A 276,164-nucleotide genomic window follows, 5' to 3' on the forward strand; every position below is an offset into this window, starting at 1 on the left:
GGCAAATTCCAAAATGTTAATATGTTTTAATATGTGTAGCAAGGTTTCCAGGCCTGTGGCCTGAGGTGGGTCTGCCATTGATACCAGTTACCTCTCCAGCCCATGTGAGCTGCGGCCCTGGGTGTGAGAACTGAGACATCGACAACTCCGGCATCTTTGTTTGGTTGTTTTATTGTAGTTTTAGGGGATTGGAGAAGGGAATGAGTGGGATACTCCTTTGGCTTGACTATGTACAATTGTGGGACTTTTGTAGCAAAAATGCCCATAAGCGCCGTCTGCCAACGCCAGACTTGTATAAAGTACTTGAAATTTCTACTTGAGTAAAAGTACAAGTGCTCATTCAAAAAGTGACTTGAGTAGAAGTGGAAGTGCTCGCAGAAAAAGTTACTCAAGTAGAAGTACTAAAGTATTCAACATTTTTTTTACTTAAGTATTGCAAGTAGTTTTTTCAAAAAATTTGCTACTTAAAGCGGAGTTCCACCCTAGTTATACATTTTTTTATAAAAATACCCCCGGGACAGTCAGGGTTAGCACATTCCACAATGGCTAGCCTCTGATCTGTCCCGGGTTGCACTTACCTTTCAGGAGAAATACTTACCTTGAAATTGTCTTCTCCAGCGCTGCCATCTCGGGTGTGGGCAGCTTGAAGCCAGCGCGATCCTCTTCCGCGCCTCTTCGGTCCTCTTCCTCCTTCTTCGGTCCCACGATGCACTGCACCGGCCCCGACGTCACTTCCGGGTCGCGCGCGTCATCCCTCCACAGCTTCTGGGCATGCCCAGAAGCTGTTCAGAAGGGAATGATGCGCGCGCCCCGGAACTGACGTCGGGGCCGCTGCAGGCGCAATGATTCCTGGGAGCGATGACGTTCAGCTCCCAGGAATCATTGCAAAAGCCAGGAAGTGACGAATCGCCGTGGCCGCCGAGGGGAGGAAGAAGGAAGTAAGGTGAGTATATTTTCTCTAAAAGGTAAGTGAAAAAAAAAAAAAAATTGCGATTATCCATTTGTTTTTCAGGTGACCGGGAGCGAGAAGATGGAGGTAAGTATAAATTTCGGGTGGAACTCCGCTTTAAGTACTAAAAGTAAAAAGTACCAGTAGTTTTGAAGAAAAATTTCTACTGAAAGTACTGAAAGTAGAAGTACAAGTACTGTGTTATGTAGTTATTAAAGAAAGAAGTCAAAAGTTTGAACATCATATTGTTTTTTATTATTTCAAATGATTTATTCAAATGATTAACCTGTGTTTGTTAGTAGTTTCTTGATGCACTTTAAGCGCTTTAGCACCAATTATTTGTTTGTTTCATATTTTCTTTTTATTGGAAAGATTTGGTATAGCAGCTTTTATTATACACAGCCTTTATTTTCGTATGCGCTGATTTACAAATGACATTATACACATTTTTTTGAGCTTTATGCAACCTGCCATCTACTGTTCTGGCAGTGGTAATTTTTTTAAAAGTAACGAGTAACTATGCAGAACAAAAAAAAAATATCGGAGTAGAAGTATCGAAATCATCGAAAAAATGTAGTGAAGTAAAAGTAGAAGTAGGAGAAAAAAATTCTACTCTAGGAAAGTACAGATACCGCATTTCGGTACTTAAGTACAGTACTTAAGTAGTTCTCTGGCCAACGCTTACTAACTCTTTGAACACACTGTATCTCTGAAAAGCTGTGCTGGAACCCCGACTTTAGTCTAGCAGATCCAGGACTGTATAACCTTGAACATCCAGAGATGTATAGTAACGAAGTAGAACTACTTAAGTACTGTACTTAAGTACCGAAATGCGGTATCTGTACTTTCCTAGAGTAGAATTTTTTTCTCCTACTTCTACTTTTACTTCACTACATTTTTTCGATGATTTCGATACTTCTACTCAAGTATTTTTTTTTTGTGCTGCATAGTTACTCGTTACTTTTAAAAAAATTACCACTGCCAGAACAGTAGATGGCAGGTTGCATAAAGCTCAAAAAAATGTGTATAATGTCATTTGTAAATCAGCGCATACGAAAATAAAGGCTGTGTATAATAAAAGCTGCTATACCAAATCTTTCCAATAAAAAGAAAATATGAAACAAACAAATAAATTGTGCTACAGCGCTTAAAGTGCATCAAGAAACTACTAACAAACACAACTTGGCTGTGCGAATAAAGTGCCTGTGCAATCGATATAATATCATTGTTGCGCCCAGTGCCCTCCCCACACTCCACACAGTATCAAAAATAAAGTGACATGAATGTGCTAAAGCCTAAATGCAGTGAAAATAATTATTCCCACAATGTAACAGTAAATTCCATTCATATAAAATATGACAATAAATCACAATAAAATAAGTTATGAAATAAGTTAGGTCAGGTGCGTGCAACAAGTTGAAGTGTGTAAACCTATCTATAACGAAAAGTCCATAAATTAATTCCAGTGTGCAAATCTAAAGTGTCACTTCACTTGTCAGATGCTTCCAGCTCCTTCAGTGCTCGAGTGACCGACCAACACACTTAATGGTGGTGGCACTGGTGGATAGTGTCTGGGTGGCACTGTCACTGACTGCACTGGTTCAAAAAGCCATATATATTTAATTATTTCAATTCTCAATCTCATAGGTCCTCTCCTCATAAGATATTAATAACTTAAGATTAGGTGATGAACTTCTTGGCGGCCCTGGCAGGATGACGGGGACACCCGACACTTCTGGAGCCGAGCCGCTGTGATTCCCCAACATGTGACAAAGTGACAGCTAGGAGATCTAGTGGCTAGTAGTGCTCAACAATACCGCTTTTGTATATAAAAATGAAATAAAATATGCTGACTCACAATTTAGTAGTAGTAGTAGGTAGCGTGTAGCAGTAGGCAGCACAACTCAATTCAATCAATCCCACAGCCTCGCTCGCGCCGCGGCCCGCGGAATCACTGTCATGATCATCAAGTTAAGACCGCACTGGAGGAGCCATGCTGCTGTCTTCCCGCTCGAGGTCTCCGCCTCTAAACGTGTTGTGTGTCACTCAGACTCCACCCCTTAGCACCCTTTCTGAGAGGAGTTGGGACGCGGGCGGCGGGACTCGGAGCATTTTCTTCGTTATCTCATCTTCTTCTCTATGAGGTGAGTGAGGTGGACCGTGGAGAGGGCCTAATCCTTGCCATGGCAAATGTGCCATTTGAGAATCAAATAATCAATATAAAATATTAATATATTATATACACACGGGTCATGGGTGGCTTTTTTGAACCAAGAAGAGTGAGACTGACGGCTATGATGATTATCCGACCATCCATGGTCCATGGACCATAAGTGTTGTGTTGTGGTGGTGCCTGTGCTTCCTGCGGCCTGCCTCTGCCTGTGCGGCTGTGCCTGCACTGTAGTGGCCACTGGCAGTGGCACTTTACTTGAGCAAAGCAAATGAGCACTACTAGTGTGAAGGACAGGTGGTGGAAGCATGTTCTGACAAGTTCTTATAATGACAATAATATAGACAGCTTTTTGAACCAGTGCAGTGCCAGTGCTACTAAGGTGAGAGGCAGAGAGAGAGGCTATCCAGTCCACCACTTTACTTGAGCAGATCACAGAAGAAAGGTGGAAGCATCGGACAGCAAGTGACAAGCACTTCTTAGATTGCACACTGGAATTCAGTTATGGACTTTTCCTTATAAAGTTTAGTTTACACACTTAAACTTGCACCTAACTTATTCACAATCACAACTTATTTTATTGTGGTATTGTCATATATATTTTATATGAATTAAATTTACATTGTGGGAATAATTTGCACTGCATTTAGCACAGACATGTCACTTTATTTTTGATACTGTGGGCGATGATTTTGAATACAAGAAGAATATATATATTATATATGTAATTGCAGGCACTTTATTAGCATTTTTAGCACAGCCACTTTGTTAGTAGTTTTTGATGCATTTTTCACTTTAAGCGTTGTAGGTTTGATGAAGCTGGCCTGGCACATCATCATCAATTGAGCAAATCAAATCAAACCGCGATTGAGAAGACTGCGCATGCTCCTGTTCTGCCTTTTGATCAGCTGAAAAGATGGACGAACCAAAAACACCACCTTCCACCCCTGGCCCTTCAACTTCAAGTGATCTGCCTGGCTGTGAGAGTGAGGAAGCTCAGGAAGGAGACCCCCCCTGGCTTTAAAAGGTGGATGCTTTAAAAGGGGAAGGGAGGGACATACTTTATCTATTTTTTGTTTACAAAAAGTTACAGCCTAAGGAATTGTGATTGTCCTTTAGGTTAATCATTTGAATAAATCATTTGAAATAATAAAAAACAATATAATGTTCAAACTTTTGACTTCTTTCTTTAATAACTACATAACACAGTACTTCTACTTCTACTTTCAGTACTTGAGTAGAATTTTTTTTTCAAAACTACTGGTACTTTTTACTTTTAGTACTTAAGTAGCAAATTTTTTGAAAAAACTACTTGCAATACTTAAGTAAAAAAAATGTTGAATACTTTAGTACTTCTACTTAAGTAACTTTTTCTGTGAGCACTTCCACTTCTACTTAAGTCACTTTTTGATCGAGCACTTGTACTTTTACTCAAGTAGAAATTTTGAATACTTTATACAAGTCTGTGAACATCTGACACTGCTTGCACTGCAAAGTCACTGACTACTCCCTCCAGCCTTGCCCTGGCTTGAGGTAGCTTGCTGTGTATTCCTGTATGGCTGCAATTCTCAACTGATGCACTCACACTGTGCATTAACTCTTTAGGGCCCAAACTGCAGGTACCCCCTTTACTGCTAGCTGACACTTGGATCCTAGAACCTTCTCTGGAGTGGTCCCCACTGACTCTAGGCAGACCCCCAGAGGCAATCCTCAGTACTCACGACCTGTGTAGGCTTTCCTGGGACTGGACCCCTCTCGCTCTCCGCTGGTTCTCGGCACACCGGATCCCCTCAGCTCAACTCAGCACTCTCTGGATTCTCAGGCAGCACCCAGAGACATCCTCTTCCCCTGACAGGAGGAGAGACAGCCATCCTCTCCTTCCTGGGACTCTGCTTTCCGCCAAAGACAATGAGTCATGCTCTCCCTCAAACGTATACCCACTCCCAGAATCCTTTGCGGCAGAATCTGCCTTCTGGGGTAGTTACAAGGCTGAATGTATCCCTGATTGGGTTTCCTCCACTGCCCTATGAGAAGCCTCTCACAGAGCCAGTGGGGAGACTCCCCCTTTAGCAGACACACCTGGAAACCATGACACCCTACCAAAAATAAATCATGGCCCTGCTGTTAGGCAGACAAAGCCCACTATACATTTACCTAGCACCTACCTATAGGGTGCTACATATGTTATTTATATTTGGTTAATAAAAGGCTGCTATGGCCATTAAAACTCCAGATGGTGTCATGTCTGGTTAATTTATTACAGTGGTCAGTGGAGTGGTGGTCAGACAGTTTTTGGGGGAAAAACATCTTTTGTACCTAGTCAAGTAAAATGTGCCAGATGGAACTTTGTTTTACTTTTCCAGAAGAATAAAGCTTTATTTTACGGTGTGCCACCGGTTTCTCTATTTTGGATTTACCAGTAGTTTGGTGCACAGAAGAGCCTCTGCTTGGCTCTGGCGTTCGGTTAGTGAAGGTGCTTGGGAGTAGCAGCTAACTAACCCTCATTGCCTCCAAATATTGAACCTGCATAAAGTACAGATCTTCAGCACTATGGACAGCAGGGATCCATTGGGAATCATTGCACAATCATTGTAAAGTGCAAAGATTTGCCACTTCAGCCTGTGGGCGAGAAACATAAAGGTGTCCAGCCAATGTGTGCCAAGTGTGACATTTGCTGAGTTATATTAAGAGGAATAGTACACGTAAGACTTGTTCTCCATTAACAAACAGGTGTTGCCAAGGGTCAGCAGTTGTTACTTGGCCTGGCAAATATGCTGTTGCAGCTCACCAGCAAATTAGATTTATGAACATGGCAAATTTGGCCTTGACAAATGTGTGGCAAATGTCCTCTACCAAATTGTATATAAATATGTTGGTTGAAACTACCAAACCCCTAAGAATGTTGCTGGATTCTGGTGAAAAAGCAGAGAATCTGAAGAATAACATTTTTGCACATGGAGAACATGCATACTTAGTCCTTAGTGAGGACTGAATCCAGAACTATTAGTACTGGATGTCATCAGTCTGATGGCTAGCATCATTTAACCCACTTCCTCTGAGCCCAGGCCACACAGCCAATAATGCTCTACTATGTGTTGCAGTCACAAATGGTAAAATGCGCATTTTGCCAAAATGTACAGATATAATGACAGCTTGAATGATCAAAGCTTATTCTGTGGCAGCTACTACATTATTGTATACGGGCTCATTTACACTTGCTTCAACTTCAACACACATTTAAGCGCCTACAGCTTCAACATGCTTTTTTAATGTGCTTTTGATGCTTCTGCAAATGCTTCTGTGATGCTTCGGTGGTGCTTGGATGATGCTTCGGTTGTGCTTTAGTAGTGCTTCGATGATGCTTCGGTGGTGCTTTGATGATACGTTGATGATACTTTGATGATGCTTCGGTAGTGCTTCGATGATACTTTGGGTGATGATTCAAATGTGACTCCGTTCACATGTTAGCGTATGGATCGCGGGCAGAACTGCCGCGATTCCGCCCGCGATCCGGAGATTATTGCAAATCGCGGGACGCCTGTGCGTTGCCCGTTGATTTGCAATAGCCCCCAAACGCTGAGCGATGTTGCCGCGATTTCCGCCTCCCGAATCGCGGTAACATCGCGCAAAAAAAAATCGCGGGACACATTACGCCCAAAAAAGTACAAGAGCTTCTTTGGAGCGTATTGCGTCCCGCGATTTTTTTTGCTCGATGTTACCGCGATTCGGCAGGCGGAAATCACGGCAACATCGCTCAGCGTTTGGGGGCTATTGCAAATCAACGGGCAACGCACAGGCGTCCCGCGATTTGCAATAATCTCCGGATCGCGGGCGGAATCGCGGCGGTTCTGCCCGCGATCCATGCGCTAACATGTGAACGGAGCCTTATGCTTCGGTGGTGCTTTTTTGAAGCTTTGATAAAATTTGGCAGATGTCCTCTTTGTGTGTAATATTTGCTAATATTTGCAATTTCTCCAAAACAAAGCGAAGCTTAAGCTGAATAAAAGCCTCTCAAAAGTTGCAAGTGCTTCAAGCGAGCTTTATTATAGACTTCTTGAGGTTGGACACTTGGGCAGAGAGGAGACTCCTGGTGCTGTAAAGGAACAAGAAAGTCAATAAAATTATTATTATCCCAGCCAATTTTTCAGAAAGGAATTGATGTAAAATTGCCTATTGATTATTGAGAATGGATTTATGTTTCAGTATATGAGATTCTGATACACATAAAAAGAGGGCAATACAAAATAATATGTAGCCAAATACAGACATAACAGTAAATGTGTCACTGTGTTCTCTGAGTTTGAACACAACACAATTACAAGGCCAGATTCCAACATCTTTGCATGGCGAATTAACAAATCCTTTCTCATTTTATTTAAATAAACATATTCATCACTTCTGGTGCTGCTCATTTTCTGTCTGTTACAGTAAAGTGCCATCAGTAGACACAGAAAACGTTATTCTTTGACTCTAGCTAAATTTGCAAATGGAAAACCTAATACGAGGGCTGTACCAAAAGTAAAGCAAAAGTGGGCATAATGCATAGGTCGTCCACATTTCACATTTTTGTAGAGTAACCCTATAGTAACGCTTCTTCTTTTTCACTGCAGGTAAATAATGGATTGCAAACAGAAGCAACATGCCATCAATGAATCCTAGATGAAGGTGGGGGGGATACAAGCTATCCAACATCCACAGAAGGCTACAGAATAGTTATGGAGAAAATACTACTTATAAGATACCACTCAATGACAAGACATTGCATGACAATTTGGTGCTCTGTTTTGTGCCAAAAAAATGTATAATAAACTGATTAGAAACATAAATATGGAAAGAAATATCTGTAATCATAGTCCTAGTTTGAACCCTATTGTCACCATATATGTTAACCATATACCTAACTCTTTCACCCCCTACCATAACCCTAGTCTTAATGCTACCATCGCCCTACTCTAATGGTTGTCCAAACCCAACCACTATCGTAATCCTATACTTAACCCTACCACCACCTTACCCTAACCCTTGTCCTCACCTTACTATCACTATACCCTAGATCTATGTAGCACTACCCCCCATACGAACTGCTGGATACTGATTCTGTGGGCTCCCCTGGTTACCAACACATGGTTATTAGCAGATACAGATCCTGGATCCCTCCTTGCTCCTGTTGGCTCTTCCCAGAAATATGGTAATTGGAATAGGAGAAGGGAATAGTGGGATACTCCAATTGAACTATTCATATAGATGAGGACTTCTTTCTTCAGAACTTCTTTAGTGATCAGAAACAGCTAGGCTGTTAATCCACACCACCACGAGTGTGAATGGGGTTAAGTCTCTTGCTCTCTAACAAGCTGACTTAGTGAACCTTATCTTATCTTCAGGACACTCTCACTAGCATCCCCTTTCAGCTGACACCTGTCTACTGACTATCCTAGGAACAGGGGTAACCCCCCTCCGGTCAAGCCCCTTGACACGAGTCCCTGTACTCACAATACTTCAGAAACAGGACCTCCAGTGTCTCCTCTCTCAGTCAGCTTTCCTGGACCTCTGGTTTCAGCTCCTCTCAACCGCTCCTCTGGCCCTCAGGATGACCTCCTGTGACCACATGGCACCTCTACAGAGGAGGAGGCAGCCGCCCCCTCCCTCTGGGACTCCACTCTCCAACGAAAGACCCGAGCACATGTGCTCCTGGCTTTTATACAGTATTCCAGCATGCACCGAGGCAACCTGCCCTCTGCTAATCATCAGGACGGTATCAAAAGCCTATACACCCATTCGTCAGGTTTCCTCCCACTGTCCAACATGCCTCCCTATTGGACCTGCATGAAACACTCTCTAGACGGAATGAATTTGCATACTGAGCACAATGTGCAGACCTCACTAACATATCCTGCTCTCTGGCAGGCAGAGAACAATATAGGTTTACCTGCAGTCTAAAACTATACTCTCTCACTAGCACCCACCTAGAAGGGTGCTACATCTAAATCTACATTCCCCATAACCTGCCCATTAACAAGGGAAAAAAGTGTTTTGGGGTGGGGGCAGAGCCGCCCCTGCCACCAAAGAACCCCCCCATGTTGAGAGCATGTAGTATGGTTCAGGAGGGGGGGCTTGCTCGCTCATCCGCCATCTTTCCTGACCTGCATGCTTGGATAAGGGTCTGGCATAGATTTGTTTTGAGGAGGTCCACGCCATTTTTTAAAAAATTTTGACATAGGGGGTCCCCTTAAAATCCATGCCAGACCTGAAGGGCCTGGTATGGATTGGGCGGACCCCCCACGCCGTTTATTTTAACATTTTTGTATTGCCGGCAATTTAATTGTCATTTTTTTTCTTTAAAAGCATCAGTTTTGCTGCAGCAGGTTCTATACACTGCACAGATGCGCCACTTTACAGGCAGACTAAGGGGACCCCGTAGGCACTTTATTGAATGGAATTTTTTGTTTTTATTGTTTCACTTTAAGCATCATTAAAATCCTATAAAAATGAACCTTTTTGTTGGCTTTCTAGCCAGTTCACTGTAGTTTTTGCTATTGCTGAGTGCATTGGTGGCAGAATTTCTCTGTAGGATTGCACTGCCCACCCTTAGAGGTTGATGTACTGAAGAGGTGATCCTACTCCAATGGCTCAGGAAGGAGTAAGAATAACTGTGAAAAGACTTACAATAGTAACATCTTGCTGCTACCAAGAAATTTTCATCTACTTCCTGTCCCTGTGATAGTGTAACGCACCTTGCGTTTCTTATAAGGTGTGGATTTTCAGCTGCAGAAGTAGTTCCACGTCAGTAGTCATGTAGGAGATATGCTGAGATACCAATCCCAACCTCAATGACTCATCATGTATGGAAGGTCTTATTTCAGCCAGTAAATACACACAGTAATTAAGCTGGTTCCTAGTGTGACTTTATATACATGTGGTGAGACAATGATAAAGGTCTTAGGGATAGGTTTGAGTGGAAGTGGTAGGTGACAGACACTTGAGGTGAGACAGTGCAGATAGATGCAGGAAGGGTTAGCGATCATGTATGATAACAGATGACAGAGTAGCAGGTGCATACAGGAGAGATCAACCCAGTGCAGGAAATAGTAGCAGTAGCCTCAAGAGCTAGCAATCTAGTTATGCAGATGTAAAAGACAGTCCTTGCTATGCAGAGCTCAATAGTGTAAGCCTAGTACAAGTCTATAGAGATTTCCCCTGTGGGGTACTTAGCACTAATAGCGATAGCCGAAGGATCGCTCAGGAGATGCGGATGATCCAGTAGCAGGATGCAGGGATCAGCGCAGCGAGGTTCGTCAGCGAGGAGAGCTTGCAAGCATGGAAGCTTCAAGCAAGATTAGTATCCAGGTGCTGGTGTTTGAACGAACACATGTGAGTGAGAACCGACGCCCTAAATAGCCATCTAGTCCGGCGCTGGGTGATGACAGCTTCAGCCTTAAAGGGAAACACACCTATATGTGTTTCTTCTGTCTAGGTAGATGGAAATCACCCGGAATAAATGTGATAGGAGGCACTGAGAGTGCCAGAACCTTACATTACCCCCCCCGTAAGGCCGGCTCCGGAAGGCCTCTAAGGCTGGTTGTTGATATAAGAATCACCTGAGACTGATTGCCGATGCGAAAATCGGAAGGAAAAAAAAAAATTTCTCTTTTTTTTTTTTTTTTTTTGTTGCCGATATGAGAATCGGAATGAGACTGGTCTCCGATGCGAGAATCGGATAAGACTGGTTGCCGATATGAAAATCGGGAAGAAAAAAAAAAAATTGGTTGCCGATATGAGAATCGGATCAGGTTGGTAACCGATCTGAGAATCGGATCCCTTGTTGCCGATATGAAAATCGGATCAGGTTGGTAGCCGATGAGAATCGGATCACTTGTTGCCGATATAAAAATCGGATCAGGTTGGTAACCGATGAGAATCGGATCACTTGTTGTTAGGGTGTCTGCTACATGGACCCCTCACTAGAATCGGACGCATAACCATCCGAAGTAATCCTAGTAGACCTAGCAACCAATGCTTCTTCAAACATCCTCAGATCCTTCCTACATACCACCGTGCCATTAGAAGCACGTACGCAGTCAGGTGCAAGAATCTCTGTATTTTCATCGGAAGCCAGAAATGTGCTTGCAAAAATAGGAGTATCCTCAGGAGGTGGTACAGGAGGGTTTTTTGAACGTGGTATAAAGTTCACTGGAGTTGAAGGAATATCTATTCCAATATTTGTTAATTTCTGGGTGTCCTTCACTGATATAGAACGGGGACAGGGCTGGCAACAGCCTTGATAATTTCCAGGCTGTTTTTCAGGGAAGACCCTTCGGATTCGCCTGGCCTCCATTGGGAGAGCCTTAGGCCTATGGGGTCTGGTTGGGCAGAATGTAATGAAATGTCCCCCTTCACCACAATAAAAACAAAGGCCACAGATTCTCCTGTGATCTCTTTTTTCTTGTGAGGACAACCTAGCATGTATGGCACCAATCTCCATAGGCTCCTCATCCATCTCTGTAGGATCAGGGTCCAAATGGGATGTGTCAGAGTGACAAGGTCGACTGTTTGAGGCAGGCTCGGACCATGACCAGGCAGGATCACCATATCTACTAGGTCTCCTTTTTTCCTTAGGTAGCCGGGGTCTGTGGTTACCTGGAGCGGGTTTAGGAGTGGGGTCAATAGCTGAATTCTGAGAAGAACTGGATAATGGCATTTCCATTTTTTCAGACTTCCTTTCTCGTAGTCTTCTATCTATGGTGATACTGAGTTGTATCAATGTATCCAGGGTTTTTGGCATCTCTGCTCGGGCGAGCTCGTCCTTGACGGCTTCTGATAGGCCAAGCCTAAATTGGGTTTTCAGAGATGCATCATTCCATCCTGAATCAAGGGTCCATCTCTTGAATTCTGCGACAAAGTCTTCTACAGGCCTTTTTCCTTGTTTCAAAGATCTTAACTGAAGATCGGCAGTACTCTGCCTATTGGGGTCATCATATAGGCTAGTGAGCTCTGCCAGGAACAAGGCATAGGAGTTGAGAAGCTGGTCGTTTTTTTCAAAAAGAGAATCTGCCCAGGCTCGAGGATCGCCTGATAGGTAAGAAATAATAGTACAAACCTTAATGTGATCAGTAAGGTAGGTACGAGGTTTTAGCAAAAAAAGTAACTCACATGCGTTTTTAAATTCGCGAAATTTTTTGCGATCGCCTCTAAATACCAAAGGGGGATTTATCTTGGGTTCAGGAGACTGTGCAGAGGTAAGTTGTGTCAGTCTAATTACCTGCTGCGACAGAGCCTGATTGTCGTTTTTCAATTCAGCAAGTGCGTGTATTAACGCAGATACCTGCTGTTTTAATTGTGTCACCTGAGTGGCTACTTCTGCTGAATCCATTTTTTGGGTTCGTTCAATCTGTAACGCTCCTTGCGTTTCTTATAAGGTGTGGATTTTCAGCTGCAGAAGTAGTTCCACGTCAGTAGTCATGTAGGAGATATGCTGAGATACCAATCCCAACCTCAATGACTCATCATGTATGGAAGGTCTTATTTCAGCCAGTAAATACACACAGTAATTAAGCTGGTTCCTAGTGTGACTTTATATACATGTGGTGAGACAATGATAAAGGTCTTAGGGATAGGTTTGAGTGGAAGTGGTAGGTGACAGACACTTGAGGTGAGACAGTGCAGATGGATGCAGGAAGGGTTAGCGATCATGTATGATAACAGATGACAGAGTAGCAGGTGCATACAGGAGAGATCAACCCAGTGCAGGAAATAGTAGCAGTAACCTCAAGAGCTAGCAATCTAGTTATGCAGATGTAAAAGACAGTCCTTGCTATGCAGAGCTCAATAGTGTAAGCCTAGTACAAGTCTATAGAGATTTCCCCTGTGGGGTACTTAGCATTAATAGCGATAGCCGAAGGATCGCTCAGGAGATGCGGATGATCCAGTAGCAGGATGCAGGGATCAGCGCAGCGAGGTTCGTCAGCGAGGAGAGCTTGCAAGCATGGAAGCTTCAAGCAAGATTAGTATCCAGGTACTGGTGTTTGAACGAACACATGTGAGTGAGAACCGACGCCCTAAATAGCCATCTAGTCCGGCGCTGGGTGATGACAGCTTCAGCCTTAAAGGGAAACACACCTATATGTGTTTCTTCTGTCTAGGTAGATGGAAATCACCCGGAATAAATGTGATAGGAGGCACTGAGAGTGCCAGAACCTTACAGATAGCCTGCCAAACAGACAGGAAGTGAGGAAAAATCTTGTCATTGAGAGGAGTCAGTAATTAGAAACCTGACAGAAGTTCTAATCCTTCCTTACTCTATTCAAAATAAATAAAAAAAAAAAAAAACTTGACCTGGGCTTTGACCTCCAAAAACCAAGCCTAAAACTAATCTAAAGTAAAGACTAAAACATGTTAATCCCTAGTCTAGATAGCATGCTGAAAGCACATAGCACTGAGATCCCAGCGCCAAAAAAATCCTGACTAAACCTGTTATAAGCCGTTATAAGCCTAATGGGATTGTCATGAAAGCGTTAAAGTAGGCCAGCTACTGGGAATATATTGTCTGTGAGATTTACATTATATCTACAACTTGTCTGGGATTGTCTGCAAACTGAGACATGTAACTGACCACTGAAATTATCCAGATAATGCAAATTAGGCTCTTGTTTCTGGACGTGATTACTACAGATTGACTGTGTATTTGTATTTTTCATATTTTCTGTCATAAGTGGGGATCTGCTTCGTATTCTGGCATTGACTCTTGTCTGTCACCGAGCTGAGTATTCCCACTGACCTCCTTCCCTACGAAACATTGCCCAACTCAACCACAATCATCTCTCCTCTTATGTATTTAGATGCCATAAAGCGGACCTTTCAATAAAAATGCCTTAATTATTATCATTACCTCTTCACCCATCTAAAAACGTAACTAAATCCTAAAAAAAAACATACACATTAGGAAAATCAAAGCAGTAAATACTTACTGCATGTTTTGGATTCTGGTGACATTACTCTGAGATCCTGGTAAAGCTTAGTATCTTAAAGTTATTTGTAGAATATCATCCTTGCCAAGGCGAATGGATTTGAGGCTGGGGTCTGCTGCTGGTATCTATTTCTTTTTTTTCTATTGTTGGTGGTGTGGCAGCGGGAGCCCATGCCACTGTTAATATGGCGGTCTAGGCCACATTTTGTAGGAAGCAGGCACACTAATGATGCAGTTGTGTGCTACATTCATCTTGGAGCCAGAGTTAGAGTCCCGATGGGGTCAGTGTGTGTGAAGGGAGCAGTTAGAGGTGCTCGTCTGCACCATGCTGTCCAGGTCAGGACAGACCAAGACCCCAAGCCTATGAAAGAGAGTCCAAGAGGGACAGAGCAGCTAGGGAGCTGCAAGGAAAGACACAGAGCTGAAGTACAGCATCTGTGAATGAACATTGGGATGTGTTTGATGGTCAGGGCGAGCAAAAGGTAATAATCAGAGCAGTAAAGCTGCCAAGAGAGCCAGGAGGCTGAGTGTTATGTTTGGTTTGCATTGATGGTGAGAACCCCCTGCACGGCAAGACATACCTGTATAAACTTTTGACTTTCTTTTAAATAAAAGTGGGCAGGAAAGCCCTGAAAACTATTACTGTGTGGAGTAAACTAAGTGTTTTGGCACTACCACTGAGCTACAAAACCCCAACTTGTCAAAGTGTTTTTTTTTCTTTTTTTAGGACTTTAGTGTTTTTAGATTGGAAATGAAAAGCTACTAAGTAGGGTTGAAAAAATGTTGAGAAATGCAGACACCACATCTATAGATTGGTAAACTGCAATATATTACATTTGTGTTAACTGGGTTAGATATATTTGAAATCTGTAAATTTCAGACAACTTTCTTTATAAGTAAAGAGACATTGCTACCTGGCCATTTATTTTTAAAACAATCTTCTCATAAGATATTATGTGCATTTAACATATTTGAGGCATATTATTCACCTGTAAAAGTCTACCTGATATAGACATCCAAAACACCTGTAACTGCTGCTGGGTGCCACCATTTTTAATGTGATGTCAGTATCCCCATAAGACTCACAGTTGTCATTCAAGTGCAACTTTATTATTTTTTTTAAATCAAACGGTTCTTTATTGAACAAAAAAAGTGCAAATAACAGTAACAGGGTAATACAGTAATCCACAAGTAGTAAGCCAAGCAGTGACCAGAACAACAGGGCATGAATATCAGAAGGACACATTTGTAAGTACACATTCTTGAAAGTACCTTGGACGAGTATCAATAAAGTGGAACAACTACATAATAGTGTGAAGCGGAAGGGCCAACGGAACACTGTGAACGACCTGCAGACCAGGGAATTAGGTAGGGGAGGGGGACGGGGCACCGGGTCCAGTACACGTCTCCAGCGCCTGGATCCACCTGTCCCATATCTTAGTAAATTTTGTGGGGCAACCACGATGAGTATACAGAAGTTTCTTGTACGGAATAGTGGCATTAACTTCCCTCAGCCAGTCATGAAAAGTAGGAGGTCTATCTCTCATCCAACTACTCGCAATCAGCTTTCGGGCAGAGAACAGGGTTTCATGTAGAAAAACAGTGGTAAACTTGTTCATGCTGGTGTCAGGGAATATTCCCAATAGACAGGGTTTAGGGAACAGCGAGAGGGGAGAGCCCATGGTGTCATGAAGGAATTTGACTATCTGTGCCCAGTATCCCTGAACCTCTGGGCAGCTCCACAACAGGTGGTAAAATCTCCCCCGCTCCCGTTTACACAGGGCAAGTATCCGAGGTATCCCATCTGTATTTGGCTGTCAGGACAGGGGTAAGGTACGCACGATGAAGGATATATATTTGCGTGAGGCGGTCGGACAATTTAGGGGAAACCAATTTGCAGGTATCTAGAGCATCGCTCCACTCGTCATCTTCCAGGTCTCCCACATCCTCCTCCCATCTAGTCTTAGGGACATAAGCCAATACTGTGGACGCCGGCTCGTGCAACATAGTGTATAAAATCGAGATGAAGTGACCAGGGTCCGAGCAGCTAACCACCTCCAGCACAGGGACTGGAGGGAGTGCAGGCAGAGGCTGAGGGAATTGTGCTCGAAAAGCGTGTCTCAGTTGAAGATACTGATAATGCATATGAGGGGGAAGGTGGAACTTGTTGGAGAGGGACTCAAAGTTCCTAATAGTGCCATTTGTGAGGAGATGAGATAAGAATATGACGCCGTGTCGGACCCATACATGCACATCTGGTATAGTCTGGAACTCAGGGAGGGAGGCATTACACCACAAAGGGGTATATTCGTGAAGGTCTGGGAGGGCCAGCTTGTTCGAGACCACATCCCACAGCCTCCTATAGTGATATAGGAGGTTGTCCCTGTTATCCGCCCCCCGTATACCCGATACAATGACAGACAGTGGATCTGTGAGTGCATGGGTCCGAGACGGCGCAAGGAGCGCTAGAAATCTATCCCTATAGTGCAACTTTATTATATTCCACTTCACCCCTCCCACAGCTGCCACATATCATTGCTTAAAGATAGATGATGATGGATTCAGGATCAGAAAATTGAGACCCTGTTGTACCCGTTGGATTACTTTGAAAACAAAACCATAGCCAGAGAACAAACATCCGCATTGGCCGGAGGCCACAGCTCCCAGAGACATAATCCCTTCTCTGTATTTTCAAAGAAATCCTGGAGCTCCCTGATACTGTTCCTATCGAAATTGATCAGGCTCATTGCTACCTTACGATGAACTCCTTTTCCCCTGTGGGAGCACCCCAGCTCTTGATCATCTGGATCCGCGGGTCTGTCTCTTCTGGTGTGCAAGGCTGGAGCTGGAAGTACTGGCTTATGCTGGCATTCCTACTTTGTTGACACTGATTTTGTTTAATGAGTTTTAGACCCGTTATTTGCAACTTTAAAGTGGAGCCCTCGGGTTCTCAATATTTGCTTCTCCTTTTAAATTGCCTACATATGGACACGGTGGACGGAGCATAGCCCCCTTGCCTCTTCCATGTTGGTTCACGTTTCCCAAAGTAGGCCTAACCTCTTCAGGTGAAGACCCCTTTTGGGACATCAGGTCAAAGTCTGGGGTCCTCTCCATGGTGGAGTTGTGCCCAAGGCCCAGCCTGCAGATAGTTCAAGTGTTGAACTGGCTAGCGCCTGTCCATTGTGTAATTTAGCTTTATTATACTAAATATTTGTGTATTGTATGCTTTTTAACTGTTTCTCCCCCCCCCCCCCATTTTTTTTCTCCTCCTCTGTCTTTTTGTTATGCAGGGCATCCTCACTGCATCGCTCACACCACATTTGTCGGCGCTTTCGGTGGTCTGTTCACCCTCTTTTCATCTGCTATGACAACTCTTAAGGTAATCTCTTATAATGTTCGAGGACTCTGTTCTCCACACAAACGTAGCAAGTTGTGATGGGAGTTGAAAAGGTTTGGGGCCCAGGTGCTCTACTTACAGAAGACCCATTTTACACTGCAGTCTGTGCCCAAATTGCCCACTCATTTGTACAACCAGTGGTTCCTTAGTACATCCCTAGTCTCCAAATCTAGGGCCAAAGCTATCCATAAATCCTGTCCCCAGGGAGTCAGGTGGACCCGCAGGGCCGTTATTTTTTTCTAAAGGGGAAAATAGCTGGGAAAATTTACACATTTTCCACTATTTATGCACCCAACACCAATCAGCTTACTTTCCTAGATGCAGTACTGAAGCGGCTGGCGGAATTTAGAGAGGGTTTCCTGTTTTTTGGGGGGATTTCAATATTAGACCTGACCCTTCACTCGACACCTCCCATCGGAGGCCTATTCATTCATATACTTTTGCTAAATATTTATATATGTTTTCGTAAAACTCTGCAAACCCACCTCCTGGTAGATACAGTAGTTGGAGAGTGCTTCACGCCTCAGATCGGGACTTTAGCTACTATTCTAAAGTACATGATGTGTACATTTGCATTGATCTCCTGTATGTGGACCATATTACCCTTGAGCTACTGCAAACGGTGTCCATTGAGAATATTACAATCTCTGACCATGCTCCAATATCAGCTACATTTACCTTACAGCAGGGTATCCACAGGGATTGGTCTTGGTAGCTGAATGAAAACTTACTGGACGACGCTGTAGTGGTTTCAAGAGTTACGGACACCCTAACTCATTACTTCAGGGAAAAGGCTTCTGATGATCTTAGCGAGGGGATAGTCTGGGAGGGCTATAAGGCAGTGGTGCGAGGGGAACTGATCTCCTTGGGTGCTTAACTCAAGAAAGAACGCCAGGCCAACTTTCAGAGGGTTCTCAATGCTCTCCAGCAGGCTGAACCTTGGGCCGTGGATAGAGGATGGCAACGCCACCTGTTTTAAATTCATGGAGAACGGTAAACTTCTCACCTTCGAGGACCTTAAGGCTCAACACGGGGGCTTCCCTATTGATTTCTGGTGGTACAAGCAACTTCACCACTTGCAGTACATGGTCGTTCTATTAGAGATGTGTTTTCCCTCATGCCTTATGAACATCTCTTTATAGCCGAGGAGCCCATTCCCCATTTGGTTTCTGAATTATACCAGATGCTTGGTTCTATCACTTCCAACACTTAAACCTCTGTATGTCCGGGAATGGAAACGGGACTTAGGGTTGGAGTTCTCCACAGCCAGGGAAAAGACCAGGGAAAGAATTCTTCAGTCATCCACCACAGTTGTTTTCCGTGGTCTTCCGGGTCTAATCTTTTTGGATCTATACACCACCACCACAGATTTTAAATGAAACAAACAAGATGTGCTTTAACTGCAGACTTTCAGCTTTAATTTGAGGGTGTTTACATCCAAATCAGGTGAACAGCGTAGGAATTACAACAGTTTGTATATGCTTTGCAGTCAATTACAGCCTGAAGTCTGAAACGCATAGACATCACCAGACGCTGGGTTTCATTCCTGGTGATGCTCTGCCAGGCCTCTACTGCAACTGTCTTCAGTTCCTGCTTGTTCTTGTGGCATTTTACCTTCAGTTTTGTCTTCAGCAAGTGAAATGCCTGCTCAATCAGATTCAGGTCAGGTGATTGACTTGGCCATTGCATAACATTCCACTTCTTTCCTTTAAAAAAACTCTTTGGTTGCTTTCGCAGTATGCTTCTGTGTTTACAAGTGACAGCTTGTCTCCCAACAGCTCCCACAGATCTGATCTCCTGAGTGTCTCCTGCTGAGTGCAGGATGGGGACAAGGGAGATGCAGATGCCCAGGGTGCAGTGCAAATGCACAACCCCAGTGGATGATAGAAACATAGAAACATAGAATGTGTCGGCAGATAAGAACCATTTGGCCCATCTAGTCTGCCCAATATATCTGAATCCTATGAATAGTCCCTGGCCCTATCTTGTATGAAGGATAGCCTTATGCCTATCCCATGCATGCTTAAACTCCTTCACTGTATTTGCAGCTACCACTTCTGCAGGAAGGTTATTCCATGCATCCACTACTCTCTCAGTAAAGTAATACTTCCTCATATTACTTTTAAACCTTTGCCCCTCTAATTTAAAACTGTGTCCTCTTGTGGTAGTTTTTCTTCTTTTAAATATGCTCTCCTCCTTTACCGAGTTGATTCCCTTTATGTATTTAAAAGTTTCTATCATATCCCCTCTGTCTCTTCTTTCTTCCAAGCTATACATGTTAAGGTCGTTTTTTTTTTTTTTTTTTACTTTATTTTTATTTGCATATAAAATCTCAATATAACAGAGTTCCACCAATTTGATTTAAATTCACAAATTACATAGTTAAATTATGCATCAAAAAGGCACAAAAAAAAAAAAAAATACATTAAATTTCATACATTTTTTCCCTTCCCACCCTCCCCCTTCCTCCCAGGATTCCTCCCCTTCTTGCCAGCCGTTTCACTCTAGAATGCCTCCCCATGCTTAATTGTTTAATTCAATATATTTAGTTGATTTTTTAAATTCTTTCCATTTCCCCCATTTTCTTTTCATATTTCTTGGAATCTCCTCTTGTGTATTACATAGGTATTCCATATTATAGTTATTATTTATCTTTTTACACCATTCCTTTATTTTCGGGCTCTCCTTTTCTCTCCACTTTTTTGGTATGGTTCCTTTTGCTGTATTCAGCATGGTTGGGACCAGAGTCATTTTATATTTTTTTAAGGGTATTGTTGTTTTATGAAATAGGCATGCCCATGGATCGTCCGGCACTTTTATTTCGGTGATGTCTTCAATCAGTTGTCTTACCTCTAGCCAAAAATCTCTTATTTTGGGACAATCCCAAAATAAATGATAAATTGTACCTATGTTGCCGCAATCCCGCCAGCATTTATCTGTCTTGCCTGGTTGGTATTTATTTATCACTTCTGGGGTGATGTACCACCTATATAGACATTTATAGTTTAATTCTGTAGTGCTAACATCTATGGCAGTGGATCCAGCCATCCCTAGTACAGTCCCAAGCTCCTGTCCTTGCAAATGTGTTCCTATTTCTTTCTCCCATTTTCCTATATATGGAGGTTTTTCCATACTGTGCCATTCCGTCAGCATTTTGTAAATCTGAGACACTCCATGCCTTTGCATGGGAGAGTAGCTCAGTTTCTCAATATTGTTAAGATTTTTTTCCGACCTAATCGGCTGTGGTAATGAGCTGACAAAATGTTTCAGCTGGAGATATCTCCAATTATCTATTTTTATATTATTATTTTCTTGTTTTAATTTCTGAAGTGTTTTTATGTGCCCTTTGTGTAAAATATCTTTTAATTGAGTGTTCCCTATCCAATTTCCTCCCTGTTCTTCCTCCCCGGGTGGGAAGTATTTAGTGCCATTTAATGCTATCATTGGTGAGTTGTATTCCCATTTCAGTTGTTTATTTATTCCATCCCATATTTTATAAACTACCTTTGTCAATTCATGTGCTCCCTGTGTTTCCCTATATTTTGGTGGAATCCAAATTGTTTTGTGTAACTGATTATTATTTTGTGTACATTCTATCTCTACCCATCTTTTTTCTCTCCTTTCTATTTTTGTCCAGTCCACCATTCGTGAAATAATTACCGCCTTATAGTACCTCTCTATGTCTGGGGTGGCTAATCCTCCCTGTGCTTTGCTTCTTGTCAGGGTCTTGTACTGTACTCTGGGTTTTTTCCACTGCCATATATACTTTGTCAGTAAGGTTCTAATTACCCTAAAAAAAATTGCGGGGATGTTTATTGGCAATAGAGAGAAGGTATATAAGATTTTTGGCAAGATAAACATCTTAACAACATTGTTTCTTCCAATCCATGAGATTTGACCATTTGATTTCTTTCTTATTTCTGTTTTTATTTCGTTCAGTAACGGTACATAATTAGCTTGGTATAATTTTTCAGTTTGAGGTGTTAAATATATCCCTAAGTATTTTAATTTTTCTTTTGTCCACGTATATGGGAAGTGTGTTTTTATACTTTGTTCTTCCTGAGTATTTAACCTTATATTCAGAATCTCTGATTTTATTGGATTTATTTTAAAGTTTGACAACTTTCCATAATCTTTTAGCTCCTTTTGAATATTTGGGAGAGTAATCCTTGGATTTGTGACAATGAATAGCAAGTCGTCAGCGTATGCTGCGACTTTGTGTTCTTCTTGATTTACCTTCACTCCTTTTATGTCTACATTTTGTCTAATTTTTGCCAGTAATGGTTCCAGGGTTAACACGAACAATAGGGGTGACAGGGGACACCCCTGTCTTGTCCCATTACTCATTCCAAATTTCTCTGATAAGCTTCCGTTTATTTTTATTTTTGCTGTGGGGTTATTATATAATGCTTCTATCCATTGCCTCATTCTTAGCCCAATCCCTAAACTTTTTATGGTTTCTTTCATGAAGTCCCAATCTACCCTATCAAAAGCCTTTTCGGCATCAATTGATAATAGGATGGAGGGGTCCTCATGTTTTGTTGTTTTTTGTAGGAGTAGCAAAGTGCGTATAACATTATCCTTACCTTCTCGACCTGGAACGAATCCAGTCTGGTCCGGATGGATCCACATTTTTAATAAATCTTTTAATCTCGTTGCCAAAATTTTCGCGAATAATTTTGTATCTGTATTTAACAACGCGATTGGCCTATAACTAGAGCATAGGGTTTGATCTTTCCCTTCTTTCGGTATGACCGTTATATATGCCATTAGAGATTCTTCTCTTAGTTCTTCCTTCCCTATTTTATTCAGATATTCTTGCATTTTTGGTATTAATATTTCTTTAAATCTTTTATAGTACTTTATTGTGTATCCATCCGGACCTGGACTCCTTCCATTTTGAGTGGTTTTTAATGCTTCTCTTATTTCATTTTCAGTAATTGGCGCTTCAAGAAGTTCCAATTTATCTTCTGGGATCTTGGGCAGGTTTGCTTCCTCAATATATTTTTGGATATTTATTATTCTTTCCTGCCTTGTTTTTGAGGTTTCTTCCTTCCGGACGTTATATAACGTACTATAGAAGGCATGGAACGCTTTAGCTATTTCTGTAGTTGGGTTTACTGTTTCATTTTTACTGTTTTTAATTTTTTCTATGTAATTTTTTGATTTTTTCTTCCTCAGTAATCTTGCTAGGGATTTCCCTGGTTTATTTCCAAAGTTGTATCTGTATATAGCTATCTTATTGAAGTAATTTCTAGATTCTTCTTCCAATAGATCTTTTAATTCATCTCTTTTAATTATAAGGTTTTCCTCTATTTCTTTTTTAAATTCTTTTTTATGTTTTTGTTCTAGATCATATATTTCTCTTATGAGTGTATTGATTTGATTGGACCTCTCTTTCTTTTTTTTTGAGGCACTGGCTATTAATATTCCTCGGATGTACGCTTTGTGTGCTTCCCAGAGTGTAGCGGATGATATTTCTGGCGTATCATTCTTTTGAAAGTATAACTCTAGTTCTTTTTCTAGTCTGTTTCCTATTTCTTCGTCTAGAATTAGTTCTTCATTTAACCTCCAAGTTCCCATACTTTTGTGGTGTGTCGGTGTCTTGATTGTTAGGGTTAGGGGGGCATGGTCTGACAGTGTGATTGTACCTATTTCTGTAGTTTCTATAAATTCCAACAGGCGATGGTCAATAAAAAAGTAGTCCAGTCTTGAGTACATCGCGTGTATTGAGGAGTAGTAAGTATAGTCTCTTTTTTTTGGATGTTGAACCCTCCATGCATCTACTAATTGGCTCTGGTGTAACTTTACCCTTATTTTCCTCAGTTTTTGGTCTCCTAGCGTCCTTACTCCCGATGTACTGTCGACGTTTGGATCTAAACAAAAATTTATATCTCCTGCCATTATCAGGTAGCCTTTTTTAAAGCTCTCTAGATCGTACAGGATTCTCCCCAGATATTCACTTGGTTTTTTGTTTGGGTTATAGATATTGGCCAATGTCAGCTCCATCCCCCTTATTTGTCCCTTAAGGAAAATGTATCGACCATTCGGGTCTGTTTTCATTTCTTCTAAGGAGAATTCTGTATTTCCAGCTATTCCTATTGCTACTCCTCTTGCACGTTCTATTGGTGAGTCTCCGTAATACCATTTAGGAAAGTGTTTAGAGAAAAGTTTTAAATTCGAGTGGAGAGAGATGTACGTTTCCTGTAGAAAAGCAATATTTGCTGCTTCTCTCCTCAGCTCTTCCAATATTTTATACCTTTTTGTATGGGAGTTTAATCCTCTTACATTGTACGTTATTATTTTTAGTTGTTCATCTTTCATTTTTTTTTTCTCCTACTTAATCCAGTTCTTCCTCGAACACGGGGGCGCCGGATCGATTTAAATTCTACTGACAGCATACTACCAATATTGTTAGTCTGGCAGGCTTTTAAAATTTCTTTTCTTTTTTGGCAATGGAGAGTTTCACTATCCCTACCCTTCCCCCCCTCTCTCACCCTCCCCCCCCCTCCCCTCCCCCCCACCTCCGTCCCCTTCCGTCTCATGTTGATATTTTTCTGATCAATTTTTGATCTTAGGGTATTTAGTTGTTTCTTTGGGTCATTCTCCCTGATACCCATTCCTTTGGGGTGGTGCTCTAATGGGTTAGCACGATAAACCTCCCTCCTCAATTGGAAGGACGTTCCGGCTTTGGGGGGGGGCTATCCTGCTTCCTTTGTATAGCTTACCTCCCTTCCCCTCCCTCCTCAGTGTTTCCGGTGCCAGATCTGTAAATATCTGTATCTTGTCATTTTCTGTATTTACTGCATTTAATAATGATTTATTCTTCTTTAGGTTTTCCCATATTTGTGCTTTATCTGTGTAGTTTTGAAACCTGATTATCACATCTCTAGGTGATTCTGCTGGGGCTCCTGTCGGTTTTCTTATGCGATGTACTCTGTCGATCAGCAATTGGTCTTCTTCCCTTCTACCTAATACTGGGTTTAGGATTTTTTGAAGTTTTTCTCCTAAATTTTCTTCCTGTGTTGTATCTCTTAATCCTCGGATCCTCAAATTTTTTCGTCTAGCTCTATTCTCTTGATCCTCTAGTTTGTAAGCTAGATCTCTGGCTTTTTTCTTGGTCTCATTTATTTCCTTTCTCATTCCCTGTATTATTTTTCTTTGGTCCTCTTGTTTTTTTTCTAGTTCTTCTACCCGTCCCAGGGCGTGTCCTAGGTCCATCTGGACCCGTCCTAGGTCGGTTTGGATTTTAACCAATTCGATTTTTAAAGATTTTTCCAATCCTGCGAACATTTCTCGCATTTCACCTTTTGTGGGGGCGTGTTCTTTTGTTTCTCCCCGCTCTTCCTCTTCTTCCTCGTCGTTTTCAATCCTTATGCTTAATTCTGAATTTGCTGGACTGATTGGTGATTTAGCTACTTCAGCTTTTTGATTTTTCTCTACTTTCTTCTTGTCTGTTCCTTGTTGTTTTCCCTGGGATGTTTTTTCTAAGGCATTTTCTTGTGTCATAAATTTCCTTATTGTGTTAGGGCTTGAGGACACCCTTGGTGATTTTGCAATGGCTCCTCCTCTTGTGGATTTACCCCTCATTATGTAGAGAGTTGTTCCGCGGTTCCTATATAAAGTCTCGCAACCTCCTATGATGGTGCTCCAAAATTAGGTATACCGTATTGATAATCAGAAAAAGATTTTGTCTACCTTCAAGCCAAAGGGAGACACAGACAAGCCGGGTAGCCTCTATTTTGAATCAATGTTCACAGGCGGCTATAGAGGTATGAGGCATGGGGCACTTCCAGCCTCCCACCTCCCTACTCAGGTCCTTATACAGGCTAGGGTGAATCTCGTCCTTAAATGTTTAAGAAGTGGTAGAGAGAAAAAACAATAGAGCGAGGGAGAAACTCAGGCTGTATGTCATAACAAGGTGTTTGGGTAATGTCATGTATTATTTCACAGAGAAAGTGTTAATCATTTTATATATTTTATATAGCCCCAAGGTCTTTATTTATACCTGTGATCTTCTTATGAGTCTCTGTGTACGGTTGCTGAGGAGCCGTGTGGAATAAACATGAGCTGATTTGGGGTGTTGAAAGACTGTTGTGGCTGTTAATCCAATAAGAAACACTTTATATGAGGTTACTGGTTTAAACAGGGAGCAGCTGAATCAGTCTCAGGTGTGCTGACATTGATATTTTACCACACTGCTTTGTTGTATGTCTCTAGGAAGTCTTTATAAGTCCTTCTAATAAACAGTAAAAATGACAGTAGGTATGATATAGAAAGAGGGTTTACTCCTCTTTGACTCACGGTTTTGTAGACTGTCCCTTTTTAAAAGTTTTTTTTCTTTTTTTTTTCTCCCCGTTCGTCTTTAGACTGTGTACTCTCCTGTCTCCTTAGCTTCCAGCCCTCAGGCATCAGGACATCAACGTTTTCCAGATGGGTGGGCTCAGATGGACCTGGCAGCTCTCTTGGGGTCTGCTCCCTCGGGACCTGCTCGCCTACGAACGTTTACCGACCATGTCCGGCCCCCCGCGCTGGCGGTTAGCAAGGAGGTCTCTCCTGTCGCCGACTCCGTGTGCTGTAGGCGTGCAGGACTCCTCCGAGTGTTGGTGCTGCATGAAGTCGTAGCTACAAACTATGGAGGGAGACGTCAGGGAGGGTGGGGTCAGCAGGGTTCACCGCTCGCAGTGCCCGCGCTCGTCCCCGGGAGCTTAGGCATCCAGAGTCTGGCCGGAGGTGGGTCGGGAGCGGTCAGGATCCTTGGTGCCTCCATTCAGCAGGAGATAGCCCTCTCCCCCTCCGTCCTACGTGCGTGCCGATAGGCTCCTCCCCCTCATGACGGGCAGGGGACAGGCGGAATGTTTCCTGATGTTAAGGTCGTTTAACCTTTCCTGGTAAGTTTTTTTCCTGCAATCCATGTACAGGTACTAGTTTAGTAGCTCTTCTCTGAACTCTCTCTAGAGTATCTATATCTTTCTGGAGATATGGCCTCCAGTACTGCGCACAATACTCCAAGTGAGGTCTCACCAGTGTTCTGTACAGCGGCATAAGCACTTCTCTCTTTCTACTGCTTATACCTCTCCCTATACATCCAAGCATTCTGCTGGCATTTCATGCTGCTCTATTACATTGTCTTCCCACCTTTAAGACTTCTGAAATAATTACTCCTAAATCCCTTTCCTCAGATACTGAGGTCAGGACTGTGTCAAATATTCTATATTCTGCCCTTGGGTTTTTACGCCCCAGGTGCATTATCTTGCACTTATCCACATTAAATTTCTGTTGCCCGAGTTCTGACCATTCTTCTAGTTTTCCTAAATCCTTTTCCATTTGGCGTTTCCCTCCAGGAACATCAACCCTGTTATATATCTTTGTGTCATCAGCAAAAAGACAAACCTTACCATCGAGGCCTTTTGCAATATCACTTATGAAGATATTAAACAAAATTGGTCCCAGTACAGATCCCTGAGGTACCCCACTGGTAACATGACCTTGTTCTGAATGTTCTCCATTGACTACAACCCTTTGTTGTCTGTCACTCAGCCACTGCCTAATCCACTCAACAATATGGGAGTCCATGCTCAATGACTGCAGTTTATTGATAAGTCTTCTATGTGGGACAGTGTCAAAAGCCTTACTAAAATCTAGATATGCAATGTCTACTGCACTTCCACCATCTATTATTTTAGTCACCCAGTCAAAAAAATCTATAAGATTTGTTTGACATGATCTCCCTGAAGTAAACCCATGTTGTTTTTCATCTTGCAATCCATGGGATTTAAGATGTTCCACAATCCTATCCTTTAATAGGGTTTCCATTAATTTGCCTACTATTGATGTCAGACTCACTGGTCTATAGTTGCTCGATTCCTCCCTACTACCTTTCTTGTGAATGGGCACGACATTTGCCAATTTCCAATCTTCCGGGACGACTCCTGTTACTAATGATTGGTTAAATAAATCTGTTAATGGTTTTGCCAGCTCACCACTAAGCTCTTTTAATAATTTTGGGTGTATCTCATCAGGACCCTGTGACTTATTTGTCTTCACTTTAGACAGCAATCTTAGAACGTCTTCCTCTGTAAAGACACATGCATCAAATGATTCATTAGTCATCCTTTCGAGTGGAGGTCCTTCTCCTTCTTTTTCTTCTGTAAAAACTGAACAGAAGTATTCATTAAGGCAGTCGGCTAGCCCTTTATTCTCTTCTACATACCTTCCGACCTTTGTTTTTAATTTAGTTATTCCTTGTTTTAATTTCCTTTTTTCATTTATATATCTGAAGAATGTCTTATCCCCCTTTTTCATAGACTGAGCTAGTTTTTCTTTTGCCTGCGCTTTAGAAGTTCTTATAACTTGCTTGGCCTCTTTCTTCCTAATCTTGTAGATTTCCTTATCTTCATTGCTCTGGGTTTTTTTATAATTACAAAATGCTAGCTTTTTATTTTTAATGATTTGGGCCACTTCTGCTGAGTACCACAGTGGTCTCTTCCTTTTTTTGCTTTTACTGACAAGTCTAATGCAATTTTCTGTTGCCTTCAATAATGCACCTTTTAAGTAGTCCCATTTCTCCTGGACTCCATGTAATCCGTTCCAGTCTGATAAGGACTCATTTATGACTAATTTCATTTTTGAAAAGTCTGTTTTTCTAAAATCTAAAACTTTTGTTTTTGTGTGGTGTGACTCTTTTACAGTTCTTATATTAAACCACACTGACTGGTGATCACTAGATCCCAAGGTTTCGCCTACAATGACATCATATACCGAATCCCCATTTGTGAATACCAAATCCAAAATGGCCTCCCTCCGGGTTGGCTCCTCAACCACTTGTTGCAGAGACAACCCCAGTAGGGAATTTAGAATATCTGTACTCCTGGTAGAACTTGCTTTTTTGGTTTTCCAGTTTATATCTGGAAGATTGAAATCTCCCATAATGATAACTTCTCCTTTCATTGTCATTTTAGCTATTTCTTCAACTAGTAGATCATCTAGTTCTTTAACTTGACCAGGTGGTCTATATATCACACCTACACGAGTTACTGCATGATTAGCAAACTGCAACGTAACCCAAACTGACTCTATGTTGGCCTCACCAACTTGTATTAGGTTAGATTTAATGCTATCTTTCACATACAGGGCCACTCCTCCTCCTTTCTTGCCTTCTCTGTCTCTTCTGTATAAAGAGTACCCTGGTATGGTTATGTCCCAGTCATTTCTTTCATTAAACCATGTCTCCGTAACAGCCACTAAATCTACATTCTCAGATGCCATTATTGACCCAAGTTCATAGATTTTTTTACCTAAACTGCGAGCATTTGTGGACAGGACTCTGAGCTTATCATTTCTTAACTTCTGTGCTTCTGACCTGTTCTGGCATTGTTTCGGGGGGCAATTGGACTCTTGTATTTCCACTCTTTTGCCCCCCCCCCTTCCTAGTTTAAATACTCTTTCGCAAATTCTTGGAGTTGTTCACTAAGTACATTTGTTCCTTTGAGAGAAAGATGCAAACCATCTTTTTTGTACAGTTCCTTTCTATTCCAAGTAGAGCTATCATGATCTCCCTGCAAGTGAGATAGGCAGAGCCAACTACAGTGTAAGGGGAAGTACTAGAGTCGGCTGGGTGCTTCTGCTTAACACAGCAACAATAGGAAGACATGGAAGATGGCGGAGCTTTAAAGGAAGTTGGGAAAAGATGGGAGCATTGGGGAGGGGGGGGGGGTGGCATACAAAGGTGAGCGCGGAAGAGGGGTGAAAGTGAGGTGTGGATAGAGGCTGCAGAGGTAAGCAGCTGTGGAAGAAGGCTGAACTCTGTACTATGTATTCAGAGCACCCCTAAACGCTGCACTATGTACGTATTGCACCCCCAAACTCTGCACTCTATTTTTAAACCCCTCTCTGAACTCTGCACTCTGTACGTAATGCACTCCTGGTATTTAATGCCTTTTTTAAAACCCTCCCACTGTTAATGAAATATGACCACACCCACTATTTGATGCGGTTTAGAATGTGTGTGTGTGTTTGGGGAGGGGGGTTTGGGGGGATCGTGGTTGAGTTCCTGTACCTTTTTTCGGAGAAAAAAAGCCCTGCTGCTTAATAAACCGATCCAGGGTATTTCTATACATTCTCAAACTTTAATCTTTTTAATAGTTTTGGTAACCAAAATTACAATGGCACAAGTATGGAAATCCCAGTGCGTACAGTATACATATTGGTGGATTAATCTAAAATCTCCAGGATTAATATTCAGGAGAAATTAGGGATAAGCAACACAATTTTGAGAAGCTCTGGAACTCTTATATTGAATATATCGACACTTAATAATAGGGTCTGTATGTTGTTTGGCCTATATTGCTACCTAATTTATAGGCTAATTTTGAGTACTTAACTCCACATCTTCATTTATTTTGTCTTTCTTTTCTTTTCTTCTTTCCTTCCCCTCTCATTACAAGGTCTGAAGTACTAAAGCAGGCTATAAATGATGCGACTTTCTTTCCTGCAACCAGTGGTTGCAGGAAAGAAAAGCACATAATTCCCCCATCAACACGATCAGTATTAATGGTAAAACTTCTCAAACTGAGCTATTGTGTTCTCCTGGCAAGGAGCCATCCCTGCCGGGAGAGCACAGCGATTATTAGATTTAGCTATAGCCACTGGCGGTAATCGCATGCTACATATCCGACATGCTGGTTGTACCCAAGTGGATTGATGGATCGACTTGGGTACAATCAGACTGCCCATACATGGATCGATTCTCAACTGGTCCCTGCTGAACAAGCCGAGATTAAAATCATTTATGGCCAGCTTTACTCTCATGTCTTGAGCATGTCCAATGATTGTAAAAAAAACGTTATTGAGAAAGTTCTTTGAATACTTTTTGTACCAATTCTTTATTGTATGTGATTCTTTATATTTAAAATAAATAAAATATTGAAAGAGAAGAGAGCAAAGATCCAAGGAAGGGTTCCTGAAAAGTAAATATTAATATTCTTGTTCTACTAGCAGCTTTCTGGGCAAAGTTTGGTGGAAGTGAAAGTGGCAGTGTCTCTTTAAATGTGCCATGCATGCCAAGTGTGTCTGAACTGCACAACATCGTGAAATTCTGACACTCGTGAGTTGTGAATTGCATGATTCCAACAGTTTCTGAATCGGACGTTTACCTGATTTGTGAACTGCTTATCCTTTTCCGATGGTAGAATACAAGGCTGAACTTTAACCGAAAAGTGAGTCTGGCATTTACATAGGCAGTGCACTTTTTCATGAGCAAACAAGATGGCATGATGTCCAAGGGTAGAGCTAAGTATTTGGGGAAGAGCAGTTGCTTTATGCTCAATGGTGGAGCAGAGAAGCCGTATGCAGTGGTGGAGAAGGAGTAGCAAAGGAGCAACAGGCCAGAGCACCAAGAACAGGAGGAAAGCAGTGTTTAAGGGAAGAGATGTGATCTAGTGTTTGGGGGTGAAACAGAGGATCAATGTAGGGGTTTAGAAAGAAGAGCAGGAGAGCAGGCTGTAGTACGGAATATTAAAAGTAGATCAATGTCCATAGAAAGAAATTGGAGGCAGGGGATTAGATCAGAGTGGTGGATCCCAGAGTGGGGAAGAGCAGTGTAGGTCACTAGTGGCCTGGTGTCGAGTTTGGTGGAGCAAACTGTAATTCAAACCCGAAACTAAGACAAAAACAATTAATATGGGGCATTTAATTTACTGCAAAAGATCTAGTTGTTGTAATCCTGTTAAAATTATTGTGGTTTTATTAAAGTGATTGTAAACGATCACCTTGTAAAGCAATACATTCTTTTTAAAACAGAAATGAAAGGCAAATCATTTGTGTATAGATGTAATTTTTTTTTAGGTGATCTCATTCCCTCTGTTCCCTCTATTCTCAGCTGCATAACAGCTAGGGGGAGGAGAAGCATCAGTACACTACAGAGTTTCCCAGTGAATGACTGTGCAAAGGTATTTTGATATGTTACAGCCTTATTCCAAAATGGATTAAATTCATTATTTTCCTCAAAATTCTATAAACAATAAACAATATCCCATAATGCCAGCATGAAAGAAGTTTGTTTGAAATATAATGCTGCAGGCTTGGCACGTCTATTTTTGGGCAGTTCCTCTTATTCTTTTATGCAGGACCTCTCATGCTCCAGCGGGATTAATGGGGAGCGTCGGTGCACAGTCATTTTCAGATCTCTCTAGAGTCGTTCAATCGGGTTCAAGCCAGGGCTCTGGCTGGGCCACTCAAGGACATTCACAGAGTTGTCCCATAGACACTTCTTTGTTATCTTGGCTGCGTGCTTAGGGTCATTGTCCCGTTGGAAGATGAACCTTCATCCCAATCTGAGGTCCAGAACGCTCTGGAGCAGGTTTTCATCAAGGGTGTTTCTGTACATTGCTGCTTTTATCTTTGCCTCGATCCTGACTTGACTCCTAGTTCCTGCCACTGAAAAACACCCCACAGTATGATGCTGCCACCACCATGTTTCACTGTAGGGATGGTATTGGCCAAGTGATGAGCGGTGCCTGGTTTCCTTCAGACATGATGCTTGCCATTCAGGCCAAAGCGTTCCATTTTTGTTTCATCAGACCAGAGAATTTTGTTTCTCATGGTGAGAGTCCTTCAGGTGCCTTTTGGAACTACATTTCCCATTATGCTCATGCACTCTGCAGTGTAGTTGAGCAACATGGGAAATGTGGTTCCAAAACATTTGGGGTGCCAAGGTTTGCCATCACTGTCCTATATACTATATATATGTACCTCCCTTTCTATAAAAACCTTAAAATATGTCTTTAGCACAAATTGGTGATTTGTTTTTTACCCTACTGAGGATTGGGGGTATGGTACCACTGCATCTTTTAACTAAAAATGTTGGTGCTAAATGATGTCTCTTTCCCATTTCAGAAAGTTGGGGTGTCAGTGGGAGTTAAAAGGATACAATTCTCCGAGTTATCTTTGCCCTCTCTCTAACCTCTTTACCTCTAAGTGAAAGGTAGTTAATTCCACCTGTGATATGGAAATGCTGGACGTTGCACAAGGCGTTATCTTTCAGGTGGAAATTTGCTGATATTCACAGAAGGTTATGAACTCACAGTCCATTTATATAGCAGATTATTTTTTTTTCTTTGTTCTATCAAGTTTACATGGATTTATGAACATCTAAATATTTTACTTTACTGATAGAAGGGAACTGATATACAGCATTTGTGTATTTTTCTCCAGCCTATTTAGCAATTCCTAAAATATTAATGTGAAACTGTAATGTGTTTTCTACACAGTCCATAAACTTAAAAGAGTAACCATTCTTAAAAATAGTTATTTCTGGCAGACCCCACTTTCAATTCTGAATATACCTCCTGGTACTTACCGGTAGATGACAGGAGATCTGGTCCAGGAGCTGCTGCAAACACTCTAGTCCTGTGTTCAGTCTGTGGAGAATAGGTCCCCAGAAGAAGGGGACAGGAGCACCTTCATTTCCAGAGCAGAAACTAGCTCCTGGACTTGATCATTTGCTTGTCTATGGTAAGTGTAATGCGGTAAACTTAGCATAGGTAAGGGGAGCTTTAGTTTTTCTTTTTTTTTTAAGTATAATTACCCTTAAATGATCAGTCAACTCATATTTTGATGTTTTTCTTCTGTCTCACAGGGACATTGGTGGTAAGATCTCTGAGCTTGTGTACCTGGGATGGTGGGACCATTTGGATGAATTGGGTTTAGGGTAGTGGCAAAGTTTAAGGTGTCCCACTCAACTTTTTGGATTTATTTTTTATTGTTATTATGTAAAATGCAAATGGATATGAGATAACACTCCAAGGTTGGAAGTAGGACTCAACATTGCAAGATGGGTGGGCACAGAGCCTAGTACTGGCAAGAAAATCTACTTACTACTAGAGACCTCAAAATATAATGAAAATCTGAGAAGTTACATATTCTACGCCGTTTAACTGAAATGCCAATTTAGGCTAGCAGGCTCTTTTAAGGCTTATATATAACTCCTGGTACTTACCATTAATTGACAGGAGATCTGGTCCAGGAACTGCTGCAAACACTCTAGTCCTGTGTTCAGTCTGTGGAGAATAGGTCTGCAGAAGAAGGGGACAGGAGCACCTTCATTTCCAGAGCAGAAACTAGCTCCTGGACTTGATCATTTGCTTGTCTATGGTAAGCGCAATGTGGTAAACTTAGCATAGGTAAGGGGAGCTTTAGTTTTTTTTGGATTGGAAGTAGGACTCCTCATTCCAAGATGGGTGGGTACAGAGCCTAGTACTGGCAAGAAAATCTTACTACTAGAGACCTCAAAATATAATAAAAAAAGAAGTTACCTTTTCTACGACGTTTAACTGAAATGCCAATTTAGGCTAGCAGGCTCTTTAAAGGCTTGAACATATTTGAACCATTTGTAATTTTAACTTTACATATTTTCTGGGATATAAAGGTGCTAGTCTGCAGCCCCCCATGTCTTAAGCCCCGTACACACGCAACGATTATCGGCCGACCGATCGTCCGTCTTTTGTCCAGAGTGGTGTTTTGTTGGTTGGAATGTGCCTAGACTGCACACAAATTTTCTCGCCCAACAAAATTCTACTTCAGAAGTGATGTCATGTGTTGGTTTGCTTTCTTTTTGTTCTTTCTTCTCTGAGCATGCCCAGACTTGCTCATTAGATTTTTCCCTGTCGAAATCTGTACTGACTGCATGAAAATCGGCCGTGTTTTGACGGCGGACAAAAATTTTATAGCCTGCACACCAGATTTTTTTCGCCCGAAAAGTCGGAGTCGGTTGTTGGAAGCATCATACTAAGAAGCCGAAAATCGGCAGATCGGTCGTTGGATGAAAATTCCCTGCCGATTTTCGATGCGTGTGTACGAGGCTTTATACTTCCCTGTTTCCATTCTACAGCTACTTCTTCAATTTCTTTATTGTCCTTTCTTGCTGCAATCTCCATTCATTCCTATATACTTTGTTCTCCACTTGACCTGACAAAGTGCAAACATTTTTTTATTTCCTGTTGAGGCAATACCAGGAGCCAATCATCCCTGGTGCAGTGCATATGGGCTAACATAGATAGTGAGTAGAAAGATAACTTCATACAAGATCTGCTGCTCTTTCCTTGTTGGGTGCTGGCTGGTTTGTCCTTGGCCAAAATGGAGCAGGCTGAGGATTTTTCCTTGATCAAACTGCTCTGCTGCTCTATTAGTGGGTAAAGGTCTTGGTTTGGGCACCTGGATCACAAGAATGATGTATCAGAATCAGTTTAAGTTTAGGGTTTAGCTTTTAAGTTTAGCTTTAAGGAAATGTGTTTGTTGTTTCAGCTGTATACAGGCTTGTACCCTGATTCATGTTTCTTATGTCAATGACATTTAACATTTTGAACAGGGTTAGAACGGAACAGACAGGCCCTCCAAGTCCCCCCGTCTTGGGTGTTGGCTGTACTTTGGATCTTAATCTGGGGACTATGGAAACGGGGAACGGTAGGAGAGGTCTGGATTCCATCACAGGGATTTCCACTGCTTTAAATGGAAATGGTTTCCTACTTAACATTCTGATAATCTCTATTAATCTGTTTCTGCTCAGAGGCTAGCTAACACATTTTATGCTGATAAAGTACAGTATATCTAATTTATCTGTAAACAGTTTTAATTTGGTTTTATTTGTAGGATAAACTATATAGGGTGTTGGTGCCCAACATGCAACCCACCAGAAATCAGCATGTGACTCACTATATTACCAACCTCAATTCAGGTCAGCAGCAGAGCCGGCTGTACAGTAAGTTTCAGTGTTTTCAGCGGACTGCAGTGCTGTAACCACTGTTAATGTTTTAAAATATAAAAAAAAAAAAACATTTTTCACCTTTTTGTTCCCATCTTTTGTTCCATCTTAGTGCTGCAGATCTCTTGTGTATTCCAATAGCCACTTGTAGCAACAGGGTGGCAATGCAGGAAATCAAATAAGGAGATGGGGATGGAGCGTGGTCACCCCACAACAGGCAGTGATTGGCAGGATCACCAGTTGATAATTCAATAAATGATGCAGATTTAAATATATTGCAAATTATTTTTAAAATTGCACTCTTATGGTAAAGCTATATAAAAAACTTAGAGACATACTGGGACATTCGCCAAATATTTACTGCAGGTGAATCTTCCCTGTGCATGTGGTTTTAATTGCAGGGAAAGATTAACCACCTGTAAATGTGTAGTCAATGTCACATTCACTGCTTCAGTGTTTGCATTTACATACTTTGAGACAGCGGTGAAACGTTACAGTTACATAGTTACATAGTAGATGAGGTTGAATAAAGACAATAGTCCATCCAGTTCAATCTGTGTAGGTGTGTGTAGCTGTAATCATCTCACATACCCCTGAATGTTCTGATCCTTGAGATGTACGTCTAAGAGTCTTTTGAAAGCCATCATACTTCCCACAGAAACCACCTCTTGTGGTAGAGAATTCCACAATCTTGTAGCCCTCACAGTAAAGAACCTCCCACGTTGCCTGAGGTTAAAACGCTTCTCCTCTAATCTCATTGTATGCCCTCGAGTCTTCGTGCAATCCCTTCGACTGAATAGCTTTTTTCTAAGCTGAGATCCCCATTGAGATATTTATAAATTGCTATCATGTCCCCCCTCAGGCGTCTCTTCTCCAGGGAGAATAAATCAAGCGATTGCAGACGCTCTTCATAATTAAGGTCCTCCAATCCCCTAATCAGTTTAGTTGCCCTTCTCTGGACTCTCTCCAGCTCCGACCAGAACTGGACAGAATACTCCAGATGCGGTCGGACCAGAGTTTTATAAAGTGGGAGGATTATAGTTTTATCTCTGGAATACATCCCCTTCTTTATGCATGCTAATATACTGCTGGCATTGCTTTCATCAACATTTAGGGCTTGCTTACACATGTTTGACAGGCATTGAGGAGGCATTATGTTGCCTCCCCATTGCCTGTTTTAACCCCTAAAAGACTGCACTACTGTGTTGCAAGCATGTACACTGCATGCAGTGCGGTCCCATTTACCTAATTGGGTAACGTTCAGTGGACGGTACTGTCCACCAAGCATGATAGAAGGGCTATTTTTTGTTGTGCTGTGATGCCATAGCATGTATATAACCCCTTAGTGCTTGGGGGTGGGGGTAGTAAAAACAAAGCCCACTTTAATTTCCTAACATTGCCTAACTAGCCCTGACATTGCAGAAAGGTCATCTACAGAAAAGGTTATTGCAGATGTACTTTATACTTAGACAAAATTCACCATCAATACTTTCACATTTCTCTCACTATGTTCTCTGCCTGCCACCTTCTCCCAGGCATGCCAGGCTCTCCCTTATGATAAGATAGACTCTGGAAAAGCCTTTTAAACCAAGTGATAGTGTAATTCCAGGGAAGGATCTTGCAAGATTACTGTGCATTATTTTGTCATGAAAAGCATCACATCCCAAGCAAACTATAAATCACCAGCTTGAAAGGTACAGTAAAACCCACTTAGCAGGAACTTCAGCTGAGAGATGCTTAGAGCCCAGATATCCTGGAATACCATGAGGATCATGGGACCAATCAATTTTCATTGGGGAACACAACTGATCTACACCTGAGTATAAATACATTACAGTTTTTACAAGTCAATGAGATTTCTTTTTGTCTTTTTCCTTCTTTGCTGGATACATCAGTAATATGATTGAGCACAGGGGCGGACTGACCATTTGGGGATTAGGGCACTGCCCGAGGGCCCAGGGTCAGTAGGGGGCCCCATGAGAGGCTACACACTACAGAAAGAAGCCAGGAACTTCCATGCAGGCTATGCTGTGGTAGATATTTAAATGCCCACTCTATGTGGCTGAGCTGCAATTTGTAGATGGGGCTTTGTGTGGCTTGAGTGTGGACACAGGGGGCCCCATGATCTCTGATTGCCCGGGGGCCCCATGAGTTGTCAGTCCACCCCTGATTGAGCAATAATACATTTTCCAAAATGTAACCAAAATCTGAAGATGTTGACAAAATGTTGCCATTATGCTGCTTTCGGAGTACAATAGGCTTTTGAGGATTATAGAAGCCCCTTTCAACTTTGTGGCAGCAAAATGTTCCTTCAAAAAAAAGAAAAAAAAACAGTCAAAAAAAGTAAAATAAAAATGTAAAGCAACAGTACACAAACAAAATCCTAGCCCTATTAAAAAAATAACCCTCTGCTTAAATAAGTAGATATAAATAAATAAGAATATTGTTGTTTCTAAGCAAATCCGACTCAGTGAGGGAAATTAAGAGTTTCCTTTTTGGTAAAAATACACTAATGGCAAAATTGATATTAATTCCAAAACCATTTCATACACACTGTTCAGTAATTGTACAATTAGAATGTCAACTAAAGCATTAAAAAGCCAGCAGGGTTTTGCAGCAGTCTCTGGTTTAATGGCTTTCTAGAACAGCCTGAAAACCAGCCTTTACTGGTTATTATGGGCACTGGTCTTTAAAGAAATCCACGTGGTGGAAGTGCCAGGATCAAGAGTGGACCTGATGGTAGCATCAAGTGCAGTGACAGGGCATGGAATGATCACTAACTCTGTGGATGTGACCTACGGGACGATAAGAGATTTTTTGCATGATGCACAATAAGATGCTAATATATAATAATTACACAGTGGGGATTTATAAAGAAATTACAGGCTGGGGTAATCAGTAGTGATGGGCCGAACAACCCCCCTGTTCAGTTCAAAAATAAAAATAAAACAATAGTGTCCCCCGATGTAAATCCATCGGCAATCACGCCGCCCGCTGACCTGAAAACCCAGGTGGTTCCGCCCCTCATGACATTATGGACCGGGCACCCCAAAGCAAGCGGCCTGGTATGGTTCAGGGGGGGGGGCGCTCGCTCCTCCCCCCCTTTCCTGGCCTGCCAGGCTGCATTCTCAGATAAGGGTCTGGTATGGATTTTGGGGAGACCACACGCCATTTTTTTTTTCAAATGTTGGCATGGAGTTCCCCTTAAAATCTTTACCAGACCCAAAGGGCCTGGTATGGATTTTGGGGGGACCTCACGCCATTTTGTTTTTTTAATTTTGGCATGGAGTACCTCTTCAAATCTATTCCAGATCCTTATCTGAGCACGCAGCCTGGCAGGTCAGGATTTTGGGGGGAACCCCACGCCATTTTTTTCCTTAAGTCTGTCTTGGACTCCCCTTAAAGCCATAAAAGACCCAAAGGGTCCCCCAAGCTGTTTTTACCCCAATTTTTATTTTTAATTTACATTTTCTTTTTACAATTATTTTTTTAAATTTAGATTTTAGCAGGGAAGCCTTTAACAACCTATTGACTGTGCGCTCAGAGGGCCAACATTCAGCTAAGTGCCGAGAAAGTTCAGGTTTTAGGTGAGTACCTAAATGGACGATGTTTAGGCAAAATTTATGCTTGGCCCAAACCGTTCCCTCATCCCTAGTGGTGCCTGAACACTATAACCCCTCACAGTTACTCTTGCTGGGCGCAGGAATGGGCCCTGCTGTTTAAATTTAGAAAAAAAAATAAAAAAATTAAAATTATTTGCAGGTGCAGAAAAATTAAACCTTGGGTGTTGGTGGTGCCTAAACACTGTAACCCCTCACAGTTACTCTTGTTGGGCACAGGAATGGGCCCTGCTGTTAAAATTTAGAAAACATTTTTTTTAATTATTTGCACCTGCCTTGGGTGTTGGTGGTGCCTAAACACTGTAATCCCTCACAGTTTCTCGTGCTGGGCGCATGAACGGGCTCTGCTGTTAAAAATTAGAAAAGATAAATTGAAATGACACACTCCTGCCTTGCAGGTGCAGAAAAATTGGGCATAGGGTGTTGGTGGTGCCTGAACACTGTTATCCCTCACAGGAATGGGCCCTGCTGTATAAAATTAGAAAAAAAAACGAAATTACATGCACCTGTTAAACAGGTGCAGAAAAATTGTTGGTGGTGCCGTAAACCAAAAAAACTGATGGAAGCTAGCATAATCAAGATTCAGGAATAGGAAAGGCAGCATAGGCAGTCTTCAAGGGATCCTAGATTCTTAGCAAATTCACTCAGTTACATCAGCATCAAGGTCTTGATAGCTGCTGTTGATCCAGGACTGATTCATTTTGATAAATGTCAGCCGGTCAACAGAGTCTGTGGACAGACACACTCTTTTATTCATCACAAAACTTCCAGCAGCACTGAATGTCCATTCGGAGCACGCTGGAAGCAGGACAGGCCAGTAGTCGATTGCATACTGAGCAAGTTCTGGTCAGTGGTCCATCCTCTAGACCCAGTAACCCAGTGGATGCTCAGTTGGAAAGGTCTTCAAGTCTGCTCTTTCCCCTAGATAATCCTGCACCATATGATACAGATGCTACCGATGGTTGCTTAAACCTAACAGCCCTGAGCTCTGAGGACTAAAGAATTGTTTAAAACCGCCTTCTCCAACGCTCCTCCCTTGACTGAACGAAGTCTCAGAAACACGTTGTCCAGGAAATGGTAACCTCCCAGTGTCTGGAAAGGTGTTACACAACTTTATCTTCAAGGCGTCCTCAAGATGTTTCATCCTCTGCTCCCTCTGCGAAGGCAGGTTGAGCTCTGCAAATTTATTCATGTAACATGGATCAAGAAGGGTTGCCAACCAGTAATGATCCCTCTCCTTGATACCACAAATCCTCGGGTCCTTTTGCAGGCTTTGCAGAATCAGGGAGCCAATGCAGCGTAAGTTTGAGGAGACATGAGATTCTGAGGCCTCTGGGTCACTAAGGATGACATTGTCAGGGGCCTTGTGAGGAAAGGAAGTCCTCCTCTTCCTCCCGCTGTTCTGCCTCAAGTGCCCTGTCCATGATTCCACAAAGCATGTGCTCCAGCAGGAAGACTAGAGGGATAGTGTCACTGATGCATGCATCATCGCACCTGACAGGACAGTGCATGCATCCTTTATCAGCAGCCACTGGCGTAATGAAAAGAAGCCAAGCTCCCCTGAGCCTGTCCTTGTGCCATACTCACACGGGTACTCATTGATGGATGATTGATGCAACCACTGCAGCATTGCCAATGTTGACTTTCACCTGGTGGGCATGTCACAAATGAGGCGGTTGGTGGGAAGGTTGAATTCCCATTGAATGTCAGCCAGCCGAGCACTGGCATTGTATTACCGCCAGAATTGACCACAAACATTTCTGGCCTGCCTCAGAAGATCTTGTAAGCCCAGGTACCTGTTCAAGAAATGCTGCACCACCAAATTTAGGACATGTGCCAAGCATGGAACATGTGTTGAGTGTCCCTGTCAGAGGGCGGAGAGAAGGTTGGTGCCATTGTCGCATACAACCATTCCTGGCTCAAGATGCCATGGTGTCAACCATCTCTGAGCCTGCCCCTGCAGAGCTGACAGAATCTTTGCCCCAGTGTGGCTCCTGTCCCCTAGACAGACCAACTGAAGCACTGCATGACATCTTTAAGCCTGACTTTTTGCGTAGCCCCTTGAATGCTTAGGGAGCACTGCTGTTTCAAAGGACAATTCAGCAGATGAGGCCATAGAGGAAGAAGTGGAGGAGGTGGAGCAGACAGATGTAACAGAATCACCACCAGCTTTTTGGAGGTGTGGTGGCGGAACAAGCTCCAGCACTGAACCCTGTCCTGCACCCTTTCTAGCTTCCAGCAGAGTTACCCAGTGCGCAATGAAGGAAATGTAAGGTCCCTGACCATGCCTGCTGGACCATGAGTCAGCAGTAATGTGATTGTGAACCTTCCTGCTGACCGCTCTGTCCAACGAGGCCAAAACATTGCCTTCCACATCATGATGGTACAGAGCTGGAATGGCCTTACATGAAAATAAATTTATTTTTGGAACCTGCCACTGGGTACAGCACATTCTGCAAATTCACGAAAGGGGGAAGAGTCTACCAGATGAAAAGGCAATATTTGTAGTGCTAGCAATTTGGCCTAGCTAGCATTTAGACGCTGAGCATGTGGATGGCTGGGACAATATTTTTTTTTTTTTATTACAGTTCAGCAACTGGGGTAGCGAAATTTGCCTGGTGGCGAAATCAACAGGTGGTATACTGTAAGCAGATTGGGGCAAGTACCTGTGGCACCCATTGCTACTGTATACCATTATCCCTCTCAGTGCAGGTTTTTGAGAAGACATGAGGTATAGTAAAGGTATAGATACCAAATGAGGAGCAAGGAGAAGTCTGCATTTTTTTATGATGTGGGTCTTTCAGGTGCCATTGCCAATGGACTGCATGGCAGGTCGTCATATTTCTTGTCAAGCATGTGGTGCACAAGCGGCTGGTGTTCCGGCCACACTATAGCACTTGTGAATCAGAAGAGGGGACAGCAATTATGCCCTAAATAATATTAGTGCTTCTGCGCCACAATAAAAGAAAACCCCTGCTGATGCAGAAGGAATAGCACCTGCGACGCTGAAGGGGGACAGCAATTATGCCCTAAATATTATTGGTACTGCTGTGCCACGAAAGAAAAATAAAAAAAACACACTGCTTACACAGAAGGGAAAGCACCTACAATGCAGAAGGGCGAAAGCAATTATGCCCTACGTATTATTAATGCTGCTGCGCCACATAAAAAAAAATTAAAACCTGCTGACGCAGAAGGAATAGCACCTGTGACGCAGAAGGGGGGACAGCAATTTATGGAAAATATAGTATATGGTTTCCCTTTTACAAAAGATCTCAGGTCTGAAAATGGAAAAGCTAAAAACTGCATTGTGGACCAAAACGCTCAGTTTTTTTTTTTCAGCGCAAAGGTGGGGTAAGTAATATTGCAGAACACAGAAGTCAGTTATATTGAACTATTAAAACCATAGTTACAGACTGGAGAAATATTCTTAGAGGATAACAGTTTTGTGTCAATCTTATTTATTCTTGCATTTGAGTCTTTACGTTTTTTAACTGTTTTTTTATATGTTTACATATTTTAATCTTACACTTTACCCCCAGCCCTATTTCGGACACTTTTTGTTCACAAGTTAAAACCAGTATTTTTTCCTAGAAAACTACTTAGAACCCCCAAACATTATATATATTTTTTTAGCAAAGACTCTGGAGAATAAAATGTCGGTCATTGCAAAAATTTTTGTCACGCGGTATTTGCGCAGCGGTCTTTAAAACGCCATTTTTTTGGAAAAAATTTGAAAAATCACATTTCACTGCATTTAAAAAATACTAAACAGTAAAGTTAGCCCATTTTTTTTGTATATTGTGAAAGATGATGTCACGCCGAGTAAATAGATACCAAACATGTTACGGTTTAAAATTGTGCCCCCCGTGGGATGGCGACAAACTACGGTCAATAGAGATCTCAATCTGCGACGCTTTAAATTTATTTAACGGTTACCAGTTTAGAGTTAGAGTGTAGCTCTTTTTTTTAAATTATTGCCCACGCTCTGGCGATCGCGGAGATACCTCACATGTGTGGTTTTAACAGCGATTTCATTTGCGGCTCGACTTGCGTATACGTTTTTTTTGTGCGCGAGCTAACGGTGACGGGGGCGGCTAAATTTTTTTTTTCCTATTTATTTTTTCTTTTTTTTAACTTTATTACAGGTTTTTTTTAAAAAAAAAATCTGATCACTTTTATTGCTGTCACAAGCAATGTAAACATCCCTTGTGACAGCAATATGTCGTGACAGGTACACTTTATGGAGGGATCGAGGGTCTAAAAGACCCTAGACCCCTCCACTACACTTCCCTGTATGCAAAACGCCGAAAACGGCATTTTTGCATACAGCCGTTTTTCAAATCTGCCGCCTTTTGCAGCACAGTAACCCGGAAGTGACGTCATGGACGCCGCCTCCGTGTTACGTCATCGGAGACCCGATCTATGCCGTTTCCGGCATTCATCGGGACTCCATCCAGCCGGCGGACGCGCCGGCTGGGTGCTCGGGGCTCCCGGTGGGACGGGAGCCCCGAGCAAAGCCGCGGAAGGCGGCGGGAGGGGGGTCATCCCCTCCCGCCCCCCCGGGTAACGATCGAGCGGCTCCCGAGCCGCATCGATCGTTACCGTCGGAAAGCCGACCGTCGGCTTTAAACAACGGTACCGGGATGATGCCTCTAGCTAGAGGCATCATCCCGGTATAACCACTCAAAGTCAGCCGACGTAGATCTACGTGGCTGGTCGTTAAGTGGTTAAATATATAAGTTTAATATGTTTTATATTTGAAATAGAATTTCAGGAGCTCTGTGAATTTTCCAAAGAGGTGGCAGTTGTCACCTGTTAGAAACTCTCTCTAAGGACATCCATAGGCAGAGAAGGGGAGGAGTCACCGTTCCTATTCCTGTGTGTATGTAAATTTAATCTTGAACTTTTGAGCTCTGTAAACATATGACATAATAAAATAAAGAAAAACTGGAAAGCACACTGATAAGGAGCTACCTGCTTGCTTGATCTAAGAATGCATAAAATAATTATGTAATTATAGCGTACAGACCCTTGACAGGCCCCGCTGTTTGTCCCAAGTTCTTATCACGAGTGGGCGCAAGCAGCCAGGTATAACAGTAGCTTCCCAGTCTCTCTACACAAGAACCAGGCAGGAAGTGTCTTTTTAGATTTATTCCTTGAAGAATTAGGGTAGGGTACAGCGTGAACCTTGGAATACTCCAAATTTAGTGCAAAACATAATGGAGGATACTCTCTAACTATGGCTGTCTCTTCAAGGTAACACCCCTCTTAAATGAACAAAAGGAAAGGCTTGAGCCAGTGAAAATCAGCGAAAACATATAGTCCTTTATTGGTAGCGGTGACAAACAGCAATAAAAAGCTAAAGCATTTTGGCCCTCATGCCTTAACCATGGCTGAAACCCCTCTTGAGGCTAGTGATAATTGAACTACAGAGGACTCCAATGCAAGAGCAACCTGAGCCAGCAAATCTGGAGCAGTCTTTCTAAGAGTTAACCATGACATTCCCTAGGATCTCTTTCAGGCTTGTACTCACTGTGCACGATTTCCTGCAGTACATCTGCGGACTTTCTTCAAACTGCTCCCAGCAACTGTAAACAGGGATGCCTCAGCTCTCCCACAACTAGGTCCCCCGATAGCCTCCTCCATACTTCAGCTAAGAGACCCAGAGGGTCACAGCCCTTCAGGTTGGGTCTTCCCCAATCAGGACAAGTACCCTGCTGTTGTAGGCCCCAGGCTATTTATAAACGCCTCAGTCCCCTGCTGGTCATTCTTCCTATCAGGGATAGGCTAAGGCTGTATGAATATACAAGTTGAGGGTATGCCTCTTCCAACCAACTAAATTTTGGAACTTACCAGAAAACAGGGGGAAGCAGTCAAACCTGCAACCACCAAAACTCAGAATAGCCAATAGAAATCAAACTTCACTCCACTGGCTACAGAGGGGCCAAAAACTAAATTTGCCTCAATGCCACTAGCAACCAAACTGGGAGAGTGCCACATAATATTGAATATTTACAAGAATAAAAAAGAAAAATGTTTCTACAGGTTGTATTTTTTTTTAGTAAAGAACAACTTTGCAACCTTTACAGTGACCAATGCCCTGCCTGTAAGGTCATTTTAACTTTGGCCTCCTTGACCTTATATACAGTACAGTACCTTTTTTCACTCTTACATCACTCTATTCAGCCACTGGGAGCGAATGCAAAGCCCTGTGTTAGCTATCAATTGCCGGAGTTGTATCTTACTCAGGAATATGGACTCTGTATGACAGGACTGATTGACCCAGAACTATCATGCAGAGTTCCAGGTATTCTATTTGGCTCCTTATACTGACCAGAGTGGTGGGGCAGCAGAGAAAAGGTAATTAATATCTGAAATTGGGGACTAATTAAAGCAAACCTGGTGCAAAAAAATATACCTGTTAATCCTGAAATTGATCCTCACACAAATCCAGTGCTGTCCTGTGCACTCTACAATGTTGTATCAGTATTATCGATCCTGTCCTATTTACCTCTGCAAAATATCGCACATCTCCCTCCATGTTACAAAAATGAGAAGATAGGGAAGTCTTTAGTAATCCTAACACACTTATTTCTTGGTTAACAATGTTGTTACTCCATAGAAAAGGGGAAGGAGAAAGTAGAAAACTAGTTTCTAAGAAACATGGTGGACTTTGTAGGCACAACATGAGGCTCTTAATTAAAAATATATGTAAACTTTATTCAATAAATTCTAAAACATCACTGTATATAAAAGTCTGCTCGGTTGATGAAGGTAGGCATTACATCTAATGCAGCACTCTGGCTTTATGGGCTTTTCTCCCCTTGTAGATCCCATCCCTATGACCTGGGTACACTGTGCATCTGGGATACCCTTATGGCTGGATATTTTTTCTTGCCCCATGATACTTGGGTCTTTTTTTAAAGCATTTTGGATATACATTTTCAAGTGCTGTTTATCCTATCTATTTTGGCATCAATTATAGACCATATACACTCTCCACAGAAACCTCCCCTCCATCATCTCTTTGCTACTACTCCTTGGGTAAGATATGAAAGATGTGATGCTGCTTATTATAGGTATTATTTACTTTGAAGTACAGTGAATGAAATACATACCTGTTCTCTTTCTCATCTTAGAACATTGTGGCTCAGTTACTCGCTATATACTCAAACATCGTAGTGGTCTGGTTTTGGCAGATGGGGACGTTCGGTTTTTAGTCCCAGTGTCATCCCAACCCTTGTCTGAGGTGGCCCCTATGTCCGCCCCCATGATCTTGCACTGGTCATGCTCCTACCTTCAAGGTTGATCAGGCAAGCATTTCTCTTTAAATCTTCTATTTATGAATGGTGATATATACACATAAAAATATAAAAATGCTTTGTTAAATGTAAATTGTATTTCTTCAATTGCTATGATATTATTGCAATATTTTGTATATCTTGAGTAGCACCCACCCAATCAGTCCTAGGAAAGCAAGTTAGTCCTGCGAAACACATTGACCATCCAAGCATGGAGGATTTGTGAATGTGACTCTCTATACCCACGTTGTTACTATACACATATACCTTCTTTCAATGGACTTTTGCTCATCTCCACCAGCCTGAGTGACTGGATTTTCCACCATGTTGTTGGCTTGGATATTGCTTTGATCTACTAAATATAGAGGGTGTTACATTGTTTTTATATATGATGAAGATTTAGAATTTATTGAACAAAGTTTACATATATTTTTAATTAAGAGCCTCATATTGTGACTACAAAGTCCGCCATGTTTCTGAGAAACTAGTTTTCTACTTTCTCTCTCCCCTGTTCTACACAATTGGATGTTGGCAGGGTGAGGGTTCTTCTTTTGTTGTTACTCCATAGACGCAGTTCAGTGAGTGAGCGTTGTCACCCTAAGACAGGACCGTGTTACTGGCAGGATCACCAGGGGCAAATAGCAGAATAAAGTTTGGCAAAAAAGAAGACCACCACACCTAGTAAGTTGCAATATTTTATATATAATTGTTGAGGTTAGATACACATGAAATCTATAAACCTCAGACCACTTCCTTTATCATTATTCTCGGTTCAAACTGCCACAACCCCAAAGTCGTGTGGCTTGCTTGCGATTTCCTTGCGATCTTTGTGATTTAACATTGCAGTCTTTGGCATTAAAGCTGAAGCAAAGTCGAAGAAAAGTAGTTTATGCGTGTGATTTACCTCTAAAAACCTCCCTTGTGTAGACGTCCAAAAGCCCAGAGACTGCTGCAGGGCACCACCATCTAAGATGTGATGTCAGCAAACTCAAAGTTATCACTTTAAAACCAAACTTCTGCCAAAACTTAGTTGGTTTTGAAACTGGAGTTATGATCTAGGGTCTTTATCAATACTTTTTTTGCTGTCTGTGTCCTCATTTTTAGTATAACTGGGAAGATTGGTGACAACTGCCCACCCTTCTCATTTCTTGCACTGGTGTCAGAGAATGAGGAAAATCTCTCCAACGGGGTCGCAGACACATTTAAAAATGTGACAAATATGTTGCCTCTTCCCCACTCTTTAAAAAAAAAAAAAAAGTTTACTGGAGTCAAGCTTTAATAGCTGCGGTTTAGCACAATGGCAAGTATCTTTATTATGTGTCCTTCATCTCTTTACTCATAAATGATTAATACAAATCAAATGTATTTGTACAGAGCCAAATAAATCGAGAGCTGCTATATACAGCACCAAGAGGCTACGGTAATGAACATTGCATATAAGTATGGAGCGTTTCTAATTACGCAGAAAATTCTGTGCTCGTAAACGGCAGATCAGAGCTCCAAATCAGCAGTTTCTAATAAGTAACATCAGATAAGTTAAATGCTAAACTTGAAAATTTGTTGCCTCCTCCACATTTTACTTCACCGTCTCTCCTTCGTGGAATTTAATTGGTAGGAACAAGTATGAAATTTGAAGGTGCTATTCTTATTTTACCTGAACTATTGTCTTGGCCAAATTATAAGGGTTTTATAGCTTTCTATGACCTTTGTTATCCCCAACAACTTGATAAAACAAAGCTTAACTACAAAAGAAAAAAATAAAGCTAATCCACAGCTTTTCAAAGACTCATAAATTCATCCTACTCCTGTAGAAGGTCATTGGTAAAGACCATCTGCAGGACTGTAATGAGTTCCTTCTATTTTACAGTCCTTCTGTTTTTGGCAACAGGTCTCGGAGCAGAGGAATCATCCTGATCTCCTTCCTTTGAAATCTTTTCTATGTTCCCTTGATGAAAGAAAAAAAAAGAGAATAGAGATTCATCAGCATTTATCATGAGCTGTTGGAGGCCAAGGACCTGATCTCCATCACATCTCTACCTCCCGTAGAATGTCCTGTACCCTACCCTCAGGAATGCCAGGAGGCAGACAACCTGCGTCAAACAGCACCGGGTAAAAGTCCTTGATTCTCTTATGGGAAGATGAACAAGATCAGCAATATGGACAGTGAAAGGCTTTGTTTTCAAATGTGTGTAACCCTGTGGATTCCAGAATAGAAAAAGTGGAGCGCACTGGTGACACTACTGTACATGTTCAATACAACACAGATGGCTTCATTGATAGTGACTGTCTGATATGTGTATGATAGCACTGGACCAATAGAAGTGAAGTTATGATAGGTGAAGGTAAAAAATTCCGCGCTTATGGACAAGAAATTGGCTGCTATTTATATACGCACACCAGCACTTTAGGATTTTATTTAATCCAGTGCGAAAATTCATCCCTTTCCCTACATATTTATTTATTTATCCCCTATAGGCAGAGCCAACTACCTCACCCTACCCCAGAAGTTCTGATAGGTATACTATAGGGTAAATATTCCTTCAAAGAAGGAGATTTGTGATGAAAATATAGTGAGGGTGGACCTTGTCCTGGTCGTAGGCTGCTACCTCCCTGATTCCAATAAAGAGAATAATTGACAAATTGTAAAATCTTGTAGCACATGATACAAAAGTTAATTTCACTTAAAGGTCTTTTTGAAAAATGTAATTGTTAAGAGCATCAAATACATGCAACATGTTTTGGGAGAAAAAATCGAACTCTTCTTCAGGGTTTCAGCAGTCTTTTTCTTGGTGCGGTGAGGAGAGGCTAGTCTTCATCAAGCCTTAAAACAGTTCAACTGGTGCAATCCATCATCATTCTATTAATGCCCTGAAGAAGGGGAAGCCTTTTCCCCAAGAATGCGTTGACTGTATTTGATGCTCTTAACAGTTAAGGTTCAAAAAGCAGAATAAGCTTTTGTGCCAGGCACTTCTCTGTACACATTCAGGATTTTATTGATAACAACTGGAAAGCAAGAGGAAAGGTTTTGCACATGGGAGGTAGCGAAAGACCTACCATTATTATTCTTAACTGTGGAAACATTATAGTTGGAAACTGGTTGCTTTGGTCAACTTTTTGACTTCCTGCCAAGCTGAATGCCAACGTTTAATCTTCAGTCTCTCTCAGTTGGTAAGACTCTTTTTCTGTACTCAAATTGATTATTCAGATTTTACTGCCTACTGTGAACTTCCCAAAGTCTGAAATAGAAGCTGTGGCAAGTCAGATAGAGCCTAATTTTCTGGCTGAAGGACTTCCAGCATCATCTAGCAATTTGCCTGCCCCTTTCATTCACTGGATTTTAGTTCTTTCAATCATAGAAGCTTAGCATCTAGTGCGACTGTTAGGGCAGTCTGCATGCAAATGCAGCCTGCCTAGAAATGACCACTCTTCCAGACTGGCATCTACCCATCCAGACATTTTGATATTTGCACAAGCCCTCCCAAGTAGGAACCCGCTGCTTGCAAGGCTAAGGGCTGGTTCTAAAGGCAGAAGGTTTTTGACCTGTATGCATCCTATGCATTAACCACTTGCCGACCGCTCACATGGAGCGTACTGCGGCAAAGTGGCACGTTCCCATCCAGCGACGTAGACCTACGTCGCTGGACTCCTCCCCCTGTAGGCGGCGTTCGCGCACCGCCAGAGGCGCGCTCCCGCTGTTTTCATTCACAGCGGGAGTCGGGCCAGGGGAGGAGCGGCGGCGATCGGCGCTGCTCTGCCCCGATTGTCGGGGAATCGAGTGAGGAGATCCGCCCGCCTGTGTAAACAGAGCGGGCGGATCTCCTAAGTGACAGGGACTGACAGATTGGAGTGTTCAGCATAGCTGAACATCCGATCTGTCCTTCTGTCACTCAGTCACCTCCCCCCCCCCCCCACACGTCAGTAAGCACCAGGCATACATTAATCCCTCCCTCTCCAATAAAATTAACCCCTTCACTGCCAGTGTCATTTTTACAGTAACAGTGCATATGTATAGCACTGATTACTGCAGTAATGTCACTGGTACCCCCAAAAGTGTCAAGGGTCCGATCTGTCCGCCGCAATGTCGCCGTCCCGCAAAAAAAATCGCAGATCACCGCCATTACGCGTTAAAAAAAAAACACCAAAAATGACAGAAATCTTTCCTGTAGTTAGTAAACGCAATAACTTTTGCGCAAACCAATCAAAATACGCTTATCGTGATTTTTTTTACCAAACATAGGTAGCAGAAAACAAATTGGCCAAAAATTTTAAAAAAATTTGATTTTTACATTTTTTGGGGGGGAATTTCATATAAAAAAATGTTAAAAATATTGTTATTTTTTCAAAATAAACGCTATTTTTTTGTTTATAGCGCAAAAAGTAAAAAGCGCACTGGTGATCAAATACCACCAAAAGAAAGCTCTGTTTGTGGGAAAAAAAGGACGTAAATTTCGTTTGGGTATGGCGTCGCACGACCGCGCAATTGTCAGTTAAAGTCGCACAGCGCCAAATCGCAAAAAGTGGCCTGGACGTAAGACAGCAAAATCCTCCGGTGGTAAAGTGGTTAAGGATGCATACAGGTCAATGCATTAAGGTAAAAACCCTTCTGCATTAAGGTAAAAACCCTTCTGCAAGCAGCCCAGCCCCCCCGTCCACCCGTCCTCCCGTACCTACCTGAGCCCAATCTCGATCCAGCAATGTGCACAACAACAGCAGAGGCTCTCTCATCTCTCTCTTTCCTCATTGGCTCAGACACAGCAGTGGGAGCCATTGGCTCTGGCTGCAGTCAATCACAGCCAGTGATGAGGGAGCAGGGGGAGCAGGGGGAGGGGCCATACCACGCTCTGTGTGCTATGGGGACACTCAACAGAGGAGAGGGGCCAGGACCACCAGCGGGGGGGGGGGGGGCAGAACAGGAGGATCAAGGCTGCTCTGTGCAAAACCATTACACAAAGCAGGTAAGTACGATATGTTTATTTTCTTTAAACATGCCTTTACAATCAGTTTAGAGAGAACTGAGGTGGAAGGGTGCTTTGATGTTTTAGGAACCTATGGGCAGCACCCTGCTGGCTCCTCCACCCTCCATGACCTGTATGCATTGCATAAGTACAGAGACCCAGTACTGACCTCAGTGGGCCTAAAATAAAGTATGTAATGAAAATGGAAGGCTTTTATTTAAAAAAGTAATTGGCATATTGATGAATGTTGGGGCAGTGAATGCAAAATATAAGCAGAATAAACTTCAGCTTTAATTTTATAGCAATATTTTAGTTAAAGGCCAATATTAGTGCTTATTTATCACTACAATATTTAACAGACCTGAAAAAAGCCAGTGTGACATTTTCCTGTTTGTTCACATGTTGCCCTATCCAGCACGGGATTTCTGATAATTTGAATGCTTTTCCTCTTACTGGTTTTGCTGTGTTTATAATCAGAGTTTACCAACACGGTATCGATGGTCAGTTTGTTTTGGCTGTGTGTGTGACAGTGACAAGGTGATTATGTCACTACGGTACACACTCAAAACACTCTGCTTGTTCTTCCATTGATTGGCTGCTATCTGTATAAACAATGTGCAATGTCATGAAGAAGACAGTGGAAATACTTACCTCTGCTGCCCACTGCACCACAGAGCTCAGTTCCATTGATGAGGAAAAAGGATGAGATATGGGTTTGTGCCAGAGGCATAACTAGAACCTTCAGGATCCGGGTGCAAGAAACCATGAAGGGTCACTCTGACCAGGGGCCCTTTTAAACAGTCACAGGACCCTTTCTTCTGGTCCTGGGGCCCTTTCCTCTGGGCCCTTTACTTCCATTGTGTAGCCCTTTATGAGCCGTTCAAGACATAAAGTCGCATGACAAGTCAAAACATATTCAATTCAATGGGTGCCATCTTAATCAATGAGTGCCATAGACTGCATTGTGAAATCACAAACGCACAAGCAAGTCTCAAGGAAATAGCAAGGAAATTGCAAGCAAATCAATGACTTTAGGGTTGTAGCAGTGTGGACTGAGCCTGCAGTGTTGCCCCCCATCCCACAGTGGCAGAACGCCAGGGCCCAGTTGCAAGTGAGCAGCCTTTGTAACCCTGAAAGTTCCGCCACTGGTTTGTGTCCAATCGATTAATTGCAAACTTTTGAAAATTTAGAAGGTTCACCACCAGAAATTAGAAACACAACCCATAATGCACTGCATAGGATTTGCCCCAGGTCATCTGAGTAACAGGAGTAAATAGTCTGAAGGCCATAGCCTTCAATTTCAGTTTGCAATCCTTGAGCTTTGAGCTCAAAGGAGTTGTAAAGGCAGAAGGTTTTTTATCCTATTGCATTCTATGCATTAACTTTTTCCCATCCGCGCTACAGCCTATATACGGCTGCAGCGCGGACTTGAATTTTCGGGAGGCCGTTTTTAAACCGCCTCCCAGAAAGAGTCTCCCCGCGCACTCCCGCGAGCGCGCATCGGGGAAAATCTGTGTCGGCCGTGTCCCTTGGACACAGCCGATCACAGATCGTGGTGAATGGCCAATCACAGCGGCCATTCACCACGTGATTGGACCGTCCAATGAGAGATGATCTCATATGTAAACATATGAGATCATCTCTCATCGCCGGCGAATTTTGGTCTGGATGGGAAGGGTGTTTAAGTGCACAGAAGGCAAGTGGTTAAGATAAAAAACCTTCTGTGTGCAGAAGCTCCCCTCAGCCCGGCTAATACTTACCTAAGCCCCTTCTCTGTCCAGCGATGTCCACGAGTCCCTCCGCCATCCGGAACTCTCCCTCCTGATTGGCTGAGACACAGCCGTGGTGCCATTGGCTCCTGCGGCTGTCAATCAAAGTAAGTTAGCCAATCAGGAGAGAGAGGGAGCAGGGCTGAACTGCAGCTCCGTGTCTGAATGAACACACGGAGCTGCAGCTCGGCTCCGGTGTCCCCAAAGCAAGCTGCTTGCTGTGGGGGCACTCAACAGAAGGAAGGAGCCAGAGAAGCAGCCCGGGAAGAAGAGGATCCAGGCTGCTCTGTGCAAAACCAACTGCACAGAGGAGGTAAGTATAACATGTTTGTTATAAAAAAAATAAAAAAAAGAGACTTTACAATCATTTTAATTTGCAAAATCTTTTAATGAACCAGACCCAGGCAGATTTACTCATTCCTAATGAGGATTCATCCTCTAAAGTCTATTGGGAAACAGGCGTTTCCAGGAGTGTAGATCATCTGTGTCTTCCACAGTGTTCAGTGGCTCCTCTTGCTGACCCCCTTTTCATTAGAGGACACAATGGTGATCTGGAGGCCTGCAGAAGGAACTAGTGAGAGCAAGGGGGAAAAAATACAGAAGATCAACACTCCTGGAAGTGTTGGTTTCTTAGAAGACTTCAGGGGACGATTCCCCAACAACATATTGGAGTTTAGTGGTGTGGAGGGCAGTAGAGGTAACCAGTTCATGATTGAGAAGTTACTTCACTTTGCACAGATTTTCTCACACTTACTGTTACTTTACGCCATACCAAATTAAAAACATTTTGACTTTAAATATAATTTAACACCTTCCCACCCGGCCTATAGTAAAATGATGGGCAGGCGGGAGCACTGTTGTTCAGGGAGGACGTCATATGACCTCCTCCCAGAACACGCCTCTCGCATGACCAATCACAGAAGATCATATGACAATTGTAAACAATGGATGGCTTCCTTCATGCCATCCATTGTATATAAATGTTTTGCTAGCTGTGATTGGCCACAGTGATCACATGGTACAGACAGGCCCAATCACAGTCCATCTTTACAATGTGATTAGCTTCGACCAATCACAGCTAATTCCAACAAAACACACAAAATGAGCCAGTTTCATTCAGTAAAAATGAAATTCATTGATATATGCAATCAGAATCTGTAAAAACAATCATCTTGATCACTTTCCCAGAATAGTATAGTGTTACTATGGTAACTGTAACAGACCCTCAACCCACACTGTACTTGTGGACTTCTGTCAGTATATGGTTTCCTTGCAGTCATGAACATATATATCAAATCCTAGCCGCCCCCATACAAAGCTAGCCAACAACTTAGCTTGTACTGGAATCTCTCTTTATTGAACAGTCACACAGAATTTATATACAGCATGGACCTCCCCCTCCTGATCAGATTACCACACACAGGTCAAGGATTGCCTGAATACATTATCATATGCAGATGAAATTGTATACAGAAACAGAATTAACCTGAACAAATTATCTAGCCATCTGGACAGAACAATGTGGACTCATTAACATTTAACAATGGGACAGGCAGACTTAACGCAATCCACATCCCACCTCAAAACAGACAATAGGACAAGACTGCCAATGACAGTCTTTCCATCTCCTACATTGAAGTACATGGAATACACATCTATGTATTGTTATGATTATTTAGGAGTCAGACTTCATGGCAACAGGCTATAGGTCTCACAGTGTAAAGTGGGATTAAATCTTCATATTTCTTGAGAGATATTGCTGACAAATATTACTGTCCCACTTGAAGCAATCCAAACTACTAATTATCTGTCTTTCACTCCCAGTGATGGTGAGTACCATCACAGTAACACTGTATTGCTTTGGTCACAGTGTGTTAGAAAAAAAAATTGTTAAAAAAAAGAAAATAAATTAAACAAAAATTTAAAAAAAATAGAAATAAATTATTTATGTATTTTTTTTTTTTTTTTTTACATACTGTCACCAGTCATTGTCCCTCATCACTGCCACACCAGTTATAAGATAACACTATACTGCACTTGTGACAGTATGTTAACCACTTGCCTACTGGGCACTTTTACCCCCTTCCTGCCCAGGCCAATTTTCAGCTTTCAGCGCTCTCAAGCTTTGAATGACAATTGCGCGATTATGCTACACTGCACCCATATGAAATTTTTATCATTTTTTTCACACAAATAGAGCTTTCTTTTGGTGGTATTTAATAACCTCTGGGGTTTTTATTTCTTACAAAAAAAAAAGGAAAAGGACAGAAAATTTTGAAAAAAAAAAGTTTTTCTTATTTTCTGTGAGTACATTTTGAAAATAAATACATTTTTCTCCTTCACTGATGTGCGCTGATGAGGCAGCACTGATGGGCACTGATAGGCTGCACTTATGGGCACTGATGAGGTGGCACTTATGGGCACTGATGAGGTGGCACTTATGGGCACTGATGAGGTGGCACTGATGAGGAGGTACTAATATGCCGCACTGATGAGCACTGATAGGTGGCACTGATAGGCGGCACTGATGAGCACTGATAGGCAGCACTGATGAGCACTGATAGGTGGCACTGCTGGGCACTGAGAGGTGTCACTGCTTGGTACTGAGAGGTGGCACTGCTGGGCACTGAGAGGCAGCACTGATGGGCACCACTTATGGGCACTGAGAGGTGGCACTGATGGACACTGATGGGTGGCACTGATGGACACTGATGGGTGGCACTGATGGGTGGCACTGATGAGCACTGATGGGCAGCACCATCAGTGCCCACACTCAGTGACCATAGTGCTGCTAGTCAGTGCCCATCAGTGCCTAGATGAGCAGGCACTGATGGGCACTGACTGGCAGCACGATGGGCACTGATGGGGGGCACTGATGGCGGGCACTGTGGGCAGTTATGGCATTTTTTTCCCCTCTAGTGTAATCAGGGCACTGGTGATCAGTGCCCTGATTACATTCCTCTGTGTCCCCTTACCGCTAATGGACTCTCCTCTTCCTCACACTGCAGTCTCTGTGTGAGGAAGGAGAGCTGGCGATGAGAGATGATCTCCTATATTTACATTTGAGATCATCTCTCATTGCACGGTCCGATCACGTGGTAAATGGCCGCTGTGATTGGCCATTCACCACTATCTGTGATTGGCTGTGTCCAAGGGACACGGCCGACACAGATTTTCCCCGATGTGCGCTCGCGGGAGAGCGCAGGGAGCCTGTTACTGGGAGGCCGTATAAAGACGGCCTCCCGGAAATTAGAGCCCGCTCTGTAGCCGTCTTTCTGAGGATCTGAAAAAAAGAATTGTTGTTCTACATAAAGATGGCCTAGGCTGTAAGAAGATTGCCAAGACACTGAAACTGAGCTGAAGCACGGTGGCCATGACCATACAGCAGTTTACTAGGTCAGGTTATTCTCAGAACAGGCCTCGTCATGGTCGACCAAAGAAGTTGAGTGCACATGCTCAGCGTCATATCCAGAGGTTATCTTTGGGAAATAGCCGTATGAATGCTGCCAGTATTGTTGCAGAGGTTGAAGGGGTGGGGGGGTCAGTCTGTCGGTGCTCAGACCATATGCCGCACACTGCATCAAATTGGTCTGCATGGTCGTCCCAGAAGAAAATCTCCTCTAAAGATGATTCACAAGAAAGCCCTCAAACAGTTTGCTGAAGACAAGCAGACTAAGGACATGGATTACTGGAACTTACACAGTTTTTGACAAGTCTTTTATTAATCACTTAATAAAAGACCCCTTGCTGACTGCCCCATGTATATATACAGGCAAAATCATGTACCTGCATGTCATTGCCTCTTCTGGGTTTGCGCATGCCCCGAACAGCTCCCGCTGTGATTGGACACAGTGGGATCCAATCAGCGGGTACGGTGGATCCAATGTCCGCTAAGATCTGCCGATCGTTCCCGAGAGAGGCAGAGCAGCAGTCTGCCTATGTAAACAAGGCAGATCGCTGTTCTGTGACAAGGGAAGACAGAGATCCTGTGTTTCTGCTAAGTAGGAACTGGAATCTTTGTCTTCCCACAGTACAAGCACCTCCCCCACACAGTTAGCAAGCACTCCTTATTGACACATTTGACCCTTTGATTGCTCTGAGGCTCTGAAGAAGTAGGCCAGTCCTTCAAAGTGCAGTAGCCTGAGGGATCTCATCCAGGCACCCCACTCTCAGGTTTAGTGATTCGAGCAACCGATGAGAGATAGCCACACATGTGGCCTGACAAGCGTGTTTTTAACATATGTTTGTGAGTAGACATCTTTATGATTTTATTCATATCTTTTAATAAATCTGCACTAGGCCAGTGCACCCTCTTTTCTTTTTCTATTCTCACAGCACTGTCAGGACAACCCCAGTCCTAGAGGGCAGCAAGGCATCTATGAGATTATCTACGATTTGACCAGGTACCTGTCACATTACACAGTCAGTTTACTCTAGAGCAGGAGTGTGTTGTTCTTTTCTGTTGGTGTTAAACCCTTTGATCGCCCCTGATGTTAACTCCTTACCTGCCAGTGTCATTAGTACAGTGACAGTGCACATTTTTTAGCCCAGATCACTGTATTGGTGTTACTGGTCCCCAAAAAGTGTCACGGGTAGTGTCCGATTTGTCCGCTGCAATGTTGCAGTCCTGCTATAAGTCGCTGATAGCCGCCATTACCAGTAAATAAATAAATAAATAGAAATTACATAAAAAGACCCCATAGTTTGTAGACGCTATAACTTTTTTGCAAACCAATTAATATACACCGATTGGGATTTTTTTTAACCAAAAATATGTAGCAGAATACATATTGGCCTAAATTGATGAAGAAATTAGATTTTTTTAAATTTTTTTATTGATTGTGTTTTATAGAGGAAAGTAAAAAATATTGTTTTTTTTTTAAATTGTCGGTATTTTTTTGTTTATAGCGCAAACAATGAAAACCGCAGAGGTGACCAAATTCCACCAAAAGAAAAGTCTTTTTTGTGAGGAAAAGGGCCTTCAATTTTATTTGGGTACTATGGGGCCGCACAATTGTCAGTTAAAATAACGCAGTGCCGTATAGCAATAAATGGCCTGGCCATGAAAGGGGGGGGGGGTAAACCTTCTGGGGTGGAAGTGGCATACCCTCCAACTTTTTGAGATTGGAACGAGGGACACCTATTAGCAAATTAAAAGTATGTAGGCATAGCACACCCCCTAAAGGAGAATTATACAAAAATAATGATTAGTTAAAGCCACTAGTGATTTTTTTGTTTTTTAATACTACTATTCCTTTATACTGGCTTTAGAAATTTTAAAACCCAGAAAATTAAAAATTGGATGAAAGTTTTTTTTTGGAAACACTTTTTGAAAGATAAAAAAAAGTGCATTTTATATACAACTATATAGATAAGACCAAAATGAGGGACAAATGAGGAGGAAAGAGGGACAGAGGGACTTTGTTCCAAATCAACAGACAGTCCCTCAAAATCAGGGACAGTTGGGAGCTATGGAAGTGGTTAAAAGAAGAACCTTATCCAGACATGATGATCCATATCAAACACGGTGAAGGATGCCCAATGCATGAAGTCTGACACCAGTACCCTTAAGCCCTGTACACACGTACCGAATGTCGGCCGAACGATCGGCCGTCTTTTGTCCGGTGCTGTCCTGTCGGCTGAAAAGTGCAAAAGACTGCACACAAATTTTGTCGGCCAACAACAGCCGACTGCAGAAGTGATGTAATGTGATGGTTAACTTTCCGTGTGTTTTTTCTTTTCTGAGCATGCCCAGTCTTGCTAATCTGCTGTTTGTCGGCCGAATTCTGTACTGACTGGCGAACAATCGGCCGTTCTGGTGACGGCCAACAAACATTTTATAGCCTGCACACCCGATTCTGTTCGGCCGAAAAGTCGCTGTCGGTTGTCGGAAGCATCATACTAACAAGCCGACAATCGGCCGATCGGTCGTCGGCCGAATATTTACAGCCGACAATCGCTACGTGTGTACGGGGCTTTACTCCACATCCATGGAGATAGCTCAACAATAAGGAAAGACGAATGTTTGTCACTCTGTTATTCGGTTTTACTGAGGTATATACAGTAAGAAGCCAGAGAATGCTCCAAAACGATTTACTTTAGATTCAGAGCACCTGGCCGATATTGATAACATAATTCAGGGGACGGTTACATAATTAACGCAGGCGGTTTTTGTGAAGTATCAGAGAGGTTATTTTTATTGAGACCTGACCCTGTAGGACAGGATGTGTCATGTGTGGCCACTGTTTGCCCACGTGTCTTCTGTATGTATACACCTTGTGACCAGTTTCCTCCCACTATCTATTTTTTCCTTTTACACACCTTGGCCGTTTACTAACAATCTAGTTTGTTGTCCCTGAACATGTGATAATAAGGGACACGTGCTTTATCCAGATGTTCTTTCACATACATAGTGACAGGGAATAACTTCCTATAGGTACAATGAGTCCTTAAAGTGGAACTATGAGCAAAACTAATAAAGACATACAGTGCATCCAGAAAGTATTCACAGTGCTTCACTTTTTCCACATTTTTGTTACAGCCTTATATCAAAATTGATTAAATACATTATTTTCTTCAAAATTCTACAAACAATACCCCATAATGCCAAGGTGAAGAAAGTTTGTTTGAAATCTTTGCAAATTTATTAAAAACAAAAAAAAAAAAAAAAAACTAAAATCACATGTACATAAGTATTCACAGCCTTTGCCATGACACTCAAAATTGAGCTCAGGTGCATCCTGTTTCCACTGATCATCCTTGAGTTGCTTCTACAACTTGATTGGAGTCCATCTGTGGTAAATTCAGTTGATTGGACATGATTTGGAAAGGCACACACCTGTCTATTTAGGGTCCCACAGTGAACAGTGTATGTCAGAGCACAAACCAAGCAATGAAGTCCAAGGGATCATCTGTAAATCTCCAAGACAGGATTGTATCGGGGCACAGATCTAGGGAAGGGTACAGAAAAATGTCTGCAGCATTGAAGGTCTTAATGAGCACAGTGGCCTCCATCATCACTAATGGAGGAGGTTTGGAACCACTAGGACTCTTCCTAGAGCGGGCCGCCCAGCTATACTGAGTGTTTGGAGGAAAGGGGCCTTAGTCAAGGAGGTGACCAAGACCCTGATGATCACTCTGACAGAGCTCCAGCGTTTCTCTGTGGAGAGAGGAGAATCTTCCAGAGGAATAACCATCTCTGCAGCACTCTACTAATCAGACCTGTATGGTAGAATAGTCAGATAGAAGTTACTCCTCAGTAAAATGCAAATGACAGTCCACCAGGAATTTGCCAAAAGGCACCTGAAGGACTCTCAAACCATGAGAAACAAAATTCTCTGGTCTAAGGAAACAAAAATAGAACGCTTTGGCCTTCGGGCATGACAAGCGTCAAGTCTGAAGGAAACCAGGCACCGCTCATCACTTGGCTAATACAATCCCTACAGTGAAGCATGATGGTGGCAGCATCATGCTGTGTGGATGTTTTTCAGTGACAGGAACTGGGAGTCAGGATTGAGGCAAAGATAAAAGCAGCAATGTACAGAAACATCCTTGATGAAAACCTGCTCCAGAGCGCTCTGGACCTCAGACTGGGGCGAAGGTTCATCTTCCAACAGGACAATGACCCTAAGCACACAGCCAAGATAACAAAGGAGTGGCTATGGGACAACTCTGTGAATGTCCTTGAGTGGCCCAGCCAGAGCCCCGACTTAAACCCGATTGAACATCTCTGGAGAGATCTAAAAATGGCTGTGTAACGACGCTCTCCATCCAATCTGATGTAGCTTGAGAAGTCCTGCAAAGAAGAATGGGAGAAACTGCCCAAATATAGGTGCACAAAGCTTGTAGCATTATACTCAAAAAGACTTTAGACTGTAATTGGTGCCAAAGGTGCTTCAAAAGAGTATTGAGCAAAGGCTGTGAATACTTATGTACATGGGATTTTTTTTTTCGTTTTTTAATAAATTTGCAAAGATTTCAAACAAACTTATTTTATGGTGTCATTGGAGTATTGTTTGTAGAAATTTGAGGAAAATAATAAATGTAATCCATTTTAGAATAAGGCTGTAACATAACAAAATATGGAAATAGTGAAGCGCTGTGAATACTTTCTGGATGCTCTGTATATGGTAAAGTCTGGCAAAAGCATTCAAACTGAAACAAATGATATAAAAATGTGGATTTTAACCACTTGCAGGCGATAGTGTGGCTGCTCTTTGCACGGATCACATACATGTGATTCAGCATTTCTGGGTAGGGGACACATGCGAGCACCCGCCTCCCGCCTCCCCATCTGTGCTGTGATTCGGTACAGCATAAGTTGGTCACCAGGTCCTGGCCAATGATGTATGTTCAGGACCTGCTGATTGGCTTAGTGAATCACAGCACAGAGCCCTGTGTTTACTAACAACACAGGGCTCTGTACACGGAGCAATCATGTGGTGGTTTTCAGCCACATCATTTAGCAGCACATAACACACACAATACACATTGTTAGGCACACAGTTATCCCCTTGATTGCCCCTAGATCAGGGGTGTCAAACTCAATTTCATTGTGGGCCACATCAACATTTTGGTTGCCCTCAGAGGGCAGGTTCTATCCGTTAGACTAGATGTCCAGAGTCCCCCACCCTCCCTTACATCATAGTGCGCCCCTCTTACCTTGTGCCGGGAAGAGGTTGGGTGGGCATAGCTGGGAAGCAGAAAGTGCATGTTTTGGAGGAGGGCTGGAGTTGGCTTAATGCCTAAACCAGGAGAAGAGGAGACAAAAGGGGGCTGCAGCTGCACAGAGAGGAGCACGATCTGTAGGAGGAGTTCTGTCTTCCTCTCTGCTGCCGATAGGGGTGCAGAGAGGAAGTTTGGGTTTTGAATCATATGTCTGGGTTTCAGTCGGCCTGAAACCCGGACACAATATTCAGACAGGCATGTGCCTTGGAACAGGGCCTGACAGAAGGGTGAAGGGGAACTATGCATTACTATTCTCTTTGGAGTGCCCAAAGGTGTCCGAGGTCGATTACAATCCTATAGTGTATGGCTTGAAGAAAACATGGTAACCCTAACTGCCGACTGTTGAAACAGGGTGGAGGCAGAAACAAAGGTAGCACCAGGGCTACAGGGCCAGATTCGGTCTGCCGGCCTTTTGTTTGACACATATGCCCTAGATGTTAACCCCTTCCCAGTGTTATTAGTACAGTGACAGTGTATAGTATTAGCACTGATCACTTTATTAGTGTCACTGGTGATGTCAGTGGCAGTTACTCAGTTCCCACCCAGAGTTAGTTAGTGTCAAATTGACCACTGCACTATCACAGTCTCACTATCGCTGATCACTGCCATTACTAACATATGAAAAAAAAACTTCCAGTATCTATGCCATCATTTGTAGATGCTATAACTTGTACGCAAACCAATCAATATACATTTATTGGGATTTTTTTTTTTTTTACCAAAGTAATAGAATACATTTTGGCTTAAATTCATGAAAAAAAGTTGGATTTTTTTTATTGGATACGTTTAGTAAAAAACATTGTTTTTTTTTTCAAAATTTTCAGTCCTTTTTCGTTTATTTAATAAAATATAAAAAACCCCAGGTGATCAAATACCACCAAAAGAAAGCTCTGTTTGTGGGGAAAATTGTTTTATAAATTTTATTTGTATGCGGTGTTGCATGAATGTGCAATTGCCAGTTAAAGTAGTGCAGTGAACAAAAGAAAAAAAATAGCAAAAAATGTCCTGGTCATGAAGGGGGTAAAATCTTTCAGAGCTTCAGTGGTTAAGCTGCATGGGCAGGGCTCTCCTACTCCACTATTCAACTGTATTGTAATTGTACTGTCTGCTTGTATATTGTAAAGCACAGCACAAACTGTTGGTGCTATATAAATCCTGTATTATAATAATAATAATAATAAATATACAAAAAATATAAAGAAAATAATAATAATAATAATACAAATAATAATAAATTGTAAACAAGCAGTTTTTTATCGCAGAAGAGACATTCTATAAAACAAACGTGCCTGTGTTGTGTGTTTGCACTCTTCCCTTCATCCCCTCAGAGAAAATATTACCGACTCCAAGACACAGCTACCCTTCTAAATTAGATTGCCAGAACTGGTTGCTAGGGCTGCCCCGCGTGGCGTCTAGCAACCAGTGACATCACAGTCTCACTCAGAGTGAGGCCTGAGTGGAGAGAGGCCTGCGCCTAGTGCTGCACTACAAACCTATCTCCACCCACCTCCTCCTCTGCAGCATGAAAGGGAGTGACTTGGCAGTAGGGAGGGACTGGTTGGTGTGTGATCTTCTTCATGCCAGTGTCTCCACTGCTCCACTCAATTTCCGGCGCCTGTGGCCCACCACCGCATGCCGCCCGACGGAATTGCATGCAGAGAAAGTGACTTGCAGCAGCCGCCCAACCATTTCGGTCTGTGTGCTGCTGCTGTACTGCTGGCGAGGCTGGCTCAGAACCACGGCTGCCCAAGTTCTCCTCCTCCCATCCACTGCCCGGCAGAGCAACTGTCTGAGGGACCAGAAAAGACCACTCATCAAAGCCCAGCCCCAGAGAGGGGATAAGGTGAGGATTGTGACACAAGTGGGGGACAGTAATGTAGAAGAAGGTGACACAAGTGGTGGACAGTAATGAAGAAGAAGGTGACACGAGTAGGGGACAGAAATTAAGGAGAAGGTGACATAAGCAGGGGACAGTAATAAAGAAGAAGGTGACACAAGTGGGGGGCAGTAATGAAGAAGTTGACAAAGGAGGGGAAAAGTAATGAAGAAGAAGAAGGTGACACAAGTGGGGGACAGTAAAATAGAAGACGGTGACACAAGTTGTGGACAGTAATGAAGAAGAAGGTGACACAAATGGGGGACAGTAATGAAGGAAAAGGTAAGATAAGCAGGAGACAGCAATGAAGAAAAAGGTGACACAAATGGGGGACAGTAGTGAAAAAGAAGGTGACACAAGTGGGGGACAGTAATGAAGAAGAAGGTGACACAAGTGGGGGGCAGTAATGAAGGAGAAGGTGACACAAGCAGGGGACAGTAATAAAGAAGAAGGTGACACAAAGTGACACAAGCAGGGGACAATAATAAAGAAGAAGGTGACACAAGTGGGGATCAGTAATGAAGAAGGAGGTGACAAATGTGGTGGACAGTAATAAAGAAAAAGGTGACAGAAGTGGGAGGCAGTAATGAAAAAGAAGTTGACACAGGTGGGGGACAGTAATGAAGAAGAAGGTGACACAAGTGTTGGACAGTAATAAAGAAGAAGGTGGCACAATTGGGGGACAGTAATGAAAGAGAAGAAGGTGACATAAGTGGGGGACAGTAATGAAGAAGAAGGTGACACAAGTGGGGGACAGTAATGAAGAAGAAGGTGACACAAGTGGGGGACAGTAATGAAGAAGAAGGTGACACAAGTGGGGGACAGTAATGAAGAAGAAGGTGACACAAGTGGGGGACAGTATTGAAGAAGGTGACACAAGTGAGGGACAGTAATGAAGAAGAAGGTGACACAAGTGGGGGGCAGTAATGAAGAAGAAGGTGACACAAGTGTGGGAAGTAATGAAGAAGGTGACATAAGTGGGGGACAGTAGTGAAGAAGAAGGTGCCACAAGTGGGGGACAGTAATGAAGAAGAAGGTGACATAAGTGGGGGACAATAATGAAGAAGAAGGGGACACAAGTGGGGGACAGTAATGAAGATGAAGGTAACATAAGTGGGGGACAGTAATGGAGAAGACGGTGACACAAGTGAGGGACAGTAATAAAGAAGAAGGTGCCACAAGTGGGGGACAGTAATGAAGAAGAAGGTGACACAAGTGGGGGACAGTTTTGAAGAAGAAGGTGACATAAGTGGGGGACAGTAATGAAGAAGACGGTGAAACAAATGGGGGACAGTAATGAAGAAGAAGGTGACACAAGTGGGGGACAGTAATGGAGAAGAAGGTAACATAAGTGGGAGACAGTAATGAAGAAGAAGGTGACACAAATGGTGTTAAACGTATCCTGTCTGTAATGTAAAAGTCCAATCTGGAATGATAGACATGTCACTGTTTTAATCAAGGTTAAGGCTGTATGATACGTTAAATACAGTTCTGTAAGCAACACCTTATTTTTTGGCAGTGCTCTTCCCGATACTAGACTCTGGATCCACCCCTATCGGGCACGCTGTCAATGTGACGGGATGAATGACAGGTGTCATTCTGTCATCGCTGGCCAACAGTGGTGTATTTAGGTTTTGTGCTGCCCTAGGCCAGACTAAACTCGTGCACCCCCTAATTTACCTATGACCCACCCCTTCCTTTCAAGGCCACACCCCTTCCTGTTTCAGACCCGCCCTGTCACCTGTAAACCACACCCCTTTCTCTTTAGGCTCCACCTCTTCGTCTCTGTACATTAAATGTGGGTGCAAAGTGCCTACTTGTATATTTTGTTGTTTTGTATGGGTACGTTGGTTCGTGAGAGCGCTTCTGGGGGCCCCCACTAGGCAGCGGGGATGCCAATCCACGGGACCAGCGGCCGCATTTGCCCCTGGGCACCTGCGATCGCTCCCCGCTGAGAGAGAACGATGGTCTGCTGTTGTAAACATAGCTGACCGTTGTTCTCTCTGAAATGATCACAGAGCGCCTGTGATCCTTCTATATAGAATCACAGGTCTCTATGTTCATTTCACAAGCCCCTCCCCCATACAGTTATAAAACACCCCCTAGGCTCACACTTAACCCTTTGATCACCCCCAGGTTAAGCCCTTCCCTGCCAGTGTCATTATTACGTAACAGTGCATATTTGTAGCACTGATTACTGTAGTAATGTCACTGGTCCCCCAAAAGTGTTAAAAATGTCAGTTAGGGGTCCGGGCTGTCCGCTGCAATGTCGCAGTCCCTCTAAAAATCGCAGATTGCCACTATTACTAGTAAAAAATAAATAAAAAAATTAAAACTACATACATCTTTCCCCTAGTTTGTACACACGATAACTTTTGCGCAAATTAAACCAACCAATATATGCTTATTGGGATTTTTTTACTCAAAAATATGTAGCAGAATACAAATTGGCCTTAAAGAATGAAAAAAATTGATTTTACATTTTTTTGGGGGGAATGTTATATAGCAGAATGTGAAAATCAATATTTTTTTTCCCGAATTGTTGCTCTTTTTTTGTTTATAACACAACAAATAAAAATCGCACAGGTGATCAAATACCACCAAAAGAAAGTTCTATTTGTGGGAAAATAAAGGACATTCATTTTTTTTAGGGTACAGTCTCGCACGACCGTGCAATTGTCCTTTAAAGTAATGGAGTCCTGAATCGCAAAAAAAATGGCCTGGTCATTAGGAGGGAAAATCTTCCAGGGCTGCTGGCATGGTGCAGGGGCTGCGGGCATGTTACAGGAGATGCAGGGGTTGCTGGCATAGTGCAGGGGCTGCAGACATGGTATAGGAGATGCAGGGGCTGTGGGCATGGTACAGGAGATGTGGTGCTGCGGGCATGGTACAGGAGATGCAGGGCTGTGGGCATCATGGTACAGGAGATGCAGGGCTGTGGGCAGCATGGTACAGGAGATGCAGGTCTGTGGGCAGCATGGTACAGGAGATGCAGGGCTGTGGGCAGCATGGTACACGAGATGCAGGGCTGTGGGCAGCATGGTACAGGAGATGCAGTGCTGCGGGCATTGTTCAGGGGATGCAGGGCTGTGGGCGGCATGGTACATGAGATGCAGGGCTGTGGGCAGCATGGTACACAAGATGCAGGGCTGTGGGCAGCATGGTACAGGAGATGCAGGGCTGTGTGCAGCATGGTACAGGAGATGCAGGGCTGTGGGCAGCATGGTACAGGAGATGCAGGGCTGTGGTCAGCATGGTACACGAGATGCAGGGCTGTGGGCAGCATGGTACACGAGATGCAGGGCTGTGGGCAGCATGGTACACAAGATGCAGGGCTGTGGGCAGCAAGGAACAGGAGAATCTCCTGTACCAAGCCCGCAGCTCCTGCATCTGCTGCGCAGGAGTCTCACTTACCTTGCGGCGCCTTCCATTTAAAAATGGCGCCGCCTGGCGCCATTATGTCACTGCGCAAGCGCCGCCTTCCCGGGAATAGCCGTGTGTACGGACTTTCCCGAGCGGCGGCGCATACGCAGTGCACATGTCGGGCCAGCCGCGGCCATTCTTTTTTTTTTTTAGATTTAAGCAGCCCCCCACACACACACACACAAAGTGCCGCCGACAAGGCCGAGGCCTAAATACAGCAGTGCTGGCCAAACCAGAGGATGAAAACCTATCACATACAAAATGCCTAGGGAGAAGATGTTATTTTCAGCGCCCTTTTCTTTGCTTTGTATTTTCAGAAGATGTTAGCGGCAAGGGATGGTCACATCGCTGGAATGGAGGTGAGTATTATGTAGACTTTAGTAATATAATTTAACACCTGGTGATTCTGCCAGTAATTCTGTTTTTTTTTTTCAACTTTTTTTTCAACTTCCAATAACAGACCAAGCTGTCCAGCAAAAATGACAGCTATAAAATTTAAAGTGGTGTTAAGATGTTGTAACAAGCAGAAAGCAAGCAGGCAGGCAGGCTTTATTGCAGTGCTTTTATTGCAATATCTCTTCTGCAATAAAATGCTCCTTCCTGCATGCTTATTATTGCCTTCTCCGGTGCTGTGAACTGAGCTGTGCATGCACAGCACAGCTTACAGCATAAGGGACAGTCCCTGTGTGCCAGGATGAAGGATCCACCCCACCCCGGCCAATGAAGATGTCCGAAGACTGGCACACAGAAGAAGATGCTGCTGTCGGTAAGGGACCAATGGAAAGGTAAGTATTAAATCCTTTAGTTCTGATTTACCACTGACAGAGGTGCTTAATTAATTTTATTAATTTACAGTATGTAAAACCTTTATCCCAAAAGGAAAAAAAAATAAGCTGTTACTGTAACTGCTTAAAAACTGTTAGTTGGAGTTCAGCTTCAATGTTTGAGGAAATATATATTAGTCGTCTAAGACAGGAAATGTGTTACTAGCTGGATCACTAGGTGAAAAAATAGAAAAAAACGAAAAGGAATGCAGCTACCACACATTACATGTTTGTTCTTGGGTTTAGAAACACTTAAAGTGAACCTTCACCCAGAATATGCACTTTACATCATTGCAACCCTCCCCAATGTCAAATGCTAACTTTCTTTTTTGCTTTGATTGTTTTTTCTCTTTTTATGCATATTCCAGGCCCCCATCTTCCACCTCCATCCCTGCCTAGGTAAGAATGACATGTCTCACTCTCTACTCCTGAATTTTCTTGGGATACTTTACAAAGTTACATAGTCAGGTTGAAAAAAAGTTCAACCAATAAATGGGGGGGGGATGATAAAATTATACTATCTTATATATAGCCGTGGCCAAAAGTTTTGAGAACGACAAAAATTTTAATTTTCACAAAGTTTACTGCTTCAGATTTTTTGATGGCAGTTTGCATATACTCCAGAATGTTATGAAGAGTGATCAGATGAATTGCAATTAATTTCAAAGTCCCTCTTTGCCATGAAAATGAACTTAATCCCATAAAAAACATTTCCACTGCATTTGTGAAGAAGGTTTCAGGGCGTCCAAGAAAGTCTAGCAAGCACCAGGACCGTCTCCCACAGTTGATTCAGCTGGGGGATCGGGGCACCACCAGTGCAGCGCTTGTTCAGGAATGGTAGCAGGCAGGTGTGAGTGCATCTGCACGCACAGTCAGGAGAATAATTTTGGAGGATGGCCCGGTGTCCAAAAGAAAAAAAAAAAAAAAAGCCACTTCTCTCCAGAAAGACATCACGGACAGACTGATATTCTGCAAAAGGTACAAGGATTGGACTGCTGAGGACTGGGGTAAAGTCATTTTCTCAGATGAATCCCCTGCCCGATTGTTTGGGGCATCCAGAAAAAACCTTGTCCGGAGAAGAAAACGTGAGCGCTACCATCAGTCCTGTGTCATGCCAACAGTAAAGCATCCTGATACCATTCATATGTGGGGCTGCTTCTCAGCCAAGGGAGTGCGCTCATTCACAATTTTGCTTAAGAACACAGCCATGAATAAAGAATGGTAGAAAAACATCCTCCGAGAGAAACTTCTCCCAACCATCCAAGAACAGTTTGGTGAGGAAGAATGCCTTTTCCAGCATGATGGAGCATCTTGCCCTAAGGATAAAGTGATAACTACACTGAACAAAATTATAAACGTAACATTTTTGTTTTTGCCCCCATTTTTCATGAGCTGAGCTCAAAGATCTGGTTGGGATGCTCTTGATCGGCATATAGGACAGCGTGTTCCAGGTCCTGCCAATATCCAGCAACTTCGCACAGCCATTGAAGAGGAGTGGACCAACATTCCGCAGGCCACAATCAACAACCAGATCAATTCTATGCAAAGGAGATGTGTTGCACTGCTAGAGGCAAATGGTGGTCACACCAGATACTGACTGGTTTTCGGACCCCCCCAATACAGTAAAACTGCACATTTTAGAGTGCCCTTTATTGTGGTCACCCTAAGGCCCACCTGTGCAATAATCATGCTGTCTAATCAGCATCTTGATATGCCACACCTGTGGGGTGGATGGATTATCTCAGCAAAGGAGAAGTGCTCACTAACACAGATTTAGACAGATTTGTGAACAATATTTGAAAGAAATAGGCCTTTTGTGTACATAGAAAAAGTCTTAGATCTTTGAGTTCAGCTCATGAAAAATGGGGGCAAAAACATAAGTGTTGCATTTATAATTTTGTTCAGTGGCTTGGAGAACAAAACATCAAAAATTTGGGTTCATGGCCAGGAAACTCCCCATACCTTAATCCCATTGAGAACTTGTGGTCAATCCTCAAGAGGCAGGTGAACAAAAAAAAACCCCACAAATTCTGACAAATTCCAAGCATTGATTATGGAAGAATGGGCTGCCATCATTCAGGATGTGGCCCGAAAGTTGATTACCAACATGCCAGGGCAAACTGCAGAGGTCTTGAAAAAGAAGGGTCAACACTGCAAATATTGACTCTTTGCATAAACTTCATTTCATTTTCAATAAAAGTCTTTGACACTTATGAAATGCCTGTAATTATATTTCAGTATACCATAGTAACATCTGACAAAAAGATCTAAAAAAACACTGAAGCAGCAGACTTTGTGAAAATTTATATTTGAGTCATTCTCAAAACTTTTGGCCACGACTGTAGTTCTACTTTATTCTTGAAAATATTAAAACATGATTGGTTATCAGTTAGAAATGGCAACTCCGGTTTTCTTTTCGGCAGTTGTAATCAATAAGCCCCTATATTTACAATACTAGCAGCGATAATTCCATCAAGCGAAAATGTTCATTTAATGAAAAGTCTTCCTGCCAATATACAATGTGCAAAATTTTCAGACTTTTCTAATTAGTTACCAAAATGTTTTAATAAACCACCGATTCCACCCATGTGTCTGACTCCTTAAAACAAGCTCACGTGACAGGTCCTCTTTAGGAGTCCTGTTCAGCCTCCTCTTAATCCCAGAAAATCATATCTCAATGGACAGTTAGCTTTTTGTGCCAAAACATAGAGCAGGCACCATTAAAATGTCTTATCTACTTCTCAGCATGATGGATGGTCTTCTTAAAGGGGATGCTCTCCTTTAGCATAGTGCCGCCATTGATACATATACATATATATATAAAGGAGAGCTTCCTTTCCATGTATCCTGGTAATGATAGAAGACAAATGAGCTCTTACAATTTCCCCAGCCTTTGATGTCTGGGTTAATCCTGTATAAAACTCTACAGCTCCGTGCCTGTGTTGTTATTGATGTGTAGCCAGGGAGGCCGGGATTAGACGGGGAGGCGGAGGTGGCTCCTATCTAGGCCGCGCCATTAAAACTCACTAATCCCTCCAGATGCCCCTCTGAGACCGCGAGACGTAAAGCGCTTTATAACAGTTCATGGTACACCAATAAAATTTGTGATTATGGCGTTTTCTGAAATAGATTCCTCATTTTAAGACAACGAAGGACTCTTTGTGCTTGGAAGGATTTGAAGTTAAGGATGGAATTAAAGGCACAGCACCATTCGCGCAAAAAAAAAACACACAACGGCGTTTACAATAATGCTATCCTGAGAGAATTTATAGCTTGTTCCCATTTTTTTTTTAAAACGTAGGACTCTTTACTATGGACGGCTGGATGACTGAAAAATCAGCTAAGCTGGCCGCCCACGTGAAAGCTTCATAACAGCCGCACACACAGCGGCCGCGATAAATTTGCTATAAAATTACTTAGAATCCCCAAACATTTTATATGTATATATATATATATATTTATTTATTTATTTTTAAAGCTGGGGCCCTAGTGAATAAATTGGTGGGTTATGCAATTTTTTTGTCATGCGGAATTTTTTAAATGCATTTTTTTTTAAAAATACACTTTTTTTAAAATTTAGATGCAAAATACACAATACATAACCATGTTTTTTGTAAAAAACAATAAATCCCAAACATATCACTCTTTACAATTGCGCACACCTGCGCAACAGTGACAAACGACATAATGTTACTATCCATAAGTGATGCTTTAAAATAATTTACAGGTTACCACTTTAGATTTACAGAGGAGATCTTGTGTTAGAATTACTGCCAATGATCTGACGTTCATGTATGGGACGATTGCTGTTTGCGTGCATGACCGACGCATGTGTTTACCTTTGCGCGCTAGCATCGGGGGGAAAGGGGTGCAATACATTTTTTTTTATTATTTTTTACACTCTTGCTTTAGTTTTTTTTTTTTTTAAATCACTTTTATTGCTGTCACAAGACTCCAAATCCCTCCATTTAAAAAGCCTAGATTGGCGTTTTTGAATACTTTCAATTTTCAAAAAATGTCGCTTTTGACATCCAGGTTACCTTAGCGGAGACCCGATCAAAGCCGATTCCGGCTTAGTATGGGTCACTGACTAGCGAGTGGAGCAGCGGGAGGGGATGGATGCCCCCCCCCCCCCTCAGGAAATTTGCATCATAAACCATGATTGTCCAACCTGCAACACTCCAGCTGTTGCAGTTCCATCATGCCTCTGCTTTTGGGAGTCATGCTTGCAACTCACAGCCTTGCAATGCCTTGTGGAACTTTCCTTGCAATGCCTCATGGGTCCTGTAGTTCCAAAAAAGATGGAGAGCCGCAGGTTGTACACCCATGTCGTAAACGCACATAAAAAAGTACATTGTGCAAAAACACAAGTTTTCTGGTGTGAATGGACCCTGGGGTGACTTCTTTCTTTATGGACTTTTATGTGCGCTATTTTGCAGAGCATGTACAGTATATTTGTTCTATGCAATGAGGGTAAAATAAAATGTTAGGCTATTTTTCTCTCCAGGATCGAGTGTTATTCATTCATAAGAATAGAGTGAATCAGGAAAGTACCACCTTATGGAGCTGCTAACCAAGAGATAAATGTGTATTTACTATAATCATCAGCACCATCTAGTGGCCATAATGCAGTTTTTTTTTCCTGAGTCACTCTTTTCTAATCAATTAATAACCCTTTTCCTGAAAATTGCCTAGTAATATTAAATATGTATATTGGGTGCGCTAAAACAAGGTATATATCCCAAACGAAAATCACTCAAAGGTGTTACAATGTGAACAAAATGTGAACCAAATACACAAGATAAATAATAATAATGAATGTAGGTGGAAATTATAAATACAACAATTCATAAGTCCATAAATTAATATTCATAAGTGTCCATGCGTGGTGACTCAAGCTGATGAATCAATAAAGACAATACTTCTCAAATTCAATGTGAAAGCCCACCACCAGGTGAAATTCCTCCTTATCAGACGGAAAATAAGGTGCAGATTTATTACAAATAAACTGAAAAACACAACAATCCCAGGTGCTTCCAATCTCCAAGTGAAAATCACCCAAATTGGTCCCTTACCGAACTGCAGACAATAAGCGCTTGTAGGTTCAGCACCCAATATACATATTTATAATTTATATTCACAAGGCACTGAATACTGGTAGCAGCTTTAACATCTATCAGCGCACCCTCCCAACATACATAGTAATATTAAATGTTGCCCCCATTTTCACAGAATTAATGTACATAGCAGAATAGCACTGAGATATATATTTTTTTTTTACACCCCATTAACACAGAAAAAGACTGTCCAGCACTAAGGATTTAAAAAATTTGCTTGGTATAACAATAGCTCTAAAATTTATCATAAATAAACCTGTTTGACTTGAAATTAGAAAATGAAAAAAATATTCTTAAAATTAAAAATATTTAATGAAATTCTGCTAGTGTATGGGCAGCTTTAGAACGTTCCTTCACCTATCTAACCATAAGTGAGGTCACATCGATGTTGGTTTTCAACCATAGTGGCAAGAAAATTTAAAGGGGCAGGATGGAAAATGTATGTGATGTTTGCTCAAGAAATTCCTTTTTTCCAAAACCAAATGTTAAAAGCAAACTAAGTTTTGAATATGTTTGAACAATATTTGTCAAGTCATTGAATTTATTTAGAATTAGTGGTGCGCCGAAACGAACATTCTGGTGCCGAAACCGAAAATGCCAGATGGACTTGGCTGAATACCGAAACCGAACTGGACAGTTTAAATATATATATATATATAATTGTATTATATTTGACTTTTTAATTAATATAATTCAATTAGTTTTCGGCCATTACCGGCACCTTTTTGGCTGATAGGCTGCTTTTACACTAAGCAGTTTTTGAAGAACTTTTGTATTTAAAAAAAGCGTAAGAAAAGCTCAAGAAAAATGCATCCCTTTAAATTCAAACTGGTCTTCCATTGTGGTGTATAAAAATTTTGGTGCCTATTTGGTTTAAGAAAAACGCACCAAAAAGGCACCACCTATTGAAATGCATTGAAAACACGGCAAAAACACATCAAAAGCACACCCATGTTGCATTTTGATGCAGTTTTTGAGTCACATGACCTATGAAAACATACCATAAATGCGTCAAAATCACTGTAAAATCAAGGCAAAATTGCGCCACTTTTTTTCCTATCGGCGAAATTCAGATATTTTTTTTTTTCTGCCAGCAATTTACTGCACTGTAAAAACAATCATAGCGACTGTTTAGCCACTTCATTGTTTTTACAGGTGGCTGGAGGAGATGCCTCCCCCCTCCCACCGGTGCTTCTACAGGATCGCCTGTGCGATCGATGAATTAATAGGCCAACGGTGGATGTTTACCATAGAGAGCACCACGGACCAGATGGTTCCTGGCAATCTCTATGACCTTCGGAGGCCGGGCGCGACGTTATGACGTCACGTCCGGCCTTGGCAGATGTAAACACATTTTTAACAGGAGAGGCTGAGACTGCTTTTTTTTTTTTATCTTAGTCTTTCTAGGATAGAGGAGAGATGTGGGGACTTATAGACCCCAGATCTCTCTGTAAAGAGGACCCGCCATGCCTTTTTCCTAGTACAAGGGATGTTTACAAAAAAAATAAACAATAAAAAGAAAAAATAAATAGGATAGTGGCGTCATGTACACCAGGAGTCCTTGCGAATCGCCTAGTGACAAAATCAGGAGGAGTTAGGCAACATTTTCGAAGAACTGCATCTGCCGGTAGGAAGTGGAGCAAATCTGCTGAGGACCGGTCTGGCAATACTGCGCATGCGCGAGAACAGGAGGTGCTTGCTGGGTAGCCAGCTGCATAAAAATCCCAGAGAAGAGGGCTTCAGATGCCCACAGCTAACATGGATAACATGGAACCAGAGGCGGCTCTCTAATTAGGCAAATTAGGCGGTCGCCTAAGGCCTCGCACCTACAGGGGCCTCGCAGCCAGTCGCGGAGCGACAACATTTAGAAGGGAACAGTCAGGGACATCTCCGAAGTAAAAGATTGCTTTAAATCCTCGGATATAAAAGTTGCAGCAGTGTGCTGCAGTCCATTCACTGCGGCTGCCAGATGTCTGTTGTCCGCTGACACTTATCCCACCTTCTCTGCCTAGGGATTGGTCGTCTGATCATGTAATCCTAGGATATGGAGCAGTTAGTGGGCGTGCATCAGTAGGAAGTGGCTGCCCGGTCAGCTCACAATGCTATCATCGGTTGTTGCTCTGGGAGGAGAGCACTGCCCTGGCCCAAGAACATACAGGTAACCAGGCCCCGACTTGTCACTCTGCAGGCTGGTCATAGATTGGTGGTGTCTACTACGCAAAGCGGGTGAGGAGCCCCAGAGTGGTTGGAGGGGTCTTAGAATGGTTGGTGGAGGAGGAGGAGGAGGAGAAGAATAAGGCCAAGGGTGGCTGGGAGAGGAGAGGGTGGCTGGAAGAGAAGGAGAGGGTCCCTGGGTGGCTAGGGGAAAAGGACGAGGGCCCCTGGGTGGCTAGGGGAAAAGACGAGGGCCCCTGGGTGGCCAGGAGAAAAGCAAGAGCCCCTGGGTGGCTAGGGGAAAAGGAGAGGACCCCTGGGTGGCTGAAAGAGAAGGAGAGGGCACCTGGGTGGCTGAGGGAGAAGGAGAGGGCACCTGGGTGGCTGGGAGGGGGGAGAGGGCCCCTGGGTGGCTAGGGGAAAAGTAGAGGGCCCCTGGGTGGCTAGGGGAAAAGGAGAGGACCCATGGGTGGCTGAAGGAGAAAGAGAAGGCACCTGGGTGGCTGAGGGAGAAGAAGAGGGCCCCTGGGTGGCTGGGGGAGAAGGAGAGGGCCCCTGGGTGGCTGGGGGAGGAGGAGAGGGTCCCTGGGTGGCTGGGGGAGAAGGAGAGAGCCCCTGGGTGACTGGGGTAGAAGGAGAAGGCCCCTGGGTGGCTGGGGGAGAAGGAGAGGTCCCCTGGGTGACTGGGGGAGAAGGAGAGGGCCCCTGGGTGGCTGGGGGAGAAGGAGAGTGCCCCTGGGTGGCTGAGGGAGGAGGAGAGGCCCCCCGTGATGCCAGAGTCAGTTGCCAGGGAAGAGAGTGGAGCTGAGCCAGTCCTGCATATCTGACATCAAAACCAAACTTGGTGGAGCTGGAGCCCTTTGCCCTACACAATGACAGCCCCCGAGGTGGAAGGTGAGGGGTAGCGGGGCTGTGACATTATATAGCATATGGACTCTGTACATTATTGGTTTTGGTTGGATGTTTAACTCTGTGTTGTTTTTCCCCCCAGCTGTGAGGGACTGAGGAATGACAGCCCACTATGCTGGGACTTATAGTGCCCTAGGATGTGGATCACTGAGGAATCCTCAGTCCCTCACAGAGGGCACTACAAGTTCCAGAATAGCAGGCTGCCATGCCTTAGTCCCCACAGAGGGCACTACAAGTCTTAGCATAGCAGGCAGTAGTTCCTCAGTCCCCTACATAGAGCAGTACAAGTCCAAGCATAGCAGGCTTCCATTCCTCAGGGAGGAATGGCAGTGCACTATACTGAAATTTACAGTGCCCTCTGTGGGGACTCAGGTATAGCAGCCTTCTGTAGTGGGACTTGTCGTGCCCTAGACTGTGGCAGACTGAGGAAGGGAAGTGTAAGGGGAACTCTGGAAACTCTGATGCAAGGGGGAGCTTTGGTGACCACAGATTTCCCTTTTACACCAGAGGCCCCAGCTTTCCCCCTTAAATCAGGGTTCCCGGAACTCTCCTTACATCAGATTCTCCAGCATTCCCCCTTAAATTGGGGTTTCCCGGAACTCACCTTACTTCCGAGTCCCCAACATTCCCCCTAAATCAGGGTTCCCAGAACTCCTCTTACATCAGAGTTTTCAGAGTTCCCTCTTACAGTGTAAGGGGGAAACTCTGGCGACTCTGATGTAAAGGGGGCTCTGTGAAATTTGATTTAAGAAGGGGACTCTAATGTAAAGAGGTATTCTGTGGACTCTGATGTAAGGAGGACATGCTGGGGAGAATCTGATTTAAAGGAGAACTCTTATGTAAGGAGGGAGTCAGAGAATCATGATCTGTGAATTCATAGTACAAAGGTAAGTCTCTTAATACATGCAATTTATACAGTTAATTTTTATCGCTTGAATTATTTTTCCCATTATGGGCGTGAGTGGGGCCTCATGTCCAAGTTTTGCCTTAGGCCTCACAAAGCCTAGAGCCGCCTCTGCATGGAACCTGCCTGCTTCCGAGATCTGGTTAGTAATCAAATATTTTAACACAAACTTAAATGACCACACATATGACATGTTCTAAAAGTTAATGTATGTAGCACAATTCCCAGCCGTTTTGCTGGATGTGGGTCCCCCTGGGTTACCGCTAGCAACAACAGCACATTTAAAGCATGTTCTCCAAGTGTGAGTACTGAGACAATAACCAGTCCAGTATCTTTGGGTTTTTTGTATTTATTTGGTAACTTGGATATGAGAAGGGATGAGTGGGACACTCCTGAAACTAAACTAGGCTTGTTTGGCAGAGACACTTGAATACTGCTTGACGCTGGTTAATGCTGGCCGGATGCCTGTAAATGCTGAATTAACTTGGGACTGCTTTCTGACTAAAAGAGTCCTCTTTAAGCTCCCCTAAGCACTCCTGCTGAGGTAACTACTTGAATACACTGCTGCACTGCTGAACACTTCAGGGCCCGCACCGGCGCCCCCTTTCTCTCCCTAATCTTCAGGGCTTAGACACTGGCACCCCCTTTCTAAGCCAACACTACTGGCTAGCTGGCTCCCGGATCCCTTTGACCTTCTGGAGTGGTCCCCTCTCTCAGGCAGACCCCTGGGCAGTTTCGAGTACTCACAACACTGTTTTTCCAGGAAACTTCTGCCCAGCAGCTCCACTCGGTCCACAGCACTCTGGATCCTTCCTGTAGCCCAGCTCAGCCTCCGGTCCTCTAGGCCGACAGCCCAGGACACCCTCACTTTTTTCTGACAGGAGGAGAGATAGGTGTCCGCCTCCTCCTGGGACTCTGCTTCCCGCCAAAGACCCTCTGTCACTTGCTACCTTCAGGCTTATTCCCAGTCCCAGGGTGCATTGCGGCAAACTCCGCCCACTGAGATAGATATAAGCCCCGGTGTGCTATTGGTAAAGTTTCCTCCACTGTCCAACAAGAGCCCTCCCCAGACTCAACAGACCACACCTGGGAACACATGACAGCCTAACTGACTGATCAGGCCCCCCTGATAAGCAGACAGGGCCACATATATGCTTTTCCTAGCACCTAACTAGGAGGGAGCTACATGTATATGTTTAGAGAAGTACAGAGGAGTCTTTTAAAAAAAAAAGTATTTGTGGTACTGAAACTCTTTAAGACACAGAGGAAGAGATGGTATAGAAGAGGCGCCAAGCCACCAATGGTGTAGCACAGTTATTACAAAAATGACATAAATATACTGTGGAAATGCACTTACAAGTGTCCTAGGTGACAGGCTGATGAAGGAGGCGTGGTCTAGCCTCCGAACGTGTTCCTAATTGGTTGCAGCGTTCCTTGGTTTGACTGTTTTTTTGACAGCTCCGTGTCCTCATGGAGGTTCCCTGGTGGCAGCCCGGCTCCTTGCATCTCTTCCCCCAGCGGTTCCATCCTCCCAGCGGCTTTAGCATGGACTGGAATCCCTTTGGCAGCTCTTCACTGAGGTATACATGCCTGTCACTTTGGATGTTTGTTAGTGCATTTCCACTGTATATTTTTTGTAATAAACTGTGCTACACCATCGGTGGCTTGGCACATCTTCTTCCCCATCCCTTCCTCTGTTTCAAAGTCCGGGTTCCCAGCCCGCTCCAGAAGGCAGCCTTATTTCCACCAACATGTTCACAGAATCACGTGCATGCACTGGCAATTCATGTCACATCAGTTCCTCACACACAATTTTGATTGCATACAATTATCTGTTGCCAGCAACAAGTGCAGTGCTGGGTGATTATTGTTGTGTGTTGGCCAGCTTAAGACACCAGCTGCTTACAAGTGCGTCCTCCTTTGTGAAGTGACAGGCAGGTTAGTGGTGGGACAAAATCCTTTAACGCCCAAGACAAAAAGGCCAAAGTGCCCACATTCCATGAGCTGTGAACTTCTACTGCCAGGTTCTGCCTTTTTTGCAACCCCTATTAATGAAGCGCCAAAGGGAGCCTCTTATTCTGGCTACCCCTTGGCCTGATTCTGAGACAGTTGCACATTTTTGACCTACTGCATAAGCATAAAGGTTGTAACTCAGCTAAGGTGACCAGGTTTTTTTCATAATGAAATCCGAACCACCCTACTGACCACGTCCACTTTTTTTGGGGACGTGGTCAGTAGGGTGGGGATAATAGCAGCATGCGAAAAGCACCACAACAAATATTGGGTGTGGTTAAACTGTGCTAAAAATAGGAGGTGCTTAAAAAGGGATGGTTTAGTAACACCTCAGTCTACTTTGCTCTGGGTGAAGAGTGCAGGGACAGATGTGCACTGCAGGCCACCATCACAACCAAGGGCAATGCAGAAAAAGATATACTTACTTCCAGCAATGAGTCTGCACTAGCTGAGAACGGAGGGACTGGGAGACCACATAATATCGACATGTGACATCATCAATAATCACGGAAACACACCCGGGAGTAGACACACCCTTCCATCCCCTCCACTTGCTCCCTTCCAATCACAAAAATATTGCTATGATGGATTGCCCTGCTGCCACCTGGGCTTAGGATTCCATTAATAAAGCTAGAAAGAAATTGGGGACTGACCCTGGAAAGCATGGACTTCTGTCCCTGGAATCTGGGGACATGTAAAAACTAAACTATGTAATATTGGCATGGGACATCATCAATAACCTGGACATAGCCGGTGGTCAGACACACCCTTCCTATCCCTCCTCCTGCTCCCAGCCAATCACGAAAAAATATTGCTAAGATGGATTGCCCTGCTGCCACCTGGGCTTAGGATACCGTTCATAAAGCTAGAAAGAAATTGGGGACTGACACTGGAAAGCATGGACTTCTGTCCCTGGAATCTGGGGACATGTAAAATCTAAACTCTGTAATATTGGCATGGGACATCATCAATAACCTAGACATAGCCGGGGGTCAGACACACCCTTCCACTCCATCCTCCTGCTCCCAGCCAATCACAAAAATATTGCTAAGATGGATTGCCCTGCTGCCACCCCGGGCTTTGGATGCCATTAATCAAGCTAGAAAGAAATTGGGGACTGACCCTGGAAAGCCTTGACTTCTGTCCATGCAATCTGGGGACATGTAAAAACTAAACTATGTAATATTGGCATGGGACATCATCATATCCGGGATATAGCCAAGACCAGACACACCCTTCCCCTCCCTCCTCATGCTCCCAGCCAATCAGAGAAATGTTGCTAAGATGGATTGCCCTGCTGCCACCCTGGGCTTAGGATACCAGTCATAAAGCTAGAAAGAATTTGGGAACTTACCCTGGAAAGCATGGACTTCTGTCCCTGGAATCTGGGGACATGAAAAAATGAAACTATGTAATATTGGCATGGGACATCATCCATAACCTGGACATAGCCGGGGGTCAGACACACCCTTCCACTCCATCCTCCTTCTCCCGGCCAATCACAAAAATATAGCTACGATGGATTGCCCTGCTGCCACCTGGGCTTAGGATACCATTCATAAAGCTAGAAAGAAATTGGGGACTGACCCTGGAAAGCATGGACTTCTGTCCCTGAAATCTGGGGACATGTAAAAACGAAACTATGTAATATTGGCATGGGACATCATCAATAACCTGGACATAGCCGGGGGTCAGACACACCCTTCCACTCCATCCTCCTGCTCCCGGCCAATCACAAAAATAATGCTAAGATGGATTGCCCTGCTGCCACTCCGGGCTTTGAATGCCATTAATAAAGCTCGAAAGAAATTGGGGACTGACCCTGGAAAGCAATGACTTCTGTCCCTGGAATCTGGGGACGTGTAAAAACCAAACTATGTAATATTGGCATGGGACATCATCAATACCCTGGACATAGCCGGGAACAGACGCACCCTTCCCCTCCCTCCTCCTGCTCCCAGACAATCAGAGAAATGTTGCTAAGATGGATTGGCCTGCTGCGACCGAGGCTTAGGATGCCATTAATAAAGCTAGAAAGAAATCGGGGACTGACCCTGGAAAGCATGGACTTCTGTCCCTGGAATCTAGGGACATGTAAAAACCAAACTCTGTAATAATAGCATGGGACATCATCAATAATCTGGACATGGCCGGGAACAGACACACCATTCCCCTCCCTCTTCCTCCTCCCAGCCAATCACAGAGATGTTGCTAAGATGGATTACTCAGCAGACACTCCTGCCAAGGACGTCATTATTAACCACCTCAATACTGCTGATCATAAATATACAGTGGGTACGGAAAGTATTCAGACCCCCTTAAATTTTTCACTCTTTGTTATATTGCAGCCATTTGCTAAAATCATTTAAGTTTTATTAAAAAAGAAAAACTGAAATATCACATGGTCCTGAGTCTTTTTGGGAAAGATGCAACAAGTCTTTCACACCTGGATTTGGGGATCCTCTGCCATTCCTCCTTGCAGATCCTCTCCAGTTCTGTCAGGTTGGATGGTAAACGTTGGTGGACAGCCATTTTTAGGTCTCTCCAGAGATGCTCAATTGGGTTTAAGTCAGGGCTCTGGCTGGGCCATTCAAGAACAGTCACGGAGTTGTTGTGAAGCCACTCCTTCGTTATTTTAGCTGTGTGCTTAGGGTCATTGTCTTGTTGGAAGGTAAACCTTCGGCCCAATCTGAGGTCCAGAGCACTCTGGAGAAGGTTTTTGTCCAGGATATCCCTGTACTTGGCCGCATTCATCTTTCCCTCGATTGCAACCAGTCGTCCTGTCCCTGCAGCTGAAAAACACCCCCACAGCATGATGCTGCCACCACCATGCTTCACTGTTGGGATTGTATTGGACAGGTGATGAGCAGTGCCTGGTTTTCTCCACACATACCGCTTAGAATTAAGGCCAAAAATTTCTATTTTGGTCTCATCAGACCAGAGAATCTTATTTCTCACCATCTTGGAGTCCTTCAGGTGTTTTTTAGCAAACTCCATGCGGGCTTTCATGTGTCTTACACTGAGGAGAGGCTTCCGTCGGGCCACTCTGCCATAAAGCCCCGACTGGTGGAGGGCTGCAGTGATGGTTGACTTTATATAACTTTCTCCCATCTCCTGACTGCATCTCTGGAGCTCAGCCACAGTGATCTTTGGGTTCTTCTTTACCTCTCTCACCAAGGCTCTTCTCCCCCGATAGCTCAGTTTGGCCGGACGGCCAGCTCTAGGAAGGGTTCTGGTCGTCCCAAACATCTTCCATTTGAGGATTATGGAGGCCACTGTGCTCTTAGGAACCTTAAGTGCAGCAGAAATCATTTTGTAACCTTGGCCAGATCTGTGCCTTGCCACAATTCTGTCTCTGAGCTCTTCAGGCAGTTCCTTTGACCTCATGATTCTCATTTGCTCTGACATGCATTGTGATCTGGAAGGTCTTATATAGACAGGTGTGTGGCTTTCCTAATCAAGTCCAATCAGTATAATCAAACACAGCTGGACTCAAATGAAGGTGTAGAACCATCTCAAGGATGATCAGAAGAAATGGAAAGCACCTGAGTTAAATATATGAGTGTCACAGCAAAGGGTCTGAATACTTAGGACCATGTGATATTTCAGTTTTTCTTTTTTAATAAATCTGCAACAATGTCAACAATTCTGTGTTTTTCTGTCAGTATGGGGTGCTATGTGTACATTCATGAGGAAGAAGAATGAACTTAAATGATTTTAGCAAATGGCTGCAATATAACAAAGAGTGAAAAATTTAAGGGGGTCTGAATACTTTCCGTACCCACTGTATATACCTCGTATTGAGGTGATTATACCTGTATCATGGTTGAGGCTACAACCTTGATCCCAGCACTGCTTTTATTCAAAAGGTGATTCCCTACAATGTAAAAGTGATCGGAGCGGCAAAGGTGGTGGAATGGGGTCATCCCCCATCAGGGAGCCCCGTAACAATGTGACTGGTTCGGTCACATTCACTGAGAAGAGTGGCAGGAATGAAAGTTCCTGAACCTCTTCTGTAATATCAGAAACCAGAAACAACAAGGATTTTGTCACTTCCGGTTTCGGTTGATTTGTTGACAAGCCATTACCAGTTATCTTGGCTTGATCAGCTGTCTTGGAGGCCAGAGGAGAGATCTGGGGTCTAATAGATCTCTCTATAAAGAGGACCTGTCACGGCCCATGCTATACCAAGTGACATTGTTCATTCATTATGATAGCAATAAACTTATCAATAAATACACACCAAACTGTGAAGCCTGTCCCCTGGCCCTGTATTATCCGAAAATAGATTGGGGACAGTGGAAGAAGGGGAGGATCAGGGAAAACAAGATCAAACAGCCATTTTACACAATGCAGAGGATTAACCCCCTAGGTACTACAGAGAGTATAACAAGCATGCTTTACTGCTATACAGACTGATTTTACTGTTGTGGGTTTAGTAATAGTTTAAAGCTGGAAAGAATCGAGAGGACATGTAAAGGCCAAACATTGTTTCGTTTCAGACCACATAACATCAGCATGTGACATCATCAATAGCCCCAGACATCGTTGTGAGAAGACACGCCCCTACCCTCCTGCTCCAGACCAATCACGGATCACCCTGCAGCCACTTGAGCCGAGGATGCCATTATTAAAGCTAGAAAGAAATACACATTCCTTTAGCTGGGGATAAAATTATTATTATTTTTTTCCCCAGAAACAGCCCCCAAAATTGGGGACTGTCCCTGGAAACATCTGTTCACCGTGAACTGGCCCCCCTGGACAACCACCAGGCCCTAGACTCCTGCCTAAGTTGCCTTGTGGATAATCTGGCTGTAATACCTCTATTCATTCCCATCAAGCAGCAGTCATCTTATATAAAACACAGCTCACATGTCAGCTCGGAGCATTACACAAGCTTTATCCAGGAGACAGAGTGATTAATGACTGGGCCCGCTCTGACAGTCTCTGGTGTACGCACTTCATTCCTCCGTTTCCCATACAAATCGGATTTTGTCAATTGAAATGTATTCACAGACTAATCTTGCTCTTCGGAGTGTTTTGGCCTGTGCTGGGCTTTGTCACGCTCTCCGCAGCCGGCTGAGATCGTCCTCGCCGCGATCTTCGCACCCCGGGTGTCTAGGCGGGATGATTTATTGGGAAGAAGTGATCTTTAAAGTTCCCTGAGAAAGCTGGAGTCACCACTGACAGCGCCAAGTCACCTGACTGCGACCAGGCCACTGACTTAGGAAAAAGTGACTCAGCTAATTCGGTATAATGTGTGCCATTATTACTTCTCTCTGTAAAATCGACAGTAAAATTGTGCCATGAGCAAGGGATTCCCTTCCTGGAAAATGAATCAGTACTCTAATCCAAGTCATTGGGAGCGTAGAAACTACTGCAACCAGCATATAACATTAACCATATGTATATAGATCCGATACAATACACATTTTATATAAGAAGAGATTAATAATAGTACATACATCCAATGTACAGACAAGTATTTTCAACAAAGGGCCCAATAGAAGTCCTGGTAGAATGTCACAGCAAGGTTCAGTTGCAGGGGCTCCTGAGAATTATATGGTGTCTGTCCTTGTGTTGGAGACCTGAAGACAAGATCTGTGGTCACAGAGGGAATGCTCCAATTGTTGTCCAACCAGCCTGGAATGTAGCTTTTTACAGATAGGAGCTGTGGTGTGGCACTGGAACTCAGACTCAGCCTATCTACTCTGCACTTTAGTTCCTCCTTCCTAGTGTAGGGCCCAATAGAAGTCCTGGTAGAATTTTGCACATATATCCTAGTATACATATAGCTATGAATAGAGATGACTCAAGGTGAATGTCACAGCAAGGTTCAGTTGCAGGGGCTCCTGAGAATTATATGGTGTTTGTCCTTGTGTTGGAGACCTGAAGACAAGATCCATGGTCACAGAGGGAATGCTCCAATTGTTGTCCAACCAGCCTGGAATGTAGCTTTTTACAGATAGGAGCTGTGGTGTGGCACTGGAACTCAGACTCAGCCTATCTACTCTGCACTTTAGTTCCTCCTTCCTAGTGTAGGGCCCAATAGAAGTCCTGGTAGAATTTTGCACATATATCCTAGTATACATATAGCTATGAATAGAGATGACTCAAGATGAATGTCACAGCAAGGTTCAGTTGCAGGGGCTCCTGAGAATTATATGGTGTTTGTCCTTGTGTTGGAGACCTGAAGACAAGATCCATGGTCACAGAGGGAATGCTCCAATTGTTGTCCAACCAGCCTGGAATGTAGCTTTTTACAGATAGGAGCTGTGGTGTGGCACTGGAACTCAGACTCAGCCTATCTACTCTGCACTTTAGTTCCTCCTTCCTAGTGTAGGGCCCAATAGAAGTCCTGGTAGAATTTTGCACATATATCCTAGTATACATATAGCTATGAATAGAGATGACTCAAGATGAATGTCACAGCAAGGTTCAGTTGCAGGGGCTCCTGAGAATTATATGGTGTTTGTCCTTGTGTTGGAGACCTGAAGACAAGATCTGTGGTCACAGAGGGAATGCTCCAATTGTTGTCCAACCAGCCTGGAATGTAGCTTTTTACAGATAGGAGCTGTGGTGTGGCACTGGAACTCAGACTCAGCCTATCCACTCTGTGCTTTAGTTCCTCCTTCCTAGTGTAGGGCCCAATAGAAGTCCTGGTAGAATTTTGCACATATATCCCAGTATACATATAGCTATGAATAGAGATGACTCAAGATGAATGTCACAGCAAGGTTCAGTTGCAGGGGCTGCTGAGAATTATATGGTGTCTGTCCTTGTGTTGGATACCTGAAGACAAGATCTGTGGTCACAGGGGGGATGCTCCAACTGTTGTCCAACCAGCCTGGAATGGAGCTTTTTACAGATAGGACATATGGTGTGGCACTGGGACTCAGACTCGGCCTATCTACTCTGCACTTTAGTTCGTCCTTCCTAGTGTAGGTCCCAATAGAAGTCCTGGTAGAATTTCACACATATAACCCAGTATACATATAGCTATGAATAGAGATGACTCAAGATGAATGTGACAGCAAGGTTCAGTTGCAGGGACTCCTGAGAATTATATGGTGTCTGTCCTTGTGTTGGAGACCTGAAGACAAGATCTGTAGTCACAGGGGAGATGCTCAAACTGTTGTCCAACCAGCCTGGAATGGAGCTTTTTACAGATAGGAGCTGTGGTGTGGCACTGGAACTCAGACTCAGCCTATCCACTCTGTGCTTTAGTTCCTCCTTCCTAGTGTAGGACCCAATAGAAGTCCTGGTAGAATTTTGCACCTATAACCCAGTATACATATAGCTATGAATAGAGATGACTCAAGATGAATGTCACAGCAAGGTTCAGTTGCAGGGACTCCTGAGAATTATATGGTGTTTTTCCTTGTGTTGGAGACCTGAAGACAAGATCTGTGGTCAAAGGGGGGATGCTCCAACTGTTGCCCAACCAGCCTGGAATGGAGCTTTTTACAGACAGGAGCTGTGGTGTGGCACTGGAACTCAGACTCAGCCTATCTACTCTGCGCTTTAGTTCCGCCTTCCTAGTGTAGGGCCCAATAGAAGTCCTGGTAGAATTTCACACATATAACCCAGTATACATATAGCTATGAATAGAGATGACTCAAGATGAATGTCACAGCAAGGTTCAGTTGCAACGGCTCCTGAGAACTATATGGTGTCTGTCCTTGTGTTGGAGACCTGAAGACAAGATCTGTGGTCACGGGGGGATGCTCCAACTGTTGTCCAACCAGCATGGATTGGAGCTTTTTACCGACAGAAGCTGTGGTGTGGCATTGGAACTCAGACTCAGTCTATCTACTTTGCATATTAGTCCCTCCTTCGTAGTGTATAATAGTCTCTTCTGGTCCAGGATTTAGCAGCATGGACAGGATATGGGGCTGAGACTTTCTCTCCTTCCACCTCCTCATTTGGGGTTTCAAAGCCAAAAACCAGGGGCAGGAAGTGACTATATAATATATTTACAGGCATTTGACAGTAGAGGGTAGCAAATCCCTACACAATAATAATAAAAAAAAAATAAATGTTTCTCAATGAGAGTAGTTCACTTCATGCAGCTACAACCATTTGAAAAATGTAGAGCGGACTGCATTTTTCTGCAACGGACTGCAAATGATCGTGTGTAAACGCAACGCATGTGACTGTAGCTCATTAAATGGAATTTTAAACTGCAGGTTGCAGGTGCTCTTGAGAATGATATGGTGTCTATCTTTGTGTTGGAGACCTGAATACAAGATCTGTGGTCATAAGGGAATCCTCTAACTGTTGTCTAATCAGCCTGGAATGGAGCTTCTTACAATTTACAGGCATTTACAAAATCAATCAGTAGAGGGCAGCAGATCCCTGCAAAATGGTAATAAAAATACACATGCACATAATTGTGTGCAAACTCAATCCAGGTGAATGTAGCTAAAAAAAAAACTGTAGGTTTCTTTCTAATAAATTTGTTTAAAAAAACATAGAAACAAATGTGTCCCAACATATGCAAAAATGCAAAGCATTGAAAAATGCATGCAAAGGCATGTAACAGTAATGGATTATCTGGGCGCTTTTTCATTGTATTCTGGTGTGAACAGGCTCTAAAACATTTTTATATGTTGAACAGAAGAAAAAAAATGTATCTATTCTGAGCCTTAATAATTAGACCCTATTATGGGCGGAGCTCAGGGTTGATTTACTAAAGCACTTACAAATTGAACGTTAGTAAATAAGGTGAGATTGTGTTCACTTGAAATATTCAATTGATATAAATAATAAAATAAACACAATTTTTTACCAGCATATGATGAGCTGATTAAAGTGAACAAAGCTTCACCTTCTAATTTAGGTTAATTGAATCTCATTTTGCCAAAAGAACAATTCTGAATCCTTTTAGACTGATGTTCTTCCCTAGTTTTTACTCAATCATTTTCAGAAGGACATGGTTCCATCTAGTGGTTTCGTTTAGTTGTGCCTCTTGCAAGCCATCATGAAGAATATTGAATGGGATCCCCAGGCAAACACTTACACACACTCAAGGGTCTACTGATAAAAACATTCCTTGCATGAATGCCAGAAGCATTTGTGCGTACTGAACCATGTGCGGTTGCAATTTTTGGAAGAGATTAATGCCTAGAAAGATCTTCAACTCCATCTAGTGGTCAATATGCGGTATCGTTTTTTGAAACACCTAAACGAGGAAATGATACTGCATTTAGAACACTAGAGGGAGCTGAAGATACAGGCATTATTCTCTTACATTAATTATGGTCACATTTTGTTCAGCATGAATGAATGATTCTGACATTAGTGCAACAAATGTTTTATAAATAGACCCCAATATGGCCTGTAGATGTAGTATGTAGATACTCCAAGTGACACTGAGTGCAGATGTTTCCATGGAAGGGCCCAACTATTGCTACAGCATGCAAATCACCTCAAATATGACTTACCTCAGCTGAATTATAATAGATGTTACATACATACATACATATATATATATATATATATATATATATATATAACAATTATTATCATAATACAGTTGAGTTAAGCCATATTTGAAGTGATTTTCATTATTTATTATATACAGTGCCTTGCGAAAGTATTCGGCCCCTTGAACTTTGCGACCTTTTGCCACATTTCAGGCTTCAAACATAAAGATATAAAACTGTAATTTTTTGTGAAGAATCAACAACAAGTGGGACACAATCATGAAGTGGAACGAAATTTATTGGATATTTCAAACTTTGTTAAACAAAAAACTGAAAAAATGAGCGTGCAAAATTATTCAGCCCCTTTACTTTCAGAGCAGCAAACTCTCTCCAGAAGTTCAGTGAGGATCTCTGAATGATCCAATGTTGACCTAAATGACTAATGATGATAAATAGAATCCACCTGTGTGTAATCAAGTCTCTGTTTAAATGCACCTGCGCTGTTATAGTCTCAGAGGTCAGTTTAAAGTGCAGAGAGCATCATGAAGAACAAGGAACACACCAGGCAGGTCCGAGATACTGTTGTGGAGAAGTTTAAAGCTGGATTTGGATACAAAAAGATTTCCCAAACTTTAAACATCCCAAGGAGCACTGTGCAAGCGATATTATTGAAATGGAAGGAGTATCAGACCACTGCAAATCTACGAAGACCTGGCAGTCCCTCTAAACTTTCAGCTCATACAAGGAGAAGACTGATCAGAGATGCAGCCAAGAGGCCCATGATCACTCTGGATGAACTGCAGAGATCTACAGCTGAGGTGGGAGACTCTGTCCATAGGACAACAATCAGTCGTATACTGCACAAATCTGGCCTTTATGGAAGAGTGGCAAGAAGAAAGACATTTCTTAAAGATATCCATAAAAAGTGTAGTTTAAAGTTTGCCACAAGCCACCTGGGAGACACACCAAACATGTGGAAGAAGGTGCTCTGGTCAGATGAAACCAAAATCAAACTTTTTGGCAACAATGCAAAACGTTATGCTTGGCGTAAAAGCAACACAGCTCATCACCCTGAACACACCATTCCCACTGTCAAACATGGTGGTGGCAGCATCATGGTTTGGGCCTGCTTTTCTTCAGCAGGGACAGGGAAGATGGTTAAAATTGATGGGAAGATGGATGGAGCCAAATACAGGACCATTCTGGAAGAAAACCTGCTGGAGTCTGCAAAAGACCTGAGACTGGGACGGAGATTTGTCTTCCAACAAGACAATGATCCAAAACATAAAGCAACATCTACAATGGAATAGTTCACAAATAAACATATCCAGGTGTTAGAATGGCCAAGTCAAAGTCCAGACCTGAATCCAATCGAGAATCTGTGGAAAGAACTGAAAACTGCTGTTCACAAACGCTCTCCATCCAACCTCACTGAGCTCGAGCTGTTTTGCAAGGAGGAATGGGCAAAAATTTCAGTCTCTCGATGAGCAAAACTGATAGAGACATACCCCAAGCGACTTACAGCTGTAATCGCAGCAAAAGGTGGCGCTACAAAGTATTAACTTAAGGGGGCTGAATAATTTTGAACGCCCAATTTTTCAGTTTTTTATTTGTTAAAAAAGTTTGAAATATCCAATAAATTCCACTACAAAAAGGTGTCCGATAATATTAAGAAGCAAAATAATATATTCAAACACTAGCAGCGCTAAATAAACAAACTAAGGAATAAAATCCAAAGTCCTTAAATGGGTATTTCCAGGTCATGTGGTGAGTTGGTTAGACACAATCCTTTTATCCCAGGGAGGGTGTGAGGGGTCCTGGCCGTAGCACCTGATTTCCACCACCACTTTGTGCTCCCCCCCCTATTCTTAAAACTCACCAGAGAATGGTGAATCAAGATCCTTCAAGGAATTCCGCCACTAGATTCCAACATTGGACACTGGACCACTTTTCCTCTATTAGCTGTACAATCTCCTCCGTTGCCAACAAACCATGTAAGTGAACAAGAGTGGGGCGACAATAGTGTAATTCCGCCAATAACGTTTATTAAACACTAAAAACAACCAAATGTAGCCCCGCTCCCCTCAGGATGTCTACTTACAGGAAATAATAAATAGTGAAGGCATTGAGTAAAAATGTAATGTAAATTCCGCTGGATCCCTCTGTACCAAACCTTGTGCAATCTGGAGAGGGCTCCGGCGTGTATGTAGATGTCCTTATGCGACCGCGCACGACGGCTCTGACGCGTTTCGTCCTCCGACTTCCACAGAGAGCCCGTCTCTCTGTGGAAGTCGGAGGACGAAACGCGTCAGAGCCGTCGTGCGCGGTCGCATAAGGACATCTACATACACGCCGGTGCCCTCTCCAGATTGCACAAGGTTTGGTACAGAGGGATCCAGCGGAATTTACATTACATTTTTACTCAATGCCTTCACTATTTATTATTTCCTGTAAGTAGACATCCTGAGGGGAGCGGGGCTACATTTGGTTGTTTTTAGTGTTTAATAAACGTTATTGGCGGAATTACACTATTGTCGCCCCACTCTTGTTCACTTACATGGTTTGTTGGCAACGGAGGAGATTGTACAGCTAATAGAGGAAAAGTGGTCCAGTGTCCAATGTTGGAATCTAGTGGCGGAATTCCTTGAAGGATCTTGATTCACCATTCTCTGGTGAGTTTTAAGAATAGGGGGGGGAGCACAAAGTGGTGGTGGAAATCAGGTGCTACGGCCAGGACCCCTCACACCCTCCCTGGGATAAAAGGATTGTGTCTAACCAACTCACCACATGACCTGGAAATACCCATTTAAGGACTTTGGATTTTATTCCTTAGTTTGTTTATTTAGCGCTGCTAGTGTTTGAATATATTATTTTGCTTCTTAATATTATCGGACACCTTTTTGTAGTTGATCTTATCCTTTATAGCAGCTGCTTTGACGTCAAGTCGTTATTATTGATTTTATTCTTGTGCCTTCTTATTTATTTTAGCGCAGGGTGAGTGTATTTATAGGATTTTAATTTTCATATATTTATCACTCCTTACTATCCAATAAATTCCGTTCCACTTCATGATTGTGTCCCACTTGTTAATGATTCTTCACAAAAATGACTGTTTTATATCTTTATGTTTGAAGCCTGAAATGTGGCAAAAGGTTGCAAAGTTCAAGGGGGCCGAACACTTTTGCAAGGCACTGTATATATATATATATATATATATATATATATATATATTATTGTGCAAAAGTTTTAGGCAGGATATATATATATATATATATATAATATATTTTAATAGTTCTTTTTTTTCAATTTACTAAGTGCAAAGTGAACGAACAGAAGAAAAATTGAAATCAAATCAAAATGACAATCAATATGTGACCACCCTTTGGCTTAAAACCAGCATCAATTCTTCTAGATACACTTACACACATATTTTGAAGGAACTCGGCAGGTAGGTTGTTCCAAACATCTTGGAGAACTAGCCACAGGTTTTCTGTGGATGTAGGCTGCCTCAAATCCTTCTATCTTTTCATGTAATCCCAGACAGACTAAATGATGTTGAGATCAGGGCTCTGTGGGGACCAAACCATTACTTCCAGGACTCCTTGTTCTTCCTTACACTGAAGATAGTTCTTAATGACAGTGGCTACATGTTTGGGGTCATTGTCCTGCTGCAGAAACAAATTTGATGCCGAGCGCACTCCTCCCTGATGGTTTGGCATGATGGATAAGCATCTGCCTTTATTTCTCAGCATTGAGGACACCTAAAATTTTGACTAAATCTCCAACTCCATTTGCAGTAATGCAGCCCCAAACATGCACGGAATCTCCACCATGCTCCATACCTGCAGACATTCATTATTGTACCGCTCTCCAGCCCTTCACAAACAAACTGCCTCCCGCTACAGCCAAATATTCCACAATTTGGCTCATCAGTCCAGAACATCTGCTGCTATTTTTCTGCACCCCAATTCATATGTTTTCATGTGTAGGATGTGGAAACAAGGCTAAGAGACTCAGCTAAGTATGAAAACATAGAAACTGGGGTGCAGAAAAATGGCAGCAGTTGCTCCAAACATGAAAAGGGTGGTCATGATATATATTGATTTGATTTGGATTTCTCTTCTGTTCATGTAATTTACATTTTGTTAACCACTTGCCGACTGCCGCCCGATTATATACGGCAGCAGTCAGCCCCTCACAGGCAAAGTGACGTATGGGTACGTCACTAGCCTGTGAGGCTCTAGGGAGCGCGTGCGCGCTGCCGGGGGCACGCTCCCGCTCGCTCACGGACCCCCCCCCCCGCGCGCGAGTGAGCAGCAGACCCGATGTCCGCCGCTCACTTGCGATCCTCCGGTACAGCGGGAGAAAGGCAGGCGGCTAGTGTAAACAAAGCCGCCTGTCATTCTCCCTTGTGTAACAGCAGAGATCATACGATCCTGCTATGTAGGTCCGTAGATCTCTGCTGTTACACACACAGCCACATCCAATCACAGTTATAATCACGCCCCTAGGGACACACTTAACCCCTCCTTCTCAAATAAAGCTAACCCCTTCACTCCCAGTGTCATTTTTACAGTAACAGTGCATATGTATAGCACTGATTACTGCAGTAATGTCACTGGTACCCCCAAAAGTGTAAAAAATGTCAGTCAAGGGTCCGATCTGTCCGCCGAAATGTCGCAGTTCCGCAAAAAAAATCGCAGATCGCCGCCATTACTCGTTAAAAAAAAAACAATAAAGATTACAAAAATCTTTCCCTTAGTTAGAAACTTTTGCGCAAACCAATCAAAATACGCTTTTTGCGATTTTTTTTACCAAACATATGGTAAAAAATAAAAATGGCCTAAAATGTTAAAAAATTTTGATTTTTACATTTTTTGGGGGGAATTTCATATAAAAAAAATGCGAAAAATATTATTTTTGCAAAATTGTCGCTTTTTTTTTTGGTTATAGCGCATGATCAAAAAATCGCACAGGTGATCAAATACCACCAAAAGAAAGCTCTGTTTGTGGGGAAAAAAAGGACGTCAATTTCATTTGGGTACAGCGTCGCACGACCGCGCAATTGTCCGTTAACCACTTAAGCCCCGGAAGATTTTACCCCCTTCCTGACCAGGGGGTATTTTGCGATTCGGCACTGCGTGACTTTAACGGACAATTGCGCGGTCATGCAACGCTGTATCTAAACGAATTTGGCGTCCTTTTTTTCCCACAAACAGAGCTTTCTTTTGGTGGTATTTGATCACCTGCGCAATTTTTTGATCATGCGCTATAAACAAAAAAAGAGCGTAAATTTTGCAAAAATAGCAATATTTTTCACATTTTTTTATATGAAATTCCCCCCCAAAAAAATGTAAAAATCAAAATGTTTTAACATTTTCGGGCCAATTTGTTTTATGTTACATATGTTTGGTAAAAAAAATCGCAAAAAGAGTATTTTGATTGGTTTGCGCAAAAGTTATCGCGTTTACTAACAAAGGGAAAATTTTTTGTCATTTTTGTTGTTTTTTTTTAACGCGTAATGGCGGCGATCTGCGATTTTTTTTGCGGTACTGCGACATTGCGGCGGACAGATCGGACCCTTGACTGACATTTTTGCCACTTTTGGGGTTACCAGTGACATTTCTACAGTAATCAGTGCTATACATATGCACTGTTACTGTAAAAATACACTGGCAGTGAAGGGGTTAACTTTTTTTGAAAGGGAGGGGCTATGTGTGTCCCTAGGGGCGTGCTTTCTACTGTGATTGGCTGTGGCTTCAGATGTATGAACAGTGATCAACGGTTCTACATAGAACCGTATGATCATCCTTCATACACAGGGGAGAATGACAGGCAGCTTGTTTACACAAGCCGCCTGACTTTCTCCCTCTCCCCCGACGATCGCAGGGTGACCGGCGACGCGCGGGGGGGGGGGGGGGTGCGTGACCGCGCAGGAGTGGGAGCGCGCCTCCGGCGGCGCGCGCTCGCTCCCTAGACCCTCACATGCTAGCGACGTAGACCTACGTCGCTTTGCCTGTGAGGGGCTGACTGCCGACGTAGATCTGCGTTAGGCAGTCGGCAAGTGGTTAAAATCACGCAGTGCCGAATCGCAAAATAGGCCCTGGTCAGGAAGGGGGTAAAATCTTCCGGGGCTTAAGTGGTTAATTGATAAAAATAAACTATTAACACTTCTATTTCTGAAAGCATTCTTCATTTACACCAGTTTTAGGCAGGAGTGAAGAAATGCTGTAAATGAAGATTTCTTTCAGAAATAGAAGTTTTAATAGTTCTGATAGTTAAGATTTTAGCATATACATATATATATATATATATATATATATATATATATATATATATATATATATATATATATATATATATATATGTATATGTATATATATATATATATATATTCTGAAATCTTAACAACCAGAAGTATTTGCGGCAGTGGTGGTTAGGATCTTGTAGCCATAAAGGACTTTTATTTTAGCCAAAAGTTTAATAAAATAAATGAAAAGAGTGAAAAAAAATTAGTAAAAGCACCCCTGCCCATACACGCAGACGCCAATGCAAGCATACATCCTGCACAACTAAGCAAACCTGTAAAGTCTTTTAAAGCGGCGTCTATGAAATATTTTACGTACTGTAGTTTGTCGCCATTTCCTGGGTGCACACAATTTTGAGTCTTGACATGTTTGGTATCTATTTACTAAATGTGGCCTCATCTTTTGTATTTCACCAAAAAATGTGTATTATTTCATGTTTGTTTGAAATAACATTCATTGCAGTGTATTTTTTTCCTGAAATTTTGCATTTGATAAACTGCTGCGCTAATATCGCGTACATAAAAACATTTTTTTTTTTTCCGGGGGCCTCTGCTTTCACATGCTGATAAAAAAATATATTTTTCAACTACTGCACGTAATTGGGTATTCCAAGTGAACACAGCTTCCCCTTATATATTAAGATAAGAGAACTGTTTCTTCTACTTAAGTAATTTAGTCTCAATGTAAGGCAGTTTTTTATTCAACTATTCTTCCAAAGCTTATTTCAGTCATTTCATATCACCTTTTGTAAAATTGGTTAGATTTTGCTGCCATCTTTTGGCAGATATGGGAACTGCAGAATCATTTTGTTTTGTTTTGCAGGTTCAATGCCCCCTAATCAATTTGAGTTAGACAAATTGTTTAATTAGAAAATATAAAATAATTATTTAAAAGAAAAAAGAAAGAAAACATGGAAATTGCTTCTTATCTGTTTATGGATGGACTGTGTTGTAGACAATAAACAACAGATGCTTTCATACCCACATCACATGTCACTCTCAGACAGAAACATGCCTTTCCCAAAATATGGAACAAACCAGCGGCAAAGTCTGGAGCACAATGCACAGCCATTGCAGTTTGTTGCTGTCACTAATCTTTTTAAGATTTAAAGTTGAGGTTTAATCTGTCCATAGTTCAACTTCCCTGGTTCCTTCCTCCTCATTAATATATTAATGATAAAAATAAAAAAATAAGACAATTCCCATTATATATTTTTCACTGGGACTCTGTGCTTCTCTAAGCAATGCAGGCATATCATGGCTGGTGGGAAGGGCTGGCAGGGGGCTGTACAAAGCTACCTTAGTACTGCTCTCAGGAGCCCCGATGCAGTGGATAGGCTCTTGGGAGAAGTTATGCAAATATCAAAATGCTTTGATGGGTGGATGTCAATTGAGAGGTCTGTGCATTCCTAGGCAGATTGTATTTGCATGCAGGCCACCCTGAGTAACACCCACCTGTAATGCTGAGACCACCCTGAGTAACACCCACCTGTAATGCTGAGACCACCCTGAGTAACACCCACCTGTAATGCTGAGACCACCCTGAGTAACACCCACCAGTAATGCTAAGACCACCCTGAGTAACACCTACCTGTAATGCTAAGACCACCCTGAGTAACACCCACCTGTAATGCTAAGACCACCCTGACTAACACCTACCTGTAATGCTAAGACCACCCTGAGTAACACCCACCTGTAATGCTGAGACCACCCTGAGTAACACCCACCTGTAATGCTGAGACCACCCTGAGTAACACCTTCCTGTAATGCTAAGACCACCCTGACTAACACCCACCTGTAATGCTGAGACCACCCTGACTAACACCCACCTGTAATGCTGAGACCACCCTGAGTAACACCCACCTGTAATGCTAAGACCACTCTGAGTAACACCCACCTGTAATGCTGAGACCACCCTGAGTAACACCCACCTGTAATGCTGAGACCACCCTGACTAACACCCACCTGTAATGCTGAGACCACCCTGAGTAACACCCACCTGTAATGCTGAGACCACTCTGAGTAACACCCATCTGTAATGCTGAGACCACCCTGAGTAACACCCACCTGTAATACTAAGACCACTCTAAATAACACCCACCTGTAATGCTAAGACCACCCAGAGTAACACCCATCTGTAATGCTGAGACCACCCTGAGTAACACTCACCTGTAATGCTAAGACCACCCTGAGTAACACCCACCTGTAATGCTGAGACCACTCTGAGTAACACCCATCTGTAATGCTGAGACCACCCTGAGTAACACTCACCTGTAATGCTAAGACCACCCAGAGTAACACCTACCTGTAATGCTAAGACCACCCTGAGTAACACCTACCCGTAATGCTAAGACCACCCTGAGTAACACCTACCCGTAATGCTAAGACCACCCTGAGTAACACCTACCCGTAATGCTAAGACCACCCTGAGTAACACCTACCCGTAATGCTAAGACCAAACTGAGTAACACCCACCTGTAATGCTAAGACCACCCTGAGTAACACCCACCTATAATGCTGAGCCCACCCTGAGTAACCATTCTGAGCCTCCATGAATAGAATAACTGAAATCAAGTGAATAAAAGGGGCAGGCACAGTCAGGAGGAAAATGCTAGATGATACTGGGCTGAAAACAAGACACAACGTTGCTACCTTTTTCTCAGTCTAATCAAGCTGGGTGTGTTCATTGGTGCTTGAGCTATTGGCCACTGTAAGCCTTGTAGAATATGGATTTTGAAGAAATGCCAACACTTTGGTAGAATCCACAAGCAGATATTTTATTTAATAAAGGCAAACACATAAAATTCACACAAAGGGCAAATGTGTTTTGAGCATTAGGCCTTATTCATGGCCGATTAGGGCCTAATGGCCGAAACGCGTTTGCCCTCTGTGAATTTTATGCATTGTTCTATTTATTAAAGGCTATCTGCTTGTGGATTCTACTGAAGTGACTGCATTTTTTGAAGATGATGCTGGTCATCCTCCAGCCAGAAAATGAAATGGGCTGCATCTGAGCACTTCCTGTTATGGGGTGACAACTGTCTCCCCTCTGTGCTATTACTATACTGTGTACACCGGAAGTATCTGTTTGGATTTTATTTATTTATTGCCCCCTCAGCCACTTGCAATTCCACCCACCTTTCAAGAAAAAAACATATCCATCACATAAAGATATTTTATTTATTATTATTTGCTGGCTTACATACAATATTAATAAAATGTGCCAAAATAGTGGGCAGCCCGCCGCCCTTCTAAAGCTTTGCAGCATGAGGTCACAGCCTAGGTGGGGGATCCGCTGATCACCCTTTATATTTAAAGAGGCTGTATAGGCAAGAATTTAAAAAAAAAAAAAAGCACAAGTAGATTGCTAAGGGTTAAGCTCGTGGACAGTGTGCAGTTTACTCATTAGTACCTCTTTTATTTGGTTAAAGTGGTTGTAAACCTCAGACATGAAATATGAACAAAGCATATCCCTCTATAATGTGTCCTTGTTTCAATTAGGAGCACTAAGTGTCGTTTCTGTCTGCTGCTTTGTTCCTCTGCATGAGTCACTTCTGACAACTTTTCCTAACACCAAGAGGAAAAAAATTGACAGGGGAGGGATCTCCAGCACACAGACTGTGATTGACAGCCTCAGTTCTGTTCCTGTGTACTGTGTAAAGGGCGAGTCCCTTCCCTCTAATCAGATCTCCTCACTGAGCTCTGCAGTGTGTAAATTCAGCTCTCCGCCCCTTGAAAGTTCTGACAAGCTCTATAAATTATGCACTTTGAACGGCTATAGAGAGAACAGAGTTGCAGATAATTGGGTACAACTTATGTAAGAAAATGTGTTTATTCTCTGTATATTAACTGAGGCCAGTCACTTTACTGATTATATGCAAGAATTTACAACCACTTTAACTCTGGGCTCCCAATTCCTAATTCGATCCCGTCTATAATTTTTTAAAATATTTTTAGGCTGGTCATGTGACCTGCAGGGTACTCTTTGGATTTTCTCCAAAGGTGGGAGGTCTTTGGTGATGCAGAAACTTGCATTGACCGGAGGACTCCAGGGCCAGTATCTGCCCCATTACACAGGGTGTCATGTTGGCGCCCCCTCTGGCTACAGGTCCATGATGCCCTGCGCTCACTGGATGTCCTCTGGGTGTCATTCAACCAGAAGACTGAGGACATCTAGAGGCAGAAAGAAGTTAGTGCAGGGTACAGCTCCATAGAGGAGAAAAGAATTGTAAAAATAGCTGCTTTTTTGTTTGAAAAGGCATCCAGGGGAACCTATTTTTAAAAAGCCATTTTTCCCAAAGTTTAGACTTTAGGCATCTCCTCATACCCCTTTCTCACCAGTATTCTGGCCTTTGGCAACAATAGGCTGCAATTCATTGAGCCAGTAGGAGTATGTCGATGAGGATCTCTAACTTTTCTGGCCTTCATACTTATCTGATAAGCGATCCATGTTGTATCTAATTTCAGACAATAGAGCAGCAGCAGCCAGGTATTCAGGAGCCGATCACTTGAATGGGTTGCGCTTGGTGGCGGTACTGCCTGCGAACGTGACTTGTATAAAATTTGCCATGGCAGTGGGTACTAGCATGGCCACCAACCATGTTAACCTGAGGCTGGGTGGTCAGAGGTGGTTAAAATGCAGCTCAACTGCCTATTTTTACCGCCCCCTGGCCACCTGTGTAAGCGAGGCCTTAGGGTTTCTGTAGGCATTATGCTAGCAATCAGGTTCAACCCTGTAAAAAATATTTTGCAACATTGATTAAAAAATGGCGTATGAGAAGTTCACAAACCAATGAGATGATTACTGAGGATGGGGATGAGCACATATTATAAGACCACACTAGCCCAGCATGTAGTTGTGCACATCACCATCAAAGTTGAGTCCTAATCTTGATATTTTGTTCCCGAAATCACATGATGAGGAAGCCAAATTGTTCAAATCCTCATTGCTTTCATCCATAAGGCCATTAATACATTTCTACTCATTAATCTGTAAAACTAGGTAAAGACAAATATCTCAAGGCTCGTCTTCATACTGCTTCTCTGTGGCCGTACCAAAATCTTCCAAGACGGACTGCAGGTACTCAAAGGTTGGCCTCTCCTCCAGCTTCTCTCGCCAACATTTCAGCATGATCTCATAAAGTTCTGTGGAGCAGTTCTCCGGGCAGGGCATGCGGTAACCTTGATCTAGGAGCTGTATGACTTCTGGGTTGGACATACCTGAGGAAAGAAAGAAAATGAGTGAGGAATCTCAATGAAGAACCTGAGCAGATGTAGAAGCATTAGCATCCCTATGGCTTTTGGCAGCCTAAAATTTTTCCTTTAATGATGATGGCAAGGTTAAAAAATGTGGGCTTGGCTAGGTAGAACAGTTATTGACATTTCCTCAAAAATTGGAAGACACTTTGGGGGGGAAAAAATTGTGGTGCTCCCTGAGAGCTGGAACATTCTGTTGGCCAAAATGGGGGGACTTTCTTACATAAAGAGCGACACTTGGCAAATATGCCAGGCCAACTGTATATATCATGTGGAGGACAAAAGAAAACAAAATGATAGCGCGGCATACAATGTTTAGAAACTGCCGATGCTCAGAAACTGACATATGCCATACGTTGGTGGCAGCGTCGTATGGCATACTTCAGGAGCAGCGGAAAGTTTTTACACACACAGAGTGTGTAAATCTGAGCAGCTGAGTGTTGACCGTCAGGTGGAAAGGAATTGGGTGACTGTACAGCTGCCTAATCGATTCCACACACCTATGGTACGTTCACACCTCCCTGGGCTCCGCTGTTCCACCTGCTGACGCGGGACCAGAATGGCAGTGCTGCTGGCTAGAGGGGAGGGAGACCAAGAAACCGTGTAGGCAGGTAGTGGTTAATGCTGCCAAAGCCAAGAGGCAAAAAGTTAACTTGTTCTTTTCTTGGTTGGTTTTCTGCTGGGCTCTGCCCCCTCCATGTGCTCATAAATTTGGGAAGGAGGCTCTGCCTGAGTGAGTTCAAGCCATGTGGGAAAAAGGAAAGGCTGTCAACTGAAGATGTAATCCGTTCAGCCAAGCAACCATCCGGGGGAGAGGAACCTGTATGGGAAACTGCTGAGGGGCTGCTGAGCCATTCAGGTTCAGGAAAAAATAAATTCAGGGGCATAAAAGAGAGAGAATCTGTCACAACAATGTAGAATTAAATAGGGGGTGTTTGGTCCCCTATGTGATAAAAAAAAAAAAAGTTTTAGTAAAAAAGAGGAAAAGTTACACCCAGGCACTTTAAAACCCTATAAAACTGAGCTGCTGAGTCACTAATGAGAGGGAGAGCTGACATTCTTAAAGAGGTTGTAAACTCCGCTAAAATTTTTTTATTTTTTTTACACCCTGAAAGATAAACACATAATAATTATGAAATACTTACCTTACTTACCTAGCCCCCATCGTGCCGTCCGCTCACCTCTACTGGACATGTCGCCCGTCTTCCGGGATCGCGGCATCCGGCCATCTGATTGGCCAGAGCCGCGGTGACGTCACTCCCGCGCACGCGCGCGGGAGCCGACAGTCACGGCACGGGTCTCTGAAGAAACGGCACCAGCGGCCGTTCCTTCAGAGCGCATGCGCCAGTGACGTCACTGGATGCATGTAAGGTAAATATCTCCTAAACGGTACATGTTTAGGAGATATTTACAGTACCTATAGGTAAGCCTTATTATAGGCTTACCTATAGGTAAAAGTGTCAGAGGAGGGTTTACTTCCTCTTTAATCACTGCTGTGAGGGAGGAACATAGGGAGATGAGCTGGAGAGAAAATAATTTGAACAATGCATGTGCGTTGTGTTGTGCTGCAGTGCGGGTGCTTTGTCCAGTCCTCTAACAGTGTGCTGGGGTGCCATCCAGAATTAATGTTCTGCGTGGTAACGTATGGTAACATTTGGGTTTACTGCACAGTAATGCAATACAAATTTTTTTAATACTAACATATTGCGTGGCTCTGTGGATATCTCAGGGACCATACTTGAGCCACCCCTATATTTACTAAGTTGACCACTACTGCTCGAGGGTGTTGGAGACAGCTTTAGAAACAGGACTTACCCTTTAAGTCAGATGATAATCCCTTACCACCCCTTGCAAAAAGTATGGAATTACAACTCTTGGAAAATATTAATTCAATTGTTTAATTGTGTAGAAAAAAAACGAATCACAGACATGTCTCAAAACTATTTCAGCCTTCTGGCTTTAAGGAACACTTAAAAAAAAAAAAAAGAAGGAGAACTGTAGTCACCTGCAACTGTTTTTGCAGAGAAAAGAAATATAAAATCACTAAAATCTGTAAATAAATATAGAAATATAAAATCACTAAATTCTGTAATAAATAAACATTACAGTACACCACTGGTACTTTGTAGCACCACTTCTGGCTTTTATAACAGCTTGAATTCTCTGAGACATGGATTTATCTATCCACAAACTATATTCTTCATCAATCCAATTTTTTCTTATTACAGTTGCCAGATCAGCTTTTCAGGTTGGAGCTTTGTCATGGACCATTTTCTTAAATTTCCACCATAAATTTTCAATTAGATTGAGGCTCGGACTATTTGCAGACTAGGGATGATCGAACGGTTCGGGTCGACCATCGGTTCGACCCGAACATTGGGTGTTCGAGGTTCGGCCGAATTTAGAACATTTTGCCCAAAAAGTTCGGAATTCGGCAACCAGAACCGACCAAAATGCAATAGTTCAGGAAATGGACTTTAAAAGCCCGTGATTGGACCAGAACCATTAGCAAAAGCCAATTGAGGGGGCAGGAGAATGCTGGGAATGTGATTGGAGTGACTAGGGGGTCCATAGTCCAATCATTAGTGAATACGCCCCCCAGTATATAAGATTGCCCCCGCCAAATTCCTAGCATTGTAATACAGGACATGGAAGAGAGTGGAAGCAGTTCTGTTAATTTTACTTTAAAAGTGTCATTTAGCAATTATTAGTGTGAGGAAAGGGATAGCTAGTGTAGTTAGAGTGCTCCTTTACACTTTAGTTAGCTTCAAAAATTTAGTTTCTGTAGGGAAAGTGTGAAGTGTCAGGGTGACCGTAATGTAGTGTAGGGTTAACTGACTGCTATGGCAGGGTGACCAAACCCTTCCATATCAGGGTGACCGTAATGTAGTGTAGGGTGAACTGACAGTGACTGCTATGGCAGGGTGACCAAACCCTTCCATATCAGGGTGACCGCTATAGAGAAAAGCTAGTTTCTCTCAAGTCACTTTCGCTGCAGTAATATGGCTTCGCCCCTGTCAGCTTGCTTTTTGGCTGCAGGCGTCTATAGGGATTTTTTGAGCACATGTTTGGAGTCAGGCATGACATCTGAACATGTGTATAGGGGGTATATATACACACCCATGTATGTATATATACACCTGCACATATATAGGTGTGAAAGGAGCAGAAAAAACGACCTGCGCTAATGAAATAATTAACACCAATATAGTTACGCTCCTATCACACCTATATATGTCTAAGTGTATAATACATATAAGTATGTGTGTATATACACCCGTATACACAAGTTCAGATGGTTTGCCTGCCTCCAAAGAACCCCAAAAAATGCCCAAAAAAACGCTAGCGTCAAAAAAAAAAAACCGCCCAGGTGTGTTGTTGCAGGAATTTTTTTGGGGTTTTTGGAGGCAGGCAAAACATCTGAACTTGTGTACACACACATACTTATATGTATTTTACACTTAGACATATATAGGTGTTATAGGAGAATAACCATATTAGTGTAAATGATTTCATTAGCGCAAGCATATATTTCTGCTACTATAACACCTATATATGTCGAGGTGTATATATACATATAAGTATGTGTGTATATATACCCTGTATACACAAGTTCAGATGTTTTGCCTGCCTCCAAAGAACCCAAAAAAATGCCCAAAAAAAACACTAGCGTCAAAAAAAAAAAAAAACGCCCAGGTGTGTTGTTGCAGGCATTTTTTGGGGGTTTTTGGAGGCAGGCAAAACATCTGAACTTGTGTATACGGGTATATATACACACATACTTATATGTATTTACACACCTAGACATATATAGGTGTGATAGTAGCAGAAATATATGCTTGCGCTAATGAAATCATTTACACTAATATGGTTATGCTCCTATAACACCTATATATGTCTAAGTGTAAAATACATATAAGTATGTGTGTGTACACAAGTTCAGATGTTTTGCCTGCCTCCAAAAACACCCAAAAAATGCCTGCAACAACACACCTGGGCGTTTTGTTTTTTTTTTGACGCTAGCGTTTTATATATACCACTATACACAAGTTCAGATGTTTTTCCTGCCTCCAAAGAACCCAAAAAATGCCCAAAAAAACGCTTGCTACTAAACCGGCAAGGTGTGAAAATCGAGAAACCACTAACCTGTTCTATAAGTGACCTAATACAATATTTTTTTTTTATGGTTCTGTACATGCTACAGAGCTGAAACTTCACAGGTACACTTTTTAGACCCCCCAGATACTAAATTCAAATTTTTTTTTTTTTTTTTCAATAATTGGCTCTCTATCAAAAATGACAATTTATAAGAACTTTTTTTGTGTGATTAATAGTCCCTGGGGTATGACCCAGAGCCCTAGGCACTTTTTAGGGGCATTTATTGGGTTTTAGGGCTTCAAAATTGTGTTTTTTGATTACCGAAGTTCGGGTCCCATTGATTTCAATGGGGTTCTGAAATCCAGGCCGAACTTTCGGGAAGTTCGGATGTTCTGGCCGAACCGAACTTTTGAAAAGTTCAATCGTCCCTATTGCAGACCATGCCATGGACATTATATGTTTTTCTTGAAGGAAACCTTTTACAGATTTCGCCCTATGGCAAGATGCATTATCATCCTGAAAAATGATGTCATCATCACCAAACATCCTTTTATTTGATGGAATAAGAAAAGTGTCCAAAATCTTATGCATTTATTGAAGAATGAATGACAGTCATCTCCCCCGTATCTTTACCTGACATACAACCCCATACCATCAATGATTGAGGAAACTTTCATCTCCCCGTACCTTTACCTGACATACAACCCCATGTCATCAATGATTGAGGAAACTTGCATTTTTTTTTTCTGTCTTCATATATTTCATTGGAACGACACCAAACAAAAGTTGCAGCATCATCACCCTGCCCAATGCAGATTCGGGATTAATCACTGAATATCACTTCCATCCAGTCATCCACAACCCATGATTGCTTTTCTTTAGCCCATTGTAATCTTGTTTTGCTTTTTTTGGTTTTCGTTTCGCATCTCTGTGTTTTCCTTTAGGCGATATCTTACAGTTCAGTCACAGACATGGATTCCAGTTTCTGACCATTTGTTTTGTTGTGCATTTTCTGTTTTTAAGGCATATTTTTCTATCTTGACGCTTTAATGTCTTCCCTGGTATACCGGTACTCTTCCCTTAACAATCTTCCCATTTGATTTGTACTTGTCCAGATTTTAGACACAGCTGACTGGGGACAACCAACATCTTCTGCAACATTCTGTGATGATTTACCTTCTTGAAGAAGTTTTAAAATCCTCTCCTTTGTTTCAGCTGACATCTCTCGCGTTGGCACCATGATTCATGCCAATACGGTTGCTGTGACAGCTCACCAAGGTGTGCAAGCACCCTTTTTTAACTGCAGACTAATTAGCAGATGTAATCTGATGCAGATGTTTGTTTTAGAACTGCAAAATACATGGCGATTCCATATTTTTCTCAGAATTGAGGGATTCCATATTTCTTTCCTCTGCTTGATCTGCAAAAACAGTTACGATTGACTACAGTTTTCTTTCTTTTTTTCTTTTTTTTTTTAAGTGTTTCGTGAAGCCAGAAGGTTGGAATGTTACATGAAAAAAGTTTTGAGGCATGCCTGTGATTAGTTTTTTTTCTACACAATTATCAATTGAATGAACATTTTCCAGTGGTGATTCCATACTTTTTGCCAGGAGTTATAGTAACACGGGAAACCACAATCAGATTGGCACAGAGAGGAGATCATTTTTTAATCAATGTATTAGCAACCGCTAAGACTGCATTCACAACTGAGTTGCGCAACGCTATTTTTGGCGCCTTTTTTGGCACGTTTGTCGCACGACAGTATAGGGCAGCCCATTCACTTGACTTGGCTTCCCCATGCATTTTGGGTAGAGTGTTGGTTTTTTTGCGGAACTTGTTGCGCAACAAAACACGGGACTGCTACCTGTGTTTGGGGTGCCACACCACAAGCATGACGTGTGTTTTCATGCATTTATTGCCAAAAGCACAGACAGAATTGCGCATTTCTGGCCATGTTCTCGGAATGTTTAAGTGTGAATGCAGCCTTTAGTTTTTCCAGCTCTCAGGCAGGACTGCTTAATGGTGGCCACACCATCAATTCCATTAGATGATCGATGTGCATTTTAATCAAAACAATCAAATCCTTGAACGATCAGTTTGCCATATCTTCCATTCTGATCGATAGACTCAATTTCAATCAGGATTCGATCAGTCAGGCTAGATTATCAATCACTTTGCAACAATTGGCAGCACTGAGATACATAGTTCATGAATACAATGGCATTTTGATCAATCAGATTATGAGATTACATGAAAAAAACAGAGATTTGATCAATAACTTACAATTGTAAGTTATGATTGTATCTTAGTCAATGATCAAGATCCACCTATAGATTCATTTCTCCTACTGGGAAAGATCGATCAGGAAAGAAATCAATCATTTATCCAAGCGCGCGTAACCACCATAAGAGGTTTTTACTTAACCACTTCTGGACCGGAAGATTTTCCCCCTTAATGACCAAGCCATTTTTTGCGATTCGGCACTGCACTATTTTAACAGACAATTGCACGATTGAGCGATGCTGTACCCAAAAAAAATGTATGTTCTTTTTTTTCACACAAATAAAGCTTTCTTTTGGTGATATTTGATCACCTGTGCGATTTTTTTTTTTTTTGCGCTATAAACATAAAAAGAACCACATTTCTGAAAAAAAAACAATATTTTTTACTTTCTGCTTTATAACATTTCCCCCAAAAAATGTAAAAATCTAAATTTTTAATCATTTTAGGCCAATTTGTATTCTGCTACATAGTTTTGATTAATAAAAATCCCAATAAGTGTATTTTGATTGGTTTGCGCAAAATGTATCACGTCTACAAACTAGGGGAAAGATTTATGTCATGTTATTTATTTATTTATTTATTCATTTATTTATTTTACTAGTAATGGTGGCGATCAGCAATTTTTAGCGGTACTGCGACATTGCGGCTGACAGATCGGACACCTAACTGATATTTTTGACACTTTTGGGGGAACCAGTGACATTACTACAGTAATCAGTACTAAAAATATGCACTGTTACTGGACTAATGACATTGGTAGGGAAGGGGTTAACACCAGGGGCGATCAAAGGCTTAAATGTGTCCCTAGGGGCAGTGCCGGGAGAAGGTCATCCAGTGCTCAGGGCAAAGATGCTAAGCTGTGCCTCCCCCCCCCCTCCCTTGGGATTAGGGTCAAGGCGCCCCCCATCCCTGCAATAAACCATTGCGCCCAGGTCAACCGTCCCTCCTTCCCACCCCTTGTCCCGGCCCTGCCTAGGGGGTGCTTTCCAACTGTGTGGAACACAGGATTCCTGTGTCTATAACCAACAGAACAGTGGTCTGCCGTGTTTACAATGACAGACCGCCATTCTGTCTCCACGAGGATCGACCTTGGGTGCCCGGCCGCAATCGCAGCCGCCCGACCAGCTGATCAGCTTCCCCTGTGGCGAATTGGCGCGCGGCCCTGCTAGGGGTCCCGCAAAGTGACGTACAGTTACGTTGTTTCACAGGACAGAGCTGACGCGCCGTTGCGGGCAGTCACTAAGAGTCTAACGACCGCCCGTCTGCATTGCACTGCGGATTGGCGGCCGCTGTAGGCAAAGCGATGTACTGGAATGTCGCTGCCTACCTCCAGGTTTTGGGCATGAGGGGATGAGAAACTGAGAGATCATTACACATAGTAAGGCACATATTTAACCCCTTAATTGCCCTTAGATGTTAACCGTTTTCCAGCCAGTGTCCGTAGTACAGTGACAGTGTATATTTTAGGCACTGATTAATGGCACTATTAATGGCACTGGTGATGTCAGTGGCAGTTAGTCAATTCCCCTCAGCATCAGTTAGTGTCAGACTGGCCACCGCAATATCGCAGTCCCATTATAAGATGTTCATCGCTGCCATTAGTAGTATAAAAAAATACATTTTTTATACAAAATTTGAAGCAGAATACATTTTAGGCAAAATTATTAAGAAATTTGATTTTTTTACATTTTTTTATTGGATATATTTTATAGCAGAAAGTAAAAAAATATAGTTTGTTTTTTTTTCAAACTTTTTAGTCTTTTTTTTTTATTTATGTCACAAATAGTAAAAAAAAAACTCAATGATGATCAAATACCACCAAAAGAAAGCTCTATTATATTCCTGTGAAAAAAAAAATGATCAAAATGTATTTTGCGTACAGTGTTGCATGACCGCTAGTTAAAGTAGCACGGTATGAATAGCAAAAATAGCTGAGTGTATATCATAGTATTAGTATTTCTTATCATAGTATTGTATATCATATCATAGTATTGTATATCATAGTATACTAGTATTGTGAACAATTTTGTGCATGTGGAGAATAAGGGTCTGCAATAACTCGTGTGAGACAGTCCTCCTTCCTTCCACTAGGGGTCACTAGTGATTGGACAAACACGTGCTGCGTGTAAACTGACTGTCATTTAAAAAGTGTAAATAGTTTTGATATTGGGTGGGAAAAGTTGAAGAGATACAATTTTTTTTTACAGAATGTAAAGATTTTCATTTCATTTTCAAATATACATTTTCCTGCCTTTATCTAAAGTCAAACATTTACTAGCGGGACAAATATTCAGACTACTTACTACACAAAAGTACAGAAAATTCACACAACACATAATATAAAGCAGAAGGTTGCTCTAAAATTCATGTCACTGCTATAATTAGAAGCTAACCCTTTAAGAACACAAGGGGATGTAGCTCAGTGGTAGAGCGCATGCTTTGCATGTATGAGGCCCCGGGTTCAATCCCCGGCATCTCCATGTTTTGAAAGTTAATACTTGCTGAGCAATGGTGATCATGTTTACTCGATTCAAAATAAAACATGTAAGGATCCGAAAGATGACTGTTTGTCCCCTTATTGCTGGTGCAACCACCCTTGATGGACCGCCACATGTGCAGATGTGCCGAACTGAAATCTAAAGTTGCATGACATGTGAAATGCCATGTAGCTGTATGAGACTTGTTCCAATTAAAACTACTGAAGTCGCTGCGAGTCAAAGTCGCAGGACAGGCAAAATGACATGTAGCTCTGTGAGACTCAAAGTCGCAGAACATGTGAAATGCCATGTATCTCTGTGAGACTCACAGTCACAGGACATGTGAAATGCCATGTAGCTATATGAGAGTTGTTCCAATTGAAACTACTGATGTTGCTGCGACCCAAAGTTGCAGGACATGCGAAATGACATGTAACTCTGTGAGACCCAAAGTCGCAGGACATAAGAAATGCCATGTATCTCTATGAGAGTTGTTCCAATTGAAACTACCGATGTTGTTGTGAAGCAGTGGTGTACTGCCAGCAGATTGGGTGCAAGTCTCTGTGCCACTCATTGCTATACCATCATCCCTCTCAATGCTGGTATTTGAGAGGGCATGAGGTATAGTAGGGTTAGAGATCACAGATGAGGAGCAGGGTAGGCTTGTTTTGACTTGGTGCCTATTTCAGGGGCTGTTGCCAACGGACTGCATGGCAGGTCATCATATGCCTTGTCAAGCATGTGGTGCCCAAGCGTCTTGTGTTCTGGCCAAGCTTGATCTGCTTTAGACGGATGTTGCAAACAGCAACGCTGCGGTCTACTGCACATGTACTGAAAAAAGCCCACACTAATGAACCTTTGGGAGTCCGCGGGGAGTTTGCAGCACCCTGCACCTGTGGAGCTCTGTGCTGTGATGCAATAGGTTTGCTACTGCTATGGAGGCCCCTGGAGTACATCCTGCCTCATTGGAGTTGTGCCTCCTCCATCCTATCAGGCACCCAAGTACAGTCACTGACCTCATCATCCCCTCCCTCCTCATCAGGGGACACACAAGGGGATGTAGCTCAGTGGTAGAGTGCATGCTTTGCATGTATGAGGCCCCGGGTGCAATTCCCAGCATCTCCATGTTCTGAAAGTTGATACTTACTTGCTGAGCAATGGTAATCATGTTGATTCAAGGGAAAAAAAAAACTCATAAGCTCCTTTCACAGTTCTGTGACTTGCAAGACCCAAAGTTGCAGGACATGCAAAATGCCACAGATCTCTGTGAGACCAAAAGTCACAGGACATGCAAAATGCCATGGATTTCTCTGAGACCCAAAGTCGTAAGACATGTGAAATGCCATGTTGCTTTGTGAGACCCAATGTCATGTAGTGTATCTCTATGTATCTCTATGAGAGCCGTTCCAATTGAAACTACTGAAGTAGCTGTGACTTCAGAAAAGTTCCCTGCACTACTTTGATCCGACTTTTACATGACTTCAATGGTATAGTAGCTTGCTCCGATGGCAAAAAGCCCAGGAGGCACTCATCGCTCTAGTAGAATGCGCCTTGACTGGAAAAGGAGGAATCCAACCCTTCAGTGAATAGGCCTGTACCACCGTCTGTCTGATCCATCTGGAAATGGTTGCAGCAGACACAGCCAGTCCCTTACTAGGTCCATCCATAAGGACAAAAAGAGCATCCGATTTTCTGAAGGACGCAGTGGTCTCTAAGTAAACCCTGATAGCCCGGATCACATCAAAGGATTGTAAAGCATATTCCTTAGGATGCTGAGGTTTAGGGCAAAGGAAAGGCAGTACAATGTCTTCATTTAAATGAAAATCAGAAACCACCTTAGGAAGGAATGACTTATTAGGTCGAAGTACCACTTTATCAACGCCGCCAATTAAGATACCCTGCGGGCAGAAGTGATCGCCACCAAGAAGGCAACCATCTGAGACAAAGCAAGCAGCAAAATCTCCAGAATTTTCTCAAAAGGAGGCTTTTGAAGAACAGACAGCACCAAATTGAGATCCCATGGCTGTAACGGGGATCGCTGCGGAGGCGCGAAATAGTGCACACCTTGAATAAACGTCCGGAAAAATGGCGTGCGTGGCTAATGGGCATTGAAAATAGATAGCCAAAGCCGAAACTTGGCCTTTGATAGTACCCAAGGCCAACCGCTGTTCAACCCCTTTCTGTAGAAAAACCAAAACCCTGGCGATTGAAAACAAGCGAGGGTGTACTTTCAGCGATTCGCACCATGAAATGTATGATTTCCACGTGCGATGATAGATCTTCCAAGAAGTCAACTTCCTAGCTTTCATGAGAGTGTGGATTACAGACTCAGAGAGACCCCTATCTCTCAACGCCTGACTTTCAACGGCCATGCCATTAAAGCCATCGACTTTAAAGCAGGATGGAAGATCAGACCTTGAAACAACAGATCTTCCCTGAGAGGAAGCCTCCAAAGGGTAGCGGTGGCCAATCTTATGAGGTCTATGTACCAAGACCGACGAGGCCAGTCTGGAGCCACTAGAATGATCGGAATGTTTTCCACCTCAACCCTTTGCAGAAAATGGGGATGTAGCTCAGTGGTAGAGCGCATGCTTCGCATGTATGAGGCCCCGGGTTCAATCCCTGGCATCTCCATGTTTTGGAAGATGATGCTCACTTACTGACCAATGGTAATCATGTTGATTCAATTACAAAAAAAAGATCTCATAGGCTCCTTTCACATTTCTGCAACTTAGGATCTGACTTGTGAGACCCAAAGTTGAAGAACATGCAAAACAACAGGCAGCTCTTTAGGACCTCAAATCACAGGACATGTGAAATGCCATGAATCTCTATGAGAGTTGTTCCAATTAAAACTACTGAAGTTGCTGTGACTCACAGTCGCAGGACACATGTTATTCCATGTATCTATGTGAGCCTCAAAGTCGCAGGACATGGGAAAATGCCATGTAGCTTTCCATGATCTGCAGAATGTCACTTGGCTCGAGTCGCTGTGCGCTAATATATATTATATGATATGGATAGAAGTTGGTAAAAGTAGAAAAAAAATAGGATGGTAAAAGTTTGAGATAAATTTTGAAATTCTGAAGACATGCAATGAACATTTTCCTGCCTCTGTGAGACACAAAGTCACAGGACATGCGAAATGCCATGCAGCTCTGCATTTCGTGGCTTGTCCTTTAAATTCAGGAAATTATATATATATTTTTTTTTTTTTTTTTTTTTCCCATCACAAGGGGCTGTAGCTCAGTGGTAGAGCGCATGCTTTGCATGTATGAGGCCCCAGTTCGATCCCTGGCATCTCCATGTTTTGAAAAATGATGCTTACTTGCTGACCAATGGTAATCATGTTCATTCAATCAAAAAAAAAAAAAAAAAAATCTCATAGGCTCCTTTCACATTTCTGACTTGTGAGACCCAAAGTCGCAGGACATACGAAATGCCATGTATCTCTATGAGAGTTGTTCCAATTGAAACTACCGATGTTGCTGTGAAGCGGTGGTGTACTGACAGCAGATTGGGTGCAAGTCTCTGTGCCACTCATTGCTATACCATCATCCCTCTCAATGCTGGTATTTGAGAAGGCATGAGGTATAGTATGGTTAGAGATCACAGATGAGGAGCAGGGTAGGCTTGTTTTGACTTGCTGCCTATTTCAGGGGCTGTTGCCAACGGACTGCAGGGCAGGTCATCATATGCCTTGTCAAGCAAGTGGTGCCCAAGCGTCTGGTGTTCTGGCCAAGCTTGATCTGCTTTAGACGGATGTTGCAAACAGCAACGCTGCGGTCTACTGCACATGTGCTGAAAAAAGCCCACACTAATGAACCTTTGGGAGTCCGCGGGGAGTTTGCAGCACCCTGCACCTGTGGAGCTCTGTGCTGTGACGCAATAGGTTTGCTACTGCTATGGAGGCCCCTGGAGTACATCCTGCCTCATTGGAGTTGTGCCTCCTCCTCCTCCTCATCCGCCTCCTCCTCATCTGCCTCCTCCATCCTATCAGGCACCCAAGTACAGTCACTGACCTCATCATCCCCTCCCCCCTCGTTAGATAGATAGATAGCCAAAGCCGAAACTTGGCCTTTGATAGTACCCAAGGCCAACCGCTGTTCAACCCCTTTCTGTAGAAAAACCAAAACCCTGGCGATTGAAAACAAGCAAGGGTGTACTTTCAGCAATTCGCACCATGAAATGTATGATTTCCACGTGCGATGATAGCTCTTTCAAGAAGTCAACTTCCTAGCTTTCAAGAGAGTGTGGTTTACAGACTCAGAGAGACCCCTATCTCTCAAAGCCTGACTTTCAACGGCCATGCCATTAAAGCCATCGACTTTAAAGCAGGATGGAAGATCAGACCTTGAAACAACAGATCTTCCCTGAGAGGAAGTCTCCAAGGGGTACCGGTGGCCAATGTTATGAGGTCTATGTACCAAGACCGACGAGGCCAGTCTGGAGTCACCAGAATGATCGGAATGTTTTCCACCTCAACCATTTGCAGAAAATGGGGATGTAGCTCAGTGGTAGAGCGCATGCTTCGCATGTATGAGGCCCCGGGTTCAATCCCCGGCATCTCCATGTTTTGAAAAATGATGCTTACGTGCTGACCAATGGCCACGGCCTATTGATGCATGTCCAGCATGTCACTGACACTATGATCTAATAGTTCAGGTGACTCCTCCGTGCATGATGGTGGTGCGACAGAAGGCAAAATGCCATGGATTTCTCCGAGTCCCAAAGTCGTAAGACATGTGAAATGCCATGTTGCTTTGTGAGACCCAATGTCATGTACTTTATCTCTTTGAGAGCCGTTCCAATTGAAACTACTGAAGTAGCTGTGACTTCAGAAAAGGTCCCTGCACTACTTTGATCTGACTTTTACACGACTTCAATGGCATGTCCTGCGACCAAAAGTCGTAGGACATGCAAAATGCCATGGATTTCTGTGAGACCAAAAGTCGCAGGACATGCGAAACGCTATGCAGCTCTCTGAGACCCAAAGTCGTAAGACACGTGAAATGCCATGTTGCTTTGTGAGACCCAATGTCATGTAGTGTATCTCTATGTATCTCTATAAAAGCCGTTCCAATTGAAACTACTGAAGTAGCTGTGACTTCAGAAAAGGTCCCTGCACTACTTTGATCCGACTTTTACATGACTTCAATGGTATAGTAGCTTGCCCCGATAGCAAAAAGCCCAGGAGGCACTCAGCGTTCTAGTAGAATGCGCCTTGACTGGAAAAGGAGGAATCTGACCCTTCAGTGAATAGGCCTGTACCACCGTCTGTCTGATCCATCTGGAAATGGTTGCAGCAGACACAGCCAGTCCCTTACTAGGTCCATCCATAAGGACAAAAGAGCATCCGATTTTCTGAAGGATGCAGTGGTCTCTAAGTAAACCCTGATAGCCCGGATCACATCAAAAGATTGTAAAGCATATTCCTTAGGATGCTGAGGTTTAGGGCAAAGGAAAGGCAGTACAATATCTTTATTTAAATGAAAATCAGAAACCCCCTTAGGAAGGAATGACTGATTAGGTCGAAGTGGCACTTTATCAACGCTGCCAATTCAGATACCCTGCGGGCAGAAGTGATCGCCACCAAGAAGGCAACCATCTGAGACAAAGCAAGCAGCGAAATCTCCTGAATTTTCTCAAAAGGAGGCTTTTGAAGAACAGACAGCACCAAATTGAGATCCCATGGCTGTAACGGGGATCGCTGCGGAGGCGCAAAATAGTGCACACCTTGAATAAACGTCTGGAAAAAAGGGCGTGCATGGCTAATGGGCGTTGAAAATAGATAGCCAAAGCCGAAACTTGGCCTTTGATAGTACCCAAGGCCAACCGCTGTTCAACCCCTTTCTGTAGAAAAACCAAAACCCTGGCGATTGAAAACAAGCGAGGGTGTACTTTCAGCGATTCGCACCATGAAATGTATGATTTCCACGTGCGATGATAGATCTTTCAAGAAGTCAACTTCCTAGCTTTCAAGAGAGTGTGGATTACAGACTCAGAGAGACCCCTATCTCTCAATGCCTGACTTTCAACTGCCATGCCGTTAAAGCCATAGACTTTAAAGCAGGATGGAAAATCAGACCTTGAAACAACAGATCTTCCCTGAGAGGAAGCCTCCAAGGGGTACCGGTGGCCAATCCTATGAGTTCTATGTACCAAGACTGACGAGGCCAGTCTGGAGCCACTAGAATGATCGGAATGTTTTTCACCTCAACCCTTTGCAGAAAATGGAGATGTAGCTCAGTGGTAGAGCGCATGCTTTACATTTATGAGGCCCCGGGTTCAATTCCCGGCCTCTCCATGTTTTGGAAGATGATGCTCACTTACTGACCAATGGCAATCATGATTCAATTAAAAAAAAAAGATCTCATGGGCTCCTTTCACATTTCTGCAACTTAGTATCTGACTTGTGAGACCCAAAGTTGAAGAACATGCAAAACGACAGGCAGCTCTTTAGGACCTCAAATCACAGGACATGTGAAATGCCATGAATCTCTATGAGAGTTGTTCCAATTAAATCTACTGAAGTTGCTGTGACTCACAGTCGCAGGACACATGTTATTCCATGTATCTATGTGAGCCTCAAAGTCGCAGGACATGGGAAAATGCCATGTAGCTTTCCATGATCTGCAGAATGTCACTTGGCTCGAGTCGCTGTGTGCTAATATATATTATATGATATGGATAGAAGTTGGTAAAAGTAGAAAAAAAATAGGATGGTAAAAGTTTGAGATAAATTTTGAAATTCTGAAGACATGCAATGAACATTTTCCTGCCTCCGTGAGACACAAAGTCACAGGACATGCGAAATGCCATGCAGCTCTGCATTTCGTGGCTTGTCCTTTAAATTCAGGAAATCATATTATTATTTTTCCCATCACAAGGGGATGTAGCTCAGTGGTAGAGCGCATGCTTTGCATGTATGAGGCCCCGGGTTCAATCCCTGGCATCTCCATGTTTTGAAAAATGATGCTTACTTGCTGACCAATGGTAATCATGTTCATTCAATCAAAACAAAAAAAAAAATCTCATAGGCTCTTTTCACATTTCTGACTTGTGAGACCCAAAGTCGCAGGACATACGAAATGCCATGTATCTCTTTGAGAGTTGTTCCAATTGAAATTACCGATGTTGCTGGGAAGCGGTGGTGTACTGACAGCAGATTGGGTGCAAGTCTCTGTGCCACTCATTGCTATACCATCATCCCTCTCGATGCTGGTATTTGAGAAGGCATGAGGTATAGTAGGGTTAGAGATCACAGATGAGGAGCAGGGTAGGCTTGTTTTGACTTGGTGCCTATTTCAGGGGCTGTTGCCAACGGACTGCATGGCAGGTCATCATATGCCTTGTCAAGCTTGTGGTGCCCAAGCGTCTGGTGTTCTGGCAAAGCTTGATCTGCTTTAGATGGATGTTGCAAACAGCAACGCTGCGGTCTACTGCACATGTACTGAAAAAAGCCCACACTAATGAACCTTTGGGAGTCCGCGGGGAGTTTGCAGCACCCTGCACCTGTGGAGCTCTGTGCTGTGACGCAATAGGTTTGCTACTGCTATGGAGGCCCCTGGAGTACATCCTGCCTCATTGGAGTTGTGCCGCCTCCTCCTCCTCATGCGCCTCCTCCATCCTATCAGGCGCCCAAGTACAGTCACTGACCTCATCATCCCCTCCCTCCTCATCAGGGACACACAAGGGGATGTAGCTCAGTGGTAGAGCGCATGCTTTGCATGTATGAGGCCCCGGGTGCAATCACCGGCATCTCCATGTTTTGAAAGTTGATACTTACTTGCTGAGCAATGGTAATCAAATTGATTCAAGGAAAAAAAAAAAAATCATAAGCTCCTTTCACAGTTCTGTGACTTGCAAGACCCAAAGTCGCAGGACATGCAAAATGCCACAGATCTCTGTGAGACCAAAAGTCACAGGACATGCAAAATGCCATGGATTTCTCTGATACCCAAAGTCATAAGACACGTGAAATGCCATGTTGCTTTGTGAGACCCAATGTCATGTACAGTATGTCTATGTATCTCTATGAGAGCCGTTCCAATTGAAACTACTGAAGTAGCTGTGACTTCAGAAAAGGTCCCTGCACTACTTTGATCTGACTTTTACATGACTTCAATGGTATAGTAGCTTGCCCCGATGGCAAAAAGCCCAGGAGGCACTCAGCGTTCTAGTAGAATGCGCCTTGACTGGAAAAGGAGGAATCTGACCCTTCAGTGAATAGGCCTGTACCACCGTCTGTCTGATCCATCTGGAAATGGTTGCAGCAGACACAGCCAGTCCCTTACGAGGTCCATCCATAAGGACAAAAAGAGCATCCGATTTTCTGAAGGACGCAGTGGTCTCTAAGTAAACCCTGATAGCCCGGATCACATCAAAAGATTGTAAAGCATACTCCTTAGGATGCTGAGGTTTAGGGCAAAGGAAAGGCAGTACAATGTCTTCATTTAAATGAAAATCAGAAACCACCTTAGAAAGGAATGACTGATTAGGTCGAAGTACCACTTTATCAACGCCTCCAATTCAGATACCCTGCGGGCAGAAGTGATCGCCACCAAGAAGGCAACCATCTGAGACAAAGCAAGCAGCGAAATCTCCTCAATTTTCTCAATAGGAGGCTTTTGAAGAACAGACAGCACCAAATTGAGATCCCATGGCTGTAACGGGGATCGCTGCGGAGGCGCGAAATAGTGCACACCTTGAATAAACGTCTGGAAAAAGGGCGTGCGTGGCTAATGGGCGTTGAAAATAGATAGCCAAAGCCGAAACTTGGCCTTTGATAGTACCCAAGGCCAACCGCTGTTCAACCCCTTTCTGTAGAAAAACCAAAACCCTGGCGATTGAAAACAAGCGAGGGTGTACTTTCAGCGATTCGCACCATAAAATGTATGATTTCCACGTGCGATGATAGATCTTTCAAGAAGTCAACTTCCTAGCTTTCAAGAGAGTGTGGATTACAGACTCAGAGAGACCCCTATCTCTCAACGCCTGACTTTCAATGGCCATGCCATTAAAGCCATCGACTTTAAAGCAGGATGGAAGATCAGACCTTGAAACAACAGATCTTCCCTGAGAGGAAGCCTCCAAGGGGTACCGGTGGCCAATCTTATGAGGTCTATGTACCAAGACCGACGAGGCCAGTCTGGAGCCCCCATAATGATCGGAATGTTTTCCACCTCAACCCTCTGCAGAAAATGGGGATGTAGCTCAGTGGTAGAGCGCATGCTTCGCATGTATGAGGCCCCGGGTTCAATCCCCGGCATCTCCATGTTTTGGAAGATGATGCTCACATACTGACCAATGTCAATCATGATTCAATTAAAAAAAAAAGATCTCATAGGCTCCTTTCACATTTCTGCAACTTAGGATCTGACTTGTGAGACCCAAAGTTGAAGAACATGCAAAACGACAGGCAGCTCTTTAGGACCTCAAATCACAGGACATGTGAAATGCCATGAATCTCTATAAGAGTTGTTCCAATTAAATCTACTGAAGTTGCTGTGACTCACAGTAGCAGGACACATGTCATTCCATGTATCTATGTGAGCCTCAAAGTCGCAGGACATGGGAAATGCCATGTAGCTTTCCATGATCTGCAGAATGTCACTTGGCTCGAGTCGCTGTGCGCTAATATATATTATATGATATGGATAGAAGTTGGTAAAAGTAGAAAAAAAATAGGATAATAAAAGTTTGAGATAAATTTTGAAATTCTGAAGACATGCAATGTACATTTTCCTGCCTCTGTGAGACACAAAGTCACAGGACATGCGAAATGCCATGCAGCTCTGCATTTCGTGGCTTGTCCTTTAAATTCTGGAAATTATATATTTTTTTTTCATCACAAGGGGATGTAGTTCAGTGGTAGAGTGCATGCTTTGCATGTATGAGGCCCTGGGTTCAATCCCTGGCATCTCCATGTTTTGAAAAATGATGCTTACTTGCTGACCAATGGTAATCATGTTCATTCAATCAAAAAAAAAAAAAAATCTCATAGGCTCCTTTCACATTTCTGACTTGTGAGACCCAAAGTCGCAGGACATACGAAATGCCATGTATCGCTATGAGAGTTGTTCCAATTGAAACTACCGATGTTGCTGTGAAGCGGTGGTGTACTGCCAGCAGATTGAGTGCAAGTCTCTGTGCCACTCATTGCTATACCATCATCCCTCTCAATGCTGGTATTTGAGAAGGCATAAGCTATAGTAGGGTTAGAGATCACAGATGAGGAGCAGGGTAGGCTTGTTTTGACTTGCTGCCTATTTCAGGGGCAGTTGCCAACGGACTGCATGGCAGGTCATCATATGCCTTGTCAAGCATGTGGTGCCCAAGCGTCTGGTGTTCTGGCCACGCTTGATCTGCTTTAGACAGATGTTGCAAACAGCAACGCTGCGGTCTACTGCACATGTGCTGAAAAAAGCCCACACTAATGAACCTTTGGGAGTCCGCGGGGAGTTTGCAGCACCCTGCACCTGTGGAGCTCTGTGCTGTGATGCAATAGGTTTGCTACTACTATGGAGGCCCCTGGAGTACATCCTGCCTCATTGGAGTTGTGCCTCCTCCTCCTCCTCATCCGCCTCCTCCTCATCTGCCTCCTCCATCCTATCAGGCGCCAAAGTACAGTCACTGACCTCATCATCCCCTCCCCCCTCGTCAGATAGATAGATAGATAGATAGCCAAAGCCGAAACTTGGCCTTTGATAGTACCCAAGGCCAACCGCTGTTCAACCTCTTTCTGTAGAAAAACCAAAACCCTGGCGATTGAAAACAAGCGAGGGTGTACTTTCAGCGATTCGCACCATGAAATGTATGATTTCCACGTGCGATGATGGCTCTTTCAAGAAGTCAACTTCCTAGCTTTCAAGAGAGTGTGGATTACAGACTCAGAGAGACCCCTATCTCTCAACGCCTGACTTTCAACGGCCATGCCATTAAAGCCATCGACTTTAAAGCAGGATGGAAGATCAGACCTTGAAACAACAGATCTTCCCTCAGAGGAAGTCTCCAAGGGGTACCGGTGGCCAATCTTATGAGGTCTATGTACCAAGACCGACGAGGCCAGTCTGGAGTCACCAGAATGATCGGAATGTTTTCCACCTCAACCATTTGCAGAAAATGGGGATGTAGCTCAGTGGTAGAGCGCATGCTTCGCATGTATGAGGCCCTTGGTTCAATCCCTGGCATCTCCATGTTTTGAAAAATGATGCTTACGTGCTGACCAATGGCCACGGCCTATTGATGCATGTCCAGCATGTCACTGACACTATGATCTAATAGTTCAGGTGACTCCTCCGTGCATGATGGTGGTGCGACAGAAGGCAAAATGCCATGGATTTCTCCGAGTCCCAAAGTCGTAAGACATGTGAAATGCCATGTTGCTTTGTGAGACCCAATGTCATGTACTGTATCTCTTTGAGAGCCGTTCCAATTGAAACTACTGAAGTAGCTGTGACTTCAGAAAAGGTCCCTGCACTACTTTGATCTGACTTTTACACGACTTCAATGGCATGTCCTGCGACCAAAAGTCGTAGGACATGCAAAATGCCATGGATTTCTGTGAGACCAAAAGTCACAGGACATGCGAAACGCTATGCAGCTCTCTGAGACCCAAAGTCGTAAGACACGTGAAATGCCATGTTGCTTTGTGAGACCCAATGTCATGTAGTGTATCTCTATGTATCTCTATAAAAGCCGTTCCAATTGAAACTACTGAAGTAGCTGTGACTTCAGAAAAGGTCCCTGCACTACTTTGATCCGACTTTTACATGACTTCAATGGTATAGTAGCTTGCTCCGATGGCAAAAAGCCCAGGAGGCACTCAGCGCTCTAGTAGAATGCGCCTTGACTGGAAAAGGAGGAATCTGACCCTTCAGTGAATAGGCCTGTACCACCGTCTGTCTGATCCATCTGGAAATGGTTGCAGCAGACACAGCCAGTCCCTTACGAGGTCCATCCATAAGGACAAAAGAGCATCCGATTTTCTGAAGGATGCAGTGGTCTCTAAGTAAACCCTGATAGCCCGGATCACATCAAAAGATTGTAAAGCATATTCCTTAGGATGCTGAGGTTTAGGGCAAAGGAAAGGCAGTACAATATCTTTATTTAAATGAAAATCAGAAACCCCCTTAGGAAGGAATGACTGATTAGGTCGAAGTGGCACTTTATCAACGCTGCCAATTCAGATACCCTGCGGGCAGAAGTGATCGCCACCAAGAAGGCAACCATCTGAGACAAAGCAAGCAGCGAAATCTCCTGAATTTTCTCAAAAGGAGGCTTTTGAAGAACAGACAGCACCAAATTGAGATCCCATGGCTGTAACGGGGATCGCTGCGGAGGCGCAAAATAGTGCACACCTTGAATAAACGTCTGGAAAAAAGGGCGTGCATGGCTAATGGGCGTTGAAAATAGATAGCCAAAGCCGAAACTTGGCCTTTGATAGTACCCAAGGCCAACCGCTGTTCAACCCCTTTCTGTAGAAAAACCAAAACCCTGGCGATTGAAAACAAGCGAGGGTGTACTTTCAGTGATTCGCACCATAAAATGTATGATTTCCACGTGCGATGATAGATCTTTCAAGAAGTCAACTTCCTAGCTTTCAAGAGAGTGTGGATTACAGACTCAGAGAGACCCCTATCTCTCAACGCCTGACTTTCAACTGCCATGCCGTTAAAGCCATCGACTTTAAAGCAGGATGGAAGATCAGACCTTGAAACAACAGATCTTCCCTGAGAGGAAGCCTCCAAGGGGTACCGGTGGCCAATCTTATGAGTTCTATGTACCAAGACCGACGAGGCCAGTCTGGAGTCCCCAGAATGATCGGAATGTTTTCCACCTCAACCATTTGCAGAAAATGGGGATGTAGCTCAGTGGTAGAGCGCATGCGTTACATTTATGAGGCCCCGGGTTCAATCCCCCGCCTCTCCATGTTTTGGAAGATGATGCTCACTTACTGACCAATGGCAATCATGATTCAATTAAAAAAAAAAGATCTCATAGGCTCCTTTCACATTTCTGCAACTTAGGATCTGACTTGTGAGACCCAAAGTTGAAGAACATGCAAAACGACAGGCAGCTCTTTAGGACCTCAAATCACAGGACATGTGAAATGCCATGAATCTCTATGAGAGTTGTTCCAATTAAAACTACTGAAGTTGCTGTGACTCACAGTCGCAGGACACATGTTATTCCATGTATCTATGTGAGCCTCAAAGTCGCAGGACATGGGAAAATGCCATGTAGCTTTCCATGATCTGCAGAATGTCACTTGGCTCGAGTCGCTGTGCGCTAATATATATTATATGATATGGATAGAAGTTGGTAAAAGTAGAAAAAAAATAGGATGGTAAAAGTTTGAGATAAATTTTGAAATTCTGAAGACATGCAATGAACATTTTCCTGCCTCTGTGAGACACAAAGTCACAGGACATGCGAAATGCCATGCAGCTCTGCATTTCGTGGCTTGTCCTTTAAATTCAGGAAATTATATATATTTTTTGTTTACCATCATAAGGGGATGTAGCTCAGTGGTAGAGCGCATGCTTTGCATGTATGAGGCCCCGGGTTCAATCCCCGGCATTTCCATGTTTTGAAAAATGATGCTTACTTGCTGACCAATGGTAATCATGTTCATTCAATCAAAAAAAAAAAAAAAAAATCTCATAGGCTCCTTTCACATTTCTGACTTGTGAGACCCAAAGTCGCAGGACATACGAAATGCCATGTATCTCTATGAGAGTTGTTCCAATTGAAACTACCGATGTTGCTGTGAAGCGGTGGTGTACTGACAGCAGATTGAGTGCAAGTCTCTGTGCCACTCATTGCTATACCATCATCCCTCTCGATGCTGGTATTTGAGAAGGCATAAGCTATAGTAGGGTTAGAGATCACAGATGAGGAGCAGGGTAGGCTTGTTTTGACTTGCTGCCTATTTCAGGGGCTGTTGCCAACGGACTGCATGGCAGGTCATCATATGCCTTGTCAAGCATGTGGTGCCCAAGCGTCTGGTGTTCTGGCCAAGCTTGATCTGCTTTAGACAGATGTTGCAAACAGCAATGCTGCGGTCTACTGCACATGTGCTGAAAAAAGCCCACACTAATGAACCTTTGGGAGTCCGCGGGGAGTTTGCAGCACCCTGCACCTGTGGAGCTCTGTGCTGTGATGCAATAGGTTTGCTACTACTATGGAGGCCCCTGGAGTACATCCTGCCTCATTGGAGTTGTGCCTCCTCCTCCTCCTCATCCGCCTCCTCCATCCTATCAGGCGCCCAAGTACAGTCACTGACCTCATCATCCCCTCCCCCCTCGTTAGATAGATAGATAGATAGATAGATAGATAGATAGATAGATAGATAGATAGATAGATAGATAGATAGATAGATAGATAGATAGCCAAAGCCGAAACTTGGCCTTTGATAGTACCCAAGGCCAACCGCTGTTCAACCCCTTTCTGTAGAAAAACCAAAACCCTGGCGATTGAAAACAAGCGAGGGTGTACTTTCAGCGATTCGCACCATAAAATGTATGATTTCCACGTGCGATGATAGATCTTTCAAGAAGTCAACTTCCTAGCTTTCAAGAGAGTGTGAATTACAGACTCAGAGAGACCCCTATCTCTCAACGCCTGACTTTCAACGGCCATGCCGTTAAAGCCATCGAATTTAAAGCAGGATGGAAGATCAGACTTTGAAACAACAGATCTTCCCTGAGAGGAAGCCTCCAAGGGGTACCGGTGGCCAATGTTATGAGGTCTATGTACCAAGACCGACGAGGCCAGTCTGGAGTCACCAGAATGATCCGAATGTTTTCCACCTCAACCATTTGCAGAAAATGGGGATGTAGCTCAGTGGTAGAGCGCATGCTTCGCATGTATGAGGCCCTTGGTTCAATCCCCGGCATCTCCATGTTTTGAAAAATGATGTTTACTTGCTGACCAATGGCCACGGCCTTTTGATGCATGTCCAGCATGTCACTGACACTATGATCTAATAGTTCAGGTGACTCCTCCGTGCATGATGGTGGTGCGACAGAAGGCAAAATGCCATGGATTTCTCCGAGTCCCAAAGTCGTAAGACATGTGAAATGCCATGTTGCTTTGTGAGACCCAATGTCATGTACAGTATCTCTATGTATCTCTATGAGAGCCGTTCCAATTGAAACTACTGAAGTAGCTGTGACTTCAGAAAAGGTCCCTGCACTACTTTGATCTGACTTTTACACGACTTCAATGGCATGTCCTGCGACCAAAAGTCGTAGGACATGCAAAATGCCATGGATTTCTGTGAGATCAAATGTCGCAGGACATGCGAAACGCTATGCAGCTCTCTGAGACCCAAAGTCGTAAGACACGTGAAATGCCATGTTGCTTTGTGAGACCCAATGTCATGTACTGTATCTCTATGTATCTCTATAAAAGCCGTTCCAATTGAAACTACTGAAGTAGCTGTGACTTCAGAAAAGTTCCCTGCACTACTTTGATCTGACTTTTACATGACTTCAATGGTATAGTAGCTTGCCCCGATAGCAAAAAGCCCAGGAGGCACTCAGCGCTCTAGTAGAATGCGCCTTGACTGGAAAAGGAGGAATCTGACCCTTCAGTGAATAGGCCTGTACCACCGTCTGTCTGATCCATCTGGAAATGGTTGCAGCAGACACAGCCAGTCCCTTACGAGGTCCATCCATAAGGACAAAAAGAGCATCCGATTTTCTGAAGGACGCAGTGGTCTCTAAGTAAACCCCGATAGCCCGGATCACATCAAAAGATTGTAAAGCATACTCCTTAGGATGCTGAGGTTTAGGGCAAAGGAAAGGCAGTACAATGTCTTCATTTAAATGAAAATCAGAAACCACCTTAGGAAGGAATGATTGATTAGGTCGAAGTACCACTTTATCAACGCCGCCAATTCAGATACCCTGCGGGCAGAAGTGATCGCCACCAAGAAGGCAACCATCTGAGACAAGGCAAGCAGCGAAATCTCCTCAATTTCGCTGCGGAGGCGCGAAATAGTGCACACCTTGAATAAACGTCCGGAAAAAGGGCGTGCGTGGCTAATGGGCGTTGAAAATAGATAGCCAAAGCCGAAACTTGGCCTTTGATAGTACCCAAGGCCAACCGCTGTTCAACCCCTTTCTGTAGAAAAACCAAAACCCTGGCGATTGAAAACAAGCGAGGGTGTACTTTCAGCGATTCGCACCATGAAATGTATGATTTCCACGTGCGATGATAGATCTTCCAAGAAGTCAACTTCCTAGCTTTCAAGAGAGTGTGGATTACAGACTCAGAGAGACCCCTATCTCTCAACGCCTGACTTTCAACGGCCATGCCATTAAAGCCATCGACTTTAAAGCAGGATGGAAGATCAGACCTTGAAACAACAGATCTTCCCTGAGAGGAAGCCTCCAAGGGGTACCGGTGGCCAATGTTATGAGGTCTATGTACCAAGACCGACGAGGCCAGTTGCAGGACATGCGAAATGCCATGCAGCTCTGTGAGACCCAAAGTCACAGGACATGCAAAATGACATGTAGCTCTGTGAGTCCCAAAGTCGCAGGACATGCAAAATGTTATGTAGCTCTGTGAGTCCCAAAGTCGCAGGACATGCTTCGTGCCATGTAGCTCTGTGAGTCTCAAAGTCTCAGGACATGCAAAATGATATGTAGCTCTGTGAGTCCCAAAGTCGCAGGACATGCAAAATGACTTGTAGCTCTGTGAGAAGCAAAGTTGCAGGACATGTGAAATGCCATGTAGCTCTGTGAGACCCAAAGTCGCAGGACATGCTAAATGACATGTAGCTCTGTGAGACCCACAGTCACAGGACATGCGAAATGACATGTAGTTCTGTGAGACCCAAAGTCGCAGGACATGCGAAATGACATGTAGCTCTGTGAGACCCAAAGTCGCAGGACATGCGAAATGACATGTAGTTCTATGGGACACAAAGTCGCAGGACATTTCAAATGCCATGTATTTTTGACAATCCTCCACAAGAGGTTGTAGCTCAGTGGTAGAGCGCATGGTTTGCATGTATGAGGCCCTGGGTTCAATCCCTGGCATCTCCGTTTTTTGAAAGATGATCCTTGCTTGCTGATACTTGTTGATTTAAGGAAAAAAAAACCTCATAAGCTCCTTTCACATTTCTGTGACTTGTAAGACTCAAAGTTGCAGGACATGCAAAATGCCACGGATCTCTGTGAGACTAAAAGTCGCAGGACATGCGAAACGCTTTGCAGCTCTCTGAGACCCAAAGTTGTAAGACGTGAAATGCTATGTTGCTTTGTCAGACCCAACGTCATGTACTGTATCTCTATGAACGCCAGAACAGTAGGTCTCGGAGGGTGAGCTGAGCTGCAGAGAGAGTTGGACTGGAGGATTTAATTACTTCTGCTGTGAACTTTGATGATGAACTGCTCCACATTACACACAGCTACTGAGGTCATTTAGATCTTGTTTTAAGGCTCAACAATACCCTCCACTGGAAACAGCTGAACTCCATCATTGGAGTTGATGCCTCTGGCTGTATAGTGCAGCTTGTCATACAATGAATAAACAGATTTTATATTAGTACAAAGATTTACCTGGATAGGGAATGCGAGCAAAGGTGACGATTTCTGTGAGTAAAATCCCAAATGACCACACGTCTGACTTTATCGTGAATACTCCATAGTTGATGGCTTCCGGAGCCGTCCACTTGATGGGGAATTTGGTGCCTGGAGTTTAAATAAAGAGACTTTTTTTAAATCACATTTTGGTATTTCTGTACATTGAACAACAGTAGAAGAGAACATTCATAAAAAAGAGGCAATTTATTAAAGTGATATTAAACCCTCAGTTTTTCAAGCACTTTCAGAAGCTAATTTATTCACAGTTAACAGTGGACAATGCGGTCTGGAGACAGTCATTTAGCTTGGAAAGGAGAGGGGAAGGAGCCGGGGAATGTCTTGCTATCCTAGGATATGGGGCTTCGTGTCTCTATTGATGCACATAGTGTACGGAGACACAACTCTAATCCTTGCATGCAAGGATGCTGCAAGAGAAAGTAGTCACCCTGAAATAGGAAACCTGGGGTGGATGTCATGGGGGCATCTGAGCCAAACTGCTGCTCTGTGTGTCCATTCAGACATGGAGCCACAGTTTTACCTGCCCCCTCTCCCTCCTGATTTATATATTTCAGGCACTTATATAGCGCTGTCAATTTACACAGCAATTTTTATGTACATTGTACATTCATCCCACCTTCCAACATAAATCCCCCTAAATCACCACTCTTAGCATCCCCCCTCCTAAATTTCCCCAACTAGAACAATACATACCCCCTGCCGCCCCCCAAAATCCCCCCTTTCAACACAAATTCCCTCCCCCCCAATCTCCTTGTGGTGCTCCTTCACCTCACATGATACCACAGCGCTCGGGGCAGCCGCTCCTCTTGCCCACCCCTTGTCCCGGCCCCTAAACATTTTTTACCTTAATGCACGGAAAGCATCATGGTAAAAATGTTTAGATTTTAGAACCACTATAATTCTTATGCTGCTAGCATTAGTAAACAGATAGGAATAATATATTTACTTGTTTTAAACTTTTCATTTTTACATTTCTTCCGTTCCTTTCTGATTTCTGACCTAAAAAAGTCATACATCCCAGGAGTCTTTTTATTTTTCATCTGGAAGCAGAGGCGTACCTAGGGTCTCCAGCGCCCTTGGCGAGAAACTGTATCCGTGCCCCCCCCCCGGGAGAGAGAGTTTGACAGAGAGAAACGGGGGGGGGGGGTTTACAGAGAGAAGGGATGACAGAGAGAGAGAGGGGGATGAGAGAGAGGGCTGGTGACAGAGAGAGAGGGGGTGAAAGGGAGAGAGAGGGGGGTGACAGGAAGAGAGAGAGAGGGGGGTGACAGGGTGAGAGAGAGAGGGGGTGACAGGGAGAGAGAGAGAGGGGGGTGACAGGGAGAGAAAGAGAGGGGGTGACAGGGAGAGAGAGAGGGCAGGTGACAGGGAGCGAGAGAGAGCAGGTGACAGGGAGTGAGAGGGGGGTGACAGGGAGTGAGAGGGGGTGACAGGGAGTGAGAAGGGGGTGACAGGGAGTGAGAAGGGGGTGACAGGGAGTGAGAGGGGGTGACAGGGAATGAGAAGGGGTGACAGGGAGTGAGAGGGGGGTGACAGGGAGTGAGAGGGGGTGACAGGGAGTGAGAGGGGGGTGACAGGGAGTGAGAAGGGGATGACAGGGAGTGAGAAGGGGGTGACAGGGAGTGAGAGGTTGGTGACAGGGAGTGAGAAGGGGGTGACAGGGAGTGAGAAGGGGTTGACAGGGAGTGAGAGGGGGTGACAGGGAGTGAGAGGGGGGTGACAGGGCCCGATACACCGCTCCCAGTCACACATACCGGTCCGCACACCCTCCATCCTACCTCACCACATCCCGGACCCGGCTCCCCACAGACACACACTCTCTCCCCCCCGTGAACCTATCAGCGGGTGCGCTCCCCCTCACCTCCAATCAACACAGCATCTCGCGGGAATGCACTCCGCTCATCTCGAGGGCAGGGCAGCACTTGTCCGTGAACAACCCGGTGGGGACAGCCACGTTCCAGTACAAACACAGAGCGGGGCCGGATCACATCTAAAGGTTAATGGGCGGAAGGCGAGGTGAAGAAAAGGGGGGGGGGTGGCAGCCGCCAGGGGTGCAGGCTGAACGGAGGAGCAGTATTTAACTGCTACACTGCCAATGTTTTTGCGCCCCCCCCTTAGCCTGCGACCCTGGCGGGCGCCGTTCTGGTCAACCCCATGGTACGCCCCTGTCTGGAAGAGGTGTGTTGTAGCCTCCCCAGCATCCCCTAATACTTACCTGAGCCCCATCTCTACCCAGCGATGTCCATGAGTTCCTCGGCTGTCCGGGACCCTCTCTCCTGATTGGCTGGGACACAGCCACGGCGCCATTGGCTGTCAATCAAAGTCAGTTAGCCAATCAGGAGAGCCAAATGGCAGCTCCGTGTCTGAATGGGTACACAGAGCTGTAGCTTGGCTCGGGTGCCCCCATAGCAAGCTGCTTGTTGCGGGGCACTCGATAGGAGGGAGGGGCCAGGAGCAGCAAGTAGAGACCAAAATCAACTGCAAAGAAGAGGTAAGTATAACATATGTATTATATAAAATAACATATGTATTATATAAAATATAAATATAAAATAAAAAAATTAAAAAAAACTGGACTTTACAATCACTTTAAATACCCCTCCTGCCTGCATGTCTGAGCTAAGGGCAGATGGATCCCAGGAAGTAAATGCTACATTTACTTATTCTCTTACTCAAGATGGTCATGGCCAGAAATGGTTGGAGGGGTGTTTTTCAAAGTGATTTCTCAACAAAATAAAACATGGAGTTGTGGATAGATGGGAGAGCTTGCTTTGAATAGTAAAAATTATTTAAATAACATTTTCAGTTTGTTGTACTCAGGAATAGTTTAGTTCTGCTTTAAACTTTTAAAAGCAAAAATCTTTTCCAATAGGGATGACATTTTGGGTTAAACTTGTGTTTGGCAAACCGCTGATCAAACAACCCATATTTGGCACGTTCGCCGGCCCATATGCCCAGTTATAAACAGCCGGGGATTCGGGGCTATGCCATTGAGCGAGTTCCAAAGTGAAGTTCAAGCTTCTGTCAGCTAAAGTACCTATGTTTAAACTAAGGCTGCTTGCAGTGGTTCCCAGGGGCGGGATGGGCCAGTGGAGGGGATCTCCCTCTTACCCAGCAGTCGCTGTCATAGGAAGTCCTGCCTCCTGGACCGGCTCCTATGATAGACAGCACACTGGTGACGTTTATCACAGGAGCCGGTCCAGCAGGTGGGACTTCGTATGACAGTGGCCGCACCGGTAAGTGGGAGATCCCCACTCTGTGTAATCCAGCGACTCTCTTTTTTATGCATTGCAGGCTGCATTGGATGGGCACTGATCAGGCTGCTTGAATGGGCATGCACTGGTGAAGCTGCAATGATGGACACAGATCAAGCTGCATTGATGGGCACTGATGAGGGCATTGGATGGGCACTGGTGAGGCTGCATTAATGGGCACTGATCAGGCTGCACTCATGGGCATTGATCAGGCTGCACTCATGGGCACTGATCAGGCTGCATTGATAGACAGTGTTCAGGCTGCATTGATGGGCACTAATGAGGCTGCACTGATAGGCACTGGTGACACTGCATTGATGGGCACTGATGAGGCTGAGCTGATGGGCACTGGTGAGGCTGCACTGATGGACACTGGTGAGGCTGCATTGATAGACATTGGTGAGGCTGCATTGATGGGCACTGGTGAGGCTGTACTGATGGGCACTGGTGAGGCTGCATTGATGGTCACTGGTGAGGCTGCATTGATGGTCACTGGTGAGGCTGCATTGATGAGAACTGATCAGGTTGGATTGATGGGCAATGATCAGGCTGAATTGATGGGCATTCATGGGCACTGATGAGGCTAAGCTGATGGGCACTGATGAGGCTGCATTGATGGGCACTGATGAGGCTGCATTGATGGGTACTGATCAGGCTGAATTAATGTGCACTGATGAGGCTGCACTGATGGGCACTGGTGAGGCTGCATTGATAGATATTGTTGAGGCTGCATTGATGAGAACTGATCAGGCTGCATTGATTGGCACTGATGAGGCTGAGCTAATGGGCACTGATGAGGCTGCATTGATGGGCACTGGTGAGGCTGCATTGATGGGTACTGATCAGTCTGCATTAATGGGCACTGACGAGGCTGCACTGATGGGTCACTGTTGAGAGGCTGCATTGATGCTATATTTTTGTTAAACCTCCTTTGTTGCTATTACCATTAAATTATGTTACCACGTTGTATGATATTGGTCTTGCTTCATAACATCAATATCCACTAAAAAACAGGTGGGCATGGATGGTAAGCTGATTTGGTGGTTTAATGGGCCTCTTGACTGGACTTGCCCCCCAGGCCTAAGGCTGCCAGCCCTCCCCTGCTGGCTCCTACTTCCTAAAATGCTGCTTCACTATAGCCCATTCTCTAAAAAGTGATCTGCGGTGGATTGCTTTCCAAAGTATGGCTAAGCAGCCACTGTCAGGTGTTCAGGAGGCCATCCTGCAGCCTTCTGAATGCTGTTTATTTTCAGCCAAACAGCGCTTTATAATGGGTCTAGTGCACCGCAACTGCGCCAAGATTTTGGCTTGCGGTTGCAGCACAGCTGCAATGACTTGAGTGATCAGGTTGACAGGCAATGCCGCCTTTTAACTCGACATGCTGTGCTAAATGTATTGAACACATTGGGTGGGCAGGAGAGCCACGGCTTAACTTTCTATTTTCTAGCCGCTGCCCGTGTGAAAGACGCCTTATAGTGATCATTGATAAAAACTATGGAACCATTTTATCAGTTTTGTTACAGCTTGTTACTGCAGATTACAGGCTTATGCTGGCCATACAAGTATAGATTTTCGACTGAAAATTTTAATTTTCATTTGATTTTCTAATTATTAGTGGGGTCAAATCGATGTTTGTTTTTAACCACCTGCTTCCCAGGCCAATTCTGACACTTCGCTCCTACATGTAAAAATCGACTTTTTTTTTTTTGCATAGAACCCCCACACATTATATATATTTTTTTTTAGCAGAGACCCTATAGAATAAAACGGTGGGTGTTGTAATTTTTTATGTCACACGGTATTTGTGCAGCAATTTTTCAAAAACAATTTTTTTTTGAAAATTTTTTTTTTTCATGAACTAAAAAAAAAACACGAAAGTTAGCCCAATTTTTTTATATAATGTGAAAGATGATGTTATGCCGAATAAATTGATACCTAATATGTCCCACTTTAAAATTGCGTCTGCCTGTGGAATATGGGCAAACTACGGTGCCTTAAAATTCTCCATAGGCGAAGCTTTAAACTCCTTTACAGGTTACCATTTTAGAGTTGCACAGGAGGTCCGGTGCTAGAATTATTGCTCTTGCTCTGACGTTCATGGTGATACTGCACATGTGTCGTGCGAGCACCATTTACATATGCGTGCAGGAGTAAGGTATGCGTTTGCATTTGCGTGTAAGTACGGTGGGACGTTGGCGCTTTAATTTTTTTTATTGATTTAATATAATTTTTTTTTTTTACACTTTTTTTTCGTACTAACTTTATTGCTATCACAAGGGATGAACAACATCCCTTGTGACAGCATGGGCCATGACAGGTACATTTTATGGAGAGATTTGGGGTCTATTAGACCCCAAATCTCTCCTCTGGCCCCCCTATGCAGCCAATCAGACTGTGATTGGTGCGATTGGCTGCTTCACCGGCCGCTGGTGGTCAGGTAAACAAAGAGGTGGAACCGAAAATGACGAACTACTCATCGCTCCAGGTTTCCAGGGTTACAGAGAGAGGGGAGAGATGTTAGTTCCTCCTTCTCTGTACAGGGCAGCCATTGCCACTGGCCACATCGCTCCCGGGTACCATGATCGTACTGTAGAGCCCAGGAGAAGCGGTGGCGGGAAGGACCCCCTTCCGCCACCCCCATAAGTGATCGAGTGGCTAATTAGGCACTCGGATCAATTCTGTATGAAAGAGAAATGCGGGCTAAAAAGAATGATACCGGGATGATGCCTGTCGGTGCAGGCATCATCCTGGTGTACCCACTGAACCCCCAAGGATGTACAGGAACGTCCGTTTGGGTGAAGTGGTTAACCACATTAGGTCCGTCCGCCGCAGATTTACTGCGGCAGGCTGCCTCTCCTGCGCGAACCGATGTAGCCCTACGTTGGTCGCGCGTGGTGCTGGGGGGCGAGCGTGTGCCACCAGCAGCGCGCTCCCTCCCCCAATAGGCAGCAGGGATGCCGATGCACAGGGCCGGCGGCGGCGATTGCTGCTGGGCACACGCGATCGCTCCCCGCTGAGAGAGAAGGACGGTCGGCTGTTGTAAACACAGCTGAGCGTTCTTCTCCCTGGAATGATCACATAGCTCCTGTGATCCTTCTATATAGGATCACATGTATCTATGGTCATTTCACAAACCCATCCCGCCATACAATCAGAAAACACCCCCTAGGCTCACACTTAACCCTTTGATCACCCCTAGGTTAACCCCTTCCCTGCCAATGTCATTATTACAGTAACAGTGCATATTTTTAGCACTGATTACTGTAGCAATGTCACTGCCCCCCCCCCCCCCCCCCCCAAAAGTGTCAAAAATGTCAGTTAGGGGTCAGATCTGTCCGTCGCAATGTCTCAGTCCAGCTAAAAATTGCTGATCGCCGCCATTACTAGTAAAAAAATAAAATAAAAATGACATAAATCTTTCCCCTAGTTGGTAGATGCGATAACATTTACGCAAACCAATCAAAATATGCTTATTGGGATTTTTTTTTTTTTTACTAAAGATATGTAGCAGCATACAAATTGGCCTAAAAGGATGAAAAATTTTGATGTTTACGTTTTTTTTTTTTTTTATTGGGAATGTTATATAGCAGAAATTAAAAAATATTGTTTTTTTTTTGTTTGTTTTTTCAGAATTGTCGCTCTTTTTTTTCTTTATAGCGCAAAAAATAAAAATCGCACAGGTGATCAAATACCACCAAAAGAAAGCTCTATTTTGTTTGGGTACAGTGTCACACGACCGTGCAATTGGCCATTAAAGTAACGCAGTGCCGAATCGCCTGGTCATTAAGGGGGAAATCTTCTGGTCCAGAACTAGTAGAGCCACAATAGTTAATAAAGAATAGGAATAAAATGTATTTTCAAATATTTTTCTGGAATTTTGGTAAAAAAATGAAAAGATTTGTCTAAATTTGGAATACATGGAGTGAGTTTAGTAAGGCCGTGTGAAGTTTCAGCAAAGATCCCTTTACCTACATGCAAGAAGTGGAAGTTCAAAGCAAACTGTCAGTATCACTATGACAAGGTGTGTGACAACGTGTGTGTGTCACTTCTGCTTTCACAACACAAGCACTAACCATACAGATCATCTACAGACATCCACACACTTTGTGTACTCACTGACACACAATATGTACAACACTCCGCTCACAATCACCCTCTACAAAGCATCAGACCCTCTCCATCAGCAGCACGTTTCCTCCTCTGCGACATTCAGCCACTAGAGCCAATGTACTGCTGAGAAGGCTGCCTAAGGGCCAGTACACACCATAGAAACGCAGTGCAGATGCATCCCGGATGCTTTTCTGCATGCACGTTTTTGACACTTTTTGATGCGTTCCAGTGCGTTTTTTGATGCGGTCCAGTGCATTTTTCCCCCTTCTCGTTCTTAACCTTAGGGGCCAGTTCACGACCATAAAAAACGCAGTCTGGGTGCGTTCCGGAGTCTTTTCTACATGCACATTTTTGAAACTTTTTGATGCATTCCAGTGCGTTTTTGGTGCGTTTTTGATGCTGCCCAGTGCATTTTTCCCCTTTCTTATTTCTTAACCTTAAGGGCCAGTTCACACAATAGAATGGCAGTGTGGATGCGTTCCGGATGCTTTTCTGCATTCGCATTTTTGACACTTTTTGATGCATTCCAGTCTGTTTTTGATGCGATCCAGTGGATTTTCCCCCCTTCTTTTTTCTTAACCTTAAGGGCCAGTTCACACCATAGAAACCCAGTCTGGATGCGTTCCAGATGCTTTTCTGCATGCACCTTTTTGACACTTTTTGATGCATTCCAGTGCTTTTTTGATGTGGTCCAGTGCATTTTTTAAAATTCTTTTTTTTTAAACCTTAAGGGCCAGTTCACACCAGAAAAAACGCAGTCTGGATGCGTTCCTGAGTTTTTTCTTCATGCACGTTTTTTAGATTTTTTTTTATGCATTCTAGTGTGTTTTTGATGTGGTCCACTGCATTTTTTCCACTTCTTTCTTCTTAGCCTTAAGGGCCAGTTCACACCATAGAAACCCAGTCTGGATGCGTTCCAGGGTCTTTTCTGCATGCACAATTTTGACACTTTTTGATGCATTCCAGTGCATTTTTGGTGTGTTTTAAAGTAGTCCAGTGCATTTTTCCCCCTTCTTTTTTCTTAACCTTAAGGTCCGGTTCACACCATAGAAACCCAGTCCGGATGCATTTCGGATGCTTTTCTGCATGCACCTTTTTGATACTTTTTGATGCGGTCCAGTGCATTTTTGATGCGGTCCAGTGCATTTTTTCCACTTCTTTTTTTTTAACCTTAAGGGCCAGTTCACACCAGAAAAAACGCAGTCTGGATGCGTTCCAGGGTCTTTTCTGCATGCACAATTTTGACACTTTTTGATGCATTCCAGTGCGTTTTTGGTGTGTTTTTGATGTGGTCCAGTGCATTTTTCCCCCTTCTTTTTTCTTAACCTTAAGGGCCAGTTCACACCATAGAAACCCAGTCTGGATGCGTTCCAGGGTCTTTTCTGCATGCACGTTCTTGACACTTTTTGATGCATTCTAGTGTGTTTTTGATGCAGTCCAGTGCATTTTCCCCCCCTTTTTTTTTTTACCTTAAGGGCCAGTTCACACCATAGAAACCCAGTCCGGATGTCTTCCGGATGCTTTTCTGTGTGCACATTTTTGACACTTTTTGATGCATTCCAGTCCGTTTTTGATGCAGTCCAGTGCATTTTTGGTGCGTTTTTGATGCAGTGCAGTGCATTTTTCCCCCTTCTTTTTTTCAACCTTAAGGGCCAGTTCACACCATAGAAACCCAGTCTGGATGCGTTCCAGATGCTTTTCTGCATGTGCTTTTTTGATTCTTGATGCATTCTAGTGCGTTTTTGATGCAGTCCAGTGCATTTTTCCCCCTTATTTTTTCTTAACTTTAAAGAGGAAGTAAACTCTTCCTTTTTTTTTCCTTTTTTTTTCTTCCCTGCAAAGTAAATGCATAATGTGCTAGTATGCATCGTATACTAGTCACTCCCGCGCATATGTGCGGGAGCCGCCGGTAACAGCAGAGTGCTCTGAAGAAACGCCGTTTCTTCAGAGCACATGTGTCGATGACGTCATCGGCTGTATGCAATGTAAATATCTCCTTAACAGTGCAAGTTTAGGATATATTTACAGCACCTATAGTTTAAGTTAAGATTTATTAAAGACTTACCTATAAGTAAAAGTCATAAAAGTGGGTTTACAACCTCTTTAAGGGCCAGTTCACACCATAAAAACGCAGTCCAGTTTCATTCCGGATACTTTTCTGCATGCGCATTTGACACTTTATGATGCAGTCCAGTGCATTTTCCCCCCTTCTTTTTTCTTAACCTTAAGGGCCAGTTCACACCATAGAAACCCTGTCTGGATGCGTTCCAGATAAGTTTTTTGCATGCACATTTTTTACACTTTTTGATGCGTTCCAGTGTGTTTTTATGATGCAGTCCAGCACTTTTCCCCCCTTCCCCCACTCTTTTTCTTAACCTATAGGGCCAGTTCCCACCATAGAAATGCAGTCCAGATGCGTTCCGAAAGCTTTTTTGCAATATCGTGTTTTTAACACATTTTTTATGTGTTCCAGTGCGTTTTTAATGCGTCTTTGGTGCATTTTTGATGACGTCCAGTGCATTCCCACCCCCTTTTTTTTCTAACCTTAAATAAGGACATGCGTGTTTCAGTGCGTTTTTGATGCGTTTTACATTGTTCCAGTACAGTCCAGTGAAGAAAAAATGCAGCATGTTCTACTTTTATTTCCGGAACTGGAATACACAGGGACTGACTCCACTGGTGTGAACTCTGCCATTGGAAACCATATAAGGGCCAGTACATACCACATACAGTCCAGTGATTTTTTTCTGCATGAAAAAGGCATGGAATGTAGGCTATATGGTTTCTAATGGCATAGTTCACACCAATGTGGTCAGTTTCAGAAAAAAAAAAGTAGAACATGCTGCATTTTTCCTGCACTGGACTGTACTGGAACGCAGCAAAACACACTGGAACGCACATTTCCTTATCAAAATGCATCAATAAAACAATAGAATGCATTAAAAATGCGCATGCTGGAAAGCATCTGGAATGCATCCGGACTGCGTTTCTATGGTGTGAACTGGCCCTAACCTACAATCCATGCGTTTTTGATGGTTTGATGGTTTGAACTGGCCCTAAAAGTTTTTAGGCGCAGGAAAAGGATGGTTAAGCCGATATGCTAATTGCAACTCCAAAGTACAGATGACCACTAGAGGGAGCAATTACATATATGAAATATAGGGGGCCCAATTCGCAGAGCTGCCATTGACTTCTCAAGAAACATCATCACGTTGGGAGACCTCTTTAGTACACCTTCTAGCAAACATATCATGAGCTTGGACAGTTCAAAGAGCATGTGATGAAAAATACAGAAGCTGGCTTCAGTGAAATCTTTATGTCAGAACTAAAGTGGATCCAAAGATAGAGACGGCCGAAGCTATTTGCAGATTTTGAATTGGCGCTTTTTCCCCGAAACACCGGGAGGGCTCAGAAGGAGGAGGAGGACCAATAATGGGAAGAAGATCGCATGTAACGTACGCTACCTCCAGAGTAGGAACACAGCCTTTTCCAAAGCGCCAACTGTGCCTTAGAACATTTTCACTGAGTCCTTATAGACATTGTCAGGATCAGAAGGGTAAACCGCCTCTTGGCAGACACTTTAATAACCTCAAAATCGCATTATTTATCACCAAACAGAATGAAGGCCCCTTGAACCGCCTTCAGGGAAAGGGAGCCTTGACTGCTGGAAGCATGGCATCACTATGGGTGTGAACTAGGATTGCCACCTCATCTCTTTTACCGCTTCCGGACCGCCCTCCGCAGTTTTACAGCCCTTCCTGCGTGAACCGCCGTAGCTCTACATTGGTCGCGCACCTGAGGGGCGAGCACGCGCTGCCAGCAGCGCACTACAGTCCCCACTCATCAGCGGAGACTCCGATGCAGGGGGCAGGCGGCTCCGATTGCTGCCTGACACCCGCGATCGTTCCCTGCTGAGAGAGAAGGACGGTCGGCTGTTGTAAACACAAATGATCACAGAGCGCCTGTGTTCAGTGGCGTACCTAGAGCATTTGGCACCCGGGGCGGATCCTATATCTGGCACCCCCCCGACTTTAAAATGTAAAAACACCCACAAAAAAATGTAATGTTTTCAAGAATATTTTTTGCACAAATTTCACAGCCCCCCATCACAGTGCCCCTTGCAGTCTGCCCTCCGTCTCTCTAATCACAGTTCCCCCTTTTGCACTCTCTGCCTCCACTGCACAGTCCTACCTTCAGCATAGATAGATAGCTAATATTAGCAATGTGTTTAAGTTTGAGTAAGAGATTGGAGACTTGCTAAAGGAGATATTCAGAGACTACAGACATGATACAGTAGATGGTCAGAGACTGCAGATGTGATACAGGAGATGGTCAGAGACTGCAGACATGATACAGGAGATGGTCAGAGACTGCAGACATGATACAGGAGAGGGTCAGAGACTGCAGACGTGATACAGGAGATGGTCAGAGACTGCAGACATGATACAGGAGATGGTCAGAGACTACAGACATGATACAGGAGATGGTCAGAGACTGCAGACATGATACAGGAGATGGTCAGAGACTGCGGACATGATACAGGAGATGGTCAGAGACTGCAGAAATGATACAGGAGATGGTCAGAGACTGAGGACATGATACAGTAGATGGTCAGAGACTACAGACATGATACAGGAGATGGTCAGAGACTGCAGACATGATACAGGAGATGGTCAGAGACTGAGGACATGATACAGGAGATGGTCAGAGACTGCAGACATGATACATGAGATGGTCAGAGACTGAGGACATGATACAGTAGATGGTCAGAGACTACAGACATGATACAGGAGATGGTCAGAGACTGCAGACGTTATACAGGAGATGGTCAGAGACTACAGACATGATACAGTAGATGCTCAGAGGCTGAGGACATGATAGAAGATAGAAGAGCACTAGGGGGGCCGGAGAGCACAGACGAAGCAGAGAGTACTGGAGGTGCTGAAGGGCACGGTGGGGGGGGGGGGGGGGACTGGAGAGAATTAAGAGAGGGTTTGGAAAGCATTGTAGGGGGGTTGGAAGGTGCAGGGGGTGGATTGCACTGGGGGGGGACAGGGAGCACTTGGGGGGGCGAGCAGGGAAAACCAGGGGGGTGGAGAGCACTGGGGGGACAGGGAGCACTTAGGGGGGTGGGCAAGGAAAATCAGGGGGGTGGAGAGCACTGGGGGGACAGGGAGTACTTGGGGGGGTGGGCAAGGAAAATCAGGGGGGTGGAGAGCACTGGGGGGACAGGGAGTACTTGGGGGGGTGGGCAAGGAAAATCAGGGGGGTGGAGAGCACCGGAGGGACAGGGAGCACTTAGGGGGGTGGGCAAGGAAAATCAGGGGGGTGGAGAGCACGGTAGGGACAGGGAGTACTTGGGGGGCGAGCAGGGAAAATCAGGGGGGTGGAGAGCACTGGGGGGACAGGGAGTACTTGGGGGGCAAGCAGGGAAAATCAGGGGGGTGGAGAGCACTGGGGGGACAGGGAGCACTTAGGGGGGTGGGCAAGGAAAATCAGGGGGGTGGAGAGCACTGGGGGGACAGGGAGTACTTGGGGGGGTGGGCAAGGAAAATCAGGGGGGTGGAGAGCACTGGGGGGACAGGGAGTACTTGGGGGGGTGGGCAAGGAAAATCAGGGGGGTGGAGAGCACTGGGGGGACAGGGAGCACTTAGGGGGGTGGGCAAGGAAAATCAGGGGGGTGGAGAGCACTGGGGGGACAGGGAGTACTTGGGGGGTGAGCAGGGAAAGTCAGGGGGGTGGAGAGCACTGGGGGGACAGGGAGTACTTGGGGGGGTGGGCAAGGAAAATCAGGGGGGTGGAGAGCACAGGGGGGGGGGACAGGGAGTACTTGGGGGGCGAGCAGGGAAAATCAGGGGGGTGGAGAGCACTGGGGGGACGGGGAGCACTTAGGGGGGAGGGAGAAAGCACTGTGGGGAGTTGAAGAGCATGGGGGGGGGGGCTAAAGAACAGGGGGGTCTAGTGCACTGGGGGGAGAGGGGCTAAAAGCACCGAGGGAGGGATTAGGAGCACTGGAGGAGGTTAAGAACTTTGGGGGGCCAGCAAAAGAAGTTGTATAGGAGGGGGATGGGGCAGCTGCATATAGATGAATTGATCTTTCTCTATTCTTCCTGCAGGAGGGAGAGGAGGAGAATCAGTTATTCAGCAGGAAGCTGCAGGAAGAATAGAGAAAGATGAATTCCTCTATATGTAGCAGCCCCATCCCCCTCCTATCCAGCACACACTTTTGCAATGGGCACTCACCTTCTTCCCGCCGAGGCTCCGCCCCTTATTCCCGCCGCGGCTCCGCCCCCTTATTCCCGCCGTGGCTCCGCCCCCCTCTAGCAGCACGGACTGAAGGAGCTGCCAGCCACTGCAGCTGCCTTCACACTGCGGGATCTGTCTGACTCTGAACACACCGGGCAGGACACCGGCTGACACCCCCCAGTGAGTGGCACCCGGGGCGGGCCGCACCCCCGCCCCCCCCATTGGTACGCCACTGCCTGTGTTCCTTCTATATAGAAACACAGGTCTCTATTTTCATTTCACAAGTCACGACCCCCCCCCCCCCCCCACAGTTAGGCTCACATTTAACCCCTTGATCACATTTTTACAGTAACAGTGCATATGTATAGCATTGATTACTGTAGTAATGTCACTGGTACCCCCAAAAGTGTCAAAAATGTCAGTTAGGGGTCCGATCTGTCCACCACAATGTCACAGTCCCACAAAAAAATCGCAGATTGTCTCCATTACTAGTAAAAATAAAAAACAATAAAAATGCCATAAATCTTTCCTGTAGTTATTAGATGCAATAACTTTTGCGCAAACCAAAAATTCGTAGCAGAATACAAATAGAATGTTAAAAAATTAAATTTTTTTTTTTGGGAACGTTATATAGCAGAATGTGAAAATGATTGTTTTTTTTTTTTCAGAATTGTCGTTCTTTTTTTGTTTATAGCGCAAAAAATAAAAATCGCAGAGGTGATCAAATACCAGCAAAAGAAAGCTCTATTTGTGGGAAAAAAAGGACATCAATTTTATTTGGGTACAGCGTCGCACGGCCACACAATTGTCCGTTAAAATAACACAGTGCCGAATCGCAAAAAATGGCCTGGTCATTAAGGGGGCAAATCCTTCCGGTCCAGAACTGGTTAAACCAGGACACATATTAATTACACAGGTTCTGTGGCTGATTAAGGTGGTGATTAAACTCGCTTAGTGCGTTATATGCATTATATCAGCCTCAGAACCTGTGTAATTAATATGTGTCCTGGATTAAAGGGATGAGGTGGCAACCTTAACTACTTACCGCAAAGTGACGTAGGGGTACGTCGGCAAACTTGCGGGGGTTATACCGGGATGATGCCTCTAGCTTGAGGCACCATCCCGGTACCGTGGTTTACAGCCGACGGTCGGCTTTCCGTCGGTAACGACCGATGCGGCTCGGGAGCCGCTCGATCTTTACCCAAGTGAGCGGGAGGAGACGTCCCCCCCCTCCCGCCGCCGTCCGCCGGCTGGATGGAGTCCCGATCTAAGCCGGAAGCGGCTTCGATCGGGTCTCCGATGACGTAACCCGGAGGTGGCGTCCATGACGTCACTTCCGGGTTACTCTGCTGCAAAAGGCGGCAGATTTAAAAAACGGCTATATGCAAAAATGCCGTTTTCGGCATTTTGCATACATGGAAGTATAGTGGAGGGGTCTGCTGTCACAAGGGATGTTTACATTGCTTGTGAAAGCAATAAAAGTGATCAGATTTATTTTTAAAAAAAGCTGTAATAAAGTTAAAAAATAAATAAAATAAATAGGAAAAAAAAAAAAATTAGCCGCCCCCGTCGCCGTTAGCTCGCGCACGAAAGAAAACGTATATTGAAGTCGAGCCGCGAATGAAATCGCTGTTCAAACCACACATGTGAGGTATCGCCGCGATCGCCAGAGCATGCGCAATAATTTTAGAAAAAGAGCTACACTCTAACTCTAAACTGGTAACCGTTAAAAAAAATGTAAAACATCGCCTATTGAGATTTCTATTGACCGTAGTTTGTCGCCATTCCACTTGTGTGCGCAATTTTAAACCGTAACATGTTGGGTATCTATTTACTCGGCGTGACATCATCTTTAAGAATATACAAAAAAAATTGTCTAACTTTACTGTTTAGTATTTTTTAAATGCAGTGAAATGTGATTTTTCGTAACTTTTCCAAATACCGCGTGACAAAAAATATTGCAATGACTGACATTTTATTCTCCAGAGTCTTTGCTAAAAAAATATATATAATGTTTGGGGGTTCTAAGTAGTTTTCTAGGAAAAAAATACTGATTTTAACTTGTAAACAAAAAGTGTCAGAAATAGGGCTGGGGCTTAAGTGGCTAGTGTGAACCTAAAATGGAAATGGGAGTTGTAAAGTCAGAAGGTTTTCTATTTAATGCATTCTTTGCAATAAGATAATAGTCTTCTGCGTGTAGCAGCTCCCCCTCAGCCCCCCCCCCAATACTCACCTGAGCCCCCTCTCTATCCAGTGATGTCCAAGAGTCCCTTGGCCGTCCTGGGACTCTCCCTCCTGATTGGCTATGATACAGCCGCGGCGCCATTGGCTCCCGTGGCTGTTAATCAAACAGTGAGCCAGGAGTCAGGAGAGAGAGGGGGCGGGGCTGAATGGCAGCTCTGTTTCTGAATGGACACACAGAGCTGCAGCTCGGCTCAGGTTCCCCTCAAAGTATTCTGCTTGCTGGGTGGGCACTTGACAGGAGGGAGGGGCCAGGAGCACAGAAGAGAGACCAGAGAAGAGGAGGATCCGGGCTGCTTTGTGCAAAACCAACTGCACAGAGGAGGTAAGTATATCATGTTTGTTATTAAAAAAAAAAAAATTTACAATCACTATAAGTAGCTCCCTTAGGCCTGAACTCTATAAAAAATGTTTTCTATTTTTCTGGTCGGAACTACCAGAACTCCTTCTAATCTACCCAGTACCCATTCCCATTGGGGGGGGGGGGGGGGGGGGCTGGGACCTGTGGGCCCCCTTGTTAAAGGGGACTTCCAGATTACAATAAGCCCCCCACCCGCAGACCCCCACAACCACAGCCCAGGGTTGTCAGGAAGAGGCCCTTGTCCCCATCAACACCCTCCCCATGTTGAGGGCAAGCAGCCTGGTATGGTTCAGGAGGGGGGGTGCTCGCTCATCCCCCCCATATCCTGGCCTGCCAGGCTGCATGCTCGGATAAGGGTCTGGTATGGATTTTGGGGGGGGACCCAACGCCGTTATTTTATAAATTTTGGCGTGGAGTTCCCCTTAAAATCTGTACCAGACCCACAGGGTCTGTTATGGATTTTGGGGGGGGACCCCACGCCATTTTTTCTTTTTTAATTTTGGAGTGGAGTTCCCCTAATATCTATACCAGACCCAGAGGGCATGGTATAAATTTTGGGGGGGACCCAAAGCTGTTTTTTTTTTTTAATTCTGTCATAGGGTTCCCTTTAACCACTTAAATACAGAGCAATTTCACCCCCTTCCTGCCTAGACCAACTTTCAGCTTTCAGAGCTTATTGGCATCTATGGGAAATATTGGTCAGCTTGGCATGGCACTGCTCCCTGTCTTTAGCATTGGTGTCTATGGGAAATATTGGTCAGCTTGGCATGGCACTGCTCATGAACTATAAGTGACAGGGACACAAAACTTGGGGAGCACCGAAAGGGGGACCCAGGACTACAATATATCCATACATTTTAAAAGTAGGGTATGCCTGTACACTACACTGACTGCACTAAATTAATTCAACACACTATACACTAACTACCTGCCTAACCTCTATTGTCACACACTATACATGGCTGCCGCGTAAGCAGCAGCCTTATATAGTGTGGGAGGTGGACTTAGCCCCTGAGCCATGATTGGCTAAAGGCACCCTGCCCTTAGCCAATCATGGTTCTGACAGGACATTGTGCTATTATTGGCCAAAGCATACAGGTCAGGTGCATGCTTTGGCCAATCACAAGCACTTAATGCACTGTAATCGCGCAGTGCATTATGGGGTGCTCATCGGCGGGCGAACTTGCCGCCGAGCGCCCCTGGGTGTTCGTGTGTTGGGCAAACACACGAGCGCCCGATGTTCGAGTTAAACTTACATTCGACTCAAACATCAAGCCCATCTCTAATGGCTGCCATACCTTCTCAAAATTTTTAGGACCATTTCTGTTAATATAGATTAACTTGTAGAGAGGAAGAGCAGCGTTGATAGATGTTTCCCATCAACCTACAGAAGGGGGGGATGGGAATTCCATTTAAGAATAATTTCTCTCTTGGCATAAAACCATACCTCCCAACTCTCAAACTTGAGAATGAACAAAACTTGAGGGGGGTAGAAGGCTGCGGCAAAGCATGCTGCAGCAAAAAAACAGGTGCGGCCAAACAATACAGTGGGAGGGGCTTAAGGGCATGGTTAAACAAAACCTAGGCTTCAGGTGTGTGCCCAGGGTCGCTTTGGGAGGTAGAGGACTTGTGCTAGAATGTGGGGTAGAGTGGGGGACAGATATATACTGGGTGGGTGCTTTGGGAGGGGAGAGGACTTGTGCTAGAAGGCAGAGTGGGTGGGGAGATAGATATGAGCTGGGGGGGGTGGCTTTGGGAGAGGAGAGGACTTTTGCTAGAAGGTGGGGCAGAGGATGGGATTGGATAAATGCTGGGGGGGGGGTTTGGGAGAGGAGAGGACTTGTGCTAGAAGGTGGGGCAGAGGATGGGATCGGATAAATGCTGGGGGGGATCTTTGGGAAGAGAATGGACTTGTGCTGTTGGGTCAGATACATACTGGGGAGGGGGTTCAGAATTGGGAGGGTCAGATACGTCCCGGAGGGAATACATTATTAAAAAACAAAAAAACAAAACCGTTTAATACCAGTCCTTGCTGTCTGTCTCCATCCTGAATGCTCTGGCTCTGGATGTATGGTAGGAGGTAATCCCGGAGGTGTCACCGGGCTCTGGGGTACTGGTGATGCTGCCGGGGCTACTATATGGGGTGCTAAAGGGTAAGGAGTCAGCCCTGGAGCAGCAGAGGTTAGGCTGGGAGGAGGAAATGACCCGGTGCTCCGGATCCCGCACCAGCGGATGATGCCCTGCCGACACTACCTCCTCCATGCTTGGCCCCATGCTTAGTTTTGGTTTATTAGTTAGTCATAAATGAAGCCTATGCTTCTCAGTAGTCAAAGTGACAGGCTTTGTCTTCAGATTCAGTTTAAACAGGACGGATAAACCTTCCCATCGGTACAACACAGTCATACATGAATAACTTTCAGCGTCCCAGCCACAGCATACACAGGATTTCAAAGTCTCTGTTAAAGTAAAGCTCACCCAGCTAGTCAAAGTCAGATTATGGAGACTTGCAGGCAGCATCCATGTCTCCTCACTACAGACAGCAAACCTGCCATCCCGTCAGCCTTTCTGATCATCTGCTTAACCACTTCAATACCGGGCACTTATCCTGCCCAGGCCAATTTTCAGCTTTCAGTGCTGTCAAACCTTGAATGACGATTGAGCAGTCATGCAACACTGTACCCAAATTAATTTTTATAATTTTTTTGAGACCAATCGAGCTTTCTTTTGGTGGTATTTAATCACCACGTTTTTTTTTCCTTTTTGGCTAAACAAACAAAAAAAAGATGGAAAATTTTAGTTTTATTATAACATTTTGCAATTAAAGAATTTTTCTCATTTACTGATGGGCCTTTGATGAGGCTGCACTGATGGGCACTAATAGGTTGCACTGATGAGGAGGCACTGATGGGCAGCACTGATGAGCAGCATTGATGGCACTTATGGGGCTGCACTGATCATCAATGTACTGGTGATTAGGGTTGATTGAACTTTTCAAAAGTTCGGTTCGACCAGAACACCTCGAACTTCCCGAAAGTTCGACCCGGATTTCAGAACACCATTGAAATCAATTGGAACCCAACTTTGGTAATCAAAAAACACAATTTTGAAGCCATAAAACCCAATAAATGCCCCTAAAAAGTGCATAGGGTTCTGGGTCATGCCCCAGGGACTATTAATCACACAAAAAAAGTTCTTAAAAATTGTCATTTTTGATAGAGAGACAATTATTGAAAAAATTATTGAGAAAAAATGAGATTTCTTTGGATTTAGTGTCTGGGGGGGGGGGGGGGTCTAAAAAGTGTACCTGTGAAATTTCAGCTCTGTAGCATGTCCAGAACCAGAAAAAAAAGTTTGTTTGTATTAGAATTAATATAGAACAGGTTAGTGGCTTCGTTACTTTTACACCGGGCTTTTTGTTGCAGGCGTTTATAGGGCTTTTTTGTGGACGTGTTTGGAGGCAGGCATGACATCTGAACTTCTGTGTGTGTGTATATACCCCTATACAGAAGTTCAGATGTTATGCCTGCCTCCAAAGATGCCCAAAAAATGCCCAAAAAAACGCCTGCTAAAAAAACGCCCAGGTGTGTTGTTGCAGGTGTTTTTTTTGGGCATTTTTTGGGGGTCTTTGGAGGCAGGCATAACATCTGAACTTCTGTATAGGGATATATATACACACACACTTATATGTATTTATACACATACACACATATAGGTGTGATAGGAGAGAATCCATATGCATGTTAATTATTTCATTAGGGTTCTGCTACTTTCACACCTATATATGTGTATGTGTATATAAACATACACATGTGTGTGTATATATACACCTACACAGAAGTTCTGATGTCATGCCTGCCTCCAAACACATCCACAAAAAAGCCCAATAAAACGCCTGCAACAAAAAGCCGGGTGTCACAGGGGCGAAGCCACTATCATGTTCTATAGCAGTTCTAAGAGAAATGATCTTTTCTCTATAGCGGTCACCCTGACATGGAAGGGTTTTGTCACCCTGCCATAGCAGTCAGTGTCAGTTAACCCTACACTACACTACGGTCCCCTGACACTTAACACTTTCCCTACAGAAACTAGATTATTAAATCTAACTAGTGGAAAATAGTACCCTAACTACACTAGATATCCCTTTCCTCACACTAATAATTGCTAAATGACACTTTTGAAGCAGAAGTAACAGAACTGCTTCCACTCTCTTCCACGTCCCTGTATTACAATGCTAGAGATTTGGCGGGGCTATCTTATATACTGGGGGGCGTATTCACTAATGATTGGCCTCTGGACCCCCTAGTCACTCCAATCACATTCCTAGCATTCTCCTGCCCCCTCAATTGGCTTTTACTGATGGTTCTGGTCCAATCACGGGCTTTTAAAGCCCAGTTCCTGTCCCATTGCATTTTGGTCGGTTCTGGTTGCCAAATTTCGAACAGTCAATGTTTGGGTTGAACCGATGGTCGACCCGAACCATTCAATCATCCCTACTGATGATCAGTGCCCTGATTGTCTGTGTGTATGTCCCCTGACTGGATTGCTGGTTACTGGCTCTCCTCTCCTTACACTGTGATAGCGCATGAGTAAAGTACTGCCAATAACCGGAAATTCCGTTTACACTGTGATCAGTTGTGAATGGATACAGCTGTTAATGTGGTAAAGGACCGCTGTTATTGGCCCTTTACCTCAGTCTGTAAATGGCTGTGAGCAAAAACAAAGAAGAAAGCCGCTCAGGTGCAAGTTCAGCACTCGGTGCAGGTCAGATCCGCCATCCAGGCATATAGACATCCAAAAGAGAGAGACCGCACTCAAAGTTGTTAGATAAAAATCCTTAGGACTCCTTTATTCTCCATAAATCCAATAGACAGCAGACAGACAGTGCAATACACGGACAGACGTGCCGGGTTGACGCGTTTCACGATAAAAATCGCTTATTCATAACCACCCGTGTGGTTATGAATAAGCGATTTTTATCGTGAAACGCGTCAACCCGACACGTCTGTCCGTGTATTGCACTGTCTGTCTGCTGTCTATTGGATTTATGGAGAATAAAGGAGTCCTAAGGATTTTTATCTAACAACTTTGAGTGCGGTCTCTCTCTTTTGGATGTAAATGGCTGTGACACATCGATCACAGAGCGCGCCCCAGGGGAGCGCGAGGAACAAGGCTCCGGGAGGACATCCATGGACACCCTCCTGGAACAAGAGAGCTGTGCTGTAGCCATCCTCCGGCTATGGTATGGTTAGGAAGTGGTAATAAACAAGCCTGAAGGGGAAGTACATGCCCTCTTAAGTTACCCTCTTTCTAAACCCTGCTTCAGGCTGACTTTCTACAACAGTGGTCTCCGAGCTGCAGCCTGGGGGGCCAGCTGTAGCCCTTTGTTAACTTTTATCTGGCCCTTGAGGCTATTTTTTTCACTGACACCAATGAAGGGTACCGTTCCTCCCAAAGACACCAATGGTGGGGCACAATTTCTGCCAATGACATCAAAGATGGGGTACCGTTCCAAAGACACCAACAATAGGACCCAATGACACAAATGATAGGGCACAATTCCCCCCACTGACACTAGTCTTTGGGGATTGTTTACTTCTATTGATGCTGGGACATTTTGTACTCCAGATGGCTATAGTCCGGCCCCCCCTAAGGTCTGAAGGACAGTAAACTGACCCTTTGTTAAGAAAGCTTGGAGACCCCTGCTCTACAACATAAAAGTGTGTTGCCAGGTGTTAGTGCCCTTTAATTGTAACCCTTCCTGTAGTGATGTAATGGGTTGAGATAGCACCCCTTTATATGCCAGCTGTGTGTGGGGCCCAGTGGAGTTGGGGCGTGGGAACAGGGCAACCCATGATCAACCAACATGTAGCCTGTGCATCACTATAGAGAGAAAGAGGGAGCTAATCCACTGGGGTATCCAGAAAAGGACACTTTGGAAACAGAAAGATAAACCTTGCCCCCTTGACCCTGACCTAGCAGAGTCTTGTGGCTTGGTTTAAGACAGCCAATGGAGGATCTTTCTTTGTGTGAAACATCTGAAACTGTAATACCTCGGAAGATGGCCTTGACAGTTCTGGGACTTATGTGAGTGTTCTGCACTTGAAGAACTATTGTTCAGAATGTCATATGCTATGGAATATTGCTCCCTGCTTCAGACTTCTGCTCTGTGAGTTATGTGAATGACAGTCTTGTTGTAATGAAACTGTGTTTACAAGTGTAGCACCCTACAGAGTAGGTGCTAGGTAAACGTATATTGGGCCTTGGCTGCCTAACAGATAGGCCAAGATTTTCAGCTGGGCTGTCATGGCTCTCAGGTATGGCTGCTGAGAGGGGAATCTCCCCACTGGCTCCATAAGAGGATTCTCATTCGGCACTGGAGGAAACCCAATCAGTGGCTCATTTAGGACTCTTTCTACCCCAGAAGGCGGATTCTGCAGAAGAGGATTCTGGGAGTGGGTATAAGTTTAAAGGGGAACAAATGACGCAGAGTCTTTGGCGGGAAGCAGAGTCTCAGGAGGGAGGGTACGGCTGTCTCTCCTCCTGTCAGAAGGATCAGGTGTCTCTGGTGGCTGCCTGAGAGTCCAGAGAGAGAGAGCTGAGTTGCAGAGAGGATTAGGTGTGCCGAGGACCAGTGGAGATAGAGGGGTTCAGTTCCAGGAAAGCCTTCCAAGGTCGTGAGTACTGTGAATTGCCCCTGAGGGTCTGCCTGAAGTGTAGAGGGGACCACTGCAGTGAAGGTCTCAGGGATCCAGGAGCCAGCTAGTGTCAAGGGGGGTACCTAGTGAGAGGACCCTGAAGTGTCAGAGGGGGTGCCTAGTGAGAGGACCCTGAAGTGTCAGAGGGGGTGCCAGCAGTTGGGCCCTGAAGAGTTAAGTGTACAGCGTGCAGTACACAGTGTTAAGGGTTGCAGCAGCACAAGCAGTTACAAGGAGCTACCTCAGTCAGTGAAGGGCTGGAGGGAGCTGTTCACCTGACTTTTGAACTAAACAGAGTGTCAGGAGTCAAATGTCCTACAGTCCTGGATCTTCTGAGTTAACCTGAGTATTAAAGTCAAAGTTCCAGAACAGTTCAGCAGAACAATATCTTCAAGCGCCAGGGAGCGTTGGCAGGCATTCAGCTGGCGTCAAGACAGCGCTAACAGGCATTTTTCTTGAAGGAGTCCCAGTTGAACCTACTTGAGCCAGAGGAGTATCCCACTCATTCCCTTCTCCCATCCCCATTACAAAATAAACAAAACAAACCAAAGATGCCGGAATGGTCATTGTCTCAGCTCTCACACTTGGGTTTTCAACTTAAATGTGTTGGAAGTGTTACCGGTGACAATGGCAGACCCATATCGGGCCCAATGCCTGGAAATATTGCTACACAAGAAAAGTACTGAACTGTGATTGAGTTGGGCAGTAAAGCCTTTTGGACTACAGATTCCTTTATTCTGAAGGAGCTGGGCTTCAGGCCAAGTAAAGTGTGACACAACATGACAAAGTATCGCCCAAAATAACTGATAGGCCACTATCCCATGTGCGGTGGGACCTGGGCCAACATGGCGCACACTCCTGTCTTACAATTGATTCCAAAATCTGTGCTGAAGAAAATGACAACATACCTTCCTTGGCTATGTATTCTGTGTCAATCACTCTCGCCAAGCCAAAGTCTCCGATTTTACAGCAAAGTATGTCAGACACCAAGACGTTGGCGGCTCGAAGGTCTCTGTGGATGTAATTCTTTTTTTCGATGTACGCCATGCCCTCCGCAACCTGGAGAGGGGAAACACACCAATTCATCTGTCATTGTGTCTGAAGGAGTAATTCAGTTTTGAAAATAAAGAAGGAGGAAGAATCTGGCTGACTGCAATGAAAACCATAGACAGTTCTAATGTCAGCCACCTTGATGAATAATTAAATATTTCATATATAAGGCCCTAGGCGAGAATGGGCTGCACATTTCAAAATCACATCTCAGGTGCTGGCTCAGCTTGTCACCACTGAAGAAATCTATTGGACCAAAAACAAGAATGGAGCACACTGAGATGCAAAATAATCTTCTGTTATTAAAATAGCCAGCAGGAGCAAGTTCTCTTCAGATATGTTTCGTCACCTGCTGCAAAGAAAACCCTGTTACATATCAGCTTCATCTTGGCAAACAGAAGACTGCTCATTGTCTGACTGTAATGAATCTAAAAGGAACCCTCTTTATGTAGGATTATAGAGGCACAGGCTGAAAAAGTTTTTCAGAAACAAGTAGAAAAACCTTTATTGATATAAAAAATTCTTAAAAGAATAGATACACTATATTACCAAAAGTATTGGGACGCCTGCCTTTACACATACATGAACTTGAATGGCATCCCAGTCTTAGTTCATAGGGTTCAATATTGAGTTGGCCCATCCTTTTCAGCTATAACAGCTTCAACCCTTCTGGGAAAGACAGGGCCAGACTGGCCTACAGGGAAATTTCCCGGTAGGCTGGCAAGTCCGCCTGTCCTGGGGGCGCTTTGAGGGCAGTGATGCCCATAAAGAAATGTCTCCCGGCCCAGCTGACATGGCAACTGCGCATGCAGGGCCGGCCTTTGGGGTGTGCGAGCTGTGCGGCCGCACAGGGCGCCATGGGCAACAAGGGCGCCGTGCGGCCATCACAGCTCGCAGAAGATCAGGCGATTCAGCCCGCACAGCGGGAGGTAAGCGGCGACCGCGGCCTGGACAGGGTTAACATAGGCCGCGGCCGCCGCTTACCTCCCGCTGTGCGGCTGTGCCTCTGTCACCTACTGCTGCAGTGAGGCGAGCTGTGTATCACACACAGCTCAGCCTCCGATCCACGCTGACAGTGTGGGCGGGGCGGGAGGAGAAGGGGCGGGGCGAGGAGGAGCTGACGATCTCTCCTCTGGCATCCCTGCAGGGAGGAGAGATCGTCAGCTCCTCCTCGCCCCGCCCCTTCTCCTCCTCCTCCCGCCCACGCTCCCCGGGAATGTGTGGGCGGGAAGTTTGAAGAAAAAAAAAAGCTGCAGTCAGCGTAAGGTAAGTGAGATCTAATTCCTTCAAAAAATGTGAGGGGGGCTCTGTGTGAGGGGTGCTTTGTGTGGGGGGTCTGTTATGTAAGGGGGGCTCTCTGATGTGGGGGGCTCCGTGGGGGGGTGATCTGATGTAAGGGGGCTATGTATGGGGGGGGCTCTGTGTGTGGGGGGGGGGCTCTGATATATAAGGGGCTTTGTGTGTGTGTAGGGTGGGGGCGCCACAGGATTAACTCGCACAGGGCGCCTGCACACCTAAGGCCGGCCCTGTGCGCATGCGCCGTTCTGAAGATTGCCAGAATGGTATATTCAGCCATAGAGCGCATGCGCAGTTCCTGGGACATAATGGAGCCGGGCGGCGCCATTTTGTAAATGTGATTTCAGTCCTCTCCGTGATGGTGCATGCCGGCCGGCCGAGCAATAGGACTGTACCCCTCCAGCCTCTGGTCAGTGATCACCTGTGCATTCTGTCCTCTACCATCCATTGCACAGCCTCTGACCCCCTGTCATGTTTTGCTCTCCTCTCCCATAAAAATGCACAGCCTCTGACCACCTGTCCTGTGTTGCTCTCCTGTTCCATGCCCGCACAGAGCCTGACATCTGTACCATGCCTGCACAGCGCCTGACTTCTGTACCATGCCCGCACAGCGCCAGACATCTCCTGTACCATGTCCGCATAGCGCCTGACATCTGTACCATGCCCGCACAGCGCCTGACATCTGTACCATGCCCGCACAGAGCCTGACATCTTTACCATGCCCGCACAGTGCCAGACATCTCCTGTACCATGTCCGCACAGCACCAGACATCTCCTGTACCATGCCCACACAGCGCCAGACATCTCCTGTACCATGCCCGCACAGCCTCTGACATCTCCTGTACCATGTCCGCACAGCGCCTGACATCTGTACCATGCCCGCACATTGCCTGACATCTCATGTACCATGTCCGCACAGCCTATGACCATCTCCTGTACATTGTCCACACAGCCTCTGACCATCTCCTGTACCATGTCCGCACAGCCTCTGACATCTCCTGTACCATGTCCACACAGCCTCTGACATCTCCTGTACCATGTCCGCACAACCTCTGACATCTCCTGTACCATGTCCGCACAGCGCCTGACATCTGTACCATGCCCACACAGCACCTGACATCTCATGTACCATGTCCGCACAGCCTATGACCATCTCCTGTACCATGTCCGCACAGCCTATGACATCTCCTGTACCATGTCCGCACAGCCTCTGACCATCTCCTGTACCATGTCCGCACAGCCTCTGACATCTCCTGTACCATGTCCGCACAGCCTCTGACATCTCCTGTACCATGTCAGCAAAGCCTCTGACATCTCCTGTACCATGTCCGCACAGCACCTGACCATCTCCTGTACCATGTCCGTACAGCCTCTGAAATCTCCTGTACCATGTCCACACAGCCTCTGACATCTCCTGTACCATGTCTGCACAGCCTCTGACATCTCCTGTGCCATGTCCGCACAGCCCCTGACATCTCCTGTACCATGTCTGCACAGCCTTTGACATCTCCTGTACCATATCCGCACAGCCTCTGACATCTCCTGTACCATGTCTGCACAGCCTCTGACATCTCCTGTACCATGTCTGCACAGCCTCTGACATCTCCTGTACCATGTCCGCACAGCCTCTGACATCTCCTGTACCATGTCCGCACAGCCTCTGACATCTCCTCTACCATGTCCCCACAGCCTCTGTCATCTCCTGTACCATGTCCCCACAGCCCCTGACATCTCCTGTACCATGTCCGCACAGCCCCTGACATCTCCTGTACCATGTCCGCACAGTCTCTGACATCTCCTGTACCATGTCCGCACAGCCTAAGACATCTCCTGTACCATCCAATGCACAGCCTCTGACTACCTGTCCTGTTTTGCTCTCCTGTTCCATCCAATATGCAGCCTCTGACCACCTGTCCTGTTTCTGTCTTCTACCATCCATTGCACAGCCTCTGACCACCTGTCCTGTTTTGCTATCCTGTAGCATATTTTGCCAGAACATATCTGTCTTATATATATATATAAAACGGTGACATAGATGGTGGCCCAATAAGCAAAGAGCAGTTGAAATGGCAACTGATGGGTTTCGAGGCAGGTGTATAGACTCTTCTTCAGGATTAGGAACTCGCATGCACCAAAACCTACACTGCCTTCAAATTGGGATAAGCGGCTGTGTCCATCCAGCTGCAGAGTGCCAGTTGACATGAATGGGACTGTCTGCATGGGGATGCAAATAACACCTGTGCTTCCATGTGCAGGCAAACAGGGTCCTTGCACGGGCGTACTCTTAGGCATGCTCATGTGAACAAGCCATTAACCACTTGACGACTGCCCGCCTCAGATTTACTGAGGATGGCAGCCGCTCCTGGGCAAAGCGATGTAGCTCTACGTTGCTCACTCTCAGGAGGCTAGGGGGCGAGCGCGCGCCGCCGGCAGCGCACTCCTGCCCCCCGCTAATCAGCCGGGGAGACAATGCGTGTGTGCGGCTCTGATTGCCGCCTAATACCGGCGATCTCCCCCCGCTGACAGAGAAGAATGGACGGGTGATGTAAACACAGCCATCCATCCTTCTCCCTGAGATGATCAGAGACTACGTAATCCTGCTATATAGGATTGAAGGTCTCTATGGTCATCTCACAAGCCCAATCCCCCCCCCCCCCCATCAGTTAGCATCACTTCCCTAGGGTCACATTTAACCCCTTGATCACCAACACTGTTAACCCCTTTCCTGCCAAAGGCATTCTAACAGTAACAGTGCATATTTTTAGTGCTGATTACTGTAGTAATGTCACTGGTACCCCCAAAAGTGTAAAATATGTCAGTTAGGGGTCCGATCTGTCGCCGCAATTATCGCAGTCCAGCAAAAAATCGCTGATCCCCGCCATTACTAGAAAAAAAAAAAAACAATAAAAATGACATAAATCTGTAGCAGAAAACAAATTGGCCTAAAATGTTAAAACATTTTGATTTTTACATTTTTTTGGGGAATGTTTTTTTTTTCAAAATTGTCGCTCTTTTTTTGTTTATAGCGCAAAAAATAAAAATCGCACAGGTGATCAAATACCACCAAAAGAAAGCTCTATTTGTGGGAAAAAAAGGATGTCAATTGTATTTGGGTACAGCATCGCACAACCGCCCAATTGTCCGTTAAAATAATGCAGTGCCGAATCGCAAAATAGGGCCTGGTCATTAAGCAGGAAAATCTTCCGGTCTTAAACCCGTTACAGTGCATCAGTTCTGAATGAAACTAAAACAATAGTCCTAAAAGTCCTAAATCTACCTGTGGCATGCGTGGGAATATCTAAGACATACGGTAATACAACAAGGTTGGGATGCAGATTGCAGACCCATTCTCTTGAATGGGTCCCGTTCATGTAACGGGGGCTTATATCTTCAGCTGTGCAGCAAAGCATTGCAGCGGCAGCAAGTATACCCCTTTAGAGGGGTGGATAGAGGGTGGTAAAAACACGGATTAACCCCCTATTTATAACCCCCCCTAACTGCAAGTGTGAATTTAGCCCTACAGCACCAGCAGTAAAAGAGTTAATTAAAGGTTAGTTATGCTGAAAACTTGAATGGTAATCATTGAGAGTGTTTACTGATCAAGTCTTTAGGCCCCCCTGCTGCAGTCCTCCAAATTCGCCTAGATATTAACTTGGGGGGGGGGGGGGAATCAATTATCAACAGGATAGGTTTACAATAAAATAAAAAAAAAGAAAGAAAAAAAAATTGGGCAAAATGATCCTATAAGCTAATTTTAGGTATTTTCCATTAATAAAGATAAAGAACTCAGAAAGGGAAACAAGAGCTAAAAAGAAGAAGTGACTACTACAAACTTCAACAAAGGTGTCACTTTTAGTGAATGGAAGGTTACAATAAATAGGTCACAATTCTAGGTACATTCAATCATCCATAAGTCCCAGATGCAATGCCTGGGATCTGTGTGATCTTTAAAACTCCAATAATCCCCTTAAACTTGGCCACAGATGATTAAATCAAATTATACAATCTCCTTTAAAGGGTAACTCCACTTTAGTGGGAAAAAAATAGCAAATAAAAGAAACGAATATAGCGTATACAATAGCGACACAAGTCATGTTGCAATTGAATGGTATTAAAAATGACCTTTCCTTTTCAATCCGCGGCTCTGTCATTTTCTGTAAAATGCAATATGGCAACCTGGAGGTGTTCTGTACACAGAATGTATACTGACCACACCCCAGAAACATCATTTCCTGCTTGTGTGATTGGCTCACTGATTTTCCCAGAAGTCTGCACTAAGATACAATTCAGATTCCAGGCATCCTATGCAACAAAAATGTAATTTTTGATAAAACACTCCCAATAGGTAATCACATCTAAAGGGATGCAGACCCAGCAGCTTTCCTCATTAGAGCCCTGCAGGTGCAGCAGCTTCAAAGTAAATATAAATTCAATAAATATATACCATAGTTTGTTGCTAAAACGTTTGCGTAAACCAATCAATAAATATTGTTTGTTTTTTTTTTTAAGGCTACATTCACACCTGAGCGTAGTGTTTTCGCGCGGTTTTTAACGCGATTTTACCGCGATTTTTACCGCGATTTTTGTGCAGGCGTTTTTAGATTGAATAGAGATCAATGGAAAACGCCTGTAATCTGCCCAAAAAAGAAGCTCATGTACTTTTTTGAGCGTTGGGCGTTTTGTATACAGCATCAAAACGCTCAGATGTGAACAGGGGCCATTGAAATGAATAGGATTTGTCTTGTTGGGCGTTTTGAGAGCTGATCCTAGAGCAGAAAAACTCCCCAAAAACGCCCAAAAACGCCTACATGTGAACGGAGCCTAAATTGTCTTTTTTTTGTATATAGCGCAAAAAATAAACAAATAAATAAATACCACCAAAATGAATCTCTATTTGTGTGGAAAAAAAATATATATATACACACGTATATATTTATGGAATTTGTATTTACTTTGAAGCTGCTACACCTGCAGGGCTATAATGAGGAAAGCTGCTGGGTCTGCATCCCTTTAGACGTGATTACCTATTGGGAGTGTTTTACCAAAAAATGACATTTTTGTTGCTTGGGATGCCTAAAATCTGACTTGTATCTTAGTGCAGACTTCTGGGAAAATCAGTGAGCCAATCACACATAAATGTTATTTGTGTGCAGCTTTGCATGACCACACAATTGTCAGTTAAAGTAACGCAGTGCCGTATTGTAACAAATGGCCTGGTCATGAAGGGGGTAAATCTCCTGGAGCTAAAATGTTTAATGAGAAAAAATGAATTTAAACAGCTGTAGTATCAAGCCCCGTACACACGTACCGATCGTCGGCATACAAATGTTCGTCTTTTCTCCCCGGGATGTCGGTGTCTGTTGAAAAGTGCAAAGACAGCACAAGGACAGCACAAGAATTTTGTCTGCAGACTTCAGCTGACTGCAGAAGTGATGTCATGTAATGGTTAACTTTCCCTGTGTTTTTAATTTTCTGAGCATGCCCAGTCTTGCAAATCTGCGGTCTGTCGGCCGAATTCTGTACTGACAGGCGAACAATCGTCCGTTCTGGTGTCCGCAGACAAAAATTTTCATGTTTGCACGAAAGACTTTTGTCCGCGGATTGTGCGCAGACATCTGTCGGAGGCACCATACTAACACGTGTACAATCGGCAGATCTTTCGTCCGCCGACGTTTGTATGCCGGCGATCGGTACGTGTGTACGGGCCTTTAGGCTACAACATAACAGATATGAAAAAAGTGAAGGGGGTCTGAATACTTTATGAATGCGCTGTATCTCATCATAAAATCAAGTTAAGGGCTAGTTTCTGAAATCCGCCATCACTTTTCATCACCCTATATACATATTGGTCACAGTGTAATCAGACAGTTACAAGTTCTCCAGAAGAACCTGTTTATGCAATAAACCAAATGTAAAAACTGTTAGATGCAGCTTTTATTTTGCTGTTTTTTTGAAGGCTTGTGGTTGATTGTTCAACAGACCAGAATGGCACAAGGTTTTTTTTTTTTTAGCAAACAATAGCTGAAGAGGAAAAATGTGTATACTTTACATATCAGAGATTTTCATTTTATTAGGGTCAGCTGTGGGCTTTAAGGGTCTGGTATAAGCCAAGCTCAGCCATTCTGTAAACCACTATAAATCCTCATACACACAATCAGATTATCGGTCACATTTTTGTCCTGCACAACAGAACTCAACTGCAGAAGTGATGTCATGTGTAGAATTGTTTTGTATGTATTCTTTTGTTTCCAAACATGCGTAGTCTTTCTCTTACAATTTTTTTCGGACGAAAACTGTACTAATATAATGAAAATCGGACGCTGTGTTCACGTACTATAAAAATTTTATAGCCTGCACATCCAGTTTTGTCATCCAAAAACTCACAATCAGCTGTCAAAAGCACCATACTAACGATGCACAAATCGGCAGATCATTCAATTTTACTTCCGATTTTCTTATTGTGTGTACGGGCCTTTAGACCAGGCCTATTTCTGACATTTGTTGGTTACAAGTCAGTATTTTTTGCTAGAAAATTACTTAAAACCCCCAAACATTATATATATATTAATATATATATATATTTTTAGCAGAGACCTTAGAGAATAAAATGGCGAGCCTTGCAATATTTTATGTCACACAGTATTTGCTCAGCGGTCTTTTGGGCCAAACACACTTCAGTTAATTAAAAAAAAAACTAAATAGTATAGTTAGTCCAATTTTTTTGTAGAATGTAAAAGATGATGTTACGCTGAGTATATACTGTATATATTTATATATATATATTTTTTTAGAAGAGACCTTAGAGAATAAAATGGCGAGCGTTGCAATACTTTATGTCACACGGTATTTGCTCAGCGGTCTTTCAAACACAAGTTTTGTGGGAAAAAGACACCAGTTAATTTAAAAAAAAAAAACTAAATAGTATAGTTAGTCCAATTTTTTTGTAGAATGTAAAAGATGATGTTACGCTGAGTATATAGATACCTAACATGTTACACTTTAAAATTGTGCACACTCGTGGAACGGCGACAAACTACAGTACTTATAAATCTCCATAGGCGACGCTTTAAGAATTTTTAACAATTACCTGTTTAGAGTTAAAGAGGAGGTCATGCAATAGAATTGTTGCTCTTGCTCTATGATCGCGGCAATGCCTCACATGTGTGGTTTAAACACTGTTTACATTTGCGGGCGCGACTTACGTATGCATTTGCTTTGGAGGGATGCTGCGCTTAAAAAAAAAAAAAAAAAATTCTTATTTATTTTATTGAATTTTTTTATTTTTACACTGTCTCTTTAACCACTTGCCAACCGCCTGCCAAATATATACTGCAGCAGGCTGGCTCTGCTGCGAAAATCGCTGTACCTGTATGGCGATCCGTGGGAGTGATCCTGTAGGCACGTACGCGCCCCCATTCGCCAGCAGAGAAGCTGATTCCCGGGGCCATCGGCCACGATTGTCACCAGACACCCACGATCGCTCCCCGTGGAGAGAGAACGGTGGTCTTCTGTTGTAAACACAGCAGACCATTGTTCTCTCCAGAATCAATACAGAGCGCCTGTGTTCCTCCTATTTAGGAACACTGTCCCTGTGTTGATTCCACAAGCCCATCCCCCTCACAGTTGGAAAACACCCCCTAGTCATACATTTAACCCCTTTGATCACCCCTGGGTTAACCCCTGCCCTGCCAGTGTCATTATTACAGTAACAGTGCATATTTTTAGCACTGATTACTGTAGTAATGTTACTGGTCCCCCCAAAAGTGTCAAAAATGTCAGTTAGGTGTCCGATCTGTCCGCCGCAATGTCGCAGTCCTGCTAAAAATCGCGGATCGCCGCCATTACTAGTAAAAAAAAAAAAATAAAAATGACATAAATCTTTCCCCTAGTTTGTAGACGCGATAACAAAATACGCTTATTGGGATTTTTTTTTTACCAAAAATATGTAGCGGAATACAAATTGGCCTAAAATGATTAAAAAAATTTGATTTTAAAATTTTTTTTATTGGGAATTTTATATAGCAGAAAGTGAAAAATATTATATATATAATTTTTTTTTTCAGAATTGTCGCGCTTTTTTGTTTATAGCGCGAAAATTAAAAATCACACAGGTGATCAAATACCACCAAAAGAAAGCTCTATTTGTGGGGGGAAAAGACATCAATTTTATTTAGGTACAGTGTCGCACAATCTCACAATTGTCCGTTAAAGTAACGCAGTGCCCAATCGCAAAAAATGGCCTGGTCATTAAGGGGGAAAATCTTCCGGTCCAGAAGTGGTTAAAAAATAAATAAATTCTGATCACTTTTATTGCTGTCACAAGGAGTGTAAACATCCCTTGTGACAGTAATAGGCAGTGACAGGTACTCTTTATGGAGGAATCTGGGGTCTGAAAGACCTCAAACACCTCCTTTGCACTTGAAAGTATTCAAAACACCAGGATCAGCGTTTTTGAATAATGAGGATTTTTGAAAACTGACGCCGTTGGCTGCCAAGTAAACCGGCAGCTGAAGGGATCACCCTGGTACAACCGCTTGAGCAAAATGACGTACAGGTATGTGATTATGCGGCAAACTTCCTTTATAGTGCAGAGTCTCTGCACACTTATTGATGAGATCGGTATGATAACATCACTGCAGACTGCAAGTCCTGGGTGCCATTGGTGCCCAACTTGTGGCTCTTTGGTACTTATTGTTTAATCTTTGGGCCTCAGTAGTGTGTATTTTCATTGTCTAGAATACTCAAAGCCAGTGAAGGAAATGCAAACATCCCAACTTTTTGAGAAGGGAACAAGGGACACCTATTAGCAAAAACATATAGGCATAGGAGTCACACCCCTGCCACGCCTCCTTAAAGGAGAATTATGCAAAAAAAATTGTTAGTTAAACCCACTACTATTCCTTTATATTGGCTTTTGAAATTCACAAATGCAGCAATATAGAAATTGGATGAAAGGTTAAGCACTGGGAAACACTTTTTGAAAGGTAAAAAGTGCATTTTATATACATGTAGCCCTGCCCCCGAGGGAGTGGCTTGTTGCATTGGTATCCTCTTCATTTCTTGCGCCCTGAGCCTGCTCCAACCCACCTTTCACTATTAGTTCTGTCATTATGAGTAATGGAGGCCACAAGTATTGCAGTGAACAATCAATGTACTGCTTTTGACTTTTTATGCAAAACAAGAATATGCAAACAAAATCAGAAATAACACAGAGGTTGCTAAAGGGATAGATCCCGAATTCCCAACCAAGGATTTAGGCCTTTTAGTTCAGCACTAAGGATCCAGAACAAAGGCCACACATACATATACACAAACAAATGTGTATGTATGCTAGGGGATTACGTTCAGCAACGATAAACAACACTTTAACCAAGCTGAAGTAATTAGAGAGTGACCACAGATAACAGTGACTACAATTGGTAACTTGAATGCAAAGTAAGAAATATCAATATTAAAACAACTATCAGAGTGCACTCTGTGTACTAATGGGGGCCCCCTTTATAATGAATTGCAAGCGTCTCGTGGAGAGTGAGGCCTCACTTGTCTTCACCGGCAAGGAACTCCCAACAATCCGAGGAAAGTATTTGTAATCCAATAAAGGTAGAGATGGTGAACTGTATTCCCCAAAGCAATCAATAGTTGTAATCCACAGAGTAGCAAGCGTAATAAATCCTAATGCGTCACAACAGGTTAACAGCCTAGTACTGAGTAGAGAGCTTGAGGCCTGGTTCACCCACCTCGCACTATATGTATATTTGCAGTGTCCAGTGCAGTGCTGTATCTTGGCCTAGGCCAACAAGGCCCAGGCCTAGGGCAGCACTTTGCAGGGGGGCAGCAAAAAAGCTGCATCACACACTAGAAAAAAACAGCCTCCTCCCGGCTCCCCCACTAAAAAGGGTCCCTGCCGGCTTGCGCTACACTTTTAGTATAGTCAACAACAAAGGTGTCCGATAATATTAAATGCAAAAGTAATACAATCAAACACTAGCAGCGCTATATAGGCGGACTGTAGTATACAAACAAAAGTCCTTCAACATTCAGATGGGTAATTTCAGGTCCTGAAGTGGGTAGGTTAAACACAGTCCTTTATAACAGGAAGGGTGTGAGGGGTCCTGACTGCAGCACCAGACTTCCACCACCACTTTGTGCACCCCCCATTCTTAAAACTCACCAGATGACAGTGAATCAAGATCCTTCAAAGTTTTCCACCACTTGGCTAAAACGTTGGACACTGGACCCACTTTTCCTCTATTATCCACACAATCTCCTCCGTTTCCAAAGACCATGTAAGTGAACAAAGTGGGGCAACAATAGTGTAATTCCGCCAATGACGTTTATTAAAACACACAGCAAACAACACAATGTAGCCCCTCTCCCCTCAGGATGTCTACTTACAGGAGGAAGCATATAGTGAAGGCATTGAGTGGAAGTATAAAATCCGCTGGAAAACTCTGTCCCAAAATTATGGGATCTGGGATGAGCTCCGGCGTGTCTGTAGGTGTCCTATGCGACCGCGCACAACGGCTCTGACGTGTTTCGTCTTCCGACTTCAACAGAGAGCCCGTGTGCGCGGCGCGGTCGTGGGCTATTTATACTGACGCCAGGACGTGCGCACTCGCGCCCAATCAAGCTTCACCCGGAAGTCAAACCGCAATGAGCATTTCCGGTAGTGACCACTTCCGGCGTGCATCCTCGCTCCGCCCAGAATCACGGCGCGGGACACGCGTCAGACCGGAAGTGCGTCACTGATGTAAACATCCGGTCGGCTTTAATGACAATAACACAGGAAGTGATCTCCCTGCGCTAGTCAATCGTGTCTCACATCTCATATGCACGATGCTGACCCCATCTATGCATGAGGGAGGTGTCATCTAGCCGAATCCTTAAGCCAAATCACAGGAACTCCAGAATACTTAGCCTCAGTTTATAATTTTTAAAAGCATAAAAGCATAAATAAATTACACTGAATGCCATTCACCGTACATAAAATATATGTCATTATTAAATAAACATGTATAAAACTCATTCACAGTCTCATGAAAATGAGTATATGATTAAAATTAGAAATGAAATTGATATGATAAGAATTCACATGCCTAGTAAACACAACTAAATTAATAAAATAAATTTAAAATCCCCCAATTGTGGGGCTAAATACCACAATTATATTCATCTAAAAAATAAATAGAATTCAAAATTATGTGCAGATATAAATTAACATACACCAAAATGAAGCTCATAGTTCTGTGGTGGTCTGATGAACCACCATTAATAGAAGGTTATTATCAAAAACACTTGTATGTTACTGATTAATACGAATAAACAAAGAAAGGCCCTTAGATCAACCGATACAGTATGTTTCCACTGCTCTAAAGAGATGGATATGTTGTACCCAGACATCAATAATTGCTAATAAAGCAGTTGATGTCTAGGTCAACGTTGAGTCCCTTAGGGTGCAGGGAGTCCGTCTGGTAAATCCAATTTGTCTCGCGTTTCGATATTTCGCGGACCATGTTGGATCCCCTCCAAACTGGATCAACCTTCTCCACACCCCAAAACTTCAACATAGTTGGATCTTTGTTATGAACGTTTCGAAAGTGTAAGGATAAAATGTGATCTTTGAAGCCATTTCTGATATTGGTAATGTGCTCCGAAATCCTAACAGATAATGTGCGTTTTGTCCTTCCAATATACAGTAAGTTGCAAGGGCATTGTATGCAGTACACAACGTGTGTGCTGCTACAGGTGATTAGATCTTTAATTACAAAAGTAAGTCCATTTGATGGAGAAGAGAAACTTGTGAAGTTTCTTAAATGAGTATTAACCTGTTTACAGGACTTGCACCTCCTACATGCAAAAAAGCCTGTAGTATTGTCCCAGAACATCTTCGGTCTTACAGGGGGGTCCAATACTTTTTTGACCACCTCGTCACCGAACGTGGGTCCCCTTTTGTATATGAAGGTTGGGCGCTCAGGAAGGAATTCTCTCAAGACTTTGTCAATACAAAGAACGGGCCAGTGTCTATTCACAATATCTTCTACCTCTCGGTATTGGGCACTGTACTGAGAGATGAAGCTCCATTCATGTGTTTGCGTTCTTACTTTAGCGGAGTCTTTCAAACATTCCTCTTGGGACAAAGTGCCTATTTCCCTTATGGTGTTATCGAGTTTGGTCTCTTGATAGCCTTTTTCCAAAAACCTCTGTTTGAGAACTAGAGACTGTGTCCTATAGTCCTCATCAAGGGTACAATTCCTTCTGACCCGAAGGAACTGTTCCCTGGGGATATTAGATAACCATTGTTGGTGATGCCCACTCTGGACGGGGAGATACCCATTTCGGTCGGTGGGCTTGAAGTAAACTTGTGTCTTCAGCCCACCTTCCAAGAGGGATATCTCCACATCCAGAAACTGGATCCTCTCTCGGCTCCAATTGAAGTCCAATTTTATGTTGTTCCGGTTATCATTCAATTTATCACAGAACGATTGTAGGGAGGACTCCGAACCAGCCCACAAGAAGAACAGATCATCAATGTATCTGCGATATAAAATAGGCTCTTCATGTTGGGCTGCGTAGATAAACCTATCTTTCCACTCGCCCATGAAGATGTTGGCCAAACTCGGAGCGAATTTGGCCCCCATGGCTACCCCTCTCTGCTGCTGGTAAAACACTTGATCAAACCAGAAATAATTTCTAGCTAGACAAAAGTCTAGTACATCCCTCAAAAACCGTTTTTGAATATCTGGGATGTCATCCCATTTGCTAAATGCCCAGTTGAAAGCCAGTAAAGCATCGTCATGTTGTATGATTGTATATAAGGAGGAGACATCACCAGTGACCAAGAAGATGTCTTGATTAATCGGTAACTGCACCTCATTAAGTGCTAACAAAAACGCTTTGGTGTCTCGCAAGTAGGATTTAAGTTGGAGTACACTAGTTTGTAAGAAGGAGTCAAGGTACTCTCCAAGCCTTGCTGTGACCGACTGAATTCCATTCACAATCGGTCTCGCTGGAGGGTTAACCTGGTCCTTGTGGACCTTAGGTAGCGTATAAATGGTTGGAATACGGCTAAAGCTGGGTACCAGGTATTGTTTCTCCTTCTTAGTTAAAATATAATTCTCATATCCACTTCTTACCAATGTCTCCAACTCACGTCTATATTTTACGGTAGGATCAGTTGGTAAGATCCTATATGTGTCCTTGTCAGATTGTGGAAAGTTGGGTGAGGTAGTACTCCTTCTTAAGCAATAAGACCCCCCCTCCCTTATCCGCCGGACGTACAATGACGTCTTTTCTTTTTTCAAGGGCCTCCAGCCCCTCTTGGATGTGCCTTGGATTCACACCCTTTTTGTTGGGAATTTCCCTCAGGTCCTTAATTACGAGGTTCTTGAACACCTCTATATGTTGGTTGGATGACTGTTGGGGGTATAAAAAGTGATTTATTCTTGAGACCACTATCAGTTCCCACTGTATAGTTGGCCAAACCAGCTTTAGGGGCTCCTATCACTCTTGCGGGGTTCAGATAATATTTTTTAAGGTTAATCTTCCTTACAAACTTGTGCAAGTCTATATATACGTTAAATTTATTAACGGGCCTTTGCTTAGCACACTTCAAACCAGCATGTAGAATGTTGATTTCTTTATCGGTTAGGGATACTTCCGCCAAATTATAAATTCCGTCTAATCGCTGTCCAGTCTTCTTTTTTTGTTCCCTGCGTCCTGCTCTACATCCTCTCGAGGTCGATCTCTCATAGGGGGCTGTAGATCCGATTGTGGCCTCCAATGAGGGTTGTATATTCCCTGCGATTGTGGAGGGCCCCAATATTGGGGTTTCCCCCGCCAGGGTCTGCCGCCCCTTCTCCCGCCCCTGCCTCTTCCCCCCCTCCACGGAAAAGGGCGGGGAGGGTTTGGGGAGGGGGATTATACTCACTATATTGAGTTAGAGGATCATACCGATTTTGAATGGGGACCCTATAGGGAGAGTCCGATCTCATATTCGACTGGTGCCCAAATCTTTCACTGGGGTCTACTCGTTGGTTCCAATTACCTACCGCAGCTCCTCTATTGTTAGTATTGTTGGGATTTTTTGGGCACACGTCCTGTTGACCAGGAGCAGGCCTAGAAACCACTCTAGGGGTACTGGGTCCCGGAGTGGTCATTTGTCCATTGGATTGTCGACTTGGCATTCCTACATTAGTGGATGGTCTCTGGTTGGGAACTGTCCCTGGATTTTGCCAGAGATATATAGAGTTATTCTTGAAGTCCCCCAAATCCCTATAATACTTTTTCACCTTCTTTTTATGTGTGTCTTTGTCCATTTTTTGTAGTTTTTTTCTTTATATCCGCATTAAATTTTAAAACGACTGGTGAATCCTTATCCTTATCTAAAACATTCTTCAAATCAGCGATCTTTTTTTCTAAAATCTTCATTTTTAATTTATTTCTTTTCAAGATTAGTTCCTGTAATTTGACACCTACATTGTTGAAAAACTCCAACCATTCTTTAGAGGAATTATCATCATCGAGGGCATCCTGCGGAGTCACCTCCCACCTGAGGCTCCTCATGATGATTTTCTCTTTTATGTACTTCTCAAAGGTACATATGTCCCACCATGTCCTCACTTGCTTCTCAAGGGTAAAACCCAAGATGTTCAAGTTGGACATGAGGTCCTGTGAAGCATCAGTTTCCAATACTTCAGTAAATATGTCGTCAATTTCAAGTTGCCTATCTTGTAAAAACTATATTGCATCCATAGCAGCGGGGTTAATTTTTTGTCCACTTTTAGTATAGTGCCCGTCTTATAGGGTGAATTGGGCTGAAGGGCAGGGTCCAGGAGGAAAATCAGCCTGGCTCCCCCATAAAGCAGTCACACTGCTACCTCCTGGTATGATATGGTATGGTATGATGATGGGCACTGCTGAGGCTGACCTTATGGGAACTGATGAGGCTACACTGATGGGCACTGATAGACTATGGTTGTGGTCTGTGGTTTACAGATGACAGGGCGGGTCATAAACAGGAAGATGTGTGGTCTTTACAGGAAGGGGTTGGTCATATTTAAATTAGGGGGTGCACAAGTTTAGTCAGGCCTAGGGCAGCACAAAACCTAAATACACCACTGGTCCAGTGGTTTATCAGGATATCAGTATGGCCTTAGGAAAGTACACAGTTTAGTTGTCCTGTCCTGTTTCAGTCTAGATCTGTGTTTAAGACAGACGGGGATACTGGATGTCTCTCACCCAAACCGGGAGCTCTGCTCCCCTCTGCGACCAGGCCCCGCTCCTCTCAGAGTCTCCATCCGCCTGTCAGCAAACTTCCACTCGGTCACGCTCAAAATAACTCAACACACAGCCATTATTATCTAAACCGCTGGCGACAAAAGTGAGTACACCCCTAAGTTAAAATGTCCAAATTGGGCCCAATTAGCCATTTTCCCTCCCTGGTGTCATGTGACTTGTTAGTACTGGGCATTTTAACTTAGAGATGTACTCACTTTTGTTGCCAGCGGTTTAGACATTAATGGCTGTGTGTTGATTTATTTTGTGCACAGGAGTCACAGTTGTGGCACAGTGATCTGGATTGATGGCACATTCAGTGTGCCCTCTATTCAGAGCTCAGTGCACATGCACTGGTGATTTCACCGGCTTTAAAACGGGAATATGTGAAATATAACTGGGTACTAACATTTATAGGTAAAGTTCATCCAGGGAATATCTGATTGTCTCTCGGGGGGATCAGGATGGATTTTGTTTCCCCTGTTGGAGCAAATTGGATCATGCTTTGCTGGGGTTTTTTGCCTTCCCCTGGATCAACTGTTGGTAAAGGATTGTGTATAGGGGATTGTATAATTGTGTTTTCTTTTTGTTTTTTATTGGTTGAACCAGATGAAACTGTGGCCACAGGGCAGGATGCGGCCCTTAGCTTGCTTTTATCCAGCGCTTGGCACACACTATTTTATCCACTAATCCACTAATACATAGTTACATAGTTACATAGTAGGTGAGGTTGAATAAAGACAATAGTCCATCCAGTTCAACCTGTGTAGGTGTGTGTGGCTGTAATCATCTAACATAGCCCTTAATGTCCTGATCCTTGAGATGTAAGTCTAAGAGTCTTTTGAAAGCCACCATACTACCCGCAGAAACCACCTCTTGTGGTAGACAATTCCACAACCTTGTAGCCCTAACAGTAAAGAACCCTCCTCGTTGCCTGAGGTTAAAACGCTTCTCTTCTAATCGCATTGTATGCCCTCGAGTCCTCATGCAATTCCTTCGAATGAACAGCTTTTTTTCTAAGCTGAGATCCCCATTAAGATATTTATAAATTGCTATCATGTCCCCCCTCAGACGTCTCTTCTCCAGGGAGAATAAATCAAGCGATTGCAGCCGCTCTTCATAGTTAAGGTCCTCCAACCCCCTAATCAGTTTAGTTGCCCTTCTCTGGACTCTCTCCAGCTCCAACACATCCCTCCTGAGGACTGGCGACCAGAACTGGACAGAATACTCCAGATGTGGTCGGACCAGAGTTTTATAAAGTAGAAGGATTATAGTCTTATCTCTGGAATGCATCCCTTTCTTTATACATGCTAATAATCTGCTGGCTTTGGCAGCTGCTGCTTGACATTGCATGCTGTTGCCTAATCTATCATCAACCAAGACTCCCAGATCTTTCTCCATTTTTGATTCCCCCAAGGGTTCCCCTCCTAACGTGTATTGTGTTTTTATGTTTTTAGTCCCCAAGTGCAAAACCTTACACTTCTCCACGTTAAACCTCATTTGCCATGTCGTTGCCCACTCCGTTATTTTGTCCAGGTCATTCTGTAGGATATCTGCTTTATGCTGTGCAGTTATTGCCCTGCCCAATTTTGTGTCATCTGCAAAAACTGATATAGAACTACTGATCCCGTCCTCAATGCTGTTTATGAATAAATTGAACAAGGTTGGTCCCAGGTGATGACTGATCCCAATCTTGCCACTTTACCCATTAGTGCTAAAAATTCCAGCTCTACCTCCTCCCCTTGGTTAGGTGGCCTATAGAAAACCCCCACAACTACTTTTCCCTTTTCTCCTTCCCTATGGAGTTCAACCCACACAGATTCTAAATCCATGATCATCCCATCCGTAATGTCACTCCTTTCCATCACCTTTATATTGTTCTTGACATAGAGACATACCCCTCCCCCTCTTTTTCCTACCCTGTCCTTCCGGTACACCAAATACCCTTGGATATTGGCCAGCCAGTCAAGTGAGGGGTCGAACCAAGTCTCTGTTATTCCCACAAGGTCTATGTCATCCTCATGTACTAACATTTCCAATTCATCCATTTTATTAGCTAGGCTCCTGGCATTAGCATATACCCCTCTTAGTTTTACGGAAGTTAAACGTGATTGGTGGTTATGTTTATTTCTGTTTGGTCTGAGGTTCTCCCGCACAGACCTGCCAATTGACGTTGTGGACCTACTGTCGCTGCTGACCCTACATCTGCCTTCAGTCCTTTGCTCCCTCCTGACTGATTCTACTTCTGAGCCCTCCAACTTGGTGGCCATCTTTCTCCCCAAAAGAGCTGTACCATTCCCATTAAGGTGCAGCCCATCCTTGCTAAAGAGCCGGTAGCCGACTGAGAAGTCAGCCCAGTTCTCCAGGAACCCAAACCCCTCCTTCCTACACCAGTTCCTCAGCCACTTGTTAAGTTCCCTAATCTCCTTCTGCCTCTCTGGTGTGGCTCGAGGTACAGGCAGTATTTCAGAGAAAACCACCTTTGAGGTCCTTTTCCTCAATCTATTACCTAAGTCCCTGAAATCGTTCTTTAGGATCCTCCACCTACCTTTTACTTTGCCATTAGTGCCCACATGCACCATGACCTCTGGGTCATCCCCAGCCCCGCACAACAATCTGTCTGCCAGATCTGCGATGTGCCGAACGCGGGCGCCCGGTAAACCACATACTGTTCGGTTACCGAGATCTTTTTTACAGATTGCCCTCTCTGTCCTCTTGATAATTGAGTCCCCAACTACCACAACCTGTCTAACCTTTCCTGAGTCAAGGCCCCCCTTCTTCCTGGAGCCGCCCCTCCCCTGGCAGCTGGGGGAGGGTGCATGCTCCAGCTCTGCCACCCCTGAGCTGATATCCCCCTCAACCTGCAACTCTGCAAATATGTTAGGGTCTACCAACTCAGGACTTGCCTCCCTGCCTCTCATCCCATTAACCTTCCTAACAGTCACCCAGCTGCGTACCTCTGCTTCTTGCGTCTCCTCTACTCCTTCCTCCTCTATGCTGGCCCCTGCCAGCGCCTGATGGGTAATGTCCAAGCTCCTTTCCAGGTTGTTGATGCGACGCAGTCTTGCCACTGTGTTCTCTAGATCCACGATGTGGGCTTCGAGAGCAACAAGTCGCTCACATCTTGCACAGCAGTATTCGCCCTCGATTGATTCATCAAGGAACTCATACATGGCGCAAGAAGTGCACTGAGTGGCATCCCCAATCCTGTCGGACATTATTACCCACTACTCTATGGGGATAATGTTAACGACCTGCTCTTCCTTACCTACACTAACTCTAACTCCCCTGGTACTAAACCTGGGGTACTCACCAGTCGCTAATATACTAACCAGTCACTAAGATACTCACCAGTCACAAGGATCCTCACCAGTCGCAAGGATACTCACCAGTCGCAAGGATACTCACCAGTTGCAAGGATACTCACCAGTCGCAAAGATACTCACCAGTCCCAAAGATACTTACCAGTCGCAAAGGTACCAACAATGGGTCATAATTTCCCTGACTGACACCAATGAAGGGGGGCACATTTCCTCCCAACGATACCAACAATGGGGTAAAATCTCTTCCACTGACACCAACAATGGGGCACAATTCCTCCCAATAACACAAACTATGGGGCCCAATGACATCAGTGATGGGGCACAATTCCTCTAAATGACACCCGTGAAGGGGCTCAATGACATCAACTTTGGGGCACAATTCCACCCAGTTACACTAATAATACCAGTTACACCAATATTGGGGCGCAATAACTCTCACTGAAACTAACAATAGTGCAATATTTTTTTCCACTGACATTGGGACCTTTTTTTACTCTCGCCTTAAGTCTGAAGGACAGTAAACTGGCCCTTTGTATACAACGTTTGGGGAACCCTGTCCTCAACAGTGCATGTGACAGAGCGTAGTTTACAATCCCTTTTTTTTTCCTCCTTCAACACATCACCGCTATTATGTTGCATAATCACCATGTCCTACCCTTTAAGTCCCTGCACTGGAAGCACACCCAAACAATGGCAACAACTGCATCAGGCAAAACAAACTACCAGCTCAGGGCTGTAGATGTTTATACCGACAGTGCTGTAGAAGACCAGTGTTCCTCCCATATGACAGAAACCTGGTGACCCCAACTTCCTTGCATACCTGTTTAACTTGGTATTCTGTAATACGCTCACTGCAAGCTCTTTGCTGTCTCTCGCATTCAGAAAATCTATTATATCATAGTGGGTACAAGTAGGTTCCTCATAGTCATCAGCCAGACTCAAACCAGCTTTTGGAGGCCAGCAGATAGAAAGGAAGCTGCCCAGCACAAATATCAGGAAGCAGACCCTGAAATATGGCTCATGTGGTTTACCAAGAATTCACATTTTCCTCTTTTCACTGCCAGAGCCTTTTTTCTTTTTTAAATGCACATTTTAGGCCTAACGATTACCTAACTGCTTCCATACCGTGCAAATTCTGGCATTCCTCTCCTACATGTAAAACAATCATTTTTTTGCTACAAAATTACTCAGAACCCCCAAACATTATACACTGTGAAATTTAAGACTTAGCTGGGTGTAAGAAGATGTCTGCTGCTGTCTTCATGTTCTGTCAGATTAGGAAACCCATTGAAATGCATACGGCCATGTTGGAACGCGTAGTGTATGTGCAAAAAGCTATTTTGTTCGTAACGTCCCTTCAGTTACATTTTCTAATGAGGAGCGGTGTTCTGATAGAACAGGGGCACAGACAGCAATGAAAACTGAAAGGGGTTCTAATCCCTCTCCGCTCTATCCAAATCTAAAAAAAAAAAAAAAAGTTTTGCCTTTAGTTATACTTTAACCACTTTACCACTAGAGCATTTTGCTGTCTTACGTCTGGGCCACTTTTTGCGATTCAGCACTGTGCGACTTTAACTGACAATTGTGCGGTCGTGCGACGCCGTACCCAAACGAAATTTACGTCCTTTTTTTCCCACAAACAGAGCTTTCATTTGGTGGTATTTGATCACCTGAGCGATTTTTACTTTTTGCGCTATAAACAAAAAAAGAGCATTTATTTTGAAAAAATAACAATATTTTTAACATTTTTTTATATGAAATTCCCCCCAAAAAAGATGTAAAAAACAATTTTTTTTAAAATTTTTGGCTAATTTGTTTTCTGCTACCTATGTTTGGTAAAAAAAAATCACAATAAGCATTTTTTGATTGGTTTGCACAAAAGTTATTGCGTTTACTAACTAAGGGAAAGATTTCTGTCATTTTTGGTGTTTTTTTTTTTTAATGAGTAATGGCGGCGATCTGCGATTTTTTTTGCGGGACTGTGACATTGCGGCGGACAGATCGGACCCTTGACTGACATTTTTGACACTTTTGGGGGTACCAGTGACATTACTGCAGTGATCAGTGCTATATATATGCACTGTTACTGTAAAAATGACACTGGCAGGGAAGGGGTTAATTTTATTGGAGAGGGAGGGGTTAATGTATGTCTGGTGCTTACTAACGTGTGGGGGGGGGAGGTGACTGAGTGAGCCAGGGACAGATTGGATGTTTAGCTATGCTGAACACTCCGATCTGTCACTCCCTGTCACTTAGGAGATCCGCCCGCTCTGTTTACACAGGCGGGCGGATCTCCAAACTGGATTCCCCGACGATCGGGGCAGAGCAGCGGCGATCGCCGCCGCTCCTCCCCTGGCCCGACTCCCGCTGTGAATGAAAACAGCGGGAGTGCCCCTACAGGGGGAGGAGGTCTACGTCGCTAGACGATAACGAGTCACTGTGCCGCAGTAGCAGCACAGTGGCTAGTGGTAAAGAGGTTAAAGCAGGCAGTGAGGAGGCGATACCTCCTGCCAAATGCTCTCTAAACGCAGATGGCTCCTCAGAGAGCCCCGCCAGTGTGAAGGAGCCCTTAGAGGTGATCACACAGCTATAAATGGACTTCTACAAGAAAACCAACCATTCGCGGCACATCCATTGGGGGTGCAGGGCCCCCACATCCATGCATCCGGCCCCCTAATCTACATGCAGGGCGCCAGACGCATGGATTCCAATGGGGTTTTTTTTGTTTTGAAGCACGTGATTAGAGCCAGAGGCTCTAATAGGCTTCAAAAAAGGGTGGGCTCGGGTTGCAGAGCACTGCGCCCTGAGCCCACCCAGTTGTGTGACAATAGCAAATGAATATTCGCTATTGTCACACGGATCCTCCTCCTGGCCAATCAGTAAGCGGGTTCTGAGACCCATTTCCCGATTGGCTGAAAGGAGAAGCCATGCCATTGGCCAAGGAGGAGGGAGGAGACGCAGAAGACTGAGGGGGAAGCCGCCGCCGCTGCTGCTGCCTGCATGCCCTCCACATGTCCAGGGTGAGTGAGCTGGCGACCGGGGGGGGGTATAGTGTGCGGGCTGGTGTGGTCCCGGGGGGGGGGGGTATGGTGTGGTCTGTCTGCAGCCCCCTTCTCGGCCCCATGGAGCACCACTGAAGCTGACAGTAAGGTAAACTAACCCCTGGTTGCAGCCGGGAGCCCGTTTACTCCTTAGTGCTGCATTACATGTCCTTGGTGGTGAAATTGGGAGCGTTTGTGTCTGTAGCACTGTTGTAGTGTTACTACCATTACCGGTTCACTCATTTCATTTATTGTCTGGAATTGCTTCTTGACCCCCAGATTCGTTTTAGTTAATGGGAAGTCACAGAGACATAAGAAGACTGCGGTTTGACGCAGAAGTGAATGTTCCTTTTTATTTAAAACGAATATGCATCATAGAGTGGCAGGCAGTCACATTTATTTACCGATAAAGAGAAGAGAGGAGTTTGCTGTAACATGAAGTTGTGGCTTTTGCAAGTAGCTGTGATCAGAGTTTCTGAAACCTAAAAAAGGGTTCTCAAAGTTTGATTTCGTGTACTGTGATGGAAAAATGATGTCAGCGACAGTTTCCTGCCACAAATGATGAAGCTGATATGAGAGACCACAAACCAAATTTACACAAAAGTTGGCTAATTTTATCTCCTCTAAGTGTGCCTGCTCTTTAATGACACTGTGAGAGTGCAAGACCATTGTGCTGTCTGGGTCCAAGAATAAAATGCTGCCACCTCCCCCCCCCAAAAAAAAATAATAATAATCATGCCCACCAAAACGCCCCCACATCCATTATTTTACATCAGAATTAAAAATAAAATAAAATTTATCAGGAATTCAGATTTACATGCAACAGCACCTTGTCTATATGCAAAATTATATGGCATACCATTATGTGCAAAAAGAAAAACCTAACTAGATGGGACTTTACTGGTATCAGAAAGGAATGATTGCACAATGTATAGCTATAAAAAGTTATATTTTATTACAAACATTTAATAAAAGAACAATAGATAAAAACAGAGTTTACAATATCCTGTGCCATTGGCCATATAGCTATGCCAGCCAAAAAAAGCGCAATGGTGAAACACCGTCAGTATACTTTGCAGGCATGAAATACAAGGCTAACGAGTTTCGCTCATAGCTTCATCAGGACCTTGTCATCTTGACTCCAAAGGTAACAAATGAAAGACCCCTTTCGGCAATGTAGTCCGAGACCATTGTGTCAGAATAAAATAGGATATTGGGAGGGGGATAACATATACGGATAAATTGGTATATTGCTGGTGCTGGAGGTTCTGAGACAGATGCTATTTGCTGACAACTCGCCCTGCTGTGATGCGCCCCCTTTTTATAACAGTGGACAGGCTGTTACCATAAATTGTTTCCAGTGTGATTGGAAAATCTACTGTCTGGATACTTTCTATTTTTGGATATTTGTTTGTGGATTGAGCTTGATGGTCTCTTTTGGTGTTCCTCATTTATGCACCAGCAACATACCAATTTATCCGTACATGTTACCCTCCAAAAATCCTATTTTACTCTGACACAATGGTCTCGGACTACATTGCCTAAAGGGGTCTTTCATTACCGTGGCAGTCAGCCACAGTATATTCCTATCAAGCAGATTGCCATCATAACCCTTTTCTAGAAACCTTTGTTTAATGACAAAGGTTTCTAGAAAAGGGTTATGATGGCAATCTGCTTGATAGGAATATATCAGAAGTGGCTTGGCTCACACAGGCTGAGTGTCTGGCCGACCGGAGGCGGAACCCTGACAATAGCATGAGTGGAGCTTTTTAATCCACTATAACGCCCAATTTAGAGAAATTGAGGATATCTTTAAAAGGCATTGGGGTGTTTTACGTCTAGATAAAAATTTATGTAATGACCTACCACCATCACTCAACTTTATTTACAGGAGAGCACCTACCTTTGGGGACCAAATAGGGCAGAAGGTCCTCGATCCACTTATCAAACCAGTTATGTTTTAGGACAAGCGAACAGGTTTTTTTGCATGCCGTCGCTGCAAGGCCTGCAAGCAAGTGCAAACCTATCTGCGAGGTTTTACCTCCTTTTATTCCTCGGCAAATGGGGGAGAATTTGGAATAAAAGATTTGATTACCTGCCATACGACGCATGTCGTATATGGCATGGAATGTCCCTGTGGTCTGATTTATATAGGTAGGACTAAAAGAACTATGACAGTTAGAATTTCAGAGCACATTGCCAACATAAAGAAAGGGTATAAAGATCACAATGTGTCTCTCCACTTTAAGCGTTATCACAATCAGGATCCCACCCATTTGAAGTTTTGGGGTATAGAGCGAGTAGACCCTGTATGGAGGGGGTCCAACAGGGTCAGAGAGTTGTCCAAACGGGAAACCCAATGGATCTTATTGACTAATGCTTTGCATCCCAAAGGGTTAAATATAGTGTTAGATATAAACTGTTTTATCAGCTATTACTGACCTATATACCAAATGAGGGGGTGATAAGTTTTAGTATTTGTTTATGATCGGTGTTTTCAATCATATGTAGGGACATTTACTGTTTTGATCTATAATGTCATGTTTATGCTGCATGAAATTCAGTAGCATTGTTCTATTTATGTTTTTAGCCATTTTTTTTGTAATGGTTTTTAAATATTGATGTAATATATGTGTATGAATTGTTTTATGGATTTTATGCTGATATTGTTTTAATGTTTTTAATTTAAGATGCTGTGTACAATGATTTATTGTCTTCTATTGCACTTTATTTACCCGGTATATATGAATTGAGCCATTATGTGGAGCTTTAGGGAGCAAACACAGATTGTAGAAATCTGTGTGTGCAGAATCCTCGGAGGATCCGATTGTCCGATACCGGTTTAGTCCGAGCAATCGTGGTTAATTGGATAGGAGATGGAGGCTGATGCAGAGTAAGGGCGGAAGTGCAATAATATGGACGAAGGAGGGCGGAAGTACAGGGTTGCCGCAAGGTCCACGTCAGCTCGCTGTTTGGCGAGTGCCGCCCATTCCTCAATACATAAATATGAGTGAACGTACCGTGTGTCCACGCCCTCAGTTGAAGTCCTTTGCTGACGAAACACGTCAGGGCATGGTCACGCGGTCACCAGGGTTACCTACGTCCTACGTCATACCCGGAAGTTTGACCGTCCACACCAGCGGGAAACGACTGGACACAGGTTTACCCTAATTTTACACGCTTTCATCTACAATTTGTTTGTGAGTGCAACATTTGAAGAATCTGTTTGTTGGAATAAAAAGTGTAGTTATGCAGTATCACGCTATGTGGTGTCATTGATTTATTTACATGCACCATGAATATGCGGAGTGATTCCTGTTTATCAGTGTGAGGAGAGTGTCCCATCCAGGGTTTCAAGTCTCTTGAGGATCAGACATCCCCCCCTTGTTTGTGATATATATTGGCCTGCATCCAGTGGCCTCTGGTAAGTGTATTACCATAAGGAGTGCACAGCGGTGAGGTGGAGGCTTTCTAGGATCTAAATGCACAGTTGTGGATGATCTGCATCCTTGGATTCTTGCTCTGTTCTGTGGACTCTCTGCATAAACTTGTATCACATTCCTGCTTCACATTCTAACTACAGAGACTTTATTTTCATCTTGGGATTTATATTTCCTATGATAGCGCTGCTAGTGTATTATTGGAAGTTGAGAGGAGTATGTTTTATCGCTTTTCAGATACACCTATTTATGGCATTTATTATTGTAATAGCAGCAGCTCGAGGTCCTTTATATTAGGACCACATATATATTCATTGTTCACTTACATTTGAGCGCTGGGTGAGTGGGCTTCTTTGGGTATCTACTGATCCTACTCCTAGTTTTATAGCCAGCAGTACCTGCCTGAGCCAGCAGTACCCGCCAGCAGTACCAGCCTGAGCCAGCAGTAGCCACAGCAGTACCAGCCAGCAGTACCTACAGCACAGTACCAGCCTGAGTCAGCAGTACCCACAGCAGTACCAGCCTGAGCCAGCAGTACCCACAGCAGTACCAGCCTGAGCCAGCAGTACCAGCCAGCAGTACCCACAGCAAAGTACCAGCCTGAGCCAGCAATACCCACAGCATTCTTTTCAAAACTTACCACCACAAAGAGTCGACTGCGCGCCAGACTGACAGACGCAAACCTGGAAAACCAGTTGCCAGTAGCAACATCATCAATACCAGCTAACATCACACACCTCACCAAAGAGTCAGCAGTACCCACAGCAGTACCTGCCTGAGCCAGCAGTACCCACATCAGTACCAGCCAGAATCAGCAGCACCCACAACAGTACCAGCCAGCAGCACCCACAGCAGTACCAGCCAGCCGTACATACAGCACAGTACCAGGCAGCAGTACCAGCCTGAGCCAGCAGTACCCACAGCAATATTAGCCAACAGTACCCACAGCAGTACCAGCCAGCAGTACCTGCCTGAGCCAGCAGTACCAGCCTGAGCCAGCAGTAGCCACAGCAGTACCAGCCAGCAGTACCTACAGCACAGTACCAGCCTTAGTCAGCAGTACCCACAGCAGTACCTGCCAGCAGTACCTACAGCACAGTAGCAGCCTGAGTCAGCAGTACCCACAGCAGTACCAGCCTGAGCCAGCAGTACCCACAGCAGTACCAGCCTGAGCCAGCAGTAAAAGCCAGCAGTACCCACAGCACAGTACCAGCCTGAGCCAGCAATACCCACAGCATTACCAGCCAACAGTACCAGCAAGCTGTATCCACCAGCAGTACCAGCCAGCTGTACCCGCCAGCAGTTGTTTTCAAAACTTACCACCACAAAGAGTCGACTGCGCGCCAGACTGACAGACGCAAACCTGGAAAACCAGTTGCCAGTAGCAACATCATCAATACCAGCTAACATCACACACCTCACCAAAGAGAAGGTAAGGGGTGAGTTAATTAAATGTTTGACCAAATATAATAGGCGCATTTTTAAGTCGATCATTTTGTATGGCCCCCCGAATGATTTCATAAATACCCAAATGGCCCTTGGCAGAAAAAAGGTTCCCCATCCCTGCTTTATATCAAGATCCCCCCCCCCCTTCACAGCAGTGTCCTCAGTCCCACATCACATCCTTTTCACAGTACTGTTCTCATTGCCCCTTAACATCAACCTCCTCCAACAGTAATGTCATCTGCCCCCCTTCAATGCAGTGTACCCCCCCCCCCACACACACACACACACACACATTACTATCCTCAACTTCCCCTCCCCACATTACTATCCTTTTTACCTTCTCCCCCCACATTACCTCCTTCACACTAATTTCCTTAGCTCCCTTTTCAAGTCTACCCCCTGTCCCCCTCCCCCCCAACTGTCATATCTTAGGGCCAATTCACACTGCAGCTCAGAGCAGCAGGAGCGATTAACCGCCCAGCCATTCTGTATTGCCGGTTGCCCTAGGGGGCAGTGTGGTGGGCGATTCATTGCATCACACGGCTCCATTTTTTTTTTTTTTTTTCATTTTGTAGAACATTTTTTTGCGGTGACAGACATTTTACCATGCAGTAAAATGCCTGTCACTGCATATAGTGGAAATTGGCCATTACGCAGACAGGGGGGTGGGTGGCACAGAAGGTCTGGACGGAGGGCAGGAGCTGCAAAGTGGTAATTAGTTGCCAAGACCCCCTTGAATCCTAGCAAACAAATACCTACTTGTCAATTCCGGTAGTTCCGGCCTTCCATCCAGAGAATGACAGCGGTGATGGCTGGAGGGAAGAAACAACTCCTAAATTGCAGGACTGCCAGGGTCTGGATGAGACATTGACTGGGTGCAGATCTGGACCATCGTTCACCACTTAATGATGCCTGCCCTATAGAGAGGCCATAGCATGAGCCTGTACAGCAGTGAGATGTGGAATGATATGCATAGGATGCATGTAAGAGGTGCAGAGTCTGCATTTGAGCACAGTAGGTACTGGGAACCAGGGCACCTACTATACCTAAAGGTCTGAGGTTGAGGTCTAAGCAGTGGTGCTGCACGAGAGAGCAAGGATGCTGATTATCCTTTGTTTATATGTTTGAACTAATGGGGGATACTCCTGCGTGGACAACAGTTTATGAAGTTGAACTTTTCTTTCGTTTTAAATAAAAGTGGGCCTCAAAGTCCTAAAACATTGTTGCTGACTGTCGTGGACTCACTAGAAAGTGTTGCACACATGAGCATTACCCTCTGCAATGTCACAACACAATCCCCCCTTCTGCAGTAAAATATTGGATTGGCCGGTATGATGAAATGTTTTGGACTAGAGCTACACAAGAGAATGAGGTCCAAAACACAAAGCCTGTGTTACCACAAAGCACATTAACTCAGGTTAGTGGGTTGAATTAACATGTTATGAATGGCACTCCGACGTACTAAGGTTCTGATGCACATATCTCAGTGGCAAGAGAGCTGAACTGGCCTTATGTCCATGTCCTACACCCACTGAGGTTGCAATACCTTAGGGCAGTTGATCTTTATATAGAGTATATTTATATAGTATCTGAAGTTCTGCTTTACACATTATGCAGACAGGCAAATTGTGACCCCCCAACAGAGAGTATCATGCATGAAAACTCCACCAGCACTAATCTATAGTAACCTTAATCATCAATATTTCACAGACCTGAGCCGCCATGTCCACCAGTTTTGGAAAACGCAGCTTCATTCCTTCTTCGGTCTTCATAAAGTCTACTAAACTTCCTGAAAAAGTAAGAGAATGACATCAATGGGAATTCAGAGCACCAAATAGCTCTAGAAAGAAAACTCCTTCTATGCCTTACCAACTACTGGAGATATAGGGGGACAGTCCTACGCTGTCCCCTTTGCAACTGATGCCAGAAGCACCACCTACCTACCAAGAGACCAAGAAATCCACCCCCTTCCCCACCCCGTCCTGCACTAAAAAGATAATGCCTATCTTTTATCCTTATTCCTTAAAAGTTAACTCCTATTCTGCTGTGGCCTAGACTGTCAAACACAGTCATGTAGGCCTTCTGCTTAGGCTATGCCTACATCTGCAGGCCTGAGCTGGAATAGGAAAGGACCTCATCACACGATCTACAAGAACTAAAATTTGGCGTGGGAGCTCCTGACCTAAAAAGCAAGTATGCGCTTTATGGCAGACTTACCTCCAGCACTGACAGACCCATGCTCGCCTTTACCTTTACACTCACTGGCCACTTTATTAGGTACACCTTGCTCGTACCGGGTTGGACCCCTTTTACTTTAAGAACTGCCTTAATTCTTCGTGGTATAGATTCAACAGGGTGTTGGAAACATTCATCCATATTGACATAATAGCATCACGCAGTGGCTGCAAATTTGTTGGCTGCACATCCATGATACAAATTTTCCGCTCCACCACATCCCCAAGGTGCTCAGTTGGATTGAGATCTGGTGACTGTGGAAGCCATTGGAGTACAGTGACCTCATTATCATGTTCAAGAAACCAAGCGGGGAAGCTGATGCAGCGGGCAGGCAGCTCCGATTGCCCCCTGACACCAGCGATCGTTCCCCGCTGAGAGAGAAGAAAGGTCAGCTGTTGTAAACACAGCCGACCGTTCTTCTCCCTGGAATGATCATAGAGCCCCTGTGATCCTTCTATATAGGAACACAGGTCTCTAAGGTCATTTCACAAGCCATGCCCCCCCGACAGTTAGAATCACTCCCCTAGGCTCACATTTAACACCTTGATTACCCACAATATTAACCCCTTCCCTGTCTGTGTCATTATTACAGTAACAGTGCATATTTTTAGCACTGATTACTGTAGTAATGTCCCTGGTCCTCCCCAAAAGTGTCAAAAATGTCAGTCAAGGGTCTGATCTGTCCGCCGCAATGTCGCAATCCCGCAAAAAAATCGCAGATCACCGCCATTACTAGTAAAAAAAAAAAAAAAAAAAAACAATAAAAATTACATAAATCTTTCCCGTAGTTAGTAGACGCAATAACTTTTGCAAAAACCAATCAAAATACGCTTATTGCGATTTTTTTTACCAAAAATATGTAGCAGAAAACAAATTGGCCTAAAATGTTAAAAAAAAAATTGTTTTTGGAAATGTCATATAGCAGAATGTAAAAAATATTGTTTTTTTTTTTTCAGAATTGTCACATTTTTTTGTTTATAGTGGAAAAAATAAAAATCGCACAGGTGATCAAATACCACCAAAAGAAAGCTCTATTTGTGGGAAACAAAAGAACGTCAATTTCGTTTGGGTACAGCATTGCATGACTGCGTAATTGTCAGTTAAATTCACGCAGTGCCAAGTTGAAAAAAGAGGCCTGGTCATTAAGGCTCCATTCACACTACCGCGACTTGTCAGGCGACTTTTCAGCCTGACAAGTCGCGGTCCATGCAGTGCTACAGAACCCGTTCTAATAGGAGCGACACAAGTCGCTCCGACTTAGAAAAAGGGTCCTGTACTACTTCGGGGCGACCTCGGAGCGACTTGCATAGACATTCATTATATGAAGGCCGTGCAAGTCACAGGTCGCCCCCGAAGTCGTGCCGCTTCAGTGTGAATGCGGTGTAAGGGGGCAAATCCTTCCGGTCTTAAAGTAGTTAAGCAATTGAACAGGTGTACCTAATATAGTGGCCGGGGAGTGTAAATTGGTCAAAGAATGGTTGGTTTTGTTCCTTTTCTGTATTGATTGACCCAGATTCAGGGTCTAATACATATCCTTTTATATAAAGAATTGTCAAGAGACAAAATGGGGTAACACAAGAGTTGCATATGTGCAAATGGCGTGTCCAAATATCCCCTGCTGTTATAGGAATAATATAGGCATTTAGCACTCTCTAAATAGCTACTTCATAATTTCCTTTAAAACTCACCATTTGCCATGTACTCCGTCACAATGTATATGGGTTCCTTGGTTACCACAGCGAAAAGTTGTACTAGTTTATCGTGTCGAAGGGTTTTCATCAAGTTAGCCTCCTCCAGAAAGGCCAGGGGTGACATGCTGCCCTCTTTTAATGTCTTGATGGCCACTTTCATGTTATTATTATAATATCCTAACAGGTTAGAATAGAAAGACAAGGAATCAAGTCAAATCTCCAGAACGGAAGAGTAGAATTATGATGGGTCAATGTTTTGTATGGAAATACTGTAAGGGATTTCCTTAAGGGGATGTTGTTAATCTCCCTGAAGATGTTCCCTGTATGGCCCGCTCTCTCTGTGACTGCCAGATTTCCCCCTTCCAAAGAAAACATGTCAACGTGTGTGGTATGTGGTGAACAAGTACAGGAGGCGTCCGGCACAATTCCTAGATTGCTTTACCTTTTCTCATTGAATACAAAGCATTCTCTGATCGGTGAGGCAGAATGTTGCCATTAATGCAGCTGGACACATGCTTGGCATAGAACTTGTAAGCTAGTGGAGATCATTGGAGTAGCGGTGCCTATAGTGAATAACTTACAGAAATTGTCAGCTTTCAGGGAATCCCACAGGTATGGTATAAAATAGATACATTGGTCTAAGTTGGACCAATATGGCTATGTAAAAATATCCATCCCTTGAATTATTCTTAAAGTGTTACTATGCCTAGAACCTGCATTCACTATATCTGAGAGAAATGGAGCATGCGCTATCCAAATATTGGTTTTATTGAAGATGCTGTATGAACAAGTCAGTGGGTGACTGGGTGAACACCAAATGTTTATTAAAATAGTCAAAAGTGCAATTAAAATGCAATAAAATCAATGATGACCAATGTGATACCAGACCGGTCATCCAGATGATGATAAATGGCAATACCATAAGTCCACTGGGTGAACTGTGTCCGGATCCCTGGAGTTGGCTGAAGATGGAAGGCAATCCACATGCTGTATGATAGCTGTGTGGAAGCCGTTGGGCAGGCGGGAGCCGAGGCGGACTGACCAGAGCTCACCGCGTGACGTGTCAGCAATTCAAGGGTAGACAGAAGACTCAAACCCGGAAGTGTGACCAGCCTGGAACGCATAGGGAGAGCGTTGCCGTGACTACATGTTTTGCACGCATGCCAAGGACCTGACAAAGTGCATGTGCGTGAAACAGGTAGTCACGGCAACGCTCTCCCCATACAGCATTTGGATTGCCTACCATCTTCGGCCAACTCCAGGGATCCAGACACAAGCTCACCCAGTGGACTTACAGTATTGCCGATCACCATCTGGACGACTGATCTGGTATCACATTGGTTATTATTGCTTTTATCGCATTTTAATTGCACTTTTGACTGTTTTAATAAACATATGGTGTTCACACCCACTGACTTGTTCATACAGCATCTTCAATAATACCAGTATTTGGATAGTGCTGCTCCATTTCTCTCATGTTATCCTTCAGGCTGGTTCACAGCATTATATTTCAGCAGCACCAATTTGGTTAGGGACCTTTGACAGTACAGCTACCACAGTGAGAGTGCTGGAACGTTTGTTACAAATTCACTATATCTGCTCTCCCACAGTACACAGAACATGGAAATGCAATTATTTTAGTAAATATAAACTGCTAAATACCTTTTCTCATCAGCAGTATATAGCAGTCTTATGACATCTATCAGTGTCCAGTTAAAGCTTGAGGAAGGAGTTCTCATTCTCCTCTGACTGTCCTATGAGGCCGCAGGAGCCCTGACCCTCGGTCTGGACAGTGCTGATTAGCCCTGTGCAGATCACATGCCCCCCCCCGCCAGAAAAAAAAACTCTCTGGCACCAAACTGAGCATGTGCAGAGTGCCTCTAAGGAGCAGATGGATTGGGGACAGTAAAAGAAGAGGAGGATCAGAAAAGACAGTCTTTTTACACAATGTGGATGATTAACCCCTTAGGCTCCACAGTGAGAATAACAAGCATGCTTCACTGCATATACAGACTGATTAAAGTGGGTTTAGTAACACTTTAAATCTAACAACACCACCAAATCTGGTATAGAGGTGACTGTACAGCGCAGGGGTAAACAAACAAGTATCCATATTGGATTGTGCCATCACAGACTGGTTGTGCATATATAATTTTACAACTCACCCATCCATACTTCTCCAAATTGCCCAGCTCCAAGCTTCTTTACAAGCCTTAAAGAATCCCTTGGGATCTCCCAGACATCCGCTTCCCACGTGCTTTTCTCCAATGCTGGACAGGGCTTTTCCAATTTCCGGCATAAACCATCAGCTCTTCCTATAAAACGACAGCAAAAAATAATAATGTAGATAAAATAATTTATTGGATGTTAAGTACATGAATGCTTATTAAAGTGTAAGGCAGCTCATGCACGAGTCAGTCTTTTTTCATTCAACCATTTACTAAAGACTAATGGACTGTGCACTTTGCAAGTGCAGTTGCTCCAGAGCTTGGTAAAGTTTCATCTTGAAAAGTATACACATATAAGGCTGCACATGATTGGCTGATGGAAGTCACCTAGAGCCCAGGGCGAACATGCCAATATGCGCCCCCCACAAGATGTATGAGCAGTATGTGTCAGCAAACCCCCCCCCCCCCCCAAACAAATTAAGCACTAATCTGCATGCTGAACTCAAATCCTCTCATTCCACATATGCTCCCAGCAAAATCCCCCCCTCCCCCCCCCCCAAAAAAAAAAAAAAAAAAATTTCCTCTACCTAGCATAAACTCCCCTCCGAACAAAAATCCTCTACCCCTCCCACTCCCAGCACAAATTCCCCTCCCTAATCCCCCATCCTAGAACAAATCTCCCCCCCCCCAAAAAATTTACCCCCCTCCTAGCACAAATGCCCCCCAATCATCCCTACTAGCACAAATCCCTCTCCCAAAAACAAAATGTCCCCTCATAGCACAACTCCCCTCACGCTACCACACCATATTACCTTTTCTAGCACAAACCCCCCACATCTCCTATCCTAGCCCAAGCCCTCTTCCCCAATCTCCCCTCTCAACACAAATCCCCCAAATCACCACTCCTAGCACACCTTCCCAAATTTGCCCTTACCTCCTGCTGCCCCCCAAATTCACCCTCCCAACACAAATACCCTCCCCCCAATCTCCTTGTGGTGCCCCCTGAACCTCACATAACACAACCGTGCCCCGGGCAGCCGCCCCTTCTGCCTGACCCTTGTCCGGCCCTGCCTACATATACTGGGTTTCAAAATGGTCTACTCATGTAATCGATCGTCTTTACAGTTGACAGTTGACAGGATCACTTACAAATAATCCATCAATAATTTTGTCACATTTTAAACCAGGGCTGCTATTTTATTTATTAGCTTGTCGCCAGTCTTTTATGGCCCCACCATAATGGTTATGGAAGTGACAATAAGAGGGTAATGTACCATTATAGAGAGTGCAGTAAGAAAATAATTATATGCTCACCAGTATAATGTTTCACTAGATCTTGTAGTGAGGAAAATGTGAGAGTCGGGGAAATATAATATCCGCCGTTATCCAGCATTCTGATCTTATAGTGTTTCACTGAATCTCCGCGGGTTGCGTCTTTGTCTCGTACAGAAAGTGAATAAGTGCCTGAAAATTATAAGAATAATGCATAAAAAAAAAAATAATAATAACAACAATAACATTAATACATGCATGCTTCTTGGTGATGTTGTTAAAATATTACCCACAATGAACATTAAAGCAATGTTTTGCTGCAGTAATTGCTGCAGCACTGCTATTAATATTTAAAGTGTATCAAGGCATACACTATATTACCAAAAGTATTGGGACACCTGCCTTTACACACACGTGAATTTTAATGGCATCCCAATCTTAGTCCGTAGGGTTCAATATTGAGTTGGCCCACCCTTTGCAGCTATAACAGCTTCAACTCTTCTGGGAAGGCTGTCCACAAGGTTTAGGAGTGTGTCTATGGGAATGTTTAACCATTCTTCCAGAAGTGCATTTGTGAGGTCAGGCACTGATTCGGACAAGAAGGCCTGGCTCACAGTCTCCGCTCTAATTCATCCTAAAGATGTTCTTTCTGGTTGAGGTCAGGACTCTGTGCAGGCCAGTCAAGTTCCTCCACCAAAAACTCGCTCATCCATATCTTTATGGACCTTGCTTTGTGCACTGGTCCAAATCATTTGGTGGAGGGGGGGATTATGGTGCAGGGTTGTTTTCCAGGGGCCCTTAGTTCCAGTGAAGGAAACTCTTAAGGTGTCAGCATACCAAGACATTTTGGACAATTTCATGCTCCCAACTTTGTGGGAACAGTTTGGGGGTGGCTCCTTCCTGTTCCAACAGGACTACGCACCAGTGCATAAAGAAAGGTCCATAAAGACACGGATGAGTGAGTTTGGGGTAGAGGATTAACATGTTTAGGCTTAGGGCCCATTTTGTTGTGGTACATTAATGATCTCACATGCTATGGTGCATGTGGTAACATTTGTAAAGGTATTTGAATGGACTGCCAATACATGCTTTATGAATGGACTGCCAATGCATGCTTTATGAATGGACTGCCAATGCACACATTATAAATGGACTGGCAACACACCACAACAGATGACAAAATGTGCATTAACCCTTTAAACAATGCAATGCGCCCCAACACATGGTATATGCATTGTGATGTGTTGTTCTCTATTTGACTAGTACCACAACTTACCTAGATCAGGTGTTTTGTATATACTCTAATGTAAATGAACCATTTAGTGTTTGGGTCTACATATACAATAACTGTAAATCCATTACTGTGCTGTTAGGGAACCAGTAGCTTGCCAGTGTTGTAGAACTAGAAGCTCCAGCAAGACATTAGCTGGCCATACATGGCTTGAAATTCAATCTATTTATGGCTAATTCAATCTATTTATGGTTGTAAAATGTCTGCCTTAGCAAGTTAGAAGCTGGCCCAGGCTGGGGGGAAAGGGTTAGTTTCCATATGTGTGCTCATTTCCCCAGCTGTTTGGATCTCAGCTAGCCCACCTTAAATATAAAAAGGGGGAAGGCTGAGGTCCAGGGCTTGCTGCCCGGTTCTCGACTCGACTCGTGGTATTGGGACTGCTGTTCCTTGCAGTCCATTGGAGGCACTGGGGTTCCATAGGTCATCCAAGTCAAGGTGAATACCAGAATGGACTACCACCCTGCAGAGGTATGCCTGAGCAGCCACACAGCTATAGTTAGGATTAGGGATTAGACTCAGTTCATACCGGACTACAGTAGAATGTTGAAGTCTTTCAGTAAAGTTGCATCAACTGTTCTAAACCTGGTCTGAAGTTATTCAAAGGGGTGCATGTTGGATCTGGCATATTTAAAGAACCAAAGTCTGTAAGGCACAAAGGGGTATGGACAACACCACTACAAAAGGGTTAACTTGGTAAAACATGGAAGAGCAGTGTAGTTGCTAAGAGTAACCAAGCACAGTTCAAGACACAAAGCAACCAGCTGTTTGGCGAGGTATCTGGTATAGGTGACACATCCTCCGGTAGCGAGGGGATCGATGTCTGGCTTCCTCCCTAGTGGTTGGTTTGCAGTAGCAACTGGAACCAAACCCACATTACGGAGATCCATGGCATGGTCACCAGGTACAGGAAGGAATGGCAGGACCCCATTCTGTTACTAGGAATGAGGTAACAGAAGTACGCTGCACTGGTGGAGTGGGCGCAGGTTCGGCATGCCACTCCTAATGCAATATACATCAAATTACAGTGTGTAGTGACATGGGACAGTACTTGTTCAGATGAAGTCGGGGAACTACCTTTATGTTTGATTCTTCAAATGACCGTCTCTGCCTGGTCCTGGGTATTGGTGAGCTGGGCAAAGGTAACCCTGCGTGCAGGCCCAAGTAGGCCCCGCCACATACTGATTGACTTCTGTTCAACCGGCCTGTTGGAAAAATCCTGCTCTGTGTATTCTGGGGGCGGAGAAGTCTCCTCGCTATCAGAATACAATGACACAGCAGAAAGGATTACCTCATCCACCTCAATTGTGTAGATGGGGGCATCTGATCAGCCTGCTGATTAAACTAAAAAAACAAAAAAAAAACAGACTTATCTAGGGCCATTAATAAGAGAACACTGAGATTAGGGTTAAACATGTGCATGATGAAAAAATGTTTCATTTCGTTTAGATTCATTAATCTAGTTATTTTTTTTTTTGTTAAATTCGGTTGATTCATTCAATTCGTATTCAGGATCAGGATTCGTATTTGGAATTTGTTTTATGTCTTTTTCAAATTTTCTTCGAATTTACCGATTTTTTTCGATTTGAAATTTTTGAATCAATAAATTTTGAATTGGTTGACTTGAAAACTTTAGATTTTTTTGAACAAACAAAAGAAAAATCTCCATCAAATGATTACAATGACTCTTTAAATCATCTTTGGCTTAAAAAAAAACAGCATTATTTCGAAATGGTAATCTAATGGCCCATACACACGTGCAGATTATCTGCAGACTTTTGTCTGCAGACTTACCTTTTCTATGTAGTGCAAGGGCCTGCCGGATTGCATACAAATTGAAAGTGTTTAGGTTTGACCTCATATTATATGGTTTTGGTAAGTCTGCAGATAATCTGCACGTGTGTATGGGGCATAACACACACAGTCTTTGATTTCAGAAATATGTTTCCTGTTCGAATTCAAATGAAATTCGATGTAAAATTTGATTTGAATTTCCGAAATTTGAACACATTTCGTTTAGTTATTCAGAGCATTCAGTAAACTTTGTTTATACTGCACTTTGGGTATTCAGAATATATCCGAATCTCCGAATAACGAAAAATTTGTCTGAATATTTATTCCGAACAAAACGAACCGCACAGGTCTAATTAGGCCTCATGCACACCGGACGTTTTTACAGCTGCTGTTTTTGACGTGAGATGTTTTTTTCTGCAGCCAGAAAACTCCCCAGCATGTTATCCTATGTGTCCATGCACACATAGGCTGTTATCGGCAGTTTTTGGGAGAGGCATTTTCTGGCTGGAAAAAAACCCAGAACTATTGGGTTTTGAGAGGGGTTTTTCCAGCTGTAAAAATGCTCTAGCTCTGATAAAAGCTGAAAAGTGATGAAAAACGCCAAAAAAAGGCTTGAAAAACGTGGCTATTCTGCATTTATCTACGTTTTTGAGCCATAATCTTTTGTGGGAGTACAATTTTGCTAAAAAAAAGCTAAATAAAAAGCTACAGCTGAAAAAAGCTAAAAAAAAAAAAAAAAAAAAAAACTCCTTCTACAGCTACAGCTTTCTACTGGCATTTTGATAACGTCCAGTATGCATGAGGCCTTAAAGAGGTTGTAAACCCACTTTTTTTACATTTACCTATAGGTAAGCCTATATTAAGGCTTACCTATAGGTGCTATAAATATCTCCTAAACATGTACCGTTTACAAGATATTTACAGTGCATGCAGTCGATGACGTCATCGTCGCATGCGCTCTAAAGGAACGGCCACCCTGTGCCGTTCCTTCAGAACCCTATGCCGTGACCGGCGGCTTCCCCGCGCATGCGCGGGAGTGATGTTATCGCACCTCCGGCCAATCAGATGGCCGGAGGATGCGAACAAGGAAGCAGGGCGGCCAGGCATGTCGGCCGCCCTGTTGCTGAGCGGGCGACACTGCGGGCTTCGTTTTTAGGTAAGTATTTCATATTGAGCTAGTATGTGATGCATACTAGCTCATTATGCCTTTGTCTTTACAGGTTTTTTTTTTTTCTCATTTTTTTTTCCTGCATTTACTTCCTCTTTAGGTTTTCCACCTCATCCCTTTAAATCCGAACACATTTAAATGACACAGGTTCTGTGGCTGATTAAGGTGGTAATTAAGCTCACTTGGTGCCTTATCTGCATTAACCAATTGCCTACCGACTGTCGCATATATACTGCAGCAGGCTGGCACTCCTGGGGGGCGAGTGTGCGCTGCCAGTGGCGTGCACCAGCCCCCACTAGGCAATGGGGATGCCGATCCATGGGGCCGATGGCAGTGATTTCTGCCGGGCACCCGCGATTGCTCCCCGCTGTGAGAGAAGGATAGTCAGCTCTTGTAAACACAGCAGACCGTTCTTCTCTCTGAAATGATCACAGAGCGCCTGGGATCCTTCTATGTAGGATCACAGGTCTCTATGGTCATTTCACAAGTCCCTCCCCCCATACAGTAACAAAACACTCCCTAGGCTCACACTTAACCCTTTGATCGCCCCTGTGTTAACCCCTTCCCTGCCAGTGTCATTATTATAGTAACAGTGCATATTTTTAGCACTGATTACTGTAGTAATGTCACTGGTACCCCCAAAAGTGTAAAAAATGTCAGTTAGGGGTGCGATCTGTCCGCCGCAATGTCACAGTCCCGCTATAAATTGCAGGTTGCTGCCATTACTAGTAAAACAATAAATAAAAAATAAAAATGACATAAATCTTTCCCCTAGTTTGCAGACGCGATAACTTTTGTGCAAACCAAACAAAATATTTTTTTACCAAAAATATGTAGCAGAATACAAATTGCTCTAAAAGGATGAAAAAATTAAATTTTTACATTTTTTATTTTATTGGGAATGTTATATAGCAGAATGTGAAAAATAGTGTTTTTTCTTTTTTTTTTCAGAATTGTTGCTCTTTTTTTGTTTATAGCGCAAAAAAAAAAAAATCGCATAGGTGACCAAATACCACCAAAAGAAAGCTCTATTTGTGGGAAAAAAGGACATCAATTTAATTTAGGTACAGCATCACACGTCCACGCAATTGTCTGTTAAAGTAACGCAGTGCCGAATCGCAAAAAATTGCCCGCTCATTAAGGGGGCAAATCCGAAGTGGTTAAATTTGCCTCAGAACCTGTGTAATTAATATGTGTTCGGAGTTAAAGGGATGAGGTGGCAACCCTACCTGGGATCTGTAGTTCAGTTGGAGAGTCATGACTTGCCTATAAAGAAAGTATTTGACAGCCAACACTTTAGATGAATTTAGACGAGAAGTACAGCTTTTTGTTTTATAGGAATTCCATCTTTAATTGCAGTAATTAAATTTAAACAATGGAGTGATTCAGCAATTACCACAACCCTCTACAACTGATGGAACCATTAAGATATTTGTTGCTGCGCTGTGAGGATAAACTGGCGCGTATCACTTTGTGGCGGCACATCTACGGCTTTGCTTCATGGGATTTCTTTCATCTCTTAGAACTTCGTATGACACAAGTGTTATTCACATAAACCTCACTTCACCTCTTTATGAGCCTCAAACACTTTTAACTTTCTTCCAAGAACATAACGGTATAATCCGCGTCCATGATCTTCAAATAGTGTACAGGGAAATACGCTTCACTTTCAAAGTCTGCACATAAGTGGTGTGGATGGAGAGCAGAGGACACATATGGAACCATATATAATGCAGAAGTTCTAAAATATTGGCCAGACGTTGGAGGAGATGTGCGGGACATACCTTCCTCTAAATGAAAGCTAACAAAGATGCGAAGAGATGTGGTTTCCTGCCTTTTCAGCCCCAAGAAACAACGTGTGACTTTCACATCCTACAGTTATGCTGTGATTACGCCAAATGTATACGCTTTCCTCTAAGATGTCACTGCCAAGTGAGGTTCTTTGTATTCCTTACAATAAGGCAGCTGTTCTTAGCTGGGGGTATCCATATCCCTCGGGGTATAGGCAGTGTCGGGACAAGGTCATCTAGAACACAGGGTGAACATGCCAAACTATGCCTCCCCTAAGGTGTATGTGCAAGCATAAAGTACCCTACAAAAATACAGAGCGCTAATCTGCATGCTTACCCCCCTAAGCATAAATTCCCACTTCTCCCAGTACAAATCTACCCCTTGTTAAAATCCTTCCCCTCAGCACAAATCTCTGCCCCCCCCCCCCATCCCCCAAATGCCCTCCCCAAAAAAAATTCACTCCTGCTAGCACAAATCCTCTTCCTCCACTTCAAATCTCCCCTCCCAGCCCAAATTCCCCCCAAATTCCCCTTCTTAGCACAAATCTCTCCCCCCTCTTCAAATCCCCCTCCCAGCACATAATCCCCCCTCTTAGCACAAATCTTCTGCCCCTCCCAACACAATTTCCCCTAAATCACCACTCTTAGTATCCCCCCCCCCTCCAAATTTCCCTTCCTAGAACAATACTTACTCTCTGTCGCCCCTCCCCCCCCCCACACCCACACCTCAAATGATACCACAGTGCCCAGGGCAGCTGTCTCTCCTGCCCATCCCTTGTCCCGGCCCTGGGTATAAGAGCCAAATAATTGGAATGGATCATTGACATGCGAGGAACTTGGTCACACCTAGACCTAACTGGATCTCCATTCTATGGTTTGATTTCACAAAGACAACAGCAAAAATCTCATTAGTTGTAGGCAGCTTGTGTTTTGGGGATTTGCTGCGTTAATATATATATATATATATATATATATATATATATATATATATATACACAGTATATATATATATATATATATATATATATATATATATATATATATATATATATATATAAAAATATGATAAAATCCATATGATTTTCTTTCTAGCCATCCATATGTAAAGCAAAGCCAAGCTATTGACATCTTTTGAATGAATTCTGGTACCTAATACGACTGATGCAAAGATGATGATGAAATGACCACAGAAAGTCTGACAAAGGCATTATGGAGGCATACTGGACAATACAGTATAATGCAGCCATTTTCAAAGAGGCTTCCATGGAACCCTGGTATTCTTCCAGAGGTTTCTAGTTGTTCCTTGAGCTGTAGCTTACTGACCCCCTATATCAGTGATGGGGAACCTTGGCACCCCAGATGTTTTGGAACTACATTTCCTATGGTGTTCAACTACACTGCAGAGTGCATGAGCATCATGGGAAATGTGGTTCCAAAACATCTTGGGTGCCAACGTTCGCCATCACTGTCCTATATGATGGTATCTGCATAGTTCCAGGGCTAGTGCGACTTGGCAAAACCAGCAGCGTGGCGCAATTATCTTTTTAGCTATTTACAGTATAAAAGTGGCATTCTGACAACTACTGTAAGGTTTGCTTTCTTCCTACTGACCACCAATGTAAGGGCCATTCTCCCCATTGACCCCTGATGAATTGGTTTCAGTAAGGGGTTTCCTGAGATCTGAAATTTATTTTAAGGATTTAAAGGATAAGTCCACCCGAAAACTAAATGCATCTATAGATCTCCACGATCTAACACTAACCTATCTAGCCCTGTAAAGAAGAAACCAGTATACATACCTTTTTGAAGCCGATCCAATCCTGTCTCCAATGGCGGAAGCTCTGCAGAGGACACAGCTGTCAGATGTGAAATGAATGGGGAGTGTTGTCACCCCTAGGCTTAGTATGGGGCTTCCATTGTCGGATGTGTCCTCTGCACCCGCCTCCACAGAGAAGCCGCCGCTGACAGCTCAGCGTGGGGTCGGATCAGCTTCAAAAAAGGTATGTGTACTGATTTTTTCTTTACAGGGCTAGATAGGTTAGATCATGGTGGTCTATAGATGCAGAGATGTTAGTTTTTGGGTGGACTTATCCTTTAAGGATAAAAAAGGTTGAGAAAAGCTAATGTAAGGGTAATAAAAGGCTAGGAGCCCCTGCTAGATGGCATACAAACTTTAGATTTTGCACAGTAACTGTGGATTTAGGATTATGTACTGTTAAGTTAATTGTAATGGTTTGTCTTACTGGAATTTTTTTTTCTGCTAGAGAAGTAAAACTGCTGATTTTTTCCTGCAGTGACAGTGAGAATTTAAATTATTCAATGTAAGGACAGCCAAGGGTAGTACTGAATTTCATTTGTAATAGTAGGTAGACCTTGGATTCTTTGCTGTACAAGCATGCACACTTTGGATTCTTTGCTGTACAAGCATGCACACTTTGGATTCTTTGTTGTAACAACAGACATTCTTTGGATGTTTATTCTAAGGGTAGACATGCTTAATCTGAGAAATGCGAAATCCTCTGCAAATCCTTTTTTGGTAACATACTGTACCTGGGTTTGTTTCACTCTCCCGGATAAGGAAGGATCCAGGAATGTTTTCTGGAGCTAGCAGTTGTCTTTCTGCATCTTTTCGAGTAATGTTATTAAAAAAGAATCTGCGGACAGAAATATATATATTATCTGAAGGCGTATCATAAACAATTACCCACCTAATAGAGCTGTCAGTTATTATTATTATTATTATAATACAGGATTTATATAGCGCCAACAGTTTGCGCAGTGCTTTACAATGTGAAGGAAGACAATACAGTTACAATACAGTTCAAAACAGGAGGAACTAGAGGGCCCTGCTCGTTAGAGCTTACAATCTAGAAGTTGATGAGGATGAGAAAACCCAACCACCACATTGATGGATTTTGAATCCAAAGTGATTAATTTCATCATAGAATTCCAAGATAACAAGTGTCACACTGCGTTTCAGTAGCTAAATAATAACTACTTCATCAGGGCTAAAATATAGACAATGTATGCACTATACTATATATGCTTTGTAAAGTGAGAATGCTCTAATAACCACTTCCATACTGGGCCGATTCTGGCACTCTTCTCCTACATGTAAAAATCATAATTTTTTGCTAGAAAATTACTCAGAACCCCCAAACATTATTAAAATGGTGGTCGTTGCAACTTTTTATGTCACACTGTATTTGCACAGCAATTTTTCAAACGCTTTGTTTTTTGGAAAAAAAAAACTGTTTTATGAATTAAAAAACAAAACACTAAAGTTAGCTCAATTTTTTTGTATAATGTGAAAGATGATGTTACACTGAGTAAAAAGATACCTAACATTTCACGCTTTAACCACTTATGACCCGGAGGATTTGGCTGTTTAACCACTTTAGCCCCGCTCACTGTGCCTCTACTGCGGCACAGTGGCTCGTTCCCGTCCAGCAACGTAGACCTACGTCGCTGGACTCCTCCCCTTGTGGGCCGCGCCGTCAGAGGCTCGCTCCCGCTGTATTCAGTTACAGCCGGAGTCGGGCCAGGGGAGGAGCAGCGGCGATCGCCGCTGCTCTTCCCCGATCGTCGGGGAATTGAAATTGGAGATCCGCCCGCTTGTGTAAACAAAGCGGGCGGATCTCCTAAGTGACAGACAGTGACAGATTTCAGGGTTCAGCACAGCTGAACCTGCGATCTGTGCCTGTGTCACTCAGTCACCTCCCCCCACACACGTTAGTAAGCACCAGGCATACATTAACCCCTCCCTCTCCAATAAAATTAGCCCCTTCCCTGCCAGTGTCATTTTTACAGTAACAGTGCATATTTATAGCACTGATTACTGTAGTAATGTCACTGGTACCCCCAACAGTGTCAAAAATGTCAGTCAAGGGTCCGATCTGTCCGCCGCAATGTCGCAGTCCCGCAAAAAAAATCACAGATCGCCGCCATTACTCGTTAAAAAAAAAAAACACCAAAAATGACAGAAATCTTTCCCTTAGTTAGTAAACGCAATAACTTTTGCGCAAACCAATCAAAATACCCGTATTGTGATTTTTTTTAACAAACATAGGTAGCAGAAAACAAATTGGCCAAAAATTTTAAAAAATTTAGATTTTTTCATTTTTTTGGAGGGAATTTCATATAAAAAAATGTGAAAAATATTGTTATTTTTTCAAAATTTATGCTCTTATTTTGTTTATAGCGCAAAAAGTAAAAATCGCACAGGTGATCAAATACCACCAAAAGAAAGCTCTGTGGGAAAAAAAGGACGTAAATCTCGTTTGGGTACGGCATCGCACGACCGCGCAATTGTCAGTTAAAGTCGCACAGTGCCGAATCCCAAAAAGTGGCCTGGACATAAGACAGCAAAATCCTCCGGTGGTAAAGTGCTTAAAGACCAGGCCCTATTTTGTGATTCGCCACTGCGTGACTATAACTGACAATTGCACGGTCGTGCAACGCTGTACCCAAATGAAATTGATGTCTTTTTTTTCCTCACAAACAGAGCTTTCTTTTGTTGGTATTTGATCACCTCTGCGATATTTACTTTTTGCGCTATAAACAAAAAAAGAGCGACACTTTTGAAAAAATAACAATATTTTTCACATTTTTTTATATGAAATTCTCAAAAAAAAAAAATGAATAATCAAAATTTTTTAACATTTTAGGCCAATTTGTTTTCTGCTACATATCTTTGGTAAAAAAAAAAATCACAATAAGCGTATTTTGATTGGTTTGCGCAAAGGTTATTGCATTTACCAACTACGGGAAATATCTATGTCATTTTTATTGTTTTTTTTTTAAAACTAGTAATGGCGGCGATCTGCGATTTTTTTTTTTTTGCGGGACGCGGGACTGTGACATTGCGGAAAGTGGGGATCCTCTATCCCTAGGTTCACAATCATCCTACCTGGTGGATGAACCTCATTATTCATATAATAGTCTCAGCTGTTCCCAGGCCTTTATATATGTAAGCTGCGCTCAGGGCACTCTCTCTCTCTCTTTCTCTCTCTATCTCATGCCCCCTGCTGTGGGAGTCTGCTGCTCGGTGATAAGGCTGACTACTGACATAACACTAAAAATGCTGCCTTTTTGTTTTGGGAAGCCAATTGAGGGCACCATCTTAATCAGACTTGAGTTTAGTTAATGGCCCAGACAAATTGATTTTTTTTCTTTGTTTTATGCTATGGATTTTCTATACAAAGCCCTTCTGTGCTGTGTTTGCTGCCTTAGTGTTCTTTTCAATCATATGATATGAATGTCATAGGGATTGCTTGGATTCATGTACTTGTAACACAAGTTACAGAGTCAATGTCCATGTTCTTTAGTGCCCATTCACACTACCGCGACTTGTCAGGCAACTGGTCAGCCTGACTAGTCGCGGTCCATGCAGTGCTACGGGAACCTTTCTAATAGGAGCAACTCAAGTCACTCCGACTTAGAAAATAGTTCCTGTACTACTTCGGGGCGACATCAGAGCAACTTGCATTGACATTCATGATATGAAGTCCGTGCAAGTCGCGCCGAAGTCACGGTGCACGCGACTTCACAGGTTGCCCCCGAAGTCATGCCGCGGTAGTGTGAACCGGCACTAAGCCCTAATAAAGCGGATACATTTCACCACTTCCCACCCAGCCCTGTCGTCCCTTCAACTGGTCTATTACACCTCAGGGGGTGGGTACAGTTGGCCCAAAGGATAGGTCCCATCATAGCTCTTGATCATTACTAGAGACCAGGAGCTGTTTTTGAGCACACTCTCAGCAGAGTACAGCAGTGCTTTATGTACAGAGTGCAGGGTTCAGCAGTACTCTCTAAACAGAGTGCAGGGTTCAAGTGTACAATACTTACAGAGTGCCGAGTTCATCAGGGCTTTATGTACAGAGTTCAGCAGTGCTCTATGTACATTGTACAAGGTTCAGGCATGTGATACGTACAGAGTGCAAAGTTTAACAGTGCTCTGTGTACAGAATGCAGGGTTCAGGTGTGTGCTGCATATATAGTGCAGAGCTTAGGAGTGCCCTACGTACAGAGTGAAGGGTTCAGGTGTGTGCTGTGTACAGAATGCAGAACTCATGTGCGTGCTGTGTACAGAATGCAGAACTCATGTGCGTGCTGCATATAGAGTGCAGGGTTCAGGTGTGTGCTGCATATAGAGTGCAGTGTTCAGGTATGCGCTGTGTACAGAGTGCAGGGTTCAGATGTGTGCTCGGGTTCGGCACATCGCGGATCGGGTGGAAAGATTATTGGGTGGGGCTGGGGAAGACCCAGCTGTCATGGTACACGTGGGTACCAATGACATAGGCAGAGGAAGATGGAGAGTCCTAAACGATTTCAGGGACTTAGGCGCTAAGTTGAGGAGTAGGACCTCCAAGGTAGTATTTTCCGAAATACTGCCTGTCCCTCGAGCCACACCAGAGAGGCAGCGGGAGATTAGGGAAGTTAACAAGTGGCTGAAGAGCTGGTGTAGTAAGGAGGGTTTCGGGTTCCTGGAGAACTGAGCAGACTTCTCAGTCAGCCACCGGCTCTTTGGTAGGGACGGATTGCACCTAAATGGGGAGGGTGCAGCCGTACTGGGTGAGAGGATGGCCAAAAAGTTAGAGGGGCTTTTAAACTAGGTGATGGGGGGGAGGGTACCGATGTAATATTAGCCAGTGGAAAGCAAGTTTCAGAGGGCAGAAATGGGGGCATTAGTGGTAGGGTGTTCGGAGCTCCTATACCCAGGGTGGGTATGGGGAAAAATCAAGAGAGCAGCCTAAAAACATCAAATGATGATATATGTAACCGATCAAAATTAAGAGGTTTGTATACCAATGCCAGAAGCCTTGCCAACAAGATGGGAGAGCTGGAGCTACTGATGTTTGAGAAGGACTTAGATTTTGTGGGGATAAATGAGACTTGGTTCGACAGCTCTCATGACTGGATGGCGACCATTCAGGGGTATTCCCTTTATCGCAGAGATAGAGATGGTAAAAAAGGGGGAGGGGTATGTCTGTATATTAAGAACAGTGTACAGGTAAATATGAGGGATGATATTAATAATGGAGCTAAGGAAGAGGCAGAATCCCTATGGGTAGAGCTTCAAAGGGAAGGCACTGTGGGGAAGGTAATATTGGGCGTATGCTATAGGCCCCCCAACCAGAGGGAGGAGGGGGAGGCGGACCTCATTTTACAGATAGGATTGGCAGCAAGGATGGGAAATGTCATTATAATGGGGGACTTTAATTATCCAGATATAGACTGGGTAGAAGGAACTGCACACTCAGCCAAGGCTAGGCAGTTCCTAAATATTTTGCAGGACAATTTCATGGGTCAGATGGTGAATGCACCGACGAGAAACAATGCGGTACTTGACCTACTGATTACCAACAATACAGACCTACTCACGGATATAAAAATACGGGGCAACTTAGGAAACAGTGACCATAGGTCAATAAGTTTCAGTATTAATTACAGTTATAGGAAGCAGAGGGGTAATATAAGGACGCTGAATTTCAAAAGAGACAATTTCCCAAAACTGCGCTCGCTGCTAGAAAATATCAATTGGGATAGAACCCTGGGAACAAAGAACACGGAAGAAAAATGGGAGTGCTTCAAGAGCATACTTAACAAGGGGATTGACCAGTGCATTCCAAAGGGAAATAAATTTAAAAGAGCAAAATTAAACCCTGGGTGGCTAAACTCCAACATAAAAATGCATATTAGTGCTAAAGAAAAAGCCTTCAAAAAATACAAGACTGAGGGGTCATTGGCAGCATTTAAGCATTACAAAGAGTGTAATAAGAAATGTAAAGATGAAATCAGGGCGGCTAAAATAGAACACGAGAGACATATAGCGGAGGAGAGTAAAAAGAACCCCAAGAAATTCTTTAAGTATATAAACAGTAAGAAAGCGAGGCCAGAACACATTGGCCCCATAAAAGATGACAAAGGAAATTTGGCCACTGAGGACAGAGAAAAGGCGGAAGTGTTAAATAATTTATTCTCTTCAGTCTTCACAAAAGAATCGGGGGGCTACATGAACCCAGCTTGTAAGGCCAAACTAAACACACCTCAGGAAGTGCCGCCATGGCTAACAGAAGATAGACTTAGAACTAAACTAGAGAAACTTAACATAAATAAATCACCGGGACCGGATGGCTTGCACCCGAGGGTTCTTAAAGAGCTCAGCCAGGTGATTGCCAGACCATTATTCTTGATCTTTAAGGATAGTTTACAGACGGTATGGTGCCAGCCGATTGGAAAAAAGCCAACGTGGTACCAATATTTAAAAAGGGGCCGAGGTGTATCCCGGGTAACTATAGGCCGGTCAGCCTAACATCTGTAGTCTGCAAGATTTTGGAGGGGATGTTAAGGGACCACATACAAGACTTTAGTAATGAAAACAGTATTATTAGTAGTAATCAGCATGGATTTATGAAAAATTGTTCTTGCCAAACCAATCTACTAACCTTCTACGATGAAGTGAGCTGCCACCTAGATAAAGGAAAGCCTGTGGATGTGGTGTATCTGGACTTTGCAAAGGCCTTTGACACCGTTCCCCACAAACGCTTACTGTACAAACTAAGGAAGGTAGGTATGGACCATAGGGTGAGTACCTGGATAGAGAACTGGCTCCAGGGGAGAGTCCAGAGGGTGATGATTATTGGGGAGTACTCGGATTGGGCGGGTGTGGAAAGTGGGGTCCCCCAGGGTTCTGTCCTGGGCCAATCCTGTTTAATTTATTCATAAATGATCTAGAGGAGAGGATATCTAGTACAATCTCAGTATTTGCGGATGATACTAAACTAAGCATGCCAATATCTTCTATGCGGGATGTGGAAACCTTACAAGCGGACCTGAACAAAATAACGGGGTGGGCAACTACATGGCAGATGAGGTTTAATGTTGAAAAATGTAAAGTAATGCACTTGGGGGCCAGAAACCAGAAAGCAAGCTACTCACTAGGGGGGAACCTCTGGGTGAGTCTAGGATGGAAAAAGACTTGGGGGTACAGGTTGGACAACAGGCTTGGCAGTGGCATGCAATGCCAAGCCGCTGCAAGCAAAGCCAACATAATACTGGGATGTATAAAAAAGGGGATTCACTCCAGAAATAGAGAGATTATTCTCCCGCTCTACAAGACTCTGGTCCAGCCACATAGAGTATGCTGTCCAGTTCTGGGCACCGGTCCTCAGGAAGGATGTGCTGGAACTGGAGAAAGTCCAGAGAAGGGCAACAAAAATAATTAGGGGAATGGAGGACATCAGCTATGAGGAAAGACTACAAGCACTGAACCTATTCTCTCTGGAGAAGAGACGATTGAGGGGGGATATGATATCAATGTACAAATACTGTACTGGTGACCCTAGCATAAGGAACAAACTATTCAGAGTAAGGGAATACAATAAGACACGTGGCCACTCACTAAAACTAGAGGAAAGGCGGTTTAACCTTAAAATGCGTAAGGGGTTCTTCACTGTAAGAGCAGTAAGGATGTGGAATTCTCTTCCACAAGCAGTCGTATCAGCAGGGAGCATTGATAGTTTCAAAAAACTATTAGATGGGCACCTTAGAGACCACAACATACAGGTGTATACAATGTACGGTTAAAAGCAAACACACACACACATCATAGGTTGAACTGGATGGACTGATGTCTTTTTTCAACCTCACTAACTTTGTAACTATGTAACTATATAGAGTGCAGAGTTCAAATGTGCACTGTGTACTGCAGGGGTGTCCAAACATTTTTGAAAGAGGGCCAGATTTGATGAAGTGAACATGCGTGAGGGCCGACCATTTTGCCTGACATTTGAACAATTAAAAAAAATATACATATATATATATATATATATATATATATTATTAAAGGGAAAAGGGAGGAAAACATGGGGGGGAAAAAGGGAAGGGAAGAAGGGAAGGGGGGAGGGAAGGGAAACATGAAGGACAAAGGAAAGGTATTTGAGGATTGGTGGGACTTTGAGTGAGACTCCTGCCTTGGGTCTCCATCCCTATGTCTACCTTTACATGTAGAGCACATAGTGCTCAAAAAATGTTTGGGACTTTGTATGAGATGTGGCCACTGGGCACATGGTGTTATATATGATATTGCATATACCTGGGCTGGTGAGCACAAAACAAGTATAGAATCAATTAACATCATGTGTTTTTAATATTGTATAAATGGCAGTTGACAATGATATATAAATACAGTACAATGAGGGTAAAAGGGGTATGTATATATAAGGTTTGGTAAAAAACTGTAACAACATAAACATTCAAGGAGGTACTACAAAACATTCGTGTATGCCAGGTGAAACTTGTGGGTGTATTGTTTGCCTCATAGGCTCGACGCGTTTCGTGAATTACATTTTTCACTTCCTCAGGAGCAGGCATGGTAATGGCATCTAAAAATATATACACATATAAATGTGATATTACATCAAATAAAGGAATGTTTTGTAAAATTAGCGCAAGAAACTGAAGCTTACACATGAGTATGGAATGTCAGTCAGGTGATGGAATCGCCCAGAATTGAGTCCCCAATGGGAACTGAGAAAGCGGCCTCCACAAACACAGCCAAGGCGCAAGATCCATGGTGTGGTAAAGGAATCAGGAAGAGGTATTGAAGGGCTCGATTTGGTAATAGCATGACACTGTACAAAGAAATATAAATATGCATATATGCATAAATCAAACCAGTGATCCATACATAAAATTCATAAGCATAGAATGGTAAAGAAAGATGAGCCCAAACCATATGAAAAAAGAATCCAAGTCAGAATACCAAAGTGTGAGGTAGAAGTATGTGACTGTATGGACATACCAAAGCAGAGAGAGAAAAAGGGTGAGACATGCATGAAAAGTGTTTGAACTATAAAGACCAGTGACATCCCTAAAACATCAAAGAAAGCAGTGCTAAAAAATGAAAAGTAAAGTGAGAATCACAATTATTAGGGAAGGAGAGTCCCAAGGGTGAGGATACTAAAAAATGTGACGAAAAGGAGGATGATAGTGAAGCTGGGACAATTAAATAAAGTGAGTCATGGAACCTACGCTGGGACCGGGTGGGAGGCAGCTCTCAGCGTCACAAAGCTGTTCAGTACGGAGGGAGTCCATCGGGCAAGCCAGTGTTGCCCAAGACGGTCTCCCTCAAATGAACGCTGATGGAGTCACGTGCAGGGACGCCAACAAGCGTGTGACGTAATACCCTGCACGGAGAGATGTGACGCCGATGCGTCGCGGCCACGGCCGAAGATCCCGCCCCCATCTCGGCATCTGGCCGGAGGGGGGGAGAGAAGGACGGACGCGGACGGGGCGCATCGCAGTTCCCAAAAGGGACCACACGGGAGACACACAACCCAATGACATGGGTGAAAAAAGTAAACCAATGAGAACCAATATTAAATAAACATACAAAATCAATATACAATACCCAATGCATATGTAATTCGTATATATGGTGCCAATTTGGGATAATACATAATTATATTACAATGTTAAAACCACTGGTTTCACATCTCCATCCCTGGATCAATATTATTAAAGGGAAAAGGGAGGAAAACATGGGGGGGGGGGAAAGGGAAGGGGGGAGGGAAGGGAAAAATGAAGGACAAAGGAAAGGTATTTGAGGATTGGTGGGACTTTGAGTGAGACTCCTGCCTTGGGTCTCCATCCCTATGTCTACCTTTACATGTAGAGCACATAGTGCTCAAAAAATGTTTGGGACTTTGTATGAGATGTGGCCACTGGGCACATGGTGTTATATATGATATTGCATATACCTGGGCTGGTGAGCACAAAACAAGTATAGAATCAATTAACATCATGTGTTTTTAATATTGTATAAATGGCAGTTGACAATGATATATAAATACAGTACAATGAGGGTAAAAGGGGTATGTATATATAAGGTTTGGTAAAAAACTGTAACAACATAAACATTCAAGGAGGTACTACAAAACATTCGTGTATGCCAGGTGAAACTTGTGGGTGTATTGTTTGCCTCATAGGCTCGACGCGTTTCGTGAATTACATTTTTCACTTCCTCAGGAGCAGGCATGGTAATGGCATCTAAAAATATATACACATATAAATGTGATATTACATCAAATAAAGGAATGTTTTGTAAAATTAGCGCAAGAAACTGAAGCTTACACATGAGTATGGAATGTCAGTCAGGTGATGGAATCGCCCGGAATTGAGTCCCCAATGGGAACTGAGAAAGCGGCCTCCACAAACACAGCCAAGGCGCAAGATCCATGGTGTGGTAAAGGAATCAGGAAGAGGTATTGAAGGGCTCGATATATATATATATATACATTATATAGGAAATAATAAGCATCAGTACTTTATGAATAAAACACACTTACAGAAACAGGCAGTAGGCAGTAGGATTGTAGAAGTGACACCTCCTCGGTCAGCTCCATACATATACATACATACATACACACACACACACATATATATATATATACAGTATATATCACACTTACAGAAACAGGGAGTAGCATTATAGAAGTGACATCTCCTCGGTCAGCTCCACAAGATCCTCGGTTGGCTCCTACAGGTGGCTGTGTGCGGTGAAGGAGAGAAGGCATGCAATTTTCAAATTCATTCTGCACTCCCGCGCAGTCGTGGGCGGCGCCGGGCAGATAGATTCGAGCGGGGGGCGGAGCGGGACTCGGGAGCGGCCGAGCTGCTGAGGGAGGCTAGGGGCTCTGCCCCATCGCATCGAAAATTGGGGCGGGGATGTGAGGAGTCTCAGAGAGAAAGGCATTTTAGAGTCAGCAGTGTCTCAGGGGGCCGTATAAAACTAAAGAACGGGCCGGACTTTGGACATGACTGGTGTACAGGGTGCAGGGTTCAGTAGTGTGACATGTACAGAGTGCTGGATTCAGGTAAGTGCTACATACAGAGTGCAGATTTCAGCAGTGCTTTATGTACAGAGTTCAGCAGTGCTCTCTGTACAGAGTGCAGGGTTCAGCATTGCTCTATGTACAGAGTGCAGGGTTCAGGTGTGTGATACATGCAGAGTGAAGAGTACAGCAGTGCTTTATGTACAGAGTTCAGAGTTTAGCAGTGCTCTCTGTACAGAGTGCAGGGTTCAACAGTACTCTATAAACAGATTCCAGGCTTCAAGTGTGCGATACTTACAGAGTGCCGAGTTCATCAGGGCTCTATGTACAGAGTTCAGCAGTGCTCTATGTACATTGCACAAGGTTCAGGCATGCGATACGTACAGAGTGCAAAGTTTACCAGTGCTCTGTGTACAGAATGCAGGGTTCAGGTGTGTGCTGCATATACAGTGCAGAGCTCAGGAGTGCCCTACGTACAGAGTGAAGGAGTGCTCTCTGTACAGAGTGCAGGGTTCAGCATTGCTCTATGTACAGAGTGCAGGGTTCAGGTGTGTGATACATGCAGAGTGCAGAGTTCAGCAGTGCGTTATGTACAGAGTTCAGCAGTGCTCTATGTATAGTGTGCAGGGTTCAGGTATGCAATATGTACAGAATGAAGAGTTTAGCAGTGCTCTGTGTACAGAATGCAGGGTTCAGATGTGGGCTGCATAGAGAGTGCAGAATTCAGGAGTGCCCTAAGTACAGAGTTCAGCTGTGTTCTGCATATAGAGTGCAGAGTTCATGTGTGTGCTGCATATAGAGTGCAGGGTTCAGGTGTGTACTGTATATAGAGTGCATGGTTCAGGTGTGCACTGTGTGCAGAGTGCAGGGTTCAAGTGCGTGCTGCATATAGAGTGCAGGGTTCAGGTATGCACTGCGTACAGGGTGCATGGTTCAGGTGTGTGCTGCATATAGAGTGCTGAGTTGAAGTGTGCACTGTGTACAGAGTGCAGGGTTCAGGAGTGTGCCATGTACAGAGTTCTGGATTCAGGTGTGTGCTACATACAGGGTGCAGATTTCAGCAGTGCTGTATGTACAGAGTTCAGCAGTGCTCTCTGTACAGAGTGTAGAGTTCATGTGTGTGCTTCATATAGAGTGCAGAGTTCAAGTGTGCATTGTGTACAGAGTGCAGGGTTCAAGAGTGTGCTATGTACAGAGTGCTGGATTCAGGTGTGTGCTACATACAGAGTGCAGATTTCAGCAGTGGTTTATGTACAGAGTTCAGCAGTGCTCTATGTACAGAGTGTAGGGTTCAGCAGTACTCTATGTACAGAGTGCAGGGTTCAGCAGTCCTCTATGTACAGAGTGCAGGGTTCAGCAGTGCTCTATGTAGAGAGTGCAGGGTTCAGCAGTGGTTTATGTACAGTACAAAGTTCAGCAGTGCTCTATTTACAGAGTGCAGGGTTCAGTAGTGGTTTATGTACAGAGTTCAGAGTTCAGCAGTGCTCTATTTACAGAGTGCAGGGTTCAGTAGTGGTTTATGTACAGAGTTCAGAGTTCAGCAGTGCTCTATGTACATAGTGCAGGGTTCAGCAGGGCTCTATGTACAGAGTGCAGGGTTCAGCAGTGCTCTATGTACAGAGTACAGGGTTCAGGTGTGCGATACGTACAAAGTGCAGAATTCAGCAGTGCTTTATATACAGAGTTCAGCAGTGCTCTGTGTGTAAGGTTCAGGTATGTGATATGTAGAGAGTGAAGAGTTTAGCAGTGCTCTGGATACAAAATTCAGGGTTGAGGTGTGGGCTGCATATAGAGTGCAGAGTTCAGGAGTGCCCTATGTACAGAGTGCAGGGTTCAGGTGTGCGCTGTGTACAGAGTGCAGAGTTCATGTGTGTACTGCATATTGAGTGCAGAGTTCAGGTGTATTCTGCATGTAGAGTGTAGGGTTCAGGTGTGCACTGTGTGCAGAGTGCAGGGTTCAGGTGTGTGCTGCATATAGAGTGCAGAGTTCAAGTGTGCATTGTGTACAGAGTGCAGAGTTCAGGAGTGTGCTATGTACAGAGTGCTGGATTCAGGTGTGTGCTACATACAGAGTGCAGATTTCAGCAGTGGTTTATGTACAGAGTTCAGCAGTGCTCTCTGTACAGAGTGCAGGGTTCAGCATTGCTCTATGTACAGAGTGCAGGGTTCAGGTGTGTGATACATGCAGAGTGCAGAGTTCAGCAGTGCTCTATGTACAGTGTGCAGGGTTCAGGTATGCAATATGTACAGAGTGAAGAGTTTAGCAGTGCTCTGTGTACATAATGCAGAGTTCAGGTGTGGGCTGCATAGAGAGTGCAGAGTTCAGGAGTGCCCTACGTACAGAGTGCAGGGTTCAGCTGTGTTCTGCACATAGAGAGCAGAGTTCATGTGTGTTCTGCATATAGAGTGCAGGTTTCAGGTGTGTACTGTATATAGAGTGCATGGTTCAGGTGTGCACTGTGTGCAGAGTGCAGGGTTCAAGTGCGTGCTGCATATAGAGTGCAGGGCTCAAGTGTGCATTGTGTACAGAGTGCAGAGTTCAGTAGTGTGCTATGTACAGAGTGCTGGATTCAGGTGTGTGCTACATACAGAGTGCAGATTTCAGCAGTGGTTTATGTACAGAGTTCAGCAGTGCTCTCTGTACAGAGTGCAGGGTTCAGCATTGCTCTATGTACAGAGTGCAGGGTTCAGGTGTGTGATACATGCAGAGTGCAGAGTTCAGCAGTGCTCTATGTACAGTGTGCGGGGTTCAGGTATGCAATATGTACAGAGTGAAGAGTTTAGCAGTGCTCTGTGTACATAATGCACAGTTCAGGTGTGGGCTGCATAGAGAGTGCAGAGTTCAGGAGTGCCCTACGTACAGAGTGCAGGGTTCAGCTGTGTTCTGCACATAGAGAGCAGAGTTCATGTGTGTTCTGCATATAGAGTGCAGGTTTCAGGTGTGTACTGTATATAGAGTGCATGGTTCAGGTGTGCACTGTGTGCAGAGTGCAGGGTTCAAGTGCGTGCTGCATATAGAGTGCAGGGCTCAGGTATGCACTGTGTACAGGGTGCATGGTTCAGGTATGTGCTGCATATAGAATGCTGAGTTGAAGTGTGCACTGTGTACAGAGTGCAGGGTTCAGGAGTGTGCCATGTACAGAGTTCTGGATTCAGGTGTGTGCTACATACAGAGTGCAGATTTCAGCAGTGCTGTATGTACAGAGTTCAGCAGTGTTCTCTGTACAGAGTGCAGAGTTCAGGTGTGCAATACATACAGAGTGCAGAATTCAGCAGTGCTTTACATACAGAGTTCAGCAGTGCTCTGTGTGCAGGGTTCAGGTATGCGATACATAGAGAGTGAAGAGTTTAGCAGTGCTCTGGATACAAAATGCAGGGTTTAGGTGTGGGCTGCATATAGAGTGCAGAGTTCAGGAGTGCCCTACGTACAGAGTGCAGGGTTCAGGTGTGCGCTGTGTACAGAGTGCAGAGTTCATGTGTGTGCTGCATATAGAGTGCAGAGTTCAAGTGTGCATTGTGTACAGAGTGCAGGGTTCAAGAGTGTGCTATGTACAGAGTGCTGGATTCAGGTGTGTGCTACATACAGAGTGCAGATTTCAGCAGTGGTTTATGTACAGAGTTCAGCAGTGCTCTATGTACAGAGTGTAGGGTTCAGCAGTACTCTATGTACAGAGTGCAGGGTTCAGCAGTCCTCTATGTACCGAGTGCAAGGTTCAGCAGTGCTCTATGTAGAGAGTGCAGGGTTCAGCAGTGGTTTATGTACAGAGTTCAGAGTTCAGCAGTGCTCTATTTACAGAGTGCAGGGTTCAGTAGTGGTTTATGTACAGAGTTCAGAGTTCAGCAGTGCTCTATGTACAGAGTGCAGGGTTCAGCAGTGCCTTATATACAGAGTTCAGCAGTGCTCTGTGTGCAGGGTTCAGGTATGCGATACGTAGAAAGTGAAGAGTTTAGCAGTGCACTGGATACAAAATGCAGGGTTTAGGTGTGGGCTGCATATAGAGTGCAGAGTTCAGGAGTGCCCTACGTACAGAGTGCAGGGTTCAGGTGTGCGCTGTGTACAGAGTTCAGAGTTCATGTGTGTACTGCATATAGAGTGCAGAGTTCAGGTGTATTCTGCATATACAGTGTAGGGTTCATGTGTGCACTGTGTGCAGAGTGCAGGGTTCAGGTGTGTGCTGCATATAGAGTGCAGAGTTCAAGTGTGCATTGTGTACAGAGTGCAGGGTTCAGGAGTGTGCTATGTACAGAGTGCTGGATTCAGATGTGTGCTACATACAGAGTGCAGATGTACAGAGTTCAGCAGTGCTCTATGTACAGAGTGTAGGGTTCAGCACTACTCTATGTACAGAGTGCAGGGTTAGGCAGTCCTCTATGTACAGAGTGCAGGGTTCAGCAGTGCTCTATGTAGAGAGTGCAGGGTTCAGCAGTGGTTTATGTACAGAGTTTCGAGTCCAGCAGTGCTCTATTTTCAGAGTGCAGGGTTCAGTAGTGGTTTATGTACAGAGTGCAGATTTCAGTACTGCTTTGTGTACAGAGTTCAGCAGTGCTCTCTGTACAGAGTGCAGGGTTCAGCAGTGCTCTATGTACAGAGTGCAGGGTTCAGGTGTGCGATACATGCAGAATGCAGAGTTCAGCAGTGCTATATGTACAGAGTTCAGCAGTGCTCTATGTACAGTGTGCAGGGTTCAGGTATGCGATATGTACAGAGTATAGAGTTTAGCAGTGTTCTGTGTACAGAATGCAGGATTCAGGTGTGGGCTGCATATAGAGTGCAGAGTTCAGGAGTGCCCCACGTACAAGGTGCATGGTTCAGGTGTGTGCTGCATATAGTGCAGAGTGCAGAGTTGAAGTGTGCACTGTGTACAGAGTGCAGAGTTCAGGAGTGTGCCATGTACAGAGTGCTGGATTCAGGTGTGTGCTACATACAGAGTGCAGATTTCAGCAGTGCTTGATGTACAGAGTTCAGCAGTGCTCTCGGTACAGAGTGCAGAGTTAAGGTGTGCAATACATACAGAGTTCAGAATTCAGCAGTGCTTTATATACAAAGTTCAGCAGTGCTCTGTGTGCAGGGTTCAAGTATGCGATATGTACAGAGTGAAGAGTTTAGCAGTGCTCTGGATACAAAATGCAGGGTTTAGGTGTGGGCTGCATATAGAGTGCAGAGTACAGGAGTGCCCTACGTACAGAGTGCAGGGTTCAGGTGTGCGCTGTGTACATAATGCAGAGTTCAGGTGTGTGCTGCATATAGAGTGCAGAGTTTAAGTGTGCATTGTGTACAGAGTGCAGGGTTCAGGAGTGTGCTATGTACAGAGTGCTGGATTCAGCAGTGCTCTATGTACAGAGTACAGGGTTCAGCTGTGCGATACGTACAGAGTGCAGAATTCAGCAATGCTCTATGTACAGAGTGCAAAGTTCAGCAGTCCTCTACATAGAATGTACAGGCTTCAGGTGTGCTCTACATTCAAGTGCAAAGTTCAGCAGTGCTCTATGTACTTAGTTCAGGACAGCATAAGATTGGTCCACTTTAAACCAAAATGACATTCTCTTTCCTCCAAATCACCCTTCTCCCTCAGTACAGAGCTCTCCTCTCACCCCCAAATACCCCTCATCGAGTACCTGATAGAAGAGCAAGATGCAATTTGCCTCGTTAGCAGAGTGGATAGTGTAGGTTACAGGGTGGGCACAGGTTTTAGGAAGTGCTGCCGCCATACTAGAGTGGCTGCGTGCACCACCCGCTCCTTCACATCTCCCTGCACTCCTAGGCATGTGCCAGGACAGGGAGGGTTCAGTGCAGCTGCCAGGAGAGGAATGCTGTCAATTTGCAGCATGCACAGGGCCAGTGCTGCAGGTAACAGAACAGAGCACCAACTGAAAAAAAAAAGCCCTGCAGTAGGTCTTACGGAGATTGTACAATCAAAACTAGTGTTGTAACAAGTGCGGTGAGCTTAAGATAGAGTTACACTGAATTATGAGGCAAGGTGGGGATACAATGCAGAGGAACAAATAGGAAGCCTGCAGGTGAAATTTCCATAGTTTATTATGCAAATAATCACAATAAATGTAAAAACAGTGTTTTGTTTTTTTGGCAAAAAATAATTATTTGGTAATCAATCCACTCACGTTTCTGATTCCAATCCGCCAACGAGTGTGACATAATTACTGGGTATATAACCTTCTTGGCCACTAAGCTCGGACTTTGCAAACCACCACTCTCCAACGGTGCTGAGAAAAGAACGGAGCATTGATGAAATGAACAATGCTAGAAAAGTGAGAATAATTAAAGAATATTTACATATATAAAATAAAGCTTAGTCATTTCTTATTAAATATACATGGGATCAAATAAAAAAAGGGGATGTAATGGAAGAGGAAAGTGGTAAAAGATCATTGAGGAGGGAAAAAAAACAGAGGCGTAGGAAGGAGGAATAACAGGAAAAGAAAGGAAGAGAAGTAGGGATTAAGGAAGAGAAGAGGAAAGGGGGAAAAGGGAAGGGAAAGAAAGGGGAAAAACTGGGGAGTGAAAAAGGGAAAAGAGATAAAAGAAGGGAAAAAAGTATCATGTGCCAGAAAAGAAGATAAGCAGAAAGGAAGGGAAGGGGCAGTATGGAACAGAAGTGGAAAAAGTCAATGGGGCAGAGACATGAAAGCTCAGAACATAATGATATTTATAGGTGAGGAAGGTAAGTGCCAGGCTCTGTTCACACCTATGCTGGAATGACAGTAAGTTTGCATGTTTTGTGCATTTGTACATGTTATGGGCTGCCATATGCCAAAAGATTGCACAAAAGAAGTGCAAAGACCTTTTTTAAACTGTACTTTGTTACCATGCGTCTTTGCATGCAATTTTGCAAAGTGCATTGGAGTGCTATTAGGAATTTAAAAGGGATACAAGTTTTTTTGTGGGCTTCGGGAACATGTGAGGGTTTGCATGCATTCTTGCAAACAATTTAAACCTAGCCTTAAAGTGGTTGTTAAGCCACTGTACTGTCTTCATGCAATACTCTGTGTCTAATAATGTTAGGTGCCCCAGTGTATGTGATTTATTAAACAAATGCAGTTTCATACCTTGTTTTATAGCGCTGCTTGGCACTCACGTGACCAGCCGCCTCTCCCCTCTCTCGATCTATCAGCTAAAGCAGGAGGGGCCGAGAATCTCCCACTGACGTCAGAGAGGAGGAGAGAAGCGGTCAGTCACATGAGAGTTAATCGATGCTCTGAAATAAGATATAGAACGGCCTTTTTTATTTTTTTAAAAGGCACACACACTGGGAAACCTAACATTATCAGACACAGAGAATTATTTGAAAAATTTTAAGTAATTTCAACAGCAGGAGGTGAGGGGCAGGCACTATCATGAGCTGACAGACAAGGAGGGGAGGGAGAGGAGGACAGAGGGGAACTGCAAATGATGGAGTCAGGTAAACTGACCACTATGTCAAGGCTCAGCAGCCATGATAAACCGTGGTGAGTTTACAGGGGGAGGGCAGAACCAGGCAGGATCAACCAGGTAATTTAGGTGATAGAAAGGGACAAATTACACAGCACAAGCACTGTGCTGTATAGCATGCTTTAAAGGAACAGGATCAAAATATATATATATTTTATTTAGGGTAACAAACTCTTTAAGAAAGGGAGAAGAAAAGAAGGAAACAAACGGAAGTGGAATTTTATTATATTATGCCCAGGAAATGAAGGTAATGTGGAAGGAAATGGGGAGTAATGGAGAAAAGGATGAGGGCAGAATGGAAGGGAAGGAGAATAAGGTGTTGAAAACAGAAGGGAAAGGAAAGGGACAGGATTGAAGGGAAGGTACAGAAGGGAACGAGGGATGATAGACGTGAACACAATATTATGTACAGAAAGATTTGTACAGTGTGAGGGGATATGTCCTCTTAAACAGCTGTCACCAGAACAAGTTTACCCGTGGCATGATTTCCCCTTTACCTTCTGTTTATGTGACAACCTAAAAAGTTTGGATTTCCCATAATTTTTATGTATTAGGCTTCGCTCAGCAGGACAAATCCCCTTTAGTGGGGGCACAGAAATAAAAAGCAGATGGGGTTGTAACCCCCCACTACTCTATCCAAAACAAAAAAAAAAGTTTTGACTTTGCATACAGAATGAGAAATGAAGTCAAAGTAAAGGGAAGAATTGAAGGAAAAGAAAATGAAATAAGGAAACATTGTGGTCCACTGGAATGAAAGGTAGTGTCAAAAATGGAGGGGAAGGGAAAGGAAGGGGATGAGATGGACAGAAGGGAAAGGAAGGGGATAAAATGGACGGGAAGGGAAAAGAAGGCGATGAAATGGACAGAAAAGGAAAGGAAGGGGACGAAATGGATGGAAGGGATAAAATGGACAGAAAAGGAAAGGAAGGGGCCGAAATGGACGGAAGGGAAATGAAGGGGATGAAATGGTCAGAAAAGGAATGGAAGGGTACGAAATGGACGGAAGGGAAAAGAAGCAGACAGAATGGACGGAAAGGAAAAGGAAGGGGAGGAAATGGACGGAAAGGGAAAGGAAGCAGACAGAATGGACGGAAAGGGAAAAGAAGGGGATGAAATGGACAGAAAGAGAAAGGAAGGGGACGAAATGGACGGAAGGGAAAAGAAGCAGACAGAATGGACGGAAAGGGAAAGGAAGGGGATGAAATGGACGGAAAGGGAAAGGAAGGGGATGAAATGGATTGGAAAGGGAAAGGAAGGGTATGAAATGGACGGAAGGAAAAAGAAGCGGACTGAATGGACGGGAAGAGAAAGGAAGGAGATGAAATGGATGGAAAGGGAAAGGAAGGGGATAAAATGGACAGAAAGGGAAGGGAAGGGGATGAAATGGACAGGAAGGGAAAGGAAGGGGATGAAATGGATAGAAAAGGAAAGGAAGTGGATGAAATGGATGGAAAGGGAAAGGTGACAAAATAAAGGGTAAGGAAAAGGAAGGGGATGAAATGGACGGGAAGGGAAAGGGGACAAAATGGAAGGGAAGGGAAGGAAAAGGAAGGGGATGAAATGTATGGGAAAGGAAAGGAAGGGGACAAAATGGACAGTAAGGGAAAGGAAGGAGACAACATTGACAGGAAGGGAAAGGAAGGGGACAAAATGGAAGGGAAGGGAAAAGAAGGGGATGAAAAGGATTGGAAAGGAAAGGAACAAAATAGACAGGAAGGGGGCAGAAAGGTAGGGGACAAAATAGAAGGGAAAGGAAAGGAGAGGGCAAAATGGAAGGAAAAGGAAAGGAAGGGGATGAAATGGACAGGAAGGGAAAGGAGGGGACCAGAATGCAAGGGAAGGGGAAAATGGAACATTATGGAGGAACAGGAACAGAAAATTATAATTAAGAAATTATAAACAGGAAAGGGGGGTAAGGGGAAAGGGAAGGGAAAGAAAAGAAGGAGACTGAAAGGAAGGAGTAGGAAGTGTGGAAAATGGATAAGAATAGAAGGAGGCAGAATGGAAGTTAAGAGAGAGAAGAAAGATCATGATAACAATGAAGATAATGTTATGTACATGAGAGAAATGGAATGAAAACATGAAAAGGATGGAATGGGAATAAAGGAGCAGGAAGAGGACAAAATTAAACATAAACATAATGTAGTATAATAAAGGAAGGGGGAGAATGAAAGGCAAAGAAAGTGATGGGATACAGCAAGACAGATTGATAGGAAAGAGGGGAATGAATGGGGAACTGGATAGAAAAGAATAGAAAGAAAGCATACAGAAAGGAAGAGAAATGTAAGGGAAGTAAATGAGGATAGAAAGAAAATGTAAAAATGGCAAAGGAAGCAGATAAAAGATAAGGGAAATGAATGGAGTGGAAAATATAGTGGAGAAAAGTAAAAATAATGAAATACAGTGGGGAGAAATGAAAAGAAGAAAATGGGCACAAAAACAGAGAAGGGATACAAGCAAGGAACAGAAGACTACAGTACAAGGGAACACAAAGAGGGGCAAAGGCGATGGAAGGAAAGGGAAAGGCAGTAGAAGAAAGAAAAATAGAAAATGAATGGAAAATAAAAAGGAACATGGAGGGAAAGAAAAAGGACAGGAAAAATAAGTCAAAAGGCGAGGAAAGAGAAAAAAAAGGAAACATGACAGAAAGAGTTAGACAAATATTTTTAGCTCCAATTAACACAAATAAATGGCTATACCACCCAGGATTTAAATCTATCAGTTCAGTACAAGACATATCTGAAAACCTTACCAAGTGTCTCACCATCCCTACCATTATCCATTGTATGGAGAAAAAAAAAAAAAACAGAACTTACTCAGACAGGAGCTGGAGCTTCTCCCCTTTCTGTAGCTGGAGATCTCCATTATTAATTGGAGTGTAGTCATACATAACAGCAACAAACTTCTTCCCTGTGTCATTAGAGAGGGAATCAATGACACGCTACAACACTACTACACATTATTACTTTTTCTGTAAGATATATCCTATTTTATAACATGCTGAATATATCTGTGGGAATTATCTGCGGATGTTTTTAAGTAATGCGGTTATACATCCCAAGCAGAATTACAGTATGTGGCTCGTGTTTAATAATGATTGGATGGTGGTTCATTTTCAAAAGTTTTATCATATTTTCCAACATTATATATCAAAGTATATCTAAAGCAGATTTTTTTTTTTTTTTAACCCCCCTGTCAATTTTTCCCCTCTGTGTTTTTATTGGGGAGATTTCTTTTTACTTAATTGGCAGTGGAAAGAAATCTCTCCAAGGTGAGGGGAGTTCTCCTCTTAGACAGTTGTCATTAGAACAGGTGTTGCTATTGGAAGATTTCCCATCACCTCTTGCTCTCATGGCAACTCAACAATTTAAAATTTTCCATCACTTTATACCTCGGTAACAATAGCCACCAAGATAGATTGAAGCAAAAAAAATGACTGTGGGGTCTTAACATCTTGTTTTATGCATGTATTTTCCTGTGACAATGGTGTACCATGTCTGTTCAGTAAGTTTCAGCACAGCCATTTATATTTTTCATTGGAAGCACATTTCACGCTCGCTGATGACGCAAGGCAGTGATTGGGAAAAAGGGAAAGAGTGTTGTCACCTGATAACAGTAAGTGCATGAACAAGGACCTTCATTACAGCATCGACAGATTATTATTTTTTTTTTTTTATGAAAACTGCACATTTTAAAATATTAATAATTGTTTAAAATTGTATATACATGGTATATATTATATGAGATTTTAGTGACTGGGTTCATAATATACTTTAAATGTATGCACAGCATATACACTCACCGGCAACTTTATTAGTTACACCTTGCTAGTACCAGGTTGGACTCCCTTTTGCCTTCAGAAGTCATTAATTCTTCGTGGAATAGATTCAACAAGGTGTTCCTCAGAGATTTTGGTCCATATTGACATGATAGCATCACGCAGTTCCTGCAGATTTGTTGGCTGCACATCCATGATGTGAATATCTCGTTCCACCAAATTCCAAAGGTGCTCTATTGGATTGAGATTTGGTGAGTCTGGAGGCCATTGGAGTACAGTGACCTCATTGTCATGTTCAAGAAACCAGTGGTGAGATGATTTGATCTTTGTGACACGGTGCATTATCCTGCTGGAAGGAGCCATCAGAAGATGGGTACACTGTAGTCATAAAGGGATGGCCATGGTCAGCAACAATGCTCAGGTAGACCGTGGTGTTTAAACGATGCTCAGTTGGGACTAAGGGGCCCAAAGTGTGCCAAGAAAATATCCACCACAACATTACACCACCAGCCTGAACCGTTGATACAAGGCAGGATGGATCCATGCTTTCATGTTGTTTAGGCCAAATTCTGACCCTACCATCTGAATGTTGCAGCTGAAATCGAGACTCCTCAGACCAGGCAAAATTTTTCCAATCTTCTATTGTCCAATTTTGGTGAGGCTGTGTGAATTGTAGCCTCAGTTTCCTGCTCTTAGCTGACAGGAGTGGCACCTGGTGTGGTCTTCTGCTGATGTAGGTCACTTGCTTCAAAGTTTGATGTGTTGTGCGTTCAGAGATGGTATTCTTCATACCTTGGTTGTATGGGGTTATTTGAGTTACTGTTGCCTTTCTATCACTTTGAACCACTCCACCCATTCTCCTCTGACATTAACAAGGCATTTTCCTCCACACAACTGCCGCTCACTGGATATTTTCTCTTTTTTGGATAATTCTCTGTAAACCCTAAAGATGGTTGTGCATGAAGATCCCAGTAGGTCAGCAGTTTTTGAAATACTCAGTTCAGCCCGTCTGGCACCACCAACAAAGCCACGTTCAAAGTCACCTAAATCCCCTTTCTTCCTCATTCTGATGCTCGGTCTGAACTTCATCAAGCCGTCTTCACCACGTCTAGCTGTCTAAATGCATTGTTGCAATGTGATTGGCTGATTAGTAATTTGTGTTACCAAGAAAATGAATAGATGTACCTAATAAAGAGGCCGGTGAATGTATATCTCATACTAAAGTATGTTTCCTCTGACCTTATATGCTTAGTTAGTGTTTAAAATGATGTACTGTATATAATCAGCACTTTAGAGATGAAACAGAAATCTTCCAATGATATATTAGTTTAAACAAAAACAGTTGGGGTCTCACCTTGATTTGACTTCATGTTTGGCTGGACAAAATTCTGTGGTCGGGAGGCTGGAATCTGTAGCCGAAATGACAAGTGCAAATCAGACACAAAATGTACCAATTGATTAAATTTAATCAAATGCAAATCACAATAATTCAAAGTTCTGCACTTTCTAATCTACAATCCCCTCCCCCAAACAAGCAGCTGTGTATCCGATTGGGACTAAAAAATATAACGCTCAAAAAATAGAGCACTCACAGCAAGATTCCATTAAATTCATAGCCCCCTCACTAGAGGTTAATAAATAAATAAATAAAATAAAGTACATATCAAATCAATATGTATATACAGTATATTGCTTTATTGGTTTGATATGTAGTTTATTTTATGTTTTTGATGCAGATCCTTTTACACTTGTATCTGCACTTGCATATCCCATTAATTCGGGCTGATTATATACATGTCTGGCTATGTTATTGTTATATTGATAATTTATATGATTTTTAACATTTGATGGATTATTAAATTGATTATGTTTTTATTTATTTGTGCAACATTTTATCATTAATAATTATTATACAACCTGTTGGGCTTTTACAAATTCCCTTTTTTCCCCGCCATCTCCTCCAGTTGGAGGAGAGGTGGGGGCTTCTTTTTTAATTTTATTTTATGTATTTATTTACAAGTGGTGGGAGGAGGGTTATGTGTTTAATTGAATTGTGCTGAGAGCACTGTATTTTTTGAGTGTTAAATCACAATAATTGTAAATTAATAATATTCAATTGCCTATAGAGATATTACTGAATTACTGAATTTGTAGTACAGTCTTCAGTGTACTGCTGGCCATACACATAAAAAATACAATCACTCACTGAAAGAAAGAAATGCAAGTAGATTGTTTAATCAATAAACAAATGTTTTCATCAAAGATGGATGTTTAGTCCTGAAATGTGCGCCAGCGTGAAACATGTAGAGAACATCATACAGTGAATCCACCGCCTCCGTTGGGTATTACCCTTTATTAATATACCCTACCCCAATCTAGGGGTGGAATACACATTTTTATCTATTGGTTCCTGATATCGGATGGTTTGGTGGTGTTCATATGTCAACTGATAACATGCACTTTGATGGTGTTGCATATTTTAGTGCATTGTTATGCATATTTGTTATTATTTTAATCTTTCTTAAATAAAGTAAACTTTTTATGACATATGGTGTCGGTCATGATGTGCCAATAAAGTCCATTTTCAGTCCCCCACAAATTTCTGGGGGACTGAAAATGGACTTAAAAAAATGTTTACCTATAAACCCCCTTATTAACCCTTAGTTTAACCTAATTAGTTCTTATTAACTCCTTCTTCTCCTTCTCCTTTAGGCTGTTATTTTCCTATTTTTTATTCCCTAGCCATTAATATCTAAAAAATTATGACTTTGTTTTTTGTTTTTTTTTTGTTTATTTATTTATTTTTTTAGTGTTGCATTGAAATAATCGTGCAAAAATAAAAAAAATAGTTGAAAAGTCTTTATTTTTATTTTGAAAAATACATTGCAATGCTTTGTATCAGAATCACAATTTTAGTGTTATTTTAAATGGGACAAATTAATAAATACATGTTTTCAATTGTATCTACTCTAATACTATTTATTTTTTAATAAAACTGGTCAAAGTAGAAAAAGTGCTTTTATTTTTGTTATATTCTTTTTGTCTATCGACTACAAGAAAAATCAAAAAAGACAATATCACTAAAAGAAAGCCTTGTTTGTCCTTAAAAAAATATACATTTATTCATTTGTGAAGTAAAGTGACTGGCTTCAGATGATAGACAGAAATTAAATATCCTCCTACATAGGTTGTACCTGTTTATCTGTTGCCTCATAAAGCATACATTCTACACAGCATTTATGAATTTCGGAAATCAAGGGGTAGGGATATGAAGTCACACACTGAAGAACATATAGAAAAGAGCTGAGTGTAATCATTGGGAAACATTGTCTGCTGTGTGCTGTGTGCTGGGGGGGGGGGGGGGTCTCCTGGGACTGTCTGGTGTCGGCCTAGACTCTTGGAAATGACTCATGCAGATAGTAGAGGAAATGTTCTGGTCTATAGGTGGTGTATAGGTGTGACAGCCAAAATGGTTAAAGATTATCTATAGCAAAATCTTTTTTACTATAGTAAAGAACTTTTTTTAGGTTCATTTGCTCCGTGTGACCATTGCTACCAGGGCTGAAAGTGAAGAAAAATACAAAATTTGTCACCATAACCAGAATAGAGAGGAAACTTTCCCATGGAGCACCTTTTCTACTGACAAGAGATTTTCCACTGACTTTGGACAGATTTTCTCTCACTTGCTGTTATATATTTGGGATGGGAAGTGAAGATAATTCTCACCAATAGGACACCGACAGAAAAGACAGGAATTCTTACTATTACCTTCTCTGTTCAACAAACCAGGATGAGCTACCAAGAGGGTGCCATAATCCAAACTATTTCACAAGAAGGGGGAAATGTCAGTTGAGAGACCAACTAACAAAACTGTTATGTCTAGTTGGTCTTCCAACTCACATTTCCCCCTTCTTCTTCTTTGTTCAACATTTGTTTTTTAATTTTGGCTTTGGATACTACATTTTATTTTATTTTTTCAGGTACAGTAGGTTTAATTTATAAAGCTTTAACACAGGGGGTGGGGACTATGGAAAAAGGGGAGGATTAGAGGAGACAGGATCAAACAGCCTTTTTACACAATGCAGAGGATTAATCGCTTAGGTTCTACAGTAAGTATAAACAGGGCTTTTTTTCCTCAGAAAATAGGTGCAGAAACTCCCCCTATGGCCTCTTGCACACTGCAGCTTAAAAAGCTCAGTATAGCTTTTTCTTTTTTTTTTTTTTACTGAGCTAAAATACAGCCCATTAACCTCCTCCCATCCGTGCTACAGCCTATATACGGCTGCAGCGCGGACTCACATTTTCGGGAGGCCGTTTTTAAACGGCCTCCCAGAAACAGTCTCCCCGCGCGCTCCCGCGAGCGCGCATCGGGGAGAATCTGTGTTGGCCGTGCCCCTTGGCCGTAAACATATGAGATCATCTCTCATCGCCAGCGCTCCTTCCTCACACGGAGACTGCAGTGTGAGGAAGGAGGGAGAGCTGCCCAGCGCAGGGGACACAGAAAAAAGTAATCAGGGCACTGATCACCAGTGCCCTGATTACACAAGGTACACCAAACACACCATCAATGCCCACAGTGCCCGCCATCAGTGCCCCCCATCAGTGCACACAATCAGTGCCCATAGTGCTGCCAGTCAGTGCCCATCAGTGCCTGCTCATCTAGGCACTGATGAGCACTGACTGGCAGCACTATGGGCACTGAGTGTGGGTACTGATGGTGCTGCCCATCAGTGCTCATCAGTGCCGCCCATCAGTGCTCATCAGTGCCATCCGTCAGTGCCCATCAGTGCCACCCGCCAGTGCCCATCAGTGCCACCCGCCAGTGCCCATCAGTGCCGCCCGCCAGTGCCCATCAGTGCCGCCCGCCAGTGCCCATCAGTGCTGCCCGTCAGTGCCACCTCTCAGTGCCCGTCAGTGCCACCTCTCAGTGCCCAGCAGTGCCACCTCTCAGTGCCCAGCAGTGCCGCCTATCAGTGCTCATCAGTGTCGCCTATCAGTACTCATCAGTGCGGCATATTAGTACCTCCTCATCAGTGCCACCTCATCAGTGCCCATAAGTGCCACCTCATCAGTGCCCATAAGTGCCACCCCATCAGTGCACATCAGTGGAGGAGAAACATTTATTTATTTTCAAAATTTACTCGCAGAAAATAAGAAAAACTTTTATTTTTTTCAAAATTTTCTGTCTTTTTTCTTTTCTTTTGTAAAAAATAAAAAACCCAGAGAGGATTAAATACCACCAAAAGAAAGCTCTATTTGTGTGAAAAAAATTATAAAAATTTCATATGGGTACAGTGTAGCATGACCGCGCAATTGTCATTCAAAGTGTGAGAGCGCTGAAAGCTAAAAATTGGTCTGGATGGGAAGGGGGTATAAGTGCACAGAAGGCAAGTAGTTAATTGTAATGTGCCTGGGCACCCAGGCGCAAAAAACAAGTGCCGTTCTTCAGTAAAAATAAAATAGAAAAATCTGCATTTTTGGTTAGTAATTTACGCCTTATGCACGCAAATGTGCACAAATGGCCAATTACATAATGTGCAGAACAAGAATGTGAGAATTTGTTTCTCTGCATATGCGCGAAAATACGCGCAAATACGTAAAAAATAAAAAAAAAGGATGAAAAAGTAGATGCTCAAACAGGAGTATCGTGTGCAAAAGGCCTTTCAAGTCATCTCTTGTCTCCGCCCCCTACCCACCTTTGAGCACTGCTCCTTGATTACTCCCACTATCCACCTTCCAGTACCACCCCTTTTAGAAAATATACGACAAAGTATTATTTTGTGGTGCTAAGTCATTTGCATGGAATTTGTTAATTATAAGCTATAAAATGTGTCCCCTGCAGCCAGCAACAATACACCCCCCTTTTAACAATATACCCCCCAGCAACAATAGACCACCCACTACAAAGCACCACCCAAGCAACAATAGATAGACTTTAGCATTAATTAGCACCTACCAGCAACAATAGATCTCCTAGCAGCCATCATCAATAGAACCTCCAGCAGCCAACAAGAATATACCCCTCGTTCAACAGTAGATCCTTCCAAGCAACAATTGACCCCCAGAAACAACAGATCCTCCAGCAGCCAGCATTAATAGACCTCCAGCACACCTCAGCACCCCTTGCCATCACATGCATTTAGTGCTGGAGGTGCTGGAACTGGAATTTCAACCGATGCCAGATAGTCCGGTCGAATTTGGATCTGTCTATGGCCAGCTTAGTCATGGTTTTACTCCCCACCTGACCCCCCCCCCCCTCCAAGGTGAAAAGGGGATGTACACGTGTTGCAGAGGGTGGGAAAAATTCTACAGTATCACCGCCGAGCACAAACCAGCATAAGGGGGCTTATTTATAAAAATTGAGATATTCCAGGAACATTCAACTTTTTGAATTCACTTCAATATGCCATACATCACCAACATTATTTCCAGTAAACTTTTATATTCTCTACAAAATTATTCTAGCCCTATTCTTCCCCCTATGGTGTAGCATACAACTTCACACAGTAATACCATAAAAATAAAAATTCAGACCAAACAAATGTGCAACAACTGATTAACAATAATCTGCAGAACACAATCATCTGCAGAGCACTCAGAGTATTTACCTAATATTAAGGGTTGCAGTGTGATTTCCTCTCACCCTCCCACAAGAATGGCACACACATACACAGAGATACCACAAATACAACCTACACACTGCAGCAAACCACACATTAGAGAATGTAACTCACATAGGAGAACACATCCTGGCTCACAACAGGACATGTCAAGTTTCACAGAGTCAACAAACCCACTGAACCCCTTAGAAGAGACAAAGCAGTGAGGATCAGTCACAGTGTTTGGTTTCAACAGGAACAAAGCATTGTCTTCTTGTGTACAGTGGGGGAAATAATTATTTGATCCCCTGCATATTTTGTAAGTTTGCTCAATTACAAAGAAATGAAGGGTCTATAATTGTTATTGTAGCACTGCCACCTAGAGGACTGCTGAGAATTAAACTTTCTGGATTCCCCTGGGTTACCCTTAGCAACTGGTAACAGTGAAACAGCATTGAAAGTCCTTGGCTCAGTCAATAATCAATCCAGGGGATTTGGTTTTTGTGTTTTTATTTAGAACTTGGATAGGAGAAGGGATGAGTGGGATACTCCAACTATGAACTATGCCCCATCTTGAGGACAACTAGCTGTAGTGTGCGGCAAGGCCGCTGCTTCACCTTGCCACTGAAGTGAAGATAATGTAGAAAGTTCCTGTTTAGATCATTCTCTTCAGGGTTCTAACTTGGCACCCCCTTTACTTTCACTGCCTGTGTGCTGACACCCTTCCACTGACTCTATCCACTGGAGTGGTCCCCTTCCTGGGCAGACCCCTTGGCAAGCTTCCCTGTACTCACGGACACTGTTTTTCCAGAGTTGCTCTGCCATCTACTCCACCAGTCAGCTTTCCTGGACCTCCAGATTCAGCACCACACTCCTGGTCCACAAGGCCGACTGCCTGTGACCACCATCCTCAGCAAACAGGAGGAGAGACAGCCATAACCTTGCTCCTGGGACCTGGCTTCCCACCCAAAGACCCACTGTCACATGTGCCCTTGGCTTTTATAACATATCCCAGGATGCACCACTGTCTGTGCCAACCCACTGGGACAGTTACAAAGCCTGTGTGTCACTGGCTGGGTTTCCTCCACTGTCCAATAAGCTCCCCTGTTGGACACAGTGGGGCCACTCCCTCAGACCATATGAATCACAAATTGACACATGCAACATGCCTGACTAGAAATCCCGCTCCCTGATAAGCAGACAGCACAACAAGGTTTACCTGTCACTCTCCAGATAAGCAGGCAGAGCAAATTACACTCCCTACCTAGCCCCTATCTAGGAGAGTGCTACATTATCATAGATGTATTTTAAATGATAGAGACAGGATAGCAACCAAAAATCCATAAAAAAACACACATGGCTGCAGGGGATATATTTTACAGCTTATTAATAACAAATTCAATGCAAATGACTTAGCAACACAAAATAATACTTGCTCTTATATTTTCTAAAAGCAGTGGTACTGGGAGGTGAATAGAGGGAGTAATAAAGGGACAGTGCTCGGAGGTGGGTAGGGGGCGGAGACAAGAGGTGACTTGAAAGGGGGAGTTCCTGCACCTATTCTCTGGGAAAAAAGCCCTGTTTATACTTACTGTGGAACCTAAGGGGTTAATCCTCTGCATTGTGTAAAAAGGCTGTTTGATCCTGTCTCCTCTGATCCTCCCTTTCTTCCACTGTCCCCAAATCCATCTGTGATAGTACTGAGCCCTAGGAGGCACTCTGCAAATGCTCAGTTTGGTATGTATTGCTAGAAAGTTTTTTTTTTTTTTTTGAGAGGTTGCATGTGATTAGCGCAGGGCCAATCAGCACTGTCCTGGCAGAGAGTCATGTAGTCTTATAGGACAGTCAGAGGAGAATGAAAGCTCCTCCCACAAGCTTTAACCAGTGCATGGCTGGACACTGATAGGAGTCACAAGACTGCTATATACTACTGATGAGAAAAGATATTTAGCAGTTTATATTTACTAAAATAATTGCATTCCCATGGTCTGTGTACTGTGGGAGACCAGATACAGTGAATGCAGGCTCCTGGGTGTAGTAACACTTTAATGCACATGCATAGTAATGGTACCCTTAGCTGTTTTAACTCTTCTCTACTCCAAAATTAAAAAAATATTTGGGCTTTTGATACACTAATGAAGGTACAATGACAGGGGTCACAGTTGTATACAAGGTCTGTGCTTGGTGTTGAATACGGAGCAGGAGTCTTATATTATACAGTATTTCTACCAATATTCTCATTGCCACAGGTAATATAGCCCACAGAACGTGGAGCATTACTATTATGGCGCTTTTCCACTGCATGGAACCGAACGGTTCGGCTCACTTTTGTGCTTTTCCACTGCTGGTACCGCATGGTACGGTGTAGGAACGGTTCGGTATGGTACGGCGGCGCTTTTCGACTGCATGGAACCGAACGGTACGGCTCTCTAAAACAGTACCACCTCGATTGTGGTTCCAAGAGGTACCATACCCGGTACCATATCCCACAATCCTTTGCATGCAGTCACTACTAGCCACTGATTGGTCAGAGAATCGTTGTTATCCCACCCACTTAACTTTAGTACTACTTTAGTGGAAAAGCAAACCATACCAAACCGTACCGAACCGTTCCAACACTGTACCATGCGGTACCAGCAGTGGAAAAGCAAACCGGGCCAAGCAGGGCCGACTAGAGCCGAGCCGGTACTTGCAGTGGAAAAGTGCCATAAGTCATTCATATATTTAAAATAAAGACATACACAGCAGTAACAGAGGTGGAGACTTACGGTTGGTGGATGAGAAGATTTGTAAAAGTTACCATGACTGGGTCCTCTCACTTCATATTGTTCCTCTCTCTTCCAAATCTTCTTACTAGAACCCAGACCCATCCTTAGAAAACACAGCACAACGTTATAAAGTATCCCTACAATCTCAATAAAATCTCATTAAAAACAATGCCAGAAAAAATTCTACATGTAGCACAGACCCCAGGCCCGGTTGGCTGAGCTATCACAGGTTCTATTCCCTCTGAGGAACTTGGCAGCCAGGCACACAGCAGTTCATAGTCTCTCAACTCGGAAACCAGACAGTGAATATCTTTTTGTGATCTATTTGTTGGTTTAACTTGGGTAGGGTGCAGGCGAGCTTTGGGATACTCCAAACTAGCAGAAAGAAATAACAGAGGGCACCTCTAACTGTACTGTCTCTTCAGAATGCAACCAACCTCTTGAATTCGGTGTTTAATGAACTACAACTCAGGGGACCCCATTGCGAAGGTAAAGTCTGACTCAGTAAACTGGAGTAGGCTCTCCTAAAAGGTAGCAAGGACAGTCTCTGGGAAATTTTAGGCTTTCACTCTGCCCTATGTACTTCAACGCTTTCTTAGTACCAGCCAGCTTCTGTACTGGATGCCTCCAGGTTGGATCCATTGTGGACTTCCTTCACTGCTCTTCAGGAACTCAGGGCATTGGCCCCCTTGCTCTAGTTGGAGTTAGAACACATATAGGTTTCTTCTAAGCTGCAGCTATCAGCCCAGAGGGTCTCAGCTCTCAAGCTGGGTCTTTCCCCATAGGAACAAGGACCCTGCTGTTCCAGACCCTAGCCTATTTATACATACCTAAGCCCCCTATTGGCCATTCTTCCTGCCAGGGATTGGCTGAAGCTTTATGAATATGCTGATGAGGATCTGCCTCCTCCACCCAATAATTCTGGAACTTACCAGAATCCCAGGGAAAGCAGTAGAGCCTGCAACCAGCAGAACTCAGAACAGCCAAAGGTAGCTGAACACTGCTCTTCTGCTACAGGGGAGCCAAAAACAAAATATACCTCAACTGTTTGCAACCTAGCTAGGAGGGTGCTACATACAAAGCAGCCGTTAACTCACTTATATGTTTCTCTAAAAGTAATTTACGAGTATCTACACCCAATGAGGCCCAACACATATCTATTAGTTTATAGCACATTAACACATATAACTGGGATGCAGTTTTATGAATCAATCTTCAGCTTGGAGCAAGAACCTAAGTTTGGTGACAACAGTAAGCTTGTGAGAATCTTTCTATATCCTAATATACACTCAATATTCACTTTATTAAGTACTCCCATCTAGTGCTAGATAGCATTTCCTTATCTCTTAACCACCTCCAAAGGCATAACTAGAACCTTCAGGGCCCCGGTGCAAGAACCCATGAAGCCCCCCCCCCGGACCCCTGGCCCGGGGCCCTTCCCTTCAAGCCTAGGGCTCTTCCCACTGATCCTGGGGCCCTTTACTCTCGTTGCGGGGCTCTTTATTATGATCCCGCAGTGGGACCCTTTCACAAGTTCTGCAGTGGGCCCCCTTCCTCCCATCTTGGGGCCTCCCCACAATGGTGGAATGCCGGGGCCTGGTCGCAAGTGTGACCTTTGCGATCCTGGAAGTTCACCCACTGGTGTCAGTAGTTTTTATTTTTTGGTATTTTAATTGTATTATTTTTTATCGTTTTATTTTATTTTTTTACAATGTCACTGACTATGACTCTGTCCATTCAGAAAAGGAAGGAGCTGGTAAATTACATATTTACCGACCCCTTCCTGGTTCTCTATTGTGACACATCTCCTGCAGCAGCCAGCAGGAGAGGGGAGGGACCACAGTGGGGGGGGGGGGGAGCACACAGGGGCCCAGAGACAGCAGAACACAAGTGAACTGGATAGGAAGAGTGGTGGGGGAAGCATACAGAGGAACCAATCCCCTCCATTTTCCTCCTGCAGCTACAGGAGGAAAAAGGAGGACAGTGATTTTTCTACATGCTGCCCCCACCGCCCCTCCTATGAAGGTGTACAGGGGAGCCACACGGGCCCCCTGGAGCATGGGGCCCGGTTGCAATTGCAACCCCTGCAACCCCTGTAGTTACTCCCCTGACCACCTCAATACTGGGCACTTTGACCCCCTTCCTTCCCAGGCAAATTTTCAGCTTTCAGCGCTCTTACAATTTGAATGACAATTATGCTGTCATTCAACACTATACCCAAATTTAATTTTTATCATTTTTTTCACACAATTAGAGCTTTCTTTTGGTGGTATTTATTCATTATTTTATTTTTTGCACTACAAATGAAAAAAACTGAAAATTTTGAAATAAAAATTTGTTTTTCTTTTTTTCTGTTATACAATTTTGCAAATAAGTAATTCCCCTTCATACATTTTGACCACAATTTATACTGCTACATTTCTTTGGTAAAAATAACCCAAATCAGGGTGTATTATTTGGTCTGTGTGAAAGTTATAGAGTCTAGAATCTATGGTGCCAATCACTTAAAATTGATCACACCTGATGTACTGACGGCCTATCTCATTTCTTGAGGCCCTAACACAGGGGTCTTCAAACTATGGCCCTCCAGTTTTTCAGCAACTACAATTCCCATCATGCCTAGTCATGTCTGTGAACCTCAGATTTTTTCAATGCCTCATGGGATGTGTAGTTCAATAACAGTTGGAGGGCCGCAGTTTGAGGATCCCTGCCCTAACATGTCAAGACAGTACAAATACCCCCCTCCCCCCCAATTACCCCTTTTTGGAAAGTAGACAGACTAGGGCATATAGTAAGAGGCATGACAAGTTTTTTGAAGTTGTAATTATTTCCCACAATTCTTCGGAAAATTAATAAATTATTGTTATTACTTTTCTTTTTCACATAAATGTCATATTACCAAGTTATTTCTCACACACGGCATGGCCATACATTACACCCCAAAACACATTCTGCTACTCCTCCTGAGTATGGCGATACCACATGTGTGACAGTGTGAGACTTTTTCACAGCCTGACCACATAGATAAGCGCAACATCCAAATAGCACCTTCAGCCATAATCCACTTTAAGACCAGGCCGCCTTCTGAACCTTTTTTTTTACAAGTAAAAATCTGTATTTTTGATAGAAAATGACTTAGAAACCCCAAACATTATATATTATTGTAGCAGAGTTCCTGGAGAATAAAATGGTGGGTTTTGCAAATTTATATGTCACACAGTATTTGCGCAGTTTTTTCAAACTTACTTTTACACCCCAATGCATAAATACATTTTAATAAATTTCAATGCACACAGAGACAAAATAATACAAAACTTTTTGGTAAAACATAAAATATGGCGTTGCGCTGGGTGAATAGATACCAAACTTTTCACACTTTAAAACCGAGCACACTAGTGAAATGGTACCAAACTTTGATATTTGAAAATCTCCATGGGCGACGCTTTATAAGCCTTTATTGGTTACCAGTTTAGAGTTACACAGTTGGTCTGGTGCTATAATGATTGCTCTCACTCTGACGTTCGCGGCGATACCTCACTTGTGTGATGTTATTGCTGTTTACATATGCGTACGGGACAAACGTGTGCATTTGCCTTTACACGCGAGCATGGGGGCACTTTAATTGTCTTATTTATCTATTAGTGGGACACTGGTACAGTGACAGATGTTGATCAGCCTCTGGCAGACACTGAGAAATGTTCTTGTCCCAATGGTGGACTATTGCAGATATTTTGTGCACTGGTATAGATGTGATGAGGGACTGACAGATGTTTTGTGCACAGGTACAGATGTGATGGGAGACTGACAGATGTTTTGTGCACTGGTACAAACAGACAGATGGATACTGACAGATGTTTTTTACACTGGAACAGATGTAATGGGAGACTGACAGATGTTTTTTGCACTAGTACAGATGTGATGGGGGACTGACAGATGTTTTGTGCACTGGTACAGATGTGATGGGAGACTGACAGATGTTTTGTGCACTGGTACAGATGTAATGGGAGACTGACAGATGTTTTGTGCACTGGTACAGATGTAATGGGGGACTGACAGATGTTTTGTGCACTGGTACAGATGTAATGGGGGACTGACAGATGTTTTGTACACTGGAAGGGATGTAATGGGAGACTGACAGATGTTTTTTGCACTAGTATAGATGTGATGGGGGACTGACAGATGTTTTGTACACTGTAACAGATGTGATGGGAGACTGACAGATGTTTTGTGCACTGGTACAGATGTGATGGGGGACTGATAGATGTTTTGTGCACAGGTACAGATGTGATGGGAGACTAACAGATGTTTTTTGCACTAGTACAGATGATGTAATGGGAGACTGACAGATGTTTTTTTAAATCATTACACACAGAACTGTCACAGCACTTGCAGATTCCCCCGCTAACCCCCCCCCCCCCGCACTGAGCTATAACTGATCTCAGCAGGGAGAACTGTCACAGAGACGAGCGTCTCTGTTTACATTGTGAAGGCTGTGATTGTACACAGCCGTCACGTGATCAGGAGGGCCAATCACAGTGCCCATATTCTGATCCCAAACTCATCTTGGCTGTATCCTGTTAACACAGCCTTCACGGGAATGCGTGGCCGCGAGCAGGCGCTCATTCTGGGGGACGAAGGGGAACGTCCACTCAGAACGACGGAGCTCCCACCTGACCGTTTATATGCAGTGGCCGGGTGGGAGGAGGTTAAGGAGAAGTATTTTGGCTATAAATCTCCTGTAGGTCACAGGAGTGCAGTCCGCTGTCAGCTGACATTTCTCAGCTGATCCAGGCTAAGGAAAGATTGTCGGGATCCAAACCCAGATGCTTGGACCGCCACCTGGCTCAGCCTCTCAGCGATCCGCTGAGAGGCTGAGCCAACCCCTCCCGCCTCCTCCAAAGCCTAGTGCTCCAGTGGGCACTGGAGGGGCTGAACAGAGGGCCACTGACTAATAGTCATAACTCTCTACTCAGAGTGGAGAACTGAGCAATTGGTGGTGTTTGATCACTCACAACCAGCAGGAGACAGATGCAACATCAGATCATTGCTGCATCCACCTAGGTCAGTATAAATGTTTGGTGATTATAAATACTTCTCTTTTAAGAACAGGTTGGATTATTTGGGCATAAATTCAAAAAAGGTGCTAAAACTTTAGTTTTTTTTTATGTTTAGAATGGAATATGGATTTATTAGGGTTTTTTTGCCCTATGCATCCCATTGGGAAATGTTCAATCACTTCCCACCATGTAGACACAGCAGGAAGCAAAAAAGAAATCTCTAAAAAGTAATAGAAATCCACTCTTAGACCTCTTTCACACAGGTGGCCAGGGGGCATTAAAATCATGCGGTTAAGCTGTATTTGTATGAGCAGTTGTGAAGCTCCTGTTGGCTTGAACATTTCTAAATTAATTTATTGGTTTGTATTAAAAAAAAAAAAAAATTGGGGTCAGAAAAAGCTTCCCTTTCATTGCGGTTTTTGCTTATTGTGTTTTTTTTTCATTTATAAAATGTAAAAATGTTTAAAATCTGTATTTGTCTGCATCTACAGCCCTGGCCAAAAGTTTTGAGAATGACACAAATATTAATTTTCACAAAGTCTGCTGCCTCAGTTTTTATGATAGCAATTTGTATAGACTCCAGAATGTTTTTGAAGAGTGAATTACAATTAATTGCAAAGTTCCTCTTTGCCATGAAAATTAACTTAATCCCGAAAAAACATTTCCACTGCATTTCAACACTGCCACAAAAGGACCAGCTGACATCATGTCAGTGATTCTCTCTCCTTAACACAGGTGTCAGTGTTGACGAGGACCAGGCTAGAAATCACTCTGTAATGCTGACTGAGTTAGAATAACAGACTGGAAGCTTTAAAAGGAGGGCGATGCTTGAAATCATCATTCTTCCGCTGGTAACCATGGCTACTTGCAAGGAAACATGTGCAGTCATCATTGCTTTGCACAAAAAGGGATTCACAGGCAAGGATATTGCTGCTACTAAGATTACACCTAAATCAAACATTTATCAGATCATCAAGAACTTCAAGGCGAGGTTCAATTGTTATAAACAAGGCTTCAGGGTGCCCAAGAAAGTCCATCAAGCCCCAGGACCATCTCCTACAGTTGATTCAGCTGCAGGATCGGGGCACTACCAGTGCAGAGCTTGCTCAGGAATGGCAACAGGCAGGTGTGTGTGCATCTGCACTCACAGTGAGGCGAAGACTTTTGGAGAAGGGCAGCAAAGAAGCCACTTCTCTCCAAGTAAAGCATCAGGGACAGACTGGTTTGCTGCAAAAGGTAGAAGGACTGGATTGTTGAGGACTGGGGTAAAGTCATTTTCTCTGACGAATCCCCTTTCGGATTGTTTGGGCCATCTGGAAAAAACCTTGTCTGGGGAAGAAAAGGTGAGCGGTACCATCAGTCCTGTGTTATGCCAACAGTAAAGCATCCTGAGATCATTCATGTGTGGGTCGCTTCTCAGCCAAGGGAGCGGGCTCACTCACAATTTTGCCTAAGAACACAGCCATGAGTAAAAAATGGTACAAAGACATCCTACAAGAGCAACTTCTCCCAACCATCCAAGAACAGTTTGGTGAGGAACAATGCTTTTCCAGCATGAGCAAAGTGGCTTGGGAAACAAAACATCGAAATTTTGGGTCCGTGGCCAGGAAACTCCCCAGACCTTAATCCCATTGGGAATTTGTGGTCAATCATCAAGAATCAGGTGAACAAAAAACAACCCCACAAATTCTGACAAACTCCAAATACAAACTATGGCAAGTAGAGAGCTGTGTTCTAACACAAACATAAATTGTGACAAACTAAATCAAACCAAACATGATAATTGTTTTATGGTGAAGATAGATATCCCAATAGTAGATAACCGTACTTAGTGGGTTATCATAAATTAGTGTTGACCACCAGTGCAAGCAATAATAAAATATAATGAAACAAAAAACTGCGCTTGGGTCTATTAAATAAAAAACAGCTGCTGCACATATGCTGGATAAAACATAAAAAGAGTATAAAATTGAAAAGCAGCGCTATATAAAAAGTCCAGGTATAGGTACGGTCCAGCTGATTGGTCTCCTTGAAGTGCCACCACCACCAGAGAGAGAGAGCAACCCCAATCACACTGCCGCTTACCGTCCCACTAATAAAAGAAGGCTCAAAGGTTCCACCAAACTGCTCCTCCAGAAATCCTCAGCAATTCCAGGATCAAGCCAATTAGGTGCGACTCCATACAGATGGTACAAGGCAGACTGATCACTCAGGTAATAAGAGTACCTGTTATATCAGCACTTCGATCTTCTGGCGCATTTCATCGCACTCTGACATCATCCTGGGCACAGATCAGCCACCCTGATCAGTGGTTAGAATGCTCCAGGAACATAATAGGACTGATAGGATCATCTCTGAAAATCAAAAAGCAAGTGCAAAGGAAAAATGACGCTCACAATGTAAGGCCATGGCCTAAACATAGAATACAGTGATAACATATGAAGAATTGGTATAATGGATGTGTTATCAAACTATATAAAGTAATGATACAATGCAAATCAATGTTAAAAAAAGTCCAATGTGACAATTCCCAACACCAAAATAAGTGCTTCTAAATAATCGTGACACAGCAAATTAATGGGTATAATAGCGCTCCCAAAACTGATGACAGGTCGGCACTTGGAATCACAATTAAAAAGGAAATAGTCACAATGAAAAATTTAACATTTATTAAAATTGGTAAAAAACACACTGTTTGAGCAGGGTGAATCCAGCAGTGAGGCAATACCTGTAGAGTGGACCCAGGGATGGGGTGGGATCGACTGTCCAGATTCTCAAATTGTAAGGGGACAACAGGAACGCTTGTGCCAGGAGGATGGAAAAAGAGATCTGACGAAGGGCTCAGCCCGAAACATGTAATCCTCCACTTTGTGGCTTTTCACTTTCCCCATTGTCAGGTAGCCTTCGCTGTTGTGGGGTGTGTTGTGTCCGGTGCGGCTGCCACTCACATCGGGACTATCGGGAATGGTGCTTAGAATGGTGCTCTGAACGGACCTCTGTGAGTTGACTGTCATCTGCTGATGACGTCATCCATCAGCGCCACTCCAGCCTCCTGACTGCTGGATGCACCCTGCTCAAACAGTGTGTTTTTTATCGATTTTAATAAATGTGACATTTTTCATTGTGACTATTTCCTTTTTAATTGTGATTCCAAGTGCCGACCTGTCATCAGTTTTGGGAGCGCTATTATACCCAATAATTTGTTGTGTCACATGTTTCTCAGCTGGATCTGGGCATGGGTCAGCTGCAACCCTGACATGACTTACTGGCCTTTTGGCTAAAATCCGTCCATCCCACACAGTTTGATATTACAGTTTTTGGGATCTCTGATCAATTGCTTTCAGCGCCAGGAATTGCTTGTATGTATTCTAAATAATCGTGTCTTCTGATTCCTTCACCATGAGTGCTCAAAGATAGATGGTAACTCACCAGAGCTGTTAGACCCTACAGAAAGTCAAAAAGCGCTCTTGGAAAACCATATTGTTCCTCAGATATCACCCCTCCGCTCCAGAATTCCCTCAGGATACGGCTAGAACATAGGAATATACTCCACAGGAGACATAGAGAAGTACTTTATAGTGTAGTAGGTTTATTTGGTACTTAAAAATAGACTGATATTCTGCAAAAGATGCAAAGACTGGACTGCTGAGGACTGTGTTAAAGTCATTTTCTCTGACGAATCCCCTTTCTGATTCTTTGGACCATTCGGATGTTTGTATGTAGCTCTCAGTACGTAGCTCATAGTCAGTAGCTCTCGGTTTGTAGCTCTCAGTTTGTAGCTCTCAGTATGTAGCTCTCAGTATGTAGCTCTCAGTACGTAGCTCTCAGTACGAAGCTCTCAGTACGTAGCTCTCAGTTTGTAGATCTTAGTATGTAGCTCTCAGTATGTAGCTTTCAGTATGTAGCTCTCAGTATGTAGCTCTCCATACGTAGCTCTCAGTACGTAGCTCTCAGTACCTAGCTCTCAGTTTGTAGCTCTCAGTACGTAGCTCTCAGTACGTAGCTCTCAGTACGTAGCTCTCAGTTTGTAGCTCTCAGTATGTAGCTCTCAGTACATAGCTCTTAGTTTGTAGCTCTCAGTATGTAGCTCTCAGTACGTAGCTCTCAGTACGTAGCTCTCAGTTTGTAGCTCTCAGTTTGTAGCTCTCAGTACGCAGCTCTCAGTGCGCAGCTCTCAGTTGGTAGCTCTCAGTTGGTAGCTCTCAGTTGGTAGCTCTCAGTTTGTGGCTCTCAGTTTGTAGCTCTCAGTACGTAGGTCTCAGTACGTAGCTCTCAGTTTGTAGCTATCAGTATGTAGCTCTCAGTTTGTAGCGCTCAGTTTCTAGCTCTCAGTTTGTAGTTCTCAGTTTCTAGCTCTCAGTAGGTAGCTCTCAGTAGGTAGCTCTCAGTATGTAGCTCTCAGTTTGTAGCTCTCAGTGAGTAGCTCTCAGTACACAGCTCTCAGTGCGCAGCTCTCAGTTGGTAGCTCTCAGTTGGAAGCTCTCAGTTGGAAGCTCTCAGTTTGCAGCTCTCAGTTTGCTGCTCTCAGTTTGCTGCTTGTTGTGGGGGCACTCAACAGGAGGGAGGGGCCAGGAGCAGCGAAGAGGGACCGGAACAGAGGAGGATCTGGGCTGCTCTGTGCAAAACTAACTGCACAGAGGTAAGTGTAACAGGTTTGTTTTGTTTTTGTTTTTGATAGTGCCATCTATCAGTGCCCATCAGTGCCACCCATCAGTGCCCATCAGTGCCTATCAGTGCTACCAATAAGTGCCCATCAATGCCGCCTATTAGTGCCCATCAGTGCCGCATATCAGTGCCACCTATCAGTGCCACCTATAAGTGCCCATTAGTGCTGCCTATCATTGCCCATCAGTGTTGCATATTAGTCCCTCATCATCAGTGCCCATCAGTGCCACCTCATCAGTGCCCGTCAGTGCAGCCTCATCAGTGCTTGTCAGTGCAAGAGAAAACTTACTTATTTACAAAATTTTATAACACAAACAAAGAAAAACTTTTATCATCAGTGCCCATCAGAAAGAAAAACATTTTGTTTGGGTACAGTGTTGCATGACCGCGCAATTGTCATTCAAAATGCGACAGCGCTAAAAGCTGAATATTGGCCTGGGCAGGAAGGGGGTGAAAGTGCCCTGTATTGAAGTGGTTAAAATGTTTAGCCAAACTGAAAAGTAATATTATACATAAAGTTACACAGGGATGTTTGTGAATTTCACATGCACCCATATCTTAAATCAATCCATAGAGTTTGTACCTGAAGTTTACATTCACTTCTGCGATGTTGCAATATTATAAAGTCTGCTGCACAGGAAACACATGTCATCGGATGGGTCTAGCATTTACAACTTCAAGCCTTTTTTGAACAAAGTTATATTGTAAAACAGCGCAGTGAGGTATTATACAGTAGGTATAGAAAATAATTTCCCCACTTTAAAATAATCACATTTTGTTGCTTTGCAGCCTGAAATGAGGACAGACACAGTTTTTTTGTTTTATCCAACTGTATTTACTCCGTGCAACTTGTAAAATCCAAGTAAAAGAAATAACACTAACAGGTCAGAAAAAAAAATGCAAAAACAGCATCACTGAGTTGGAAAAAGAATTACCCCCCCTCCTAAAAATGACTTGTAAACTCAATCAGGTGTAGCAAATCACTGTCTCAATGGCACACAAAGCCATTTGACTTTCAACTGTTATGAGCGGTGGTCATTTTGATTAGCTCAGCATGAAAAGAGCTTTCCTGGAGCGTTTCAGTCCCTGGTAGTGCAACTGAAGCAAACAAACAACTATGAGTGGCAAGGCACTGTCAAATGATGTTGGGGATAAAGTTGTGGACAGGCACAAGTCAGGAGATGAGTATAAAAACATTTCAAAGGCTTTATCAATGCCTGAAAGCACATTATTATTAGGAAGTGGAAGTTATTCGGTATAACACAGGCCCTCCCTGGATCAGGATGTCGCTCAAAACTGGATCAAAGAGCCAGGAGGAAACTGGTCAGAGAGGCTACCAAGAGGCTTACAGCAACTCTGAAGCAGTTGCAGAAATGTATGACAAAGAGTGGTCATTTTGCGCATGTGACAACAATATCACACATTCTCCACAAATGTGGCTTGTATGGGAGGGTTGCAAGGAAAAAAAAAAAAAAAAACAGTCCTCAAGAAAGACCACATGCAGTCACCACTGAGCTTTGCCAAAACGCACCTTGAAGATTCTGAGGCCACATGGAAAGAGGTGTTATGGTCAGATAAGACTAAAATTGAATTATTTGTCCTCAACAACAAATGATATGTCTGGCAGAAATCGAATACAGCTCACCATCCAAATAACACCATTCCTACAGTAAAGCATGGAGGGGGTAATATCCTGTTATGGGGGTTTCTCTGCAGCAGGGGCTGGAGCACTTGTCAGGATAGAAGGAAAAATGGATGAGGAAAAATACAGTAAAATTTTTGAGAAAAATCTGCTGCTCTCTGCCAGAAAGCTGTCAATGGGAAGAAGGTTTAGCTTTCAACATGAATGTGATCGGAAAGCTTCATACACACGATGAGAATACCGGACAAATAATTCCCTGGAAAATAAAAACAAGAAAAGCGCTCTGGCTGCAGACTGCTTTTAATAACAGTGATAAAAGTAAAGGAAAGCAGCAACTCACAAACATAAGGTCATGGAAAAGTGTGTACAGGATCCGCCGGGTGGTGCCATTCCTCTGTTGAAAACACGGTGTGCCTGAACCTAGTAGAGCCGTGGAACCGTGGAACCCCAGGGAAATAATTCCCTGGGGTTTTTTGCATGCTAGTCTCCATATCCAAAATGAAGGGTTTACTAAAGTTATGAAAATTCTCGTACGACAGAATAAAAATTCCAAAGGGATGTAATGTATTGTATTGCATTTGTATTGTATTTTCGGACCAAAACTAACAGATTAAGACCCCTTTTACACAGGCGGACAGTTCAGATCCGCCTGTCAGTTTTTTTGGCGGATCTGAACGGACACCCCATGCATCTCTATGGGGCATCGGATGTCAGCGGAGACATGTCCGCTGACATCTGATTCGATCCGTCAAATCTGGACGGATGGAAACCCTATTTTCCATCCGTCTAGCGGATCTGATCGGATCAGATGAGAACGGACAGACGGTCCGTTCCCGTCCGATACCCCCATAGAGAACAGCGGGAACTGACAGCTGTGTCTCCGCACACAGTACGGAGACAGAGCTGCCATCCGCATGCTCAGCGGGGGATCGGCGGATCGATCCCCCGCAGAGAAAAACGGAATCCGCCTGACGGACTCCCTGTGTGAAAGGGGTCTTAATGAAAACCAAATGATCTAGGATCATACGAGAAAAATGTTCGAAAGCAGTATTTTTTTATACAATTTTCTCATCATGTGTAATAGGCTTTAACACATAATGACCACACAGTAGTTGAAGGAGAAAAAGGTGAATGTCCTTGCATGGCCTAGTCAGAGCCTAGACTTAAACTCCATTGAAAATCTGCAGTGTCCAAACGGTCACCTTCAAATTTAACTGCAAAGAAGAGTTGACAAATATTGAAAAGTCTAAATGTGCAAAGTTAGTAGAGACATATCCCAACAGATTAAAGGCTGTAATTAAAGCAAAAGGTGGTTCAACAAAATACTAACACAAGGGGGGGGGGTGATCCTTTTTCCAACTCAGTGATTCTATTTTTGAGATTTTTTATTTTTTTTTCATTTTGCTGTTATATCTTTCACTTGGATGTTATAAATTTAACTCAGTAAATACGGCTGGATAAAACAAAACCAGCGTCTGTCTTCATTTCATGCTGCAAAGCAACAAAATGTGATTTTTTAAAGGTGGAGGGAGGGGGGGATTTTTTCTATACTCACTATCGCTTATGAATTTTTTTTATTTACTATCTTCTGTTATTTTAGCTTTTTGGACTGCTAAAGCACTGATGCCCATTCTGCAGACCAAGGCCACATGTGGCCATTTGGTACTTGTCGCATGGTCCTCAAACTCCAGCATTCAATAATGTGTATAGGAGCATTGGTTTGTAAAAGAACTGTAATGGCAGCAATCTGTAGCAGTTTCCTGTAACATGTCCCCAGTCTGACTGTCTGATATATTATGTCTCACTTCCTAATCCCCTATATCATGATTTCAGTCTCTCAATGTCCCGTTTAGCATGCCCACGGCCTTCTGAAGCATTATATAATCTAAAAATCAGGGGCAGACTGGCAACTTTCGGCCCATGGGGCAAGTACAAACCAGAGGCCTATGGTGCAGTGACTGAGCCCCCCTCCCTCTCTCCTTCTTCCCATCCTCCTCCGGACCCGCATTCCAAGCTGAAGCCCTGCTCCAAATACTCTCTACTTACCAGCTGAAACCGGGTCCCTGACCGGGCCAGCAGGGGGTGGTTGGGGGGAGCTGGGACAGCTGGGTCGAGGCTGGCCGGGGGAGAAGAGTCTCCAGTGGGGCATAGAAACCGGCCTCTGCTCAGACAGTTTACACCACCCATGCTGGGGGGGAGACCTGTGCTCTGTCCTTGTCTTCAAACCGCACTCAGTAGGTCAGTGAAAGGGACTTCACCAGGAGTCCTTTAGACATGTCTGTGACAGAAGCAGTGAAGCCTTTTTACGGGGCATTAGAGCGGCCCGGGGGGCAATTGCCCCCTCTGCCCCTGGCCCAGTCCTCCCCTGCTATATTATGTGGCAATGATAAAGGTCACTAATGAGACCCCCTATACCTTGAAAGTTGGAGACCACTGTGGTAAAGTATTAATTGCACTCTGTTATACGGCTCAGAATATTTTGGCACCCACAGTGCCCATTCTTAGTGGTCTACAATGAGGTTTCTACGGCTTTGGTTCCTGATCTAGTTCCAGGGCTTGGAAAAGGGTGCATTTGATTTTTAAGAATAACTACAGAGCTTAGGCTGATACTAAAGCTGATGATGGAGATAAAGCAGAGAAGCTAAGATTTGAAATCCAGTGCTGACTTAAGCTGGCCAGACACGAGTAGATCATCAGAATGAATACTTGTACAAAAATTCTGGGTGCATTCGATGAGTCAATACATTTTTTTCGAAAGTTCTTCAAAATTTAATTTGACCTTAACATTTAATTTTGGAATGAATGTCATTTACTAAATAAGAGCTGTATTCAGTATTCACATTTACTGTGCAATCATTCTTACAAATGGTTCTTAACCACTTTAGCCCCGCTCACATTGAGGCTACTGCGGCAAAGTGCAGCGATCCCGTCCAGCGACGTAGACCTACGTCGCTGGACTCCGCCCCTTGTGGGCGGCGCTCGCGCGCCGCCGGAGGCTTGCTCCCGCTGTGTTCATTCACAGCGGGAGTCGGGCCAGCGGAGGAGCAGCGGCGATTGCCGCTGCTCTGCCCCGATCGTCGGGGATCGAGTCTGGAGATCCGCCCGCTGTGTGTAAACACAGCGGGCGGATCTCCATAGTGACAGGGACTGACAGATCGGAGTGTTCAGCATAGCTGGACATCCGATCTGTCCTTCTGTCACACAGTGACCTCCCCCCCCACACGTCAGTAAGCACCAGGCATACATTAACCCCTCCCTCTCCAATAAAATTAACCCCTTCCCTGCCAGTGTCATTTTTCAGTAACAGTGCATATATATAGCACTGATTACTGTAGAAATGTCACTGGTACCCCCAAAAGTGTCAAAAATGTCAGTCAAGGGTCCGATCTGTCCGCTGCAATGTCGCAGTCCCGCAAAAAAAATCGCAGATCACCGCCATTACGCGTTAAAAAAAAAAACACCAAAAATGACAGAAATCTTTCCCTTAGTTAGTAAACGCAATAACTTTTGCGCAAACCAATCAAAATACGCTTATTGCGATTTTTTTTACTAAACATAGGTAGCATAAAACAAATTGGCCAAAAATTAAAAAAAAATTTGATTTTTACATTTTTTTGGGGGGGAATTTCATATAAAAAAATGTGAAAAATATTGTTATTTTTTCAAAATAAACGCTATTTTTTTGTTTATAGCGCAAAAAGTAAGAATCGCACAGGTGATCAAATACCACCAAAAGAAAGCTCTGTTTGTGGGAAAAAAAGGACGTAAATTTCGTTTGGGTACGGCGTCGCACGACCGCGCAATTGTCAGTTAAAGTCGCACAGCGCCGAATCGCAAAAAGTTGCCTGGACGGAAGACAGCAAAATCCTCCGGTGGTAAAGTGGTTAACAATGCTTGAAGTATAATCATGCCAGTGTGCATCAGACAAGGGTGATTATAATAATGATTGGCTAAGAAAATGTATCTAACCATTCCATTCTTGCTCTGAACAGGCTCAGCTATCAGGAAGGGTTTACAGATATTCCAATGTTCCTTAAAGTGATTTTAAACAATCACCTTGTAAAACAACCCATTCCATTTATAATAGAAATTAAATGCAAAACATTTTGTGTATAGATATAAAAAATTATAAATATCTTTTTTTCCCCCCTTTTTTTATAAGTGGTCATATATTATCTGTTTTCAGCTGCATAAAAGCTAGGGGCGGAGAAACATTAGTACACTGATATTCCCATTGAATGGCTGTGCAGGTGGAGTGGCATGTCAGGACAAGTATGGTCATTGGAGAAGAGCAAGGTCAGCTCCCAGCACAGCTAGAGCTAGACCACGGTGTGTTCTCCTGTTTAGTGTGGTCAGTTTTTAATAGGAAAGCAGAGTGACTGTCAGGAACACCAGGGATTTCACACAAAGGAAGCAATACAAAGAGCAGGATACTTTCTAATACAAGTGCATGGTACAGCAGGCAAATATCAGGAATATGAAATGTTGGGCAGCTGTCTGTAGGCTGTCTGTGGAACAGTACAAAAAGTTGTTGTAGCAGAGCAGAGGTGCTTCAAAGTAGTTTTGTAAAAACACATTTTTGTAAATATTTTATTATATCTTTTCATGTGACTACACTGAAGAAATGATACTTTGCTATAATGTAAAGTAGTGATTGTACAGCTTGTATAACAGTGTAAATTTTCTGTCCCCTCAAAATAAATCAACACACAGCCATTAATGTCTAAACCGCTGGTAACAAAAGTGAGTACACCTCTAAGTGAGAATGTCCAAATTGGGGCCAAAGTGCCAATATTTTGTGTGACCACCATTATTTTCCAACACTGCCTTAACCCTCTTGGGCATGGAGTTCACCAGAGCTTCACAGGTTGCCACTGGAGTCCTCTTCCACTCCTCCATGACGACATCACAGAGCTGATGGATGGTAGAGACCTTGCGCTCCTCCAACTTCCGTTGGAGGCTGCTCATACAGATGCTCAATAGGGTTTAGGTCTGGAGACATGCTTGGCCAGTCCATCACCTTTACTCTCAGCTTCTTTAGCAAAGCAGTGGTTGTCTTGGAGGTGTGTTTGGGGTCGTTATCATGTTGGAATACTGCCCTTCGACCCAGTAACCAAAGGGAGGGGATCATGCTCTGCTTCAGTATGTCACAGCACATGTTGGCATTCATGGTTCCCTCAATGAACTGTAGCTCCCCAGTGTCGGCAGCACTCATGCAGCCCCAGACCATGACACTCCCACCACCATGCTTGACTGTAAGCAAGACACACTTGTCTTTGTACTCCTCACCTGGTTGCCCCCACACACGCTTGTCACCATCTGAACCAAATAAGTTTATCTTGGTCTCATCAGACCACAGGACATGGTTCCAGTAATCCATGTCCTTAGTCTGCTTGTCTTTTGCAGGCTTTCTTGTGCATCATCTTTAGAAGATGCTTCCTTCTGGGACGTCAGCAATGCAGATCACTTTGATGCAGTATGCAGTGTATGGTCTGAGCACTGACAGGCTGACCCCCCCACCCCTTTAACCTCTGCAGCAATGCTGGCAGCACTCATACATCTATTTCCCAAAGACAATCTATGGATATGACGCTGAGCATGTGCACTCAACTTCTTTGGTCGACCATGGCGAGGCTTGATCTGAGTGGAACCTGTCCTGTTAAACTGCTGTATGGTCTTGGCCACCGTGCTGCAGCAGAGTTTTAGGGTCTTGGCAATTTTCTTATAGCCTAGGCCATCTTTATGTAGAGCAACAATTATTTTTTTCACATCCTCAGAGAGTTCTTTGCCATGAGGTGCCATTTTGAACTTTCAGTGACCGGTATGAGAGAGTGAGAGCGATAACACCAAATTTAGCACACCTGCTCCCCATTCCCACCTGAGACCTTGTAACATGAACGAGTCACATGACACCGGGGAGGGAAAATGGCTAATTGGGCCCAATTTGGAGATTTTGACTTAAGGGTGTACTCACTTTTGTTGCCAGCGGTTTAGACATTAATGGCTGTGCGTTGAGTTATTTTGAGGGGACAGAAAATTTACACTGTTATACAAGCTGTACACTCACTACTTTACATTGTAGCAAAGTGTTATTTCTTCAGTGTTGTCACATGAAAAGATATAATAATATATTTACAAAAATGTGAGGGGTGTACTCACTTTAGTGAGATACTGTATGTAGCTAAGTTTCTAAAGACAGAGATGGCAGATGTATAGCACTGCCAATAATAAACTGCTGCTTTCTACAGCACACAATGAAATATTTGCATAGACACAATCCAAACTTAGAATGTAGAATAACTCTAAAACATAGAATGTAGAATATTTGAAAAGTGGGCATATGGTCACTCTCTGGCTTGAACGATGGCCATAGACTTAAGGTTGTAGGCTTGACAGCACCAGAAGTCCTAACTGCATGAAGCTTGTATGTTTGTCTACGTGCTTGTGTAGTTCCTCGCTATACTATTAAAATAATGGTGGGTTAATCAGCCTCCACCCAAATGTTTCTCTAACATTTATTTTTATGATTTTGGTATGTTCTTCAAATTGTAAACTCCTTAACGAGAATAGATTAAAGTGAAAGCCTCAATGTCCTCCATAAAACAAAGTGAAAGCCTCAATGTCCTCCATAAAACAAAGTGAAAGCCTCAATGTCCTCCATAAAACAATGCAGAAAATATTATTAAGAACAAAATGGTAACCAACTAAATTTAAACATTTCCTGTTGTGCACAGCTGCAGAACTTAGATATATACATTTGATAGATACTTTCTGAAATATTCAATCTTACTGAACTCTCTTCTGACTTGTAGCATCAAACATCTTAAAAATGTGATAAAAGGTTGAGTTATACTACAAATACACTACAGAAAAGTAGAAAGTGGATCCTACCTTGGTCCTCAGATGGAGTGCATATCTCTAGAAGTCTGAAAATCCATAGAAAAGCAGTAAAAAAACAGTTATTCCATGTCACACGTATTTAGTACTCATTACAAAAAGCCACCAAAGATATGTTTTGCTTTTTTGACCTGTCAGTTAGTGAAGGAGCCGACCCGTGGTTTCCTGCCCACTCATCTATGAGAAACGTCTTGCACAGTGCGCTGGCTTCAATAAACAAAACATCTGAAATATCTGATGGCTGTCGCTCACTGGCTAAGTTCCCACTATCCATCAATTGCAGAACTTGCACCTTTTTCCAGTCTCATAACTGCATGTAGTATATTATGGAAGAAACATCTGAAAGTCATAGACTCGGTCTCAATCCACCGGAGTGGAAACAAGGCAGAAGATGATGTTGCTAAGAACAGGGAAATGTCTACAGGTTTCACATCTAAAAAAAATATTTTTACACTTTCACAGTGATGCACTTTTTCCACAGCTTGCAGCCCACTTGTTTTTTTTAAAGGCACATCCACTTGATGACCGCCCTATAGCAGATTTACTGCTACAGGGCTGCCGTGCTGTGCAGAATCACATATATACATGATTCTGCACTTCCGGGTTATGGGCGCGAGTGTGCGCCGCTGGCGGCTCGCTCCTGCTGTGATTTTACACAGTGGGTCCAAAGGACCCGATGTTCACCGATCATTCAGTACACTGACAGAATGCCAGTCTGCCTATGTAAACAACGCAGGTTGTCATTCTGTCAGTATGGAAGACATGGATCCTGTGTTCCTATAAAGCAGAAACACTGATCCATGCCTTCCACTAGTAAAAGCACCTCCCCCACTACACTGAAACACTGGCTAGGCACACATTTAACCTTTTGATTGCCCCTGATGTCAACCCCTTCCTAGCCAGTTTCATTAGTACAGTGACAGTGCATATTTTTAGCACTGATCATTGTAATAATGTCACTTGTCCCCCAAAAAGTGTCAGTTAGGTGTCCTATTTGTCTGCCGCAATATAACAGTCCTGCTATCAGTCACTGATCGCTGCCATTACTAGTAAAAAAGAAAAATATCCCATAGTTTGTAGATGCTAAAAGTTTTGTGCAAACCAATCAATACATGCTTATTGGGATTTTTTTTTACCAAAAATATGTAGCAGAATACATTTTAAAATTGATGAAATTGATGAAGAAATTTGATTTTCTATTTATTTTTCTTAGATATGTTTTACAGCAGAAAGTAATATATATATATATATATATATATATATATATATATATATATATATATATTTTTTTTTTTTTTTTTAATTGTCGTCGTTCTTTGTTTCTAGCGCAAAAAAATAAAAAACACAGAGATGATCAAATATTACCAAAAGAAAGCTCAATTTGTGGAAAGAAAATGAATTTTTTTTTAATACAGTGTCGCACGACTGCGCAATTGTCAGTTAAAGTATCTCAGTACCGTATTGCAAAAAGGCCTGGTTATGAAGGGGGGTAAATCTTCTGGAGGCAAAGTGGTTAAAATTAGAGATGCTGGACTTTGACTTACCCCCTCCGTGACTGAGCCATTTGTTGTTATACGGCACTGCTTTACAGTGATGGTACTCACTGTCACTGGCAGTGAAAGACAGAAACTTAATGGACACTGAGAAAGTGGTTTGGATAACTTCAAATGGGAAAGTAATATTTATCAACAATATCTCTCAAGAAATATGAAGATTTAATCCCACTTTACACCGTGAGACCTATACCCTGTTGCCATGAAGTCTGTGACTCCTAAATAATCAAAGCAATGCTCAGATGTGTATTCCATGTACTTCAATGTAGGAGACGGACAGACTTTCACTGGCAGGCTCTCCCTATTGTCTGTCTATTGAGATGTGATGCGGATTGTGTTAAGTCTGTCTGTTCCACTGTTAAATGTTAATGACCTCACATTGTTTCTGTCCAGATGGCTAGATAATTAGTTCAGGTTAATTCTATTTTTGTATACAATTTCATCTGCATATGATAATATAATCAGGCAACCCCTGACCTGTGTGTGGTTATCTGATCAGGAGGGGGAGGTCCATACTGTATTTAAATTCTGTGTGACTGTTCAATAAACAGAAGATTCCAGTACAAGCTAAGTTGTCAGCTAGCTTTGTATGGGGCGGCTGGGAAAATATGGTATCTATGTGCACGACTGGGAGGAAGCCGTATACTGATGGAAGTCCACAAGTACTGTGTGGTTTGAGGTTCCGTTACAGTTTCTTTAACTAACGGTCACGCGGACGCCAAATAAAACGTATGTCCTTTTTATCCCACAAATAGAGCTTTATTTTGGTGGTATTTGATCACCACTACGTATTTTTTTTTTTTTTTTTTTGCGCTATAAACAAAAAGGACGGACAATTTTGAAAAAAATAAAAATATTTTTACTTTCTGCTATAAAACACATCAGATACAAAAATGTAAAAAAATCGAATTTCTTCATAAACAAAAAAAGAAAAATATCCCATAGTTTCTAGACACTATGGCGTTGATTTACTAAAATTGGAGAGTGCAAAATCTGGTGCAGCTCTGCATAGAAACCAATCAGCTTCCAGGTTTTTTTTTTTTTGTAGTCAAAGCTTAGTTGAGCAAGCTGAAGTCAGGAGCTGATTGGCTACCATGTAGAGCTGCCCCAGATTTTGCACTCTCCAATTTTAGTAAATGAACCCCTATAACTTTTGCACAAACCAATCAATATACGCTTATTGTGATTTTGTTTTTACCAAAAATATGTAGTAGAATACACATCGGCCTAAATTGATGAAGAAATTTTTTTTTTTTTTTAATGTTTTTATTGGATGTGTTTAACCACTTAAGCCCCGGAAGATTTTACCCCCATTCCGACCAGGGGGTATTTTGCGATTCGGCACTGCGTGACTTTAACGGACAATTGCGCGGTCGTGCGACGCTGTACCTAAACGAATTTGACGTCCTTTTTTTCCCACAAACAGAGCTTTCTTTTGGTGGTATTTGATCACCTGTGCGATTTTTTGATCACGCGCTATAAACAAAAAAAGAGCGTCAATTTTGCAAAAATAACAATATTTTTTTTATATGAAATTCCCCCAAAAAAAAAAGTAAAAATCAAAATTTTTTAAAATTTTCGGCCAATTTGTTTTATGCTACATATGTTTGGTAAAAAAAATCGCAAAAAGCGTATTTTGATTGGTTTGCGCAAAAGTTATCGCGTTTACTAACAAAGGGAAAGATTTTTGGAATGGCGGCGATCTGCGATTTTTTTTGCGGTACTGCATTGGGGCGGACAGATCGGACCCTTGACTGACATTTGTGACACTTTTGGGGTTACCAGTGACATTTCTACAGTAATCAGTGCTATACATATGCACTGTTACTGTAAAAATACACTGGTTGTGAAGGGGTTAACTTTATTTGGGAGGGAGAGGCTGTGTGTATCCCTAGGGGCGTGCTTTCTACTGTGATTGGCTGTGGCTTGAGCTGTAAGGACACTGATCAACGGATCTACATACTAGATCCGTGTGATCAGTGTCTTTACAGCGAGGAGAATGACAGATGGCTTGTTTACACAAGCTGCCTGACATTCTCCCTCTCCCCCGCCGATCGCCGAGTGACCGGCGGACATCGGGTCCGCTGGTTACACGCGCGGGGGGTCCGTGACCACGCGGGAGCGGGAGCGCGCCTCCGGGGGCGCGCGCTCGCTCCCTAGACCCTCACAAGCTAGTGACGTAGCCCTACGTTTTTTTTTTCCAAAATTGTCGGTCAATTTTTGTTTCTAGCACAAAAAAAAAACGCAGAAGTGATCAAATACCACCAAAAGAAAGCTCTATTTGTGGGAAGAAAATTACATACATTTATTTGGGTACAGTGTCGGTTAAAGTAACTCAGTGCTGTTTATCTCAAAAAATGGCCTGGTCACGAAGGGGGGTAAATCTTCCAGAGGTGAAGTGGTTAAAAGTACAGATGATGGACATTGACTTATCCCCCTTCGTGACCAGGCCATTTTTTGAGATAAACAGCACTGAGTTACTTTAACCGACACTGTACCCAAATAAATGTATGTAATTTTCTTCCCACAAATAGAGCTTTCTTTTGGTGTTATTTGATCACCTTTGCGGTTTAATATTTTTTGCGCTATAAACAAAAAAGACCAACAATTTAGAAAAAAAAAACAATATTTTATACTTTCTGCTATAAATCAGATCCAATCCAAAAAAAATCTAATTTCTTCATAAAGTTAGGCCAGTATGTATTCTGCTACATGCTTTTGGTAAAAAAAATTCCCAATAAGCGTATATTGATTGGTTTATGTGAACGTTATATAGTCTGCAAACTAAGGGATATACTGTATTTATGGAATTTTTTTTTTTTTTCTATACTAGTAATGGTGGTTATCAGCGACTTATAGCAGGACTGTGATATTGCGGCAGACAATTGGACAGTAACAGACATTTTTGACACTTTGCAGGAACCAGCGACCTTCCCCCCTGTCAGAACAGCAATCTGCCTTATTTACATAGGCAGATCCTTGTTCTGTGAAGTTTACTGGCGATCGGCGGGTGCCGGAGGGCATCGAGTGCGCAGCACATGCAGATCGGCTTCTGCTGTGAATTATCACAACAGAAGTGGCCCACCGGTGGAGTGCACCTCCTGCAGGTGGATATGCAGGATCACGTAGATATACCTAAACAGGGGTGGTAAAACAGCAAAACTGCTATAGGGCGGTCAGAATGCGGTTTAATTGAACTTTCATTTCAAATAAGGGGTTTTCCAAAATAGGCTAAATCTGGACAATGGAGTCACTAACTGTCAGGGATATCTGGCTTCCATTCATGGCATTCACTTGCTTGGCACAATTCGCTGATATGTTAAAGTTTTACCCATAAAAACTTGATAATAATAGTGTTCTTTAGCAAGGAACATACATTCCACGTTAATAATTATGCAACCAAAATTAGTGTGTGCTGTTAATTGCCTCCAGCATTGTTCCTGTTTCTTCTTACTGGCATCCCAGTCTTAGTCCGTAGGGCTCAATATTGAGCTGCCCCCCCCCCCCCCCCCCCCCCCGTTTGCAGCTATAACAGCTTCAACTCTTCTGGGAAGGCTGTCCACAAAGTTTACTGTGTCTATGGGAATGTTTGACCATTCTTCCAGAAGCGCATTTGTGAGGTCAGGCTCTGATGTTGGAGAGAAGGCCTGGCTCGCAGTCTGCACTCTAATTCATCCCAAAGGTGTTCTATTGGGTTGAGGTCAGGACTCTGTGCAGGCCAGTGAAGTTCCTCCACCCCAAAGTCGTTCATCCATGTCTTTATGGACCTTGCTTTGTGCACTGGTGTGCAGTCATGTTTGATCAGGAAGGGGCCATCCCAAAACTGTTACCACAGAGTTGGAAGCATGAAATTGTCCAAAATGTCTTGGTATGCTGATGCCTTAAGAGTTCCCTTCACTGGAACTAAGGGGCCAACCCAACCCCTGAAAAACAACCCCACACTGGAATCCCCCTCCACCAAAGAGCATTGTCCTTCCCTTCCCCACTAATGAATCGAATCTCCATCTGAGAGGAGGAGAAGCCATGGAGAATGATATGCTGGCTGCAACATCGTTCAGCATGACTGGTTTGGTGGTGGGTCAGTGATGGTCTGGGGAGGTGATGGAAGACTTCTACAGGCTAGACAATGGCACTCTGCCTGCCATTAGGTATTGGGATGAAATCCTTGGACCAATTGTCAGACCCTATGCTGGTGCAGTGGGTCCTGGGTTCCTCCTGGTGCACGATGAAGCCCGGTCTTATGTGGTGAGAGTATGCAGCCAGTTCCTAGAGGATGAAGGAATTGATATCGTTGACTGGCCCCCACGCTCGCCTGACCTAAATCCATTAGAACACCTCTGGGACATTATGTTTCCTTCCATCCGACATCACCAGGTTGCACCTCAGTCTGTTCAGGAGCTCAGTGGTGCCCTGGTCCAGATCTGGGAGGAAATACCCCAGGACACCATCCGTCATCTCATTAGGAGCATGCCCCCGGCATTGTCAGGCATGCATACAAGCACATGGGGGCCATACCAACTACTGAGTACCATTTTGAGTTGCTGCAATGAAATTTCAGCAAAATGGACTGGCCTGCTGCATCATTTTTTCACTTTCTCACCACAAATTGTCACAACGTGGCAGGCATGCTAATTAAACCACTTAAGCCCCGGAAGATTTTACCCCCTTCCTGACCAGGGGGTTTTTTGCGATTTTTTACTGCGTGATTTTAATGGACAATTGCGCAGTCATGCGACGCTGTATCTAAACTAATTTCACGTCCTTTTTTTCCCACAAACAGAGCTTTCTTTTGGTGGTATTTGATCACCTGTGCGATTTTTTGATCATGCGCTATAAACAAAAAAAGAGCGTAATTTTTGCAAAAATAACAATATTTTTCACTTTTTTTTATATGAAATTCCCCCCCAAAAAATGTAAAAATCAAAATTTTTTAACATTTTCGGCCAAATTGTTTTATGCTACATATGTTTGGTAAAAAAAAATCGCAAAAAGCTTATTTTGATTGGTTTGCGCAAAAGTTATCGCGTTTACTAACAAAGGGAAAGATTTTTGTCATTTTTGGTGTTTTTTTTTTTAACGAGTAATGGCGGCGATCTGCGATTTTTTTTGCGGTACTGCAACATTGCGGCGGACAGATCGGACACTTGACTGACATTTTTGACACTTTTGGGGTTACCAGTGACATTACTGCAGTAATCAGTGCTATATATATGCACTGTTACTGCAAAAATGACACTGGCAGGGAAGGAGTTAACTGTATTGGACAGGGAGGGGTTAAGTGTGTCCTAGGGGAGTTTTTCTAACTGTGATGGGACATGGCTACTAGTGTAAAAACAGAGATCAACGGTTCTACATAGTAGAACCGTCTGATCTTCATTTTTACACAGGGGAGAATGACAGGCGGCTTGTTTACATAAGCCGCTCCGCCTTTCTCCCGCTGTACCGACGATCGCGGAGTGACCGGCAGACATCGGGTCCGCCGGTCACACGCCCGCACTCCTCCCTGAACGAGCGGAGGCGGGTGCGCGCCTCAGCGGGCGCGCGCTCGCCCGCTATTGGCTCCAATACCAGTGACAGGCGAGCGACGTAGATCTACGTCACTCTGCCTGGCCGGGGCTGACTGCCGCAGTAAATATACTGTGCGCAGTTGGCAACCGGTTAATGTTCTCTGGGAAATCAAGGCTGAACGCCATACTCTGTGGTCCATTTTTTGCTTTTATGCAGCTGAGAACAGAGGGAACACAGGGAATGTGATCACTTATGTTTTTTTAATATCTATACACAAATGTTTGGCCTTAACCACTTCAGCCCCGGAAGATTTGGCTACTCAAAGACCAGGCCCTATTTTGCGATTGTGCACTACGTGACTTTAACGGATAATTGCGTGGTCATGCAACGCTGTACCCAAATGAAATCGACGTCCTTTTTTTTTCCCACAAATAGAGATTTCTTTTGGTGGTATTTGATCACCTGTGCGATTTTTATTTTTTTGCGCTATAAACAAAAAAAGAGCGACTATTTAGAAAAAATAAAAATATTTTTCACATTTTTTTAATATGAAATTCTCAAAAAAAATGTAAAAATCAAGATTTTTTAACATTTTAGGCCAATTTGTTTTCTGCTACATATTTTTGGTAAAAAAAAATCACAATAAGCGTATTTTGATTGGTTTGCACAAAAATTATTGCGTTTACTAACTACGACTACGGGAAAGATTTATGTCATTTTTATTGTTTTTTTTAAAACTAGTAATGGCGGCGATCTGCAACATTGCGGCAGACAGATCAGACCCCTGACTGACATTTTTGACACTTTTGGGGGTACCAGTGACATTACTACACTAATCAGTGCTATAAATATGCACTGTTACTGTAAAAATGACACTGGAAGGGAAGGGGTTAACAGTATGGGTGATCAAGGGGTTAAATGTGTCCCTAGGGGCGTGATTAGAATCTTTTGCAAAGTGAATTTTTACCTAACCTTGAATTACGCTGAGTGCAAATTTACTTTTCCAAATAAACATATTCTAATCTACCATTGTGACCCTGAATACATTTCCCCATCATTGGATGTACTGATGATGCTAAAAGTAGGGATGGGGAATCACAGACAGCCACAGAACTTTGGATGTTCGTGGTTGGCAAATGGGGGACCCTAATGGGGTATTTCCCCACCCACTTAAGTGAACCTATGACTGCAGCCAGGAGTCATTAACCACCTTCCGCCCGCGCTATAGCCGAAAGACGGCTACAGCGCGGGCTCTAATTTCCGGGAGGCCGTCTTTATACGGCCTACCAGTAACAGGCTCCCTGCGCGCTCCCGCGAGCGCGCATCAGGGAAAATCTGTGTCGGCCGTGTCCCTTGGACACAGCCAATCACAGATCGTGGTAAATGGCCAATCACAGTGGCCATTTACCATGTGATAGGAACGTGCAATGAGAGATGATCTCAAATGTAAACATATGAGATCATCTCTCATCGCCAGCTCTCCTTCCTCACACAGAGACTGCAGTGTGAGGAAGAGGAGAGCGATCAGCGGTAAGGGGACACAGAGGAATGTAATCAGGGCACTGATCACCGGTGCCCTGATTACACAAGAGGGGAAAAAAAATGCCATAACTGCCCACAGTGCCCCCCATCAGTGCCCCCCATCAGTGCCCACAATCAGTGCCCATAGGGCTGCCAGTCAGTGCCCATCAGTGCCTGCTCATCTAGGCACTGATGGGCACTGACTAGCAGCACTATGGGCACTGAGTGTGGGCACTGATGGTGCTGCCCATCAGTGCTCATCAGTGCCGCCCATCAGTGCCACCCGTCAGTGTCCATCAGTGCCGCCTCTCAGTGCCCAGCAGAGCCACCTCTCAGTGCCCAGCAGTGCCACCTATCAGTGCTCATCAGTGCCGCCTATCAGGGCTCATCAGTGCCGCCTATCAGTGCCACCTATCAGTGCTCATCAATGCGGCATATTAGTACCTCCTCATCAGTGCCACCTCATCAGTGCCCATAAGTGCCACCTCATCAGTGCCCATAAGTGCCACCTCATCAGTGCAGCCTATCAGTGCCCATCAGTGCCGCCTCATCAGCGCACATCAGTGAAGGAGAAAAATGTATTTATTTTCAAAATTTACTCACAGAAAATAAGAAAACCTTTTTTTTCAAAATTTTGTCTTTTTTCTTTTTTTTTTTGTAAGAAATAAAAAACCCAGAGGTTATTAAAATACCACCAAAAGAAAGCTCTATTTGTGTGAAAAAAATTATAAAAATTTCATATAGGCACAGTGTAGCATGACCGCGCAATTGTCATTCAAAGCGTGAGAGCGCTGAAAGCTGAAAATTGGCCTGGGCAGGAAGGGGGTAAAAGTGCCCTGTAGGCAAGTGGTTAATTCATTGGTGGTATTACTACTGCCACTAAATGACAACTTCCTGCTGCGCAACCTGCCAGCGCCTTTGGTTGCTAGGACACAAGTGGACAGCTGCAATAGAAGATGCTGTACTGACTGGCAGCCATTGGTTGATGAGGGGGGTCAGCAGAGGGTTGGGTGGAGGGGGATGGTGGACGTGACCCAGTGTATGTGAGAGTGTCAGGGCTGGGTCTATCAGAATCTGAAAACCTCCTTTACAGTAAGGGGGCCCCCAAATACTGGCCTTTATCTTAAAAACATGAGTAAGGGTAAGGGTCATTAAGGTTAATGGCCTGGTATGGGTTTTTTGGGGTAAACCCCATCTGTTTTCTTCTTTTTTTTTGTTTTTTTTTTTTATGGGTCCTTAGAATCCACAGCAGACCTTTATCTAAGATAAGGGTCCAGTATGGAAGTGGTGGGGTATCCAAGCTGCTTAGTTTACAAACAGAATGAAGCAGGTGGGAAATGTAAATAGTATTGAGTAGGAATGGGCTCAGGCATGTTCGGCATCCCACCTGCCTGATCCAGGCAGGAAACCAACACTGCACACGGCTAATCACAGGCAGTGAGACATTTCCCGGTCCACAGCTGCACAGATCGGGAAATGTCTCATTGCCTGTGATTAGCTGTGTGCATCGGCTTCCTGATGGCATCGGGCAAGTGGGATCCCAAACATGCCCGAGCCCACCTCTAGTAGTGAGTAATGCAGTGAGAGTGGCATTTCTTACTTTTAAATTGGTCAATTGGCTTAAAGTGTTACTAAACCCTGGACCGTGAATTCACTATGTCTATCACTATGTCCCCCAGTACACAGAACTGGAAATGGAATAGTTTTAGTAAATATAAACTGCTAAATACATTTTCTCATCAGCAGTATATAGCATTCTTGTGACTTCTATCAGTGTCTGCTTAAAGTTTGTAGTAGGCGTTTTCTTTCTAGTCTGACTGTTCTGTGAGGCTGAAGGACCCCTGACCCTCTGTCTGGACAGTGCTGATTGGCACTTTCAAGAAAAAAAAAAAACTCTAGCAAAACACACCAAACTGAGCATGTGCAGAGTGGCTCCAAAAGCTCTGTTCTATCAGGAGATGGATTGGGGATAGTGAAAGAATGGGAGGATCAGAGAAGACAGGATCAAACAGCCTTTTTACACAATGCAGAGGATTAACCCCTTAGGTTCCACAGGGAGTATAACAAGCATGCTTTACTGCATATACACACTGATTTTACTATGGTGGGTTTAGTAACACTTTAAAAAATGAAACTGGTCTTCTTTTAAAAAAATATTTGCAACAATTAAACTTCTGGTCACCTCATGGTGAAAAATAGGAGAACTTCTCCTGTGTCTCGATGGAAAAAGGATGCTCTTTCTCATACATTGTATTGTTGTGAGTTTGTCTGTAGCTTTTTAGGTCCGATAGAAAGGACTTCATTTCCATATGAAATCTGTGTTTGTATACTGTGACTTTTGTTTCTCCTCAGGTCAGAAAAACAGCCAGTCTTTTGTTGTCTACTTTGAATATTGAGATTATTGCTGGGAAACAGTAATTCAGTTCCTTGTAGGCCATAGAGGGGAAGGACATAAGAATCTGAAGATTGTTCTTCAATACAGAGACTTCAGAGCTTCAAGGGCCAAATAATTTGTAATGGCAAGCAAGGAGGGGGATGTAGCTCAGTGGTAGAGCGCACGCTTCGCATGTGTGAGGCCCCGGGTTCAATCCCCGGCATCTCCACTGTTTACTTGCCTCTTAGCATATGTTGAACGCGCCACATTTATGTGTAGCACAATCTTCCCGACCTCCCCATTGATTCCACCAAGCAGTGGTGTAGCGTGGGTTGTCAGCACCTGGGGCAAGGCAAGTAATTTGCGCCCCCTAACCCGAGGGAATTTAGCACTCGAGTCTCTTCCACTAGATTAGTTAAAGAAACCATTACCCCCAAGCACATGTTATGAAAATACTGATGTAATTAAAGTAAAATGCATCTAAATACAAGTTTGAATGACCAGCGTGCCCCCTTTCAATACAGAGTGACCAGTGTGCCCCCTTTCAATGCAGAATGACCAGCGTGCCCCCTTTCAATGCAGAGAGACTTACCTGCAGCGGCGGCTTCTCCTCAGTTCTCTGTGTCTCCTCGAGTCCTCCCACCTCCTCCTCGGCCAATGGCATGCGTTCGCCTTTCGGCCAATCAGGAAGCAGGTCCAAGACCCGCTTTCTGATTGGCCAGGAGGAGGATCCGTGTGACAATAGCGAATTTTCATTCGCTATTGTCACACAATGGGTGGGCTCGGGGCGCACTGCTCTGCGCCCCGGGTCCACCCTTTTTTTAAGCCTATTAGAGCTTCTGGCTCTAATGAGGTGATTTAAAAAAAACCCACTCTGTGACAGCGCCAGGCTGCTAACTCACTCGCTGCTAAACTGACTGAGCAGTGAGGAGAGACGGCATAGGCGGGGCTTGGCTTGCAACGCCACCCCAACCTACACCAATGGACAGGTGAGGCACAGTCCAGCCCCGATCCGCCATTTTCACCCATAGGGCGACCGCGCTGGACATCTCCCAGCCTAAAGATGGAGGCAGCCGCAGAGAGTGTGTGAACTGTGTATGTCAGAGTCAGACAGACAGAGTGACACTGCGGATGCGCCCCCCCAGATTCTGCACCTGGTGCGGCCGCCCCCCCCCCCCCTGCACCCCCCACGCTACGCCACTGCCACCAAGGAATGATGACATGGGACACACAATGTGATATTAAATTACTGCTGTAAAAGCTCACTACAGTAAATAATCAAAAGTTCCTGGACAACTGACAATTGCAACTACTGCAAGATTGTTTCAAATCTGGGGTGCTTTCTGCTGGGGAATAATGCTAAAAACATGGTGAGTATTGCAGCGAGAGTGGCACTTTTTATTTTTAAAACATCTGGGCAACTTATCTAAAATAATGAAACTGGAGATCTACTTTTGGAAAGTGGTGGAAACGAAGAAAACTTCTCCTAGGTGGCCCTACACACATGCGTCCCAGGATTAACCACAAGCTAATGTGTGAGTGGCCGAGCAGGAGCATAAGCTGCAGAAGTGAAGGTGAAGGCACAAGCAACATAGGCCAAGGCAGGAGCTTGGTTGGAAGTCCTTCAGAAGCAAAGAGAAGAAGCGGCAGCCATAGTTAAGTTGAGAGTCTTGAAACAAGCTACAGAAGAAGTCTATCATCCTTGTCCTCATGTGGTGATCCTGGAGGAGGAGCTTTGCAAATTGTCCTAAATCAGAACAGTGATAACTGCCGGTTGCTGCAACATAGATTTTATAGAAAAAGCCAGTAGGTGTGAGCAAGGGGGAAGAAACTCAGTGATAGATTGCATGTCTTGCACGTGTGAGGCCTTGGGTTCAATAGCATTTCTTACTTAACCACTTAAGCCCCGGGAGATTTTACCCCCTTCCTGACCAGGGCCTATTTTGCGATTCGGCACTGCGTGAATTTAACGGACAATTGCGCGGTCGTGTGAAGCTGTACCTAAACAAATTTGGCGTCCTTTTTTTCCCCACAAACAGAGATTTCTTTTGGTGGTATTTGATCACCTGTGCGATTTTTTGATCATGCGCTATAAACAAAAAAAGAGCGTCAATTTTGCAAAAATAACAATATTTTTCACATTTTTTTATATGAAATTCCCCCAAAAAAATGTAAAAATCAAAATTTTTCAACATTTTAGGCAAATTTTTTTTTACCATATGTTTGGTAAAAAAAATCGCAAAAAGCATATTTTGATTGGTTTGCGACTACTGTAACTGCCCCTGGGGGTCTGCCTAGCTGAGAGGAGACCACTCCGGTGAAGGTCCAAGGGATCCAGAAGAAAGCTAGCGGTAAAGGGGGTGCCAGTGTTGACCCTGAAGATTAGAGGGGGTGCCTAGTGAGAGGACCCTGAAGTGTAGAGGGGATGCCTAGTGAGAGGACCCTGAAGTGTAGAGAGGGTGCCTAGTGAGAGGACCCTGAAGTATAGAGGGGGTGCCTAGTGAGAGGACCCTGAAGTGTAAAGGGGGCGCCAGCAGTTGAGCCCTGAAGAGTTAAAGTGTACAGCGTGCAGTGTGCAGTGTACATAGTTAAGAGTTGCAGCAGCACAAGCAGTTACAAAGAGCTACCTCAGTCAGTGAAGGGCTGGAGGGAGTTGTTTGCAGGACTTTTGAGCTAACCAGAGTGTCAAGAGTCAAGTTTCACTACAGTCCAGGATCTTTTGAAGTTAACCAAAGTGTTAAGGTCAAGTTCTAGCACAGTTCAGCAAAACAGTATATTTCAAGCGCCAGTAAGCGTTGGTCGGCATCCAGCTGGCGTCAAGACAGCGTTTACAGGCATTTTCCCGCAAAGTGTCCCAATTGTACGTAGTTGAGCCAGAGGAGTATCCCACTCATTCCCTTCTCCCATGTCCAATATCAAATAAACAGGACATAAAAAAAGACTTACTGTTATCACAGCTATACGTTAGCCTTTGAGCTATACTGTTGGCCTTGTGCTGAGGTCTTGTTTGTCATGCGTCGCCTGATTGTTAGGCTGTTCCTAAATGTGTATGTGCTTTCTGTTTCTGTATTGTTATGAAAGCTGTGATAAAAAGAACAATAAAAAAAAAAAAATGAAGTACACAGATATAATAGGGTTGGAGTTCACTTTCACTTTCTAAAGGATACTCAGTCATGTGCAAGGTAATTCAAAATGGGAGACAGTGATATACAATACCAAATCACTTCCTGGCATAGTAACAGTGTGAATTTTCAGGTGTGATTCCTAGGACCAACTTCCCTGAGTTTTTTGCTGAGAAAAATAAAATTTCCACAAAGGATTATGTTTGCTTCACTTCCCCTCTTACCAACTGCAGTAACATAGCTTAAAAGTTTATTGAAAGTTTATAGAAGTTTATAGAAAACGCAAATTGGTGTCCTTTATGACCCTACAAGATGGATTTCGCAATTTGCCCTGAACCTAAATAGTGTCAACTACCACTTGCTACAGTTTTCGTAGAACACACTGCTAAGCCTGCATAGATGATGTAGTTCACTGGTGAGCTGCATGCTTTGCATGCATGGGGCCCAGGGTTTAATCCCTTGCATTTCAATTGTGTACTTAAAGAGGAGGAGCCTATTTATGTTGTCTACAAAAAAAACAACATGGGTTTACTTCAGGGAGATCATGTCAAACAAATCTTATAGATTTTTTTGACTGGGTGACTAAAATAATAGACGGTGGAGGTGCAGTAGACATTGCATATCTAGATTTTAGTAAGGCTTTTGACACTGTCCCACATAGAAGACTATATATATAATATAATATATATATACAATAAACTGCAGTCATTGAGCATGGACTCCCATATTGTTGAGTGGATTAGGCAGTGGCTGAGTGACAGACAACAGAGGGTTGTAGTCAATGGAGAACATTCAGAACAAGGTCATGTTACCAGTGGGGTACCTCAGGGATCTGTACTGGGACCAATTTTGTTTAATATCTTCATAAGTGATATTGCAAAAGGCCTCGATGGAAAGGTTTGTCTTTTTGCTGGTGACACAAAGATATGTAACAGAGTTGATGTTCCTGGAGGGAAACGCCAATGGAAAAGGATTTAGGAAAACTAGAAGAATGGCCAGAACTCTGACAACTGAAATTTAATGTGGATAAGTGCAAGATAATGCACCTGGGGCGTAAAAACCCAAGGGCAGAATATAGAATATTTGACACAGTCCTGACCTCAGTATCTGAGGAAAGGGATTTAGGAGTAATTATTTCAGAAGACTTAAAGGTGGGAAGACAATGTAATAGAGCAGCACGAAATGCCAGCAGAATGCTTGGATGTATAGGGAGAGGTATAAGCAGTAGAAAGAGAGAAGTGCTTATGCCGCTGTACAGAACACTGGTGAGACCTCACTTGGAGTATTGTGCGCAGTACTGGAGGCCATATCTCCAGAAGGATATAGATACTCTAGAGAGAGTTCAGAGAAGAGCTACTAAACTAGTACATGGATTGCAGGAAAAAACTTACCAGGAAAGGTTAAAGGACCTTAACATGTATAGCTTGGAAGAAAGAAGAGACAGAGGGGATATGATAGAAACTTTTAAATACATAAAGGGAATCAACTCGGTAAAGGAGGAGAGCATATTTAAAAGAAGAAAAACTACCACAAGAGGACACAGTTTTAAATTAGAGAGGCAAAGGTTTAAAAGTAATATGAGGAAGTATTACTTTACTGAGAGAGTAGTGGATGCATGGAATAACCTTACTGCAGAAGTGGTAGCTGCAAATACAGTGAAGGAGTTTAAGCATGCATGGGCTAGGCATAAGGCTATCCTTCATATAAGATAGGGCCAGGGACTATTCATAGGATTCAGATATATTGGGCAGACTAGATGGGCCAAATGGTTCTTATCTGCCGACACATTCTATGTTTCTATGATTCTATGTTTCTAAACTCTAAACATTTTTGCACAAAGAATCTTGGTTTCATTTATGATTGGTACTCTAGAGACAGGGGATGTAACTCAGTGGTAGAGCGCATGCTCGGAGGTTGTTGGGAGATATGGACACATATGAGACACTCCCTAGGAATCCGCTGCCCGAGTACCAAACTTCGCTCAAACAATTATTGGATAAGGCATTACTGGATAAAGCAAAAACAAAAAATGAATATCAGTTTCTATACAGACAACACCCACTGACCCCACATTTCTACCACATACATACCCAAGATCCACAATAGTGGCTAATCCCCCAGGTAGATCAATCATAGCTGGCATAGATAACAAAACTAGTAATCTAGGTTGCTATATTGATTATTTCCTCCAGGATTTGGTCACGGAACTTGCCTCCTACGTTAGAGATTCCAGTCACATGCTGGACATTTTATCGCCCATTAGGTGGTATCAGCATTATATGTGGCTATCCCTTGATGTTACATCTTTGTACACGTCAATCGAACATAAATACGGCCTAAAAGCAGTCGACTACTATCTAAGTCGCAGCAACCTACATCCCCTACAGGCACCATTACTGGTGAACTCTATAGAATTCACCCTGGCACACAACTACTTCTCCTATATAGGGGATTATTACAGACAAGTTAGGGGTACTGCTATGGGAGCCAGGTTTGCCCCTAGTTATGTCAATTTATTTATGGGTTATTGGGAAGACCAACTTATCTGGGCCAATAACCCATACGGGGGGAACCTGGCCCTATATGCTAGGTATAGTATATTGATGATTTTTTGATCATCTAGGACAGGACAGCTGCGGGTCTCAGTTCCTCTCTCATTGTAACCATAAGAGATAGAAAAGAGTAACCGCGCTAGTGGAAATAAACTTAGCCGCAACTTCAAGTGTGACCACACCCTTAAAATTATGTAGATAAACAAGTCGCGCTCAGTGATAAAGGAAAAAATATCCAAACACCTAGTGATAGGTGAACCAAAAAAATCAATAATAATAGACAAAATAAATGTCCATATTAGTCCACGTATTAAATTGGTGAAAAGTATGTGAAGACAATGATGTCAATCCAGACTCCCTTTGGTAATATGCTTACCGGAACACAATGTATCAGAAGCCAGGATCCAAATCGGAAATCTTGATGACTTGTTAGCAGATGTCCGTGATTGACCTCCCAAAAATTGAATACGTGGAATCATGGAAGAAAAAAGAGGAACGCCATAGCATAAAATCCCACAAACATATATTGGTAATGTGATGTGACAATAAATCACCAGTGACTAAACACAAATGTGAAAAATCAAAAAATTGTAAAATTGTGAAAAATTTAGAAAAAAAGTAAATCCGCCACCAACATTAATGCTGCTTACCAGAACTAAAGTTAGATGCGCAAATGAAGATATAGGAATAGACCCAAACCAGGAAGTGCACTTGAGGATACTCCTTACCAACAAGGAGATGGCAAATGTACACTAAATAAATCCACCACCGCTAGGTCAGTCCCTTACCAGACTGTATTCACATCACTCATGAGTAATAGCACTCCAGCAGGCATGCAGGTACACCGACACCAATATAGGCCCCTTACCAGATGGTAAACTTGTTAATGCATAAGTATCCTGGGGTAGATGGGTATTGGAATCCCCACAGATGCGGAGAAGATGTACCAGACTGCAAACTTGTTGAACACAGTGTAACCTGATGTTGGATAGGTGATAGGATCGCCACAGAAGCTCCAATTTCACAGGCCCCAATGCATTAAACATAAAAAGGAGAAGGCCGCCATAGCGTAAAAACGTACAAAATTTATTACCAACAAGGAAGTGAAACCTTTGAAAATGTCATCTGTGACGAAACGGCGTTAGGTCACGGCGCGCTGACGTCATTTCCGGAAGCGTCCGACGAGTGCGGATGAGCGCAGCCGTCCGGCTGCCGGCTTATACAAACGTTCTCCTATTCCCTTTTACATGTGAGTGTACTACTATTTTATTTAATAAATTTTGTACGTTTTTACGCTATGGCAGCCTTCTCCTTTTTATGTTTAATGCATCAGGGCCTGTGAAATTGGAGCTTGCCTAAAAATTTGGAGCTTCCAATATATATTGGAAATTGGAGCTTCCAATATATATATATTGTGTGTGTATATATATTTATTTATACATTTAATGTATATATTTTAATTGCTATATATACATGTATATTATACATTTTATAGATACATTAATGTAGAATGTTTCAATATTTAATTGCTATTACTTTGGTTTCCCCTTTATAGGCAATAAAGTGGTCTATGTCCCTCACTTGAGTGGCCCTAGGGAGCATGGCAATGGTGTTGTTATTAATGATAATAATGCTATTGATAATAATGATATTGTTATTGCTAAGCGCACCACCATGGGGATGGGTGCTGGATTGACTGGTGAGAGGGGATTGCACCTGCGGAGCGTGCCGCTGGATTTGGTGTCTTTGATGTTGGAGACGCTCGCAGTTAGGGGTGGAAGGGACGCAGATGCTGTTGGCCTGGACATGTCGTGAGCGGAAGTGATGACAGTGGCTTGGAACGCAGGAGGCACCCACACTTCCTGGTAGCGACAGCGTGCGTTCCAGCCATTCCAGAGCCCTGCCATCATGACAGACCCCACTCATTGCCTCTGTAGGACATTGATGTGCTGGAGCATCCCTGGCCTCCTTATCCCCCTCCTTCCCCTTTACTTTTTAACCCCCAATGTCTTTTCTCTTTTACCAACAACACCCCCCCCCCCCTCCTCTGGAGTCATGGAACAGATGCGTGGGTTACCATCTATAAACTCATTTTCCCATATGACATCAAAGGGTGAGCCATTATATGACAATGATGTATTACTGTACGTATATGCTTTTTAAGTATTTTGCTCAAGATTAATTTTATAAGCATCCTTTTGCAATATTTTTATACACCTAATATATGCCTTTGCATTACGTGCTTTGAGGGTGCTTAGCAACGCTGGGTGGGTTGACACCATAGGATCTCATACGCGCATCTGAGAGGGGCTAGCCCTGGTGTACACCTCTTTGCAATGAGTCTGGTTCTATAAATATAGAGGATGAGATACAGTACAGCAGGATCTGAGGAAGAGGCGAGACCTCGAAACACATCAGCCAGTCGCTGTAAGGACTTCAAATATGTGATGCGACAATCTCGATGCTGTAACATTAGCGTTGATGTGCCGTTGTCAAATCTACATGTTTGAGTATGAATTTGTACTTTTTTTTATTAAAGCTGTTTGTATTGAGGATAATGCACTAGGCCAGTGCGCCCTCTGTTTATTTCTTGATTGTGGAGTGCATGATCCCTATGTCTGATTGCCCATGTTAAATCCCTGGCATCTCCATGATTACCATATGCTGAATTTGTTATATGTATACACCTTAATCCTTGACTTCTCCCATAGATTAATGATATGGGGCAGACAATGCAATCTTGAATTAGTACTGTGTCTGTTCACCGCTTGTTAGGAATAATAATAAATTTGGAGCCTTTACTTTGGTTTTGCTAAGCTGAAAGATATACTCTTGTAACAGAGATACAATGGACACCCTAATACAGTTTCCTGTTGTAAAGTCTCCCTTACTGGAATAGCCACTATGGCTTCGGAAACTCTAGGAGAAGAACATAAACTAGCGTTATCTTGATCCCATCCGATGGCCCTGCAAGACAGACTTTGCAACGTGTTCTGAACAAAAAAATGAGTGCCTAGGCATGCATAGAGGATGTAGCTCAGTGGTAGAGCGTCTGCTTTGCATCTATGAGGCCTTGAGTTGCATCTCCATTGCTTACTTTTAACCACTTTACCCCCAGCCAGTGTGCTGCTACTGCGGCACAGTGGCTCGTTCCCGTCCAGCGACGTAGACCTACGTCCCTGGACTCCTCCCCCTGTAGGCGGCGCTTGCGCGCCGCCGGAGGCGCGCTCCCGCTGTTTTCATTCACAGCGGGAGTCGGGCCAGGGGAGGAGCAGCGGCGATCGCCGCCGCTCTTCCCCGATCGACGGGGAATCGAGTGAGGAGATCCGCCCGCCTGTGTAAACAGAGCGGGCGGATCTCCTAAGTGACAGGGACTGACAGATCGGAGTGTTCAGCATAGCTGAACATCCGATCTGTCCTTCTGTCACTCATTCACCTCCCCCCCCACACGTCAGTAAGCACCAGGCATACATTAACCCCTCCCTCTCCAATAAAATTAACCCCTTCACTGCCAGTGTCATTTTTACAGTAACAGTGCATATATATAGCACTGATTACTGCAGTAATGTCACTGGTACCCCCAAAAGTGTCAAAAATGTCAGTCAAGGGTCCGATCTGTCCGCCGCAATGTCGCATTCCCGCAAAAAAAATCGCAGATCGCCGCCATTACTCGTTAAAAAAAAAACACCAAAAATTACATAAATCTTTCTCTTAGTTAGTAAACGCAATAACTTTTGCGCAAACCAATCAAAATACGCTTATCGTGATTTTTTTTACCAAACATAGGTAGCAGAAAACAAATTGGCCAAAAATTTGATTTTTACATTTTATTTGGGGGGAATTTCATATAAAAAAATGTTAATAATATTGTTATTTTTTCAAAATAAATGCTCTTTTTTTGTTTATAGCGCAAAAAGTAAAAATCGCACAGGTGATCAAATACCACCAAAAGAAAGCTCTGTTTGTGGGAAAAAAAGGACGTAAATTTAGTTTGGGTACGGCGTTGTACGACCGCACAATTGTCAGTTAAAGTCGCACAGCGCCGAATCGCAAAAAGTGGCCTGGACGTAAGACAGCAAAATCCTCCGGTGGTAAAGTGGTTAAAGGCATAGTTTGCCTTTAATAGATTCAGAATGGATTACTGCGCTTACTAAGGAAGAAGAAAAGAGGCTGCAGCAGGTACTCCAATACAACAATATTCTTACTAACTTATATAATCCTTATATGTGCCGCGCTCAAAATGTATAAAGTCAGATTCCTCCCACTTATATAACAATTAAAGTGTAATCACTTGAAAAAGTGTATATAATGCAAACATCAAACGAGTGTGATATGTATCATCGCAGGAAACATAGATCTCCCAATGCATAGAAACGTATACTATTCCTGAATTGGAAGTCACCTTTTTACATCTAAAGATGATAGGTTAGTAAACAGAATAGAAAAGTGCTTAGTGCATACTGTCCAAAAAAATAATAATGTGCAAAGTCATCAAGGAGCTGAGTATCATTGTCCTATCCAATGTGGGTGTCACTGTACCTCTCAATGAGTATTGACCACCTCCACAATTTGGAGACAGCTCATACAAATACAGTATAAATGTGATATTCCATCAAAACAAATGAAAAACTTATATTAACCGCTTGCCGACCACCGCAAGTAGATATACTGCGGCGGTCAGCCCCGACCAGGCAAAGTGACGTATATATACGTCACTAGCCTGTGACCGGTTTGTGAGCCAATAGCGGGCGAGCGCGCGCCCGCCGCGGCTCATTCACGGAGGAGTCCGCGCGTGTGACCGGCGGACCCGATGTCCGCCGGTCACACTACGATCGTCGGTAGAGAGGGAGAAAGGCGGGCGGCTTATGTAAACAAGCCGCCTGTCATTCTCCCCTGTGTAAAAATGGAGATCAGACGGTTCTACTATGTAGAACCGTTGATCTCTGTTTTTACAATAGGAGACCTGTCCCACTACAGTTAGAATCACGCCCCTAGGACACACTTAACCCCTCCCTCTCCAATACAGTTAACCCCTTCCCTGCCAGTTTCATTTTTACAGTAACAGTGCATATGTATAGCACTGATTACTGCAGTAATGTTACTGGTAACCCCAAAAGTGTCAAAAATGTCAGTCAAGGGTCCGATCTGTCCACCGCAATGTCGCAGTCGCGCAAAAAAAATCGCAGATCACCGCCATTACTCGTTAAAAAAAAAAATTACAAAAATCTTTCCCTTTGTTAGTAAACACGATAACTTTTGCGCAAACCAATCAAAATACGCTTTTTGCAATTTTTTTTAACAAACATATGTAGCATAAAACAAATTGGCCGAAAATGTTAAAAAATTTTGATTTTTACATTTTTTTTTTTTGGGGGAATTTCATATAAAAAAATGTGAAAAATATTGTTATTTTTGCAAAATTTACGCTCTTTTTTTGTTTATAGCGCATGATCAAAAAATCGCACAGGTGATCAAATACCACCAAAAGAAAGCTCTGTTTGTGGGAAAAAAAGGACGTGAAATTCGTTTAGGTACAGCGTCGCACGACCGCGCAATTGTCCGTTAAAGTCACGCAGTAAAAAATCGCAAAAAAACCCTGGTCGGAATGGGGGTAAAATCTTCCGGGGCTTAAGTGGTTAAGGTGCAATTGTAAAGTCCACTCAGTGAAGAAAAAGTGTCCAAAAAGTGGGAATGTTGATCGCCTAGTGTATGTCCACCAAGTCCACCAAATACATCAAGTGTAATTCCAAGTGAAAGAGCAGGTAAATCTCCACCAGTGTAGCTGCCACCACAATAGACTTAGGAGCGCTTACCGGAAAATGTGGACTCTTTATGCCTTTAGCACAGAGTCATGCAAGCAATAGGTTAAAGGTCTCATAGAAAACGACCATCGCCAATAACCTTCTCCTCTGGTAGACCAATTTACTCAGATATGCATCCTTTCCCCAGGACCCAGGTACTCAGAAAACAAAAGAAAGCATCTACATGGTGTAATAACACATGGATAAGTATATTTATTAAAAGTAGAAAACTTACAGTATAGAAGATGAATAATGGCAATGCATAGTGATCACAATCAGTTGGTACAAGCGCAATAGGGTGGTAGGTTCACTGTAACCCTTAACGGGGTTTAGGGTTATTGCATCTACAAAGTATGGGATATTTTATAGAGATTTATTAATTTTTTTTACTAGTAATTGCAGTAATCAGTGACTTACAGTGGGACTGCAACATTGCGGTGGACAAATCAGATACAAAGTGACACTTTTTGGGGACCAGTATGGGGGCACCAATACAGTGATCAGTGCTAAAAAAATATGCACTGTCACTGTACTGAGGACACTGGCAGAGAAGGGGTTAACACAGGGGTGGACTGACAACTCATGGGGCCCCCGGGCAATCAGAGATCATGGGGCCCTCTGTGTCCACACTCAAGCCACACAAAGCCCCACCTTCAAATTTCAGCTCAGCCACATAGAGTGGACATTTAAATATCTACCACAGCATAGCCTGCATGGAAGTTCCTGGCTTCTTTCTGTAGTGTGTAGCCTCTCATGGGGCCCCCTACTGACCATGGGCCCTCGGGCAGTGCCCTAATCCCCGAATGGTCAGTCCGCCCCTGGGTTAACATCAGGGGCAATCAAAGGGTTAAATGTTTCCCTAGGGCAGTGATGGCAAACCTTGGCACCCCAGATGTTTTGGAACTACATTTCCCATGATGCCCAACTACACTGCATCATGGGAAATGTAGTTACAAAACATCTAGGGTGCCCAGGATCGTCGTCATTGCCCTAGGGAATGCTTTCTAACTGTGTGGGGGTGTTTGAACTCTGGGAAGACAGAGACCTGTGTTCCTGCTTAGCGGAAAAACGGGATCTCTGTCTTCCCTTCTCACAGAATGGCGATCTGCCTTGTTTACATAGGTAGATCGGTGTTCTGCCTCTCTCAGTAACAATTGGCGGCCCCAGGGGACACTGGGTCTGCCAGACCCGCTGATTGGCTCCCGCTGTGTCCAATCACTGGTTGCCGGTGGCGTGCTTGCTGCCCTGCAGTATATACGTGGGGTGGTGGGCAACTGCTTAAGCAACTCTTTACAAATACATGGTGTATATTGGACTGCTCTTGGATTTTTGTATTTTTGCACTATATTTTTACACTTTAATCTTTTTGGCACTTTACATAAATAGATGGGATATATAAAGTAATTTATATGTTTGGTGTTTCCTATTTTATTTACTTTAGCTCAAAACTATTTTATTTGATTGTACCATTTAGTGATTTTTTGCACTTTGTTTTTGCTGCTTTGGCAATTTTTTTTCTTTTTACACAGTATAATAAAGATATCATGATGTGTTTTCTTTTATTAATGCTTTGTGTGTCTGTGTATATTAGAAAATTAAAGTAGAACTATAGGCAAAACTCTTTTTTTTTTATTTTGGATAGAGTAAGGGAGAGTTTTAACCCCTCTCAGATTTTTTTTCCCCCATCGGTATCCCATTGTCGAGATTTCTCTTCACTTCCTGTCCCATAGCCAAACAGGAAGTGGGAGGAAATCCCTGCAAATTAATGGAATTCCTTGGGGACCCCCAGGTTTCCAGAACTAGTCTCCCCTTTGGAAGATTTCCCCATCTATTACTTTTCTGGGGGCAACCCAAAAGCTGAGATGTTCTTTTACTTTTACTTTCAATGATAATGGTAAACAGGACAAATAGAGAGGGTGAATCTCACTAACAGGGGCACAGACAGCAATAAAAACTGGCAAGTGCTCTAATCCCTCTCCAGTCTATCCAAAATGTTTTTTAAAAAAAGTTTTGCATTTAGTTATACTTTATTCTAGTGCACAGTTCAATCCCAGGAATTTTGACAGGGACTAATTTCAATCAGCAGGGGGTGCTATCCTTCAACCAAGATATAATCTTAGTGTAGCGCTATTTTGTTCACTCTTACGGCTACTGGGGTATGATGACGCCACCTGTGTAGTATTTAGGAGCAGAGTATATAATCTGTGTGATCAGGACAGGATTTATAGTAAGCGCCAGTGCTTCCACTCAATCAGGGCTTGTGATTAGCAAGTGAAATCCCAATTGAGAAAACATATCCATATATACAGTAATCCACACCGCATAGTGTTTAAATGTCCATGTATTGAAGAAATAACATTCAGTGAACCATACAACATAAGATATTTTCCTCATAGGAACATGAAATCATCAGCAGTGTCTCTGTGTGTCTCAGTGAGGGGATCTTACAGCACCTACAGTCTGTTCTCTCAGCAGGAATTTCTGTGTCTCCTCATGTGCTTTCTTTTTCTCCAGTCTCACCCAGAAATCCTTGCTCTTCCCTTTTTGATGACCTCATCCTTCTTGCAGAGAGAGAAAGAAAGCACAGCAGCCATATTGACAAAGGGCAAAACAAACACTGCATAACAGGAATACACACTTGAAAGATGGGCAAAGAAATTATCACATCACTACATTCGTATAAGTACCAAAGTCTGACACTCTCTTGCTGGGGTTGTAGGAGTCCAATTGAAGACAGTAGCATTGCTATAATTGTATGAGTCCCACAGTAATATACTATATAGCCAATAGTTTGTGGATACCTGACCATGACATCTACTATATGGCCAAACTTATATGGAGTGTCCTTTAAATTATTGAGCTTAAGTGTGTTCAGTGAAGGATACAGTAATGCTGCAGCACACAATACATTTTGAACAACTCTATTCTTCCAACTATGTGGTAAGTTTGGGAAAGGCCATTTTCTGTTCAAGCATGACTATAGCTCTGTACTCCGTAAGCCAGCTCCATAAGGACATGGTTTGATGGTTGTACACATCCAACGTTTTAGCAGATTCCAGTGGTGACATGAATCCTAGAGAGGAAGCTGTGCAGAGTCGGCTCTAGGCTTTGTGAGGCTTTAAGCAAAGCTTGGACATGGGGCCCCACTCCCTCTGTCAGCAGGCCTTCCCATATTGAGATCATTGGTTGGCCTTCCCAGCTTGAGATCCTTGTACAGTGGACAGGAGAGGTGATATGCACGGACGCAACTTCACTCCTCACTGGCTGGTGGGCAGGCGGAGCTCCAGAAGTCTTAGGTTATGCAAGAGGCACAGCAGCGTTAAGGTGTCCTGTCACCTCTAAAATAAAGTCACACTGCAAATCAGCTGTTCGGCCTCCGTGAGGCGCGCTTAAGTGAGACAAGGCTCCTAACACTGCCTGAACACAGCAGTGTTACGGTCCCCTGTCCCTCAAAACTGGGGTAATGCGCTAGGCAAATCAGGCGATCGCGAGGCCCCTGTGAGACGATCGCCTAATTTGCCAAATAAAGGGTCGTCCCTGAAGCTGTGTGTCCTGGAGTAAAGATCTCACTGGTGATATGGGCCACGCTCATTTTTCTGTACAGCATGCAGTATCTCAGTGCCTATCATCTCCATGATGAGGTGTCCCTCTTTCTCAGGTTCTGATGTTGAGAGGTATCCTGGATCTACAGAATTACCTACTGAATTAGCTGTCTCTGTGTTGCAGAGGAAATCCAAAATTATTTGGATTACCCCCATATTATTGAGCTCAAGTGTGTTCAGTAAAGGGTTCCATACTGTCCATACAAGTTAGGTCTCAACAGAATTCAAAGCCTTCTATGTGTGTCCATGTCTCATGTTATAAGCACAGAGTTGTATAAAGTACTCGAAACCCATACTTGAGTAGAAGTACAAGTGCTCGATCAAAAAGTGACTTGAGTAGAAGTGGAAGTGCTCGATCAAAAAGTGACTTGAGTAGAAGTACTAAAGTATTCAACATTTTTTGTACTTAAGTATTGCAAGTAGTTTTTTTTTTAAATTTTGCTACTCAAGTACTGAAAATAAAAGTACCAGTAGTTTTGAAAAAAAAATTGCTACTCAAGTACTGAAAGTAAAAGTACAAGTACTGTGTTATGTAGTTATTAAAGAAAGAAGTCAAAAGTTTGAACATCATATTGTTTTTTATTATTTCAAATAATTAACCTAAAGGACAATCACGATTCCTTTGGCTGTAACTTTTTGTAAACAAAAACAACAGTAGCATTTATTTTGGTATGCGCTGATAATACACATGTTTTGAGCTTCATGAAACCTGCCATCTACTGTTCTGGCAGTGGTAATTTTTATAATTATAACGAGTAACTATGCAGCACAAAAAAAAAATATCGGAGTAGAAGTATTGAAATCATTGAAAAAATGTAGTGAAGTAAAAGTGGAAGTAGAAGAAAAAAATTCTACTCTAGGAAAGTACAGATACCGCCTTTCCGTACTTAAGTACAGTAGTGAAGTAGTTCTACTTAGTTACTATACATCTCTGTATAAGCAATACCAAGTGATCACACCTCAATTGTGAATGCCAACATTCCTAAATCTTTAAACACACCTTACTATGTTTAGATGCGACTTTTCAGGTATTCTGCTTATACACACACATGTAAATCTATAAAATGTAATTTATTAGAAACATGTTAAAATAACGTAGATAAAAACAAAAAAACAATATATTAGGGCATGTTGGGTACAATTCTCTTCACTCTCAAAACATTTTCAAATAGGCTATAGTTCTTCATCAAGGAAACGAGACCCAAGCGATCATGGTAAACATATGGCCAACATCACCAGTGCCACCTGGCAATCTCCCCAGCAAACTCAATAGAGAGTCTCCCTCACCAGGACCCTAGGTGCCGCTTCTTCTATATGGATATTGCTTGGAAAAGAGCAAGATTTCCTTAAAATGATGACCGACCCACAATTTAATGCCCTGATCCCAAAGAGCCTGGTGAATGGTTGGGACAATCAACAGGGATGAAGCTACTCAGAGCTCTTTCCGTCCTAATGTCCAAAATGTGTGTGTAGATGAAAAATGCCTGAATAGTCCCATATCATGTTTACCTGACTCCAGAAATCATTCTGCATCTGAATATATTTAGAGGAACAGATTACAGCATGAAGTTTCACTCTTAATATGGCTGATTCTACTCATTAGCCACAAACCTTTCCACAATTTAGAAAGCTGTGCATATTGCACTTGCTTCTCTGCATATTCTGTGTTTGCATGCAAAGTACAGGAACGCTGCTCACATTTGACAGCATCATATCTCAGTAAAGCTGGTCATACACATGGTACAGATTGCCCCATCCATGCTTTACTGAGCGGGGTGACCTGCTGAGGGTATTGTATTGAGAACCAGTTCCACCAGCTATCAAAATACCCAAACAGTGGGTGCATCTGATTAATGAAGCTGCTATTCAGCCATCTATCCCCCCCCCCCCCCCCAGCTCCTTCAATTTGTTGGATGAAACTCATTATGATGGAGAACAGATTTACAATGCATTTGCAAGGCTCAAATGAGCCTATCAAAGTTACCTATCCTACCTAATTTCCCTATCATAGTAATCATCTCTAAGACCATGTATACAGCGATCATCCCTAAGTAGCCAATAGCCCAAGCAGAAACAGATGCAAAAAAGGCTTACTGAACCAAAAGGAAATCATCTCTGAAGGCTGAGACTTCAGAGGCCCAGGCACGAGCACAAGCCAAAGGGCATAAGGCCTAAAACACCAGCACAAGCTGAAGCACAAGTGAGCCAAGCCCAAGCCACAGAAGTGCAGGCACAGGCATTGTGGGCCAACACTCAAAAGTCCTTCAGGAGAAAGGAGCATGTAGGCAGGTGCAATTAGCCTTTTCACCTGTAGGTGGCCCAGTGCAATAATTGCATGGGAAGGGGAGTCCCCTACAGGAATTGTTCCCTTAGAGCAGGGATCCTCAAACTACGGCCCTCCAGCTGTTGCGAAACTACACATCCCATGAGGCATTGTAAAACTACTCTACATTCACAGACATGACTAGGCATGATGGGAATTGTAGTTCCTGAACAATTGGAGGGCCAAAGTTTGATGACTCCTTAGAGATTCCTTCCAATGCCTTGTGAGAGGAAGGTCGTCTGTTTGTACACCAAACTCTTTGGCGGCCATCTTGGGTGAGGCAACCTTTCAAAAGAGGAACTCCTGCATCATTTTGGTGCATTTATATATAGATTTGTATAAAAGACATCAGTACACTATAAACGGTCTGCATCTCCTCTTAATACAAGGTTCTGCCTACAAGCTGACATAGTGAAGGTGAGAGTCTTGGAACAAGTTGCAAAGGAAGAAGTCTGTATTGACTTTGCCAAATTGTCCTAATCAGGACTCTGGGAGATGGACTTTGCGATGTCAAATTGTCCTAATCATGACCCTGGAAGATGGACTTTGCATCTAGCCCTAAACTTGAACAATAAAAACTACAAGTTACAACAACATAGTTTTCCAATTTAAGAGGTCAAAGGCTCAATCACAGTTAGGGGATGTAGCTCAGTGGTAGAGCGCATGCTTTGCATGTATGAGGCCCCGGGTTCAATCCCCGGCATCTCCATGTTTTTTTGTGAAAGGCGACGCTTATTTGCCTATCAATGGTAATCATGTTTGTTTATTTCGAAGGAAAACATGTAAGGATCTTAAAATGGGAGTTCCTACTTAGCATCTGTTAAATGGGAAGTTGGTCAAGAGTAAGCATGCATATATGATACGGCTGGAGGATAATTATTTTGCAAAAAATACACAATCATATTAAAATAGAAAAAAAAAAAAACATTTTTGCTTGCACATGATTGGATGATCAAAGTCAGCTTCACCGTTCTCACTAGTTTAGTGAATGAGGTGATGCTTTGTCGTTTCAGTCATGCAATCATGTGCTTTTTTTTTTGTCAATTACATTTGATTGGGTATTCAAAGTGATCACAGCTTGTTATTATTATACAGGATTTATATAGCGCCAACAGTTTGTGCAGCGCTTTACAATATAAAGGGAGACAATACAATTCAATACAAGAGGGTTAGGAGGGCATTGCCCCTGAGAGCTTACAATCTAATAAAGAGGGAGGGGCTGGTTGAACAAAAGGTAATAACTGTTGGTGGAACTTATGGGAGAAATAGAAGATTTGGTTATTAGCTGAGCGCAGTTTCACCCCATTTACATAGAAAAGAGAAAATAAACTCTGATTCCTACTGTAATAACCGCTTGCCGACCATCCACCCACCCGCCTGCCCGCCGCAGATATACTGCAGCAGGCTGGCTCGACTGCCTGAACCTCAGTACCTGTATGGCGGTTTGCGGGAGCGCTCCTGGGAGGCGCCCGCATGCTGCTGGAAGCGCGATCGCGCCTCCATTAACTAGCGGGGAAGCTAATTTACAGGGCCGGTGGCCGCAATTGCCGCCGGGCACCCTCGATCGCTCCCCCTGGAGAGAGAATGGCGGTCTGCTGTTGTAAACACAGCAGACCGTTGTTTTCTCAACAATCAGCACAGAGCGCCTGTGTTCCTCCTATTTAGGATCCCAGGTCTCTGTATTTATTCCACAAACCCATCCCCCTCACAGTTAGAAAACACCCTCTAGGCTCACACTTAACCCTTTGATCGCCCATGAGTTAACACCTACCCTGCCAGTGTCATTATTACAGTAACAGTGCAACTTTTTAGCACTGTAGTAATGTCACTGTTCCCCCAAAAAATGTTAGTTTGGGGTCTGATCTGTCCGCCACAATGTCGCAGTCCCGCTAAGGATAGTAAAAAAAAAAATTTTATAAAAATTACATAAATCTTTCCCCTATTTGTAGACACGATAACTTTTGCGCAAACCAATCAAAATACGCTTATTGGGATTTTTGTTTACCAAAAATATGTAGCAGAATACAAATTGGCCTAAAATGATGAAAAAATTTGATTTTTACATTTTCTTTTATTGGGAATGTTATATAGCAGAAAGTGAAAAATATTGTTTTTTTTTTTTTTTCAGAATTGTCGCTCTTTTTATGTTTATAGCGCAAAAAATAAATATCGCAGAGGTGATCAAATACCACCAAAAGAAAGCTCCATTTGTGGGAAAATAAGGACATCAATTTTATTTGGGTACAGCGTTGCACGACCGCGCAATTGTCCGTTAAAGTAACGCAGTGCCAAATAGCAAAAAATGGCCTGGTCATTAAGGGGGCAAATCCTTCCGGCCCAGAAGTGGTTAAAGTGTATTGTATTTGTAATGTCTACCATCAAGTTGTAAAGTGCTACGTAAACTGTCGGCGCTATATAAATCCTTTACAATAGCTTCCCTTTTTAAAGTGAACATACTCTACTCCTTCAGTCAATCAACCCAAAAAAAAAGTGTTTGCTTTGACAGATGTGATTGCTGTTATTTTGCAGCATACAAAGACATTTTATATAATCGTATCCTTCCAATCTTGTGGTAACAGTTTGGTGTTTTGCCTTTTTCTGTTACAGCATGACTGTAGCTTCATAAAGACATGGCTTGATGGATGTGCATTTCCAACCTTGCAGCAGATTCCAGTGGTGACATGAATACTGAAGAGAAAACTGTATGTCCTGGAGGGCACATTTGGGCCATAGTCATATGGGCCATGCCCAATTTTTATGTGCATCACTGTATTCACTGCCTATCATCTCCATGGTTGGAAAAGTATCCAGGACCTACAGAATGACCTAATCAGTTACCTGGCCCAGTTTAAAGCAGAGTTTCGGCCTCAAATACCTTTTTTTTAACTCAAAATACCCCTATAATACTAATCCATCGCCCTTTACAGAACCGCTATTCTCATACTTACAAGGTGTACAGTATTGGATTTTAGTCTAAATCTTACTTTTAAAAACGCTGTCTGAGCTCGGCCATCTTGAATGTGGGCATCTGAAGCCGCAGTGTAATCTGCTGTGTCCTTCTTCCTGATTCCAGGGAGTGTTCTGGGAGTTCCTTCTGATTCCAGCCTCCTGGAAGTGATGACAAATAGCTCCCAGGATGCAATGCAAAGGCGGAAGTGATGTCGGTGGCCGTGGCCACAGAGGGGGGAGAAGGAGGAAGTACAATAAAAAAATGCCCTGAAAATAAGGTAAGGGACCCCGGAAAAAAATATAAAATGCCCAATTGTTGATCAGCATAGCGAGCACTCCAGGAATCACTAAAGTTGCAAAATAGGCCGGAACTCCGCTTTAAGTTATGTTTTGGGTGCATGCTCTTACCTATCTGATCCATAATAAATTAACGGTATGTTTTATCAAGTGTTAACGCAAAATGACATAAATGAGCACTTGATTTAGAAATTTCTGAATTTCTGAAAGACAACACTAGAGGGCGCCCTTAATTCAAAAAGTATCAGAACTAGCAAAGTTTTATTGAATGCTTGAAGTGGTCATTGTGAGCTGAAGACTTGTGAAATAAACAGTGCCTGATAAATGGGTATCATGATCACATTGTGGGTAAACAGGTACATTTAAATTAGGTACGATGATATATATCACCTTCTTGTGATATAATTACCTAGTGATAGAGAACCCATTAACATGTGTGATCCTATGGGATCTATTTCTGGCATCTCAAGGGGAGTTTTTTTTTTGCAGAAAGAAAATCACATTTTCACAAAGGATAATATTTGCAGTACTTCCTCTTTTACCAGCGACCCCAACAACTGATGAGCTTGCAAGACTTTGCAATTTGTCCTAAACTGAGAAAATCTACTTGCACAGTGGACAGGACTGGAGTGTAAAGTTCTGCCCAAACCAGAAGCCTTTTCCAAGTGAACCTGGTCAAGAGGTCAAGCATTGAAGAGATAGTCAAATTGTGCCAGCTCCAGTAAGTTGACTGGGAGATGAGCTGCCTCCAGCAACCAAGTCAGGGAAGCCAGGAAAGTTTGACCATTCTTTCACAAGCGCATTTGTGAGGTCCGGCAATGATGTTGGATGAGAAGGCCTGGCTCGCAGTCTCCTCTCTAATTCATCCTAAAGGTGTTCTATTGGGTTGAGGTCAGGACTCTGTGCAGGCCAGTCAAGTTCCTCCACTCCAAACTTGCTTATTCATTTCTTTATGAACCTTTGTGCACTGGTCCAAATCATTGTTGGAGGGGGGATTATGGTGTGAGGTTGTTTTTCAGGGGTTGGGCTTGGCCCCTTAGTGAAGGGAACTCTTAAGGCGTCAGCATACCAAGTCACTTTGGACAATTTTATGCTCCCACCTTTTGGGGATGCCGCCTTCCTGTTTTAACATGAATGTGCACCAGTGCACAAAGCAAAGTCCATAAAGATATGGATGAGCGAGTTTGGGGTGGAGGAACTTGACTGGCCTGCACCGAGTTCTGACCTCAACCCGATAGAACACCTTTGGGATGAATTACAGTGAAGACTGCGAGCCAGGCCTTCTCGGTCAAAATCAGTGCCTGACCTCACATTGGCCCTCCTGGAAGAATGGCCAAACATTCCCATAGACGCACTCCAAAACCTTGTGGAAACCTTGGAAGATCTTATATC

General features: G+C 43.5%; 1 protein-coding gene across 2 annotated transcripts; it reads right to left on the reverse strand.

Annotated features, from left to right (window-relative positions):
* Nucleotides 1–99,406: 99,406 nt before the first annotated feature.
* Nucleotides 99,407–243,457, reverse strand: BLK (BLK proto-oncogene, Src family tyrosine kinase). Of its 2 annotated transcripts, XM_082249654.1 has the most exons (14): nt 243,302–243,457; nt 243,165–243,199; nt 224,910–225,012; nt 216,897–216,951; nt 214,581–214,674; nt 210,438–210,539; nt 194,032–194,135; nt 185,484–185,633; nt 184,167–184,316; nt 181,999–182,178; nt 179,788–179,864; nt 150,115–150,265; nt 126,258–126,389; nt 99,407–99,784 (listed from the first exon to the last, which is right to left on the reverse strand). In XM_082249654.1, the coding sequence occupies exons 3-14, from the start codon at nt 225,009–225,011 to the stop codon at nt 99,582–99,584; spliced, it is 1,500 nt and encodes a 499-aa protein (XP_082105780.1). In that variant the 5' UTR covers nt 225,012; nt 243,165–243,199; nt 243,302–243,457; the 3' UTR covers nt 99,407–99,581. The 2 variants fall into 2 exon arrangements, with proteins under 2 accessions (XP_082105780.1, XP_082105781.1); XM_082249655.1 differs by lacking the exon at nt 243,302–243,457 and having other exon boundaries at nt 243,165–243,264.
* Between the last annotated feature and the right edge of the window lie 32,707 nt (nt 243,458–276,164).

Source organism: Pelophylax lessonae (genome assembly GCF_965119305.1).
Source record: "Pelophylax lessonae genome assembly, chromosome: 3".
NCBI lineage: Eukaryota > Metazoa > Chordata > Amphibia > Anura > Ranidae > Pelophylax > Pelophylax lessonae.

Coding starts and splice junctions, on each gene's coding strand:
- BLK (XM_082249654.1), bottom strand. CDS start 225,011: ATGGGTCTGGGTTCTAGTAAGAAGATTTGGAAGAGAGAGGAACAATAT. Junction 216,952..224,909: donor AATCTTCTCATCCACCAACC/GTAAGTCTCCAC, acceptor TTTCGGCTACAG/ATTCCAGCCTCCCGACCACA. Junction 185,634..194,031: donor GGAGAGTGAAACAAACCCAG/GTACAGTATGTT, acceptor TATAATTTTCAG/GCACTTATTCACTTTCTGTA.